A 271,608-nucleotide genomic window follows, 5' to 3' on the forward strand; every position below is an offset into this window, starting at 1 on the left:
GAGATGAAGTGAATGAAGTGTTAGTTTGATAATTGTGTGGTTCATCTGAGTACAAAAACACAATATAAGGCACGTATTGCTCCATAATAGACTACCTCAGGGTTGTTTTGATTCTCACGTATTCAACCACCCAAGCAGCACAATGTGCAGCAAAGTGTGCCCAAAGGACTTTGCTGCAACTGTACTGTAGATTTGTCAGAGCTGTTTTCATTCTGGGATAGTTTTATTTTAACCATGCTTTGAGAATATTTTTGATAGGGACAGATCTTTTTTAATATACCTTTATTTGGGGACATCACAGAGGAGGAAAGTAGAATGCAGAAGTAGAAACTATGTTTACTTCTACTCTTCCCAAAGGTCATGACTTTATTCAGATCAAAAAAAAAAAAAAAAAAAAAAAAAAGGGAAGTGGTTAAGAAATAAGGTATTTATTAACTGAATTATAAATACTAATAAAAAGGTAATGGAATAGAATTATCTGTAGTAACTAAGACAGACGCTTGCAGTTTCTTTACTAAAGGCCCATACTCCTGGAATTTAGTAGAACACTGTAGTTGTACTAGTATAACTTTAGGAGAACGGTATCACAGGTGTTATTTCCACGGTCTTGGTGTATCTTAAATCTTGATTCTTCAGCGTTACTTATGTGAGTAGCACCTGTGAAATGGCTGAGGTTCCACTGATACCTTTGGGACTTGGACTACAGTCCTGGTATGTGATTTTTTAAGACTCATGGAATTGGATATTTCCCAGCTGCAAAACATGGAATCTATGTTCTCAGAATCTTGGTTTGTAAGTAATCTTTTTTGCTTTCCTTGCTCCACCTAGTCTGATTTTAGTATTCTTTGCTCTTTTGAATTTAATGTTCTTATAGTGTTATAAGGGCCTTCACCTGTTCCCTACCACCACATGCATCTACCAGACCAAGTTCTTAGTCTCTGTCTGCAAAGGCAATTTTCCACATTTTGCTTCTGTTCCTATGAATAGGTAAGTTTGTAGCAGTGGCTTGTGAAGACATCCATCTGTTCTCAGCATTTCTGAGGATCAAGTTTTGCTTCATGATGTCATTGAAAAAAAGTGGAAGCTGGGGTCTAGCACTTGGACTCTTACCAGGACTGCAAGATGATCCATTCAGTTGCAACTGATGGATATTAGAGGACTAGTCTTGTCTGACGACTTGTATGTTCTGTGAAGAACTATTTTTTTTTTTCCTTGGGTTTTAGAATTGTAACCTTAGACTTTTTAGGCAACTCCCTCATTGAGACAGGCTTAAATACTTACTTGGAAGCCAGAAGAATTCCAGCTGAAGTTCTGCAGTGAATCAGGGTAAGGCGGATGCTGTTGGAGATGATAGCATTTCCTTCTCTTTATGTCAGTGTCCTCTTTGGGATAGAAGAGACATTCCAAGTGTGATGTTATCACATGACTATTCGTATCAAACAGTATCTGCAACATGAGTGATGTCTAGAAGATAATTCCTTTTGGAATGCAACCATGCACAGCTTTTGCTGTAAACCAGCCAGTCTCACAAAGACTGGAGTCCAAAACAAACTGCAGCATCTCCTGTTTCAAAACCTCTGGTCCTCTTCAGTCTCCCTAGTAGCACTTTTAGGCTGACCAAAGACATTTTAATTTATAGTGCTAAATTGGCAGCTTAGATGATTATGTTCTAACAAAATGACTGTACCACAACTGCACAACTGTTACTTAGTAACTTAGTAGTCTTAGTTACTTAGTAGTCTTAGCTATTGCTCACTATTTGTAATAGTATCTTCTAACTGAATAACAAGGCAAAGTTTGTGCTGGCTAACTGTAGAAGCTATGATCTTGAGTGCTGTGATCCAGGATGAATGTTCTTCTTGAAAGTTGTCTTGATGCTGTTGTTAAAAGACATAGCTGTGAGAAGTTTGGCAAGTGGAATTTACTTTCCACTGAAAGTGGCAGAAAGCTAAACCAGTGTTCTTAAAAATGATTTGCACATTAGAGAAGAGAATCATTGCCTGTTCGCTTGTATGTGATCTGAATGCTAAGTGTGTTATGGTCTGTAGTAACACCTAGATAGCATTCAGTGGGTATTTCCTCTTATATCAGGAGGTGTTCAGACGTTGCAAGGAACTGCAGTAGGCTACAGCATAAAGCAGAATGAACAAGGGTAAGGACAAAAGGAAAAGGGCATACCAGTCACAATTAGTCCAGGGAACAGATACTCACTGCACACTGACTGCCCAGTTCTTGTTGCAAATAGCTTCAAGTGGAAGTAATTTCTTTTCAACATTTAAAACAGTAATAATATTAAAAGAGATTTCTGCTGGTTTGTTTTGTTTTTGTTCTTTTTTTTGCTTTTAGAATTAAGGTGAGTACACAAAGCTGGATATGGAACACCTTGATGTATACAGTTGGCCTCCATGCCCATTATAGTGCTCAGAAGCCAAAGTTAGTGTTTTGAGAGGCAGGTAAATGAATGTCTATTCACACATTACTGATTGTCTTGCCCACAGGATAGACTTTCTCTAACCCACAGGCTGTTAATATTTGCCTTATATCCTCAAGCAGAAGACTTTAGATTCCTTACATATGTTTCATCCTATGTAATAAAACAGCATGTCCTAATTTCTCAACTTCATTCTTTAAGCTGCTATACTAAATATCTTATGCCCATGAATCCACAGGGAAGATCAGAAAAGCCTCTGGTTGCTGGCTAAATAAGCATAACTCCAGGAACTGAGTTGCTGGTTCAAATGCAATATCCTGCATATGTTTAGAGTTTCTTCTTTTAATGGAAGAGCTTGTAATTACAGCATATCAGAAACGCTTTTGCAGTCAGGCTTTTTATCCTTTAGGAAGAATAATTGGAAGGTGTTTAATTCAAAATATTTGTATTTTATTTTCATTCATGTTAGGTTTTATATTATTCCTTAAAACAGCCCCTGTTGGAACATCCATTTAGGAGTCTTAGTCTAAAAAATGTGTAATGGCAGCTTTATGTCCAGTTATCACTAAAAATAAATTGCTGTAGGAATTTTGACTTGGTCGAAAATAGACAGGGAACACTTTAATTATGAAACTACTTTTTAAGTAGAAATCTGACTTGGGAAAGGAAAACTGCAAGCAGCAGTTTTCAAGGTTTAACATATAATATCCTTTTAGTATTCCAGCTTTCTTTCTGAATATTAGGAGATATCTGGAATAGACTATGGCAATAACCATGTATTGCTTCTCTCACATTGCACGTCCTGAAGACTTCCTTTTTCTCTTGTGGTACACTATATCATATTTCACAAAAGGCTATAATAAGTAATATGTATTTAGTGCTTCATGTCTGAGTTATTTCCTTCAAACCTTTTAGATAATTTGGCTAATGTTACCAAAACCTTTCAATGTTTTTTGGTGTGTACCTCATAATTTTAGGTAATGTAAGCAGAATTAGGAAGGTGAAATGGACCAAATGCTGTTAATTAATGATATAATTTGAGTGCTCTTAGGAGTTGTTTCCTGTATAACTATTATTACTGCTTTTCTCATTCTGTGCCATCATTTGAGGAGATAAGTATTTTCTTGGAGATTGGTTAAAGACTAATTGTTCTAAAAAATGTTCTAAAAAATGTTCTAAAACATAAGTCCAAGTGAATCCTGGTGTAGTGGCATTCAGGGGCTGGTGTAGAACTGCTTGTTGCAGGTTTAAGGGAAATGCTGTAAAACACTGATAATGATGATGCATTGGTTACAGTTTGTAGATGACATTGTCTTAGATTAGGTGTTTTGTTGGACCTGGTTATGGGGGGGGGGGGGGGAGAAGTATAGAAAATATACTTGTAGGCAATTTTTGCATTCAGATGGATGACATTTGAACTTTACTTTCAAGCACGGATGACAGAAAAGGCTTACCACCAGGTTATCCACCAGAATTGCTCTCATTGCATCTCAGCCTTTAGTATAACAAAATATCAAGTCTTCTACAGTACAAATGGGTAGCTGAAATATTTTTTACACTCCCTAATACTGTGAAAGGCAAGCATCTATTCTCACAAGAGGAAAACATGGAGGTTTGCAGACTGTTATAGCAGAGAAGGAGATGTTAAAAGGGAAAGTTGAACTGTAGTAAATGTTCCAGAATAAGTCTTTTGTCCATACCGCAATCTCTGGAATGAGTTGCCTTCAAACACAAGGTGAGAAGCAATTCCTTTTAAAAACAATGAATGTAACTAGCTAATTTTTGTGAAATTAAATCTGAGGTGTCAACCATTGCTTTACCAGTTGCATGGGTGAAGATCTGGCCTTTTCCATGTTCTAGCAGGCAGCTATAGAAAATCTACTTGACTGCCCTGAAATGCTCACCAGTGAATTTCCTAAAAGCTCATTGCATCAGCCAGCTACTATAACAAACATGCTTGAACTGTATGCTAGATTCTCTGTTTTCCTCCTTTATGAAAGAAAAAACACCTGGAAAGGTCCACAAAAATAACTGTGGCCATTTTTAAGCAACTGAACTATTTTAATGCATCATTGCTGCTAAGCACGAGGTCTGAAAGGCCAAAAAAACCTAGGTTGAATGGTGCATCTGAACTGGAAAGAATTGTTGTCACATACTCAACAGATTAAGGAAAAGAAGTGATGATACAAATAATGTGTAATTTCCAGAATTTACAGAAAGAGGCTGTGCACCCATAGTGAAAACTTTCCTTGCTGATGAGACCATTGCAAGTCAAATGCAACTTACATACTACTGTATTAAAATCACTGATATAAAACTGTATTTTCAGAGTAATAGTATTAACTTGTCATATATCTAGCTCTTCAACCTGAGATTTATGTTCATGCTGAAATATCTCTAGGGATGTAACTGTCACCACCAGAAGCTCTAACTGCAAGTAATTTTGGTAACAAGTGTTGAAGCATTAAACTCTGTCGTATCGCTGAAATACCAAGAGTATCACCTGTTTTTGCTATGTTTCTAACACGGTATACTGTGGTCAGTAACTAATGCCCCTCAATTTCCCATGCCTCTAATAAAGATTATGTCAAAATCAATCTAACCCAGTCTGACTTACATAAAAAAAAAAAAAAAAAAAAAAAAAAGGGGAAAAGATGCACCAGTTTGTTTTTTAAAAACAAATCATATGGTTCTTTAAAGTTCTGGATGGAGACAAGACCTAGATGAACTGCAAATGATTTCCAGCTTGTGCAAAATGGGCTAAATATTTCTGCTTCTACTGCTCTATCCTTAGTAGTAACCCTGAAGAAATCTTTTTCCAGACAGAAAGTAATAGGACTTTCTGTTATTAGCTTTGGCAGCATGTTAATTTGTCATACCTGTTTGCATCCCCTAGTCTCAGGTACAATTAGGAAATAGATCTGAAGATCTGAGTAGCCTGTTAAAACATACACACAAACATTGACCTAGAGCCTTTCAAAAAGGGGAGGAAGTTGCATTTATATTGTACATCAGACAAAAAATAAAAGGGATTAGTTGGATTTGGGCCAACCAATTTCCTCTTATCGCTGTCCACTTTTCATTCTCCTGCAAGAACCAAGATTAAAGGCACAAAACACTACTGTTTTCCTTCTTTAGAGCAATTCCTCTGTGGTGGTTTTACTCGGGTGGGCAGCCGAGTACCACCAGAGCCACTCTCATTCCCCCTTCTCAAAGGGGAAGGGGCAGAAAATACGACACAAAGAGCTCAAGAGTTGAGATAAGGACAAGGAGATCTCTCCACAATTATCATGACAGGCAAAGCATACTCAGAGTAGGGAGATCAGTAAGATTCATTGCTTATTAGTAGCAAGCTAGAGAAGTGAGAAACAAAGAAAAGAAACCAAAAGCACCTTCCCCCCATATGCCATCTTTTTCCCTCCCCCCCAAAGTGGGGAAGGGGAATGGGGGCTGTGGTCAGTCCACAGCACTTCTTCTCCACTGCTCCTTCTCGGTTACTCTCATCCCCTGTGCTGTGGGGTCCCTCCCACAGCTGCCGTCCTTCCCAAACTGATCCGGCGTGGGCTTCCCACAGGCAGCAGCTCCTCGAGAACTGTTCCAGTATGGGTCCGTCCCACAGGGTCCATCCCTCAGGAGCACACTGCTCCAGCCTGGGTCCCCCCCGGGCAGCAGCTCCCCCTACATCCCCTGCTCTTGCATGGGCTCCTCTCCACGGGCTACAGGTCTGGCCCCGAATCTGCTCCGGCAGGGGTCTTCCACAGGCCACAGCCTCTGTCACTGCAGGGCCACCTGCTCCAGCGTGGGCTCCTCCACGGGCTGCAGCGTGGACCCCTGCTCCACTGTGGTACTCCATGGGCTGCAGGGGGACAGCCTGCTGCACCAGGGGCCTCTCCACAGGCTGCAGGGGACTTGTGCTGCGTGCCTGGAGCACCTCTCCTCCTCCTTCTTCACTGACCTTGGCACCTGCAAGGCTGTTTCTCACTCCTTTCCCTCTCCCAGCTGCTGTGTAGATCTGTTTGTTTTGGTTGGTTTTTGTTTTTTTCCCCTGTCTTTAATACGCTCTCACAGAGTCGTTGCTTGTTGGCTTGGCTCTGGCCAGCAGCGGGGCCCTTATTTAACATGGGGCAGCTTCTGGATTCTTCTCACAGAAGCCACCCCTATGGCCCCCTGCTCCCAAAACCTTGCCACAGAAACCCACTAGAGATGTGAGGCTGGGACATGAACTAGCAACAAGGTCACGTCCAGGCCCAGTCCTGCCCAGCCTCTTCATGAACGATCCGCAGGGCGGAGCAGGGCGTGCCCTCAGCAAGTCTGCTGCTGATCCAAGCTGGGAGGAGATAGGGATGCACCAGAGGGTGGTGCTGCCCTGCAGAGGGCCCTGGGCAGGCCGGAGAAATGGCCTGGCAGGATCCTCGTGGAGTTGACGGCAGGGAAGCTGGAAGCTGAGGCCCTGGGGAGGAAAGCTGGAGCCCCCAAGGCTTGTTGGAGTTGCCCCAGCTGGAGGACTGGGTCCAGTTGTGGGCTCCCCAGGACAGGAGAGCCATGGGCCTACTGGAGGGAGCGCAGTGAACGGCAGCCAAGCTGGTGGAAGGACTGGAGCATGTGTCCTCTGGGGAGAGCTGGAGAGAGCCGTGACTGCTCGTTGTGGGGATCTGGCTGAAGGATATCGATATGCGAAGAGAAGGTGCAAAGGAGATGGAGCCAGGCTCTTCTCAGTGGTGCCCAGTGTCCACATGGCTGCAGGTGGCCCTGCTTGAGCATGGGGGTTGGAGCAGGTGACCTGCAGAGGTGCCTTCCAACCCCGACCCCACTGTGTGTCCGGTGGTTTTGCAGGGACCTGAACCAAAGCGGGGCCATTCAGCCAGGCCCGAGCACCGGGGCAGCTGTGAAGAGGCTGCCAGGAGGCTGCCGTTCTGGATTTGCAAGGTCTTCTTGCATTGAAGCTTTTCCTCCATTTTTCTTGCTTCCTCTTTTGGTTGAGGGAAGGAGGGAGTGACTGGTTCCTGATAGACCTTTTCTGTCCTCTGCAGACATCTCTGGTTTGATGCTTCCTTAATCGCTCCACTGATCTGTCGTGTTCTTCTCCCTTCTTTGTGGGCATCCTCTGCCTCCCTGTAGCATTCTCAAGGGTTAGTAGTGGTGGGAAGAGCAAGACCAGCCTTTTGTGCAAAGAGCTGTGCTTGCGATGGGGCTGGGCCTGGCACTTGTAGTCTTGTGAACCTGGTGTGTCTTCATGGGCACCTGGCCCTTTCCTCTGCAGCTGGGAGTGCTTGGGGGTGGTCCTGAGCAAGGAAGGGGCTGTGGCCTCCCTCCTGTGTAGGGAAAGCTCCAGGCTGGCTGGTGACTGCAAGGGACAGCTGAGGCGAGGCAGGCCTCCAGAGCAAGCCAGGAGGTGTTGATCCGTATGGGAGGTGGGGAGGGTTCTCTTGATGAAGTACCTTCTATCTATCCTTCTATTTGCAGCCAGACCATTGCTGCAACTTGTTTTGCTTGAACTCTCTTTGCTGGAGCCCCTTCACAGGACACCGGATTTCAATCCCTAATGCTGAAACGAGAATCTCGCTGTCTCTGGGTGGTAACTCTGCATAGACCCTTCTTCCAAAGCGGAGGCTGAGCATCAGCTTCTGGTAGGAGAAGGTAGTTCGAGGCCACAACCACTTTTAAGTTATTCTTTAATAAATATATTCACTTAATAATAGTAAAAAAAAAAAAAAAAAAAGTGTGTGTTGGGCTAAATGTTTGTGCTCCGGTCCTGATTTGGTTGGTCTGTCTCTGCCTTGACTCTTCTCAGAGTTGTTCAAGTGCACACGTGCTGAGGCTCTGCTTCTGCTCAGCACAGCACTGGGGGTCCCCTTCGTGCTTGGTGGTCAGGTCTGTTTTGTTAAATAGCAGTGCCTCCTTTCTTCTTTTTTCTTTTTTGAGGGGTGGGTGTTTTGCGTGGATTTAGGTCTTAGTCGGAGTGTTCAAGAAGTGATACTCATATAGACAAAAAAGCAAAACCACTTTATTTGTACAGGAAAATGCACAGGAAAATGCAAGCGAGCTGCAGCACACTGTGCTGAGTGGCTGAGGGAAAGAGCAGGATGGGAAACAACGGAGTTGTTTTCTGCTTTTGGTCAGCTTTGTGCGCTGTTTTTGTTCTTCCTGGTAAGCATTGTTCTCAGGCTCTGGGTTAGGCTAACTACCTGCCTCTGCGCTGTAGGGACAGTTTCCAAAGCTAGGAGAACACTGGTGGGTCCCTTCCAGCTTGAGGGATCGTCTCCTGCCCAAGCTCTCTCCCTAGCAGCATGACTCTGGAGCCATCCCAATTCCATCTCCGTCCTGGCTCCATCAGCCAGGCCCATTTCTGTCCCGGAGACCCAGCTCCATCTCCCCATCCAGTTCCAGGCTTGGTCTCGCCTCCATCTCTTCTCCTGGCTCCGTCGCTCTTCCTCCTCAGCAAGTCCCAGCTCCTTCGCCGTGTCTCAGCTCCATCCCCTCATCTCGGCAGGAGCTGAGTGCCACCCCTCGCCTGCCTTTGGGTGCGAGCGTTCCCCCACTGAGCACCTCCTTGAGGTCCTCTCCGGGAAGGCCGCCCGCAAGTGCACAGCCCGACCCTGTCTGGCGGCGGGACACCAGGATGGAGCATCTGTCCCCAGGCCGGGCTCAGGGCTGTGGCCAGCTGTAGGGGCTGTGGCGCTGGGGCAGCACCCTGCCACGGCCGGCTCTCCTGTGCGGTGGTGAGGGTGAGGAGCTGGGAGCTGCAAGGGGAGGCAGGAAGGTCAGCGGATCTGCCCACCCTGCCTGGCCTGCAGAGGGCACGGAGGGCTCTGCCGCCCCGAGCCTGAGCACGCCGTGCCCCTTACCAGTGGCCGGGCCAGCGCAGCCAGCGCACTCCCACTGCTGCGTGGTGTCCCCAGGGCGGGAGCATCGGCGGTGGGTCCCGCTGGCGGCACAGGAGAAGCAGAGCAAGTGCCCGAAGCGCCTGTCCCTGTGGAAGAGAGACTCCCCGTGTGAGCAGGACGCCGCTCCGGGCGCATGGTGTCCCTGCGGGCTGGCAGAGGGAGGGAAGGGCCTCCTACCTGGATGCAGCCCCGGTGGAACCAGGCGTGCTTGCAGGAGGGGCACACCATGGTGGTGTAGGAGAGGCTGTCCTCCACCACCTCCATGCAGATGATGCACGTGGTGTGCCCCTCCTGCAGCGTCTCCACGGTCTGCTGCGGGCGGTGCTCCCAGCAGAAGGAGCTGGGTGAGGACGGAAGAGTTGAGTGAGGCCAGGGAGCGCCAGAGGCCCTGCACAGCTCTGGCCAGAGCCTGGAGAGGACAGCAGCTCCCCAGGGGCATACGAGCCCCCCCTGTCAGCCCTCTCCTCCACAGACGAGGCCCCCAGCCACCATTTCCCCACATGTCCTGGCTGGGGCTCTGCCCTTCCCTGCTGGGCCCCAGGGCACTCGTGCTACACTGGGGACTCTGCCTGCAGGGCGGAGGCAGAGGGGGCTGCAGCCCAAGCTAGGGCAGCTCGTACCTGTACTCCCCAAAGAACTGTTTCCTGCTGAAGCTCTATCCCTACCAGCGTGACTCTGTCCCTCCGTCCCAATTGCATCTCTTCTCCTGGCTCCGTCGCTCTTCCTCCTCAGCAAGTCCCAGCTCCTTCGCCCTGTCTCAGCTCCATCCCCTCATCTCGGCAGGAGCTGAGTGCCACCCCTCGCCTGCCTTTAGGTGCAAGAGTTCCCCCACTGCTCACCTCTTGGAGGTCCTCTCCATGAAGGCCGCCCGCAAGTGCACAGCCCGACCCTGTCTGGCGGCGGGACACCACGATGGATCTTCTGTCCCCAGGCCGGGCTCAGGGCTGTGGCCGGCTGTAGGGGCTGTGGCGCTGGGGCAGCACCCTGCCACGGCCGGCTCTCCTGTGCGGTGGTGAGGGTGAGGAGCTGGGAGCTGCAAGGGGAGGCAGGAAGGTCAGCGGATCTGCCCACCCTGCCTGGCCTGCAGAGGGCACGGAGGGCTCTGCCGCCCCGAGCCTGAGCACGCCGTGCCCCTTACCAGTGGCCGGGCCAGCGCAGCCAGCGCACTCCCACTGCTGCGTGGTGTCCCCAAGGCCGGAGCATCGGCGGTGGGTCCCGCTGGCGGCACAGGAGGAGCAGAGCAGCAGCTGCCAGGGCCTGGGGAAGAAGTTGTGCTGGTGAGCACGCAGAGCCCAGCAGGCAGTGGCGCCACAAAGGCCCCCAAGGCTCCAGAAGCATTGCTCGTGGCGCCCCAGCAGAGGGGAAGGTGCCTGGGCAGAGCCCCAGCAGCCACTGCACGGCTTGGTGGAGATCTGGCTCACAGCCCCCAGCAGCCGGGGAGCTGCTGCTGTGGATGCTCACCCTTCCTCTTCCCACTGCTCCCGGCCTCCCCTGTACAGGCACTGCCTGGCATCGCAGCGGCCATGCAGCTGTGGCAGTGCCAGCTCCTCCTCCTCGTCCTGCTCGCAAGCCGGCTTTCTTCAAGAGAAAGTAGGAAAGGTCACGAGCTCATGGGGCACTCAGCAAGTGTCAGTGCTGATGCTGGGACAGGGCTCAGGGGCATCCCTGGCAGCAGGCCAGCATCGTCCTGTCCCCCAGGCAGCCCCTTTTGTTGGGGACAGTCTGCCTGGAGGGCTTAGGGCCTGGGGCTGTGCCCTCTCCTGCCTTGAGTGGGTGGGAAGGAAGAAAGGAACGCACATGTGCGGCACGCGGATTCCCATCTGCTCCATCTCAGGGACAAAGCGCTCCTGGTCCCGGCAGTGAGGACACGCAAAGTGCCTGAGGCACGCCCGAAGCGCCTGTCCCTGTGGAAGAGAGACTCCCCGTGTGAGCAGGACGCCGCTCCGGGCGCATGGTGTCCCTGCGGGCTGGCAGAGGGAGGGAAGGGCCTCCTACCTGGATGCAGCCCCGGTGGAACCAGGCGTGCTTGCAGGAGGGGCACACCATGGTGGTGTAGGAGAGGCTGTCCTCCACCACCTCCATGCAGATGATGCACGTGGTGTGCCCCTCCTGCAGCGTCTCCACGGTCTGCTGCGGGCGGTGCTCCCAGCAGAAGGAGCTGGGTGAGGACGGAAGAGTTGAGTGAGGCCAGGGAGCGCCAGAGGCCCTGCACAGCTCTGGCCAGAGCCTGGAGAGGACAGCAGCTCCCCAGGGGCATACGAGCCCCCCCTGTCAGCCCTCTCCTCCCCAAAGGAGCCCCCCAGCCACCATTTCCCTGCTGGGCCCCGGGGCACGCGTGCCACACCGGGGACTCTGCCTGCAGGGCGCAGGCTGAGGGGGCTGCAGCCCAAGCTAGGGCAGCTCGTACCTGTACTCCCCAAAGAACTGCGAGATGCAGCCCCGCTGGGAGCTGCAGGGCAGGTGGAACCGGCGCGAGCACCGCTTCTGCCGGCAGGCGAGGGTGGCCCCCTTCTTGCGGCAGATGCAGCAGCGCTGCAAAGAGCACAGCAGCCCCGTCAGTGACGTGGCCGGGGCCACTGGGACTTGCCCGGAGCTTGTCCAGAGCCTCGAGGATTTCTTTGCCAGGGCTTGGGCTCAGCTGCCACAAGTCTCGTCTGCTCCAAAAAAGCCCTCACCTTGCGAGCTGCCCGAGCCGCTACCCGCCTGATATCCGCGGAGAGGAATCCGAAGATTCCTTCCCCTTCAGCGCCTCGCTGGTACAGGCCCTGGGCTGGATACTGGAAGACAAAAAAGCCCCGCAGCTGCTCAGGGCAAGGAGATAGGGACCGTGGTGGGGAGGCTGTGCTGGGAGCGCAGCAGGAGGAGGTGACAGCCAGCGAGCAGCGCGCTGGGGATGACACAGTCCTGTGGGCTCCAGGTGCCAGTCAAGGGGTTGGGGAAAGGCGCGGGCAGCCGCGGGGAGCTCACCAGGCAGTTCACGTGGGCGCAGACCCCGTCCACCTGCTGCATCGGCCCGCAGCCATCCAAGCTGGTGTCCGAGCGGTGGCACAGCACGCACTCTGGGGGAGGCAGGGCGGCAGCCATGGATGAGAGCATCCCCCCACTGAGCACCTGGCAGGTGTCCCCGAGGGACGCCCGCAAGGGCAAGGGCAAGGGCAAGGGCAAGGGCAAGGGCAAGGGCAAGGGCCTGGTCGGGGGCTCCTGGCAGGGCGTCCCCGGGTGTCCACAGCCCAAGCGGCTCTGCACAGCCCCAGGGGGTGCTCAGGGCCCTCCACCTCCAGGGAGCTGCTGGGGCATCTGCTCTCACCGTCCTCCTGTGCCTCAGGGGCCTTCTCCTCCTCTACGGCAGCCATGCTGCGCAGCAACTCCTCGCCTCGCCTGGCCTCGCCTCGCTGCCAGGAGCTGCTGCCTCCACGCCTGGCGCTCACTAGAGACGCAAAGTCCCTCCCAGACTCGCCTGTGTCACTGGTGTCAATGTTGTCCCTCAGCGTCGCTAGGAGACCATGGAATGGTGGATGATGCGGCAGGGCCCAGGAGCTCCCCCAGCCTCACAGACACCCCCTGGGCTTCCAAGCCCACGGTGCAGCCTCTTCATCCCCGTGAATGGCCGTGGTGGCTTGGCCTAGGCTGGCGGCCAGGCGCCCACCCAGCTGCTGTCTCGTTCCCTCCTCAGCGTGACAGGGAGAGAAAAGACGAGGGAGAAACCCTCGTGGGTTGTGATGAGGGCACAGGGAGATGGCTCGCGGGCTGCTGGAGAAGCAGAGAAGTGAGAAACAAAGAAACAAAATGAAACAACAACCACAACACCACCTTTCCCCCAGCCATCCTCTTCCACCTCTTCCCCCCGAGTGGCGTAGGAGAACGGGGGAATGGTGGCTGCGGTCAGTCTCTAGCACTTCGTCTCTGCCGCTCCTTCTCGCTCACTCTTGTCCCCTGCTCCAACGTGGGGTCCCTCCCACAGCTGCCGTCCTTCCCAAACTGATCCGGCGTGGGCTGCCCACAGGCAGCAGCTCCTCGAGAACTGTTCCAGTATGGGTCCGTCCCACAGGGTCCATCCCTCAGGAGCACACTGCTCCAGCCTGGGTCCCCCCCGGGCAGCAGCTCCCCCTACATCCCCTGCTCTTGCATGGGCTCCTCTCCACGGGCTACAGGTCTGGCCCCGAATCTGCTCCGGCAGGGGTCTTCCACAGGCCACAGCCTCTGTCACTGCAGGGCCACCTGCTCCAGCGTGGGCTCCTCCACGGGCTGCAGCGTGGACCCCTGCTCCACTGTGGTACTCCATGGGCTGCAGGGGGACAGCCTGCTGCACCAGGGGCCTCTCCACAGGCTGCAGGGGACTTGTGCTGCGTGCCTGGAGCACCTCTCCTCCTCCTTCTTCACTGACCTTGGCACCTGCAAGGCTGTTTCTCACTCCTTTCCCTCTCCCAGCTGCTGTGTAGATCTGTTTGTTTTGGTTGGTTTTTGTTTTTTTCCCCTGTCTTTAATACGCTCTCACAGAGTCGTTGCTTGTTGGCTTGGCTCTGGCCAGCAGCGGGGCCCTTATTTAACATGGGGCAGCTTCTGGATTCTTCTCACAGAAGCCACCCCTATGGCCCCCTGCTCCCAAAACCTCGCCACAGAAACCCACTAGAGATGTGAGGCTGGGACATGAACTAGCAACAAGGTCACGTCCAGGCCCAGTCCTGCCCAGCCTCTTCATGAACGATCCGCAGGGCGGAGCAGGGCGTGCCCTCAGCAAGTCTGCTGCTGATCCAAGCTGGGAGGAGATAGGGATGCACCAGAGGGTGGTGCTGCCCTGCAGAGGGCCCTGGGCAGGCCGGAGAAATGGCCTGGCAGGATCCTCGTGGAGTTGACGGCAGGGAAGCTGGAAGCTGAGGCCCTGGGGAGGAAAGCTGGAGCCCCCAAGGCTTGTTGGAGTTGCCCCAGCTGGAGGACTGGGTCCAGTTGTGGGCTCCCCAGGACAGGAGAGCCATGGGCCTACTGGAGGGAGCGCAGTGAACGGCAGCCAAGCTGGTGGAAGGACTGGAGCATGTGTCCTCTGGGGAGAGCTGGAGAGAGCCGTGACTGCTCGTTGTGGGGATCTGGCTGAAGGATATCGATATGCGAAGAGAAGGTGCAAAGGAGATGGAGCCAGGCTCTTCTCAGTGGTGCCCAGTGTCCACATGGCTGCAGGTGGCCCTGCTTGAGCATGGGGGTTGGAGCAGGTGACCTGCAGAGGTGCCTTCCAACCCCGACCCCACTGTGTGTCCGGTGGTTTTGCAGGGACCTGAACCAAAGCGGGGCCATTCAGCCAGGCCCGAGCACCGGGGCAGCTGTGAAGAGGCTGCCAGGAGGCTGCCGTTCTGGATTTGCAAGGTCTTCTTGCATTGAAGCTTTTCCTCCATTTTTCTTGCTTCCTCTTTTGGTTGAGGGAAGGAGGGAGTGACTGGTTCCTGATAGACCTTTTCTGTCCTCTGCAGACATCTCTGGTTTGATGCTTCCTTAATCGCTCCACTGATCTGTCGTGTTCTTCTCCCTTCTTTGTGGGCATCCTCTGCCTCCCTGTAGCATTCTCAAGGGTTAGTAGTGGTGGGAAGAGCAAGACCAGCCTTTTGTGGAAAGAGCTGTGCTTGCGATGGGGCTGGGCCTGGCACTTGTAGTCTTGTGAACCTGGTGTGTCTTCATGGGCACCTGGCCCTTTCCTCTGCAGCTGGGAGTGCTTGGGGGTGGTCCTGAGCAAGGAAGGGGCTGTGGCCTCCCTCCTGTGTAGGGAAAGCTCCAGGCTGGCTGGTGACTGCAAGGGAGAGCTGAGGCGAGGCAGGCCTCCAGAGCAAGCCAGGAGGTGTTGATCCGTATGGGAGGTGGGGAGGGTTCTCTTGATGAAGTACCTTCTATCTATCCTTCTATTTGCAGCCAGACCATTGCTGCAACTTGTTTTGCTTGAACTCTCTTTGCTGGAGCCCCTTCACAGGACACCGGATTTCAATCCCTAATGCTGAAACGAGAATCTCGCTGTCTCTGGGTGGTAACTCTGCATAGACCCTTCTTCCAAAGCGGAGGCTGAGCATCAGCTTCTGGTAGGAGAAGGTAGTTCGAGGCCACAACCACTTTTAAGTTATTCTTTAATAAATATATTCACTTAATAATAGTAAAAAAAAAAAAAAAAAAAGTGTGTGTTGGGCTAAATGTTTGTGCTCCGGTCCTGATTTGGTTGGTCTGTCTCTGCCTTGACTCTTCTCAGAGTTGTTCAAGTGCACACGTGCTGAGGCTCTGCTTCTGCTCAGCACAGCACTGGGGGTCCCCTTCGTGCTTGGTGGTCAGGTCTGTTTTGTTAAATAGCAGTGCCTCCTTTCTTCTTTTTTCTTTTTTGAGGGGTGGGTGTTTTGCGTGGATTTAGGTCTTAGTCGGAGTGTTCAAGAAGTGATACTCATATAGACAAAAAAGCAAAACCACTTTATTTGTACAGGAAAATGCACAGGAAAATGCAAGCGAGCTGCAGCACACTGTGCTGAGTGGCTGAGGGAAAGAGCAGGATGGGAAACAACGGAGTTGTTTTCTGCTTTTGGTCAGCTTTGTGCGCTGTTTTTGTTCTTCCTGGTAAGCATTGTTCTCAGGCTCTGGGTTAGGCTAACTACCTGCCTCTGCGCTGTAGGGACAGTTTCCAAAGCTAGGAGAACACTGGTGGGTCCCTTCCAGCTTGAGGGATCGTCTCCTGCCCAAGCTCTCTCCCTAGCAGCATGACTCTGGAGCCATCCCAATTCCATCTCCGTCCTGGCTCCATCAGCCAGGCCCATTTCTGTCCCGGAGACCCAGCTCCATCTCCCCATCCAGTTCCAGGCTTGGTCTCGCCTCCATCTCTTCTCCTGGCTCCGTCGCTCTTCCTCCTCAGCAAGTCCCAGCTCCTTCGCCGTGTCTCAGCTCCATCCCCTCATCTCGGCAGGAGCTGAGTGCCACCCCTCGCCTGCCTTTGGGTGCGAGCGTTCCCCCACTGAGCACCTCCTTGAGGTCCTCTCCGGGAAGGCCGCCCGCAAGTGCACAGCCCGACCCTGTCTGGCGGCGGGACACCAGGATGGAGCATCTGTCCCCAGGCCGGGCTCAGGGCTGTGGCCAGCTGTAGGGGCTGTGGCGCTGGGGCAGCACCCTGCCACGGCCGGCTCTCCTGTGCGGTGGTGAGGGTGAGGAGCTGGGAGCTGCAAGGGGAGGCAGGAAGGTCAGCGGATCTGCCCACCCTGCCTGGCCTGCAGAGGGCACGGAGGGCTCTGCCGCCCCGAGCCTGAGCACGCCGTGCCCCTTACCAGTGGCCGGGCCAGCGCAGCCAGCGCACTCCCACTGCTGCGTGGTGTCCCCAGGGCGGGAGCATCGGCGGTGGGTCCCGCTGGCGGCACAGGAGAAGCAGAGCAAGTGCCCGAAGCGCCTGTCCCTGTGGAAGAGAGACTCCCCGTGTGAGCAGGACGCCGCTCCGGGCGCATGGTGTCCCTGCGGGCTGGCAGAGGGAGGGAAGGGCCTCCTACCTGGATGCAGCCCCGGTGGAACCAGGCGTGCTTGCAGGAGGGGCACACCATGGTGGTGTAGGAGAGGCTGTCCTCCACCACCTCCATGCAGATGATGCACGTGGTGTGCCCCTCCTGCAGCGTCTCCACGGTCTGCTGCGGGCGGTGCTCCCAGCAGAAGGAGCTGGGTGAGGACGGAAGAGTTGAGTGAGGCCAGGGAGCGCCAGAGGCCCTGCACAGCTCTGGCCAGAGCCTGGAGAGGACAGCAGCTCCCCAGGGGCATACGAGCCCCCCCTGTCAGCCCTCTCCTCCACAGACGAGGCCCCCAGCCACCATTTCCCCACATGTCCTGGCTGGGGCTCTGCCCTTCCCTGCTGGGCCCCAGGGCACTCGTGCTACACTGGGGACTCTGCCTGCAGGGCGGAGGCAGAGGGGGCTGCAGCCCAAGCTAGGGCAGCTCGTACCTGTACTCCCCAAAGAACTGTTTCCTGCTGAAGCTCTATCCCTACCAGCGTGACTCTGTCCCTCCGTCCCAATTGCATCTCTTCTCCTGGCTCCGTCGCTCTTCCTCCTCAGCAAGTCCCAGCTCCTTCGCCCTGTCTCAGCTCCATCCCCTCATCTCGGCAGGAGCTGAGTGCCACCCCTCGCCTGCCTTTAGGTGCAAGAGTTCCCCCACTGCTCACCTCTTGGAGGTCCTCTCCATGAAGGCCGCCCGCAAGTGCACAGCCCGACCCTGTCTGGCGGCGGGACACCACGATGGATCTTCTGTCCCCAGGCCGGGCTCAGGGCTGTGGCCGGCTGTAGGGGCTGTGGCGCTGGGGCAGCACCCTGCCACGGCCGGCTCTCCTCTCCGGTGGTGAGGGTGAGGAGCTGGGAGCTGCAAGGGGAGGCAGGAAGGTCAGCGGATCTGCCCACCCTGCCTGGCCTGCAGAGGGCACGGAGGGCTCTGCCGCCCCGAGCCTGAGCACGCCGTGCCCCTTACCAGTGGCCGGGCCAGCGCAGCCAGCGCACTCCCACTGCTGCGTGGTGTCCCCAAGGCCGGAGCATCGGCGGTGGGTCCCGCTGGCGGCACAGGAGGAGCAGAGCAGCAGCTGCCAGGGCCTGGGGAAGAAGTTGTGCTGGTGAGCACGCAGAGCCCAGCAGGCAGTGGCGCCACAAAGGCCCCCAAGGCTCCAGAAGCATTGCTCGTGGCGCCCCAGCAGAGGGGAAGGTGCCTGGGCAGAGCCCCAGCAGCCACTGCACGGCTTGGTGGAGATCTGGCTCACAGCCCCCAGCAGCCGGGGAGCTGCTGCTGTGGATGCTCACCCTTCCTCTTCCCACTGCTCCCGGCCTCCCCTGTACAGGCACTGCCTGGCATCGCAGCGGCCATGCAGCTGTGGCAGTGCCAGCTCCTCCTCCTCGTCCTGCTCGCAAGCCGGCTTTCTTCAAGAGAAAGTAGGAAAGGTCACGAGCTCATGGGGCACTCAGCAAGTGTCAGTGCTGATGCTGGGACAGGGCTCAGGGGCATCCCTGGCAGCAGGCCAGCATCGTCCTGTCCCCCAGGCAGCCCCTTTTGTTGGGGACAGTCTGCCTGGAGGGCTTAGGGCCTGGGGCTGTGCCCTCTCCTGCCTTGAGTGGGTGGGAAGGAAGAAAGGAACGCACATGTGCGGCACGCGGATTCCCATCTGCTCCATCTCAGGGACAAAGCGCTCCTGGTCCCGGCAGTGAGGACACGCAAAGTGCCTGAGGCACGCCCGAAGCGCCTGTCCCTGTGGAAGAGAGACTCCCCGTGTGAGCAGGACGCCGCTCCGGGCGCATGGTGTCCCTGCGGGCTGGCAGAGGGAGGGAAGGGCCTCCTACCTGGATGCAGCCCCGGTGGAACCAGGCGTGCTTGCAGGAGGGGCACACCATGGTGGTGTAGGAGAGGCTGTCCTCCACCACCTCCATGCAGATGATGCACGTGGTGTGCCCCTCCTGCAGCGTCTCCACGGTCTGCTGCGGGCGGTGCTCCCAGCAGAAGGAGCTGGGTGAGGACGGAAGAGTTGAGTGAGGCCAGGGAGCGCCAGAGGCCCTGCACAGCTCTGGCCAGAGCCTGGAGAGGACAGCAGCTCCCCAGGGGCATACGAGCCCCCCCTGTCAGCCCTCTCCTCCCCAAAGGAGCCCCCCAGCCACCATTTCCCTGCTGGGCCCCGGGGCACGCGTGCCACACCGGGGACTCTGCCTGCAGGGCGCAGGCTGAGGGGGCTGCAGCCCAAGCTAGGGCAGCTCGTACCTGTACTCCCCAAAGAACTGCGAGATGCAGCCCCGCTGGGAGCTGCAGGGCAGGTGGAACCGGCGCGAGCACCGCTTCTGCCGGCAGGCGAGGGTGGCCCCCTTCTTGCGGCAGATGCAGCAGCGCTGCAAAGAGCACAGCAGCCCCGTCAGTGACGTGGCCGGGGCCACTGGGACTTGCCCGGAGCTTGTCCAGAGCCTCGAGGATTTCTTTGCCAGGGCTTGGGCTCAGCTGCCACAAGTCTCGTCTGCTCCAAAAAAGCCCTCACCTTGCGAGCTGCCCGAGCCGCTACCCGCCTGATATCCGCGGAGAGGAATCCGAAGATTCCTTCCCCTTCAGCGCCTCGCTGGTACAGGCCCTGGGCTGGATACTGGAAGACAAAAAAGCCCCGCAGCTGCTCAGGGCAAGGAGATAGGGACCATGGTGGGGAGGCTGTGCTGGGAGCGCAGCAGGAGGAGGTGACAGCCAGCGAGCAGCGCGCTGGGGATGACACAGTCCTGTGGGCTCCAGGTGCCAGTCAAGGGGTTGGGGAAAGGCGCGGGCAGCCGCGGGGAGCTCACCAGGCAGTTCACGTGGGCGCAGACCCCGTCCACCTGCTGCATCGGCCCGCAGCCATCCAAGCTGGTGTCCGAGCGGTGGCACAGCACGCACTCTGGGGGAGGCAGGGCGGCAGCCATGGATGAGAGCATCCCCCCACTGAGCACCTGGCAGGTGTCCCCGAGGGACGCCCGCAAGGGCAAGGGCAAGGGCAAGGGCAAGGGCAAGGGCAAGGGCAAGGGCCTGGTCGGGGGCTCCTGGCAGGGCGTCCCCGGGTGTCCACAGCCCAAGCGGCTCTGCACAGCCCCAGGGGGTGCTCAGGGCCCTCCACCTCCAGGGAGCTGCTGGGGCATCTGCTCTCACCGTCCTCCTGTGCCTCAGGGGCCTTCTCCTCCTCTACGGCAGCCATGCTGCGCAGCAACTCCTCGCCTCGCCTGGCCTCGCCTCGCTGCCAGGAGCTGCTGCCTCCACGCCTGGCGCTCACTAGAGACGCAAAGTCCCTCCCAGACTCGCCTGTGTCACTGGTGTCAATGTTGTCCCTCAGCGTCGCTAGGAGACCATGGAATGGTGGATGATGCGGCAGGGCCCAGGAGCTCCCCCAGCCTCACAGACACCTCCTGGGCTTCCAAGCCCACGGTGCAGCCTCTTCATCCCCGTGAATGGCCGTGGTGGCTTGGCCTAGGCTGGCGGCCAGGCGCCCACCCAGCTGCTGTCTCGTTCCCTCCTCAGCGTGACAGGGAGAGAAAAGACGAGGGAGAAACCCTCGTGGGTTGTGATGAGGGCACAGGGAGATGGCTCGCGGGCTGCTGGAGAAGCAGAGAAGTGAGAAACAAAGAAACAAAATGAAACAACAACCACAACACCACCTTTCCCCCAGCCATCCTCTTCCACCTCTTCCCCCCGAGTGGCGTAGGAGAACGGGGGAATGGTGGCTGCGGTCAGTCTCTAGCACTTCGTCTCTGCCGCTCCTTCTCGCTCACTCTTGTCCCCTGCTCCAACGTGGGGTCCCTCCCACAGCTGCCGTCCTTCCCAAACTGATCCGGCGTGGGCTGCCCACAGGCAGCAGCTCCTCGAGAACTGTTCCAGTATGGGTCCGTCCCACAGGGTCCATCCCTCAGGAGCACACTGCTCCAGCCTGGGTCCCCCCCGGGCAGCAGCTCCCCCTACATCCCCTGCTCTTGCATGGGCTCCTCTCCACGGGCTACAGGTCTGGCCCCGAATCTGCTCCGGCAGGGGTCTTCCACAGGCCACAGCCTCTGTCACTGCAGGGCCACCTGCTCCAGCGTGGGCTCCTCCACGGGCTGCAGCGTGGACCCCTGCTCCACTGTGGTACTCCATGGGCTGCAGGGGGACAGCCTGCTGCACCAGGGGCCTCTCCACAGGCTGCAGGGGACTTGTGCTGCGTGCCTGGAGCACCTCTCCTCCTCCTTCTTCACTGACCTTGGCACCTGCAAGGCTGTTTCTCACTCCTTTCCCTCTCCCAGCTGCTGTGTAGATCTGTTTGTTTTGGTTGGTTTTTGTTTTTTTCCCCTGTCTTTAATACGCTCTCACAGAGTCGTTGCTTGTTGGCTTGGCTCTGGCCAGCAGCGGGGCCCTTATTTAACATGGGGCAGCTTCTGGATTCTTCTCACAGAAGCCACCCCTATGGCCCCCTGCTCCCAAAACCTTGCCACAGAAACCCACTAGAGATGTGAGGCTGGGACATGAACTAGCAACAAGGTCACGTCCAGGCCCAGTCCTGCCCAGCCTCTTCATGAACGATCCGCAGGGCGGAGCAGGGCGTGCCCTCAGCAAGTCTGCTGCTGATCCAAGCTGGGAGGAGATAGGGATGCACCAGAGGGTGGTGCTGCCCTGCAGAGGGCCCTGGGCAGGCCGGAGAAATGGCCTGGCAGGATCCTCGTGGAGTTGACGGCAGGGAAGCTGGAAGCTGAGGCCCTGGGGAGGAAAGCTGGAGCCCCCAAGGCTTGTTGGAGTTGCCCCAGCTGGAGGACTGGGTCCAGTTGTGGGCTCCCCAGGACAGGAGAGCCATGGGCCTACTGGAGGGAGCGCAGTGAACGGCAGCCAAGCTGGTGGAAGGACTGGAGCATGTGTCCTCTGGGGAGAGCTGGAGAGAGCCGTGACTGCTCGTTGTGGGGATCTGGCTGAAGGATATCGATATGCGAAGAGAAGGTGCAAAGGAGATGGAGCCAGGCTCTTCTCAGTGGTGCCCAGTGTCCACATGGCTGCAGGTGGCCCTGCTTGAGCATGGGGGTTGGAGCAGGTGACCTGCAGAGGTGCCTTCCAACCCCGACCCCACTGTGTGTCCGGTGGTTTTGCAGGGACCTGAACCAAAGCGGGGCCATTCAGCCAGGCCCGAGCACCGGGGCAGCTGTGAAGAGGCTGCCAGGAGGCTGCCGTTCTGGATTTGCAAGGTCTTCTTGCATTGAAGCTTTTCCTCCATTTTTCTTGCTTCCTCTTTTGGTTGAGGGAAGGAGGGAGTGACTGGTTCCTGATAGACCTTTTCTGTCCTCTGCAGACATCTCTGGTTTGATGCTTCCTTAATCGCTCCACTGATCTGTCGTGTTCTTCTCCCTTCTTTGTGGGCATCCTCTGCCTCCCTGTAGCATTCTCAAGGGTTAGTAGTGGTGGGAAGAGCAAGACCAGCCTTTTGTGCAAAGAGCTGTGCTTGCGATGGGGCTGGGCCTGGCACTTGTAGTCTTGTGAACCTGGTGTGTCTTCATGGGCACCTGGCCCTTTCCTCTGCAGCTGGGAGTGCTTGGGGGTGGTCCTGAGCAAGGAAGGGGCTGTGGCCTCCCTCCTGTGTAGGGAAAGCTCCAGGCTGGCTGGTGACTGCAAGGGAGAGCTGAGGCGAGGCAGGCCTCCAGAGCAAGCCAGGAGGTGTTGATCCGTATGGGAGGTGGGGAGGGTTCTCTTGATGAAGTACCTTCTATCTATCCTTCTATTTGCAGCCAGACCATTGCTGCAACTTGTTTTGCTTGAACTCTCTTTGCTGGAGCCCCTTCACAGGACACCGGATTTCAATCCCTAATGCTGAAACGAGAATCTCGCTGTCTCTGGGTGGTAACTCTGCATAGACCCTTCTTCCAAAGCGGAGGCTGAGCATCAGCTTCTGGTAGGAGAAGGTAGTTCGAGGCCACAACCACTTTTAAGTTATTCTTTAATAAATATATTCACTTAATAATAGTAAAAAAAAAAAAAAAAAAAGTGTGTGTTGGGCTAAATGTTTGTGCTCCGGTCCTGATTTGGTTGGTCTGTCTCTGCCTTGACTCTTCTCAGAGTTGTTCAAGTGCACACGTGCTGAGGCTCTGCTTCTGCTCAGCACAGCACTGGGGGTCCCCTTCGTGCTTGGTGGTCAGGTCTGTTTTGTTAAATAGCAGTGCCTCCTTTCTTCTTTTTTCTTTTTTGAGGGGTGGGTGTTTTGCGTGGATTTAGGTCTTAGTCGGAGTGTTCAAGAAGTGATACTCATATAGACAAAAAAGCAAAACCACTTTATTTGTACAGGAAAATGCACAGGAAAATGCAAGCGAGCTGCAGCACACTGTGCTGAGTGGCTGAGGGAAAGAGCAGGATGGGAAACAACGGAGTTGTTTTCTGCTTTTGGTCAGCTTTGTGCGCTGTTTTTGTTCTTCCTGGTAAGCATTGTTCTCAGGCTCTGGGTTAGGCTAACTACCTGCCTCTGCGCTGTAGGGACAGTTTCCAAAGCTAGGAGAACACTGGTGGGTCCCTTCCAGCTTGAGGGATCGTCTCCTGCCCAAGCTCTCTCCCTAGCAGCATGACTCTGGAGCCATCCCAATTCCATCTCCGTCCTGGCTCCATCAGCCAGGCCCATTTCTGTCCCGGAGACCCAGCTCCATCTCCCCATCCAGTTCCAGGCTTGGTCTCGCCTCCATCTCTTCTCCTGGCTCCGTCGCTCTTCCTCCTCAGCAAGTCCCAGCTCCTTCGCCGTGTCTCAGCTCCATCCCCTCATCTCGGCAGGAGCTGAGTGCCACCCCTCGCCTGCCTTTGGGTGCGAGCGTTCCCCCACTGAGCACCTCCTTGAGGTCCTCTCCGTGAAGGCCGCCCGCAAGTGCACAGCCCGACCCTGTCTGGCGGCGGGACACCAGGATGGAGCATCTGTCCCCAGGCCGGGCTCAGGGCTGTGGCCAGCTGTAGGGGCTGTGGCGCTGGGGCAGCACCCTGCCACGGCCGGCTCTCCTGTGCGGTGGTGAGGGTGAGGAGCTGGGAGCTGCAAGGGGAGGCAGGAAGGTCAGCGGATCTGCCCACCCTGCCTGGCCTGCAGAGGGCACGGAGGGCTCTGCCGCCCCGAGCCTGAGCACGCCGTGCCCCTTACCAGTGGCCGGGCCAGCGCAGCCAGCGCACTCCCACTGCTGCGTGGTGTCCCCAGGGCGGGAGCATCGGCGGTGGGTCCCGCTGGCGGCACAGGAGAAGCAGAGCAAGTGCCCGAAGCGCCTGTCCCTGTGGAAGAGAGACTCCCCGTGTGAGCAGGACGCCGCTCCGGGCGCATGGTGTCCCTGCGGGCTGGCAGAGGGAGGGAAGGGCCTCCTACCTGGATGCAGCCCCGGTGGAACCAGGCGTGCTTGCAGGAGGGGCACACCATGGTGGTGTAGGAGAGGCTGTCCTCCACCACCTCCATGCAGATGATGCACGTGGTGTGCCCCTCCTGCAGCGTCTCCACGGTCTGCTGCGGGCGGTGCTCCCAGCAGAAGGAGCTGGGTGAGGACGGAAGAGTTGAGTGAGGCCAGGGAGCGCCAGAGGCCCTGCACAGCTCTGGCCAGAGCCTGGAGAGGACAGCAGCTCCCCAGGGGCATACGAGCCCCCCCTGTCAGCCCTCTCCTCCACAGACGAGGCCCCCAGCCACCATTTCCCCACATGTCCTGGCTGGGGCTCTGCCCTTCCCTGCTGGGCCCCAGGGCACTCGTGCTACACTGGGGACTCTGCCTGCAGGGCGGAGGCAGAGGGGGCTGCAGCCCAAGCTAGGGCAGCTCGTACCTGTACTCCCCAAAGAACTGTTTCCTGCTGAAGCTCTATCCCTACCAGCGTGACTCTGTCCCTCCGTCCCAATTGCATCTCTTCTCCTGGCTCCGTCGCTCTTCCTCCTCAGCAAGTCCCAGCTCCTTCGCCCTGTCTCAGCTCCATCCCCTCATCTCGGCAGGAGCTGAGTGCCACCCCTCGCCTGCCTTTAGGTGCAAGAGTTCCCCCACTGCTCACCTCTTGGAGGTCCTCTCCATGAAGGCCGCCCGCAAGTGCACAGCCCGACCCTGTCTGGCGGCGGGACACCACGATGGATCTTCTGTCCCCAGGCCGGGCTCAGGGCTGTGGCCGGCTGTAGGGGCTGTGGCGCTGGGGCAGCACCCTGCCACGGCCGGCTCTCCTCTCCGGTGGTGAGGGTGAGGAGCTGGGAGCTGCAAGGGGAGGCAGGAAGGTCAGCGGATCTGCCCACCCTGCCTGGCCTGCAGAGGGCACGGAGGGCTCTGCCGCCCCGAGCCTGAGCACGCCGTGCCCCTTACCAGTGGCCGGGCCAGCGCAGCCAGCGCACTCCCACTGCTGCGTGGTGTCCCCAAGGCCGGAGCATCGGCGGTGGGTCCCGCTGGCGGCACAGGAGGAGCAGAGCAGCAGCTGCCAGGGCCTGGGGAAGAAGTTGTGCTGGTGAGCACGCAGAGCCCAGCAGGCAGTGGCGCCACAAAGGCCCCCAAGGCTCCAGAAGCATTGCTCGTGGCGCCCCAGCAGAGGGGAAGGTGCCTGGGCAGAGCCCCAGCAGCCACTGCACGGCTTGGTGGAGATCTGGCTCACAGCCCCCAGCAGCCGGGGAGCTGCTGCTGTGGATGCTCACCCTTCCTCTTCCCACTGCTCCCGGCCTCCCCTGTACAGGCACTGCCTGGCATCGCAGCGGCCATGCAGCTGTGGCAGTGCCAGCTCCTCCTCCTCGTCCTGCTCGCAAGCCGGCTTTCTTCAAGAGAAAGTAGGAAAGGTCACGAGCTCATGGGGCACTCAGCAAGTGTCAGTGCTGATGCTGGGACAGGGCTCAGGGGCATCCCTGGCAGCAGGCCAGCATCGTCCTGTCCCCCAGGCAGCCCCTTTTGTTGGGGACAGTCTGCCTGGAGGGCTTAGGGCCTGGGGCTGTGCCCTCTCCTGCCTTGAGTGGGTGGGAAGGAAGAAAGGAACGCACATGTGCGGCACGCGGATTCCCATCTGCTCCATCTCAGGGACAAAGCGCTCCTGGTCCCGGCAGTGAGGACACGCAAAGTGCCTGAGGCACGCCCGAAGCGCCTGTCCCTGTGGAAGAGAGACTCCCCGTGTGAGCAGGACGCCGCTCCGGGCGCATGGTGTCCCTGCGGGCTGGCAGAGGGAGGGAAGGGCCTCCTACCTGGATGCAGCCCCGGTGGAACCAGGCGTGCTTGCAGGAGGGGCACACCATGGTGGTGTAGGAGAGGCTGTCCTCCACCACCTCCATGCAGATGATGCACGTGGTGTGCCCCTCCTGCAGCGTCTCCACGGTCTGCTGCGGGCGGTGCTCCCAGCAGAAGGAGCTGGGTGAGGACGGAAGAGTTGAGTGAGGCCAGGGAGCGCCAGAGGCCCTGCACAGCTCTGGCCAGAGCCTGGAGAGGACAGCAGCTCCCCAGGGGCATACGAGCCCCCCCTGTCAGCCCTCTCCTCCCCAAAGGAGCCCCCCAGCCACCATTTCCCTGCTGGGCCCCGGGGCACGCGTGCCACACCGGGGACTCTGCCTGCAGGGCGCAGGCTGAGGGGGCTGCAGCCCAAGCTAGGGCAGCTCGTACCTGTACTCCCCAAAGAACTGCGAGATGCAGCCCCGCTGGGAGCTGCAGGGCAGGTGGAACCGGCGCGAGCACCGCTTCTGCCGGCAGGCGAGGGTGGCCCCCTTCTTGCGGCAGATGCAGCAGCGCTGCAAAGAGCACAGCAGCCCCGTCAGTGACGTGGCCGGGGCCACTGGGACTTGCCCGGAGCTTGTCCAGAGCCTCGAGGATTTCTTTGCCAGGGCTTGGGCTCAGCTGCCACAAGTCTCGTCTGCTCCAAAAAAGCCCTCACCTTGCGAGCTGCCCGAGCCGCTACCCGCCTGATATCCGCGGAGAGGAATCCGAAGATTCCTTCCCCTTCAGCGCCTCGCTGGTACAGGCCCTGGGCTGGATACTGGAAGACAAAAAAGCCCCGCAGCTGCTCAGGGCAAGGAGATAGGGACCATGGTGGGGAGGCTGTGCTGGGAGCGCAGCAGGAGGAGGTGACAGCCAGCGAGCAGCGCGCTGGGGATGACACAGTCCTGTGGGCTCCAGGTGCCAGTCAAGGGGTTGGGGAAAGGCGCGGGCAGCCGCGGGGAGCTCACCAGGCAGTTCACGTGGGCGCAGACCCCGTCCACCTGCTGCATCGGCCCGCAGCCATCCAAGCTGGTGTCCGAGCGGTGGCACAGCACGCACTCTGGGGGAGGCAGGGCGGCAGCCATGGATGAGAGCATCCCCCCACTGAGCACCTGGCAGGTGTCCCCGAGGGACGCCCGCAAGGGCAAGGGCAAGGGCAAGGGCAAGGGCAAGGGCAAGGGCAAGGGCAAGGGCAAGGGCCTGGTCGGGGGCTCCTGGCAGGGCGTCCCCGGGTGTCCACAGCCCAAGCGGCTCTGCACAGCCCCAGGGGGTGCTCAGGGCCCTCCACCTCCAGGGAGCTGCTGGGGCATCTGCTCTCACCGTCCTCCTGTGCCTCAGGGGCCTTCTCCTCCTCTACGGCAGCCATGCTGCGCAGCAACTCCTCGCCTCGCCTGGCCTCGCCTCGCTGCCAGGAGCTGCTGCCTCCACGCCTGGCGCTCACTAGAGACGCAAAGTCCCTCCCAGACTCGCCTGTGTCACTGGTGTCAATGTTGTCCCTCAGCGTCGCTAGGAGACCATGGAATGGTGGATGATGCGGCAGGGCCCAGGAGCTCCCCCAGCCTCACAGACACCCCCTGGGCTTCCAAGCCCACGGTGCAGCCTCTTCATCCCCGTGAATGGCCGTGGTGGCTTGGCCTAGGCTGGCGGCCAGGCGCCCACCCAGCTGCTGTCTCGTTCCCTCCTCAGCGTGACAGGGAGAGAAAAGACGAGGGAGAAACCCTCGTGGGTTGTGACGAGGGCACAGGGAGATGGCTCGCGGGCTGCTGGAGAAGCAGAGAAGTGAGAAACAAAGAAACAAAATGAAACAACACCACCACCTTTCCCCCAGCCATCCTCTTCCACCTCTTCCCCCCGAGTGGCGTAGGAGAACGGGGGAATGGTGGCTGCGGTCAGTCTCTAGCACTTCGTCTCTGCCGCTCCTTCTCGCTCACTCTTGTCCCCTGCTCCAACGTGGGGTCCCTCCCACAGCTGCCGTCCTTCCCAAACTGATCCGGCGTGGGCTGCCCACAGGCAGCAGCTCCTCGAGAACTGTTCCAGTATGGGTCCGTCCCACAGGGTCCATCCCTCAGGAGCACACTGCTCCAGCCTGGGTCCCCCCCGGGTAGCAGCTCCCCCTACATCCCCTGCTCTTGCATGGGCTCCTCTCCACGGGCTACAGGTCTGGCCCCGAATCTGCTCCGGCAGGGGTCTTCCACAGGCCACAGCCTCTGTCACTGCAGGGCCACCTGCTCCAGCGTGGGCTCCTCCACGGGCTGCAGCGTGGACCCCTGCTCCACTGTGGTACTCCATGGGCTGCAGGGGGACAGCCTGCTGCACCAGGGGCCTCTCCACAGGCTGCAGGGGACTTGTGCTGCGTGCCTGGAGCACCTCTCCTCCTCCTTCTTCACTGACCTTGGTACCTGCAGGGTAGTTTCTCACTCCTCTTTCTCCCAGCTGCTTTGTAGCGCACTGGTTGTTTTTGTTGTTGGTGGTGGTGGTGGTGGTGTTTTTTAACCTGTCTTAAATCTGCTCTCACAGATGCGTAACCAACATCGCTTACTGGCTCGGCTCTGGTCAGAAGCGAGGACCTTACCTAACGTGGGGCACCTTCTGGATTCTTCTCACAGAAGCCACCCCTATGGCCCCCTGCTCCCAAAACCTTGCCGCAGAATCCCACTACATCCTCCCAGGCTTAGCCAATAAACAAGGTCAGTTTTCATAGGCTGCAGCCGCTTTCACACCTGAATTACATCTACAGATAGCCCTTCCCAGAGCCACTTGCAACAGAGTGTCTGTAAACTTTAAGGCCTTTTATCAAAGACTATTAAAGTCAGTGGGAAGTTTTCACTGAAGTCTATGGACTTGGTTTTGGGTTTTCAATGGGAAGTTCTTTAAAAGAGCATGTTTTCATAGATGCTTAAATCAAATGGTATGATACACTTGGCACTGCACCAAAATTTTGACTTTTTAAATCAGCTAAAAATTGACATTTAACTTCTAAAAATCAGGGTAAAATTATCATTTTTTGATTGCTTTGTTAATATTAGATGTTTGATATAAAGGTCATTGACATTAACATGACTTTATGTTAAATAATGAGTTTCTTATTGGAGCTAGAAGTACCTAAGCATAACTAAAATGGAAATAAAACACAAAGGCAGAATAGGCTTAGATATGGTTTACTTGCAACAGTTGGGGAGAATGAGAATAATCAACTTAGCTGGTGGAACTTGTATCAGGAATATAGAATCAGACAAAACAAAATTCTTAAAACCTATTTTTAATACTTCATTTTTGGGGAAAAAAAAAAGTTCTGTAGAATTCAAGTGTAAGGAATAAAAAGGATGCTAGATGAGGTAGGATATTATTGCAAACACTGTATGAATGCAGCAGGTGTTATAAATAACTTGTGAAACCGATTTCTAAATGTATTGTGAATGTGAAGGTGGACAGTGGAGACTGAAGTCTATAGCATGTAATTTGTTAGTCTTGGTCAACAGGAGTTGCAGCAGGGTAAGAACACAATGGTCTAGGAAGTGATTCGTGCCTTCTGATGCTTCTGTTAATATGGCTCCCTCTCCAAAACAGATTGAAGCAGTGCAAGAAGAATTAGTCTCATGCAGCCTTTTAGAATAGTGAATCAAGCATTTCATTATAATTTCATTAGAAATGCCAAGCTCTACTTCCTTGCCATTTCTTTTCTTTTTCAGAAGTCAGCATGAATGTGTCATGGATGTTGTGTGTGAAGTGATACACCTCCTGTTCTAAAACACAGAAAGAACTGATCTAGAAGTAGTTCAATGACCTTGATTTTTGGATAAAATCATGAGGAAAGCTGTTGCATGGAAGTTGCATGGATAGTTGCATATTTGGCTTTACTACAGTCTGTGCTGTAAGAGTACATTAATGGTTACTGCCATTGTATAAAACAATTCAGTTTCTGCTGTAATGTAGCATTATATCATTAAGCTTTTAATATCTCATAAGAAAAACCTTCTAAAGGAGATCAAATTAGGTCTATCATGAATTATTTATCTATTGTTATGAATTTCTGTTGTGAAATCTCATTAGACACTTGGCATGTTACCATCTCTCTTCTGCTTGGCATTGTTTGTGCTGATTCACACATACCATTTGTCTTTCTGTTTCCAGACTGTTTCTGGTAGCTTTCTTGGCCCTTCCTTTGTGCAAGCTGGCTTTTGCAATTGGTCCTGTATTCATTCGTATTCAAAATTAATTTGAGTGTAGTAGTTAGGAGTAGAACACTGGGGTCCAGGAAATGCTACCTTTTTCCCCTAGGAAACAGAAAGGACTGCCTAAGTCCTTATTGTTGTGATCTAGCTTATGGGAATTAGAGTGAGTTTACTGAAGGATCCTCACTGACTGCACTGCACTCTAGATGAAGCCTATGGTACTCTAAGTGAAAGCTTCCTGCAGCTGCACATCTCATTGGCTGCAAAGTCTGCACTTACCTTGCCATAAAATGCCTGTTTGTAGCATTGAACAGCTATGGCAATACCCCCAACAATACTGAATTTTGGTGTGTCACAAAGATAAAAGTATTTTGTTGTGAGCAATGAAACTTTAAGTTCCTTTTGTGAAATCTTTAGAGGGCCTAACTGCATCTATTTTTATGATGTCTTACTCTACTGGCTTAGTACCAGGAAATTCATGGGAGGCCCTGGAGCAGAGGACATCTCTCTCTCCAGAAACAGAGGAAGCACTTCATATGCTGACTGCAGATCTATTAATGACAAAGCCTTAGTGTTTTCCAAAGGCTATCCTTCGCCTAAATTGTTGCATTTCTTGGAAAGCTGTGGGAAAAATCTTGAGATCACTTTAAAAAGCTCAAAACTCCAAACACTGAACTTATTTGCCTGTTCTGCATATGCAAAACATCGGTTTTCTTCAGAACTACAAATGCTGGAAATGCATGCAAAATAAAATGTAATCCAATTATGCCTAAGGTCTTAATATCAAGGAATACCTTCCAAATACTTCAAAACTCATTGTAGGACTGGGAGGTAATAATAGTAAAATAATTTTTTCCTATCTCTATAACCATAAATGCCTACACGCAGTGGAAATACTGGAATAGAGACAGAGGAAGGGCTGTGTAGGGACTCATGCTTTCACTGACTATGCTCCTGATTTGTCAGGCATGGGGTAACCAGGTATGAGCAGCTATAGCTATGATGAGATTCTGAGTAACATGGCCTTTGGCTGCTGTGTAAGACTAAAAGCAATCAAAATAACTTTTAAACCATTTACTGAAATGTGAATAGATCGAGACTGTTTCTTGCAGCATTCAGTATGATCATTGATCCATTATTTCAGGCTACTTTACAGGAAGAGTTAGTAAATGCTGGATCCAGTGCATGTTGAAGCATGAGTGCCAACACAGAATACGTGGAAGGTACTGGTAAGTAATAAGTGTAATTTAAACCACACACGCGAGTTATTGCATTTTCTTAACAGTCATGTTATCCTGCGAGAACAAAAAACTATTTTATCCAGCAAAAAGAATAATATATCTAGGAGGAAGCCTGGAAAGAGCTTGTAGAACCCAAAGCATGGGTATAGATCAAGGTCTTTGCAAAAACACAAAAGGGAAGGTAAAATTTTGTAATGTGTTTAAGAGCACTTGAGCATAATTCAGCTCTTCTATGTAATCCCTTTTAATGTGACTCTGAAATTGCTGAACTAGAATACAGCTGTTTTATGCTGTGTTTTTTAGGCTACTAAATCCCCATTTTCAAGAGGATTAGAACTTGCTGATGTCCTAGGCTGGTGACCACGGTTTTCAGGGAGGTTAGCCTTCAAGCTTTGATTGCATGGCTGCTGGATGTGCTCAATAGTATTCAATAAAAAATACATTCTTGAATTTATTGCTAACAAAGCTGTCCTGCTAATTATCTTGCAGGTAACTTTAGCTTTCTTACCAATGCTTTTTTGAATAAATCAAGAGCAAACTTTCAGAAAAACATGGTGAACGAAGTTCTCTGTGACTGCCCCTTGGACAAAGAAATTCATATAAACTGTGCTAGAAAAATACATTGAACATCTTCAGTTTGTTGAAGTAATTAAGACAAATCACCTTCTCTAAGAAGTAATGAGTTAGATCACATGGACTAAAAGCATATAAAACATGCTGTGGGTAATTGTGAGCTCCTCCTGAAAAATGGTTTGGAGTTCTCCTTGTACCTTTCTCAAAATGCTCTCCAGGGTAGGAAGCATATTATACAAGTGAATGTTTTGCTACAACATAGGGTTTGAGCTTTTCTATAAAGAATAATTTTGTATTTCTGTCCACACTCCTGATATCTCTGATAGGCTTCTAACTTACTCTGTCATGTTTTTTCAGTCTTACTCTGTCCAATTACCAAGAGCTTAGCACTGCCATAATAATCAGTTCTTTTAGTGCTGTGGTGACTGGCCTGGCAGACACGCTTGAGTTATATGAAGAAATAAATCCTTTATTTTTTAAGCAGGGGTAGAAACTGACAGTACACACCTCACCACCTCAGTGTAGTGTTCTTGTTGATAAAATCTCTCTCAAATCGACTGCAATAACTGACAGAAAAAGCTTTATTTTTCATTTCACAAGAGTCTATACACTTTCATTTTTAAATGAAAGCTTATCTGCTAATTGGTTTGACCCCTCATTCACCTGTTCATAAAAGGAGTCCATTGCTTTGCCCAGTCTGAAGGCTAAAAGGCAATGGTAGCTCTCACCTAGGAGTATGACTGAAATTGCTTTTATTCCTTGGCAACATGCCGTTACGTTTATTGTAAAACCCCTACGATACCATAAATAAAGAGATTTTTAATCCTCATAAATCAGAGTGCCTTTATTTGATATTTAAGGGCAAGTCAAGGATATTAAAGTATCACTGAAGATAGCAATAAAAAGAAACGTCTCTTCTTGATAATCCATTTAAAGACTTTCAGAAGGGATTGATAATTATCCTGGCATTATAATAGCTTAATTTCTGCAGGCTTTGCATCTCTTTAGTTTGCATTACTTTTGCATCTATGACTTTTAAGGTATTATTTTTAGGTTAATTCTTTTACAAGATTTCAAATTCTCATACTTGAAGACAAGTCTCTACAAGTCTAAGTGAGGCTGCAGTTCCCAAGGGGAGGCTTCAAAAGAAGAACGTGTGGTGCTAACTTAACCAGAATATTCACTTGATCTGCATCTTGCAGAAACCTCTAGAATCTGTCATTCACAGACTTCACTCTTTCCAGTTCATGACAATGATGCATGACAGAATTAACTCTTCGGTGACAGACGTTCTCGAAAGGGGAAAGGATATATGGTGGCTGTGATGGCAGTACAACAAAGGTAGTAAACCTGCAAGAGTAGACATAGGATGCAATAAAAGTGTCTTGCAACACTGGATTGTGACAGGTTTTATAAAAAGAAGGGTGCAGGTGTGTACGCATGTGGGAGGGTGCATGGGTTCATGAAATGGAATCGATAAAAATTGAGTTAGTTGGCCTGGAAGCAAGGAACCTAAACTTTTTTCATTCTTCATTGTTCTCTAGAAGTCTGACTTTTTCAAGAAAGTATATGCCTATTTCATGCAGGGGTAAATAGTGACATTTGTTTTATCTTATCCAAGTTGGAACTAGAGACTAACACAGCTGGAGATTTGTGTGCAGTCACAGAAAACCATGTACATTATCAATGTTTTTGGAAAGTCTGGGGGAAATCAGTTGAGATGGTGAGCCTGATAGTTTTATATATCTTTTCAGATTAAATGTAACTTAATTTTACTTTTGGTAAAGCTGAAAGTTCTTGAGACCCCAGCTATGTTTCTTCAGAGTGGTTGGAAAGATCCAAGTACTAAAGTATTTTTGTGCTCTTATTTAGAGTGGGTCTGTAGTCTTCATCCTGTATTACATCCACTAGGAATGGTTAATCTAAATAATTGACAAATGAAGCAAGCCTCTCTCTGACACTGCTGCAAATTACTTCTGGAAAATCTTGCCCATTAGAAGTCAGTCCTAGCAGTCAACTGTGTTTGGAACCTGTTGTGCAAAATGATATAAAACAATAAGGCTGGCCCTACAGAGCAGTAATAGGTTTCACAGGCTTAAGATTATCACATCCCTTTCCTTTGAGCGACATACTGTCTGCAGCCATCGTGACTTCTCTCCTCGTGAGTTTTTCAAAAGATAAGTGCAATGTATCATGGACTGCTACTCTAAGGCTCTGAAAATATTTCTCCATTTTCCTTTCAAGACCTTAGGAAAGAATTCTTATATTTCTTGGTGCCTTAGTTTCCCAAGAAGACTATTTTTGAGGCAGGTTCTGATATACCAGAAACTGCTGAAAGCTGGGAGGAAAATACCACAGCAGGGAAACACTGCTTTCTTCCTGTGCTATACCTTAAGTGTCCAGTGTTGGATGGTGCTCATGATAGGAAGTGAAGAGGCATCTGTTTTTGTGTCCAGCTAATGTGCATCGCCTATCAAGTATAATCTTGACTTTTCTGCACTTGTACCATTTAAAAATTTACTCAAATTAGGCAGTTAGATGCTTAAAGAACAGTATAGAAAAGCTTTTCTTCTGTTTTACTGAATAGCAAATATTCTTTGGTGCATGGAATAAACTTACAGTACTGTAAGGAAGTATAATTATTACAAAATAGCAACTTTCCAGATCCTAATGTCACTTATAAGCCTCTTGATATCTCTTTTTAATCAACTTCTGCCAAAGTTGCTGTAAGAAGAGCAAGTTTCCCGTGAACAAATACAATTATTGAGGAATTTGGAACTAATGGGGCATGCAAAGGATGCTTCTGAGTTCTTCCATACTTGTGTCTTATTCTCAGAGGACAAGAATGAACCGAGAGATTAACTCCCGAAGTTGTCCAAGCATGTACTGAACCCCAAAGCAGGTGGAAGGCTGGACAAGTGACCCCTCCAAGCCTTGAAGCTAAGGATGTACAGGCACAAGCAAGTGCAGGTGGCAGTAGGCTTTCAGGGGGAGTTCAGGGTGCTAGCAGAACCCTCAGACTGTGCTGTGGTACATGAAGGAAATCAGGGTGACATCTGCTGCCGGCACGAGGCAGCCCTAGCAGCAGCGCATCTCTGGGGCTGGCCAGGACAGCAGTACAGCACTTCCACTCCAGCCTCCCAGTGAAGCGAGCAGGCTGCACAACGCCCTGCGGAACAGGTAAGGGTGAGGGAGATGCAGGCTGAACGCCCAAAGCACAAGGCCTCACCCCCCAGGGGAGATGCACGTTTAGAGCGCCGGGGGTGAGCGGCACCCGGCGCTCTGCCCCGGGCTGCTGGGGCGAAGGGAGGCCCCGCTGCGGGCGGCCAGAGCGGGGCCGGGGCCCTGCGGCCTCCCCTGGAGCCTGGGGCTCCGGCGGCTCCCAGCGCCCCGGGCCGCACGGAGCGGCAGCCGCGGCGGGGCCGGGCCGGGCTCGCTGCTGCCACCTCTCGGCCTGCCGCGGGCAGCGCTCCCCGCCTCAGGGTCCCCCTGGGAATGGCGAGGGGCTGGAGGGGGGTGCTCAGCGGCTGAACCAAGGGGGATTGAGGCGTGTGCCCACTACGCCTTACCCTGCTCTAACGCTGCTCCAGGCGTGATTCTCACTCATCCTTGTCGTTTTAGCCAAGTGTAACAACAAAGGAGAACGTAGTGAGCAAGAGGGCAGAGGCTGCAGCCTGCGGTCAGACCTGCTGCTTGGTGCTGCAGGCACAGGGATGCTCGGCTTCAGGTTCAGTGTCAGCAGCAGGTCCCAAGGAGAGCCCAGGGCAAAGGGGCACGCTGAACGTTGTGTCACTGCCAGCGTTATTTGCTGGAGCACGGGAGGAAACAAGGGCATTTTCCAAGGATATTGCAAGCATATAAAGGTGCAATACAAACATTTTGTTGTCATATTTACCCGGATTACCCAATTAATATCAAGTGTTTCTTTTTAAACTTGTTTATTTAGACACTCAGGTGCTGAACTGGCAGCAGAGGCATGCAGTGTTACTGTAAGTACCGAAGGAGTGTATTAACTTTCCTATGTTTTGGGGAATGGAGCCCAAACCACTTCCCTTCTTCCTCCCCTCAGTAGTGTTCCAGGAGATTTGAGTCTTCTGTACTGCTAACACTGAAGAAAATGGTTGTATTAGAAAGAGGAGGCTTGTGATTTAACTTCAGGAGAAAAGCTGTTTTTGCAATGAAACAACTTTTCAAAGCAGGGGCAGGTGGGTGAAGATAAATGGAAAACAAAAGCAACAGTGAAGAACCACTGTGAGAAAGAGGGTAAGAGCAAGGAATGACAGGTGTCAAACAGCACGAGAACCGTAAAATAAAATGTGGGGGAGTCTAACAGTAGTGGAACCAGAAACAGATATGGACAGAGATTGTAGGTGGGAGAAAAGATTGGATGAAGTCTACCTGAAAACATAAGCTTGCCTTAGTTGTTCCCTTCTTCATTGAGGGTAGGTAGAAAACTAAGATGATTTTCAGTTGGTTAAAAGTAGTTACACTTCTTGTTTCATAGCAGAGCCTTATCTTTAAAACAGGAATTAGTTGGCTAAAAGAGTGAACAGGTTTAGTGCAAAGGACTCATGATAGAAGTACTTACCCTTAGGTTCGTTGTCTTTGGTCAGGTATTTTTGAACATTATCTTAGCTGTGAGAGAAAGCTCATTGTACCCCTAAAAAGCGTATCTGTGAGTTTTAACATAATGGAATGCACATTTTGCTTCCCATGTGGAATTACTTCAGGCTACTTGTTGCTGAAATGTTTCTGGGCACAAACATGATTTGATAAATGTAACGAAAAGTTCTTTGTAAATTTAATCATGTATTCTGTGACATAATAGTTTTAAATCTCAATTATGCTAGACACTTGCACCAAAGTACTCTTTCCAAAGTCCTTCTGTTATGTTTTTGATGCTCTCAGCACTAAACTGGATGTGGAAATTGTGGGAACTGTAACAACTGTGATGAAATGCAGGAATCTGAAAACGGGGAAGCGGCAATGGACTCTGGGGAATTAAAGCATCTTTCTTGTACGTTCTTCTGCTAAGGGAGGTGAGCAGAGAAGCAGAGAAAACCAGCTGAAATAAATAGAAGTTTTTCCCAGTATATTGGTTCTCATTGTGCTTCTGTGAATTGAAGTCTCTTCAAAGCTATTAGGTTAGTTCAGCAGTGTAGTGCTTGCCTAGTGCCAGAGAGAGCACTGAACTTGTTTTGGCAGATCTGCAGAATGGGAGCTGCTAATGCATGGCATGTATGGACCTTTCTGAGGATACTCACATCCTAAATTCATCAGCAAACAGAACGGTAGTTCAGTCCAAACCTCTAAGTAGAAGTAATGAATGACTGAGACCCTCGGAAAGGTAATATAATCTGGAATGGCTGACGTGTCTGTTCAGTAATGTGGAACTGTCAAACCAAGTGACCTGCATTTCTTGTATAAAGGCCTGAGCTTTTTGGAAGCTCAAGTACCCATGTCCTGACAATGATTTTCTTAAGGTGTAGAATCATTGAGTAGTCTTGATGCTCCTCTGTAACAACTGAACAGTTTTAATTGAGTATGATTGCTCTGAAATTTTCAGAATAAAATAGGGCAGCTGATGTTATCTAGGAATCTCAGGTAGCTGTAATGGTGCAGAGTACAGAGGAAGACCTTGTCCATATTTTGAGAATATAGTTTAAGGTTACCCCAAAACATGTTTTAGCAAGGCTATTCCAAGGCAGAAGAAAGTCAGTAGTGTGAAAAGTGAACTGAGTCAGTATTAACTGTGTTTTCCTTGCTATACTTGGTTGCTGACGGTAGAGCTGAGGTTTTTGATGGCACATGGAGCCTGGCTTTGCATCTGAAATTCATATTTTGCTCAGCTAGTAATTACATTACCAAGCTCTACAGGCATTTTCTTCCTTTCTCTGGAGGAGAAACTGTTGTATCAGAAAATCTTGCAAACATGTTATATTTTCTTACTAGGTAAAGCTTTCATTTCTAACTGGATGATACTCTTATTATAAGTTTAAAAAAAAAAAAAAATCTTCTGGCCATTAGCATTTAGTCCTGAAATTAGACTGAACATTTCAGTTCATTCAGAGACTCACAGATTCAGTACTTGAATAATAATGAATCATCCCTACGTAGAAATATCATCCTTAGGATGTGCCATTAGTGTGCTGCACTGCCACAAAGAACCTTAAGGGTGTGATTAGTACAACTGGGTTTGCTGATAACTGGGCTTGATCAAATCCATTCATTCTCTTCCCACTTTCTTCATTCCTTGAGATACTGACTTCCAATTTCAAGTTTTGATTGTAGCAAAGCGTAGCCTATATATGAAAAATGAAAGATTTTCTCCCCTCCCAGTTATAACTTCCTCTTGTTTTTCTGACTTTCTCTTTCCTTCACATTTCTTTTTGTTGCCTTTCCTTTCTTGTCAGCACATAAAATTCCTCCTTTGACTCAGTGAAGGGATGCTGTCTGGGAACACCCCTGCCAGGAGACCACTATACAACATGCTTCGGGTCAGCCTGCCTTTTAAGCTTCAGGCAGGTGATTTCAAAATCAATTGGAAAATTGTTTCCAAGAAAGAGGCACTGTGCTTGTAGAAATGTAGTGGTAGGTATAATTCAATAGCTCAGACCTTCAGTTCAGCTGAGAGTCAGTGGCTGCAGTAATGGACTTACAAATGGAGATGAGATTTGTGATGATTTATTGGTTGAAGAAGAGGAAGTGAAATAAAGGAAAGGTTGGCGAGAGCCTCAGGAAATACTCTGTGTAGTATAAAATGGGTGCAGTTAGAACTGTATTTTTATCGTCTTGCAGAAAATAAACCTCTTCCAATATGTTCAGCCATTCTTTCTTGGGAGTAAGTTAAAAGTTTTACCAGGAGGCATTGTGCCCCACCTGATTTCAGTACAGCCATACTTTTTGCAATTTTCATCCCTTACTGCATCTGCTCACTCTTAGCATGAGGAATTCAAGTTGGGCACAAGCCTTCTGTCAGCATATTTCCAGTATACCAGAAAGTGTTGCATAAATTAATAAGCTAAATTGCCAACTTGCTTTAAAAAAAAATTATAATATTTTTCTGCCTGATTTGCCATACGCTAGCAAGAAGAGCAGTTGTGCTTGACTCCTGGTCCTACCTGTTAAAGTTGGCATCTGTTTCTTTTATTAATATCCTCAAAGCGCCTCCAGATCAGCATCCTTGTACAGTTTTTTCCCTTTTCCTCATTTTAGCTGCTGTGTAGTTTTACTCTACCCTTGCTCAAATGCCTATTAAATTTGCTACATTTTATACTAGAGCACAGGCATGAACAAGTGTAGCAGCTGAGATTCCTCCAGGGAACAGCACTTGATTGTGTATAGGAAGGGGGAGCTTTCCACAGCCATTCAACTCTGACTGCAAAGGACAGCAAGCTGCCAAGACTTAGGGCCAAGCAATCCTTCTGTCAGATGTAGAGCTGTCAGAAAATGATTGACTGCTTTGACTACCACCAGCTACTTCAGCCTTGCCAGCAATAGGGCTCCATCTTCTTATTTATTTATTTATTTTGACACTTCATAATTCCCACGATGGTCGAAATATCAGCCAAGGACAGAAATCAGAAAGTGCAGAATACGTATGTCTTGGCTTTATTTTGGGCTGTTCTCATCCTTTTAAAATAACGAAGTCTTCTCTGAGGAGTATGTAGTCAACTCAGAAAATGATTTAGAGCCTGAACCAAATGAGGGAAACTGAGGCAGAAGTACTGGCAGGCTGTGCTAGTGCAGAAAAAAACAAGATGCATCTGATCTTCCACAGGCTGCCACTGTTGTCCATGTCTTGAACAAAGAAGAGGTATCAATGAACACTGGTCTTTTTTGGAGGAGCATAGCTTGAAGTCCCTTTCTTTTTCTCCATTCTGTTTAATCAACACTTGAGGAAACGCTGATGGTGACTTGCTTCCCTTTCCTTGTGAATTAGGATCTGAAGAATTTCTCTTCCTTAGTGAGATGGAAGAAAAAACAGAAAATGCCAAATAGGATTATGAACACTAGCTACTTAAAAAAACAGAAAGTAAGACATGAAAGGTACAGGAAAGGTCTGAAGAAAAAGACCCATCTGCTCCACCATGCCAGTTCCACTGTAGGGTTCTCTTCTCTCCCCACGCAGCATTCAACGTCTGTTTTGTGAAGCATATGCAGTGTTCATGTTGCTTTACTCTCAAGCTTCCAGTATCTACTGCTCCATGATAGATACAGTATCTCCATCAGAAGAGCTCTCCAGACTTGCTGTGAAGTCTCATTCTATTCTGGTGAACGGAACAGGACTTCAATGAGTATTTTACAAAGCTCTGTCTTCTCTTGATTCTTAAATACTTGGTTTGTAATGCACTTCCCCACGTTCATATGGAAATTCGGAGTATTCCTGTGATGGCATGAAAGACTTGATTATTTGTCTGCTGAGTAGACTGCTGAAGTGCATAATACCAATAATACATCATACAATACTTATGGCCCTGTTAGAGCTGCCACGATGTTGCTCTCAGTGAACAAGCATAGAGCCTTCACACAGCCTTTGTGTTGTCTATAACTAGTGGCCAGTGGTACATTCTCCTGTTCTTATTTTGAAGGGATTTGGGATTTCCTCAGCTTTGAATAGCTGGTAAGTTTAAACTCAGGTAAATGGTACAGAGCTGTGCAGGTGATAAGGCTTGTTAAGGAGTGTGTACATCATGAATGTAGTGTCACAGGAAAGACACCCTTCTGTCTTCTTGCTTACTTCACCTCATTCTTTTTCTCCTTTATTTTTTTCTTCATCTTGGCTTACTGAAGCAATAAGATGGGTGAGGCCACACCCTAACATCCTTAGAGGACTGATGAAGTAAACATCTTCAAAATGACTAAATGGATGGCTTCTTTGAAATGGTACAGCAATAGCTTCAGCAAAGCTGCATAAACATACACTACAAAATAATTCAACTCAAATTCCCTGGCAGACAAGAAAGAAGGAAATACAAAGTAGTTCAGCTTCCTTTGTCTGCACAGACTTTTTGACCAGGTATGAAGACTAGGTTGGCTCTCACTGTACATACTGTCATATGGATTTACTGCTAATGTGCTTCTTCCTTCCCTCAACAGTGGGATAGAATATTTGCAAGAATTTCATGTTGAGGTAATAGGAATCTTTTCAAATTATTGTAAGGATTAAAAACAAACAAACAAAACAAACTCTTGTAAGCTTATAACTCTACTCTGAGGTCACTTGCATGAGAACTGGTATGACATTGATTCCTAACATATTCAGTTGCTGAGTTAGAGGTGGGTCAAGGCAAAAGTACATGGTGCTCTCCTGTTATTTATACTGTGTATGAGTCTGCCAGTGGCTTCAAATCAGGGCGGTTGCTAAATTTACTGTGAAATGCACTGAGCCATCATATCTAAGAGGTTTTTCATGGCTAATTGCAGCATTCCCCTGTGCAATGTCTACCTTAGCCTCAAAGACCTGGGATTGCAAGCCTGTGTGTAGAGCTGAGCTAGGCACTCCATGGTGTGTGCTGTAAGGATTCTGTGAAGGACGTGGATGCTTTTTAGGTTTTGACTGCTAAAGCCATTAGCCTGGAGGAAGGGTTTGTTTTTGTTGTTTAGCTGCCAAACTGGCAGCCAAGAGAGGTCAAAAGATGCTCAGTTTGGGAATATCTTTAGCCACACATCCATCGTTAGTCTTTTTAATTGAATTACTCTTTTTTTTTTTTAATAGAAAAACCTCTCATAAATCTACCTCTTCCATTCATAAGTTGTTTCACTCTTGCATTGAGGCTGAACAGCTGGCAGAAAAAACTACTATTTGCAGAGAGGGAAAGGATGATTTTGCATAGGAAAAGTGTGTTGGGCATAGTGTGGTCACTTCACTGCTGCTGGATTTGCTGGCTGTAAAGATTCTCTCTGCAGTGGAAGGAGTTTCTGTCAGCAGACCTCTCAAATACCACCATTGCCATCGTAGAGGGACCTGTCCCGTGTTTTCAGTGATTTGAAAATGGAGGGGATATGTTGTAAGTGTATAGGGGTACCTTCCAGCACAGCCTGTTCCAGTTTGATGCTTCCTGGGCAGCATTCAGCTGTTGTAGTATTTTCAGTTCCCTCCTACATCCAGATTTTGCAAACAATGTGTAGTAGGTGAAAGATAAGGCTGACTGGTCATTTTTGATATGCAGTGTTACAAAGTAAGGAAAAAAACTGCCAGGGTGGGCCGCATGTGTATGTGGTGAATGACGGTTGGCAATTTGTGTCCTAGATTTAGTCTATCTTAAGCATCCCTTGTTTGATAGTTCGAGGCTACAGTCAGAACTGGCACGTGAAGGGGCTGCTCTGATGCTTGAGATACTACCAGAAAAGTGTGAGGAGAGTAGATTTGGTTAAGTTCTCCTCAGAGCAAGATGTTAAGTTAAAAGCAAGTTGTGTTGTGCTTTACTTGCTTTTCACCACCGGGAGGAGCTGGTAGAATAGGTTCCCCAAATGCCCCAGGTGACTGCATTCCAGACTTTTTTAAACTTGGTAGAAGCAGAGATGTCTGTGAACTGTGTGGGGGTTGTGTGCGATATCCTGTGGGGTTCAGGATAAAGAGCAGTTCGCTGCCTGTATGTTTGCCACCTGCACTGCTGTCTTGGTGCAGAGGAGGCAGATGTTCCTTTCAGGTCAAGGTCATGCTTTTAAATAGCATATTGCATTGGATTAGGTGCAGTAGAAGAGCCAGAAACCAATCTACACAGGGTGATTTGTAAATATCAGACATGTCAAACCTATCCAAATGCCAAATTCAGCCTTCAGCCAAGAGTATGTATGCACAGGCCTCTAGGTGGTTCAGATTCTTCAGACACTCTTCTTGCTTAAGCTAGCAGGCCCCATCGCTCACGCTACAGCATGAGCAAAGTACTTCTACAAGTGGCCAAGCATGTTGTCGGAGAAAACAGCTGGAATTTTCACACTTTTTCTGAAGTGTTATAGCTCAGTTGTCCTATGTTTCACAGCCAAGATGAGAGTAGTGAAGAATTGCTGACACACGTTAAAGGACAAAGGTAATGTTGGAAGAGTGACGACATGGTGTCCTCTCTCAAGACAGCAGCTAAGAGATAACAATTGGGATGGCTGTGACAGTGTTAAATCAGTCCAGTCATTCTTTCAGAGAATGGGCAAACAGGGTTGGAAGGGACCTCTGAAGTTCATCCATTCCAACCCCCCCCCCAGAGCAGGATCACCTAGAGCACCTTGTGCAGGATGGCACCCAGGCGGGTTTTGAATATCTCCAGAGGGGACTCTACATCCTCTCTGGGCAAGCTGTTGTAGTGCTCTGTCACCTCGCAGAAAAGAAGTGCCCCCTCATATTGAGCATGAACCTCCTGTGCTTCAGTTTGTGCCCACTGCCTCTCGTCCTGTCAGCGGGCACAACTTTCTAACCCAGTATCTAACCAGACTTCATTTTTGTGCAATATGGGTGAAATACATACATGCTATCTTTTATCTTGGTTCAGAACATAGATACAAACAATGTATGGACCTTCACAAGAACTCTTGGGGAAGATACGTTTTTTCAAAAGGTATCTGAGGATGGAGCAGTTGACTGTGCTATAAGGCAGTATATGATGGAGCAGGGCTGTCTTGCACTGCAGGAAGAGAAATGGAAGAGTGTCAAGCACATTTCCCTGAGCTAGAATTTGCTTCTGATACTACAGCATCTTTTGATAACCTTGTATAATTATAACATCCTCTGATTACCTTCAATAACTACAAGCAGCCACGGCGTTTCATAGCATGGAGGCGGCACAGGTCTGTTGCTAAAACAAAAGACAGATCATCATACCAAAATACCAGTACCACTTCCTGTAGGCTGCATCAGGTTCTTGAGCACCTTGCTGTTGCCCGTGGCTGTTCACCCACAAGATTTTGGAACTGCACAGAGTAGCTACTGTCCAAGTATTAGCTATAGTGATCAGATTTATTCAAGTTTTATTAACCACTTCTACAACTTTGAAAGGCTGGGGCAGTTTATGAACCTCCACCTCTACTTAGATACTGACAGAATAGTTGCAGAGATTGATTTCAAGAGACCATATAACCTCACAGGCTAATAAGGGTGCTTCAAAAATATTTTTGCATATGATGAGCACCTATCAGGCTCTACAGCAAATACAAAAACTTATTGAGTGATGGAAGAGCATGTAAGCAGTTTGAATATTTCCCTTTCAGATGCTGGATTTGGGACTTTGAGCTAATAACCTAGAGTGCAGAGCATCCAAAGTCCCTGGAAGTCTTTAAGATGAGGTAGCTATAAAACATTTAGTTTCTTGGCTCCTCAGATGTTGCCTGCTGCCCATTGTCAATGTGCTGCAAGCTCAAAGCTGTTTGTCTCTTAACGTGAAATCCCACACTGGGATTCACAAATGTTTCTTCCACGTCTGTAGGCATCAAGCAGACATACCAGATTGCCATCAAAAACTGCTTTGGAGGGAGAGAGAATGGGCCCAAGTGCTTAACGTTGGTGTTCTGTACCCAAAACAAAGGCATTTTCCTAAGGATAATGTAAGCAAAGTTGCAAACACCATCCAGGAAATCCTGGACAACAGTCCTACAGTTTACTGCCCCTGTAAGGATTTGGGGTAATGACTGTCACATCTGTTTCTATTAGCTGCAATGTCCTCTGTTTGTTCTTTTTGTTGCGAGTTTCTTTTTCCATAAATATTGCATATTTCTGTTACATGTGTGAAACTTGAATGTATCATATATAAACAGGTATCGTATATCGTATACAAACAGGTATCAGTTGAGACTTCAGTGCTCACAAGGACAAGAGCTACAGATAAACCAGAACAAACCTCAACTTTGGATATATTGAGAAGTTGTAAATTGTTCACATCTTAATTCCTCTCTAAGGATTTTGGTAAATACAATCAAAGAAATGAGCTAAATTTAGCAAAATTGTAGGACATATCTTGTACAACCAAATATTTGAAAACATGGAAGTTAGCTATTGGGGGAAAAAACACCTTATTCCTCCCTTTCTGCTCTCAGATACTTATACAGATACTCAGATACAGATACTCAGATACTGAAATGATTCTGTATTCTGCTGATGCTCTTACATCTCCCATAAATATCCAAAGAAGTGATGCTGTTCCTGTTCCCAATTCAAATTCTAACAGCAAATATTTGGTAGAGTTGTGTGTTTATACCAACACATCTGAGCATCACAAGTTGTGTCTTCAATGAGGTCTTTATTGCAGAGATCAATAGTTACTGTTAAGCCTCTCCAGAAGTGGCTGAAGTGGCTGAAGGTAGACAGTAGCAGACTTAACAAGCTAAAAGTTTTGACAGGTCCACTTCAGTTTTCATTACTAAAATCCATCCAGCCAACGCTATTTCTTGCATTCTGGAAACTAGGATCAGAAGAGTGCAGTATGTATCCCAAGTATTTTTCTATCTTAAACACAGGCAAAAAGAAATGTGACACCTTTCTGAAAGGTGAAACAAAAGGGTAAATAGCATTTAACAAGTATTAAAAAATATCCCTAAAACTGTTTTTTTTGTTTCTGTTTTGCCTTTTGCCATCTCAGTGACATTCTTGCATTCTTTACAATCTGAGTAAATCTCAGATAAGCATGAGAACCACACTATAATGTGGCAGGACTTGCAGTACAATTGTTTGAAAAATGGTGTCTGTCTTCTTGAGCACCTCTTACAGAAATAAACAGTTAAAATATTGAAATGTTTTTCACAATGCTTTTATGTTTACATCTTTACAATCACAACCCAAATTGGGTTTTCATAGCAGTTGAGGCACAAATGCCATGAGAGATCTCCACATAGATTTAAAATGATTTGAGCAAACTGTCATTAGTTAAAACAAAGGGATGTGCCATCTGCAGATTTTAAATTCGGACAACCTAAAAGGCCAAGGGAAACATATCATGCCAACTTTTTGTCAGCACATTCTGATTTGTGTTTTGTTGATTAGTGTTTTAGGTTACACATACACTTTAGATCCAGGTCTTTGTTAGAAAAGGGCAAGCCTTTTCTTTTTCTTTGTCTGCTTTATATTCTGTGTTTGGTGGAAGGAAGAATTAAATGTTTTTGTTTAGCTGGAGAAGATTTTATTTACAGAACATATACTGCAGTACTACCAATATCATTAAATAGCAACTAATTATGTGATTGCTTTTTTCAGCAAAATAGCTTCCGTTTTTCTCTGCGATCAGTCAAAAATTTAAATCTTCAAGGTAACTGTCTAATGCACCTAAATGACAAAAATGCCATTACTGTTTCCTGTCTCTCCTTTTTCCCACTGTGTTCTTCTCTCCCTAGTTTTCTGTGAGCTACCGTCCAAAGTTATTTGCAGCAACCAAGAATGTTGTTGGCTTTTTTTTGGTCACATTCTTCATTTTTCGGGGCTGCATGCTCTGCAAGAGTGGAAGAAGTGTTGGCCTAAGGAGTATTTGCTAATGGCTGTTGTCCTCTCTTATCCAAACACACTCATACATCTTGCATTCAACACTGGCTCGCTTCTCTTCCACATTAGAAAAGCAGTGATGAGGAAAATTGGTCGTATTACATGTATGAACTGTTTTCTGAGTTATTCTTGGTAACAGTGACCCAGAATGTGGTTTGGAGAGGTTTGGTTTAGAAAATCAAATTAAAGAGGGGAAAAAAGCAAACAAACAAACAACAACAAAAAAAAACTGTTCTAAATGTAGGGAGATGATATAGGAAGCCTAAACTGGTACCTTTAGGAACAAGTTACATGGAGGCAGTGAGTAAATGCTAATCAGAAGGGTAAGGAAGTAATATCCTTGTCTTAACCATAAGTTAAACCTTAGTCTTAAGAGTGGTTAAAGGTTGCGAAATGGAAGTAAAATGCTTAACTTCATATCTCTCACAAAACCTAGGAACATCGAAGTAAAGAAAGGGTGAAGGACGTAACAAATTAATCCTTTCCATGCAACAAATGTCTCCTTAATCAAGTAGGAAGACAGGTCTTTCGTCACAGCAGAAGCATTAGTGGTACACAGAGCTGTAACCAATAGTAATTTTGAAGTATTTTAAATCTAAAGCTACTTGTGTTGCCAAACATGAAACCTGAGTTGTCTTCCTTCACTGCACAGGAGAACGTATCACATGTGGAGGCCATATCGTGGTTTACTGCAGCTGAGCATGTGGATTCATCTTTTCCATGGAACTGGTTTGAAGTGTTAGCTATGCAAAATCTACTAGCTCTTTGTAACAGCTAAAAGTTCTTATCACCTTATGGAGAAAATACAGGGTAAAAGTTGATTTACAATGTGCAAGAAAACTGATAAAACAAGTATTTAGATTTTAAATCCGTAAGATATAAGGTAATGGGTTTTTTTCCTCCCATAATCCAGTTACAAAGTAATGGGCTCTAGGATATTTAGATTCTTGTCTTCTGAGGAAGAGCCCTGATAGCTTGCCAATTAATTTTCTTTTTTATTGTTCTGTACTGAAGAGGTAGAACTATGGTACAGGCATTACCCATCTTATTGGCCACCTAAATTTATCATTCAGTCCTTGACATCATTAGAACCAGAGCCTTCATTTTGCAAGACACCTCTCATAAAATGTCTGAATACTGACTGACGAAGGGAAAAGATTGAGAGCTAGCTGCAAGTAGTTCTTTCACATTGTAACTGAGGGATTTCAGGTGCCTGTCTTTATCTTGGTTAGCAGCATTAGCTTAGCAGTTCAAATTAAAGGAAATACTGGTAGGAAATGCCTAAAAAATGGCCACATGGTGCTTATGGCCTTGTGAAAAGTGGCAGCTGCAAGATCATTTTGTAACTCTAGTTCGTCTGGTTTTATGTCTGTTTTGAGGTATAATGTCAGAGTAAACAACCTATGCTACCTGTGTATCTATGCCACATTTTTAAATGTCAAGCTGTTTCTTTATGCTATCTTACTGCCTCTGTTCTTGCCTTCCTTGCAATTTCAATTGACTTTTGAACATAAGAAATATCTTTGATGACATGAAGTTCCTACAAGTTTTGTGAAAAGTCTTTAGCTATATATCAGAAAGAGACAAACTTCTCACTCATGGGAAAGCTAGGTAGCTTGAATTCTGCCATGTTGAGATGCACATTCCTAAATTGAATATTAAATATTATGATTTATACCATTATATACTGATATGTACACACATGTTCTTATCTATTCTGATATGCATATAGTAGTTTGATTTGCCCCTGCATAGCTGAGATGTTGTATAGCTGCAGATAGGGGATGTGAAAGAGACAGGCAGAAAGCTTTGGGAGCATGCTAAAAACATGGGAATTATGTGAAGCAGGGGGTGAATTCAGAAACGTAGTGTACAAATCTGTACAAAAACAGGCTTTGTTAGTTTTGCTGTTCACAGAACAACAACAACAAAGTGTTATTGGTCCAGATAAATCGTTCATGTAGCATAGGAGTACATACAAACTCTGAGTGGAATAGCACTAAGCATTAGTTCCTGGTGATAGAATTCAAAAGCAAATCTTTTTTTAGTCTTCGTCATTATTAGACCCTTTTTCAGATCAGGCAGTTATTGAGAGTCCAGGGCAACTTTTCCATTAGACTGTTGCATTAGTATTTAAGCAAGTGATTAAAGGGACAAACAGACTGCGTTAAGCAGTACAGCTTCAGCAAGACTGCACAAAGGTCAGATGTAATAGGGGAGTATTTTCTTCAGAAGTCATACCTAATTTTTTTTGTATTTCTTTGTAGGGCAACTAAAGATGGCAAAGATTTTCATGCTTGGGAAATAGAATGGAAACTCTTATTTTCACAGTTCATAGTTCAGTCAGCAATGGCAACTTATGGTCTTGGTGCCTGCTTTTCCAAGTCAGTGGCAAATTTTCAATCAAATTCATTCACGTCACATCAAGTTAACTGTCTGAGAAACAAAAAGAGAAAAAATAATTCCTTTCATACACATTTACTCTTAATTGTTTTGTAATCAGCTTAGGTTCCATTTGTACTCAGAGAAACCAAATCAATAGTTAGCTAGACAAACGTGCTATGGAGGCAGTCCTTCCTGATGCCAAATATGAAAGTAATGCCAGCTTGCAGTGTTATGACCTTTCCAGTCTCACTGTTAGCAATGCTGAATCTTCAATTTCATGATTGTCAGGTTGTCGGAGCACCCTCCAACGTGAGGATGTTTTACTATGTACTTCTTACCTCAGTAGTTGTCATAAAATCTCTTCTGGATTATCCTTGTAACATGTTTTTGAAGTAAGCTATTCTCTTTTTTAAAAATAGAAAAACTAAGAAGGAAGACAAGCAAAAATGTAACCATGTTGCAGAATTCTAGTGCCTTTTCTGCTGTTTCTATACTCAGAATTACAAGTAGATTCCTTTTTTTTTTTTTTTTTAATGTATTAATTTATTGACTGTTTCTAGGAGAGTGGTAATCTCTTTTAGACATATGCTTTGCTGTAAGTATTCATCTGAAGAAAAGCTCTTAAAAACCTTTGTCAATATAATCTTTTTAATACTATTCCCAAACCAAAATACTAACATTGACAGTACCAATAAATTTGTGTTTCCTTAAGATTCACGATGCATTAAAACATCCAAATTCTCTCAGGTTTTTCTCACTATCTAAGTAGTACTAGAATCTTTCTGGCATCCCAGAATTGATTAGTTCCAGGTGCAAAAATATACTTTCTTCACTTGCCTTTTAATTTAGTACATTTCTCTGATATATTTTTGGGCCAGGCCCAGAATCGGTAGTATTTCAAACATTTGTGACCACTAGTCACATTTTTGACACACTTTGTAATTGGTAAACTCATAAACCTAGACCAAATGGAAGTGATATTATACAGGGATTATTTATAGCTAATACTGTGTATGTGTGTTTCTGGGGTCTTTCCTCTTGCTTCCTTGTACAATGGATGCTAACTCTCTAGTATCAAAAGCTTTCATGAAAAGGAAATTTGCCCCTCTGAATTTGTAGTCTTGGAGGGATTTGGCATATCAGACTCCTCTGGTATTCTCTTACTTTTTAAACCCTATTGGAAATACTTTTCTGCTGAAAAAAGGTTGAGTAAGATCACTGACCTCTTCCTATATGAAAAACAGAGCATTACATATGGGTTGCTGATTTAGGTTATTGACTTGCACACTACTAGACAGCAGATTCATGATCTCTGGTAACAGTAAATAAACAGTAAACAGATATTTTTACCCGGTGGCCCTTGCTTCTAGAAGTCACTTCAGCAGTACCTTGCTAAAGCATATTAGTTTTCACTTGAGGCAGCTGTTGACCTGGAGTGTCATTCAAGAAGAGAGGGCCAGTGAATTTAAGAAGTATTCTTTCAAAATTTTCACAGTAAGAAAGTTCTAAAAGGTTGCACTCTCATATCACAGTTCCTTTAAATGAGCTGGCTCTCATATCAGAGCAGCTGGCTACAGTAGCGTGGCGCTCAGAAGAGCCTGTGAAATCCCCCTGAGAACCATGGAGTGAACAAGGAAGGAAAGGACTGCATAATCTCTTTATCAAGAGGGTATAATGGGACTAAATGGATGCAATTCAATAACGGAATAGTAGGAGAATATTGGGTATTTCAAACACTGTGTTAATACACTGTGTTAAGTCACAGCTAATTGGCATTTTATTGCCAAGTTTGCCAGTATCTCAAACTGCTGCCTGCTAAATTGCATCAAGTGTGAAATGCAAGTCATATTCCATTCATCAGAACACTGCTAAAAGGCCAGCCTCAACCTGATTCTCTTCCGAAAGTGTGCAAGAAATGACTGAGGCTGAAGTAAAGCAGTCAGGTGTCAGAAAGGAAGGAATGCAACCTAAAGTATGGAGTGCAGTAAATCAATACCCAACCAAAGAAGTAAGACTGAAATGTTAACAGGGAATTTAAACTGTAAGAAACTGGAATAGAAAGAATTGTTTACAGATATAGCAAGTCTGCAAATCAAGATGCAAATATATGTTCATGATAAAGTGCTATTTAATTAGAAAGGCTTAAGAAAATTGGTGGCTTAGGGGAAAAAAATAGGTTTCCATTATTGGGAAGAGATGCACTACTCACTTCCAATAGAGCCTTGTCTCTTCAACACCAGGGAATATAGAAGAGCAGGAAAGAAATGAGTGTGAATGAATGTAGGCAACTGGTGACAAATCAGTTATGCAGATTTAAACAAGGGAACGTGGTGGCGATTTGAAACTTTTTCAAATCTTGGGTGCCTGTGCCTTCAACATCTCCTGTTGATCTCTTCGAGGTCAACAGAAAATCCTAAGTGCTCACAGGCTTGGAGTCCTGGGAAATGGAGTTCTTAAGCTACTTGAGAGCAGCAGACTAGGCAGCAGAGCCCTACCTTTATGAAGGTAAGGAAGAGTTTGTGCCTATGGTGCTAGACAGAGAGCACAAGGAAGAGGCTAGTGCTACAACCTACATGAAATGAGGAAAGCCTAAGGACCCAAGAATCCAATATTATGAGACCCTGTCACAACGACTTGTTCAGTGTCTAGCTTTCACAAGAATACACAATATTTAGATACCATTGCATGCATTTACTTATAATATCAGCAGGGCATATTTATTTGAATTCTGTGGCAGGAGAGTTTGTAATTTTAATGAAATATAAAACCCATTAAAAATGAGCAACATCTAAAAGCCTAATCTCAGTGACTTTTAGACACAGTGTCTGGAATAAGATGAGCTGCTAAGAAAATGCTAAAAATATTCAGATAGAGAATCAACTGATTCATGTTCTCAACTTAATATATCAACAGGATGCACCATTAAAAATGAGTAGTGATGCAAAACTCCAGATAGCAAAAGAGAACTCTCTGTTCTTTTAAGAGATAGAATTGAAGAGAGATTAGAACAAGGTCAAAAGATGACAGGACTTTAAATAATGCAGAATGAGTACTTATAAAGGAAAAATAATAAAATATAAACTTAGTAAAACTGTATGATTGCCAGGCTGCTTAACATAAACGTGTTATTATTTGGGGGGGGGGGACTTTGTTCATACAGGTCTATTAATTTGGGATAACTTTGTTTTCTTATTCAGGATAGTATGATAATATTAAAAGCTTAAAGGGGAAACAAGCTTGCTGCATCTCAATTAGACTCATGAAAACTAAATTTGCCTTCGAGAATGCTGAATCAAAGACTGTTTGGGTCCAATAGTGTAGTTCACCATACTGTAAAGGCCAGGGTAGTTCATAGTACTCTGATCTGTCTTGTTATATCCTAAACTTCTTGTGTTCAGTTGGGACAGATACAAATCTATTTTCATTGGAACTAGCTCTTCTCTTGAAGTGACCTCTGAGAATCTTTCATGATGTTTTTCTCAGTGAGTTCCAGTAGTTGCCAACTGAAAAGATTAGATATTCAAGTGTCTTAAGCTAAGTGCACATCTATACATGTCTGCATTTCCTGTGCATGAAGCTGCTATAGGGCAGGAACCATAGGGTTTGTGCTTCCTGTAGGACTATGGCAAAACAGCAAAAAATCGGGGACTTGGGCAGTTGTTCAGGCTAATATTATTGGCACATGTCATGTCCTACAGCCCAAAGTTCATAAAATTTGTCCTGCATTAGTAAACTTAGGCATGACATCCAATGATTATCAAGCATACCACACTGCAGAGAAGGGAGTCATACAGGATATGGCAGTACATTGTGATATGGCTTTAGTTCAAATATTTCTCTTCATACGATACTTTCTGAAAAGTTTCTGGTCTGTTACTGTGATAATCATCCATTAGCCAAGGTCATAAGCTACTGATAATAGATTTCAGTTCTCATGAACAAATGTTTTTCTAAACCCATTTCAAAAAACAGGCTTCTTTATCACTTGCTAGTGGTTGCATGCTTCCATATCAGCCTATTTAAGATGTTCCTATATTCACATTACATTTTTAAAATATATATGTTGAAATTTTCTGCGAAGAATTGTTAGCATGTGGATCTACAGTGAGGTCTTTTTATGGTTTAACATGTATCTATTGAGAGGATGGCAATACATTGCAGGGCATCAGTATCCTTACCTTGGTCCTGGGAGAGTGACACACATCAGCCACAAGATTTTTTTCTCATTTCAGCTGGTGTCCAGAACACTTAACAGTTTATCTAGAGTGGAAGCATGGTGTTCATTTTTGTTATTAACATTACCATCTCATCTCTCCAGCATGTCACAAAAGTTGTCTAAATTGTTTTTCCCTAAGGGTAAATGGCTGTATGTTTTAGACTCATCTTTTGGAGCTATAACTCTTAAGGGGATAGCCTATATAGGATGAGTTATGATAATTTCTTCTCTCAGCTGCCTATATTATGCTTTCCAGAGAGGCTCCTATTCCACCCTGGTGCAGGAAAGCTTTGTTATTTAACGAGCTCCCAAATAATCGCAAATGATTGCTGACATATTAGGGCAGGATAAAATCAATGCCAGCTTACTGTTTTGTGAGTGTCGTGGTTTTACTCAGGTGGACAGCTGAGCTCCACCACAACCAATCTCTCACTCCCCCTCCTCAAAGAAAAAGGGGAAGAAAATATGATGAAAAGGGCTCAGGGGTTGAGATAAGAACAGGGAGATTACTTAACAATTATCGTAACAGGCAGAACAGACTCAGTACAGGGAGATTAGTAAAATTTATTGCTTATTACTAGCAAGCTAGAGAAGTGAGAAACAAAGGAAAGAAACCAAAAACGCTTTCCCCCCCATCCACTCTCTTCCACCTCCTCCCCCTGAGCAGTGCAGGGGAACAGGGCAATGGAGGCTATTGTCAGTCTCTAGCACTTCATCTCCACTGCTCCTTCTCACTCTCTCTCATCCCCTGTGCTGTGGGGTCCCTCCCACAGGTGCCGTCCTTCCCGAGCTGATCCTGTGTGGGCTTTCCACAGGCAGCAGCTCTTCCAGAACTGCTCCAGGTATGGCTCCGTACCACGGGGTCCATCCCCCAGGAGCAAACTGCTCTAACCTGGGTCCCCCACGGGCAGCAGCTCCCCCAGCCTCCTGCTCCTGGGCTCCTCTCCATGGGCTGCAGCTCCAGCCCAGGGCCTGCTCCGGCAGGGGTCCTCCACAGGCTGCAGCCTCCATCGGTGCAGGGCCACCTGCTCCAGCGTGGGCTCCTCCACGGGCTGCAGCATGGACCCCTGCTCCACTGTGGTACTCCATGGGCTGCAGGGGGACAGCCTGCTGCACCAGGGGCCTCTCCACAGGCTGCAGGGGAACTTCTGCTCTGGCACCTGGAGCACCTCTCCCCCTCCTTCTTCACCTTCAGTTTCCTTCTGTTTTTCACTCCTCGTTCTCCCAGCTGCTGTTGTCCAGCAGTTTTTTTTTTTCCTTCCCTAAATCTGTTCTCACAGAGGCACAAACCACATCACTTACTGGCTCAGCTCTGGGCAGAGGCAGGTCCCTTTGGAGTCAGCTGAGACTGGCCCTTATCTAACATGGGCAGGTGATTTTTCTCACAAAAGCCATCCCTGCAGCCCTCTGCTACCAAAACCTTGCCACGTAAACCCACTACAGAGTTGCTACAGTTCAGCTTATACCTCTCAAAAATCTTGGGAAAAAGTGAGAGGGGCAGCTGGGTATGGAAACCATAACAGTTATTCCTATAGTTCCTGTACAGTTAACATCTGTACCTTGCACCAAACCCATTCATAGAATGACAATTATTTGCAGAAAATCATCCTGAGGGACCTTGGAGGAGAGATAATGAAAGAGGATTTTTGCTTTTCCCATTTTGATCTTCCCCTCTGCAATATCTTTCAATTCAGCAGTGTGAGGGTGCCAGAAAAGAGCACATTTTCCTTCTGTGGCTTCTGCCAGAAAAACAGTATTGCTGGGACAATATGTGTGTATGCTGCCCTCCAACTGCTGCTAGGCCAACCTGTGTCTGAGAACTAGCCTTCCACAGCTGTTTTCAGTACAATTGCTATAAAATTTGTGAACATTGCTGTCAAGCCAGAGAGGTTCATCTGCTCAGGCTACCAGTATGCCTACACGAATGCTACTAAAGGTGGGATTTTTACAATCTAACCAATATTGTCATCAAAGAGATGACACTCTCGATGGCTTCGCTTCAATTTGCTGTTGTAATCCTGGTGCTGGAGCATGTGCACTTTGGGCTATTTTGTCCTGGAGCCGAGCTTCCTTGTCAGAGGTTGCACTGGCAGAGGACACCAGGTACTGTCAGTCCAGGGCGTGCAGCTGCTGACACGGCTGTGCTGCTGGAGTGCATCCACTTTGGCAGCGTATTTGTAACCGTGTGTCAACTGCGACCTTACGTGCTTCATGCAGACAATGGAAAGGCAGGATTATACCAAGTTACTTCACATATTTTTTGCAGAGCTGCATAAAAGCTGTGGCAACAAAATACCTCACACTTTTCTTTCCCTGCTTATCAGAATTTGTTGTTTATCAAAATGAAAATGGTCTCCTGCCCGTCTACATACATTTACATTTCTCCTTTGGTTGCTATTTTTTTTTTTTCATGCAGAATTCTTGACTCTCTCAAAATAAATTGCACACAGTTATTTGGAAGAATTCTTGCCAGTTCAGTAGCAACAAAACACTACACAGAGGCTTGACCTTATCAGCAGGCAATTGTTTGCTCCTTCAGGCTAAGAAGAGCAAAGTACTAACCACAACTTATTTGACTTTCTGTAAAACCAGCACAAAACCTTCTCCAAGATTTAAGTTCCTTCTAGGAATGACGTGGAATTTTTCCAAGTATGTTTTTGCCAGATTACCTGAAAAATAGTAATGAGGTACTCACAACCTCTTTTGGTTTCTGCTTCACTGAGAACATTCACATTCTTTTCACAGGTGTCAGCAGTAGTTATCAGAAAGATTCACATATTCCTTGAAGGGATGCCATGGAGAAGTGTACTTGTATTGCCTTAAAGCTTTTGCTTCAATATACAGCATTCTGTTTTTGTATCTTAGACTGTCTAAACACCTTGCTCCCCATACCCTCCTTCCTAAAGAGAAAGTCCACTGGTAACCAAGCCAGCAGCAGGGGCAGAGGAAATTCGGATTTAAAAGTGCATTGTAATTATCCGGCTTGGCTTTTGCTTCTAAACAGCCCTTTTTTTTCCTGTTGTTTTGCATTTCACAGAATCATAGAATCACAGAATGGTTTGGGTTGGAAGGGACCTCAAAGACCCCTGGCTCCAGCCCCTTTCTCTGGGCAGGGCCCCCTCCCACCAGCCCAGGCTGCCCCCAGCCCCATCCAGCCTGGCCTTGGGCACTGCCAGGGATGGGGCAGCCACAGCTGCTCTGGGCAGCCTGGGCCAGGGCCTCACCACCCTCGTAGTAAAGAATTTCAAACTTTAGTAATGCAAATGTCTAGCCAAATATCAGTCTCTCTTCTGAACTGATGCAATAGTTTAACACTGACACAAAGCCCCAATCTCTGGGCTATGCTTCTTAAAACAGAAGATGTGTTATTCATAAAGTGGTTCTCCCTAAAAACGGAGCACTTCTATAATCTCTTTTACTTCTTAAACAAGCTAACAGCATATTTATATATAGGTAGTAAATGAAACAGTAAGAATTTCAACACAGGTCTAGAAAAAAAGAGGGGGAGGGGAGGGGGAAGAGGATGTTATACCAAAGCAAGCTACTCTGCATTTGCATTTGAAGCAAACTCATTATTCCAAAAGAAATCATTTTTATTATAGAAGAATATCCACACTGGAAAGTGTTCTAATAAATTTCACTATACTGCCAAGCACCAACTAGAAAGAATAATACTTTTATTTTGAACAATATCCTGCCTACGAGAACTCATTTTACTTAATGTCATTTCCATTGCAAGAACGGTATTAACAGTACATTTCTGTTCAGAGGTTCTTATCTCAGTGCTCTCAGGAGTTGTCTTCCAGGAGGTTACAAAGTGACAGGTATGTGGAAAGCTTTAATTTTTTGGTTAGAAAGAGAAATCTTTCCGTTCCGTAGCACACCTTTCCCTTAAGTTTAGTCTTGTTCCACAACAATCTCTTACATACTGTTAGGAAGTGCTTAAACGCTGTCTTGTCCAGTTCCTTTGAGAAGCACAACTGTACAAGTATCTGTTTCCATCAGCGTTAGAAATGATTTCTTGTCTCCCATTTCAACAGCCTTTTCATGAAAATTCTCAGCAAATCGAGGAAGCTAAACTTGAAAAAGTAATTTTCCTTGAAAAGCATTCCATATTTTCATAAGTTCAGCTTTTCTGTTTTTAACTAAGGACATTCCTACTTTTATAAACAAGAAGAAAGTGTTCCCTTTTGCTAGGAAGTAATACTCTTTCAGTTAAGGAAGGCAACATTAGTTTTTTATCACAGGGTGAAGTATATGCACATCAGCTCCACCTGTGAAAAGGGCAATGACACACCACGTGTTACAGCAGCGTGCAGAGCACAGCCCCATGTCATCAGCACAGGCCCATTGCACTGTCTCCAACAAAGCCTCGAACAAGGCAGTCTCTGTTACAAGTTTTAATCCTCACTGCAGTACAAGGAAGTAAGGAACTAGATTGACGATAAAAAAAAAATTTACCGACTTGGAAAAAGAAGATACTTAAAACAGCTAATTAAAAGAAAAGGCCCTAGTAACATTAAAACTCTTTTTAACAGTTGTACAATAAAAGTGAGAGGTTAAAACATGGTAAATTAACTAAAAGTTACTATCCATATATTCTGTTTCTTTTCTTTTCTCTGATATATGTTTTACAGCAATATGTTGGTGTACTTTAAAACATGCAGAAATCGGCAGGACTTGCTTTGCTTAGGTTACATTTTACTGTCAGTGACAAAGAAGTCTTGGAATTTCTCCGGTTTCCATCCAGCATCATCCAGTGGTTGAAAAGTGGTACAATAAAAAGAAGGTAGCACTGCATCCTCACAGTGAGCCATGTGGCGTTCTCTCCTGTAATTCTGGTTGTGAACAGCTGTTGATTGTAAGATTTCTTCCTCTTAACAAAGGAGAATGAGGCAGGAAATTTTTTATTACAGCACATTTTAAATAGAAGTACGTAACTGGATTTGCAGTGGCAGAAGAAGGAATCAGATAACTGAAAATGCCAGTGTCTAGGAATCAAATGTGGAACAAATTCCAGCACAAGTTCAGTGTAACTCTGTTAGCTTGTTTGTTTGTTTTGTTTTGTTTTGTTTTTAACCACAGACAACTTTATGCTTACCTGCCTTGTGAGACTCAGTGAAAGAGTAGCTGGGGCTTCTGCATTTCCACTAAAACCAAGTAATACATTTTTATGGTATTTCTGATATGTATACACTAGTAGGCTCAAATTTATATTACTTTTCCTCTTGTTGTTCGTATGAGTCTTTCATCCCAGCCAACTGTAATACCAGTGTACTGCATGTACAGATATTATGCTTATTTCAAGGGCTTTTTATTTAAATAAAAATTGGAGAGGCAGAAAACTCCTTGCCACCAGCTACCACTGATGCTCAGTGTAGAAATCAAAAATAAATGAAATAAAATAAATAAATAAAATGACTGATATACTACAGGTAATTTTTTAAGTAGATCGAGCCTGAAATACATAAGCCCTCACTCCAGAGGCTGTGCTGGTTCTACAGTTATTTCCCCGTTGTGCCTCTATCAGGATGCTGATCTGCTACTGTTGATCCACTCTGGAGTTGCTGCGTTGTCTGATGCAATTAAAGTTCCATTACCAGTACAGTGTGGGCCAGATCACTTGTCTTCTCCTTCTGGTAAGTTACTGGGTGGCAGAGTTCAGAAAGGGGTGATGTACTGCCTCGGAGTGAGCAACCCAGAAAAGTGAGCTTGAAAGGCAGTGCAGGAAAGCAGCCTCACACTACAGCCCTGCAATGTGACATTGGACCCACAGTTTTCATTTTAGCCAAGAACTTGTCTGCCAGTTGGCATTTTAGCCTTTTCTTCCCATTTTCTTGTTGCTGTGGCCTAAAAACACTTAAATCTCCAGGGCTCTTTTTGTGTTAGCTTTTCTCTCTCCTTAATTATAAATTATGAGGACTTAATTTTGATCTTGCAGTCCTCTTGAATTTTCCCCATCATCTCAAGTCTTGACCTGGTATCTGTTATGCAGACTCTCTCAGTAAGATGCCAAAAATCGCAGCCGTGGTGAGAAGCCCAGCTGCAGGAAATCCCCAGGGGTCGCAGTGCCAGCGCTCTGCCAGCACCCGGACCACTGCCGGGGCGTGCTGGCACCCGTGTGCATGGCCGGCAGGGCTGCAGGGAGGCTGCTCCTGCTCATCTCTTGGTTCTCAGCCACACAGCTCCTGCTGCACAGAGGCAGCTGTTGTGCAACTTCTTCCCATTTCTTTCTTTTCCCGCTGAGATAATTTTGTGGTAGTGCTCTGAATATTACAAAAGGAAGATTTTTATTTTTTTATTATTCCTGCACTTTTTTTTTTCCACAATAAGCGATTTTTGAGCCAGCAGCTTTTATTTGTTCAGAAAGTATTCAGACTTTTTTTTTTTTTTTGCCAAGCCTACAGCTCTACAACTCTTTGCCATGTTGTGTGTAGGAGAAGCAAAATTGAAAGAGCTAATTCTGTGGACACAAAGCAGTGGCAGTGATTATCCACAACTTGTCTTTCCCTTCCCTTCCCTTCCCTTCCCTTCCCTTCCCTTCCCTTCCCTTCCCTTCCCTTCCCTTCCCTTCCCTTCCCTTCCCTTCCCTTCCCTTCCCTTCCCTTCCCTTCCCTTCCTTTCCCTTCCCCTCTTTCTCTCTCTCTCTCTTTTTTCTCTTTTTCTCTTTCTCTCTCTCTTTCTTTCTCTCTCTCTTTCTCTCTTAATCCATTAAGCAGTGTACTTCAAATTCCTTACAACCTTCACGTTGTTGACTTCATCTAGAAGCTTTCAAAGCTGAATTGTACACATTTCCAGTTTAACTGCACATATGTAAGCATATGATTGCTACAGAGCCAGCTTATTGTATAGCTTTCAGTTTACTTACTTCAATATATAGCTTCTTTACCTGAGGCTTACAGGGGAAAGTGGTTAGTTACTTTTGTGCATCTCTCTCAGTTCTCATGAACTTTAGCATCCCATCTTTGTGTGTTCACCAATAATGTTACAACATCAGCAGGGAAGAATGAATGCCTGTTCTAATTAGTTATTTCCCTGGAGGATCATACAGAGAGATCAAGTCAAAATCCCATAAGCACGTTTGTTTTAGAATTGCAATTTCCAGACTGAGTTGTCAGTTTTTTGATCAAGATCAAGGAACTGACGGGATAAAACATTAAGAAACAGTGTATGTGTTCACAGGCCATTTATATGTCAGAGACAAGTCTATTCCTAATACATGGCAGCTTTTAATGAAGAGAGGGGAAAAAAGTATTTCCAATAATCTTTAGGTTGTTACGCCACACAGAAAAAAAAAAATAAAAAATAAAAATCTGCATGCCAGTAAGCTTGGCCAAGAGCCGATCTTAAGCTTCGGTTCACTGCAGAAGGCTCTTAAGCCATTCATACAGAACTAACTCCAGCACCATTTTCTGACCGTCTAGACACCTGCTCTGTCTGTAGTTAGTCAACATGCAGAAATTTTGCTGGCTGCACTGACTTCCTTCCACGATGAGGGACCACCTTCTTAGTCTTTCTAGATATGTGAGATTAATACCCGTACCAGAAATCAAAAGTTTGTGTCCCATTCGTGCTTTGAGGGTTTCACAGTGCAAGGCTGAAATGGTTATACTTTCTCTCTGCTAACAGGCATGTCACAGTGGACAGCTGCTGTATTAGAGAGAGTCTGGGGGAAGTAAAATCTTGTAGAAATCAACCTCCCCTTACATTTATTTAATCCCCGTATACAAATGGGTAATAATGCTAATAATATGCCACCAACAAATAAGCTTATCGTTTCCGTCCATCCCAGACCTCATCATCTTGCAGCTGTTGTGATGCAAGTAGGAAAAAAAAGAGTTTGAATAAGGAGCAGCTGACATCTTGTGCCTTCTTTATGAGTCAACAAACTCCTCCCTTCGATGGATTAATACCCTAGAAACTATATACGCTTCAGCTGCAGTCCCAGTTCTAAAATGCAGATTTGATCTCTGTCACTGCTGAAGTTAGACTTCCCTGCATTTAGGTTAGCCACTAGGGGCTTCAGTATTCAAATTTCTGCCGATGTTTCTGAGACTGTCTTTGGTCTCTTGCAAACAGGAAACCTTTCCAGTGGCCCTACAGAAGTAGTGCAAGAGCCTGGAATCAAAACGAGATTTGCCTGGTCTGGTAGAGTTTGGCATCATTCAGTATCTGCTCCCTGACTGAAACAGAACTGTGCTGCACTCCAGGAGCAGTGATCACTGGCTGTAAGAGCTCGGTGGTGCACTGGCTAACCTGTGGTGCTAGCACCCAAGCTATACATCCTTTTCACCAGTGCTTCCAGTATGTTATGGGTTTATGACTAGGAGTGCAAACATCACAGGAAAATGGTGTGTGAGCACTGCCACTGCAAATATGTATGGCTGGGAACGACTTCTGATGCTGCTAACAGCAGTGGATGAGGAAAATAAGTTTATGAACCCCTTTTCTACACTTTATGAAACCCTGTTCTACACTTTGCTATAGGTCTAAGTATTGGTATTACAGGCCAACTGCTAAATCCTGTGACTCCTCACTATTCACTTGGTTTGTGTTACAAGCATATCCCCAAGGCAAATGGTATGCCCACTTTTCCTAATCAGCCAAAGGAGCAGGGGAAAAGTAATCCAGATTGGAATGAACAAGGTAAATGATTTGCTTTAACCTACTTGGGGGAACAGGGAGCTTTTCCTCAGGAAACAAAATTAATATACTCTTTTTTTTTCCATAATATTTAGTAGTAGAACTATTTAGGTGCTTTTACTGAGGTATTTTTTAGGATTTGCAAGTGTTTAAGAGGATTATTTCTGCTTTGGTTAGCTGTGTTATACTAGTTTGCAGTAAACTACAGGAACTTCAGTGTCAAGAAGCCTTTAGACTCGCCCTGCCTAATAAAGCTAGTATTTATTTATTAGGCTCTGAGATAAGTACTTCATTGAGGTTTTGGTGGCAGAAGCGGTATGTGGTTTACACATTTCCTACTCCTGTTTTCTCATGGGTGGTTTTGTGTAATAAGCTGTCCACTCTCACTATATCTAGGTTTGTCTTCACTTCATTATTAATTCAGATGTTGCTCTTCATCTGATTTCTAGCTGCAAACACATAAACCTCAAGCTCAGGTATGCATTAGTAATTTACCCCAGAGCAGACCTGTCCCATCCTACAGGTCTAAGTGCTAAGCACAGATATGGCTTGCTCTCACTGCCAGTAACAGTGTGGATGCAGGCTAAGCTGTCTGAAGGCTCAGTCCCTGCATTCTGCAATTACTTGGAAAGAGCAGGAGGGGACAGGCTGCCGTGCTGGGACCCAGAGCAAGGCCTTCAGGACTCCCAGGTGAATACACGGTACTGCACCTTGCTGTAAGCCTTGCTGTAAGCCTTGCTGTAAGGCTTTGCATTGGCTCTCCTTGCTCCAAGTCAAACCAAAATTACTACTTAACAGCTTCCTTGCAGGGAAAGCATAGCCCCCATGGGATATAAAGCAAAATATTACATTAGATCTGAAGCTAAAGATTCAGGCATCCAGTGGACAGCAGCAAGCAATAAAACACTTTTCAACTGCTATGCAAAACTTGTGTATATTTTGTGTTGTTATCTGTAAGAAGATCTCTAATCTTTGTATCTCACTCCTAGCAGAATCTAACCATGAATAAGTCATGAGTGGCAGCTTGGCTGTCTAGGTTGCTTTTGACTGGGAAAATGGTTGAATATAGACCAACTTTAGGTGACATAACTAGCATAAGCCTGACTTCAGTTTGACTTCTTCTAAAGTGTAAGTTGAAAGTTAATACCTCCACAGATCCGGACTATTGTGAGGAAATGTACAAAAACAATAGACCTTTCCAATGTACCTGAAGGGACTCTGAAATGTGAAAATCACTGAGAATCAGTGGAATTTATAGTCCTGTATCAGTTGGACTCCTCTGAAAAAGCCAGACACAGTCTTTGAATTTGCTTGTATTAGGAGAGATTCTGCTCTTTCTGACAGATTGGGAGTGGAAATTTGCTAGATATCTCAGTTTTACGTTAGTGTAAATGAGTAATTTGAGGCATTGCTAAAACTGGTCTTCTGTCTAGCATTAAGCACAGAATAAAGGAAGCCATGCTGAAAAACAAGGTAAAAAAACATGGAGTCGATGCTGAGGTTTAATCTCCAAGCACTTAAGATGTGATTTACTTTTCCAGCCACTCCAAAATCCAACTTGCATCAGTTCAGATTGAAATGGGACATGACCTTCAGTTGTCGATACCTCAGGCTTTTGCACGATTTTTAAACAGATGGCTTTTGAGTGTTAAATGTGTGTCTAATATAACCTTTGTGCTGGCCATGAAGGTGACATAAAATGTTATGAATTCTGAGATGGAGCATCACTATCTGAGGCTTGCTTGAGGAACAAGGGACGTTTGGCAGGCTGCAGTAAGAGAATTTCCATATGACTTAACAGGGGCTGTACAAACAGGGAAGAGACGCAGTGGATCCCAGCGTACAGTTGAATGACTGAAAGTTAAGCCATTAAACAGATGGGGGCAGGATTTATGACAGGAATGGACTGCAAAACTTATTTGTCCAACCTACAGTGCAAAGGATCAGACAGACAGACACCAAAAGGTCGAAGAACTTTTTCAGTGGGCTAAGGGGGGATTTCTGTTTGCGTTTGCCTAGAAGGATGCAGAGAGGTGAAATCTGAAATGTGTCTCCCCTGCTCACGGTTTAGAGATAACAATACAAACTTTTTTTTTTTTCCCCTCCAAAACACTTTCATTCTACATAAACATTTAGTTTTTAGGTGTCTCAGTGATTGCAGATTGTCACTCTCACTGCCTCACAGGAAACAGAGGTCTGCTCCTGGAGCTAGTCAGACTTACCATGATGAATCCCAGATGAGACACAGGAAAGCCTGGTGAGGTCTGGCCTACGAGAGAAAGATTGATCTTGTGATGAGCAGTAATGGCTAAACGCATGGTCTAGTTAAATTCAGAGAATAAGCAGGCAGAGGTGACAGTAACAACATGACTTTATTATTTTGATTTCCCATCTCTTTCCCCCGTTTGAAGTGGAAGGGCTAGAGGAAGAGTAAATCTTGCTATTTTAACTCTGCTCGGATCTTCCCATTTTTAAGAAAAATTCTGGTCTAAATTAGCATGGATGCAGCACTTGATGTATAATTCCCTGTGTAGCAAAGAACTACTTTGTCACTGTTTTCAGTGGAATTTTACCTTAAGTAAAAATAAGGATTGATTTAAGTATTTGCTTAAGTGATCATCTTAGGCGAGTCATACCAGTAAGCAGCTTTGAAATACCAGCATTTCTGCCACGCAGAATTAGCAAGGGAGGATTCCACAGCATTTTGGTAAAAATGAAAGCGTTGGTCCCAGAGCTTTGGTTTAGCAGCATCTCCTAGGCAGGATGCCTTGTACTTCTTGTGTGTGGGCGCTTATCAGAAAGACGCATGCCTTCCCACCACTTCCACTGTGTTGGCTGTTCCACACTGCTGGGTGGAAGGTGCTGCAGCAAAGAAAACTGTGTCTCTGTATTTTCCATTGTGGTACATTTATCTTTTATAGCCCATATTGGACATTTCTAAGTATTTGTCTGTTTACAACCATAGGCAAATACATTGCAATACTAAAATCTGGACTGCTTTTTTGTACTGCGGTGTATAGCCCAAATGTATACAAATCTCACATATATATATGCCTGTATTTCCCAAATCAAAATATAAATTTCAAGCCTTTAAACTGAGTTCATACTAGGCTGCTGGATGTTGCTGAACTTTGTGTATAAGAATGACATCATTGTTTCTGGAGTTAGTAGCCTACATGAAAAGAAGCGAATCAGAAGCAGACTTTTAAGAGGGAAATATCAAACAAAAAAATGGTATGAGCACAATATATGATGCTTTTGGGTGCTATAAACATTTTATCGTTACTTGTTTGGGAAGAACTGCATAACTCACTGGGGCTCCACAACTCGTGAGTAATGCAGCCATCTCAAAATCTAGCAGATTTATCAGTCACGGTGTTCAAATGAAAATCTGGGATCTCATTTCCTCCTAAGCCCTTAAAATCTGACACAGTGCTTAACAATGGCTCATCTACACACACGCTGTCTTACACTCCTTGCAAAACACAACTTGAATTAAAAAGCGTTATCTGCTGGGATTTTTTTAAGGGTGGGTGCTAAAAATCGAGGCAGAACTTCTATCTTAGAGTACTGGTAACAACTGTCACCTACAGAAGCAGGTAGGGGGGATGCAGCATCTTAGCTGGAGATTTTGCTAGAAGTTAGCACTTGCTCCTGTTATTAACTCTACACGGACTCCTGCCTAGGTGGTGGCTGTCACCTCACTCCCCCCTCACGCAGGGCAATGCCGCAAGCAAGGGCTGCACCTGGCAGCTGCCGGGCAGCGCTTTGCTTAATCGCACTGCGAGCGAGCCCCGTGGCAGCGTCCCCGCGGGGTGCGAGGCCGCCCGGCCGCTCAGCCCGGGGCACCGCGCTGACAAACTTCTCCGCACCGACCCCGTGAGGGGAGCCGTGAGGGGAGCGGGGGCCGGGCGGGCGCGGGCGGAGCCGCGGGCGGCGGCGGGCGCTGTGCATGCCGGGCGCGGGCAGGAAGCGATCGCTGCCGGCCGAGCCGAGCCGGGCCGGGCCGGGCCGGGCCGGGCCCCAGCGCAGCCGGCAGCGGGGGCGGGCTCGGGCTCGGGCTCGGGCGGGCTCTGCCGCGCCGGGGCCGCCGGGGCCGGGGCGCAGCGGCGGGATGGGGCTGGCTTCCTGAGGCGGGGGGCGGGGAGGGGGCTGGTTCTGCGCTCCGGTCCCTCTCCGCCCCCTCCCGCCCCTCCGCCCGAGTTCGCCGCTCTGCCGCGGCCCCTGCGCAGCGGCTGGCTGCGGGCTGCGGGCTGCCCCTGCCCCGCTGCCGGGGCGGGCGGGGACGGTGAGGAGCCGAGCCCAGGAGAGGAGAGGCGGGGAGCGGCCGGCCGCCCCCGGGGAGGCTCCGCTGCGGGGCGCAGGGGGGAGGCGGCTGGCACAGGCGCCCGGCTCCGCCGCCCGCCCCCCCGGCACCGCCGCCGTCTGCTGAGCGCCGGCAGCCCTGGGAGATGGTGACACATGAAGCGTGCGGGGAGGACCATGGTTGAGAGGACCAGCAAGTTCTTGCTGATCGTGGCCGTGTCGGTGTGCTTCATGCTCATCCTGTACCAGTACGTGGGGCCGGGGCTGAGCCTGGGGTCGCCCAGCGGCCGCTCCTACGCGGAGGAGCCGGACCTGTTCCCCACGCCGGACCCGCACTACGTGAAGAAGTACTACTTCCCCGTGCGGGAGCTGGAGCGGGAGCTCGCCTTCGACATGAAGGGCGAGGACGTGATCGTCTTCCTGCACATCCAGAAGACGGGCGGCACCACCTTCGGCCGCCACCTGGTGCAGAACGTGCGCCTGGAGGTGCCCTGCGACTGCCGGCCCGGCCAGAAGAAGTGCACCTGCTACCGCCCCAACCGCAGGGAGACCTGGCTCTTCTCCCGCTTCTCCACGGGCTGGAGCTGCGGGCTGCACGCCGACTGGACCGAGCTCACCAACTGCGTGCCCGGCGTGCTGGACCGCCGCGAGAGCGCCGCTGCCAAGACGCCCAGGTACCGGGCCCCGAGGCCACCTCGCCTCACCTGCCCTGCCCTGCCCTGCCCTGCTCTCCTCTACCTGTGCCCGGCACCTTCCCTCCGCCATCCCGGCTGCTCTGCCCTCAGCCCGTGCCCTGCACCGGGTCCCCGCAGAGCCCTTGGCCAACATACGTCTTGGTGCCGCTTACGCTCGTTTCTCAACACCTGGTTTTCATCGCTCGCCGCCTTTTAGCACCCGCTGCGCCATGTCCTAGCCTTTGTAATCTCCTTTGCCCTGACCTGCGTGCCCCTTTCCTCCACCTGAAGCTGCTGTGGTGCAGCTGAGGTGCACGCCGGTCTCACAGTCCTCACACACACATGCACCTAATCTGCCTGATGGGTTTTTGTGCATCAAAGAAACAAACCCTAAACACCCATTCCTATGTTCCTCCCTGTAAATTTTGGTGAGAGACCTGCTGTAGGGAAAGAAGATACTTGTACCTATTCCCTGTGTCCCCTTATCTGTGCAGCAGGCGAGTGGGAGAGCTGTCCTGAAGCACCCACCAGTGCCTCCCTGTTGGACACGCACTATGTTCCTGCCTTCTTATCCTATTATTTCTCTACCTTGGTCTCCTCATACGTGATGAGCTTCAGAGGAATTTTCTGTTTGAAGTACGCTGATAAAGACAGCGGCTTATATTAAAATTGCCAAAGATTATGTTCTTATAACTCGGGGTACCTTTGTGCCTTTCACTGCAGGAGGTGTTGTTTTGCTTTTTTGTTGCTGTTTTTAAATTGATCACTTTCTTAACACCACACACGCCTTCCTTAACTTGTCTGTGTTTTTATCATGGCACTTTGTATCCTGTTTGCCTTGAGGTTCCATTCTTAAATGTATCTAAAATCTTATCCTAACATTTGCTTATGCCATATGCTGTATTTATATGTGTGTTGTTAGTACCACACATAATCCCTTTACTGAAAAGTGACCTTTAAGAAAGTGTCTTTTAGCATCATAGCTGTGTTTTCTCTGCATTTTTGAAGCTATTTTTAATCATTTTTCTTTCATTGGAGCTGTGGTGCTCAATTGCTGGGGTCTTTATTGTCTCTGTCATGACTGCTGCTGCTTTCAACCCGTTTTGGTGTTAGTCATCCAAGTACTATACTCAGACTGCTGTCATGCTGCCTGACCCAGGAGCAGCAAGCTGAAGCATATATCTAAAGGGTTGAGCCTAATTTAGGCTTTGTTTTGGTCTCTTATTTTATTAACAAAGTGCTTGAAAACACTTCTAAGGAAAGTACCCTGAGCCTGTCTGATTACTGTTGAACTAGTGCTCTGAGGAAAAATGCTCAAAGTTCAAATCTCATGTAAAAAAAGAAACAAAAAAAAAAATACCCATTTTGTGAACCTTGGCACTTAGCTAGCAAACCATTAACCTTTTATAAAGACCTGTATAGTGTTATAGATTGTCTCAAAGCCTTGTGTGCTTCCCTTGGTAACTTTGTACTCAGACCTGCTCTGTGTTCAGTATTTAACTGTGTCATCCTGTTTAGCAGTTGTGGTGTGGTGTTTGTGTTTTTTTTTGTATAGGTACCTGAGAAGAGGGCACTTCAGGTTGTGAAGTAACAATTAAATTCCTTACTGCAACTCTGGGAAATCGAAACCCAGAAGCAAATGCTTGTAAATAAGATTTTCTTTGCCATTTGTTTTTGGAACGTCAGGAGCTGTAGCCTTCATAACTGTCTTATTTCTGGATATGCAGGAAATATAATGATTCCTGTGCTGTTCCCTTATGTCCCTGCATATCCAGAAATAGCTCTGCTTAATGTTGTCTCTTTACTTCCCTTTAATCTATATTAGGACTTCATTTTCAGCAGTATAACAGCTATGATGTGGAAGTTTTAGATAATCTAAGGTTATCACCTTGGTTTGTTAAACAAAAAAGCCACATTTTACTGTTGACTGTCTACTGGGGTTGGTTTTGGTGCAATGAACAGCTGCTAGCTGTTTTAATAATAGTGTTCTTAGGATACTGCAGTCCGGTTCAGTGACCACCTTCTGCAAAAAAAAATTTCATTTCTAAGAAAATTGAGACTATGAGACAGGCAGTGCTTGCGTAAAATAGTCTGATGGATTTTCTTTGTCAGAAAACACTTAGTCTTGTATTATGTCCCCTCAACTAAGAGCAGTGCAACTTTATGCATTGTGAACACTGTGTGTCTTATGGTGAAACAGGACTTCTTACATTTTAAGGCAAATGTTAGAGAGGCTACTGTTGTATAATGGAACTGAGATACGAAAATCTCTCACTCCTTCCCCCTCCCTCCCCCCCCAACCCCCCCAAAAAAAAAAAGCATCAAACAACCGTTCTGTCAGGGTTTACAGAGATGCTAATGTTACTCTGCTTTTTGGAATATGGGCTTCAAATTCACCTTTTAAATCTGATGCACTGGCATCTGCATTTGCTGCTTAATGCTAAGTTTAAACCTTTGTTCTTCCAACTATATGTTTATCCCCAAAAACAAAACAGCTGACTTGTGACTGCAAATAAATCTGCCTTCTTGTGAGTGTTGGAAAGCATGAAGGTCATTCAGTATTGCCCACATGTACAAATCATGAGCTTAAAGCTGTTAACTTTGTAAGGAATGCAGTTTTATCACTGCACAGTGCCCTGTTGCACTACATTCCATAACCTGTGCATGGTACATAAATTTACAATGCAATTGCTCTTTTTATTGTTCTGCTGCTCTGTGTTAGACTTAATGATTAGGAGCCCTAGATTGCCAAAGACTGCATTTTTTTCTTTCTTTCTTTTGGATTAATAGAGTATACAGCCAAGGATGGGTGTTTTAGCTCTAACGGGTCAGCACGCTTTAAAAAAATATATTATTGTGTCATTTCCCTAGCACCACCAGTGCCTTTTCCTGTTTTGTATTCAAAAGACTTCTAGACAAGCTCTTCTTGAAGCAAATGTTATGTTTTATGCACAGCCAGTAAAAGAAAGAGATTGATTTGTTTGGTGGCTGTAAAACTTGGGACTCTGAGGAACTCTGAAGCTGGCTGTGTGCATCAGTGAATTTGGCTGCAGTTCTCTTCATGGTTTTAGTTAAGGGCAAATTCCAGGATTTTGGGAATGGAGTCCTATTCATTCCTTGTACTGCTAGGCCTAAATAACTGCTGGAGAAAAGTTTTTTTTTTTGTTTTTTTTTTTTTTGTTTGTTTTTTTTTTTTTAAAAGCAGATATACTAAGATACGTACTTTGACTCATCACAGTGATATTTAAGAAAGCAGAGGCTAAGCGTTTTCTTTGAACTGCTCCTTTAAATTTGTCTCAACACGGGCACCTTAAAATTGCAAGAGATACAATCTCTTCAGTTGATTCTGAAAAAAAGCCAAACTTTTCTGTCAGCTCAGTTCTTTAATTTGACTTCCAGAGCTAGCGAAATCTGTGAAGTGATCCATTGCTAACTTGTCCATCTCTGCTGTTAAAGGACTGAATGAAAGCCCCCAGAACAGTTGGAAAGGTTCCTTAGCCCCTGGAGGAAATGTGATTCAGCGCCCATTTGGCTGCATCCTTCTTTGTGCTCCCAGCACAGGAGCAGAGCTTGGTGGTCTGAAGTTGTCCTTGTAGGACACTTCATGCGTGAGCTTGACTCTAATGTAGCTGTGCTGTAGGAACAATAAAACGTAAATTATGTTTAAGGAATTCAATGTGCATCTTCTCACACCTCTCCTCAAAGGGGGGGAAAAAAAAGGCTTTGTTGCTTGCTGTCCTACTGCTTTCTTCTGCCTCATGAAAACAAGATCGTCTCAGTTGGCGTCTTTCAGAAGACACGGTATTCTTGTAAGGCATACAGCTCTTTTAAAAATACATGTGATGCAAGCTGCCTGTTGCTGTGGAGAGCCCGTGTACTTGACAGGGTGTTGGAAGGGCATTGCTGGCTCTGCTCGTCCCGCTCACGCGCATGCGCTGCCTTCTGTTAGGCTCTGGTTCAAGCGCCAGGTGGATTTCATAATTTTTTTTTTAAAAAAGAAACTTATTAATATAATAGCTTAGTCTTGGCTGTGTACGTGTTTCTGTGCAAGTCTATCAGAAGTTTGCATGTGGAGTGTAGTCTATGGACAAGAAAATTGACAGAACTATTTCTTTGTGACTTTTTTTAAGAGCATGAGTGTGCTTGTAATTTTAGTATTATCTATCCAGATTTCAGATGCTTTAGAAACAAGAAAATTGTAATCAAAATACTTTTATTTAAAAGATCTATGACAGGTTATAAAACCTGCTTTAAACAGATCAGTCCAATTTTTAGAATCTATTTACAGCTTGTGTTTTGGTTTGTTGGTTGTGGTGTTTTTTTTAAAGAAACAATTAACAGGGCTCAGCAGTTCGTTAGCTTGTATTTTTTTCTGAAGTGTGAACTTTCACAGCTTCCAACCACATATCTGTCCCTTTGCTGGGATCTGTTCTTGATGAGGTTTTTATTATATGTGTGCTTAGGAGCTTCAGAGACACGTTGTCAAGAGACCAACTGTTTGAGAATGAAAGGCTTTACCAAATCACTTTTATAATATTAGCACTTCTTAAAGCTCAGGCTTATCATTCTTTGCGAAGCTATGTGTGCTGGGGGTTGTAAAATACCTGTCTGCAGATTGCAAGGGGTGTCCTTCCCTACACACTAGTTTGTCTCAACCTAATTTTTCTTACACTGATGCTTCCAAGCAATCTGTAAACCTGTCTTCAGTAGCCTGATTTTTCCCTTAAATCCTTAGCATGTGGAATATTTTAAAGTCAGCTGGTCTGATACAAAACACCACATCTCTTGAACCTGGTTATGTTCACCCAGAAAGCTAGCCAAACAATTCTGAAGCAACAGATAATTTTGTGGTAAAAGTCTTTAAATTTGACATCGTAACTAAAAGTAGCTGAAAGTTGAAACTCCACAAATAGCTGCCTAAGCTTCAGGTAAGCGTGAGACTTCTCGCTAATGTATTGTATCAGGTTTAGTTCTTTTTTTTTTTTTTTTTTTTTTTTTCCCATTCTGTTGGCAAAGCAGGAGGATGTGATATTAGGTATGTCCATGCTTGAGTGTATATGTCTATTTTCCTGATTGTGCATACCTATTTGCATTTAGCTATATTTCACTGCTCTTTAAATAAATCCGGTCATGATACAGTAATTTTGTTTTCCTGCTTTAGAAGTTTGCAGATATATTTTGCCTTTTTACTTTTATCCTTTCCCACTTAGAATAGTCTACATTTTTATTTTCTGAGTAAAGAATCTTACTTTTTTTTTTTTTTTCCCAAGTAATAATTCAGAAACAAATACTCTAAAAGAGCTGGCTTGAAATTAATGACTGAATTGGATGGTGTATGTTAGACTAATGTACACTCCCATTGTCTTAAAGGAGTGGTCTATTGTAAATGCACAACTGATGCATTTCATCACACTCATTCACGCGACTTTTTTGAGGCTGGTTACTTAAAAATTACAGTCTGTGACATTGACCACAATGTTTCCCACACAAAGTGATGCGAGAAGTTTTCAAGGCTCTGCTGAACAGTCCTGTTTTGTGAGTTTGAAATGCCAAATAGAGGGCCCGTTCTTTATCACTCTTTGAGCAATTTTAGTGCATGTGTTTCTCTTCCAAACTAACGTGATCTTGAGCAATGGCACCCTAGGATCTCTGTTGCATGTTGGGAAAAAAAAAAAAAAAAAACCTGATTTAAGAAAACTGGAGTTCATTAGTACTGTAGGAGTTTTAGGTGAAAAATAATGTATGATTTGCAAGTATGTGAATTTGATGAGACCTGATAGAACAGCTGCATGCTTGCTAGTGTGGCTTGGAGGGCATGTTTGGATATGTACATTGAGGCCTCTCCCCAGCAGGCAATTGGTGAAAGCCTTAAGTTGGATATTAGGATGTGAACTGGTAGAGGTCATACTATCTCTTAAGAGAACACTGCTAGAGCAGATTATAACTTGGAGATTATTACAATACTGCCTTCCCTCTGGGCCATCTGTTCCTTCTAGGAAGGAGGAAGAGATTAGCTTCCTCTTGTGGCATCTTTCATCGATTTGCGGGGTTAGATTCCTAATGGGTTTGTTCAGCATTCAGCAGAAGCTTTTGGCTGCGTGCTGTAGAAACTGGAGGAGTGTAACTTGGTATCTCTTTTCCAGAAAATATTTCAGGATTTGCAGGCCCAGGATTGTAGGAAAGAACTTTTTTATGAGTTTATTTCAGAGCTGAAATTGGTGTTGTGCCCTGAGTCATGTTTGTAAGCAAGGCCCACACTTCCTGTTCTTGTCAGAGTCCACGCGTTCCTACCCGGAGTGTTAGTCACAACAGTGACGTGCTGAGACAGCTGGAAAATCATGATAAAGATTAGTCAAAGGGTTTGTGGCTAGTTACTTTGACCTGGAAGTTAAAAGGAATGCACCTGAACTGAATTTCATGTAGAAATAGCTGGCTTATGGGATGTACCACAGGCTGTGCCTCCTTACTGTACGTCACCGTGGACAATTGCCTTCAGTCAGTCACAGAACCAGGATCACTGTTTCTGCTTGTTGCACAAGGTCTGATTTTAAACTGCTGGTTATTTGCCACTAACTTTAACCAAGTATGTGATAGTAATGCTCAAAATAATGTTCGGTAGTGAACTCTTGGGCTTCTATTTGCTTTAGAAAAGGAAAGTGGCGTGGTCTAACTCCATAAAGCTTCTCTTAGTTTATGCTTGTATTTCTAGGAAGAAAACAGATACAGTTCTTCTATTACTGACTGAAATTGTATATGTCAAGCAAAAATACAGCATGGTATTTAATTCCTAATAATCACAAATGTGATAGTTGCTGATATTTGTATTTAGACTTGCTTGATGTGATTGGAAGGGAAGGATGCTTAAACATCAGAAGAAGTTATTATCTTCCTCAGCAAAGATGGTGGTAGGCTGTATGGAGCATGGGAGGAACACAGAGCTGAGGGAGCCAATTACAAATTCTCTTGTTTCTGAAACGGTGGGTGAACCTTAAAACAGCAACAACAAAAAATCTCTACTTTTTCTAATGGAATTAATGAGGAAGTCTTAATCACTAGTACAGATTCACAGTGACGCAGTCTCTCTAAGAGCTGTTTGATGAATTCTTGTTCACCCCTCTGCTGTTTACATAACAGAATACTCTGCTGAAAGTCCAGTCTGAGAATCCATCTGAAGAGTCCTTCGCAGCTTATTACCATAAAGATGCCAAGAGTCTTAAATACTTCTGTAGTGTAGCATATCAAGTTTCAGACCTGAAGAGGATGCTTCAGTTAGTCTTGGGTGTTACTGCCAAAGGAGGAGCTATTTACCAGTGCGTGGCTCTTAAGAGTGGGAGATTCTCAACTAGAACAAGTGTTTTCAGGAGAGACCCATGCTGAGAGAGGATGTCAGGCAAAAAGTAGCCTTTTTATGGTTTTGTTGTTTCTACTTGTATGAAATTATGTGCATGTTCTCCTTTCTGTGCTTCACCTCAAATATGTGGTATGTTACACTGAATGCTGCTTGATCCCTACAAACTGCTGAGTAGAGCTAAGGATATGCAATGTTCTGGGGCATCAACATTCCACTGATGCATCCAGACAGGGCTTGAAAAACTTTGGTTTTCCTGAACTTCTTAGCAGTGCTACTTATGTAGTGTGTATTTCAGTGTACTGCTACTGCTGTGAGATGTGTAATAAATAGCACCTGCTACTATGTTCACTTACAACCTAGAACAACTCTTAAGTGGACTGTCTTAAAGCTGATTTTGCCAAGAATCTCAGACTTACATTTTAATATACAGACCTTTCCCATGCAATGGCAGTCTCTTTCAGAACCAACTGGTTTCTTACCACAAACTATCACTACTTCACTCTGTAATTCCTCCCTTCCACCCTGTTAATGATCAGTTCTACATAATAGCTCACCTATGTATTTATAGGGGAAATATATCACAATTTCCTGCCAATTTAAACAAGAAAATGAAGATTTGCCATTAACTTCTCATGGTCTGATTCTGTATTTTGCTGTACAACTAATCTCAACCCTATTAAGCAGAGGTTCTTTGATTGCACCTCACTGCAGGTGGAAACATCATCGTTCCTTTTACAGAGGTCTTCTATACAACATTAAAGCTCTCCGAGTTTACTGAACCACCTTTGCATTTTTAATCAAACAGCAACTTTGGTAAATTTTAAGAATAACGTTAGTATTGAACTGCTAGCAAGAGAACTTAAGATTTTCTGGCCAAACAACATTGCCTAGAGTTTCCCAATGCCTGGTGATGGATTTTTTCATCATCTAATTTCAGTTCTGTTAAAGGGGGCCTGATTTCTGGAGAAATGTTAAAGCAGTGGAAGCACTACCTTCTAAAATCTTCCATATTTTGAAGTTATTCTAAATTTTAGCCTCAGTTCTTATGTTAATTAGATGCACGAATAAGATAGCTGTTTACAGGGAAATAATCAGGGAGTTTGGAAAGAAGATCTTGTGACAAGTGTGCATGATTCCTTCTTTTTTTTACTGTAAGAAGCTTAAAGAAGAAAAATATTTTTTTTTTTCTCTAAGGTCTCTTAGAAAAGTAAAATATCCAAACAAATACTGTAAAAATAGAATTGACTTTTTTTTTTGTTGTTTAAACTAACAGCTCTTGCTGCCTGACCCTGTTGCTCTCGGTAAAGATTTTACTTAGGTTACCCGTGACCCTATATCAAAGCGTTGGGAAAAAATCAATGCCTCATAGCTAAGACAAACAGCAGCAGCATGCTGACTTATCAGTTTCCTGACAGCTTTTGCCTTCCAACTGGAGATGGGGAAAGAACGAGGAGCACAAGAATCTCAGTATAATCATAATCAGTCAACCATCCCTTTTGTTAACATGACGTAAATCAATCAAGACAGGATTACCTTCTGCTGTTCTTTGCCTCCTTCTCTTTTCTGCTACCTGTACCTCTTTTGGGTCTTTTTGAAAGAGGAGAGACGGGTGTGACTTGTGTACTTCTGCAAGGTGGAAGACTGGATGGTTTCTTCCTGTGATGAAGCAAGTACAATAGGGGTCACTTAGATGAAAATCCACCTTAAAGGAAATACCTCATCCTTTGTATTACAGTGCAAGAAAGTCAGTACGTGTGTTTAGGAACCCCTTCAGATAAGGGAATGCCTTAGCATTTTTTCTAGAGGGACAAATCGGGAACTTGAACTTTTTTCTAGTCCCAAGCATCTGAGTGGAGTTCGCATCACTGATTGTAGTGTTGTGGTCAATGTTACTGTTTGCAACACGTACAAAATAAAGTCTCTCCACCTTTTTTCTGCCCTAAGATTTTAATTTTCCTTTATGACTAATCTCCATATAGGTTTAAAAATGATACCATCTTTCTAGTGTGTATATAGCCTGACTCGAATAGAGCTGTAGACCTGGCTAAAGAATTCATTATTAATTTCACCATTCACATAGTGAGGTCCTGTGTTTTTATCAACTGTATTATGTTATGTGTATCGGGATTCCTACTGTTGGAGCCAGTCATATCTAGCAAATATCTGTATTGCAGATGTTTAGAATCAGAAATGTCTGTTTCCAGCAGCTGCTATGTATTAGCCAGGTATCAGTTTTCCACCTGGAATACTCAGAAGTCAGTCAGGCTCCAAGTAGGCAAGTGCGCTAGCAATTTATACAAGTGTTGTTTTCATTTTTAGGAAAACGTACTGAATGCTGAAATGATAAAAATCACAAGATACATGGGTTTTGATTTTAAAAATAACTTTTGCAGTATCTAAACACTTAACAATGGTATAGTGGTTTTGTGAGTCTCAATACATTAAGAAGGGACTGAAAATCAGCAGCCACAACTTCATTAACATGAACTCAGGTTTGGTTCACAAGGATGCATGCGGTGTGACTTGCAGCAAAAAGGGAATATAAGGAAGCTGTTAAATCGCAAGAGAAGTTTTACTTAACTTCTGGTTATGAAAGAAGGATCTGAGGTTGTAGATAGAAGGAGTTGATCAGTCCTTGACTGAGGATGGGGAAGAACAAAAAAGAAGAAAGTCCATATGCCTTGCGTCAACTAGGATTTTCATGTCTCAGATGGTTTGTTAGTTAACAATAAAGCTTTTTGTTAGATAACCATGAAGTCTTTGATCTTAATGAAGATAGTTTGAATTTCTTGTCCATGTTGAAGGGGCATGTGCTCCTCCAGAACTATTTGCCTTGTGAGTTCTGTGGGACTTGACGCTAAAAGCATGCACAACGGTTTAAAGGAATAATATTGAAGAACAGCATGCATGAAAAATACTTGAAGAATCTAGTATGAGTGTTTATAATATATATACCTTAGCGTGTGAGAGAAGTAGTTTCGTAAGCGTTCAAGACATTCATCCCTGGCTGGAACATGCTTAGATCTTTAACTAGCAACTGCTAAGAACATGTTTTTACAATATGTTTTAGGTTACTACTTCTTAGAGGGATTATTTGGCAAGTTCTGCGCTGGCTATTTTTCAACACCTTAGCTGCCTTGAGTCAACTGAAAATGTTCAGGATTTGTCTTCAGGTAGTCTGAATGGCTTATAGCAGCTGCTGTGATGTAGCAGCGCGTTGAAGAAGAGAAGCGTGTTTTCTTGGCAGTCTAGTCAAAGCTCAAGGGAGTTTCAAAAATCAGGAATACTGCTGTGAAATGGATTATCTTGCAATGACCATGACCTAGAAGTCTGACATAATCCTTTCAGTTTTCCCAGTGTGAGAAACAGATTATGGTGTGGTCAAGTAGTGAGGTGGTCAGTAAGTACATCATTGTGGTTAGACATGGTTGTGCGTGAGGAAGAAGAATCAGACCCTTCCTGTCTGAAGGAGGCTGTTTTCGTGTGTCCTGAAGTATCCTAACTGATCAAGAAGGTGCTGAATCTGTATGGCTGTCATGGCCCATTGTTCAGGTACTTGTATCTGTCAGGTCTTCCGAGAGCTTCCTTATCTCAGAACATCACCGAAGTCTTCTCTGGATGAAGCCCGTACCAGCTGTTCTTCTGTAGGTGCTAACCTGCCAGTGACGGTGGTGCCTGTGAAGAAATATTGCTGTAGCTGCCCGGAATGTTTCCTCGGTGCTTAGAACAGTAGCTGTCAGCAGGAGAAACACACTTGCTTGGTCTGAACCTTTGAAACTGGTTGATGAAAACGGTTGTGTTTACTTGCCTAGGATTTCACCAACAGGAAACCAGGAGGAAGCTGTCTGTCCCGTTTCTATCCCTGCAGAAGGCCCAGCCAGGGGCATGTAATTAGCATATTATAAAACTGGATTGTTGCTCATATTATTAGGTACTACAGGGAGCCGAGCAGAAATTGTTCTTAACACAGTTGTCTGTCCCGGCTTGCTCAGACAAGTTTTTGTGTTTGACAGTGCCCAGACTGGCTTGTGCACACTGTTTGCTCAGCTAGCTTACTCAAAAACAGAAGCTGATACATGCATGTCGGGGGGTGCTTCGTGCTGTTGCTGTTCAGCACAGGTTTTATATTCCTGCCAAACAGCTGAGCCCTCCAGTGCAGGGGCTGCTCCTCTTGGGGCACCCGGAGGAACCGTGTGTCGCTCCCTGTCCCGAGCCTTTAAGAGAGCTTCTCCTTTGTGACTGGCCAACAACAGTGCGCAAAGGAAGTAGCAGTGGCAGCAAGCTCCTTTGCTGCATGAAAATGGCAGTTTCTTGCTATGTATGGGTGTCAGTATTGTGTTGTGAATAGCTGAGCCATCATCTCTAATAGGCAGCAGAGCGCTTTGGTTCTTCCTTTCATATCCAGCGAAAGGACTACTTGCCAACTGACCTGAAGTGTTTTAACAGCAGTTGGTTTTTTATTGTATTTTCTATTGGATGTGTCGCCTTGGAGCTCTTTAGGAATAAGTTGCCTGCACAAAAGTGTGGAAATTCTTGTATCCTATTAGTTTCGCAGTCTTGAAACCACAGATGACAAAGCTGTTACCTAGCAAAGGCATGTAAGGACAATTGCTTTTGAAGAATATACAGATGCAATGTGTACATGCACGTGCTCTGTACCTTCTGCAGTACAACCGCTTCTCCCAGAGCCATGCTGGGACACTGTTCTTCATATTGATGCAGAAACAGGCAAAAGTTGAACGCCTTGCCATGATGCTATGACACCAAATCTAGGACGGCAGCACGTGTGTTGAGTGCTCATCCATGTGCTGGCACGAGTAGGTTACGCCTCACCACAGGCAGGGATCTACGGTTCTGCCTTCCGTGTCTTGGGATCTGTCAAAGGAGGGAGCTTGGGTTGGTCTGTGTAAGGAGGTAACTGTGAGAAGACCTCCTGTCCCTCAGGTAAGTAAGGATCTTCTGAAACAGTTTTGTAAATATCCTGAAACAAATGCAGAAGTAAATCTTGCTGCAAATTGTCCACTGCCTGACTACTTCTATTTGGAAATAACTCCCCCCTGAGGCTTTCTCTCAAAAGGCCCTCTTGGTGAGAGCATTTTTTCTTTTTTGTGCTCTAGCTAGTGTCGAAGGGGGAAGAATTGGTATTTGAGGTGCAGTAGGACAAAAATGATAATATAAATCATGACGGAATGGGTGCAGCTGCAATTTATAAAACTTGCCGGCTGATCAATAGTTGCTCCTGTGTACTGCATGGATAGTGGGTGGCTGTGATAAAGCACTGGTTGCCAGCATAAAACTCAGCTGGAAATCTTATAGAAATTGAAGGATGGATTCCTTGAACGTTTGGGAAATGTGGGATGCTTGGCCTGCCAAATACTTCAGGCAGGATGAATCCACCCCTTTCCTAACTGGGATATTTCCTGACTTCTGAAGTTATTTGGGGATTGTCATGAAAACTCATATTTTCTGGATTGAAGCCTGGCCAATCCCAAATCTGGAAATAGCTGCTCGTGAGAACAAAAAGAACAGTTATATATTTCAACTGTACTGTCAAATATGCTGTTTGGCATAAGAGAGATTCTGAAAGTTTTTCCTAGAGCAGAAAGGGTCAGAGAATAGCTTTCTTGCACGTAAGTCTACTGACTTCCATACCCAGGAATGTAAATACCTGTTTACTCCTTTTTGTGGGAATTGTGTTTGTGCTGGGATGTTTGTAGAAGTTTAAAGCAAACCAAGTTGAAATAGATGCATTAAACCCAAACAGGTTGCTGTACCTCTGTGTGAAACATGACATCTTGTATTATTCAGAAAATAATGTAGTGTAACTTGCACCAAAAAAAAAATCTAGTATGGATTGGACCCAAAACTAGCTAATTCCACAAAGGTGCTAGCTATTATGTTACTGTGTATCTCAGGATTTACTGTGTAGTGTGTACTGCTCCAATCCTCTTGTCTCCAAAAGAAGAAAAAAAAACCTCTTTCATGCAAAGTGGTCTCTCTGGGGTCAGTGAGGGGCGAATACAAGGGGGAAATGGCTGGGCGTTAACAACTTCCCACAGGATAAAGGACAAACGGTCCTGCCTTTAAACAAATCCAGTTACTGGGTGTGAGTAGTAACTCTGAACCTTAGTGGATTTTTGCAATTAAGAATACAGGCTTCATGTTCCAGAAGACAATTGAACAAGTGTTTATAGTGGTAAGGGAACTCGGAGAAGGAGCTGGTTACACCAATTCATTCTGGTTATTAGCTTTTCTTTCCCCTTCCTATTTATAACCCATTTAAACGTGACTAATGGCTAAAGCTAGAACTTCACTACATGTCACATAATCTTTTTTATTTTCACCCTGGTGGAGGATGCAAGTTGAAACAAAGACGTTGTTGTTTAAGCTCCCTTTAAACTCTATAAAAGTTCACATGCTTTCAAGCCATGCTTTTAAATCACACCTCTGTGCCTTTATGGGAAAACTACAGGCAAGTTTTGAGCAATTCATTCTTCGTTCTCTTCAGAGCTGAGCTGATGGCCTTGCAGGAAAGGGAGGAGGAGTATAAGCATGACAACATATTTCTAAGTTCTGTACTTAGTAGAGATAGAGATGGGACCAGCGACTTGAGGTCATATAAGGAGATACACAGAGCTTTTTGCCCCCAGATCACTAGATCAATGCAGAACATACTTACAGTGCTAAAAGCTCATACCCATCTGTTTGGTAGTTTCAGTGCAGCTCTTAGGTGACAGATGTCCCCTCTACAAATGCAGCTATCAATATGGCACTAAATAGACCCTCTTTCTTTTGCAGTCTTAATTGAGCACCTAAGATTGAATTAGATGAATTGAGCTATGTGAATGGCTGAGTTGTCCATGAGGTTGTAAGTCTCCCTCTGATGATTTCTGATTTGATTACCAAGCCTCTGCTATCACACCAAAGTGCTTTTCTGCTCTCTGTAAATAAAAGTGATGGTAGAATGGGATGCAGATATTGAGCACGCCACTGTTAGACTGTTGGCACATGTCGAGAGCAGTGTCAAAATGGCAATCCTGACTCCTGTTAACCATGTCACTCCAATTCTGTTCTGTGAGGAGTGTCCGAACTTTTATCACCAATTTGTCCTTGGATACAGGGACCTGAAATGTTTAACTTCAGCTTACCTTAGAGAAGTTGCTTCACAGACAGGCAAAGTGGGAGTAAGAAAAAAAAGTAAAGAAAAAAAAAAAAACAGCCTTTGAAATTAAACTTCTGGATGTAATCACACCTGGAAGTCACTTTAGTAGCTTGGGCAGGTACTGGATGCTCTTATCTTCCATTTCCTTTGGACTGGCAGTATTGCAGAGCAACTTTTACAGCTCTGAAGAAGTTTTTATGACTCTGAACTGTAACCTACCCCAGGAAGCCAGAGTAGCTTTCTGATAGCAGGAAGATGGGAAGAGACACTGTGTTAGCAACAGAAATAAAAATAGATCTGGACTTCAAAAATGGAGTTCAGGTTTCTCAAAATTCATATAATCAGAGTGTGAAGTTTTGGTTCCTGTTTATGTCTAATTAGAGTTCTTGTTTAGAAGAAGGGAGGTGTCTCTGAAGTAGGAGCTGCTAGAGGTATGATGCCATGAACAAGTCGGTGCAAGGTGAGGGTGTGGATTCCTGGCAGGTTACAGCTCTGCTTACCCAGCCTGGTGCCTGTTCTCCCACAGTAAGGGTGCAGTGCTTCACCCTCACTGGAGATGGATAAGTTGACTCACACCTACCGAGGGGCAAAAACATACCCATGTTGGTTTTGTTGTGTTTTTTGACACATGTAGCATGCTATAAATTCAAATGATAGCATACCTCCAAATAATACTATGTAAAACCTCCTGTGTTTGGATTGAGAGGAACTATATTTCTACATCGAGACGTCGGGATTGCAGGGGAAGGTTAGTGAGCATCTCTGCTGTATTCTTGGCTCAGAAGTATTTGCTGTTTCTTTTGATTGCTGCAGTGGTCTTACCAGTGGTAGGAGCTGTGCAGGAGTGACAAATGCAGTCACTTGGCTAACTCTTAACCTGAGATAGATGGGATTGGTTTATTTGGCTTGAAGCCATGGAGATAAGTGAACCTGCATTGGGATTCTTGGTCACTTATGAGAAAAGTTTGGTGTTAGTTTCAATAATTTAGTGATGAAATTCAAGCATGGATACCATATGCAGTTCAGTCTCAGGAGAGGTGGGCTTAGGGACTTCCCAGTGCTCTGCTCAGAACTCGTGTGCTAGTGGGAGAGCTCCTGAGCTGCACTGCAGCTCGTCCAGCTGTTGGGGGATCAGGTGTCAAACTGAAGGGCCCTATTGTTGTATTGATCTGATCTGGACGGGACAGAAAAGCACTGATGTCTCTGACCGAAAAAAGGGGCAGGCTGTTCACACAAACTCTTAGCTCAGAGCAATTGGTTTCGCTGGCTGCTAGACAGGCTCTGGTGTAATTAATCTTTGTCTGGCCTTGCGTGGTAACACTGCTTTGGTTTATGTGCTGCACCAGATCGCATCCTGGTAGAAAATGGAGATGGCAAGAGGACACTGGAAGGTATGTTAGTTTGTTGGCCGGGAATCTCCGTTTGCCTTTAGTCTTTTCCTGGCTTAATTCTGCATGTCTTCAGTGGCATTGCACTCTTATTCAATTACATTTGTATGGTGCAGTCTCAGATGGGTTATTTCCTTGGTTTGACTTGCCAACATCCAACTTTCTGTTTCCATTGACAGAAGGATGTGGGAGGTTTAGGTTGTGGGAAGCTTTGACAGAAATAATGCAAAACGGTAAAGGTTCTGAAAAAGCAAAAGTGGAACAATGACTTTGGAGAGAAACCTCCTTGTCACTGGATGGTCTTTATAAGAATTGCCGTAGATGTGCAGACTGCTGCCCAGCTTCTCTGCTCTTTAGTCATGTCATTTCATGGTATATAGGCATAAAGTTCAGCATGATCTGGTTCAACAGCTCAGATGCATACTTCTCTATGCAATTAGTCCTCAGCAAGAAACAACAAAGATGTTCCTCAAGACTGTAGGAGGCTGGTTTTCTGTGTGTGTTTGGTGTTTTTTGATTCATTTGATCTGTTTTTGCTTTTTTTGTTCTTTTTTTTGCCTTTTTTTTTTTTCTTGAATAAGAGAAGATACAGTGATATTCTCAGTAGCAGGAAACACACAGTTGAGTTAATCAGCCACATTACTGCAAAAGAAAAAAAAGAATGAAAAGTTTTATGCCATGCCACGAAGCATGTTTGAATAACTGCAGAATGTTGACTTGCATTTCTAAATTTTGGCAGGAAGTGAGGCAGGAAATGCATTATTAGAAACCTTGTCCAAAAAAAGTCTGTAATGGCCTGGCTTAATGATGTTGGCAAGGAGCTCTGGAAAGGTGGTCATGCTTCCACCAAACGCTGACCGCATATTTGTGCATTTTGCCAATTGTTGCCTCTTGCCCCTCACACGGACACTTCAAGAGCACAGTGAGTGTGCACTGAATGGGAGCATGGGAGTGGAAGCAAAACAGAGCAGCATTTTTAATTCCAGCACAGTCTGTTTTGGCATGCTGCCTTTTCCGTAGGGATTTGTGCATTCTGTGGGGTGTAACTGGACTGGATTGAAACTAAGTTTTTGCAACTTTATTTGCAGTATCCGCTGTGTGAGTTCATTTGTCTATATGGATATTAATGCAATGACTCAAATTGTTGTGAAACTTTTTTTGGATGGTCCTATCTATGAACAGTTCAGACTATGTACAGAAGGCATCATCAGTATTTGTTACAGCATTCACATTCTCCTGGTGTCAGCCGTCCTTTCAGAACTCAAGGGCACAAACTGCTTCAGAGACACCTCCAATTAAATTGACAGGTACCTCATAAACTTGAGTCTGGTCCTGACTACTCCTCTGTTATAAACATTTATTTCTGTTGCTGTTAGGTTCTTAAAAAGAAAGACAGATGTGGAAATTAGTGTAAGTGCCATCTGAACCTTACATATAAACTGTACAAATAAACCTACCACGCTAAACAGAAATCAGATATGTAATTCCTTGGGAGGTATTCAGATGCTTTTAGTATCTTTCCTGCAGGTGACCTGCCTGTTGAAAATTAACAGATTTTGTTCCCTGTCTTCTCTTGAAGGTTGTTTCTTTCCTTACCTCTGTTCTAAAATATTTTTTTTTTCAGGAGTTACTCTCAGATTATCAAATGGTTCTCTTTGATACTGGTTTTAACTTCACCCTCAAAAAGGGATTGTTCTACAAAACTCCTGCAGGACATCACTGTAAAGCACTGTAAAGTATAACGGTGACTTACAAATTCCCAGATATTTCTTTTTCACTATAGCAAACTGGCATAAAGCAACACAAGTCTGCAATCTAAAACCCTTGCCCTTCCAAACCAAATGGCTGTATGTAAACTGCCTGGTGGCAATGGTCCCAGACCATTGCTAATTCCTGAGCTGTGGCCAAAATTTGTTTGGGAGATCATTGACCAGCCTGGGCCAAAATCACCACAAGGACCAGTGGTGAAAGTAATGCAATAGAGGAATGTTTTCGAGGTGACAAGTATGTTGTGTTTTGTTTTGTTTTGTTTTTTTCTCCCTTCTTCCTCACCCTACTTTATGGTGTCCTTCATCAATGGTACATATTTAAGGGATTTAGAAGGTAAGTGCCTTATTACCTTCTCTCCTATGTATATCCTGGGCTGCTACGTGGCTGTGCCATACCTAACTGGGCCATCTGCAGAGAGATTAGTTAGTAAAGGAACCAGCCGTCTGCTGGAAATTGGTTCAAGTAACTGAAGTGGAAGCTGGGATTAGTATTGCCTCTCTTTCTGGCTCCACCTTTCTGTGAAAGGAAAATTAAAAGATTGTAGAGATTCCAGAAACCTCACGAGAGTGGTGTTTGGGTGAGTGTGACAAAAAAATAAATAATTAAAAAATTTGAAAAATGCTGCACAAAGGGGTTAACTTAGCACAATTTCTGAGTTTTGGGAATTAATTTATTTTCCTTGACAAAAAGCTCTGAATGATTCTTAGCTGTTCTTCCTTATCCAAGTGCAGGAGGGGCAGACCAGGCTTTCTCCGTGTCCAATTTGCAGTGAATAGGGCAGTGTTGATCTTTTTGGGAAACAGTGCGGTGATACAGCCTTCAAGTAAAATAAGAGTAGGCCATGAGAACCCATGATGATGACAAAGCTGCCCAATCACCACGCCTTCCCTCTCAACTCCCAGCAGACATGCCCACTTCTTCCTTTGCTGAAATGTCTCTGATTTTGGAACAAAGATGGAAGAATCGGGAAGTTGTTGGCAACACTAAAGAATAGGAAGCTGACCTGTGGTTTCCTTGTTATTTTCCACTTGTTTGTTTTCACATTTCAAGGAGGAAGAGGACCACTTTATGCTCTGCTTTGGGCAGCATCTGTGTGACGGGTACATAGTGCCGTCAGCGAAGATCAGCCCCCTCAGGCACCCATCTCACCAGCACCGAGAAACCCCATACCACATGCAAGGCTGCAGAATGCCCCTCTCTGCCCCCTCTTCTGCCTCCTAGGAGGCACATCCAAATGTCGCATTATTACTCCAGAAAGGATAAAGTTACCACTGCCTTTTTCTCTGTATTTTAATAAATACATTTTGGGTTTGTTTTGGAAATAACTAGCATTGCCTTTTATTTTAAGCAAGCCTATTCAGCAGCACTGGTATGTTGGTAACTCAAGAGCTGCTTCTCTCAAATGTGTTTTAATGAGATCCAGTGCAGCACATTTGTGTGAATTGCAAGCCATTTCCTTGAGACACCAGTATTTATAGGGTTTAATTCAACTTCACTTAAGTAGCCCAGAAGTGGACATGAATTAGCTGAAGCCAATGGAGTAACCTTGTTATAAATAAGGAAAGAGTAGGAGTTATTGTAAAAGGAGTTTAATGTCACTAAATTATATTTGTCCCAGTGTAGACTTCATGGAATTTCTGGATCCATCTTTTTGTGCCCATCTAGTTCAGAAGGCAATAAGGAGCATGACTGCCTGGCACCATGGGGCTACACAGCTGGTACCTGCCTAGTTGTTGATTTTTCCAAAGCTGTGCCCAACAAAGTATTTTATGACATTCAGCGATCAGCACAAGTACGCAGTAAAAGTCCACTACATTTATTTTTATTTCAAAGTCATAAAACGTAAAGTAGGCACATTATATGCTGTGCATATATATAACATACATAAAGTTGTGTTTAAGTTGAAAATAGGAGCAGCTTCCCTACTCATCGTTAGTATTTTAGCAGTGTTTGCTCTGTGCTTGCAAAAGACTGACAGTCCTGAAACAAGTGAGGAGGGGGCAGGAGGAAAAGATTTCCAAAAAGCAGCAGCATCTTTTGATGCCTGCAGCCATGTCTTGTTTTAATCTAGTCATTTGTTGTCACTGGAACAAAATTATCGTATCACCCTTGGCTAATATTTCAATAACCAAATGAATGTATATATTCAGACTGAAATGAGCTAAAGCATCTACAGCTTCCCTCCTAGAGAGAATAGAAGGAAGGCTCATGAATGAGTCTTTAACAGAGCATACAGGGACTGATCCACACCGTGAGTGCTTTGGAGGGATTCAACTGAGGGTGGTAAGACAGGATGAAATCTGATTCTGTGGATGTTGTCACGTTGCCACCTGTATGGTGTGGTGGGGAAATTTTCCATACTACTTGTAAGCAAAAGCTGCTATCTGTGTCTTTGGGGACAAGTATTTCCAAGGCTAAGTCAGTGGCAACCTGCTGGGCTCCATTTTAAATAGTGCCTTCACATCAGGCAGTTCAGTAAAGTTTATGTGCTTTGTTTCTCCATCTGTCAAAAAAAGGTGATGGTTCGCAAAATGAAAGTAATTCTGTATTTCCTAATTTGCTCTGAAACTGAGTCAAGAATTGTTGCTCTCAAAATGTACTAAGGCTACCTGCTGGGCCTTAGTCTGTAGCTCGCACTGCAGAGCTCTGTTTGTCTGCTCTCAGAAGTGGCAAAACAAGGCACCTGGAGGCTTGGGTATTTGTTTCTGATAGTAAAAGCAGTGACATTTTGTTCTTGAAGATGACAAAAGGCATGCGTCTTGCCAGAAATGGAACAGATACCAGTTTATGACAACTGATAGATTTTTTTAATTTTTTTTTAATGACATCAGAATAATCTTGTTGTGTGATAAATCGAGTATCACAGAATAGTGACAGAGGTTTCAACAGATCTTTTCTATTGAAGAGGTTAAGTTTGGGACTGTTTCACTCTTTTAAGCTTTGTATAGAATATTAAAAATCAATCTGCTTAATCTTAGTTTCTTAAAAAGTAAGCAAATACAGTGTAGCAAATAAATCATTAGAGCTAAGAAGTGTTATTTTATAATGGCAGTAAAGTGATTATTTATTGAAAAAAGCCATAACAAGGACTGTTGCTTATTGTGTTGTTTTTTCAACTTCATATTCAGGAACTATAGATTAAAATTCTCTTAAACCTCTACCATCCTTACTTTTCTGAATGTTTGCAGTTTAGAAACAAATACATTAATAGTGAATTGCAAGAAATATTTTAATTTGTATTTTAACTACATTTACTTGCTATTCCTAGACTGTCATAAAATATGCAGCTTAACTTCATATTATGTTTCTAAGCAAAACTACTACTGGGAATAGTCCTGGGCTTATGCCACCAAAATCCCAGTAAGCTCATGTTTTTTCCTGCCCTGGAAGACTACTGAGTATCTCTCATGGTCAAACCCTTAATCCTGGATACGTCTCCTTTTTTCTTGCTTTAAGGTCATTTTCTTTATTGCTGTCTAAAACTGTTGCTGTTTCTTATTGCCTGGCCTATCTTTTGTCAATTGATTGTTCATGTGAACATGGAAAATACCACTTAGTGGAATAGGTAGAATACTCAGAAGGGAATAGGTACTGGAATAGTAGGATGCTCAGAAGGGAACAGGGCTACCTGGTAAATATCTTCTCAGTTCCAGTAAAGCAATAAGCTTTGAAGCATTTGACAGGTGTGCTGTAAGCAATGAGTAATGCTAATAGGAAAGATTGGGAGTTTTCGTATGAAATTACAGGATTTAAAAAAAAAAAAAAAAAAAGTAATTCTTATTTGCCTGCTACGTCTTCCCTATAGGCCTTTGTTGTTAAGACATTTTTTCTGCTACAGCCAAAAGACTGAGGAGAAAAGTACTTGCAGGCTTTTGCATTTGAGATTCCAGACCACGCCAGGAAAGAGATGAGGGGGGGAAGAGGTAGGTATTATTGTTTCTTCTTTTCAATTAGGTTATTGATTTCACCATCTTAGTTTAGAGAGTGCTTGAGCTGTAGCTGAGTCACACTGGAAAACTTATAAACCCAGGTTGTTACCTTTATTTTGCTGATGTTTGCTGGCTGGACAGGTGCATTAGCTGCTAGTGGAGGAAAAAAAAAAGTTACTTGAAACAAAACTCCACAATTTGGGGATCTTGACCGTTAAATATCCTTGGGAAATCTTTTCACTTGGTACTGTTGAATGGTCCTTTAAAGATCAGTTTTATGGGTTGATACTTAAAATTCAAAAATGGTAAGTGCAAAGGAGTTGAGTGTAAGCTATGAAAGTAGTCCTTTTTGAAGAAGAGTTTTCCAAAGCTCTCATTCCAAAAGGAAATATGAAATGATTTGAGGGATGAAGTAGGAGTCCAGGAGAAACAGGCTGGCAGAGAAAACTGAATAATTAAAACAAATACTTTAACCCAACGTCTGGTTATGAGCTACCTCCATCAGTCATGGCATCTACTTCTGTCCACTTTCCGTTGCGTGCTGTTGGTTACTGGGTGACTCGTTGTGCTGAAGAGAAGTACCCAGTAGCTCTAGAGCAAAGAATTTTGAAGTGGGTGAATGGTATAAATACACAGACCACACTTACCAGTAGTTATTTCTAAGGGGCTTGGGGAGGAACAGTGAAGTGAGAAAGGAAAGCAGAGCATTTAAGGGTGGCATTCTTTATTCCCCGCTGATTCATTACTTAAGACATGCAAAATGTTTGCGAGTATGCCATGCAGCTGCATCGGGAAAGAAGGCCTCAGTGATTCATTTTGTTTGTTTTAAACAGTAATAGGGAAACAACATATTATCTTAATAAGCTAATTCGACATTGTGTGTTAAACCCTTTACAACCATCATTCCATTTCCTCACCTCAGAGTTACAAGACTGATTTTTAAATATGTGAAACATCTTCCGTTGCTGTTTTGGGGATTTTCAGGCTGGTATACGAAAAAACAGAAGCATGTAACAGTTCTTGCAAGTATGCTTTTGTTATGTTGAAAATGTCATGTCTGAGGTCTTAGTTGGCTTGCATTAGCACTTCCATGTCCAAGGGCTGCATTCTCAGACAGGACGGGTGCCACCTCCCAGATGTGCAGGGAGAATGCAGAGATGTGGGACATGATGTGGTCTTCAGAAGTCTGTTTTATTTCATCAGAGCCTGTTTCAAAAGCGGAATGCAGCCAGAGTATTTATTTTGTTGACTCTGTCCCTTTCTGTGACGAAGCCATGTGTCGAGGAAGTGGAAATTTCATGTTTGCTTTCTGTCACTTTTCAGTAGTTGGCTGTTGTGTCAGCTTCCTTTCAAAGCAATTGTTTGCATGGAAAGCTGTGATACAGTTTTAGATGTTTGAGTGATTGTCTAAAATGAATGGTAGCACAGGTTATTGCTTCACTGTTGTGTGCTGTGTAGTGAACTTTTTTATCTTTCTCAAGTGATATTTGAGACGGACTTCTAAATCACTGCATGTGAGCTCAATGAACAGCAGTAAGCCATCAGGTGCTTGGGGAGAACCACCTTGGGAGTAGTGCCTTGTTTTGCTCTGTTTCACGTAGGGATTCTTGAATGAAAAAACAGGTCTAAAATTATGTAACAAAAAATACATGGTTGGAGTAACTTACAGTTGAAAAAAGATATCTTAATCTTTTCTTTCTGGCATAATCTTTCTGAAAATAAAATGTAAAAGAGAGCGTGATTTAGTGGCGGGTGAACACATGAGATAGCTCAATCAGAATACTGTTGCTGCAATTATCAGTACCTTTTGGGGGTGTTGGTGTTTGCTGTCAAAAGTCCTGATGGCAGAGGGTTGCTTTTTGGTTGCAGTATTAGACTACCATGAGGTCTGTTACTACAGCTTTGCAGTTATTTTCAGTTACCTTTGCAATAACAGGTACCCCATGTGAAGATTTCAGATTAGTAGTGTGAGGGGGAAATAGAAATGTACCCACAGACATGCACTCTGTTTCTGTTTCTACTGAAAAAAATAGAGTAGAGTCATAAAACAAAGGGAAAGGAAGCCTATGTTGTGTGTGTGAAGTCAGTTATGTGGCCTGAGCTTGTCAGTTGAACGCAATGAAATTGCAATTTCTGCTGAAATTGTTGTATTTTACTTCAGAAAAGAGCACAGAAGATTTCACAAGTTTATGAAATGCCATGATCTGTAAATACGTGGGAATTCTGTGACCACAAAAAATTACTAGTGTAATACAAGCTGAAGTTCCTGCTATTCCTCTAATGCAAGGGGAATATTGTACTAGAACTTAGGCTCTTACTTTAGATGGCATTTCTCTAACATTTGATGTGTCATCCAGTAATAATCTACTTGTAGGGGAGAAAAACAGTGGTCACAGGAGAAAACATGTCATTGCTTTGGCATATCATGATGATAGCAAAGGATTGTTTTTCAATTTTGAACAAAAAATGTGAAAAGTGGAAATTTTCTTGTAGCGTCTTTGTCATCTTGGGTTAAAAAAATGAAAAAACTGGATGGGTTGCTAGGTTGATGGAGGACAGTAAAAATGACTGGGACTTCTTACAAAGAAGTAAGGTTTTCTTCATGGAATTTCTGCTTCAAAAAGCCCCCCCGACCTTGTTACTGTATTGTGTCTTTGGCTGTCTGGATGTGTCCCTTGATCAGTTCTTCAGTGAAGTGTTGAAAATAGAGTGCCATGTCTCATAAAAGCATCAAGATCATAAATATGCTATTCAGGAAGGGCAGCCAGGCCCTTGCAATAGGTGCTTGTGAGCCAATTTGTGAGTCAAGCAGAAGCATTTTGTGAGACCTGCTCAGAAATTTGCAATCAGTAACACCGCTGATGTAGTGGGACTGACGTTCTTCGCAAGGATGCTAATCCCGATAGCCACCCTAATAAAAAAAAAAAAAAAAAAAAAAAAAGCTTCTATGAGTCCAGATATTATGAAAGAAGAGGTAACTTTGTTGTTTCAGCCAAACGGTAAAAAAATAAAATAAAAAATCAGTGTGTTTTTCTTGTTACCTTTAGCGACTATTAAGCCCTTCTGTAGGCATGAGCTGGTGGACGTGTCTGAACAGGACCGTATGCATTTTTTACTGTGGTGTTCAGCATCATGAAAGTTTTCCAACATTACATCAGATTTATATTAACTGTTTTTTTTTTACCCGTGATAACTTCTTTCTGACTGTCTGAAAATGGGTGCACTTTGTATACAGAAGAGTCTTTATAATAGCCTTGAAAATATTTATATCAAATGTTGGCATTAAAAGTAGCTAACGTACTGTTCTGGACCCACAAGCTACCTGGCGGGACATCGCATTTTGCTTTGGTGAGTTGCGTCAGATCGCTTCCTGCTCGGGAGCACTGGCATTTTCCAGTGGTGCAGTAACAGATGTAAACTCACTGAGATGCAAAGAAGATAAAAACAAAATAGCAGCCAGCCAGTCGCAAGCTTACAGTGTTCTTTCAGCCTTCCAGGAAGCGTGGTTCATCTTTGATAACCACATAGCTACAACAGGTTGTTGGGGGTGGAAAACACAGGAATCTAAGCACTCATTTGGCTTGATGTTTTTTGCCCCTAAAGTGTTTTCCTAAATGTATCAAAAACTTAGAGCAGCTTCTGAAGAAGCTGTAATCTTCACTGTCCAGAGCAAAGTGGAGTCCTGGCTACGTTCTAATTTGCTTTGGAACATTGCAGTGAAACTGAATATGATGTCTGTTTTTATAACATTTCCTAAAAAATCATTAACAAAATCATGTCTTATTTCAGAGACTTTCTTGCAAAATGCTCTGATTATACTGGCAAACCTGACGACCTTTTTTTCAAAAGCTTTCCACTATGGTTATGCATATACAGTTTGTATAAGAAGTGCCTCTTGACTTTAATTCTTCACCTGTTGTAACCCAATATAGATTTTGTGTTCCCATGAGGGTTGTTTTTGTGTATTTATCAGCACTGGAAGTGGGCAGGAGACAACGAGGATCTTGGGGGCACAGATCGCAGCAGGTATTGCAGGCCATTTGCAAAACTGTTGTGAATAGCAGGCTAGAGTACATCGATCTATTCAGAGCTGAAGGCTTTTTTACAGAGAGGTAAAAGCTGGGAGCTCCAGAACTGAAATGTCCTTCAAAAATCTTAACTGCTCTGCTGGACCCAACTAACCCTAGCAGCGAACAGCTGCTGGTTGAGCTGTGGGCTGATTTTTTGCAGAGGAAAAGCCATGCTACTACCTGCACCAGGAGAGAGGGGAGAAATCCATGCAATAGAGAACTGAGGTGCTGACCCTGGTCACGGCATCTTGTTCCCAGTTTTGTGTTTTCACAGCAATAACTTCATTGTGGTGTTTGTTTGCTGGGATGTGAACAAATTTGACAGTTAACAGTCTTTTACATAATGTGGATTTTATTTTTCAGGCTGAACCTACCTATTGTTGCTTGTGGGTATTCTGCTTCACAAAGATGATGGAACCTCATTCCTATTGAAATCCAGTTTCTCCTGTTCTACCCAAGTGGTTTTAAGTAATTGTTTCACAAGAGACAACCAGAGACTTTCCTGCCCCATATTAGTTGCCAGCATGACTGGGAGGCAGCCTTTTCAGAAGTAGCTAGTAGCTTATCAGATAGCCAAAGCCCACAGCTGTTTTCATTTTGGAGGGTTGTAGGGACCAGAATCTAAAGATGTCTTCTCATTTAGATTTTCAAGTCTAAACAGAGAAGAAATTGAGTCCGGCTTACTTATAATCCCAGTCAAATCCCAGTGGTCAGTGCTGAACCCCACAGTCAGCTATGGAGAGCTTGTGCTCTCAGCTCAGTGGTGTGGTGGAAATGGATGGGGTAGGTGAGCTGGAGGGCTCTTCCTATAGGGCAGCTTCCTGTTCGTGGCACATGGGTTTTTAAATGAGTATTGGACCTTTAGGCCTGTCATCTGCAGGGTTTTGTCTGAAGTTGGAGGAAGGGCAAAAAAAATAATCAGCCTAAGTAGAAATGCAAACGAACCGTCATGCTTTTAATCACAGTGGCAGTGTGGGAATCATAAATCAGGGAGACAAGTAACAGAGTGGTTACAGGAAGCACAGATGAGGAAAAAAGGTTACGCTTTTCATTTGAAGATACTTTAACTGCTCACTGACCCTGTGCCTGCAAATTTTTTGCATGGTGACTGACAAAAAGAAACCACAATTATAAAGAAGGAAATCAACATTGTGTAGATTTTCTCATTCACCTTTCTAACTGTATTTTCTTTATTCTGAGAGATGTCTTTTAACCATATGCAGTAATCCTTTACAGTCATGCACGAAGTGCTGCACCCTTCTGCTTGTGGTCAGCGTACATGCATACAGGGTACTCTGATTGATGCTCCTGTTTCTTTCCTTGTGTGTTTCTTTCCCTTGCTGCCTCTCAAGAATGAATAAAGGCTGTAATATGATGGAGTTCTTTTTCCAGAAAAGAAATCAATGAAGTTTCAAGAGACAGAGGAACATAATGTAGCCTTTCTGTTCATGTAGATACAGCTGAGATAACTCTTCATTTCTGCCTGTGACAAGCAAGGGAAAAATTGGAAAGCTCATTGTTGTATTTTTAGATGTATTGCCCTAGACACAGCTTTTGTGCCTGGAACCACAGCCGTGAGAATTTGGTAGTCAAGAAGTGTATCACAAAATGTTTGTTTTAAAGGATTTATGTGCTCACAAGTATATATTTTTCTATGTTTTATCGGTTATTTTAATCATAGTTATTTCATCTCCTTGTCTTCTTTTCCTTTGACTAATTCTGAAGTTTTGTAATGAACTTTCCTTCTTGTAGAGTAATCCAAAATTGACTTACTGATAGAGTAGCATCTGGGGATTAAAGTCTAATAGGACCTATTTTCTGGTCTGTTTTCTTCTGTGAGACCTTGGGCTTCTGACACAATCCCTATGTCTTCAAGAAGTCCTTATTTTTAATATATCTACAATCTAATGCTCAACTTGAGATCCCTTTGCCTGATTTGAAGAAGTACCAAAGCTTCCACTGAATGTATTTTTAGCAGTGCGTGGCCAGAGATTTCAGGCTTTTCATTTTGGTTATATTGAACTTCCTGAATATTTTCATTACTGTTTCTCTTTCACACCTTCTAGGCAGTTGTACCATTGCTGTTCTACATTTCAAGATTATCAATGTGAGCTTTGTGAGCTTTTGTTTGTTTGTTTGTTTGTTTTTAGCTCTGCACAATGATAGCACTTTTATTTTTTGCATACGAAAGGCATATAGTAGCCAACTGTTTGCAGTTACCTGCAGGTTTTTTGCAGGTAACTAGTTGGTGGTGTCAGTGGTAAAAACAGAGCTAGGTGTGGTGTCAGTGCTGGGCTCTGCCTCCAAGTTTACATTTGCCTGTTTAGAAGATCAATCAGTGCCACTGAAATCTTTCACATTAAGAGTCTCCTGATTCCAAAGAGAGGAGCCTTCCTTACCGGTGTCTCTTCATGCAGTTGTTTCCACAAAATCCACTTGTAAATTTCTCCAGATCAGGCAGTCTCATTTGTCTGCTTCTAGTCTTGTAACACCCTGAAGTTCAAGAGGTTTTCCAGAGTTGGAGAGAGAATGCCCTGCAGAGCTCCTTCACATCTGGGTGATGCACCTTGAGCAGCAAAAGGTTCTGGACACCACAAGCTGTGGAGTGAGCCCTGTGCAAAATTTGGGTGACTCCCCTTAGTCAAGCACACCTGAAAAGCTGAGGAAGGGGAGTGTGTGTGCAAGAGAGGTCTGTTTTGTTCATACATGTGGAAATGGTATAGGGGAGGGCTTTGATTTGAATAAGGATTATGGGTTTGAATCAGCCTTATAGGAACAGAAGAGTGAGGAACAGGATCTGCATGAGAACACAGAAAGCTAACGAGTGAATTGCAACAGGTAAAGACAGTACTGGGGGACGAGACTTGAGTCCAGTAAGCCTTGATGCATCTCCTTTGTTTTAACCATCTGACTTAATCTTGGGATACACAGTCATTTGCCTGCAGACTCAGGATTTAGCTTCTGGGAGGTGAACTAATCCCGTAGAAGTTTGATTAGTAGCACAAGGATTACCCTCTGTGAGCAGAGTTGCTCTTGGAAAATTTCTTCAGTCTTTTCTTCTCAGTCCATTTGCTCTGTAAACACACTGTAAGTGATACTTGAAGGTTTTTTAAATTTATTTGGTATTTCTGTGAAGCTCTTAGATTTGCCATCTCTCTAGTTTGAGGGCTCTGTTTTATTGCTGGTAGGTGACCCGTTAATATTCTGGAAACTGGAGGTTTGTTTTTTTTTTTGTTTTTTTTTTTAAAGTATTGATACTTTCAACATGTAAAAAGAAAAAAGGGGAAAAATTCCTTTGCATTAGTCCATTTTAACAGCCAAGGCAATTTTCCACATGGTGGCTTTATGGAAATGGGTTGCAGCTCTTGCCGAGCATGACCAGAACATTACAGGAAATGTATTTTCATGGAAGATTTGCTGCAATTGCCAACTGGAGAAGGGAGGGGGACAGGGGTTTGTTCTGTTAATGGACAACTGCGTGCCGTGATGTGAATCCCTCCTGTTAAATTAAATTGGTTTGCACTTTGCACCACTCTTGTCCCATGCTGAAAGAAATCGTTGCTGATATCCCATTTCCCTCTGTGTGTCTCCAAGTGTGTTGGCTTAGCATCACACGTTATGCTGAAATGGGGTGAACAACAAACACGTTTAGGTATCTGACAGAGGGAATTTATGTGGTACAAACAATTGGAACACTTCCATGGAGTGGCTTGATCAGAACCGGAACTAATAGAAATTGGCTTTGCAGCCTCAGTGCTTATAGGTGGTGGTATTTTACATGATTTATACTAGTATTGAATGAGATTTAAATTCTGCAGGTATTTTTGCACGTGTGACTTTGAATAGTTTCTTAAGTTAAAACTTCAGCATGGAGGTCTGAAGGGTTGAGTATCTTTGGTGCACTGTGAGTGTATTTTTTGATAGTTGTTTCAGCTAAAAGATTGATGCATCCTGTGTAGAAGCAGCAGTGGTATTTGGCCTTGCTCAGAGGTGAAAATGTTATCTATGCTGGGAATATCTGATAATTTGCAGGAGAAAAGCACTGCATTTCTGATTCCCCTGTGGTAAATACTTGAATTCTAGTAGGTCCATTATCAATTCCGGATGAGAGATTTTCCAGCTCTTACTGCATACATAGGAGAGGAAAACAAAAGAGGAACAGAAAAGAATGGACAGCACAGGTACCGTCCTTTAAACTAAACTCCTTTTTCCTCTCAAAGTGGATTGGCACCAAGGAAGCAGGGATGCCTCTTAAATATTCATGTAGGGTCCTGCTGACTTATGTTTTCTTTTCCTTTTTCTGCCACTTGATTCCAGTCTTCTCTTGTAAGGGGTGTGTGTGTGTGTGTGTGTATACATATACATATACATGCATATTTTATATATATATATGTATATGTGTGTGTGTATATATATATATATATGAGCTCTGTAAGTACATACTGACCCTCTAAGTGGCTAGACAACTCCATTTGAATGTAAAGATTTCACTTTAAATTGGAAAATCTCATTCTATAAAAAAAAAAAAAGTACATGAATAGGATTTGCTCACTCAGAGTTGAGTTATGCCTAACTGGGGGGGTAAACTCATCCAGATGGTAAAAATAGTGTTTGTGATAATATTTTTGGAGGAGTTGAGGTTTTTACAGTGATGTGTGGAATTTTCAGTGGTAGGGTTGGTTTTGCTTTGAATTTACTATAGAAGAAAGTTTTAATGTCTACTGTGTGATGTTTGTAATTACATGACTAGGGAAAGAGGAAATGGTGAAGTAAGACTAATTTGATAAAATTACCCTGAACATGCACTAGATGTATTCCCTGACAAGTTGCCAAACTGTGTGTTAGAAAATTCTTTCATTATTAGCACTTTAATTTCCCATTCCCAACAATGGGGAATTGGTTTAGCCATGTTTGCTCGCTGCATAGAAAATCTTGAATGATCAACTGAAATGCAGCTGTTCGAGGAGGTGCTGGTTTGTACTAAAAACATGTCCTGCACAAATAAAGTGATACATTTCATTTGGCATATGATACATTTGAAGTCTGGTTTTAATTTTGCTCATCAGCAGCATTATAACAACATCGCCCACCACAGCTTATCTTCCTGTACTTGTCATGTCTTCATGCCAAATTTTGTTACATTGAGAGAAAAACTGCAGTAAGTCGAAAGAAGTCAGGAAGAGGCAGCATGGTGGAAAGGAAAGAGCCCTAGAGGAGATGAGGCTGCCTTGGTTTTTCTTTGTGACTAAGCTTACAAACTGTGAGGTATAATGTATGTATTTTTGTAAAAGCTGTTGGTGATGCTAGAGTGAGAATAGCAAGTGTCTCTAAATATTTCTGTAGCATCTTGATTGTGGAGCTCTGGAAAAATATTCATAAAACTCTTGACAATGCAGAAGTAATTTAGTTCAGAGCTTAGATTTGGGGGTTGAACCTGAGGCTGGGGAATCAGTTTGCAGTGCCTTATCCTGCAAGGGGACAAGGCGACCGCTCCGTACCCTTATCACTGCTTACCTTCTGGGCAAATGTACGTGCAATGAACAACCTTCACCAAATGTGGTCCTTTGAAACAGTGGATAAAGGGGATGGAGAGGGGGAAGAAAGCAAAAACAAAACCTGGAGTCCCATCTCTACAGTAAATACAAACATGGAATGAAGCCTGCACCTGCGCTGTTTGCTTCCTTCTCATTCTTTACTTTATTTTTATTTGTGGTTAGCTAGTTGTCTCTGTATGGACAACTGCAGCCCAGACTACCTGGTGGAAAACCTGGAGTTTGATAAAGCAGGCAGATGAGGCACAGTGAAGCAGTGCAACCATTCTACAAATGCTCCTGACAATGATTCTTTCCACCTACTGGAGCAGAGTCTGTGGTAGATGGAATATACTGTGCCATCTTCACTGGGCTAATGTACCATGCGTGAGTTCTTAATACAGCATCACCAGAGGATTCTTAAACATCCACTGCAACAGGAGGGAATGCCAGCATCATGAAGAAAATCAAGCTCTCTTGTGCCAACTGGCTATTAAGAACTTGTTGAAAAATTCCAGTTCAGAACAACTGTGCCCTGTTAGAGAGCTGGACAAATCTGGGTTCCTTTCTGGAGGGGGTTGGTCTGCAGGGCAAGGCAGCTTCTGAAAGAGAGGGGCTATTCTCTGTAACTGTAACAAAACTACGGGTTTCTTTGCCTGTTGGTAGATGGATATGATGTTGAGGAAAAAGTGGCTTTAAGTGTGTCGTCACTGCTCAGCCTTGAATAACTTGAAATAAATGAGCAACTTGCACCTGGTGGTTGATGCAGAGAGACAGCAACAATGTGCTACCAGTCAGTCAACAGGTTGTTTGGTTGACACATCGGTATTGGTACATAAGTGTTTGCATAGATGAGTGTAGTAAAGCTTTTTGGGGAAGAAACAATACTTTAATGTCTGCTTGGGGAAAAGGCATTAGATATTGGCCCTGGAATTAACATTAAAAGCTTGATATCAGCTCATAACAGTTGAGAAATGCATGTTTAAAAATAAGAGTCCTTAATTAAGGTCTTTTTTCCCTCGGACATTACAGTGTCTAAAAATACAGTATTTTAACTCTGTGCCTCTTGCGTAAGTATGAATAGACACAACAGAAGCCGTACAGGTACGTGAGTGTCCATCTTTGATTTCTTTATTCAATTCAGGACTTCAGGTAATGGGACAATTTATCATCTCGCTTATGCAGTAAGTTTTCTCCAGCATCTTATTGACCCACTGACCTTTTTGTGTGGAAGATCTTTTTGTTTTTTGTTTTGTTGTGAGAAAGAAAGGTAACTGGCTTTGTCTTGGAATTTTCTGGGTTGTCTTGAATTTTTTGTGTTCCCAGTTTATCTAGCTGTGAGCACTGAATTAACATGTTTTGACAGTTCACTTGCTGCTGCAGCTCTGCAGTGAGTCCTCCTCACTGGACTGGGAAAGACTTGCTCTTGAAAGTGAAAAATAATAGGCTGAAAGCAAAGTTTTAGAAATTGCTTCCTGCTTTTTATCAATGCTTTACAAAGAGAATCTGAGTTTATAAAAGAGATGTGCATTGATTCAGAAAAATCCCAGCTGCCTCCTTGCCACTTAAATTATAAGAAATAATTCAACAAGCTGATTTTTTGGTTATGAAACAGCAGCCCTTATGATCAGTAACTCTCTGTTCTGAAAAGAATCACGACCTCAAACACACTTAAAGGGGCTGCAGAAAGGAGCAGTTGTACTTCAGACTTGAACACAGAGTCTGTGTGGTGTTGCTAGCAGATGTGGCTGCATTCCACTTTGAGCAGATCCTTTTTGTCTTGTTATGCAACTGAATTTATTGACATAAGGTGTCTTGCTAAGCACCCACTGAATAGTCTCTCGAGATAAGTAAATCTGTGGTGGTGATCTTTGAAATAATGATCCAAAAAAGCCTATTGTTTGTATTACTGCTGTTCATTCTTTTTAGAGGTTGCCACATGCACTGGTGAAAAGAAAAGTTGACGTCTTGCAGTCTAAACTACATCCTTCCCCTACCTTGGATATTGAGAACGGTCTTGTGTTGCTGGAGGTTATGATTGGGTGATATCAGGAAAATGCATCATCAGCCTCGTCAGAGACTAAATGGCGTTGAAGATACAAGAGAATTTATACCCTTCATTCATGCCTGATTCATTGCTTGATCACAGATTGTCCTGCCTGTTGCTCACATAAAAAGAAGAGTCTGCTTTTCTGACACAGCTGAGTGTCATTGGGAGCTGGGTTTAAACAGAACTATTTTACAGGTCGAGTTTTCTTCTGCTTTCTTTTAAACACTTTTCTTACTGGGTGTTTGTATTTGCAGCTGAGCAGGTGATGATTCAAAAGAGAAAAACGGCAAGAAAGAAAAGATGAGAACAGCTACTTTCTCATTTGCTTTAAGTTGAAGTAGGTATCCCATCATTAAAGTTACTGTTCCTTACTGCTGAGCAGAGGAATTACAGCAGAAAACTGAGTCAGCAAGTTTTCCTGTAGCAAAGGTCGAGGACTCCTCTGCCACGTGTCTGGTGCCTGCGCAGTGTTATGTTTATTGAGGGCAGATTTGGCATGGTTGGCAGCGGTGTGAGTTTGTCTGGTAGTATTAGTGAGAGGGTGGGCAGCAGGGCTCACTCTGTCTTGTGTCCCGTACATTGATAGGAAGCAGGAACATGATGCGTGGGATCCTTGGCTGTCTAGTGTCTTTTTTAATACATAAATGATGTAACCTTTCTGGTTTTGACTGCTTTATGCTAATAGAATTAAAATAGCAATAGTTCTTCTTGTAGCTTCATTTCTTGTTTGAAGCATGCGAACAGTACAAGTCAGTGAAGCGGTGTTGGTGCTTGGTCATGATCCTGGTGCCAGGGTCTTACCTGAATAAACAAAATGCCCACTTCTATTTCAGTATGTTATTAGTGTGTGTGGCCTCCAGCAAATAGACACAGCAAATGTGAGCTATGGAGGTGCTGATGAAAGGAAAGATGGAATTACTATGTTAGGCTATTTCCTTTGCCCTTAAAATCACCATTAGGTTCCGGATTTCTGATCAAAGATACCTCTTCTACCTAGGGCACTGCTGTGACCACTGAAATCAAAACTTGACAGTGAGATAACACCATTTGGGGATATAATTAAATCTACTGATAAATGCTTTCAGTATTACTGGAACCCAGGCAGTGTGCAGCCTAGAAAGTGTGTGGGGTATTTGCATAACGTGGTTAAAATTTAGGGCAATAGTGTCCACAATATATAGAGGAATTTCATGGATGCTTTACCAGCGTTAGGAACCTCTCCTAAATGGAGTAGGAAGGCACAGATGGATCATTCATCCTTTCAGTAAACAGCAAATAAAATAAAAAGCTTCATTGGGTTTTGTTTTCCTTCCTTCAGGCAGCAGCTGAATTGCAATTATACTCAGATTTTTCCATATTATTAGCAGGAGAAAAAAGTTGTTTCTTCTTATTCCAGTATTAGTGATTCAGACATGAAAATGTTTGTGTTGTTGTTGTTGCGGAGGGTTGTGTGGTTGATCCCACTTGCATTGCTATCCGTGGCAAAGCTCCCATAGATTTCAATGAGAGCCAGGTTGTCCTTTTGCTGGGAACGGGAGATGCTGTGATCTGTGTGGTTTGTGACAGCAAAACTGTTCAGAGCCAAGGGACTGAAAAACAACCCACAAAAATGTGGAAAAACATATTACAAAAACATCCAGCTATCATATCTGTGGGCCTGGTAATAATTTTAGGGGAAGTAAACAATGCCAATGGACTTGGAAAACACACAATGATCAGTTAAAAAAGAAAAAAGGCATAATTATCAGAAAATTCTTCTCTGAGGGAAGAAGTCTCTCTTTTAAAAATAATTATTTCAAAGCATATCCAGCAAATATCCTAACTATTTGTGAAGTGTAAAATGAGAGGTCTGTGGCTTCAGTATGGTATCACTGCGTTTCTCCCCGGATGAGCTCTGTGGGTGTCCCGGTCTGATGCCTGTTGTTACCCGTACAGGTCCCCAGGCCTGCAGGGCGGGCAGGGCAGGAGGGTGTTGCTGCTCTTCTGTCCAGATGCGGAGGAGGCCCCTGTGCTGGACCCCAATCTGACAAACCTATCTATGCTTCCTTGTGCTCAAAGTTTCCTCGTTGTAAATGGGATTAATGATCTGCAGGCTGGCCGGCACAGAGTAGGAAACTGGGAGTAACTAGCACATTTTGAATTTGTGCTCGCTTCTCGTGCTGGCAGGCATGAAGTAGAGCTAATTCTGTTTGAGTTTCAGCGCCTGAGCCAAAGTTTATGTAGTCCATGTCTCTTCTGTTTTGGTGAATAATCATCAAAACAAAAGTAATCAGTCTGTCTTCTTTTGTTAAAAACAAAAACAGCAAGTCATTGTGAGCACCCTTAGAACAGAACACATGAGGATACATGGTTAGAAAGGAACACAAATGATTTTAAAAAATGTTAATGCCTTGCTGCAAGTAGAAAGCTTTGTCACAGAGTTGCAAACAGCAATTCTAAAGAGGTGAAGAATAACTTAAACCTGCCTTTCACTCTAAAGCTTTTAATGCATTTTCTTTCTTTTGAGAATGAACTTGAGGAGAGCAGGGATGATTCTCCAACAAAGCTAACTTTTCTGATGTCTGGCATGTGCGTTTACAAACCCAAACCTCCAGTACTAAGCCAAGCCTGGGCTGGTGCAGCCCTGGTTTTGCATTATCACTGTGTTAGCGTACCCAGGGAGGGAAGGGGTTGTGCCAAGGCTTTGAGCGGCTGTTTTGGGAGCTCACTGGTCCCACCAACTCCTCCTTCAGTTCTCTGAGCCACCCTGGGGCTTGTTCTTGCCTTGCATCTGGAAACTCTCTGCTCTTCGCAGAACAGGCAGAAGGAAACAACTCTGTTAGCCAAGGATACTGGGCTGTGAAGTAGGAATTGCTGGTTTTTGGAGAGCTGGGGGAGAAACTGGGTGATTTAAATCCCTGCACCACACCCATGTTTTACTGCAAGAGCCAGTATCCCCTGGCTTCAGTAGCTGCTCTTTCCTTTTCTTTGGGCACAGCCAGGATTTATGTTACTCGTTACTACAAGCAGCTTGATGCTCAGTACTTCAGTCTGCCCCCTCCTTTCTCACCTCATGCAGGTGGGATACAGTCACTCCCTGCCTGTTGCATGTTTGGAGGTGCTGGAAAAGAGTGTGAAGTAAGCACTGAATGCTTTAGCCAGCGAGTTGGGCTGAGGAGTTGGTTTGGGCTTTCTTTTTAAACACAATGGCAGTCTGTGAGCTGTGTACATACTCTGAAGAAACAGCATTTCCTGAAGGGGAAACGTCACTGGTGCTGATTGCAGATCCTGTAATTTTTTTGATTGAAGGTAGGTCCGTGCTTAAATAATAACAATTAAAAAAAAAAAAAAATTATTCAGATAAGTTAAATACTTGTTAAACAGTGTGAAGTGCTTCTGTCCTGTCTGCAGGTTTTGGTTCTCTCCATGATCATTTACCCCACCGTACTGAGGAAGGAAGCTGTGCCTGCAGGACAGGAATCTGTATCATTCAATGTCACTTCTGTCTCAGCAAAAAAGAGAATGGTGTCAGAAGACAAGACAATGAAAGTCTGCCTGTTGGAAAGACACAGTCTTTCTGTAATGTATCAGGGTCCTCCCTCTGTGTTTGGACAGACTTTGCAGGCCTTTTTCAGAGAAGGGATAATTGAGACTGCATGGGCTGTAGAGTTCTCAGACTGAGGAGTCTTTTAGAATAAAGCCTCCTAGTTACCCTGATAAAGTGTACCAAACCTGGACTGATTTATTATTATTTATTTTAATCATCAGCCTGTAAGTTTGTGGTGTGGTTCTAGAAGTTTGTTCTTCTTTGGACCTGAATGTGATATGCGTTATTTAGAAGCAAAGCATGTTTGGCAAAGAGTTTATTTTGAAAGACTGCTGGTATTTGACATCCCTTTTGGTTCTCTATTGGTTGGAAGTGTTAGGAGAAGAGAAGAAGCTCTGTAATCTTTATCTTTGGCTTGGAAAACAAATACTTACATCATTTTAACTTGCTTTTTACAGGATTTCTCTCTACAAAAAAAAAAAAAAAAAAAAAGCTCTAAAGATCTCTTCTAATTTCTGTGACATCAGAAATAGATCTCCCTGGCCTGACATCCTCAAGTTAGTTTACAGGCCGGGGAGGTTTCAGGCCCCATGCTCCTGTATTTAGTCCTGTTGTCACTTTAAAAATGTGCATTGCTCACTTTATTCCTCTGAGTCTCTGGCAGTACTGTAATCAATATTGGATTCTTTTCCTCATTCGTGTACTTTTTTTGCCTAATTATATGTTTTCACATCGTTTTCAGTTGGGATGAGTTAATACCAGGGTGTGTTAGTCTCTTGCATGCCAATGATAAGCTGTTTTCACTGTGTCAAAGGTGAGACAGTAAAAGCTGGAGAATATGCAAGTTCTGGACTGCTGCTCAGCATTCCTTCTCCTCTTCTGTACCCTTTCTTCCTGCAGTCCTGCAGGTGAAATGCCATGGTCAAAGACCTAGTCTGTGGGTACATCTGCGTTTCAGCCACCATGCTGCTGTGTCCCATGCCGAGGCGCCTTTGTGCAGTGCCTGATTTCTCTGTCGGTAGTACCTCGTGTTGGCGCCTGGCACAAAGCACCTGCGTCTTACTTAGCAGTGAGATCAGGTTGTTCTGTAGCTCACGCTGAGGTTTCTGCAGTCAGTACTACCCTGTTACTGATACCTCTGCTTTTGTTTTCACTACAAGTAAACTTCAAGCTATGCCACAGGGATTCTTCAGTTGGCTTATATAGTTTTTGCAGTGTTTTTTTTTTTTTTTTATCCCGTGCCATATCACCATTATCTTGGTTGTACTTGCCCAAGAGTTTGGGGACCACACTTCAAAACATTGTTGCTGAAAGAAGCTGATATTTAAATAAAAAATAAAGCACACTGATAAATAAATACTTTTTTTTTTTTTCCTCTAAGCTACAGCACCGATTTTTACACAGGGTCCTGTAAATGTCTGCCTCAACACAGTAGAGAGAAAGGCCGAAGTATGGTGCTGAAAGGAAAGACTTTTTTTTTCGAAGGAAAAGTCTTGGTTATCTGCTCTCATCCTACACCAACTGTTTTCAGCTGCTGTGTCCCAAGAGCAGTAACACAACCATTTGTTCAAAAACGCTGTGGTAGGAGTTGGTGCAATGTTGCTGGAACATTTGGTTCTGCAGGAACAAAGAATACTCTGGTGTACACAACCCAAACGTAAGCTGCACACCTCCCTGGATGTGCTCCTTGCTGCTGTTGCTAGTCTTCTCAGAAAATCGGCAGGATATAAAGTCGGCTTTGAATTTTTCCCCTGTGCACAATCACTTACCATAGCAAAACTGAACCTGTGAGCCCAGAGATGTCTGCAGGGCTCTTGGTTTTATCAGTGTGCATTTTTGTTACCTTTCCAGCATCTGTTTAATCTATCTGGGTAATGGCAGGCAACAGTGTGACAGATGGCTGTGGTTCCTGGGTGTGCTGCCCCTCTTTGCACAGGCAAATGAAAAAGGCAATTTAAAATGTCCGCACCCCCTGGCCATTCTCTTGTTCACCTCATCTGCAGCATGTCCAGAGTCTCCCAAGCTGGGCCTGCCCCTGCATGCAGTATTGTCATTAGCACAGCAGGTAAAACTGGAGGTTTTCTTCTAGTAGTATCTGAATGTAAAGGAGCTGATGAAGATCATCCTAAACCTGCATTTGTCTTAAGGAATTCCAGCCTTCAGAAGTGTGCTGAAAGGTGTTTGTTCACAATGGAGGCAGATTTTTATCTACAGCTTGGATTTCTGGTCTAAATCCCTACTTTTTCTAACTGTTTTGTTAGAAAAAATTCTTCTCAGGCAGTTATAGTTGTTGAATTTTTACTTCATTGTGTCTGTTTAGCTTTTATAAATGTTTTTACTTTGTTTACTGCACTGAGATACTGTGTTTCAGAGTTGGTATTCTGTGAATTTAAGATAAATTGTCCAACAAACTTTTTTGAAATAAAGTATTTTTCTACTGATTCTGTAAACTTTTTACTCTTCTGCAGAAATTCTGTAGCATTTGAGAGCCATTTATCTGTAGTTTAGTTTTTATATCATGTGAATTTGGGCATGCTGAATTGTTTTTGGTTTCCTTTTTTTTTCCCTAGATTGCCTTTTTTGGTGATCTGTATATGATTAGTCTACTATAACAAAGGAAAAAGTGGAGTAAGAATACTAAAGGAGATGTAGAAGGATCAATGATGCTGTAAAAGAATAATTAGCCATTATTTTTCCGTTACCCTGAATTGAATTTTCATTCTGTGTTGTATCGACTTTTAACAGTTTACTGAAAATGAGATTTGAGAAAGTCAGACTCTCACCTGACAGGCTAATCAGTCAATTGCTAATAGACCCGTGGTGCTCCACAGCCACCAGCTAATAGACTTTCTATTGTTCTTCTATCCTTCTTGATCAGATGGGTGATCTCTTTTGCTATTTGAGCAAAGGTATGCACAAATGTCACTTTTCAGAGTATGAAGACCCTAAAATTTCCTTCTATGAACTTTCCTTTCCATTCCTTTGTTCCTTGTACTTTACATGCTGTTACCTGCTTATCTCCCCTTCCTCTTCCAACTCTGTTTAAAACTGATGTTTATTGAATGTAGAGTTCCGGAAAGGCAGGGGACTGACAGTTCCGCAAGCTTTATTCTCTTTAGCATCTCTAGCAGCCCATATGTGGAAAGCGTGAGCACACTTCCTTGCCTTGGCTTAACCGTGGTAAGTGTCGGCTTCTCTGCCAGCTGCTAACCTGCCATGGCTGTGGCTGCGTTCACAAGGCTCTGAGGGGCCACGCTCTTCCTTTCTGGTGGGAGGTGCAGAACTGCTTCACGTGCTGCAGCTCTCTTGTTTGAGTGCAAGTGATGCTGATGTATAGGTAGGGCTACTCTCTCTATGGCAGCTGAGTGTAGAGAGTTCCAGGTCTGTAACTGTGATGAGTATCTAGCTCGTTGCTTCCTTCTGCACAGAATTCTTATTGAGAACTGTTTTTAACCAGAATTGGAAATCAGCAGCTCTCTACCTTCTCCTTTATTGTATACAAGTTTAATAGGCCAAGAGATTATTTATCTTCAGGGTAATGGGAAGACTTTTTTCAAAATATTAGGAGTAAGGGGAGGAGGGGGGGGGAATTGTGAGCCCTACATATCCCTCCCACCCCCAGTCCTGACAGTTTTAATTTTCAGAAATTTTATCTTATTGAATGGTAAGCTGCCTCTGGAGGGAACACACCCACCCAGGGAATAAAGTTTTTTTCCATAGCAATTGATTGATGCATTGGCAGATCCCTTAATCCCCAAAATTACAAGATATGTTTTGAAGGATAATTCCCAAGAAATGTATTTAAAACAGGAAATGTGCTATCTTTATGATGCATTTTCACTTCCCTAATAGACCTGTAGAAATCATCTTCAAAAAAAAAAAGTATTCCACACAGTAGATACGGGATTTCTGATTTGGTAATACATGCAGCACAGAACACAGATTATTTATCGAAAGATGGTTTTGCCCAAAACATATGTTTTTGGAACTGTAGAGACTGAATGTAGTCTGTTGTTGCCATGCTAATGTGAATGTTCAAGCCCTGAAAGTCAGGGCCTGTTAAACCTCCTAGGCTCTGGGCTGGTTTTGTGGTGATTTCTGTGCAGCTCCCATTGCAATAACAGTATTTTTTTTTCCCATACGTTTGATTTGAGTGGTGATCCAGAGCTTTTAAAATAAAAGCAACAGGAAAACGGTGCTGATTTGGTTAAAACTCAATGTGTGAAGCATAATGGCTTGTTTCTACGTCTGAGTTCCAGATCCAGGCAGGCCCTGATCTGTTCCCTTTAGTGACCAGGGGTAGGACCCAAGGGGATGGTGTCAAGCTGCCACAGGGGAGGGTCAGGCTGGACATCAGGTAGAGGTTCTTCACTGTGAGGGTGGTTGCACGCTGAAACAGGCTCCCCAGAGACATAGTAAGTGCACCAAGCCTGTCGGAGTTTAAGAAGTGTTTGGACTGTGCACTTAGTCACATGGTCTGAATTTTGGGGTAGACCTGTGTGGAGCCAGGAGTTGGACTCGATGATCCTTGTGGGTCCCTTCCAACTCAGGATATTCCATGATTCGATTATTGTAGTTCAGGAAGGTTATAGCACAGCTTCTCTGAAACAAAGCACTTCAGAGACAGGCAGTCCAAATTCAGAGATCAGTCAGCGCCAGCCACGTGGTGTTGCCAGGTGTGAGATGAGAGCTATCCCCAGCCAGTCTCTTGAATCAAACGGGCAACAAAATAAACTGATCCCGGTAGGTTTGGCTGGAGAAGAATGATTGATAAATGAAAATAAGTAGCAAAAGTTTCTAGGGCTATTGGGGAAAGGAAAAAAGAAAAGCGTTCAGGTTAAGGGATATCTTAAGTAAGCTTACAAATGCTTTTTCTTCCTCGAGCCTCTCTATTTCTGCTGGCTGAGGCTCTAACTGCATAATGAGGCAAAGATCTTTAGCTGATAGTGTTCTTCATCAGTCTGAGTAGCTAGCCAAACATTTACATTGTATTGAAAGATGAAGGACTGGACAACAGAAACCAGAAAGTGCCCAGCAGGAATGGCCCTGATTTTACAGTTCATTTATTTCCTTTTTAAGCTCACAGTTTCCATGATCTGCACTTTAGAAAGACTCTAAGGCCTAATGTTTTGAGTTTTGGTCGTTGTTTTGGCACTTCACTGGGAGATTGAACCCCATACGAGCCTGCCCAGATAGATTCTGTGGGTACAAGATATGGTACTTGATTTCTTTAGGTGACAGTGCCCCCTACATAACGCTTAATGCTCATACAGACCTTTTGTGAAAGTAAGCTTGTTTTATCAATATCCTTCCTGAGAACAGATGGTGTAACACTTTGCATAAAGGGGGAAGTGATCTAATTCCACTCATGCTGGCTGTGATTTTCCAGTTTAAACAACTTCGGGAGTCGTCCCTGTGTTCCCTGCTGTAAGCAGGGGATGTGGTTGCTGCCCATCTAATGCTGACAGTTAACTATTGTCCCAGGTAAAGACTCCAAGGAATGGGCACAATCCCTGATGTTCCAGGTCAGCATGTCTGAGGACCTCAGTGCTAACCTAGGCTGTGGTGCAGTTTTAGGTCCTAGCTGCATAGATCCATTTGCAAGTTTAGAGCTAAAGTGATTCGAAGAGAGGGGCACTAGGAAAGCCTTAAAACCTCTGGTGTATTAACTTGCAATATCTCTATTCCTGCACAAGCTTGCTGTTATATTCCTAAATTTCACATTATTGAACAGATATATATTTACATGTGTGTATGAATAAAATCGGTGTGGAGGGAGAAACTAAAGTAAAGTTCAGTGCAAAAGATTCTAAAAGCTAGAAAACAGTGCAGTTTATTACCTTTTCCTGTTCACAGCTCTTGTGTTTTACATCATCCGAATTAATTTTCTTCAGAATCATCTGCCTGAGAGTTTGTCAGATGTCTGAGGTTTAGATCTAGTCTGTGCCATTTTAGGCTGTAGAGGAGCCCAGACAACAATGAAGGCACCTTCAAAGGACTTGGATAGATAGGAATGAGTTTGGCTCCTTAATACTTGCTCTGGTCTCTGCTGCTAAAGACAGGAGATGCCATCATTCTTAACCTTATTGGGAATTACTTGATTTTCAGATGTCTTTTAAAAATGTCCAAGCTTCAGTTTAAAATGGAAGCAAAGAGAGAACAGCAGCATTGGAACAGGAGCACTGGAGTACCAATTGCTTGTGAATGGCTATAAAAGGTGTTTGTCTTGAGCACCCTCCCACAGCCCTGGGTGTAGGCAAGGAGCGCTCTGATGTTCCACCCTGTTCAGTGATCCTTCTTTGTCTTCCCTTTCAGAGGTAACCACCTGTAAACATATTAAAAAATAAATAAAACTAAACTCCATCTAGGAGCTGGCTGATATATGAGCATGTCATACGGATACTTCCCAAAATGCCAAGTTGCCTCTTGTTCTTTAATTTTTCCTAGCCAACTATTAGCTCCCATCTGATTGTTTCTCTATAAAATACGCTAGATGCTGCAAGGCTGACTGAAATTCCTGGCTCAGTCTTTGGGAGCTTGATGCCTAGGAAACCACAGTGGATTTCTAAGGAACCCTCCTTGACAGGATCTCTCCATGGCAAGCTTCCATGAGAAACGGGTATGATTGAGGTAAATTGCAGAGGGGATCTGGATTTCCTTGGAGATCTCCAAATATCCTTCTAACAACAAAGTGGGAAAGATTTACATTCTCCAGTCCACGTACAAGCAGCTTCTGATGAAACCAGCAGCCTGCGGAAGCGGTGTGTGCATGGGGAGGTCGGCTGTGCTGCCGGGCAGTGCCCCGCAGGCCATGAGCAAGGGCTGGCTCCTGGGAGCCCTGGGTTCAGGTTTCATCTGTCAGGCTGTAAAACCAGGAAGCTCTTATTTCATTAGTCATCTATTCAAATATGCTGGCTTATTATGTGGACTGTAGTGTTTATAGAAGGAAATTATCCATTTAATGAGTAATAGAAGGGGAGAGGGGAGAGAAACTGACTCCTGCATGCATTAAGACAAATTTCCTTGCAAAGAAGAGCCCTCCCTGTCTCAGGAAGAACTCCTTTGCAAATGAAAGCACATACTAAGTACTTCTGCTATGCTAGTGGTGGTAGACACGGCATGTGTGTAACTTTTATTTGTTAAAATAACTGCTGTAGGTGTAGAATGTGATTAGATGCCAGTTAGACATAAATACATAGGCTTTTGTAAAATGGGGCACGATTTTAGCATGGGTTATATTAGGTGGATTATCTTAACCTTTGTTTTGGTGGGAGGCCCACAGGACATTCTTCCTCGTGTTTTGCTACCTTTGTTTTTAATATCATTTATGAAGTCTTTTAATACAAATCGAGTAATGAACATGCTAAACCCTTAATAGTGTAAGGTAGCAGGATGTGAAAAAGCAAATCATTGTGAAGGCTTCTGTGCTACCTTTGGGGAGGCAGAGGGAGAGTCAGGCTGTTTGTACAAGTTGTGTTTGTGACAGGGCACAAAGGGCAGCGGCGCTTAATGGACAGGCAAAAAGAGATTTTAGACCAGAATAAAACACTTTAGCCCTCATAGACAGATTAACTGTAGGAAAGGAAAACCACCATCCTTAGACACGAAGTCACTAATTTGAACAATAGGCTGGAGCCACTGCATTGACTCCTACGTGTGGTTTTCAAATGTTGAGCCTAAGCAACAGATTAACACATCCAGCTGTTGTTCACTGGGGAAATACACAATTTGCTTGCTCTCTGCATCTGCTGCAGTTCCCTTGGAAAGTCATTAACTGCAGAATCCAAAATTCTTCTTGGAGAAAGATAGGATAGAGGGATGAAAGATGTGGGGAATAACAGGAAAGGTAGAGCTGTCATGAACCACAGCTACATTTATATCTGTGCATAATTTCTCATTGTTCTGAAATTAATTGCTTTATTGCATTTGCCTGTTTGTGAGGTACAAACTGTTTTCTTTCCAAGCCTCAGTGTGCAGAAGCAAAGTGTTGGCAGAAAGCTGTACTGAAAATTGGTGCAGCCTATTGAGGCTAGCTTGCATGTGGCTCATACTTCCTGCATGTTTGCCTGAGGGTAAGTAAGATAGCTTTGGGAACAAAGAATGGATTGGCACCTGATGGGGATGGTATTATCTATGTTGTGTCATCTTAGTGTAACATTTGGTGGCCCTGTGAGCTCCACAACTGTATTATTATGAAAATAAGAGACTTTGGCATGGTTGCGTAGTACATTTTCAAGTGGTTTAATCTGATTTCCAACCTTTGCACTTCAGCTCCTCCTATTGTAGGTTACTGTTTCATTGGAGAGACTCTGCAAAATTTCATTTTCAGGAGGAGCTTATCAGAGTTTCTGTTCCAGAATTATTATGGAGGGGTGGGGTAAACTTATTAATTCCAAGTGGTTTATTTGAATTTGTATGGAAGAGCAGAACACTGTATTTTAACATTAATTTTTAAGAGTAGCTTTATAGAAGTGAGAGACACATGCACTTTTGACATATGTATGACAGGTACTTAGTCACTTGTGCTTTTTAGAATTGACAGATAGCCCTGGTCCAGGGAGAGAACAACCTAATGAGCGTCAGTTGAATTGATAATAGCTTGTAGCCGTGTGTTTTGTAGCTCAGCAGTATTGCATACATACTGAGAGAGGAGTGGCTTCTGCTGAAAGCAAGGTGTTTGGTGTTTTCATAGATGTTACATCTTGCTTACATTCATGGCCTATCAAACTTGGGTTAAGATTAAAAATCACATTGTTACTCTTGTACAACTTGAAAGAAAAAAATGAAACAAAAAATATTATAGAAAGGTATAGATTTACTTAAAGGAGGTATCAAAAGATAGTGATAACATTTTCATTAAAATTAAATGTCATACAGCTTTTTTAAACTTAGTATGGTGTAGCAAAAGAGAAAATGAATACAATTATCACAGTGGAAATGCTCTAGCAAGCGTTTTTCTGCTTACTTTTACTTTTTTCTAAGCATCTGCTGCAGTTCCTTTCTTTGTGCTTAGATCTGTGTTTGCTGTCATTACCACACACGTGTTGAAACTTAGCCTTGCACTTCATTACTGACCAAAAGTGATCACTGTAAGTACAACCCAAACATACTAACTTCAGAAAATTCATCATGCTTTTGTTTTCCTTTCAAACCAATAAATACACTTTCTGAGCAGTAGCATAGCATCTGTAAATTGGAATTCTTTCCACTTTAGTGTAGTGAACACTTTTTTTTTAAGAGTTAGAATAGTTCAGTTGGAAGGGACCTGCAGAGATCACAGTCCAACTGCATGACCACTTGAACTAAAAGTTAAAGCAGATATGAAGGGCATTTTAAAAACCTCAGAAGTACCCAAATGGTTAAGTGCAGCAGAAATCTATTATAGTTTAATAAGGCATTAAAGTTTTTTGATTGCATTATAGATTAGCTCAGGGGAACTTTTGTCTGTTGTGGCTTTTGTGTCCCCAAGGCTGACACCAGGACTTCAATGCAGGTTGTTAGAAATTGCGGTGTGTGATTGCAGTGCTTCACATTGCCACTTCTTCCAGCTCTCTTCTGACTTGTCTCATGTCACGGGAAGAGTAACCTCACCCTCTTCCCAGGTTTTCCATTGAGCACACATGTTCTGAATCTCACCATTTTTATTTTTTTAAATTATTTTTTTTTTAAGTATTGTAGGTGCCTTGGGCCAGGAATGGCCTTTCTTCTCTGGGTTCTGCTGTGATAGTAATGATAATTATAAATAGTAAGTAAAAACCCCATACATGCTTTCTAGTTTACCACAAACGCCTTTTGTTCATAACACGTACCTTTCTTTTTTCTTAAATAAATTAAAACATGTGAAGTCAAGATAAAAATCCCTGAGTACTCAGGCACAATTAAAAAATAAATTGGCCCTCAGAAAGAAGCACTGTGCACTTGAGTCACTTTAAAGAAAAAATAAAGTGGGTAGAAATGCTGTATTGCTGTCTAGATGGAAAACATGTCAAATATGCATGAAACTCTCGGCCCAGGGGGTGGGGAGGTTGAGAAATGGAATGCATTTTTTTATCAGCTAAAAGAGACCATTTGCTTTCAGCCTCACCTCTAATCCTGATAAAAGAGTTTATTGAACTCAGATGCTTTTCAAAGAGAATTGAAGGGCATGCTCTAATTTTATTTTTAGAGAAAGTTGAAATGATGATGTTGCCTTCATGTTCTCAGTGCTGCCTCAAAGTTGGGAAAAAAAAAAAAAGGAACAAAGCAGGAAAAAAAAAAACAAAAAAAAAACACCCTGCCTGCTCCCTCTTCCCAGGCCTGGTGACAGGGTGTTTTTATTAACTCTGTTTGTGCTCCCATGCCCTCTCTTAATGTGACGTGGAACTCAGCACAAGCCGTGAGGGAACAGCATATTCTGCTCGCCCTGCAGCTTTCTCAGAAACTAGTGCTGGGAGGCTTCTGAGGGAAGGAATGAAGCACAGCTGAGGACTCTGCAGTTTCCTATTGCATCTGGAACGATAGATCTCTTAAAAGCATCACACGTGCTTTGTCATTCCCGTTGTATACCTTGGCCTACTTTTGGATGGGCTGCGGAAGAGACTGAGGAAAGTGAATCTGAGTAGCCTGGAGAAGTTTACATACGTTTAAAAATGTTAGTCTGTCCTGCTAAAAATTGTTTGAGGTTCCACAAATTGGAAAAATAAATAAATAAATAAATACCATGACAGTTCCTTTACATGTTTTCTATAAACTTCCTTTTAAAATATCCCTGCTGGAAGTCCTTGGGAAGAGATGTGCAGTGGTGCAGCAGCTTCTTTAAAGCAGTACTGAGGGACATCAGATTGTATTCATGCAGTGACAAGTCTTACACACACATTTTGGTCACGTGCAGATTGTTATGGTTGGAAGTCTTTGCTCTCTTCCTTTTGGACCTCCACAGACAGCGTAGTAGGTGAAAGGAGTTGGGGAACTGAGTGACCTCGTCTTTCCTTACAGAGGCAGGAGTAGACTTTCCTTTTTCCATGTTGATCAGCTTGTGACTTCTGCAGAAGAGACATTCATGTCTGTTCTGTTTCTCTAGGCAGGCTTTCCAGTTGGTCTATAATCCACACCTCTACTTCTGTCATCTGAAACGCCCCATTATGTTTGAAATGTATTATATTCTTATTTATTGAGGTTAAAAACCTATATTGCTTATATACTTTTTCATGCTGAGGCTGGAATTATGTGAGAGGCTCTGAATGCCTACATAAAGACGACAGAGTGAGCAAATGGCAACTGAAAGCACAGGAAGATAAAAGGATGGGGTGAAGAAATGTCTTTTGTTCTTGATCCATTCGTGGATCAGGTCCTGTAGCATTCATCACTGAGGTGGTGAACAAGGCTTGTTGGCTGATCTTTTTTACTTTGTGTAAAATGGGAGAGTTGAAGACTTATCCATTGTATAAATTACGTCTGATTATTTGTTATTTTTTCCTAATCTACTTGTAATTAAGAGGATGGAACTTTTGAAGCAACTGCTAGTGGGGAAAGGTTGATTTAATAAGCACGATCATTTATCAGCTAATAAGTTGTAATAGGAAATGTCATCACTCTGGTACAGTGTATGCTAGATACCTATTCTGACATTTTTTCCTTATCTCGTATTGACAATTTGTAAGCCATCTCTTTTGCTTCTAATGGGTTTTCTGCCTCTTTTTTCAGTCTGCCAGTGCAGTATATTCGTCCTTTCATGTGGCAAGTTCTGTCCTTGTATTATGCATGAATCTTCCTTCTTTTCAAGGCCCCCAGGTCTCCAGGTCCATAAATATTCCATGAACAGAAAGCTCCTTATGCTTTCCCTCTGGATTGGAAGTGTTTGGGAAAGAGAAGAGGTTACAGAAGTAAGGGGATGGGGCAAATGATGAGCAATTTTTCATCAAATTAAAAAAAAAAAAAAAAAAAAAGTTGTCTCTTCTCCTTCCTTTGTCCTCTACTTACTGTGTTTAGGCTACTCGAGGTGGGGGCAAGAAACTATTTACTGTTTAGTTGCTGACATTTTAATTTCTTTGGGAGCATTTTAGTGTCAAATTTTGGGGAACTTGGGAGGAGAGAGAAAAATGGTATAAAGTAATCTTGTTGTTAATAGCCAGTAAAGATGCAGTGATATAGCACAGCATCTGACTGTGTCATGGAGCATTAATGACAATAGGGCTGTGCTGTTTTTTTCAGGTAGCAGTTAGAGTTTTAATTGTACATTTTTATGCATCCATATGATGTTTCTTTTGTCTATACCTGGTTCAGTTGTTTTTATGTGGCTTTTATAACTCTTAACTTCCCTCCCTATTGCCAGAGCAGCACCTGCTGGCTAGAATTGATACAATTGCCATCTTTAGCAAATAAATTAATTCCCTAATCGCATATGTGTTCAGGATATTGTTATATCTGTTTCATTCCTTAGGTTCAAACAGTTGTGCCAGCTGCCAATACAGAGAAGTCACCATCAGTACTTGAAAGGAGGGGCTTACTTTTCTGCGGGAAGTATGAAACAGTACACAGATTGGGTTGGAAATACCTTCACAATCCCTTTTATCTCATACATAAGCTTTTGCTCCTAAACTTTCTGCTTCAGGTTCTCATGCCAACAGTAACAGTAACAATTCTCATGCCAAAACAATATCTTTGAGGTTTGTCTTAGTTCCTTAACACATGTGAGACAACTTTCAAAATGACCATATGATCTGATGCAGCGGTTTGGATCAATTCAATAGGTAGCATTAGCTGGAAAAATAGTACTGGAGCTGCTGGACTGAAAAGGAACAGTGAACTTGGCATAGGGAATTCTTTTTATTCTTTTTCCTTGTTGAAACGCACTCGGTGTTAGCTTACCAGAGAAATTCTAATATGAATCCTTTGGTACATGCTAAGGGAGTCAAATGATGGGGAATATTCCTCCCCTAAAAGTCTCCTGCTTGATTTAAATTTAAAAAAATAAAAAATAAATGAGGTACCCTTGCATTTTTTAGTCATATTGCTGATTTCTGCAAATACATGTTACATATCAAAATTATAAAGAAATATACAGAATGCAGTGGTGTAGTGCCAGCCAACATCCAGCTGGGATTTGCCAGAGGCACAATGTGGACATTTTGTGAGAAAGCTGGATTTAGCCTCTCTGTGGATGCTTAAATTTTTGGGGAAAAGATTTTCTTGTGAACTGTTGCAGTGTGGTACGTTGCAAAGAAAAAATGTCAGAGAAGCATTTTTCTGAAGCAAAGTATGTGTCTTTAGCAAGTGGGATTTCACAGTACATATAGGAAGGAGGAGGGGAGAGGAGGGGAGAGTTCTCTGTTAGACTGGGAACCACCTGGGCAGCCTCAGGCCTAAGGAGAGCAGGACTTCAAGGAGAGAAAACCATGAGTTACCTGGAGTTCTCCAGGACTTCCTTTACTTGTGCTCACCATTGCTCACGGAGCTGACTCAAGAACTGCATTATTTTAAGGTCTTTATGGTTAAAACAATGATTTATATGCTGCATTTTAGGAGTTTGTTTATTTGGTTGATGGGGAGTTACATCTGACGGTGGGGTCTTGGTGGGTGCTGTGTAAATACAGAAGAGCTGCATCCCAAGCCCTACAGCCTTGCCAGATTGCATGGAGAAAAGACATAGACAAGTGATGTGGCTGGGAAAGAGCAATGGGAGAAGTTAGTGACAGTCAAAGACAGGTTACAGTTGCCTTTTTCCACTTGCCCGTGTTGTCCTCATGTGATTTAGGCAGACAAGATATGCATTTAAACTGTGACAGCAAGCAAATAATAAAGAGACATCTCAGTTGGAGCTGAATATGAGCAAGTATCAGCTGTGTACACGGTCTTTATTGTGATGGATATTGTACAACTAAAAAAAAAATGTATTTAGTCTGAAGAGAGAATATTTTGCATTTAGAAACTCAACCTTTTCACCCCGCAGTTTGTCACTGTTCTGCCCTGGGTTTCAGCTAGCTGTAGGTAACCACTTCCTGTTTTGTGCTTAGTTTGAAACCTCGGATCTTAAAAGTAAACTTGGCGTATCTCAAAGTATGCATATCTAAACCCAATCATCTACTACTCTGATCTAGAACTGAGTTTGCCATTTCATAACATAGGTGATAAGGGTAAGCTGAGGTATTTAAAAACCTGAAATAAAAGCAAATGAAGTGAGCAGATTATATATATATATATATATATATATATATACACATATATATATATATATATATTTTTTAAACTCAGTATGAAACAGCATAATGAGGTTCACTAGAGAGGTAAAAAATTCCTCTTATGCACACTTAACATATTTTCTGCTGCTTTGCCTGCCTGTGAGATGATTTAACCAGGCGGTGTAGTCTGTGAACTTCAGCTGCATGGTGTTCACCTGTACTGTGTTTTGTCGGCCTGTGTGCCTGTTCCCAGGAGGAAAAGGAAGAGCCAGATCAGATTTTTACAGAGCACAGCATACTGTTCTTGCAACTCGTCACCTAAACTTTTAATTATTTTATTATCTCTGCTCCTGAAATAGAGATTTTTGAGGGTGAGTTCTGTTTGTTGAAAGAAGAAGGGAAGGAGTATCCTTACCTAGGAATGTGGAGTTCAGACCTTTTGTACCCTACTTTGTCTGGTGCTGCCCTGACCTATGATAAACTCCAGGGTAGTTCAGGACTGGTTTGGAATTTGCTCACATTTGAAAGCTTGGTGTTTGGAGTTGAGAATAATTTACTGAGCCACTTTCTCTCTACTGATGAATGACTGAGATGGTGAAATTTAGAGGGGAAAAAGAGCTGTAGAGAGGATTAATGGGGGAGGAGGAGAGAATTTTAAAACCGTTCTGGCAGCACCATTTTTTGGGGGAAATCAGCCATCTATAGTGTCCAGCAGCCATCTATACAGCTCAGGACTAATGTAGTTCTTTTGAAGAGAATCTAACAAACTGGCCTTGGTAGCTAAACCTTTAATTAAGCTGTCAGAGTTGGAATGCGAGTGAAAGCCCTGGCATTACGGGAGCATTTTTAGTATCATCTGTAGCTGTTCTTTGAGTGATTGCCCAAAATAGATTTCAATCTGTGGAAATACTGAAGCCCAGGCAGGTGAGATTTCACCTATTTATTTGTATAAAGACTGGCTTCTACCACCGCAATGCCCGCACCCACACACCATCATACACGGCCAGCTCAGGTGCAGGAGCTGTGGGAAAGCTGGTTGAATATCCTCACGTCTTACAACAGCAAGTACAAAACAAAGATGCTTTTACAGATGCTAATCTCTGGCCATTCCAGGACAGGGAGCAGCTCCTCATACCAGAAGATCATCATGGTCTTTGGAGGCGAGGTGGGCTGCAGCATAGCACACTCCAAAGCAGGGAGGAACTTGGAAATGAGCTCAAACGTTGTATGGCTGGAGCAATCCCTCAGCACTTGTTTCAGGAAGCTTGGCAAAGATCCTTTACTCTGATCCTGGAACCGTGTAGCCCCAACAACAGCATAGCCTATCCTTCTGGCTTTGGGAAGGGAAAGATACAAAGAACCCATAAGGATTTCACAGTGCCTTAAAGTGTCAGGCATGTAGCTCTGTGGCAAGAGAAGACGTCAGAGAAAAAGACAAGTCCCAAGGCAATATACATCATGAGGTGGGCCCAAAGAGGTTACCTTTTTGCTCAAAAAAGAACAGGCTACAGCATAATTGAACTAAAAATGCTTCCAAATAAAAACTGGAGTACCAGAAAACAAGTCCACCACCGTGAGCCTAAAGGCTCTTCATTGACATCTTTGTTTTCAAATACTTTATATTACAATCTACTGTTTTCTTCTCCAGGATTTGTGTTTACTCCAAAGCAAGCACTTGACTTTTGTGCCAAGTTTCAAGTCTTGTGACTTACAGATACAAGTCTTCCTCTACTTTGGATAATGTCAATTGATTTCATAAACTTACACAATTCCACATTTAAGCTGAAACTAAAAGAAATTGTCACCTAGAGAACTTTTCAGACAGATACAGATGAGCAGAAACTGGAATTCGTGGCTTTAACTGTAGTGTTTTACTGGAGTTAAAGATAGTTTTGTTTGCTTCAACACCTGCACTGTCAGCTAGTAGTTACTTTTTAACATGGTTTTACAGGGATCTGATTTGAGCCAGGCTCTTTAAGTGCAAGTTACCGGGCTCCTTCTGTGACCTGCACTGCTCTTCCTGATCAAGCTCTCATCAGAAGCTGCCAGTTGTGCCAAAAGGTGGTGTGATTTTGCAGCAACCAAGGAGCAGGATGAGACTTGCCAAATACTTTTATGCTTGTGACTGACTACAGACTTTTTTTTATTAAAAAAAAAAAAGAAAAAAAAGGAAAAAAAAAAAAAAAAAAAGACAGCTCTGGCTGCCTTATTTGAAAATGTTTCTTTGTATTTTTTCTTCCATTTTGTCTTGCTTTCTAACAACACTGCACAGTTGCAAAGGCAGTCTCTAGCTGTCCAAATATCTGCAGGCTTTTTTTGTTGTGTGGCTTATAGCAGGGGAAAAAAATTGCAGGAATTCAGTGCTTTTCTCCCGCCTCTCTAGGTCCTTCCATTCCTTCTTTCAGGAAGGGAAAACCAGGTAGAAGATTTTGGCAGTTGTAAGATCTTTAATTTTTTAATTAAAGCGAAGGGGGTGGAGGTGGCAGGTACCCGACTAGATTAGCACACTGCTCTCCTCTTCCTTTGTTCTCTCTTTTCTGTTCTTGGTTTTCATATGTCCTTTCCCCTTGGATTCCTGTCAACTAGTTTCTGTACCATTTCATGCATACAGCCAGTGCTGTGGCTCACAACCCCGGGGCTGAGAGCAGCAATAAATCACGCCCACTGCCGTGCACTGGGAAGAAGGATGCTTTCAGTGAGCTTGGGGCTTGTAATGCAGATTAACATTTCAGCATCTCCCGGGAATGCTGGGGAGAGCGGAGGGAGGCAGGGAGGCAGAGCTGTGTCTCCATTCAGGAGCGGTCTAGCTGTTTGTAACTCTCTTTTGTTAGGTCCCAGTCAGGTCTCCCTTAGGTCACACATTTGCACTTGTTTTGAATAATGCAGAAGAACCCTTGAGAGACTGCATTGCCAAAGAGGGACGGGGAGAGGAGGGGATGCATTCTGGGCTTGGGAAAGCAAAGCGGCGGAGAGCTAAAGCTCCTTGAGTGCTGCAAATGAAGGTCAGAGGTCTCCTATGACCTTGTGCTGCCGTCATGACCTTTCGAAGGCAGTTGACTGTGATGATTTCCCTGCCTGAGGGATTGCTGGCATCTGCAGGCGTTCCACAGCAGTTAAACACCTGTGCATTTGCTGCTGATATTTCATTAGGACAAGTAATGAGGCTGGGGATTAAATGTCTACCTTTCTGACTGGCCGGGAGAGAAAACAGGAGGAAAGCTGTAGCATGTCTCAGGGCTTAGAAAATGTTCGTATGCGAACCAAAATGTGCTCCCATTAACTCTGCTGAGAGGGGAGCTTGGAGAAGGGACCTGACATCACTGAGTCCCTGCCCTGCTGTGTGGTGGCCATGGGCTGAAAACTCTTTTCCAGGTTTAGCAGTTTTTACAATCATAGTGTAACTGCCTTGTGTCAGTCTCAGGTTCTTCCTAGAAGGGTAAGGAAAAATAAATAAATAAAGGTTCCCTAAGATAAATGCCCACATCTGGGCAAAAATGTATTCTGTAGTCAGTTACAGATAAATCTCCCTTATGCTGAGATCCAGAACTGTGCTTTGGGATTGTGTCTCATTGCAGCACGTGGAGAGGGTGTGAAGGAATGCTTTCGGCAGTCTGGGATAGGAAAAGCATCGCTGTCATCTGACTGTGGGCCAGGTCCGCTCTCAGCCAGCAAGTTGAAGTGCTGGGAAGCAAGGTCAAAGTAGTAAGGGAGCTTTCTACCTCTAAATTCAGCAAATGAAATCCTCAGGGATAAAATACATCTCACAGCATTTCAGTTGTCAGAGAATTGCTTTTGTTTTCAAGTTTCTTATGCAACAACACTCCTCTGGCTCAAACATACTTTTTTTTTTTTTTTTTTTTTTTTTTTTTTTTTTTTTCAGAAATTTTAGGTTGGATAAAGGTGTCTCTACCTGCAGCCTTATCTTGCAGTGGTCTGCACCTCCAGGTCTAAATCTGCGTGTGCTTGTATAGGAGAGAGTGGGCTTAGCCTAACAGAGTGAAAAGGTGTGGATTGCTGGGGAGGAAGCAGAGGTGTCGGTGTGCACCTGGAAAATGCCTGAAGCCAATGCAAAATCCTTCTCTAGGGGTACTTTTTCACAACAAAGAAGGCAGCTGTCATTTTGCTCTTGCTTTGAGCTTTGCTGATACACGATCTACTGAGTTGTACCAATGTTCAGAAAGATGTCTCTTTGTTTACACAGTAGCATAAAAATGTGCTACCCTTTACAGACAGTTGGCAGGCTCCTGTACTGCAGAGCTAAGCTTAAAATGTTTTAGATGTGCCAGTGGAGGCACCTTCCCAAATTTTAGCAGGTGCTAAAATTATACTCCTCTTGAGCATCTGAAGATAGGCTTCTACAACCACTGTCTACAGATCAAAAGCTTGGGATACTGATACTTTTTGACTTTGGAGATTTAGATCTGGACCTTTTAGTATCCTTTTTGTCACTGTTAGTGAAGGACAAGATCAATCTCCCTAAAGTTTGTTTCTGAGTTTAGTGGAAGGCATGAGGGAGTATTGACCCTGTTTTATGCTTCACTCTGTCAGTGTGTTCAAACTGAGCTTACCATGGCATGGAAAACAGTTGTTTGTTGGTTTGGTGCTGTTTGTGTTTTTTTTACTCCCAAGCCTTAATGAAATGACTGCAAGGTTGTGTTATTCTTCTTGTTGCTGATGCATGGGACAATATTTTTATAAGCAACATTTTCATTTCTGACAGTAGGTGGACAATAAATCACTTTGAAAATCCCTTTGACGTAGAAGTATTTTTAGAAGTCTGCAAATCTCACGTGTTGTATATAAATGTGCACCTAGCATCAGGTGTTGTCACAAAGTCTGGGGACTGCTTAGGCTATTTTGTATATACTTGAAAGAAACTGACTTTTTCTCTTGTTTCTATCTTCCCAGGTGTCCATTGATTTCTTCTGTGTGTGTTTTCTTATGCTGCTGCAGGCATTGGTGCTCTTGCAGGTTATTCATGCAGGGGTGTTTCCATGTTTCCCCTTTCACCGTAGCCATACCTTATCCTAACAGCACCCTTAGGGAGCACTTCTGTCCTTGCTCCCCGTCCTTCTCCCTTGGCAGAGCTGATATGCACACGTAATTGGCTCACAGATACTGGAACAAAAAACTTTTGAGACTGCAGTCACTTTTGCGGCCAGTGTGGGCTATTGGACACTGATTGTGACAGAGCAGGCCTTCCGGCCCCCCTGAGTATGTCATGAACGTCACCGGTCCTCAAAGCTTCCATTTTCCTCTTCTTCCACCATCAGTGGTGTCTCCTGTGCTGCCTGTGAGGCAAGGGGACTCCCAAGAAGATTTTATTTTTAACTTCCGTCCTCTTCTCCTTTCCTGGTGCCTGCAAGGCCATTTCTCACTCCTCTCTCCCAGCTGCTGTTGTCTGGCAGTTTTGTTTTTTTTTTCCCCCTTCCTTAAATCTGCTCTCACGGAGGCACAAACAACATCACTTACTGGCTCAGCTCTGGGCAGCGGTGGGTCCCTTTGGAGGCAGTTGAAAATTTTCTCGAATTCCTAAACAAAAATGAGAGTGAGACCTAGATGTACTTGAGGAAACACACAGTATGGGCAATGCTGAGACTCCTTACTTGCTCTCTATGCAAGTTTTAGAGCTGGATGCAAGTGTTATGACACAGAAGTTCACAGCCTGTTTAGATTTTCATACCTATTGACCTCTAAACCTTTTGTGATACTTTCTGATTCCTAAGTAGATGTTTAGCTAAAGATCATCCGTGTCCGAATGCAGGCTTTATCACTAAAGTGCTTTGTAGAGTGAAGACAGCCAAGGGATGGAAAACTCAGGCAGACCTATAAAAAGAAAGCTTTTTATAACCACAGAATGCACAGAAGAAACACTTTTCAGGAGCTGACATCTCTGTTAATAAAGATTTCTCCTTCGTTTGGACTTGACAAACAGAAGTAGAAAAAAAGCTTACTTTAAATGTAGTTTACAGAGCTGGGAGAGAAACCAGGCTGGTGGGAAGGGGGGGAGAGCAACAGCATTTTGAAACCACAGAAAAAAAAAAATGTAGGACACAGTTTACTTGCCCTTGAAGTAGGAGTGTAATTCCGTGGACAGTGACATTCTCTGAAATAAGGCAAAGCTGGCTGCTGAAGTGCTACTTCGCTCCAGCTGTGCCAGAGTGTGTCTGTTGCTGTAGTCAGACTGGGAGAAGAAATACTGAGTGGAATCTGTAACATCATTGTAAAATGGTGGTACAAAATGCCACAAGTGATGTTGCTTCTTTTTATTTCTGAGCATCACAGAAGCTGTTGATAACAGATGATTCCTGCTTTTAGATGCCTGCAGTTAAAACTGGAGGAAAATAGGCATGGAAAGGTGAAATAATGCTGCTATAGCTGTGCAACAGGACAACGATCTGGGAACCTTTGTGCTTTATGATCTAGTGCTCTAATAGCTAGACATGGCTGTGTTTGCCATGCCGTACCACTTCAAAGCAAACCTTTTAGTCCTCCCATTCTCATTACAAAGCTATTTTCTTAATCCTAATATATACCTGAAGGGAAGAAAAACACTTTAGCACTATTTTTACCAACTTTTCCGGTAAATAATCTTTTTTTTTTTTTTTTTTTCTGAAATAACAGCTCTGTAATGAAGTAATTCTCTGAGATATGCCCTGCCCTCCTCTTGAAGAACAAGCTGCACTTAACCCAGGATGGGATTTTAAAAAGTGGGAGGTTTTCATCTAATTCTACAGCCACTGAAGTCAAAACTACTGATTTCAGTAACAGCAGGTTTATGTCTGTGCTTGTTTTGTTTGAGGAAAGCAAAGAAAATTCCAGTCCTTCAAGACAGCTTGTTGGTTTTGGAGGCCAAATGGAATGGCTGACGTATTGCAGAACCATGCTACATCCATAGATTTTCTCCAGTTCTGCAAATACTTTTTAGTAAAACAAATGTCCCAATATTGCACTTACAAGTGATTCTATTTTAAATAAGTATTTATCACCATTCTTACCTGAATTGCTTTTATTGCCTATTAACAGTTTGACATCTGTGGTTTTTTTTGTTTGTTTGTTTTTGTTTTTGTTTTTTACTAATTATGGTAACTTTCAAAGTGGAATAGTGAATGCTTTTTAAGTGTATATTGGAAGAAAACTAATTCCATCAATATCCGATAAAAATAACTTGGTTCATATGTAACAGAAAATGAAATATCTGTAGTGACAATTAAAAGGAATCAGTGTAGTTTCATCCCACACAAACCTATTTATGAGTAATCTGAAAAAAAATGTAGCATTTACCATATGGTTTTACTTCAATGAAATGTTAGGCTATTTTAAAAGCAGTGAAAGTCATCAAGACTTTTGAAAAATGTTGTTGTTTTGTTTTGTTTTTGTGGAAATGGTTTCTATGCTTTTCAGATTGGACAAGGATTGCTGGGGTAAGGCCCCACCAGGTCCCTCTGCTAGCTGGCCTTGCAATGACTTCTGTTCCTGCATCTGATGCTTTGACCCCACTCAGACCTTTCTGTGTTTTGCTTTATTCATTCCTGACCACAGAAGACAGACAATATAGCGTTAAACGCTTTTAAGATTGAGGGGGCACTCTGCATAAAGCCAAGTGATGATATCATTTGAGTCTGAGCTACGAAATAATTATTTGAGCTGTATTCCTCTGTCACTCCATGCTCAAGGCTTTGAAGTAAAAACCCCTGTAAAAGCCAAAGTGAGGAGCTCTGTTGCTTGCCACACACAACCAAGGTCCAGGTATGGAGAAAAGGTTGCCTCCTCCCTGCCCCCCGCAGGAAAGTCCTTGTACTGGAGAATGCCAACTCGGTTTTGCTCCCTTATAGCATAGCAGCCTGGTTATCAGATCTGGGGGTGAGGGCTTTTCATTCTTCAGGTAATGGGAATTAGGATTTCAGAAATGCAGAAAGAGGGGTTGCAATGGCATGTCAAGCCGTGTTATTTTTCTGTTGTGCTGTAATTATTGAAGTCAGAACCTAAGCTGGGAGAAAGTTCTCAGTGTATACGTTTGTCATCTCCTACAACTACCTTCATGTCCTTTTTGTGTCGTTACTGCTCCTACTGCATCTGTCAGCCCGGGAGAGCTTGCATGATTCCTTGGCAATGCCACATACCTCTAATCTTAATGCCTATTACTGTCTGCCTCTGGGATCTTATATAGGTTTCTCTAATACGTTGCGGAAGGCGGCCAGCAACAATCTCTCTTCTTTATACCTCTGCAGCTCTAATCCTGCAGAAGTGCTCGCTTGTAAAGATAAAGGTACATTTATCCTTCTTAATGAGGCAGCAGGTCTGGAACTGCAAATCAGTACTGAGTTATGTCAGCAGAACCGTACAGTGACTAAAATATTGTTGCTGATAAAGACCGAGTTGTACTGAAGGAGCATCTGCAATTTACCTAGCTCTGCTGTGAGTTGCTCACGTTGTTCATTTGTAAATTATGTTTAGATTAAGAAAGCAAGGCAAATATTTGTTTTGTCAGCAGTTTATAACACCAAGTATTATGTGGGCTAGTGGTGAGGGAAGGAAGCCTTCAGATTGAGGGGAAGAGGGTCATAGTTTGCTTGGCTGGTTTCAAACTCTGACCCTAGAGAACGTAGTCCCAGCTATGCAAAAAGCCATGTGTGTATAGTTGAATTAAATACAACATACCCTTTTCCCAACTGGCATTGGCTGGAATAGAAATGTGGGTTACTGTGAGTTACCACAGCTAATGTAGCTCCGTGCTGACTGTTCCCCTTCAAAATCTTTACGAACTAACATTTTTTCCGTGGAATGGAATGAAAGAATGAGGCTAGATGATGTTAAATAAATATTGTTGACTGCAAAAAGAGCCTCAGTTAAGTAAACTAAAATTGCAAAATAAAGATGTTTTGAAGATTACACATTTTCCTTTCTTTTTTTCTCTTCCTAAAGTGTTTTATTTTTCCCTGCTGATTATCTGCTCTTGAAATTTGCTTCAGGCTTAGCACAGCTAAGAATTGAGGGGCTCAATAGGAATCAAGTTCCTAAAACTGCTTAGCTGAAGTCAAAGAGATCTGAAGCCAGAGTCAGGCCTTTGTGAGCCACCTATGTTGAGTCTGTGCAAAAACACAGGCTTAGGTGGGCTGCTTATACAAGCCCTGCAGGTGCAGTTTTATTCTGTCAATAGCACGCTGTGGTTTTCTTGTTATGTCTCTGATTTTTATATCAACTCACCTGCACTCATCATGCTGCTGCTAATGATGACATCCAATGCATAGCAAAGAGGCAGCACTTGAGCAAAATTAATTTGTTAAGCTCTACTCACTTAAATAAAGTTTGGGGCTTATTTTGTTTGGGGTGATCTTAGCTCCTATTGTTAAGGTAACTAGAGTTGCACATCTGTGAACTAATTTATTCCCTCTTTTCTTTTTCATGTTTCCATGACGTCCCCCAACCTGACCATTTGATGCATTTTAGGTAAGTGTTTGTACTCTAAGTGAATGTTGCTGTGTTGTGTGGTTTTGTGGTTTTTTGGTTTTTCTTTTTGTTCACTTTCTCTCCTCTTTTGTACATCGTGAATCATTTTCTGACTGTTCCTGCTGTGGTTAGAAAACAGTCTTTGCAATCTGTCACGTTATTGTTCCACAGGCTGATCTTTGGTGCAGCACCCTCAGCTCCAGGTTTGGACATGGTGGCCTCCCAGACTCTCTGTGACAATGCCCTCATTAGGCCTCCTGCCTCAGTGAGGGTTGCAGCTCGCTGCTGGAGCGAGGAGAATATTTCTAGATAAAACACTGAGTAATACCAAAGCGATACCACTGGCAAACTTGCAACTGACAAGGAAAATTCTGCAATGTTACTTAAATGATGGCTGTGTAAAGGCCGCCTTGTCTTACCTAAAATTTCAGTTTTGTTGTTTGTTTTTCTCTTTTCTTTTTCGGGATCTATAAATCATAAAGAATATACTAGCATGCATTGAGATTATCAATCTCAATTAGACATGTAATTGAGACAGGCTGGGGAAACTGACTTAGGTACCTATGACCTCAGATGATAACAGCTTGACTTGTAATCAGCATGCAACTTTTTGATGGATTTTTGGTGAAGTTATGCAGCATCTCATAGTACTGACATACCAGGGCAGCACTTTAGTCCTGCGTGAGGTAATACACTAGTTATTGACTTTAATGGAACTGCAGTGGATTTGCACTGATAGAAATTAATTTGAATTGCAGAATACAGTTGCATGATGTCTTTCCTTCATGGGTATCGGTGAAAGAAATATCACGTAACACTTTACAGTTATGGAAAGCCTACATGCATAATGTGGAATCCCATATGCTTTGCAAAAGAATAAGTACAGAGGACACTTGTTAAATTTGTTATGTAGGTAACAGATCCTTGTGGAGTTAACACTGAGATCATCTGCGCGCAGTGAAGCTGGCTAGTTACCCTACTCACTTATGTGTGATTGTGTGGCAAGGAAAATAAAAAGGGAAAAAGAAAATATTCTCAAGGGGGCTCGACTGTAAACATTGCCTTTATGGGCAAATGAGGACAGACCAGTTAAGAAATCTGATCCGAGAAATCCCAGCCCATCAGCAGTGCCTGCTCACAGAAACAGATGGCAAGGCTGCTCCAGAGCGCAGGCAGTGCCTCGCATGCCGGCGGACATCTCCCCACGTGCGGGCATGGGTGCAAGGCTGGGGTGGCTGGCAGGGAGGAGAGGGGAGCTCAGCCCCAGGGGCAGATGTGCGTCTGCCTGGGCCCTCTTGCAAGGGGGAGGTGGGGTGGGCTGCCTCCCTGCACAGGTTACACTGCGAAACCAAACACGAGCTGCCAGCCAGCTGCCTGCAAGGAGACAAATGACTCCTGGAGCAGATCTGTGAGCACTGCTATGGTTCTTTTCCAAGACTGTTGTGCCAAGCAAAAAAAGTTTTGTGAAGAAGGCGTAGCACTAACCACATCTGTGTTGCTGTGCAGAGAGAAACAGCAAGAGCAGAAGGACTTTGTCTTCACCATAGGAAGTTTGCCAGTTGGGACCCCAACACATCACACTTATGCATGGAACATGTACCATTAACCATGCACATTTACACAGTACTTCTGCAGGGGTTGTGCCTCCTTCAACAAAGCTAAATGCAGTGTCACATGCCATCATGGCATTTTCTACTCGAGCAGTAGCAGCAGGTTCATTTGTCCAAATCTCATGGTGCCACATTCCCTTCTACAGCAGAGGTGACATAGCTTTTTGAATTTCTGTCCCCACGTGTTTTTGTAGTGTTAAGCAACCAATATTTCATTACCAGCACTTTCTTGATAGTATCCACTTGTTATCTGTTGTTGTTTGCTCTTCTAGAAACCCCCTTTGAGGCCTGTCTCCCAGAAACTGCCTAGCAGGAAGTATGTTGGGTGACCAAGGGATGACTTGGGAGTGTAGGGAGAGATGGGGAGATTGATCACAGGCTTCTGTCATTTGAAGCACCCTGTTCTGTGGCAGCCAGCCTGAATACCCACGGCATACCAACTGCTCCAGAAACAATTGTTAGAGCCAATGGAAAAAGATCTGTAGCTCCTATTAATGGAGTGGTTAGGAAGAGCAGAAGCTGCTCTACGTTATTAAAGAGAAAATATTTCCTTTGAAAATAACTGGAACATCTTGCCGTTGCCTGTCCCACGCATGGAGCAGTTCTGAGGAGCTGAGTGCTGTACGGCAAGGGACTGGGATGAAGAGGGAATTGTACGTACCGTCTGGTGTCAATAGTGGTGCCCAAGCCCGTGCTAGGATCCTGTTACCATGTGTCGCAGGGACAGCAGGCAGAGCACTTGGGCAGGAGACAGCTCTGAAGGGAGATATGCATCATTTATGCTGTATTGGTGCTGAAAAGACTTGATTATTTTAGCTCCCGTGCTAGGAATGGAACAAACCGTACAATTAATGACTGCCTCTGCTGAAACCTGTCAGCTTATTCAGGGATGAGACAAACAGGCAAGGGCTAGAATGAAGGAGGAGAGGCAACGTGCAGACCATCCACAGGCAACAGCAGTAACAGTCAGTGCAGTTCTGCTGGTGGTGTGAGGGCTGGTGCTGCATGCTCTAGTATTTGGGAAATGTGATCCAAGAATTAATGGGCTTAAATTTCAGCCAGAGAACTTGAGCTGATATCAGAAAAAAGAAGCTTTGTCAAACACTACAATAGATTTCTTGGGGGAAGGGGGGGGGTGGGGTGGGGAGAGAGAGGGAAATTTACTCCAAGTTAAAGAACTGGATGGGCAAACATTTACCAGAAAAATTTTATGTAGTTGAGTCTCCGGGGAGCAGAGACTCTTGAGGGCCTTCAACAACTTTCCAAGCTCTCCTCCTGTCTTCTTTTCTAAGTCTTTTTCCCCTGCCACTTCTGTTTATGCAAAATGACAAAACACAGTCCTGAGAGAGGAAACAGCATCTCTCTAAGTGATACGATCTCTCCAGCTTTGAGGACAAAACAGAGTCCTCTGCTGGCTTGGCCAGTTCTGGTGAGCTTTATCAGTTCTGACTGGAATCCATTTCTCTTCTTTAATTTTGCAGGTCAGTGGGGAATGCCAAACATTTTCTTAGTATAAAACACATTATCACAGGCTCCAAGACTCCAGATTACCTGGCAGAATAGAAGCAGGATTATGTTATCAGTGTGTTACCTCTTCTTTAAAACCCTCTCATTGCATTTCCCCACTGTTGCCTGATTCTTTCTATGGATTGCTGTGATGCTTTGCCAAGTTGATGAGTGGAGGAAAGAAAACTGAGATTCGAGGACATGTACTTCACTTCAAGTACCCCATACTTAGTGTGATACACGTTTTGCTTTGCAATTAGGGAGTGTGCTTATATACTCTAATCTGCAGCAATTTTTGCTCTGTTAATAACCCATTAGTAGCCTGTAGCATACTGTCTATACATCACAAATATATGGTCTTTCCATCACCAGTTCGCATGAACTGAAATAAATTATGGCAGAAAGGGTGGGAAAGAAGGCTTCTTTGGGAAAGGTGAGGTCTGTCCTCGAGACACCAAGCAATGATTCTTGAAAAATGCAGGTGCTGAATGCCACCCCTTTCAGGCTCAGTACCTTCCATCTCCCCATGCAACCATGTAAAGTGTGTACGCCTTGTTTGGTTCACTTGCCTAGCAGCAGCAGCCGTGTGAATAACAGGCTCAGGTATAGCAGTGTTTGTCATTCCAGCTGCACATAGCCTCACTTACTGTAGAGCTCATGGCCCTTTGAGCCCACATGCTATTAAATACCTTGCCTTGGCTTTTATAAATGATGTGCAGAAAAGAGGGAGAGATTATGATACCTCTGCTGCTGATTGCATTGTTATTGTGGGTCATTAATCTCTGCATGGCTTTGAGCCTTCCAAATGAGCACTCTGCACCTGCCACAGCTGTAGCTGCATCGCTGCATCTGCGGGGTCCAGGCCTGGCTTTGTGACCCCCACGAGGAGGAGAAAAGTGGGACTCCTGGCAAGAATAGGGTCCGTTAATGTGCTTGTCCACCTGTGGGCATTTAGCTGCCTGGTAATTGTCCAAGGTAACCAGTTTCCACAGAATGATTTATCAAGATGAGCTGTTGAGTTTTTCAGCTGGGGCAATCACCACTGATTTTCCTACTCTGAGACACACTGTCAGTCTGGGACTTGCATGTTGAGGATAGTGTCTGATCCAGACGTACAGGAAAATCTCCTCTACCTGAGTTGGGTGGCTACATCAGCTGTGCTGTAGCTGCTGGCAGGTGGCAGCTTGGTCCTAGCAGGAGGTACCAGAGGGCCAAGTGGTCCCTGGAGCTCTGTTGCCACTGAACTCCATGGAGTGGGTTACTCAGTAACTTGGGAAGCAGCCAAAGGCATCTTGTAGACTTTACACAGATTGTAGAGAGCTGAAGACGTTGCTGGCTCTTTGGTGCATGAGATTTTTGGTTATGACAACTCACAGGTTTCTGCAGAACATACCTGATCCTTGCTGGCAAGGAACATACCTGATCCTTGCCTTTCTCCACAGTCTCCATTTGGACAAAGCCACAGAGACAAGTTAGTGTGCTTGTCAGTGCACCCCTTTATTTATCCAGGGCATTCTGCCAGGACGTGACAGCCTGGCTGACTTTCCCACAAGGCATGCCTGTGCTGGGAAGGGCAGAGAAATACTCAGAGGATGGTCTTACTGCGGTGTCTGAGCCAGGTATTCAAATGGGAGATGGGCAGGGCAGGGCTGATGGAAATACATCCGCAGCCTAGCCAGATTGACAAGGGAACAAAGAGTTGATCAAAGGAAGGTGGTTTGTTGGAACAAATGCAAATTTGAGCCAATAACCTTTTTCAGTAGCTTCTTCTGTGTTCTAATATTTTTACTGTCCTTTAGTTCACTTGTATGTTTTAATTTTTATATTTTTTTTCATTTTTTTTTAATGGAACAACTCATTAATTTTGAAGAGTTGAAGTAGTACTTATTCAGTTTCTCTGCTACTTTAACACCAGACTTGTTCTTCCTACACTCCCACATAATGTGTTGTGTTTTTTTTTTCTCCTATAGAGAGACTGCCTGAGTGTTTGTGCCAGGTCCAAATGTAAAATCAATAAAAGCTTATTGCTGTACATGTCACTGTATTAGAGCTCAGCAAGCAAGCACCTAGTGGGCAGGAGCTTGCTTCTAGCCTGTTTTCAGACAGCCACCACTCTCCTTGGATTTGGGGCCAGCAATAGCACAAAAGGAAAAATTTATGTTCTGCTGGTGCTGAGCTGCAACAGCATTAACATTGCTTTAAAATTTCAGTGTTTTATTATCCACTCACAATCCTAATTTTTCTTCTTTACTTCTGAAAATCAAACATCAGACTTTGGAAATCTCTTCTGTAGTGATTTGACTCGTTGAGCATAAGGTTGGATATCTAAACAGATCATTTGTTATTATTACAAGTATGTTTGATGCCCCTTAATGGCTCCTTAGTACTGGCTGCTGTTTTGCTTGGTTATTTTTTTCTCTTTTAGCTTTCCAGTTTCTTTTCAGAAAAGTAATGAAAAATAGAGACTTGCCCATGTTTGGATTTATTTCCCTTCCTTAATTCCACATACTTTATTTCTGACTCATGCATTTCTCCTAAGAGATGAATTTTGAAGGTTGTGAACTTTGCAGCTTACTGGGAAATCCTCTTCCCTAGCTGACAGAGCCAGGATTTATTATCTTTCCTGCAGTTCTTTCTGGAAAGAGAAAATAAATATATTTGGTGGAGAAACTGGTTCTGGGCAATGAGAAAAGGAAGCTTAAAAATAAAAACAGACATAGAAGGCACTGTAGCATCAAGGCCGTATTTTATATTAAATAGTCTTCTGTCTTTCTTTTATTTAATTTCTAAATGCCCCGAATGCAAATGGAGTTTTTTGTTCAAGGAGGCTTCTGCATTTGGAGTCTGGGTTTTGACATGTGGGGAATTCTTTCCCAAAAATAGGCCAGAAACACCAGCTTCAGCTTCAAACACATACACTGCCTGAAGCATTCCCCATGACCAGCATTTCAGAATCCTGCTGCCTTAGCTCAAAATCGGTGGGAATAACGTGTTGCCTAGAAAATGGTGCGTAAAGGATGAATGTCAATTACAAGACTGAAGTTGAATAAATAGAGTAGAGGGAGGTGGGTTTTTATGGCACCATCTGCTTCCATGGTCTGGAGTCGCAATGTAAAATCATGGCTCAAGCTCTCTGCTGCAGGTTAACAAAAGCCTTTAAATAGGGTAACTAATGGGTCAAATGTATCTTCGCTTGTAAGGTTAAGACCCACAAGACGTCGTTTGTAAGAAGGTGGGGGGTGGATTGGTCACTGGAGAGGAAAGACATTAAATTAAATGTGGTGAAGCAGCCACATGGGACCCCTTGATAGTTTGAGTATTATTTTTTCTTAATGAAATGCAAGTTAATGCAATCCCACCCTCCTGGCCTGACAAACATCAGCTCTGGCCTTTTGAAGGTTGTCATGTCACTACTGCCTTATAAATGATTCTGTGCACCTTCCACTCTCTGCTGCTTTCTTGTCACTTCCAGCCCCTAGTTTTTGACGTAAACAAGGGAGTATGTCAGTGGGAAGCTGGGACTGTCAGGCCTTTCAGTTTTGCTTTTCACCTCGTTGCTTTCTTACAACAACAACAAAAAACCACCAACAAGATATGTTTAAGGGGGGGTTGTAAAGACACTCGGTGGTGCATTAAAAACAGGCAGCAAAAGTGGGGGGGAGGAGAGGAAACAACTGTGGGATATAAAATATGAATGGGGATCTAAGCCTCTGGAGTTCATGCTCAAATAGTGTTGTACAAGGTGGACCCAAGTGAGCCTAGGCCCCAGGTTCATCTGCTGGTCAGGACTCGGAGCATTGCTTTTTGGGGAGAAGTAAGAGGAACTGGGTCAAATGCAGGGCCAGGTTCATTTCAAGAGCCGTTCTAGGAAGGCCAACAGAACGTGTCTTTTTAGCAAGACCAAAAGCCACAGCCCGTCTTAAAGGTTACAAAAGTGCATTTAAACATAGCCAAAGAAACACTGCTGCCGACCATTGCTCATCACCAGCAGCACCTTGCATATGAAATACTTTGCTCTTTCTCCTGTAACTGCTTGTTGCTGTTTTCCATTAGGACTGGGTTTTAGCAGTGTGTTTTTTCAATCTCCCCTGAAAGATTTTGTCCTTCACCCCTTCTGGCTTTTCCGTGCAAGAGCTGTCATTTTGAAGAGCACCAAAGACAACGCAGGAGAGCCTAGAGATAAATAGGATCAGAGTCCTGGACACAGCTCATCCCAGAACCTGCCAGCCATATGGGGGATACTTACGTGATTATTCTAATGCTTCCAGGTCTCATAGCCATTTAAATGGCTGCAAAATATGTTTCTGCAAGTTAGCTTTTCCTGGAGCTAGCCTTCAGCTCATGTTACTTATGTACTTGGTGATGCTGTTCCTTGTTTTGCCTGAGCCAGTGCCTAAAAGTGCCTAAAAGATCCCAGCACACACATCTTGTCTTGTCTTTCTTCACACGAGCAGAGTGTGCACTTCTGCACTCTCACCGCTATTTCCAGCCTCAGCGGCAGTGTTAGGTGGAGCCATTGCTCAGCTTCAGGAGCCTGCCTATAGCTGGCAGACGAGGCACTGATTCCCTTGGCCAGAAGCAATCTCAATCAAATTTGTGTATAGGATAAAGCAAGGGTCTGGTGTAAGGTCTGACCAGGCAAGGAGTGAGGGGAGAGGGTGATCCACCATGGTTTGCTTGCTGTGACCGAGGCTCACCAGATGTCTGCAGCGTGGAGCTTGTTGGGTTTTTCCTTTCTCTCAGTTAATTTCACTAAACGATTACTGTTTTGAGGTGAAATGTTTTTTGGTTCTCTTTGACATCTTTTTAGGTATGAAAAAACTTGGGCTTCTTTTTAGAAGTATGCTGGGAGAAAACACTATCAGATAGTGCTACTGAGACAGGAGCTGGTCTCAGCAGGACCATGAGGGAAGCTGGGTGGAAGTGAGAAGCGACAGGAGAAGAGTAGTAGGTGACAACATAGTCCAAAAGAGCTTTCATTATCGTGTAAGTATGTGTAGAAGGAAGTCAGAGAAACTGTCATTTCAAACTAAATGTGTATGGAAATGAATGTAATTGAAGTGTCCCACCACATCAGGATCCACTGTGCTCCTTGTGCTATCGTTCTCCTGATTTACTTTGTATTAACCATGCATATGCAAAAATGCATGAATTTACATAGATGAGTCTCTTATTAATTATAAATTAATGGTTATTAACAGAGATAATGATAGCCCAACGAAGTCTGAAAAGATGAGTGCTGTAGCAGTGAAACCAGAGAGCACTTCCAAACCTAAGGAAATGGATTGTGAGATTTGAAATGACTCTCCTGCGTGGTTCAGTTATTGCTCCCTTGTAATTCTTCAGAGAATTGCTCAAAGTTTTCCCTTCCTTAAGGGCTGTGCTAATCAACATAATCTGCTTTATGCAAGAGGACTGGTAGTCTAATTGATGTGTCCATGTAAAAGAGAACTCTGAGAGTGGAACAGAATTTTGTACCCTAGTTGGCATCTCAACAAAGAGGCATGAGAGTGACTGGGCGTGAAATCCGAATTACCTTTATAGCCTGTGATGGTGGTTCTCTCAGGGCAGGGCCGTGCAACAGTGGGGCATGCTCACAGCAGTGAACTTAGTGTTTCTTGAGGCAGAAAAGCTGTCAAATCTGGCACAGTTTCAAAATAAAAATCGTCTGTGGAGGTACAGAGAATGCTGTAGTCCAGCAGAATTCGAATTCATTTGAATGCTCATCAGAAAGTTAAATGTCACTTCTTGAAAGGACTCAGCATCCACTGCCATGAAAAGATGTGTGTCAGTAACCAAACAGTTGTACCGTCCAGTGCAGGTACGTAGCAAACCAGCTGTTCCTGTGCAGCAGTATCTGCGTGTGGAGTTCCTGCTCCTGGGCACCTGTCAGAGGAGCTGTAAAGGTGGATCCCGAGGGGCAGCTCCTTCCCTTGCTGCTTCTAAGAGGGCTTTTGTCTCTTCTCCCACCTGCAAGAGTCCTCAAAGCAGCTGTAAAATGTGCCTTTGCATATCCCACCAGCAGACTCAGCTGTGTCCTGGGAAGATCCATCTCCATATTTCTCCTTAGGGGAAGCTGCTTTGTTGACTGTGTGTCAAGCTACCAAGGGTTGGCTCTTGCTAGGGACAGTTAATAATAAACAGATGTCTCCAGAGAGGCCTTCAAAGCTAGGGACCCTCTGTTTGGTCCTGTTTCAGTGACTTAAAGGTGAAAGGCGAGGGAATTCATCACTTTAAGCGTCCTCCCTTAAGAAGGAGAATCTCATGGAATTATATAACTGTACCCACAAGGTTTTCAGATACTTAAAGCAGAAGTTTCAATGAAAATTACCAGTCTACCTGCTCCCCTCATGCTATAACCTGTTTAAGGCAGGTAAAGGTCTTCCCAGTTCTGGCGAGGGAAGGCTATTGCAGTGCCCTGCTTGCTTTTTTCGTAGCAAAGGTGGAACCCGTAGGCCAAAATGTGCTCAGAACTGGGGTGTGTGTGCAAACCCCATCTTAAATCCATGAGCTTGTTTTAAAGCTAATCCATTTGTGCTTAATTTACAAACAGCTGGTTGATTTAAAGGGATTTTCATACTGGAGTAAACAAGAACATTTACACGACCAATAAAGTACCCTGCAGTAAATTCTCTTTGCAATTGTTGCAGCTATCTGTTTGCAGTAGATCTTAACTTCCGCAGTGCAAAGCTAATCCTTCTTGATCCTATAGTGAAGTCATGATCCCATGTTTGATGTCACCATCTGTTTTCATAAAAGCAACAGTGATGCTGCAAATTACATGTTATAACTTCATGGCAAGAAAAAAAAAATCATATCTGAACTACTTTCACAATCAGCTGAAGAATATTTCCATGAAGTATATGAAAAATATGCTATTTATATATTTTGTCTAAATACAGTTCTTGGAAAGTATGTGAACAGGAAGGGGCTGAATAACACATTGTGTGGAAGGAGAAGAAAGAATCACGAGGCTCAAATGCTTTTGTTATGTTTAAAAAAAAAAAAAACACCTTTACAACTAATTGGTACGTGGCAGGGCATCTGTCTGTTAAAAGGTTAGTATGCCTGTGAAAAAGACCAAAATATAAACAGTTTAAAACTCAGGCCCTGGCTGAGAGTTCCTGTGCTGGTTCGCACAGCTACCTCCTGGCTGTAAGGGGAAAGCTGTCATGATCTCACCTGACAGTATGCAAGAGCTGTCGAGAATGATGATTGATGTCACGTAAATATGCAGTCAAGGATTACAAAAGCCAGAACTAGAATATGATTTTTTTTTCCTGAAACATTTAAATCGCTTAGGAAACTAAGCCTTAATCACAATTTTAGGTGTCTGACCCACTTTAAGAAAAGTCTTCCTTTTCATAAATTAAAAGAATGTTTTCTGCCTCCCAGAGATCAGGATGTGGGGTTTTGTCTAAATGGCAAGGAAGCAAAGGCCTAATTTTGGCATTTTGGCAGTGAAGGTGGAGACTGGTAGTGACACAGATGCATCTGCACACATGCATGTGCAAAAGGCTGTGTGCTCCTGGTACCCCTTGCTCTCCTTCTACCAGCAGGAGGAGGTTTCAGGGAGTATAAGGAAAAATCCAAGAGGAGTTTGTTTTTCTCTTCCTTGTACAGAAATGAAGCAGATAAAATACAACTTCACAAACAGGGAGAAGAGCCTCCTTGAGACCTAAATTAGGAATTGATTTGTAATTTGCTTCATCCTTCCATCAATCACATCTTTAAGATTTCCTACCTGTTCCCCTCTTAAAAATATATACCGAATTTCAGTATCTTATTTCTAACTCTGCAACTTTGAGCGACAGACTAAAACAGTACCACAGCACTCCAGAATAAAAATGCTTGTTAAAAATAACTTGACAGTCGATGGCCCAGTGCAGCCTGATGGGGAAGGGGAAGGGTTCCCAGTGACGACCAAGGAGTATGCAGTGCTGCAGGCACCTGTTGGAGAAGCCCAGGCTTGAATCGTACAACACCGTAACCAGAGGCACTGCACGCTCCAAATGGTCCACATGCTCATCTTCACCTGCTTGCTCTTTGTCTGCATTTGAGGATGGTGGCTCAAAACAGATGCTTCCCAGACACATGCTGCTGAAGTTGAAAAAAAGAGGCAGTTTGTAGTGATCCCACTGAGGACAGAGAATCTAATACGTGGGGTTTGTTTGCCTTTCTGTTGAGGAACTACCAGGCATTTTGGGAAGGAGCTAGGTTGTATTGTCCATCCTGTGCAACTTCTGCAGGGTTGTTCCCTCACAAGCGTTTGTGATTATATTATTTATGTCACTGATTTCACTTCTGTGTGATAAGCATTCAGCTCTGATGAGTTAAAGGCAGCTGAATTTACTTGACTCACTTCTTTAAGGAAAGGCACAAATTCTGGATTCTCATGCCATGTCTCTTCATCTCTGAATATCTCCAAGGGAAACAAAAGTAAAAAATAACATCCAGGGACCCCCAATGGAATTAGGTTCACTTTAAACATGACACATGCTCTATATCCCTGGGGCAGGCACTTAATTTTGTAGTGTTTCAGACTTCTATGACATGATGATTGATTTTGTAGAGGTGATATTGCCTCAGTCATTAGTTAAAAAGCCTGATAAAGCTGTGCAAAGATATTAGGTTGTTATCAATCATCAGTGTCTTTTTGTTCTCCCCCAACCTTTACCCCACACTTCAAAGAAAAGAGAGAGACAGGCAGGAGGCTCAGTCTCCCTTTCAGCCTGTCAGGGTTTTATTAGATCCTGGCTCCCCTGTCAGCCCTGCTGCTGACACCCAGGGCTGCACCAGCTGATTAATGGGAGCAGCATGCCCCACCAGGTTCCTGCTCTCCAGCCAGCAGCCCAAGTCACACAGCCCAGCCTCCTCTTGAGCTTGAGCCTCGGCCTTGTTCTCGCTCCTTTTCCCACTCCTGCCCGCAGTTCCTTTGCTGGAAGATACAGGGGATGGCCTCAGGACATCTTCTCCACGTCACTTGCCATTCACTAGGCCTTTTCCATGTCCCTATTTATGTCATCTCTTTGTCAGGGTGAAACAATTTTCTAGCTCAGTTGATTCCTTTCTCAGATGATAAGAATTGTATTCTGTGCCTAAGTCCATCATGGTTCCTATTCCATTTTTGCTTTTCTATTCTTACTTCTTTTCCTAATATTTCATGTCACTCTTTGCTTTTTTATGACAGCTACTGAGCAATGAGCTATCGTTTTTATTCTGCAGTCTTGTTAACTCCCAAGGTTTGGTTCTGAAGTGACCAATCTGTATTCCACCACTGCCTATGTAAAAAGTTAGGATTACGTTCTCCTATGTGCGTGATTCAATATTTTTCTAAGTTTCTTCTGTCCTTTTATTGCTCACATGCTTAGTGAGGTCTTCCAGAACTCTCTGAAATTCTCTGTCTTTCCCGTCTTGGTATATCATCATCTGCAAACTTTGTGTCATTACTCACCTAGTCTCATATTTCCTGGGACAGTTCCTACATCCTCGTGCTGTTCTCTGTGTGCTCTTGTGTTGTGAAGGGGAATGACCATTCTTATTTTTGTTACATGTGTTTAAGGGAGCTATCCTTCCACCCCTACATCCACCAAATCTTCCTTTTTGAGGCAGATTTTTGTCTGAATCTGCAGTTTCCACTTTGAAAACATTGAGGTGCACCAAAAAGCAGGTGAGAAACAGAATCTGTGTATTAAGTTTCCCAACATGCAGGCATAGCAAGGATCAGCTTCACTGCTCAGATGGTCTCTGTACTAGAGAAGCTTTTCAAATATGGAAGGCTTTACTAAGTGTGAAAACAAGTTTGATGAAGATGGAAAAAATATGTTGCTCCTACTGAAATTTTACATATTGCCTGTACTTTTTCTGCTGTGTTATCTGTCACATAAATCCATTTGCCCTGTAGGTAGATTGGATAATGCTTCTGGTATCAAGATATAATACTAAATTTAATTTACAAAGATTGGATAATGTTGTTCACTAAGGGTGCAGTATCAGAGGAAATAGTTTTATTAGTTAAAATTAGTTAAAATGGTCAATTTTCAAATTTCTGAATCAGTTTAAAATTCTCTTGCTTTCATCACCAATATTTACGTGTGTACTGGTTGGTTTTCTAGCGCTGTTCTGAAGTAGGGCTAATCAGTGGTTCATTGCTAAAAATAAGATTTAAAAAAAGCCAATGTTCACTGGGGACTGAACTAATTTTCAAGCCTGATTCAAGCAAGCATGGCATTATTTCACAGAGTAGCTTGGATAAACAGCTATTTGGAAATAGCTCATTTGAGTTATTTTCACTTTAGAATTGGTAGTGAGTGAGTAAGGAGATATTGTTGCGTTGTTCTAATAGCATAATGTAAATTTCTAGAAGTAGGAAATGAGCAACTGAGAATAATGAACATCCAGGTAATAAGGGGGATTCTTGTTCTTGCAGGAACACCCTTTCAGCTGTGGAGAAAGCAGCTGTGTCCTTAACATTTGGGGGGGTTCACTTGAAAGTTCATGAATAATAAGACATGAATACTATCTGGAACAGCTGTTTGGTAAGAACTAATATGTAAAGCAGTGTTTTGAAGGGTTCATCTCTTTTGTTCAAGGGCATGAAGTTTCTGGAAAAAAAACACAAGCAATTAAAATTATAAAGCCCTGGTATACAACAACAAAGGCAAAAACTTGGAGAATGTTTGAGGGTGTTGATATTCACTTAAATTAAGTACTCTCTACGAAAACCCATGGAGCGTGCATGCCTGCATGCATGCACTGCTGATTTCAATAGCACGTAGACCTCTACACAGACTCCTTTGACATTTTTAAAGCAAGGAGAAAGCTTTGTAAAACATCTGCAGTTTCTAGCTGATGGGATGCTACTCGGAGAACAAGCACCAGCTATATGCACAACAGATCAACAGCTGCATGTGTGTGAGGGAGCAGTAGCTGGCTCACATTGTAGCACTAGTAATGCCTAAGGGTCTAGATACGTTTAGGTAGCCCTACCTGGGATGCAAGGAATGATACAAAGCTAAGTAATCAATGGGATTTAAATTAGTGGCAAGTGAGCAGCAAATGGCAAGTGAGTAGCAAGTGAGCTCCATTTCAGAGGAGTCACAAGCGTAAGAAACAGTGAACAAATGTGACTTAAAAATGCCAGCTCCTTGAATGGTAAAAGGTATGAGCAGGTAGTCAGTTTGATTACACACCCATCTGCTCCCTTTATATAGATTTTCCTGGGTGGCCAAAGTGAGAGCCTGGAGGATGCTGCAGTGAAGCCCCTCAGCAGTGTCCTCTTACCAGAGTAGGTGGCAGAGCATGCCAGCCCCTTGGCACTGCCTTGGATCTGGGATGGAGCAATTCCTGGCATCACACTGCAAACCTGCTTTCTGGTAGCATCGAGTGCATAGATCAGGCTGGTGTTGGAAAGCTGAGAGAAGTTAAGAACTTGCATGTTGCTTATTTTCTGTTTGACTGGGTGAAAATATGTGCTTTTTGCAACTGGCATCTTATTTTCAGCATAAGATTGTACTAATGCATGTAGGGATAACTTTCACAAGTTTGTTCAATAGCAAATAATTTGAGAGTAAGAAGGGCAGCTGATTTCTTCCACCAGCCCCCCATTCATTATATGGTGCAATTCAAGCTTGTTACCTCCCCATGTAATCTGCTCATTCTCCCTTGTCAGGAGGCACTCACAGCGCTGTATTTACAGCAAGGGGATTAGGCTGGCAGCTCTCCAGTGCTGCTGAAAACAGCCTCAGTGAGCCCCGTTTCAGCTGAGGTTGTCAGTGCTGATTGATTTTCATGGTTGACAGCATTTGAAATGCTTTCAGATGGTGATTTCTTGCTGAGCCTGATCTGGGGGAGGTATTTTTATTATCATTATTAATAGTAGAAATAGTATTATCTGGATACTTACACAGATAGAGATTATGGGCACAGACTGGCATGAGCAGTTGAGTCAAGCTCCATGTTGACCAGCAGTAATTCCATCACCACCTGCTTTGCAAAAATGTAGCTGGACTGCAGCCCTGCTAGGGCAAGTGAAGATGCACTGTAAGTTTTCATAAACCTTACTAGTTTTGTTATCATTTCTTACCATTGACGATACTGGAATTTGTTTTTCCCTGTGGGACAATCAACTGTTTTTTGTAACTTCTAAAATACATTTTTTAGTTGTGTGCTCTTAGATGGAACAAAATCCATATCAGTTATCAGTGAGCGTTCTGGCGAGATTTTCACAGTTTTGTGCTACTTCTGCTGAACAAAAGATCTGCAGGCTAACAAGTCAGAAGGTGGCTTTGTTCTTGGAAGGCATAGCATTGTTTTCTGCCCATAAGCATGAATCATTGGGTTTGTCCCTACTTGATTCAGGACTTCATTTGGGAACAACTGTGAATCCAGGTAGTGATGGCCTTTCTGCCATTCTCATCCATGCTTGTGGATGAAATGGCACAAGACTTCTAATACTGCCTTGGCCATCTTTGATACTATCTCTCCTTGACATACTGGTTAATTTCTCCATGGAAAAGGGGTATCCTGGGTTTTGTGTGCTCCCTAGGAATGAGTTTGGGAAGGAATTTCCTTACTCTTTTCATGAGTTTCCAAGCAATGTACCTTGCTGTGCTCACTGCATTACCTGGAGTGGCAGGAGATTGTGCTCCTGCTGCACACCTGTTTGCACAGCTGGATGAAAACCACTGTTCTTTGCCTCATCCTTAGCACCTCAACATCTTTTAAGTGTCTGGCTCACAGCTTCAACAAGGAAGCTGTCAGCTTCCATCTCCTGCAAACTTGCTCCGTAGGCATCAGGCCGTCTCAGTGGAGCAACATGCTGGTTTGTACCCTTGTGGGGTACATATACCGTTCTGGGGAAGTGTTACATAGGGCAGGTGAGCCTGAGCTTCAGAAAGATGTAGAGCTTGTCCTGCATTTCTAACAAATGTGGTGACCCCAATTGTACATAACATCAAAGCTAGAAGTATTTGAATGATGTCTGTAGCTTGTTGCTGTTTGCTCACCCGCAGCCCCTCCAGCTGCCACAAGAGCAAAACACAACCTAGTCTCTTGCCTTGAGTCTAGCTCTTCATCAGTCATCTCTTCAGACACACAGGTGCAGTTTTTTTATTTGCCCATTTTTGCTCAGTCTTTGGAGCAAGTAGGATTTTTTTTTCACTCTCGTATCACTTGGGATGTCATTTCATACAACAGATGTCTGTCTAGCTCCTTTTTGAGTTACTTGCTGTTATACTGCACTCTGAGAAGTTCCAACTTGAGAGCATATCCAGATGAGTATTTTATAGACTGCAAAGAGAAGCAGCAGCTATCTGCTGAATCCCCTAAACCAGCACCACAGTCCAGTTTTTCCTTGTGTCTTGTTAAAAGAACTACTGATTCAAGTTTAATTTCTGTGTAAGTACAGCACAAGAATAGCACCAAGGTTTATTTTTAACATGGAGCATCTGTCAGTTTTGAGCTATAAAGACAACATATCCTAATGCTTAGAAATTAGCTTTGTTACTGTGAAGAATAACAATGGAAAGTACACACAAAAAAGACCCCGAAGGATGTCTGTTAATAACATTGCTCCAACAAACAGTCTGATCTTTGTGGGAAAATACATTACTCATGGAAAGAGGAAATCACAGTGGCTAATGAGAGGAAATTTCTGAGTTGGATCCTTCTGCTCATCTTTGTTCAAAGGGATGCCCTCTTAGCTGGAGAAAAAAGGTCTTTTTAAGTTCAAGGCTAAAGTATGCTACTGTTCATGCAGCCTTTTTTTTTCCTACAGTGCAAACACTAAGGAAAAATTCCTTATGAACATCCTAGATTAGGGCTACGGTCTTATATTGTGTACCCCGTAACACCCCAAGAGGCAAACTGATTGATGATAAATCTCTGACCTTACTTCACTTGAGTAGATGTCTCCCGTAGTGCCTGCAGACCAAGAACCTGTATTGTAAGTCATTGTATAAATACATACTGAAGACCAGCCACCCCCTTCTCCAAGTTTGTATTAGCCTCTAGGTACACAACGCTGCAACAAGATCCTACATATGGCTCTTGGAAGTGGTGGTGCTGGCAGAGAAATCCTTGAGAGGACGAGGCAGGTAGAGGATCCTGGCAGCTACTGAGTCCTTTTAAAATAAGGAGATGAACCTCCTGCAGCCTGGAATTTTGTTTTTTGTTTGTTTTTCATGCTGTCATGAAGCATATTTAGGAATCCTTTGGCTATGTTTATACAGTCAGTGTTGCTATTGGCATTGCAGTGCATTTGCAGGAGACTTCTTAATGGTAGAGAATTGCATTTCTGGCTGCAGGTGGTTTCCTAATTTACAGACCTATAAATCTGAGTCAGATAAGTGTCAACTGAAGTATTCCATTTCCCTGCAACCGATGGTTTTGTCTGGCAATTTAGTGGACAAGCAAGATGCTGCTGTTATCAGTTGCCTGTTAAGTCCCAGTAATAGCCACTATCTCAAAATTGTCTTTGTTTTGTTTTAAAGAATAATTGTTGTTTATCGTGTGACATATGGTTAGGGTCTGGCCAATACCTCCAAATCTGTGGTAACCTTTAGCCAGTTTATACATACAAATTCTCGTCTTCCCCAGACTCGGGCATGTATTTTACTGCTATCAATTTTAGTTGTGTCCTCTGTGTCCATGCAAACTGACCGGAGTGCTGCCCATTGTGATGCCTGGGTCTCTTTTCTGGAAGGCTGATCCATCACAGCATGAGCTGGGTCACACATCCTTGCAGGTATTTTGATACCCGTCTGCTAGTAACATGTGTTCAAGAAGTCAGTTTCTGTCAGAGTTTTGTTTGGTTAGCCATCTGTCTTCCTGAAGCTCCCTGTTTTTTTTGCTTGGGAGACTTCTAAGTTGGTTGGTCATAAGATGTGTTGCTGTATTCCCCTGTACTTCCAGTTCTTGAAATGCCAGCAAGAATGCTATTGAACTTAGTGGAAATTTCATCACGCGTTGAACCTAGTATCCTTTCTGTGCATTGGAAAGCTCATTTGAGAGCTTTTGTCTCCCATTTGTGCCTCCTATTGCTTAGTTTGTGACAGGACATTCTCTTTCTTAGTTTTGTGTTACTGCAATTGCCTCTTTTAGAGGGGATTTCATGAAATTTGCACTGGAAATGTTAGATAAATTGTATCCTCTTGTGCTTATTTATCTGCCATTCAGATAATACACAATATTTTACTCTGAACAGTATTAAACCCAAAGAATATGTATGAATTGCAGCTATAAAATAGAAGAAGATTATGATGTACGCATTTATATTACTATCTAAAGTAATATACTTTACTATCTAAAGGCTGTCACACAGGTTGGTTGTAAGACATAAGTACAGAGATGCTCGGTACTCACCAATTCTGTATATCACAGGAACAAGGAACAGGAGAGCAAAGAGAGAATTTTATCTTCAGACTCTGTTTAAACTCCATCATGAATGTAAAAGCATCAAGGTCAGCAGAACCAATGTAAAGAATACTGCTTAAAATACAGAGCTCAAAACAAACACCAAAGGAAATTCTTTCTACCTTGTCCTTATGAGTAGCTAATAAAGAGCGTACATGCGTTTCTTCTGATAGGGTAGGGTTGGTTTTCTGGTTCCTCCAAAGAATAGGTTTGTCAGCAACTATGTCTATAAAGAACCATTTACTCTGTGCTTGCTCAAGGGGCGTACTTAAATGTAGATGTAGATAAGCATCTGTAGTGATCTCCTGTCAGAACAATTCATTTTACAGTGGCGATGCAAAACCCTATACAGGAGCATTTCTCTTCCAGGTTTTTATCATCTCATCCAGGGCCCACAGAAGTGGGGCTCCAGTGCTCACTGAGTCAGTGTGTTCTTGACTGACCAAAGATTTATTTATTTATTTATTTTTACCAAATTTTGTGTTCTAGTAGCATTTGTTCTAAACCTACCATCTATTTCCCTTCCCTAGGTTTTTATCCTGTAACATCCTGTGTTCTTTTACTTCACTCTACCTTCTGTACAGAGGCCTCTCACAAATTTGTCACACTGTTCTGGTTGTAACAGGGCAAGTTTGATAATAGAGCTCAAGTATTCTGTCGGGTGAGCAGTTTTCACCATATGGTGGACTCCAATTCAACCACTGGTTAGAAGAATATCGTACCGGCATGGTGAGGTATGTTGCAGAAGAATTTCTTTCTACTTGTTACCATATCTCTGCAGGCTTTGGCTTCAGTTAGGCACCTTACATGGAGGATGTATCTTTGTGGTTTGGCTCAGCTTGAGGAATCTGGAAGAAGATTCTGCTCTGTTTTTGAGCAGAAACGTGTAGAGGTGAATGTGGCATGCATACTGCCAGCGCTTTGGTCCTAATCAGCAACAACCACAGTCAACACTCAAGGTTTATATAAAAGTAATTCTTGCCAGAGATATCCTATAGTTTTATTTGCTAATTTACAAAATTAGTGGCTGAGAGGAATGCAGCTTCAAGACAAACATGAGATACGCAAGAGGGAGATTGATTTATAGAGTCAGAACAGGAAGGCAAGGAAGAGGAAATTGGAGAGAATCTTGGGAGGAAGGAAGGGAAACGGCCTGACAATGAAATCAATTAATTTTAGAATAGTTCTCCCGAAAGATGCAAAAAGCTAGACTGATAGTACTTATTATACTGTAGTGATCAGATCTGTAATGGGAGAGACATGAACAGTAGAAACTGATGTAGCCTGTTTTATGAGTAGCTGCTGTTCTGGAGGGTTTTTCTTTTTCAAAAAAAAAAAATAATTGGTGGTTAACTTCTAACTTGTGAATGTCCAACTACTGACATGAAAAATAGGAACATTTTTTGTTGATCAGAATCTATGTTGTGTGTCCTGTGAAAACAAGCACCCACTTAATTTGACGGGATATAAATTTTCACACATTATGTTCTGCACTGCGCTGTTTATCCCCAGTGCAGAGTGAAATGAAAGACTTGGGGTGGTTACACAGAGTGCTAAGAGCATTTTTAACCCAAGATGATGATTCAGTCATGGCCAGAACATATATTGGGCTTGAAGAAATTACTACAAAACCTACACATGGTAGAAAAATCAGCAGCTTCCTGGCCTAGCTTTGAACTTAGCAAGTCCAAACCTTACATTTTTGCAGAACTTCAGCATTGCTAACATGCTTCGGGGTGTTCTCTGTTATGACATGAGAATATGACTGCAAGGGCTACAGTGAAAACTAAGTCTGTATTTCTTTCATCTCATGGCATGCCCTTTGAGGGGTGTGTTTGCATTATTCGTTAGGCAATATGGATTTTTTTCTAATAGACTCTAGTCTTTAACTAGCTGAATACCCGACCCTGAAGATATTGTATTTTTTAAATTTGGAGTGAAAATTGATAATATGACTGACTTCTCTAAAAAACATGGTTCAATTTCTAGTTAGATATGCTAAAACACACAGTTTCACTTCTGTGCTTCCATGTTTGGTTTTGCTGTTTGTTTTCCTTTAGCAATAGAAATTTCAAAAACACGAGCTTTATTATATTAGCTTTTATTACTTATTTTCCTCAGGATTATAGGTTTTATTTAATGTCACCCATAAGAAGCAGTTAGGATTTAAATGCATATTTGTCAAATGCATATTTGAGTTCTATATCTAAACCATGTCTATATCAAACACGAGTTGAATGAGCTTCATATACATTGTCATACTTCTAGGCAAATGTCCGTTATGTTATGGGGAGAAGGGGAAAAAATATCAGAAGCAGAGTAAATCGGCCTTTACATTTAGTTAACAAAACAAGGTCTCATCTTTCTGAAGAGTGCAAGAGCTTTTGGATACTGACTTGTTTTGAAAATCTAATCCAGCGTTTTAAAAAATTAAAAGATAATTACCCATTTCCTGTATCCTGAGAAGTTAAATATTACTTTTTTTTTTTTTTTCTTGGAACTAAATGAACTTGTACTGCATGTTTGTCAGGAGCTCAGCGCATGCCCACAGCCATTTACTGCTGATCAGTGGGTGCACAACAACTTGTCAAGCTGCAGACTCGGTTGTTCAAATTTTAAGTTGAAGTTGCAGTGAGGTTTTCTTACAATTGAGGAGTAGACAGATGACATGTTAGATTAGACTGTATTCGTTCAAATGTTCTTTTTAGGCAACTGGAAGAGGTTTAGAAGTGATTTAAGTCTAAGAGTGTATGAGTTTCAAAGACAGTGATGATATCTTTTGCTGCCCTAACTGATACGCATGGGAAAGCAGGACAAGCTTTCAATGACAGCTATTTAATCGGCTAAAATATCAAAGCACATTCCTTATCTGTATGGCATGGAGATCTTATTTTCTGAGATGTTCGTGATGATTCAGTAATTCTTTAAATACTCCTGTTAAAGCGTGTTTAAATCACACAGCAGGAATGAGGAATTACAGTTTTTGCCACAAGAAGAAGGTGAGTGTGAAGAACAGTCTCATTAAGTGCACTTGGGAGATGTCTGAAAGGTTTCTTCACTTCAGTACGTTTTTTTGGAGTATTATTAGAGAAACTAGTTGAAATTCAGCAGTCTTTCTTATGCCGGGGTACTGCAGAGATGTGCTCATTTCAAGTTGATGAATGGACTCAATGAGAACAATGTAACGATGGTATCGTATACAGGGGAAAGAAATTGCTTGCTCCAGAAAGAGCTCTCCTGCATGCCCTCAGATGTTTGGACTTTCTTTTAATGGCAAGCTGTATGAGTCAGCTGCCAGATGCATTTCCCTGTGTGGCAACAGGATGTATATTGCATTCCCATCTGGGGAATTCATGGCTGTATTTCTCTATTATTATGAGAGCCCCCACCGTTAGATCTATGGCAGAAAAGAGACAGTGTCTCTTGGGCAAGAATGCTTCGCATCTGATAAAATGATGGCGTGATTAGCAGTGATGTATAATGCGAATGCTGTGCTTTTTCTTCCTTTAAATTTAGTTACTGCTAGGAACAACAATGAATGTAATAAAAATATAAGTAAGGGATTTGTGGTGGTTGTGTTGGTTTTTTTTTGTTTGTTTTAAATAATACTTAAGCAGTCCTGTATTTCACTGCATACAATCATTTGGCATTTGTTTTTTGTGTCTGGATGGCATGTAAATACCAGATCCCAGAAGGTCCTGTTTAAGCTGAGAAATGGAGTTGACTTATTATCTTTGAGATGAGCATTATAGTAAGAAAAATTGTATTAGTTGCGACAGTCTAAATTCAGTGAAATCCCTAAGCACCTCATTGTACGCACCAATATTTTAAAACAATACCAACCATTTGGAGTCAGTCAATCTCTAGAAGCTAGGTTTTAAAAAAGTCTCATACAGAGCTTCTCTTTGTTGGCCTTTCTGGTTTTGTATTTGTTTTTCCAACTTAAAACTTTCTTGTAGAAGGTTATTTGAATTCTTGTGTCTGTACTAACAGCAAAACTGGCAGATTATGTAAAATAGAAGCTGTTTTACAAAAAAAAAAATGCAAAAATATTACCAAAAAGTATACAAAATCCAGAATTTAGCAGGTGTTTAATGATTCAATCTCTATGTAAGTTGCTTTTGTGGTTTCTAACTGGTGCTGTAGTGGGATATCACTGTGTTGTTGGTCTTCTGCTGGGTCTATACACTTTTTTTTACTTGGAGCAGAATTCAACTGGGGAAGAGTAGATGGATTTTATCCCTGATATTTCATTTCCAACAATGCAGGAGAGTAATTAAGAATAATTTTTTTTAATAATTTGGATACTGTCATGATAACCTTAATGCATTGTGTTTTATGGTATCCCTTTGTCCTTTCACATCGCTATTGTTTTATATCTACCTATTCCTGCTTGCTTACAGCAGAGGTGTAAAGGAGGGAGAAAGACTGCTGCCAGCTCCAGCATTTATGAAAAGCAGAGGTTGATGAGAAAGAATGGTTGACCTATTGCTGGTCTGTGTTAGCAGTGATGGTAGAAGGTAAAGTCCATCTCACTTCTATCAAACAAAAATGAAAATGCTCTAGTGAACACTTTCCTTTAATCTTGCTTATACAAAAGTCACTTTGGTCTGGTGAAATGGATTTTTGCCAAAGGATCTTTCTCAAGACCTTTCTCTCATGTTTCTGTCAGTTGAGGCATTTTGGGGGATTTTATTTAAAGCTTTTGGCTTTGAGACTGGGCAGTAAGTCACAGGGTCTCTTCTAGCATCCCTGTGCTCATCAGACAGCTCCAAAACAGGGACTCTTAAGGGATCTCAGGCAAAATATCAGTAAACCTAAGCTAGACAAAGTTGCATTTTCTAAACCAAACCAACGTATTTCAAATGGAAAGCATCAAATAAAAGTCCTTGAGTTAGGATGCCTAAGCCAGACAGCATTAAATGATGTAGAGTGACTTCCTGGACAGACTCAGTTTTCACTAACCTGGTGTCACAGCAGTTCCTTCTTGTCTTCCTCAGTTCCCTTATCCTCATTAGAAGAGCATAGTTTGGATGTAAACAGTATTTTTAAATTGCAAAACTGACTTACTATCTTTGCAATTGCTTGGTACTTTCCTTGAATAAGAGTAATAATTCTAACATCAGCAACAATAATGGTACATTTCCCTTTTAAATACTCTACATAACCCTGTCCTTCATGTTCACAGTTTCCATTGAAGAGAATATAGAACTGGAACCAGCTTAGGTTATTGAGCAGAGAGGGAGATTTTCCCTTGGGCAGCTTCTATGCTTTTTCTAAATTAAATTTAATCTTATCGAATTAATTAAGGAGTTTCTCTTAAACCTGATCTGATCCAGCTGCTTAATGGAAAGAGAAGGTAGGTTTTTTCAGATTAAAGGAAACAAACTGTTCCTTTCCTATTTCTTCCTGGCTCTGTGCCATGAAATGAACACAAATATTGACCTGGGTTGAAGAGACAGGAAAAGGGTGACACTGCACCCTTTGTAATGTGTTGCTCAGAAGTGAGAACTGCGATTTCATAGATATTAAGAACTCTAAACAGGGTAGGTGAGCCTGTTGAATATTGCAGTATGTTGCAGTCTATTTCCAGGTATACTTGACTGAGTGGGATACTACCAGAGCTGCTGTCCAAGAGCTATGTGGTAAGCAGTTTAGCAGAAGGAGAGTGTAATCTGTTAGTAAAAGAAGGATCTCGACATCACAAAATCTATTGCTGCACTTGGGACAAATACATGTCCTCAAGCATTAAACGTGGTCAGGTTTCAGGAGTGCTTTGCTGAGCAGTTGTGGCCCACTGTTGTAAAATGGATGCCCTGATTTAGGGCACTGCAATTCAACGAGTAGATTTTGACACTTACGTGCTGCGGTGATATATTCCTCCTTTCTTACTCTAAGGAAGAGGAAAAACGGGAGTAGGCCAGCTGTCAGCTTGTTGGTATTATTAAAACAACCTTTAACCTCATGATGATTATCCCTGGAGATTTAAAAGGTAGTTGTACCCAATAGACCATGGGCAGGGTTTTACATGTGATTCATGCATGGCTCTGAAATACTCTCCTGCCTGGGCCTGGCAGAAAGGCAGTGCTATTATCAGGCATAGCTGAAACCTGCTTGCAACCCCAGTTAACCTGGACAGAGTCCTCATCATCCTGAGTTGTAAGTGATTTCCCCAACACTGTAACTCAATTACCAAGAACCAATTACTCAATTACCCCCCTAACTACATAATTCATTTGTTTGTTTCAAAACCAGGGAAAGAGCATTTATCTGAAAATGGAAGGATCTCACTAGGTTGGCCAGGGCTATCTGTATTATGGAGATGATGTGGTAAATTCAAGCATGATTTGAACTGTTTTAAGATCCTTTATGAAGAGGAGATGCATCCCTTTGGCCTACTCTTGTTTGCTGATAGCTGTCTCCCAGGCTATCAGGAAAGACTGCATCACACTCATTAGCTTAATCCCAGTAATTACTGCCTGAAGATAAGACTATACAAGAAATGAAAGGAGCCAAAGAAGGTGTTTTCTTGTAAGAAATCCTGCCAGAAGTTGAAAATGTCCACAAAAAAAATCCTTACTTTCCTCTTATTTTTCAGCTTTCTACACTCTTGCGTAAACTTAAACCAAATTTAAGTCATCTTTCAAAGCCTATACTTACAGTACTGATGTTTACAACAAACACAGGTTAATGTCCCAACACCAGGGAATGGCTGTAGAAAAGCCTGAAATACACTTGATGTATTTTTGGTTGGAATTTTACTGTTTTTCAGTAAGAGGAGTAACTGATTGTTCTTTGCATCTTGAGAGAAAGAGAGAGAGAGAGAGAGAAAGAAAGGAAGGAAGGAAGAAAGGAAGAAGGAAGGAAGGAAAGAAAGCCCAGATGTGTGAATGCTCTCAATAAGAAAAATTAACTTCCATCTTTTCAGACTTCTCATTCCTGGTCAGCCCCACCATTGGACCTGTTGATAAATCACACAAAATGTTTAGTCCTGGACTGTAGTGGTTGGCACTGTTATTTAACTTGACATTCTCCTTATTTAATGCTCATCAGCGGTTTTATAGTTTGGAGAAGTTGGGAGCTTACTGTTGTCTTTCAGCACTGAAATGGTACATGGGATTGTATTTTTATTTTTTTAAGGATTATTCTCTTTTCAATCGAAGAAGCAGTATCTGAATTAGCAGTCTCTTTAAAATCATTGACAATTATTTTAAAATAGGGATGGGGTGTTGGAGAGGGGGATAAGGGAAGACACTGGCATCTGCTGCCTGTTAAGTCTATTAATTGAAAAGAAAACACTGCTGGTGCCAGAATATACAGCCTAGCTCCTAATTAAGCCTAGGGAAGCAATGGGCTGGTTTTAATTCACAACAGCATCTACTTTAACAGTGCCAGCAGCTAAAAGACGCAAATAAATGCAAAGCGTGAAGCACACGCAAGACAGCAGTGACTGTTTGTTTATAGGGTCAGCTGCTGTGCCACACGTGGAAACCTGCATCCTTACACATCGTCCGGAGGAATAATTGGGTCCCAGTTACAGGCAGAGCTATCTGTCCTTTTCTAGCTTGCAGGGCTGGGTGTTTACAGTACAAATTAGCAGTAGTCATTAGTAGTGTGTCCTTTCAGAAACTGTTAAGGAGAAAAGTATTTCCTGGTGACTTTGGCAGGAGGAAGAGCTGCTGTGCTTGGCTCTGCTCGGCAGTGTGGTTCCAATTAGCGGAGCCTTCATACTTGAAATGCTTTCTGCCCAGGTCACCCCCAAGCTCAGGCTTCTGGTGTGTGCACCACGTTTCAATCCTGGGTACACCAATTATCCTTACTTATCATATTACAAAAAGTAATACTAATGATAATAACTCTGAAATGATCCATAAATAGGAGTTTGGTGATGAAAAACGTCCTAAGCCATTTTTAGCCTGGTTTCTTGAGGGAGTGGGGCTTATGTGATTGTATCATCTGTCTTTATGCTTGTCACTCCTGCTCTAAAAGCTTTTGTATCCACTAGATAATTTCAGCCTAAAATTCAGTGGAAATAGGTGCCTGGGCAAAGCAGAGAGACGTAAATTAATTCCCCCCTCCAGGGGAGCGCTAGGGGTAAGCTCCGCTACATAATTAGACATTAATGAGTCCACACGGGACACACGCCTCTGCCTCAGGAGCAGCTCTGGGTAGAGCTCCCACTTCTCTCGACATGGGATAATCAAACCCCGTGCCAGGGGAAATCTGTCCTTTGCAAGTCCTGCTGCTCCCTTGCTTGCTTTGGTAGATGAAGTTTTCCCTTGTCCAGTCTGGGAAAATCTCATTGCTCCGGAGCTGGAGGCTTGTCCTCTACCCAGCCATCTGTTTCTCCACCCACAGAAAAGCTGCAGCACTGGGGCTTATGCTTCGTTTTGAAGCAGCCTAATCATCCAGATTCACTGCCTCCAGGCTCAGGTGCCAGTGTCCTTTGCTGGGCAGTGAAGATATTTATGTATCCTTCAGCCTTCCTTCTAAGGGAGATTAGTCTTTTTACGCAGCCTGGCTCTTTATCTCCAACAGTAGACAAAAAACAAACAAACAAACAAAGCTCTTAGCTTCAGGAGCAGCTGTGTCAGTCCATTTTATTACCTAAAATACTCACCATCCCACCAAACTGCAGACAATTTTCCAAAGCCAAGGTTTGGGACACCAAAATATCTCAGCTCCATCTGTTGTCTTGCAGTGTCTGAGTTATTTAGCATATTGAGTAACGATTTAATGTCTGCAGTGCTTCTGAAACTACAGATTTGCTGAGAATATATGTACCTTTAGTGACAGGTGGCACTTGCTGTGTGTAAGGGAAAAAGGCTGTGGCCTTCCAGGCCTGCCTGTGGTAAGTGGTGGCTCAGGGTGCTAGCAGCTTACACTGCAATGCCTAAAGCCAGGGTCTGTTCATTAAGCAATTAGCCAACAGCAAAGTAAATTGCAAGAGGATGGTTTTTAAATGGGACTTCACTTACATTGCACTAGTCTCAAAAATGCAGTTTGGAAGGAGACCGAATTGTGTTTACCTCGTCTGGAAGGCAGAAAGATGTCAACAGTGAATTTACTGTCAATTCTGGGATTGTCGTCTGCTATTCCTTCAGTTTAAAGACACGTGATGGTTTTGTCTTGGCTGCAGACCAGATCATTTAGGAGTCTGGCTGTTCTGACTTGGGCTGTAATGACCTGGCCAAGTTTTTAAGCTGCTGCTGTGAGCCTAATGGTAGATTTAGACATGGCTTGTGTTCATGGCAGTGGCCAGTAAGTGCTGTCTGCATATTTTATGCATTTTGTTGCTTTACCTACTGTTTTTTTGGTTGTGCGTTTTGTTTTGTTTTTTTCTTCCCTGTACTGATTGCATTGCTCAAACTACTTTTTTTTTTTTCTTGTAGAGACCAAGCCTGTGATTTATTTTGAGGTGTGTTTTCTCACTTCGACATTCTCAGTATGGCAAACTGCTTCTTTCAAGTTGGTTGTATGCAGATGGCTGCAAAATATTCAGTGAACAATAAATTGGCCAAGTATGATTGGTGGCTGGGGGAATCAATATTATCTACAAAATCCAGCTAAATTTGGCAAACAGTTTAAACCAGGAAATAAGTGTGGTTTATTTATTTATTTATTTTCCATGTATGTGCAGCAAAGGTCTAAGATCTAGAAAATGAAACTGTTATGGTATGAGCAAGAATGAAACCTGTAAATGGATTTGGTCACTGGCTTCCAAAAAAATTCTTTTGTGCAGCTCAGAGTCGTTCCTCTGAGTTCAGCCTAAGCTCTACCAACGAAAGACACTCTCCAGAGCTGAGGCCTATGAGGCTTTGAGGTTTTGCTATTCCTTTGTCAAGGCCCAGGCTGCAATGCTCACTAACCTTTTGACTTTTTCAGATATGTCTCTTTAGATTATGTGGTTTATGTGGCCATGCTGTTGCAATGTGTGCTTGGGCAATGACCTCTAAGCACAGTTCCAGCTCTTGAAGTAACATCTTTAACCTTCCAGGCAAACTGAACTGTATAAATTGACCTGTGTTCATGACTTAATAATTTTTTATTCCTCTGGGTCTGCGTTCTTGGAGGTTGGTCTCTACTGCAGGGACTACTGACCTGTGGCACTCTTTCTAAAGACAATAAGGAGGCAATCTGGCATCAAATAAGCCTTGTTGGCATGTGCTAGAGAATATGGCTCCAAAATCCAAACGCTTGCAGAGCCTCCCAAGATGTGCACCAGCCCTGCTTTGTGCCAGCCAACCTACATGGGAGGCAGGCGCCTGTCCCCTGCTCAGTGGGACCTGAGCAGGCAGGAACGTGGAGCCAGGAGCAGGAGGCTGCTGCTTCCCTTGGAGACAGGCTGCTACCAGCAGTCCTGAATGGATCTCCCCCCAGAAGGAGGAAGCTCCAAACCCCACTGTGCTGGTAGAGGTCAGGGGTGCTGCTGCTCGCAGAAGCAATTTGCCGCTGTGCGAGAAGAGAAACACAAAACAGCATGCTTTGTCTCTTTCTGTTGTGAAACAGAAGCTGTCTGGTGTGGGACTCTGGATGGCTGCTGACCCCTGAGCTAGTGGCTGTTCTCTGAACACGAGGGCAAGAGATGCAGGGGGTTTTGCAAGTTTTGCTCTTGGCCTGCTTTTAAGTCCTTGAGCAGCCTGCTTTACCCTGTGGCTCTGTTCCCTATTCATCTGTTGTCTCTGAGGTTTAGATTAAGAACTCTTAGACTCGGCCTTTCTCACTGTTTAAATATGCGGTACCTGCCTTGTTGCACTCTGGTACTCGCTTCCTGGGCCTCCCAGTGAAAGCGCACGCTGGTGGGTCCGAAGGCTCATTCTTGAGTACAACTACCCAAATCATCTGTCTCACTGGTGTGGACAGCAGGATTATTCTTACCAAACTGACTGGGAGCCGTTTAAGAAAGTGTCATCAAAAACAGAATGAGGAAATCAAACCATGTGTGGAAACTGAAACATTTTGTTGAAATGAACAGCTCTGTTGAGCCTTAACTGGAGGAAAGTCTCAGGATGAAATTTTGCATTAGTGAATGACAAGTTCAGACAGTTTCTCCATGGATATTTGATTGTGGAAGACTGAAGTCCTGGTCTGACCATGGTAAAGGAGGAATGTGGGCTTTGTTACAGGGGCTGCCTGAGGCTCCAAGCTCCTCCTGCTCACTGCTTTTACAGAAGCACATTTAGGAGTGAAAACCTTGAGAAATGTTACCTATGTTTTGAAATCTTGAAGTATTTTAGGTTTTAAATAATTACAGAAAATGGGAAGGAAATGCCCTACCTCACTTGTACAAGCGTTGAATGCTCAGCATTTGCCTGAGAAAGGAGCTTTGTGCCCCAAGGCTGGGCAGGAGCAGGGGAAGGCTTCAGGAGGAGCCTGCCTGGCCTGCTCCTGAGAGGGCTGAAGGGCTGCACTCAGCTGCCCAAGTCACTTCTGTAGGTCCAAAGCCTAGCCTACAAGGGTAAAGATCTTGCTTGGTGAATTGGATTTTATCTTTTGAAGTTTGTTTTTCTTGGATTGAAGCATTTGGGGATGCCCACAGCCAGGCTTGCATAAGAAGTGGGAGTATTGCTTTTAAATAGTTAAGCAAATCAAAATGAAATTCATGCCTCCCCTGTACTGGCTTTTCATTTGCAGTGCAACAAGCGTTTAGTCTTCAAAGCAGGCAAACAAATGTGGTCACCAGTTGGTAGAGAAACATTTCCATAGTGCTGTTTCTGTAAGTGTACAAGACAGGAATTTGAAAGGGGGTGATCTGATGGGCAGCACTGAGGTGTCTCTGGTGGGTGCTTTCAAACCTAACTACTAGAAGGATCTAAGCAGGTTTCTTTCTACTTGATGCTTTCTCCATTCTGTTTCTGTCCTGCCAAGTTTTGTCTTTTGAGGACCTATACCTTTGCTACACAGTGCCCAGGAGTTAGCACAGTAATATGGGGGGCTGTTAGCTGCTGCTCAACACAGTTTCTAAGAAACCATTTAAAAACATGGCCTGCGTTCTTGTGATTGGCAGTCTGGAAAACAAAGGCAAGTAGCATGTCTCCTGTGTTTGGTAAGTTCGATTGGACAGCATCATCCCTTTCAATTGCTTTCTATTTATTTCTAGCTGACCTCAAGCAGTGCTTTCTCAAGACAGGCCATGATGTGGAATTGAAAATCTGCTGCCTTCTAATCTCTTGGTGTATTGCAAGAAGAGCAAAGCAGTACCTTTGTCATTGGTTCTCATTTCTTTTCTCCAGGGCAGAACCACAGCCCTCTCCTCCTCAGCCTCTTCCTCCTCCCTTCCCCAGTGAACACACCTGAGCCTCAGCTCACACTCAGTCTGAAATCGCTGCTAGGCCATTAACACGAATGCCAGCTCTCCCAGCCCTCCAGTGTGTTTTTTAATGGAGCCCTCTGAAAGTGAGTGCTTTATTTTGGGGGCTCCACTAGACAATAGGCTTTCTGGATTCTCCTCCAGGGGACAAGCTTGTCAATCAAACTGTCACAGACAATAATTACCCCCTGCTTTATTCGCTCTGTCTGTCTTCAGAACAGTCAATTAGGGCTATTGATACAGACAAGCTATTCTCACCAAGTTAGTTTTCAGCCTAATTAAAAGGAACCTGTCAGTGCCTTTCCCGTAACCTCGGGCTTCTAATGGCTTCTCTTTGTGTATGGTGCAGGAGCTAAACCTCAGCCTCGGTCCTGGAGACAGAGGGCTTAGTTAAAGCGTATTCTTTCATCTAGGCGTTTTCCTCAGTTATGTTGAGAGGGTGGGATGGAGGGAGGGAGAAGAGGATTTTCTAGAAAACAGGGTTCTGTCTGCTTGGTTTTGTCCAGTGTTGTTAAAATTCATCAAGTGGAAAGGGGAGAAATCCTCTGAACTTTCAGCCTCCTTGAAAGCAGTCTGATGGTAAATAAACGTTAATTCTCTCTGAGCACAGAGCCCTTTAAACAGACAAGTAAGGGCCCTCTTCAGGGATAAAAAACAATGCATTTTCCTGCCAAAGTGTTTTGTTCTGCTTTTTTTCTTTTCCTTAAAATTACTAGAACACAAAAAGATATGCCAAAAGTTTCATCTTCTTGAGGATAGTGCTGATCTAAATTGTATTCAAGAAAGTAAATACTTTGACCAGGCTTTTATTGTGATATAAGAAGGAAACTGCCACGCTCAACAATTTTAGCACATTTGAACAGATTGTGTCCCCAGACATCAAACAGACTCCCTGTCCAGACTCCAGGGGCATGATTCTGCCGCGAGTTTATCCCTTCTGTGGTCCAGTGGATGGGATCTAGTTTCCAAAGAAATGGTGGGTGTGGTGGTCAGACTTCTGCTTGTATAAAACTAAGTTATATGCAGTATATAAATCTGCTGCTATATCTAATTATTCCTCTTTCTGAATTAACAGTAATTCCTTTATTTTCTTTTCTCTTCCATATTTTTGCTGTTATTGGATCTTCCGCTGTCTTCCTCCTTGAACTGAAACACGTAGGTAAGTGTAAAATCTATTTTGCAAATATCCATTATCAATGTTTCTCTTTTTTTTTTTCCACTTTCCCCTGATTGTGCCTGCTATATTGCAAGTAAATTTTCAGGAATGCATTGCATGGAGAAAGAAGTAATAATGAGGAAGATATGATCCTCAATGCTCTATAAATACATGTTCCCAAACGATGAACTGTTACACATACAGTTGTATGTGCTCACAAAGGAAAAAAAAAAAAAAAAAAAAAAGGCAAGTGGCAAGTTTCCCATTTAATCCAGAAACAGAGAAGTGAGGCAACACAATTCTCTTGCCAACAAAATCCCAAACCAACACTTACTGCCAATGTTGTAATTAAAAGCACTGGAAATCAGAACTCTCTGTGAAGAAACTCTAAACTCTGCTTTCCTTCGATGAGGTAGACCTCCATAGGAAGTCACAGAGGTATTTCCAAGTGTAATTCAAAATGTGAGTAGGATTTAAATGTAAAATAAATAATGTTTCATCAGAAGTACACTTCCAGAAAAGGTTTGCTGACAAGTTTGTTGTAAGCCTATTGTAACTCAAAATCTGTCCCAAATTTCTGCCTTCACTAATTACTAAATACACAGAAAGAGGAAAAAGAAATATTTAATTTCTGGAGTCTTGGAAAACTTTCCTCTTCTCCTACCTTTGAAGATGTGTGGAGAGCAGAAGAGGTATGTGAAATCTTAAAACTGGAGCATTCAGAGAGGCATTTGAAGCCTGGGCAATTGCAGCTGTGTTCAGCAGCACAGGATACGTCTCAAGGTTCTCCTGGACTCCTTGTGACCTGAGCTGCGGCACTTTCTCAAAGAGCTTCTTAATTGTTCTGGAGCTCCCTAGTGATCACTGCATCATTTGGAGGGTGTTGCAGCTATCTCCCACACCACTGCTCTTGTCAGTACTGCAAATTATTTTCATGGTGATTTGTTTGCAACTGCTGAAAAATCAGTCTTGTTCTCAACCTTATGTTTTTGTATGTACCTATCCTCTTCTAGGTAACGTGACTGTGCCAACGTTACAAAGATACCATACCTGTCTTTGTGCCACTGCTTATTCACCGGTCGTAATTTTATCTACATTGGTTCTTGTTTAGAAGTGGTTACTTTCAAGCATTTGGCTAATACAGTACTACAAAATGATACAACAGCTCCAAAAAAAATTAGAAAATTCCCTTTATTTTAAAAGTTGTTTGTCCACTTAAGTGAACAACCAAGGAAATTGTAATTGCAAGTTTAAAAGCATTTATGTAAACTGCATGTTTTAAAACCTGTGTGCATGATAAAGTCTTAAAATTTGAAATATGACAATACTATCAATATTATATGTACTACATATGGATCACACAAACGTGAGCTGTAGGTCTGAACTGTGTCTTTAAAAGTATTTGAAGTAATCTAGCTCAGTAAGTTCAAGTGCATATACACACATGTAATCTGAATACACTTGCACAGGAATACGTGGACCTTAAGTTGTGTTAACATGGGATACAATCCTTTCTGAAGGAAAATGAGTATAAACATCTGTGCTGGGGTTGGGGAAAAATCCATCTAGTCTGGTAGCTCAGGGAAGAGTAAAACAGGACAGGTGTTTGTGATACTTCTCTCTAATAGTTCTCCAGCTTTCAATTACATTCAGTTTAGTGACTTCCTGAGCATCACAAAAGTAGAATGTTCAAGGTAAAAATTAAACTTGCCACACGAGTATGGGTCAGAATATGAAGCCTCTGACCTTAATTTTTAAGTGCTGCTTACAGCAACATAATACTTCCTTTCCCAGGTGCTTCATCCCTTAACGGGGCTGTGTGAGAGCTCATTGCTTTCCTTTGCCATGGTTTTCACATGCTGTCTTCCAGTCTTGCCATTAATGAATAATCTTTCTGGTTTTGTTTAGTTATGTGGGACAGGAGGACTCTGCCCATGAGGAGGTCTTGGTAGCTTATGTAGCATTAGCAGTAAATACTCTTAGAAGTATCTATCTGCCTGCTGTTCTCTCCAGTGCACAAGGGATATTGTGAGCCCTAGTTTAATCCCCCATTGTCAGTTGTGCTACCAAGTCCATCGCCAACATGAAGAGGCGTTACATTCTTTACAAAACAGCAATTATAAGTCATCATTGTGAAATAACTGATTTCAGAAATAGCTTGTCATCCTCCATAGGTGATGTTAAATTAGTTTACAAAACATGGTGTTTTGAAATGCAGCTGAAGACAGGTGACATACATGTGTTGGAGGAGAGGAACTGACGTACTTACGGTGTTACAGAAAAACTGTGAAACAAAATCACCAAATTCACATTGTCTTAAGGAAGGCTTCTCTGGCACACAGCTTGCCTGTTGTGTACCAAAAAGTCACAAAGGTAATTCATGGTTTTATACAGTAGATTATTTTGTTTTGTTTTCTTTTGTTTTCAAATTCTTGTTGTAAAGGAAAGACCAGGCTTTCCAACACAGTAGTTGAGCGATGTATTCCTGTTTGGATGATGCTCAGTAAAAGGTTCTTGAAAGAAGCAATAAGGATAAGAGTTATTTAAGTGCAGGAAAGATCAAGTAGCAGTGGCACTAACGGTACCATTATTCTTCTTGAAAAATGTTCATGTATTTATATGCATAGACGTCTGAAAAGGTAACATTTGAAAAGAATAGATGTCTGGTTTACTTTTGCTTGTTGTTGGAATAAGAACTTAGTGCTGGGGCTTGAATGAGATGTGAACTCTCTAAACTAGCTGGCTGTAACACATGGAAGATCTTCAGAATTGTCTGCCATTTTTAGGAAGTCATGCCTGTGAGGTGTTGTCAGCTGTAATTGGGAGGTTTAAAAACATAAAAATCTTGTTTAGAAAGAACAGTCCTTACTTACAACCAACTTTTACATTAAAAATAAATAAAGCAGGTTGTTTTTGCACTAGAAACCCACTGACAATCATATAGTTTAATGACCTTGAAATTTTCCCTGTCCTTCTTTTCTTCAGCTTCTCAACACTCTCCAGTCTCTGGTGTTTTAATGCCCTGTATATGAAAACAAACCAAACTGAAGCAATTTTTTCCTGTCTTAGCAATTAGTAAGGAAATACAGTTCCTGAGAAAAACAGAAATCTCAAGGTGGAAGAAATCAAGTTGCATTATAGCAGGGTGAAGACTGTGTGCATGAATCCTGGAAGACAGGAAGAAAAAAAATCTAGCATAAAAACCAGAAGATATATCAAAGGTGTTTTCTCTCTCTTATATTTATTTAGCTTTTCATTTCTGTTGTTATAAGCAGTTTCTGCTTTCCCAGTCTAGTATCCAACATTGCTGACTTTTAGCCTGCATTAAGTACAGTGACAGAGTAGCACTACGTCATCCGTCTCGGTGTAAAGCCATATCAAAGGTACTGACATCTCTTTGAAGTGAAATATTAAGCTTGCTGGTTTAGACACTAAACTTTGATGTACGTATGTAATTGTGTGTATGAGGGGATCCCATAAATGTTAAATACTGTTACAGATGTACTTCACAGCCTTTAATAGGAAAATTCGGCCAGACTTTACTAACCCTGAATATGACTGACCGTTCCACATCTCACAACTCAAAGCTCAGATGAACATTGCACATACTCTTAAGTGAATTTAGCATTGTTGGCCTAAGTTTCTAGAATTCATACAAGGAGTGAAAAAAAAGCATACATCAATTACAGAAGACACTGCATTTTCTTTGCTTTATTTACTTTAAAGTGACATATGAATTGCTGCCGGCCTTGCAGCTATTATACAGTTGTATCAGTAGCAAGTCCTCATGTTAAAAGTTGCTTAATAGTTCTGATATTTTATTTAAATGGCTTGTAGCATTCTGAAACTAATCTCTTAGGTCAAGGTATTGCCGCTTCAAGGTGCGTTGTGGGGGGGAGGGAGGATGGCTCTGGTTCATCAGATTGGGTGCAAGCCGGTGACAGAAGGGAATTAACATTCTCTTCTGAAAACTGAAAAACAATTCCTGTGGCTTCCTTCAATATATTATGATGCTGTTCAGCCAAATAATACACTTGCATCGTGTCTGACAGAAGATACGTTGTAATAGGTATTTGAGAAATGATAAGCAAGTAATTGTACCATAACACACTCAAGTGGGAATGCAGTTAACGTCATTCCAAGGCATAAATATTTTTCTTCTTTGGTTCATTAGTTATACAACAGTAATACTTTCTTAATGTGTTTTATTTTATAGATATACACTTAGAATACAAACATTACTGAAAAGGATTTGCTTATGTAAATCAAATTGGCTTTTTTTTTTTTACCTGAAATTGTCAGTGCCTTTACTGGCAGAGTTGCTCCCTGTTTTCTTATTTTTTCGTGGCATTCCTTTGAACAGATAGAGAGCTATGTTTATGATCACAGTGAGCTAAGAACAGCTAAACTGGCTGTATCACTTCCATATTTTCTCAATTTTTTGCTTTTATTCTGGCCTTTTTTTTTTTGGATGCAAACTACAGAAATAAAAGAACATCTAGGAGCAAGAAGCATAGGGGTTTACAAAGCTTGAGATGATATAGGGTAGAGGGAAAGAGAAATTTTATCTTGAAAAGATGCCTAAATGACAGAGTAGGTTTGCTCACTAAGCTCATTGCACTGAAGACCCATGTTGGCTCAGTGGAAGTCCAGATATGCTAGTGGGTGGCCTTTCCTGAGCAGTCTGTAGAGCAAAATGTGTCCCTACCGAGCTTTGGTCCTTTCATCCTGTTAGTGGCTGGGAGAGAGAGGGGAGCTTGTGAGTACCCCTTTGGCCTGAATACTTGAACATGTAGCTAAAGGATAACACGTGATGGATAAATGGCCTGCGTTGTGGGATGATTTTGTTTTTTTCCTTTGCAGTTGTATGATGATATAAGTGTTTTATTAGGTTAAAGAAGAAAATCAGGATGCTTGAGTAAAGTGTACTGTCATGGTTTCAGCTGCTGTTGCAGTTTCAGAGCCTGCCCTACTTCAATGACCATGGTCACTGCAAAAAGCAGCACTTTAAACCCCTCTTGCTAGGAGATGGATGGTGTCCAGCTTCTCTTCCAAAGGGGAATGCTTTGTGCCCTTTTAAAGCAAGGCTGCTAGGATTCCGCAAAGCTCACTCTAGAAAGCCTTGAACCTAGAGAAGGTCCAAACAGAGAAACACTGCAACATTTATCTTTCACTGTCCCTCTGTCCTTGCCTGGCTGGCTTCCCCTGCCACCCCCATGAGAAAGGAAAAATGCATAGCTTGGAAGGTTCAACCACAGCATGGTTTTATACTTCAAGGATCCAACTGAAGACAAACGGCTGTCCCATCAAAAAAGATACAGGATGCCCAAATGTCACAGTTGCTTTACTTGTAGGTTCTCATTGAGTTAAACATGCCACCTGAAAGCTAGGCTGAGTTTCAGTGGAGTTGACAGGATGATGGAACAGTCTTGCCGTTATTGTACATTGCTTCTCAGTACTTAAAAATGCTCTGCTAAATTAGAAATCAGTATAGGTGTGCTTTCATCTCTTTCTTTCCTTGTCCTTTCTGCCTAGACTCCAAAATTAATTTTTTTTTTTAATTAATTTATGGAAACACTTAAGCCTGACCTTGGATGTGGTGGTATGGAAGATTTTAAGAGAAAAGAAAATGGCAACTCTTCAGACTTTCCTCAATGAATGGACCACAGACATTGCTTTTCATTTGTCTTTCACAGAAATATGCAATGTGATTTTTTCCTTATCCTGTGGGTTTTGTGGTCCTGAAGACGATTACTGAGATTGGGAAGTGCCTGGCAGTACGCTGGCTAAAACGAGGCATTCACATCTGGCATTGTTTAAACTTCTTTCAGGCCTCTAGAATGCATTTTTGCAAATCGTTGTTTCCCAGGCAAAAGTATGGCATTCGCTCTGATTTCATAAAACAGATTCCGGAAAGTATTCACAGCTAGCCCTTCAGAGTATCAATGGCTGGCAGCATCGTATTGAAAACAGGCTAAATTGATTCAGATAGGCTCCCAAGCAAAATTAATACATGAAGTTGTGCAGTTACATATAATAGCACTACGTTCTCCTGAAATATTAGCAGACGGTCCAGTGAAACAAGCAAAGAAGTGATCCATGTCTTTCCAGCTCACATCACTGCTTCCTGCTCAAAAGAAAGAGAAGGGAAAAGTAAAGCAAAAATGAGAGTTTGTTATTGGATGTGCTGGGAGCTGAACTGCCCAGAGAGCAGATGAACACTGTAAGCCATCAGAACAAAGCCGTGGACTCATCATCGTACCTTTTGCACCACTATAACTACCTTGACATCAGCTGAGATAAACTGTACTAGCTCGTAGAAAATCATGCCCATTACTTATAATTCTCAAAAGTTTTAATTATTCTGATATTGTATCTCTCTCTCGTCCTTGTATTCTTTCTCTGGAGAGAGTGTTTCTGAGAAGATGCCAAACAAGTCAGGAAAAGAAAGGCCATTCTGTCCTTGGTATATTACTAAAAGGATGGAGGGCTATCAGTTTGAGAATTTCCTTGCTAGGCACTGACCCACTCTTCAGTTTGTGCACAGATCTGATTTTACCAACATACACCTTATTAATCATTTTATTTCCCAATTCCCTGTAACAGCTCTTTTTTTCTATTGCTGCCATCAGTATCAGCACAAAAATACAAAGCTGCACTGCTGCAATTTTCCTAGACTCTTACAGCAAGTTGTTGACAGGGATATGACCCGGTTTGTCTTTCTCCAGCCCCAGATATATTTTTCCTCTAATTATCCTGCTCCTACTGTTTAGACTATTAGGAGTTTTCTCCTGCCTTGGGGTATTGTTTAATCTTTCTAACCTAATATAAGTAAGTCATTTTAAAAAAAAGTAAAAGTTTTGTTTTTGTTTTTTATAAAAGGAACTTGATTAGCAAATACAAACTAGCAAACATTTTTAAAGGATGGTGAAACAGATCTCAAGAGGGTTCTTAGACACAAATGTGGCTGATGGTGCAACTGAGGCTTTATTATTCAGTTCAGCTCTATTTCACAATGTTTCCATCTATAGGTTAAAGACAAAAATTTAGAAATTTTTATTTTTTATGAAGAGCAGTTTGAGTATTAAAAAATAGATAGTTATTGGGGGGCATATTGCTGTTTGCTTTGATTGCATTTTTATTATTATTAGGTCTTTGAGAAAGGTGGGATTTGGCAGTACTGCCAGTTGTTTCTGTTTTACAAGGATTTGTTTTGCACAGAAATTTGACTGGTTTGAATGTGAGCACAGAAGCTTGTGCTTGAACCTGTTAGACCTGGAGTTGTCTCATGATTTTTCACCAAGTCTTTGACCTTCCTGTTGAGGTCAGAGAGTTCCTTGTACATGGCCAGCTCTGTTCCCCAGGGGAACTCCTGACTTAAGCCTTTTCCAGAAGTGATCTGACCAAGTGCAAGCCTCCTCTGTTCATCTCAGCTGCTACCTAATGGTGGGGAATAACAAAGGCAGTTTACAGAATATTTAGTTGGGATTTTGTTGCAGATGTTACATAAAATTACATCCGTGAAGTATCTGCAAAGAAATTGTATTTAATTCAAGTTACTTTTAGGAAGGTTGTGACATGCCTACTCACAGCTGAAGGAAATCCCCTCTGAAGCTAGAAATTGGGGATGTCCAAAAATGTCTCCAAAAATACAAAGGAAGAAGTGTGCGTTACAACAGAACGAAATTCTGATTGTAAATGGCATGAAGCATCCTCCATTGTTTGTAGCATCAGGTTGCTGCAGAGCTCTAGCTGTAGTTTGTAAGCCAAGAGTCAAGCCAGTTTAATTTCATGTTACGTTATGTGCTTTGGAATGTGAAGTATTAGTCATGAGGCATCAGTACTTGAGAGTCTTTACTGCTGTTAGTAGAAGACAGAAACTGATCATCAGTCCTAGGAATAGTCAGGGAATTCAAGTTTCTAGTCACAATTTCAGCCAATGAGTACGAAAGCCTGGGCAGGAGCACAGTGCTCTAGAGAGCAAATGTTTCACTGGGGGTTTCAGCCACGCTGTGGTGCTCACCTGGAGCTGGCTGGGGCCATAACTGCCCTGAACCTCACAGAGATGCTAAGCGAGTATCAGCCCAGGCAACCAGCTCTGCAGTTATCACGGACACCCTGGTGCAGCTGTGGGCCCTTAGGAGCACCTCTCAGCAGCACCTGAGCAGTCACAATCTCTGGTGATTGCAGTAAGGGTTGGTGGGGCTTTTTTCACTGGCTTCCATTTTTCTGCTGGGGCCACAAAGGTTATGAACTGGGGTTTGAAAGTACAGCAGCGCTTCTGTTGTGCCCCGCTGTGAGTGAACCAGCAACTCTGTTTTCAAGAATGTGTGCCTGGACAGAGAGAAGTGTACAAAATTGCTTCTCCTTCCTTGATTTTTTTTTTCCCTTTAATCAGGTTGGCCTTATAGTCTTATCTCAGCAACTGTTTCTGAGATGGGCTTTTTGCCAGTTTTACAGCCTTGTCAGCTGCATCAATCACATAGCTCATCTCAGGTCACAGCAGTCAGCAACTCAGACAGCGTTAAAATCAAGAACTTTCCTCAGTAAGCACATTCACCTTTCCCAAGGACCAGATGGCAGGACTAATCCAGCATTTGCTCGTAGCCGTGAATGTGCTGCATTGTTTTAGCTGATTTGGGGTGGCTTTGGTGTCTACCTCAGTGGAGTGTCCCCTGCCCCTGCCACAGCATGATTGCAGCAACCTGGTCCCTGGTGAGCCTACAAAGTCCTGTGTCTGGTTGCTTTGAGATTTATTTTATTTTTTTGTATTGACTTTCCATGTGTCATGTGGTACTTATATTACTACATAAGAAAGATGATTGCATTTGCTCCAGACATCCCGTTCTCAATAATCCTAAACTTTCTGTGTGGTTTTCCCCCGTGTTATGCTTATGCTAATGGTTGCAGTAGGCAACCACAGACTAGGCAAGAAGTGATCCCGATGGATGGGTGCACTGGGAGAGTCTTTGCACAGCTAACCTTTGGTGTGAAACAGTGAGGAAATATACCAGAGGCAGGAGGAGAAATGAAGAACTGGAGGGTCTGAGGGACTGTTGTCACCCAGCAGGTCAGTAAAGGCTTTGGGAATATCAGCTCTTCTGATTCCAGCCTCCTGAGAGGTAATAAACCATTACAGCCTGCTGTTACTGCTCCTGACTGGCTGGTAGGACGTTAATCGTACATCTTCATTTCGAGTTCAGCAGGCAGATAGCTGGCTTTCTTACAGCATTTGAAGCAGAGGAGGCTGCTGGAACATGCATTAATTTGCTTAAGGTGACAGACATGCCTTGGTCCTGGAGGACAGTAGTATTTGAAAACTGGCAACACGGACCTGCTCCTGTTAACCAGTGGCATCTGCTTAGGGTGACATACCAGGAAAAAGTGTGAGAGTTTGGAACAATGCCTGTCCCCTCTGCCAACCCATCTCCATGATGTCGTGGATGTGGCATCCTGTGGCTGTTCCAAATGGGAATGCTTACTGGTTGTCTTGAAGCTTGTCTATGTGCATTAGTGGAGGCAGGTATGTCATTTGGTCTTCTTTCTGTGTAAAGGAGAGAGGGGAAGAAAGGACAGGATTGACAATTTTTTACCCATATCCACTGAGGCCAAAGTGCAGTGTGTTCTCTAGTTCTCTTTGTCTGGTGGCATGTTTTCTCTCCAGTTTCCAAGTGATATGAAATATAGAATATGCTGCAGGAGCACAGGATACTGTATGTCAGGGGAACTACTGAATTTATGGCAGCTTTGCAGTCTGGTTTCAGACCTCTGTTGGCCTTTAGACAAGGTCTGATCCAGGTACAGGAAATAGTCTAATTTTTTCCCAGAATTTTCATGTATCTCTACTAGCTAAACCATCGGACTGTTTTCTGAGCTTTAAGTTATCAGCAAGTACTGCCACTGCCATTTTGCTTTTCCATTTCTACATCCCAAAGGTTGTTTTTTTTGTCATTCAGTGAAACCATCTATGAATGGTTCAAAATCTAAAATCCAATACAAGTAATTTTTTTTTTTTTTTTTTAAATAGCAGAAGCCCAAGCATGTTTCCCCTCCTCCCTCTTTTACTATGCTTCCCCCATTGTTTAGTCCTTCCTTTTTGATTGTCAGGTAGTAAATTCACCATGAAGAGTGACTGGGAAGTACAGAATATGTCCCTCTTCACACAGTAGTGAGCTCCCCTAGGGAAGGAGAAGTGAGAAATCCTCCCCTTCACCCTCTTCCCAGCTGACACCAGACATCTGTCAGTTGTGGCAAGCACCAGGGTAATCATGCATGCTAGAACTACGGCACCTCCCTCTTGTAGAAGTTGGACTCCTTGATGGATTTAGGGAAACTGCATGTTCGGCCAGCACCCCAAGCAAAACACTTACCTTTCTTGTAGCTGTTACAGAGATGCATAGGGTGGTCTGCTTTCTGTGCATCATGCTCCTGCCCTGGTGCTGGATCAGAAATTAAATGGAGGTGGGGGAAGTGATCACAGAATTAAAGAACAGTGATACGTGGCAGGTGCTATATGGTCTCTTCAGGCCTGTGCTGGTTAGTTCTAAATAAATGCCTGTTACTAACTACTTTTACAAAATGCAAAGAAAAGAGACCAAAATGGGCATGTGGTTTGGATTGTAAATGATTTGTCTGTAACTCTCAAGTCCTTGAAACGTTCTGTAGAGCAAGATTAAGGAGCTGCAAGATGTCTATATAGTCTTGCTTGATGCATTGTCACTTTCAAGTGTTGCATGCCATCTCAGAAGGCACTTTCTTGGTGGTTATAGCCATGAAATGGGTCCATGCAAAAACTCTGAGATCATACAATTTTAAGATAGTTTTAAGTGTTTTCCCAATTGCCATTTACTTGGAGTACTGTGTAAAACATTTCAATATGTCTTAATGTCACCTGAGTTTATTGGATTGTGAGGAGCTGTTAGTTCCTCATTTAGACTGTCACAAAGCATTTAAATTCATTAATTGACAATTATCTAACAAGCAACAGGAATAGATCTCTTGCTGGACTGAAGCCTGAGAATCCCATTTGAACCTTTCCAAACATTAGCACATTTAATGAGCTAACAATGAATCTGAGTTTCTGCATGTTCAGTGGGAATGCTTCGTAGTTGATGGCTGATGGCATTTTTCCCCTTAATCCAGGAGAGATAATGAGACCTGGAACAATATTTGGAGTAGTCCATAGATACCCTCGCATTAATTGTTCCTTCGTTCTCCATTGCAAGGCTAGATGGAGGAGTGCCTCCCATTTCAAAGGGTTATCATGTGATAAACATTACTTAGAGTTTCTGTAATTTTATTTGCAAGGAAATTGGGGGTTCAGACAGCAATATACCACACTTTGGTGTCAAGTTTAATCCATTCTGACTAAAAATCAAAAAACAAAAGTGCTTGCATTGGACAAGGCACTACAGCAGTCTGATTCAATGCTTACCTGGACATTTTCATAAGGAAATAGGCTTGACATCCTGACAGCAGTCCTTCCTTTGCCCCAACTAAGTCCCATGCCTCATAATTTGCCTTTGGTACTTCCATGATACAAGTACTTGTGTTTATGCATTTTAAGTTTGTCGCTATGTGTTCCTGAATATTTAGCACTAATTAATCACACAGCTGCTAAAGATAGCCAGCAATTCATAAGGTCAGAGATGCAGAGCTCTACCTGCAAATTTAGGGCAAAATTGTTTGAGGTCCTTTATTTCAAAGGAGCTTTTTCTAACTTTCCAAATTCAAGTCGTGTCCGAGTTCTGGGTGAAAGCTGGAGTCAATACTTAGTTAACCTGAGAACTGCTAAGAAAGCTACGCTGGAAGTGCTTTTTCTGGGGAAAAAGCACCATACTGACAACGTGCTCTTGCAGTGGAATCAGCTGTACTGGCAAAGCTGTTCTTTGTGCTGTTTTAGTAACACTTCTCCCTGGAGTGCGCACACATGAAATGAGCTTTCCAACCAGAAGCAGGTTCTGCCAGTATAAACACGTCTGCACAGAGGGGCTTCTGCTGGCACGGCTGTGTCCCTCCCAGGCCCACATCTTCTCACCCTTCCAGAAGGCTGTGCCAGCTGCAGCCCGTGGTTTATGTACGGCCTCATTTTAGTGTGTTTATTCATCTGCTTTTGTAAAAGTCCTTGTGATGTCGTGCGGTGTGGCACTGTCGTTCATGAACCTCAGCCTCTCAGTGTCAGTCTGTCTATTAATCCTTTTTAAACCTGTTAAACCCTGCCTCTTAATACACTTCCCTCCTGCTTCGCTCCGCAATCCATGTTGTTAGGGATGATGCAGTAGTATACAGCTCGGTAAATGAAATTTCCAGAAGTGCCTGAGTGACTTAGGCCCTTGATAGTCGTACTCTGCATAGCTCATAGCCCCGTTTGAGAAGTTCTGTGGCCTTGTGTTTATATTGACTGCTTACTTACAGGGGTAGGTAATCCTCCTTGCATTGTTTGCAGGCAGAGTAAGCCAAATCCCCCACTGATACAAGCCTACATCACCCCATAAATTTCAGTGAGACAAGCTAATTTACAGCTCTCTGAGGATTTTGTGCTTTACAACTGGGCTCATCAGGGAAAACATCTGTATGGAGCTTGGGAGCCCCCACGCTCTGTTGCAAGGGTTTGTCACAGGGCCACAGCTCAAAAACAGCAGCCTCAGGTGCCTTCCTCTCCTATCGCATGTGTATATGGCACACGGTATGTACAATATAAAGAGTACGTGAATTACAAGCAGCAGCCTGACCTCATGTGTGTTTGAGGCAGCCGTAGTGCTGCTTGTAATTGAATATTGGGAGTTGCCTGCTTTTCAATCAGCCCCAAAATTGGGACAGAAAACAGATCACTGTTATTGCGTTCCTGCCAGTGGAAGTACAGGCTATCGTACGGATTCCCTCTTCCACCTCGATAACAGCACAAAATAAATTTTCTCAATTCTTTCAAACCAGTTATAGATCTTTCCTCTTTTTGTCAGTCTTGTTCTGTGTGCAAGAAATGTTAGAATAGACTTCATTTTCAGAATAATACCCTTTTGCTCATATGTGTCCTGAATACAATGAGGTCTTAAGACTTAAGCATCAGGTGTATGGACAAATCCTGTGCGTTTTCAGCAGGATTTCTTCTGCACATTGAATGGCACTGTCAGCCCATGGGAGGAAGCTGTACTACTCTATTCCAATACTGAGCAGTTCTCTCTAATCTGAGAGTTGCATTTTTCATGTGTGGAGAGCAATGCGCTGTGCTGGTGTTCAGTGAATGCCATGTTTTGCCAGTGTCATGGGAAGTTTGTCAGAACCTTAGCGCTGAGGAAGTAGAGAAATCCAATCTGGGATTTACCTGGGACCTGTCCTTGAGTGGTGCTTTATATCGGTGTCAGGCAGCAGGAGGGAGGGAGACGAGCAGCTCTGTTTCTCCTACTTGGAGTGACTTGTTAACTAAGTGAATCCTAGGAGGAGGTTTTGAGCACTGTTTCTGCTCCAACTTCAGAATGGGATTTGCGGTGCTTAATAAGAAGAACTCTTATTGTCTTGACCTGCAGACCCAGTTCTGCTCAGCTCAAGGCCACTCTCACCGTGCAGGAGATGGGGGGATCTGTCAGGGAGTGAGGGGTGAGGTCAGGCACTGGCTCAGGTTGGCTCTGGCTGTTGGAATTAAGGGGATCTGCCATCTGTGGATCAACTCAAAGGACTTTCATGCCTCAGAGAAAACCCTTTTCCTTCACAGCTTTGTAATGCTTCAAGAAATAAGGCATTTCCACATTTAGTGGAGTTTTTGCCCTTGAAGGATCTGATGCCTTTGTGCTCAAGCCCCCCCAGCCTCCCTCCCAAAACTGCAGCAAGCCTCCTTGGAGGGGAAATTTTCAAAACCAGGGCTGGGACTTGAGTTCCCTGCTCTGACACTGATCTGCCAGGTCTTTCAGCAAGTCACTTCACATCACTAAGTTGCTGTTTTCTTTCCCATCCTTTTCCTTCTTTATCTGTTTGGGAATTTAAGACTGAAAATGATCCGTTCAGCTGTGGGGTCCAGTCCCCTGTTGTGCAGGCAGTCACATGCTAAATATTTAGCACAGAAGTCTGTGAAACATCTCCTTCAGGCGTACTCATCCCTGCGGGCTGCCAAATGCTTTCTGGTTCCCCGAGGAACAAAAACTGAAACCATAAAGTGAAGCGGAGGTGAGACCCAGCGTGCAGCAGGGTTTCAGGCCCTTGGACAAGCTGGCTTTGTCCAGCCCAGCTCCACGTCCTGCAGAAGAGGCTGCAGCCCGTGCCCGAGAAGGGAGGAACAAAGGGGGAAGCCAGGTCTGACTGTGGGAGAGCTTTGTCCTGAGCCCCCTCAGGGGCTGCTGCCATGAGCGTTGTATATTCTGTCTGAGGCAGGGTTTGTGCCTTTCTCGGCACTGTCGTGCCACAAATATATGTTAATAGGTGTAAGTAAAGGTAGCTCAGGGGGGTCCTGCTGAACTGGTGGCTTCCTTTCAGAGGTGCTGAGCACAAACCAGCAGCTCTCGGTAATTTCATGGGTTCTGTGCTTTAAAAATACAGGCCTTCAGTATTCTCCAACTAGCACTGAAAAAAAAATAGAATAGGTGAATAATCCTCAAGAAAATGTTTTCTTCATCTTTCTTACTTGTCCCTCTTCTTTCTGTATGGCATACGGTGAGGGAATAAAGGCAGATGAGTTGCATTTTGAAGATGATCAAATGCACTGCAAATGTTGACGTGACAGTTTGGTACGTGTCATGTGCTGCTGTCCCAAGGCAGCCTGGTGCGCTGATGGCTCGGTATGAAATGCAATGGAGAGCTTTTAAATAAATAATAGGCGAAAAGAGCTGCTCCAGCCCGGTTTTTATTCAGCAGGAGGATGGATGTGAAGCAGAGGGGGGAGGGCCCGTTTCCGAGCTAAGCGGTTGTGAAAATATGCTCATTGAGATGTGAAGAATTTGTAATCAGGGGAGAGGCACCAGGCCTGAGCCAGGGGAGGGAGCAAGGAGGGGTGGGAGAGGAGGCAGTGATGGAGTGGCAATTCTTCAGGATGCATTAAACTGCGGGGAGCCTAAAGCAGGCTTAGGGATGAGCCCAAGGAACTGGGACAAAGTCTGCTCGGAAGCCACAGATGGGCCTTGGCTTTCACTGTTATCTGCCTGAGATCCAGCGGGGGCGGAGAGGGAGGGAAGGGGGAGGACATAAGGTGCTTCCTCACCTCTCTCTGCCTCCCATTTGTGTCAAGAAGTGTGGCTCATTTCCCCCGCGCCCAGCCAGACAGGGGGATCGAGGGTAGGAGCAGGCGGCAGCTCCCGTTAGGGCTGGGGAGCGGGGCCGGGAGCACAGGATTCCTCCCGCTCTGCCAGGCAGGCCGCTAATGCGGCGTGAAAGCAGTTTAAAGCCTGGGGCCCCGCTCTCGGTCAGCAGGGTGTCCGTGCAGGCCAAAGTCCCCAGTGGGTGGCTGTCAGTGGCACTTTGGTCGGTTAGGCAAAAATTTATTAGTATTATATTTTGCCTTATTTTTTGCCTGAGCAGCGGGGGGAAAGTGACAGCTGTATTAGGGCTGAAATGCTTCCAAAGGGGATCAGAAGACATCTGCCAAGAGGGCTGCTGACAAAACCCCCTTTCAGTGTGCCTTAGCAGCAGCTTCCAAAGATACCGTGGAAAAGAAAAGGAGGGAAGGTTCGCTGCTTGAGGAGGGCTGGGGCTCCTGCCTTTTTATTTCTCTGTTTGCATATAGAACCTTTATTCTTCCCAGCCTTTCACAACACAGGCATCCTTCCCGTTAGCGCCCGAGCGGAGAAAACCCACGCTGCTCCCTTCACTGGCGTGCTCCCCTCTTGCTCTTTGTATGATTTCCAAATAACTGAAGTGGACATTTTGAGGGAAAAGGCGCTCTCCATCAGAGTCACGTCTGAAGTCAAGTCCTCCCTCATGGCAGTGCTGAGCTCCTCTGCCACCAGTGCTATCAGGCTTGCCAGAAATATTTTAAGCAGATGAAATGGCTTTGTACTTCTTAATCTCTGTCCCCAACCATCCTTCCCTCACTCATATCCCATCGCATTCAGCTGTGGAGCTTGGGAGGAGAAGAGAAAAAAAAAAAGAAAACAAGCAATCACTTTTATCATTAACCCATTCAGCTGCACATCCCCCTCCCAACAGAAAATTCACACACACATTTGCATATGCAATCAACTGTATTCTTTATTTCTATAGCATCTTTCCTATTAACCACCTCTCTCAAAGGAACTCTTCAGGAAATTGAATTGGTTAGAGATTAAATGCAAGAAGTCAACCTTCCATTTTAAATTCCTGCATTTTGTATGGGGGGGAGGCAGCTTTAGCTGGCCTTACCCTTAGTGCTGCTCATTTTCACATCTGCTGCCCCATTGAGAAGCGGCATTTAACACAGCCCTCAGGTTCTGTGCCAAGTAGCTGTGGGCAGCCTCCATCTATTGCTGATCTTCATCTTTCATTTTCTTAACAGATTTTACTGTCTAGGATGCTGATTTATTTTTCCTGAGGTTTTGAAGCACGATAGAAACTAAAATGCGATCCCATTTTTTATCAACATTTCAGAAGGTTTCATTGACACCTGCCCAAACTCTGTTTATTCCATGTGAGCAGGCCCAGAGCTGCATCCAGAGGAGTGGTACCTGCTGGGGTTAGGGAGCGGAAAAAAAGAAACATTTAGAGAGTTAAGATGCTGAATAGAAGGAATAGTATTTGAAATAAAAGGAGGAAGATTAATGTAGCATGTTCGTACATCAATAGGAAATAGAGATACAATACCTAAAGGTGTAACATTACATACAGCACCTTTCTTTATGGTTGCAAATTCACAACTGTGGAGTGTCAAAAGAAATTGAGCAAAGGAGCTTTTTCACGTTGATTAATCCTGTATGTGTTATTCTGGGTGTGTTTTTCCATTTTCTGAGATGCTGTTTTAAATCCATGATTGTTAAACTCAGCACTTGAAGTGAAAATCTGTAATGAAAATCCCATTCACAGCTGGAGGCTCATGTGTCACTTACTGTTGGACTGACACTGCAGGTTTTAGTTAGGACAGCCACGAAAGACCACTTTTCCCGTACAGCTGGGGAAGTGGAAGAAATTACTTTTCAGATCCTATCATATGTAAACAGTAGTACTAAATGCTGTCACTTGGTAAAAAATAATAATTTTTAAAAGCTGTAATTTTGAGGAGTCTTCTTTACTATGAGAGTGATAAGAAATTCCAAAGTGTTTTAGTGAAAAACGTTGGTATTGTTTATTAATTTCTCATTAAACTCCAAAACAAAATTCAAATGGACCTGATTTTGTGCTTGGTCAGTATCTAGATACATCTCATTCTTTCATGATATTTTCTTTTCCATTAACTGAAAGAAAAAAATTGTGCACTAGCATGCCTTCTCTCCTGCTTATAAGTGGAAAATAAATCCATATAATAGTAACAACAGTGCTCTCCAGGGCAAATTGTTCACACGCCAGAAGGTTCTGGGTTTTTGTTTTGAATATCACATGCCTGTTTCTGTGGACTTTAGTATGGCTTAAAAAATGAAGTCTTATAAGACCACAGAAGTTCTTGGAAAATTTACAAATCCACTGGATGGAAAAAGGACATTGAAAACTGTTCTACCTGGCATTTGGCCAGTTTCCTTTTAATGACACGTACACTCACCTGCTTAGGTCTTTGTAACCGGTATCTAAGAATAAACTAATGCTGCAGCTGGAGTCAGGGAGGGTGGTGTCACCAGGCTATTTCTGCTGCTTGAAGTGAAGCTTAAATCATTCACAGTTTCAAATTGTGTAATGAAAGTATCAGCCTGGAAACAGGAGCTTTCAGGTAAAAGCAATCACCTGCCTTTACCAGACTGTGAAGTGAAAACTTTGCTTGGTTTACATATTGTTAGGGCATATTGGTTGCATTTGAATTTAATGGGATAAATTATGAAAATCCTAATTGAATTGAATTACCGCAGTGAAAACTGAGTCAGGAGAAACATATATGAAATGTAACTATTCGCTGGCTTGTCTCAATGTATTAACACTTAAGATACCTTTAAAATCGCTCACTTTCAGCTTTTGGTTTTTGCATTGCCCTTTGGCTAATGAGACTTCTGCTCCTATGCAGCCTGGGTTGGTCTTGTACAGCTGAGCTCCTCCTGCGGTTTGGGATGGTTTGTGAGGTCCATGAGCATGTTTGGAAGCAGGGGCAAAGGGAGCAGCACTTGACCAGGGTAAAGTGCTTAGGGGAAATGGCTAATGGCTGAAAGATATTTAGACACAGCTGCTTTCATTGGAGTACTAAAAATGGAGCTGCATCCAGCGAACTGAAAGCATAGCAACCTCTGTGTATCAGCAGAATCATTGTTCAGAAGTGTAAATTCTGGGGCACAAAAATAATGAGAATTCTGTTTCCACTGCTTTTTCCTGCAGCAATTGAAAAACCCACGCCTAAAGGTCAGAACTACAGGAATGGTGTCTCTACCCTGTTTTTCTCTTCACAGTCATCAAATGCAGGCAGCCCTGGCCCAGAAATTGAAACCCCATACAAAAAGCATGACTGTAAGGAGGAATCTGATTTTGAAAATGAGAGAATAAAGAGCAGAAATCCTGAGAGTCCTGCTGCATGCATGCATCTTCACTCCTGGATGGGATGATTCACTGCTCATTAAAAAGACAGTGATCAAGAAGTGCTCCATTTTGTAGCAAATGTGGGAATTGCAGACAAGTCCCTTGCCACCTGCCACCTTCACAACTGCCATGCTCTTGCAGAGATCAAGGGCTGAGCAACTGCAGAACACAAACCACCTTCCCTTGGCTAGGCACGGCCTCTCATGTTGCAACATCAGTTGCAGCAGTGGTAATGTTATGGCCATAATGATAAAAACATTTAAGAAAAAAGGGGCTGTATGGGTAGTTAGTTTGTTTTCTTGGACTAACCAGTATACCCTGAAAAATGGCCAGGCTTTCAGATAGACAAGCCTTTCAGCAGCTCAGGTGAAGCTGAAACAATGTTGTGCTGCTGTTGTCTTTGCTGCACCTGTTCCTGCATGAAGAGAGAAGCATGGACTTTGTATCTGTCAGTCAGGGACTGACAAATCCCTCAAAACTCTGTCTTAAAACTTACTTTAAAGTACATGCAAAAGATGACGCATACTTGCACATATTCTCCCTGGAGTGCAATAAGCAGCCTTGTGGCTTGTTCTGCTCCAGAAAAGGGATATAATAATAAAAGGAGGGGGGGAAATCATGAAAAATTATATGTATATGAGCTAACTTCACAGTCACCAAACCTGAACGTCACTATTTCTAACACCTTTTGTTTGGTCCTTCAGTATAATACATACCTTTTCTTATAATTAGCAGACAGTACCTTCACCCTTGTTTTAGTACCATCCAAGAGGGAGACTCATTACTATTGTTGAAAAGGGGTAGGAACGGGGAGAAGTAGGGAATTGCCATGAGGATTGCTATAAATAGAACTTTGCTATAGCAATGCTTTTAGTGGAGAGAGTTCTCACAGACAGGCTTGTAATGAAGAGGGAGCATATTTATTGTGCAGGACTGTCAGCCTTTCTCTGAAAGATTTGTTGATGCTGTGCCAGTATGTTCAGTTTAATTCTCTTGTGCTTCTGCCTAAGAATCCCCTTCTATGCTTTTTGCCAAAGATTTGCTATATTTGTAAATCATTCTTTCCATTGCAGTATAAGCAACTGTGCTGTTTATTTGAAGGGGATTCTGCAGTTTAATTTAGGAGAAAGGTTTATCTACCTTACAGCGATGCTTTCTTGCTTTAAATTGCAGAAGCTGATTTCAGCCGGTCTTGGCATGCTCTGTGCCACCATGTGCTTTTGTGGAGGTGGAGGACCCTTTTCCTCAGTGGTACAGTCTGAATAGGAATAAAGAAACACAGAAAATGTTCCGTTTCCTTATTAGAAAGAAAAATGAGTGTTGATCTAGTTGTTTAGTGTAATTAAGGTTGAAACAATAAAAAATCCTGCATTACAGTCTGTAATTTCAGACTGTTACAAGAGCTTTCTTTTCCTCCTCCTTCCTCCACGTACAATCATTTTTCTTTTCTGTGGACACCTTCCACCAAGAGGCAGGTGTGCCCTGCTCCTTGCTGTCAGCAGAAAGGTTCAACCAAGTCAGCCTTGGCTGGTTTGGGGCACCCATTCAAAAGTCAGTATCAAACATAAGCAGAAATTTTGACTTTATTTATTTGCTTTTGTTCTTTCCTAAAGTGGATCAACATCAGCCCCGAATCTTTCTGAATTTAACGAGCAGATTTTAATGTTCTTTTGTCAGAAATAATTGAAGACAAGATAGATGAGTGCTGCTGATTCTTTTCTCCTACTGAAAGAAGAGGTTGAAAGCACTAGAAATTACTGACATGAGCCGGATCCACACTGTAACCTCCCTGAGCTGTCCCTGAGGTCAGAGCTGAAGAGAAGTGCGAGGGCAGTGTCTTATCCCTCTCTCCTTTAGCATCTCATGCACCTGGCAGGTCACTCCAGGTCATCCCCAAGGAGCAGCCCTCTTCCCCATTTTAACCATAAAATTACTAATTACTCCATCCAGTATGTTAGTGGCAATTGGTAGGACCATTTGCATTTGAAACAGTTTCTTGTCACAGGCTGTCTTTAGTCATGAGGCATAGATGATTGCATTTAGAAGTTGGGATGGATGACAGCTATTCAAATATTCCTTGAAAAAAAAAAATGCTGTTGTACAGCTCAACTATAAATCTCACAGACATCCTAGACCCCTGCTACAGAGACAGAAATACCATGCGCTTGTTGGCTAGAACTTAACAGTTCACCGCTGTTGACATTCCTCCTCTGCACAAAATACCTGATGTAATGGGGCTGTTTACTGGAGGAGGTGATTATTTTATGGACAGGCTCTTCTGGGCTGCCAGGAACCACAGCAGGGTGCCCTCCAGGGCCTGTGTGAAACGTCATGCATGAGAGTGTCAAATCCAGAGATGTCACTTAAGTAGGGAAAGGGATGCTCCGGGCACCGCCGTTTTTAGGGAAGTATTTTTATAGGTTCAGGAATAGCAAGTTTCATTTTCTTATTTTATTTTTTTTTTTTAATTTATTTTTTTTTCCTCTAGCCTGTTTCTAAATGACAACCATCTGAAAAGATGTGACTGCCTCTAATGCTTGCTGCATTAGACTGATGCTAGCGAGGGGAGACAGCTGTGTGCTATCTCAGCGTATAGGGGAGGAAATCAAAAGTTCATCCCAGAGCAGACACTCCTGTCAGTCATAACGCATCGCTGAGCAGGATGAACCTTCCCTCCTCCCTCCTGCTGGCACCCACCGTGGAGGGGCCCATTGTTGCAAAACCTCTTATCAGAACAGACATGCTACAGTGGCATATTTAATCCGCAGGAAGCTTTAACGACACTGGATGTATTGATCAGAGCAGCTTAATCGAAGAATAGCTGACGAATGAACATATGGGTAGTGCTTAAAAGGGGGCTTCTAGTTAGAGCCAGAAGCATTGTATCTTGATCAGATTTGTAGGTTTGTGCTCGTTACATTTTCTCAGGCCCATGATAAAATGTCACAAATATAATTGAACCTGACATATCATGAGAAAGGAGAGGCCGCTCTTTACCCCTAATGTTGACTCGCCTTGACAATCCAGTGGCCCATAACATTAGACCTGTAATATCAACCGAGTTATGATAGTAAGTGGGATCAAGTCCAGCCAGACCTTCACAGGGCTGCTCCAAGGATTTATGACTGCCTCACGAGGGTACAGTCTGTCTGTCCCCAAGCTGCCATTATGCAGAGATGCTAACACCACCACTCTACATCTGCAATTAGAAGCTCCTTAATTCAAGCCATCTCATTTCTTAGCATTTTTGTGTTTGAACGGCTTTATCAAGGTGTTTTTGCTGTGGTCCACCACAGAAAGAAGAACCGAGCGTATGGAGAGATAGAAATCAAGGTTGTCACAAAATTTCTGCCAGCATATCGGTGACTATAACTGGGGCCTTTTATGGTAAAATCATCTTCTGTGTACAGGAGGGAGGAATGTGATGCCTTAGTCCGGGTATGCAGGGTAGTTCCCTCTTCTATTTTGCTCCACGTTGCATTTGGGGCAAGCAGCTCTCTTTTTTCTCAGTGGTTTCGGTGCTCTGCAAGAGGCAGCATTAGAGTTGCCATGTAAGCTGCAGCAGGTCGATTACCACAGCTATATTCCCCCTCCCTCATCTTTTTTTAGGAATACCATCTGTTTAGTCATTAGCCCCATCAGCTCTCATTAATTGAGTCATGTCTCATTTAGGCTGCTGTATTAGCTTCTCATTGTTCCCTGGATAAGGAATCGCAGGCTTTTTTCCAGATGCCTTGCTTCCTGTTGAGCGCTGTCCAAAGTCAGGTGTCAGCTGGAGAGCAAGGATGGGATCCAAACCCAGGCTGTCTCTCAAGGACTCGTGCCAAAATGCCAGCCTGTTCCTTCAGGGCACCAAGTGCCAACTTGTTTGCGCTGGCCCAGCCTCAGTGAGTCATGTGGAATATGGAATGGCCTTGACTAAAGAGAGGAAGCTTTCTGTCTCCTTTCCCCTTTAATTTCTCTGCTTTTCATCATCTCTGCTACAGCTAATAGGGTGTTTTTTCTCCTTCCTCCCAATGGCACAGTGGGTGCATCTAAGTATCAAAACCCTGATGCAGAACAGATATTAAGAACAAATCACCTAGAAGGAAATGATGGGTTGCATTTCAATTAGCGCACTTTAGTTATACAGAATTAGCCCTGTCACAGAACTTTATCAAGAAAGCCTTCAGAAAAGTGAGGAGAAAAAAGGAGCCCTCCTGTGTAGTTGAATTTCAACATTGGAGGGCTGAGGGTTTGTTATAAAATCTTCTGTTTAACTCGGTTGTTCCAGGCTTATGTTTTTTTACCATTAGTTTTATTGAGCTTGCTGAGTTGATTTTTATTTTTGAAGGGTGGAAGGATTAGTTACAGCACAGACCTTTTATTTTATTTCTTATCCTTAAAAGAGCCCAATTTGAGTAGGAGAATATGTTAGAAATTAACCACATCTCTGTAAAATGGATCATTGTTAAGACTACAAAATGTAGGTGTGAGTTTGTGAAAGCTGCCGGAGAGCAGGATTAGGAAGGTGTTGAAGTAATTGAGGCTCTACAGAGTGATTTACAAAGAAATGAATTAATTAGAGCAAATTGCAAGCTCACAGTTTTCCTGAATGACCTGCCTGGCTTGTATGCTCTGAGGCCTTCACACAATATATGATCCCTAAACATTTTAAGCACTTGGCCAAATGAGAGAGAACAAAATGGAGCTGCCGAAAGAAAAGAGTTTATTTCCACAGATATTTAGGTGAAAATCTGTGATGTCTGTGCCATTTTCCCAGCTTCCTTAGTTATGAAATGCTTAGCTTAACATGAACAGTAAATTCTTACATTCCCATCATTGCCATGTACATCTGCTTTGGTTTCCATTTTTGCAGCAGTGAGGTTCCTAAAGTTTCTTCCCAGGGCTTCCCTTAACACATGTCAAACAGAGGGCATCTCTTCCTCCTTAGTTTTGGTTCCATGCAGATGTTTGCTGAATCTCTGGGAAACAGCAGCAGGTGCAGGATGACGTTCATTGGCAGACAAAAATGCGTAAAACACCTAAATCTGTAACGAAACAACACACAGCTCCAAGAATACAGCGTTAGGTGTAGGTGAGGCTGAACAACCACGTGCCTTTCAATGGAAAACCCGAGCTACCTGTGCGTTTCTATTTCACCTTCCCTCCCAGAAAGTCAGGGCTTATTTTGGCCCGCTGTACTGTGCGTTTGAGACCAAACCTAGAGGAAGATTTAAGAAGACTTAAGAGGAAATAACTCCTTGGCATTCTGTGCTGTGCAGCCTCTCTGCTTAAGGTCTGGTGAGTGCTTAGCAGGGCTGGGCAAGTTATTTCTTCTCCCTGCAGGCCTACTTCTCGTTTCCACTGCTGCCTGCTTTATATCACTGCTCTAATTAACCTCTTCTTAATGTGAAGCAGCCATAGCCTATCACAAACTGTTTGTGTTGCGTGTATTTTATTGCCTGTCCTTTCTTCTTCTAGCCCCTTTTGATTCCAGGAGAGAATAAAGTACAAAAAGGCAATTTTCTTCAGCCAGAAATCATGTATATTACCTACATATGGGGGAGAAAAAAAAAAAAAAGAAAAAAAAAAAAAGATAATTTACTACCTTCAGTTCCTGGTATATCTTTGTGGCTTGGATTATATAAGCATAAAAAATATGTAGTTCATCATTCAAATGGTTTACAGTTTAAGTAAGAAAAAGAAGCATAAAGTCTGTAGGATAAAGCATAATTTCTAGAGAATTGCTCAAAATGAAAATCTTAAAAAATAAAGAGGAAAAAAATGTACCAAATTCTTTCTTAAATGCTGTGACTGTGACGTTTCATGTCTTTATTCACTGCTTCTCTCATCCCCTGCAAAGCCTCTACAAAATACTTATTCTAAACTGAGGTGTGGTGGTTTGAAGCTTCAAAGGTATTGATTTCTTTATAGGGAAAGCTTTAGCTGGCTTCCTAACAAGTGATCCAGCTTCCAGCTTAATTGTAAATGGATTCTAGTTCATAGAGATGCCAAGATGTCCATGATGTCTACACATCTATGTGTCGTTTTGCAAATCAAAAGAATGCATTAATAGTGATGAAGTGAGTGTAACAGCACCTGTGATTGTACTGTCTGGGAGAAGAAAAGAGCTGAAGGATTACCCTACCCAACCCTACAGGTGCCTGTGGAGGCTGGATTGGCTGCGGATGAGCACTGAGCTCCGGGTTTGCCTATATAGTCCCTGCATTAACCCTTCCCTGCATGGCCTGCCTGGTTCTTGCTCGGCTGCTGGGCTACAGCAGAGTGGCCAGCAGGGTTATCCCTAGAGCCAACAAGCTTGTGCTCCTTAGGAGGTTTGAGATCAGCTTGTCATAGTGAGCCAAATACAGACATTTTTCTGATTATCATCTGAGGAGGAGAATGACTGGGGATAGCTGTTTGCCTGTAAGTATCGTTTCTAGGAGCTGAGAGGCTTAGCGGATTAATCTTCCTTCTGGGATGTGGATCAGGCTGAAGTGCAGGGCAGGATGATTATTAAGACTGAAATTCTCTGACAATTTGTTGGCAGAGATGGTTTCTCTGCATCAAGACGGTGGTGGCAGAAGCATCTCGTCTCGGAGGCAGCACAGGGAAAGGGCGTATCTGAGACGAGACTGGGAAGAACAGGCTTCTCTCTGGAGGGAAGGAGGGAGAAGGGAGGGAGGGAGGGAGGGAGGGAGGGAGGGAGGGAGGGAGGGAAGCTGGTTTTGCAACACAGCATTTCTTTAAGTCTTCCTGCTATAAGAATCACTTTTTTGTTTTTTTTTCAATGGAGATTTTTCATAAGGACTACAGGCACTGCAGAGAGCAGCACAGATTGATGGCCCATTTCTGATGTTCTTTTGAGGGCCACAACAGCCCTCTCTGTCCCCTCAAGGCTGGAGGTGTTTCTGTTTTCCCTGTGGAGACCAGAAGGTCTCTCTGTCACATTCAGTGGCTGAGCAGTAGGTGCACTGCAGCTGTGCTGAAGGCCTTGCTGCCAAGCAGTAACCCAGAAAGGCTTTTGTTTGTCAGCCTTTGCTAGTCCTTTCCCCCAGCTCTCTCCCCTTGAGGTCCAGTCCGGAGTGTTCACTGTAGGCTCCTAGAGCTACAAGTAAAGAGACCTCGTTACTCAATGCTGAATTTTGCTATATTCATTGTATACCATGAGGGGCTCTGGGTCAGGAGGGCATTGCAATGCATGCAATAAGCTGCTTTGCATGGGCGTTGTCTTCGTGTTCACGGGAGCTGGGGTAACCAAAGCAGACTAAATGAATTGTAAGGTCTGCAGGTACAGGCGGAGGCTGACATGCAAGGACGCAAGGGGACAGGCATGGTCATTATGATATCCATGTAGGTTTTTTTTGAATTTCAGGGATGTTAAAAACAGGAGAAAGGTAAAACTCCTTTGTTCTGTACTGTTTTAACAGTGTCCTTTTGATTCTGTTTATTTTGTATTGAAGAGTATATTACTTTAATATTGAAATACGTGATGTGTTAGGTTCTCACTTAGGAGCTTGTCTCTTAAATACTCTTTAAGAAACATGAATCTGCACTGGGCTCTTCAGCAGAAAGAGTGGCAGGGTTGAGCTTTGATGCTCAGGGGTCTTGCAGATTGGTGTGCTTGCATCCCAAGGCAGACAATATCTTGTGAGTGCAATTTTTTATCAGCATATTTGGGATAAATGCAGCCCCAGGAACTAGTTTCTGGAAAGGTCTTCACTAAACAGGGCCTGTCTTAGCATGCTTGTCTTCCCTCTGAGGGGTACGGTTTGTACTCAGGCTTCTCCTTGGGGCTAGGCTTTGATTAGATTCTGAAGCATGTGCTCAAATGATTCCCAATGCTCCAGAGGCATTTTTGCCCTGCCTGCATATTTTATTTTAATTTTGGTGCAGGTTTTATTTTTATAAGGTTAAAAAAAGATAACAGTTCTCTGGGCCAGTTCTCTTCATCTGCAGTTCCCTTTTTTCCATTGGGCATTGTTGGAAAGAGATGTGCGTGCCTGACCTTGGATCAGTCCTTCCTACAAAGCGTTTGAGTCAGGAGACTTAATCCTCCTTTTCATGCCTCACCTCTGCACAATCAAGGCCAACCTTTCAGAAGAGAGCAGAATTATTCAGTGTGGCAGGCTGGGCAGATGGCAGGGAATAATGCATGTGAAGCATTTTGGTTACTTCTGAGGAGCAACCCCCATCACCTAAAAGACGGCTGGTATAATTTGAGCTGAGCCTGCCTTCAGTTCTTTGAAGGGGCAGTGGTTGGGCTATGTATCTGTGCCCCAAGGCTTTCCACGGTTTCAGTTGCCTTTTAAAAGGCACTTTTTGAGAGAACTGTGGTGCCATTGTAGAGGAATAGCCAGATAGCACGGAAAGGGTCAAATCGGGCCTGGCCTGCAGCTCCAGGGCATCTCACTCAGGCTGTGCTTTGTATTTCTATTTGAACTGACAGGTTTTTAATCCTAGTCTTCTTGTATTTTAATGTCTTCATAAGTAATGGAGACACGTGCAGCATCACCTAGACAAGAAGTCCTTGAACCCCCTTCCTTTGGCCCCGGCTTTCAGTGCTTCTTTCTCCAGAGCCCCCTTCAGCCGCCTCTTCCCTGCCAGCAGTTCACAAAGGGACCCAGGAGAGCCACCCAACACCACGCAGGGACCCACTCATCCCAGTCGTCTCGGGAACACCGGCTGCAAGCAGATTAGTAAATTCATGTTAATAGGCAGTGCTGGGAATGGGAACAAGTTTGCAAACAACTGCTCAGTCCGGTCTATTAACCGTTTCTGTGCAAAAAGACCTGACTGCAAGGCAGGGAGGATGATGCAGATCGAGGTGCTGCAAGATTCATGTCTGCTCGTGCCCCTGTCCGGAGTGCACTGGGCCTTTGGATATCGCATTGCCCTGCTATAAATTTTGATGAAGCCTTCCTGAGGCAAAGAGTTGTTGAAACATGTATCAGTGTGCTGTAACCCAGCAAACCCTAGCGGGCAAAGTGTTGTACCTAAAGCAAGGAATGATTAAAATATTAGACTGACACACATGTGATATCTAAAAAGTTTTCTGCCACAGCCATTAAGCCCCTTCACGTTGTGCTTTGGAATGTGGCCATGAGTCATAAAAATGTCTGCACTGCTGAGGGGATAAGGAGTGCCATAAATAATAACAGCACTGCTCTCCGAACATGCACAAGCACAGAGAGAAAAAATAGAAATAAGGAGCAGAAGAGGATGACATGAGGAGATTTATAAACCTTAGCAGATGTAAGGTTTAAGATTGGAAATTTCCTGACAAATACAGACAAAATTCTATACGGTTTCCTAAAATAAAAAAAGGGAAGGCTCTGATTAGTGCTTGATATGATGCTGACCGGTGTTTAATTTTAGTTGCAGCTATAGGAATAGATCCAAAAAGATCTGAGCTGTATTAGTTTAGTTTGACACAGCCTACTGTGGAACAGCTTAATCTGCAGGGTATGCTAGGCAGAGGAAGTTCAGATTCCAGGAACGGAGAGTTCAGTGGAAGTTAGTATTTTTTCCTGTGTGGTGAAGAAGATGCAATGAAGCACTGTGATTTACAGCAGACAACAGTGACAGAATTAGAGTATGTTACTTGGGTGAAAGGCTTTGTCCTTTTGCACAGGTGCTTTTGCACAGGATTAACTCTGTGAGCAGCAGGGGTAACGAACCCTGGTTTCTTAAAGAGTTGTGTCCCAGAGATTGATCTGCTGCTGTAGCAAGATTTGGAAAGCTGTACCTGAAACTGGCATTCATGATGTATGAATTAGTTCATAGTCTATTGCTATAGACTTCTTTTTTACTGCTGCTCTCAGGGGCTGACAACAGCTCTAGGCTGCATCTCTGCTCTCCAACAAATGGTAAATACCTTGAGAAGCTGGCAGCTGTTCTTTCTAATTCTTTTGTTGCTACCATGTTGCTGCCCATGCTTCTGTTTTTACCTGAGCAGTTCTCATCTGTGCCCCATTTTCTTTCTAATGCTGAGCAAGGTGCTTCAAAACCCTCTCTGGATTTGATGCTGTAAGGGAGAGCCAGCAATATCAGCACCAATCAATGCAAGGTTTGGGGAATGTCCTGAAATACAAACAAATTATCCAGCTCTGGACATTAAGAGAAATTGTGAGGATGTGGTTAGCAGCCTCGAAGCAGCACTAGAACTAGTCATACACACGGGGACACCTGGTTTTCACTAACAGCCAAAACAAAATCATCACCTCGTGTCCTTTGGGTACTGTCACTGTTGCACTTGGGGCTATGCCCGACTTTCCAAATATAAGGTGGTTCTCGCACAGCTGCTTCAATTTGCAGTGTCATAAATAGCTGATTGTAGACAAAGAGAGGTTTATGGACTTTCCACTTATCCTTGTTTATTCAATGTGGCCTTAATCTCTCTGTATCTTACAGGACTCTTTGCACGTGTGGATGCATCTTGCAGACTAACATGTTACTGACAAAGTCAGCTTGCACTAGTTTAATACATGTATATTAAACAATGTGACAGGACATGAAATCCCTTGCCCCATTAGTGCTGTTCTACATACTTGAAGGTATTTGACAGCCCTGAACAATATGAAAAATAGCAGACCTTTAGTAATGCCTAACATTTTCATCTAGAGGCCAAGCCTTCTGCACACAGGGATGAACAAACCCAGACCAGCAAGGAAGCTGTCATCCTGCAGAGTGAGGAAGACTGGTTCAAAGGCCTGGGGTGTACAGTAATGCTAACAGGCCCTATTAGTAGGGTTCAGGGTGTTTTATATGGTTGTAAGGGTTTTGTTTTGTAAGTTGAGGCTTTTAGGAAAAGTAGGCCAGAGAGAGTTGGAAATGGTTGTAGGTGAGAAACTTCAGAAATGGTGAACTCTTCACCTCTAATGAAACTAGTTTAACCACAGGATACACGGTAAGGCAGATTAAGATACCCACAGAATCACAAGATCAGGCTGAGGATAGGTGTAACCCATCTGCAGATAGTGTGAGAAAGTTTGGAATATCCACTTGCTGCACTTAGTGCAGATGTATCTTAATGTTTAGGTAGTAAGAGAGGATGCTTCTCTGACACAGAAATCTTTTTGCAGGAGTCAGTTCTTGGCTCCACCTGTAAGACTGTTTCTTCTGAGTCCCCTTCTTCTTGGACAACTTATTTTCATAGTCTTAGGTTACAGTTATTTGTAGCAGGTAAGCCAATCTGTTCACATTCCTTAAAGTTTGAGAACTTCAACATTTTCAGTGTTAAGATTCCTTCCGTTCTGCAAAATTATGAGCAGGGCCGCATACATAATTTGGTGCAAAATTAGTTTTGCATCATTCTTGATTCATTTACTGTATTTGCTGCCACATTATCTGCAAGGATCTTTTTGTCTTTCTTTGAAGTATTTGTTTTCACTGTGGCTGGATCCTCAAACTCTCCTACCCCCTGGCCCGGGTCAAGGTGCAGCTAGAGAGGTTAAATAATGAGACATTAAGGTGTACAGTGAAAAATATTTTGAAATTTGTAGATTTGATATACCAGCAGAGGTAGGCCAAGTTACAAATAAAGGCAACACTGGACTTTGGAGAGAATGTGGACTTCTTTGTATTGCGGTATTGATAAAGCTGCCTCCCCACATCCCCTTTTCTGAGCTGCAGCAAACAAAGCTGAGCTTTTTAGCTCCGTCTCTGGAATAGAAATGGACATCAGAAGCCGCATGTAAAATAACCAAACCGATATACAATTGCAAACTCAGATAATCTCTTTAGCCTGGTTTCCTCCAATAAGCGCCGGCTCTCTGAATCACTATTGAGAGACTTAGAAAGCACCCCTGGAGCTGTGCTGCGGGAAACTCGCTTTTCCTGACTTCCAGGCTGCATTTCTTTTTTTGTTTTTATTCTTTTCTCCCCACGCCTCCCGTCTTTGCCTCTTTCTCTATTTTTGTCCATGCAAACATTATAAAAGGCCTAAAAGTGGATAAGTGTCTGCTTCTAGTGTATTTAAGAGGGAGTACCATGCAGAGAATCCCCCAAGACAGCTGCTTTGGTTCCAGGCCAAGCCAGCATTAGTGCTAGAGGGAATTAATTATAATATATTAATATATAAACTTACAATATATGATGCATTTATCTCTTGAAAGGGACTTGTTTATAATTATTATTCTTTGCATTTGAATGCTGTCACCTGAGGATCTCAGTATGCTTTGTCTGCCTTTAGGTACGTGCAAAAACCACTGTGTGAGGATGGGGACCCATATAAAGACTCTGCTATACTTTAATACATGGGAACATGCTGCATAGCATATGCACACAGCGTACAGCTGTGAGCATGGGACACAGTTCCAGGGTATTGAATTACACTGCTGTGTGAGAACAGCATTGAAAGCATTGGTGGGATATAAGAGCAGCATCTTTTAATTTCAGAACACAAGACAGAAGAGATACTAAGCTGTCGAATTAGAGAAATGGTTTAGTTCTTAATTGCATATTTCCTTTCATTTTTATTACATTATCTGGATATTTCTCTAGCATGCACTGAGACAGTTCCTGTCTCTCTCATTTTTGGGGGAATTTTTTTATCTAATTATGGAAATTTATTTTAATACAACAAATAGACACTAAATATATTCGGTAAGTGCAAGTCATGGGACAGTTTCTTACTCTCCAGTATAAACTGCTGCTTACTGGCCAGTTCTCTGAACTGCAAGCAGCTGTGAGGATCCCAGTTTTCCTGGCTTTCTCTGGAGGATTTCCTGCATTTTATTCCATACAGTTGGCAGTATGCACAGCTCTCACCCAGCCCAAGGGTGTATTAAGGGCCCATGATGCTCACAGATGTGCACAGATGGCAAGTGCTCTGCGTCACCTTCCCTGCGGCAACACATGGCTCCCTCCCTGTGCTGTCAACAGCCTCTCCAAAATGCTGCCCTAAAGCTCTGAGGGGTAAGAAAGGGAAGGCACCCTCAGCACTCCCCCCTTGATCATTTACTCTTCCTCTGCTGCATCATTTCAGCATTCACTTGTGGATCCAGTAAGGATGTTTTGGCAAAACTGAACCTCACTACCACAGGCTGAGAGGCAAAATGCTTTCTTGAGGCAACATGGCAATCAGATGGGCTGCTGCCCATCCCCAGACCCAGCCAGCATGGCTAGAAACCTCCCTCTTCTTCTAGGAGGCAGATTTCCAGCAACCAGATTTCACCAAGTTTTGCTTGAAGCCAGCCTTGGTTGGTTTATAGACATGCGTTCCCACATGCAGCCACCAAGGCTGGATTTAGGGCAAAGTTTTGCAAGTGGCTGTTGCAGAGGGGAGCCTGGTGGGGGATGCTTACTGATACATGTAATCACTACGGAAGATGATCCTGTGATTGTGATATATTGCAGTGCTCCTTCGTGTGAAGGAAGTATCTTGCAGTCCTGACCCTGGCCCCTGCCCACCGCCCCTCATGGCTCAGGACGTGTTTGTAGGCCTTGTGAGCTGAAATGGCAGCTCAGCTGCCGCAGAGGCATTGCTCTTCGCTGCTCCTTGCCATCGCACTGGCTTTGGGGTGTGACTGGCACCTTAGCGAGTGGAGTTGCCTCCCTAAACGTGCCAAAAAAAAAAGCTGGGATTGCAACTTGTGTGCTGACTCGATGTGCTTTTAAGGATAAAGGCTCGACATGCCGTCCTCACTTGGTGCGACATTAGATGAGGCCTGGCGTGGGCCTGCAGCAGGGTGAGGCCAAGTGTCCCCAGATGTGAGGGAAGAGCCTTGCAGCAGCTCTGCGCCTCTCATCGGCCACCGTTCACAGGGTCCATGCTGCCATCCAGTGCTGCTGGGGAAAAATGTCATCAGTCCCAGGCTCCTCGGAAGGAACAGAAGGTATCTCCTCGGCAGCACAACAGCGGTGGCACAGCCACTCAGGGCTGAAGTGCTGTCGTGTTCATGCCGGCAGCTCCATGAGCTGCTTACCCATGGCCACACCACTGCTTGTGCCGTGGGTTTCTGCTGCTTACCCATGGCCACACCACTGCTCGTGCTGTGGGTTTCTGGGCATCTCGGTGATTCTTGTTACTTGTCCAAAGTGTGTTTGCAGTCAGCCATGCTTCTAGCTGAGCAGGACCGACTTCTCTGAAGTTTTTGGTGTTTGTGAAATCCAGCATCAGTGTTTGGGGAGTTCAAACTGCTGAACGCTAGACTTTTAATAGCATTAGGAAAACAAAAGCCAAAGTAGTTGAGAATTCAGTACTATGTTTTTCCCAGCTCTCGCTAACCTTGTGAGGAAAACCGTTGTCTGCACAGTATCTTCTAGGGGGTCATGGTTGCAAATGGATGGCATTATTATGGGAGTCCTTTCATTCTGAGCAAAAAGGACAGGATCTCTCTCCATCACCACCCCCAGGCCCTGCTTCCCCCAAAGAAATAAAAACCAAGACCCCAGGCAAGTCAATTAAGTATTGTATGGACCTGTCAGACAGATAAGAAAGGGACTCTTTGGCCATAGAGAGGCCAAAGGAGGGGAAGGAATCCCAGAGAGTCTCTTGAGTAGATAATAAATAGCCTTTATCTGGGAGGTGTGTCTGTGTGTGTTTTTTAAGGAGGTGTGATGTCAACCTCCCAGACTTGCCTTCTTTGTTGGGCGGACATTCAGTTTAATTAAAAACCTCCAAGGGAATGTTAATTGGCCTGGGGAGGCAGGGGGAATCATTACTTCATCTTCTCTCTCCATCCAAGCACATGTGGACACACATGCACAAATACACATGCTTTCTTTTACAGAACAGAAAAGCCGTGACAGCAAGGTTTCTGGCAAGGCCTTGCATCCCCCAGCACGTCTGTTTGCACATCACAGTTTGGCAGAGGAACAACAAATAAATGCAGTGCTTTGTTTTCTTGCTCCCGAGGAGCAGCAAGGGGAAGATCTGCCGGCTCCTCCCAAGGCTTTCTCTCCCCGTGAGCGCTGCAGGCCCGCGCCAGAACCCTGAGCAGCCACAGCTCTGCAGGTCAGGGGAACAGCAGCAGCTCCAGAAGCAGGGTCCCCAAATGGCATATGGAGCAGAGGGGGACCTGCTCAGCTAACAACAATCCTTTGGCATTGTCTGAACGTTTTTTTTTCCATTTGTTTGTTTGTTTGTTTTAATAATTTTTGCCCATACTTCATAGTGGAGAGCAGACACATGAGCTTGTAGAGAGCAGTGAGAGGGTTCTCAAATCTAGAAAACCTTTGCTTATTTTTCATTCTTCCTTTCAGCTGTTCCAAGATGAATGAATGCAGCCCTTCCCAGCTTCTGTTCTGAATCCGTACATTATCACAGTGTAAACTAACATCCCCCACCACCTGTTGTTTTTTTTTTAAGTTTATTTTTTGTTGTCACTCAGAGAGGTTAAGGCAGTTACTCAAGAGTACCCTGTTGCTGGTGTTTGACTGTGGTCTCATTGTCCTGCTGTGGGAAGTCTGTTTCCTGTGTTTGAAATGTGGTTTCAAGCATCCTATGCTCTTTTCCTCTTGAGTTGTGATCTGGTTATGTACCAGTCATTCTCGTGCCTACAGTTTTTCCAAAAGCTGTAGAGTTTCAAAATACTGTGATTATTTGAAAATACTTGCTGTCATCTCCCTCCAACAAAGGGTGGATTTCTTTTCTAGAGCAGAGAAGTTGAAATGTGCAGCAAACTTCTACCTTGGAATAATGCTGTTAATAGATTTTAGTGTTGTTAACATGGTGAGTTAAGTGGACTTTGGGGAAGGAGATTTAAGCACTAAAGAAAACAGAGTTTCTGCCTGGGCTGGGATATTGAAGGGAGGGAGACAGGGAAACCTGCAAGCCATCCCTGCTGGCTGTGTAGTGTTAGTAGCAACACTGACATTTTGTCAGGGAGAAACCAAAAAGGTGAGGACAAACGCAAAGCCCAGTGCAAAAAGAGACGCGTGGCAGGCAGCTCAGCAATCAGGGAGCAGGCGGAGGTGTCGGCAGGCTCCCCGCCAGCAGCACAGGGTCTGGGCAGCGAGCTGGTTCCTCAGCTGCCAGCTCTGCGCCCACAGGGCCTTGGTGGGCCCCAGCCAGCACCTGCAGTTACACGGGGCAGCAAGCAGAGGGGAAATTTGCAAACACACTGTGCGTGTGTAAGTCATAACTGAATTCTGTCTAGCGTTCCCCAAAATGTCCCTGTTTCTGAAGGTGCTTAAACACAGTAATGTGTATTCATACTAACTTATTTTTAATCGGGGCTGATGTGTATCTTTGGACCATCACAGCTAGAGTAACAGCACAGCATCCATCTTCGAGCTTTTTATATTGTTAACAGAGAAGGTAGGCCTCTCTTTCACGTGGCTAGGAAGTTTGCTATCCCCTCATAGGCAATTAGAATATATGTCCAAATGTGGATGCTGTTCATGCCCTAAAACTGGAGTACCTGTATACCGACAGCGAAGTACAACATGTAGGTCTCTGCAAAGCTGAGGAGAAAAATAAGGCCTGTTCGTTCCCCAGAATTATATTTAAAAGGAACGAAAGCATTCTAGACTCTTGGGAGAGGTAGCACAGCTGCACTACATTGAGTTCTGGAATGTCTGTTAAAAGTGACCTTTTCAAAGAACGTTCTTATGCTCTAGGCTTGTACCCATTTTTGCTCCTAGGTATTCAAGCATGAGTGTGATCCTGCCTGATAACTGAAAAAGTAGTGTTATTGAATTGCTAACGAGGACATCCCTTTTGAATAATGCTCATTAACTACTGGAGTTTTAAACAAAATATTAGAACGTTTAAAGAGCCTAAACTGAGTCTTAGTCGCTCTGCTTTCATTCTTTTGATTCTTGTGCTGTCACAATTTCTGGCATTGGCATGATGTTTGAAAGTAGGGAAGATGTAAATCTGTATTATAAGTATCTGGGAAGGAAAGCTTAGGAAAAAAATAAAAATAAAAGGGAAAACTCAGAAAACCTTATCATTTAAACTTCATTTGTTCATCCTAGAAAGTACAAGCCACATGTTGTATCTTTGCAACTTCTCAAGGTAAGGAAGAGAACCTTTTTTACTTCATGCAAGATTCCTTCTATGTTATTGCCTGATTTTATAAAATCTATGTGGATGCTTTAGTCATGTCAATCTCTAGAATAGATCTGAGCCTCCAGCAGTGCAAGAAACTGCTCAGAACTGGTCCTTATCTGATCAATGCCAAGTGCACTGTGCGTTGGTTTCAAATACTGTCCTCCTGTGCACCTTTCATTCCAACCCTTAAAGACCCAAACAAATTTTAGTTACATTTTAGTCACTGTTAGCACCTGATATAAATTATAAAACAAGGAGAAAAGGTTAACGTGTTTGTTTTGCAAAATAGTGGAATTATTCAGCCATTTGTCTATGGCTAATACTGCTCTTGACAAACATGTTTCGTCTCACCCACGTTTTTAGCCATTTCTCTTTTAGTGCCTGTGTAGACTATGATAAACAGTGCTGCACTTCTAATGCCTCATAGATAGATGAGGAAACTGTAGAGGAGTTAACATCTTATAATCATGTGTAGCCTGTTTGCAATAGGATTTTTAAGTTTGTTACATTGGAATTTGGTGGTCTAATCTGGACATACCAAACATTCAGAGTCTTTTACAAAATTCTGGCAACATAAAGAAATCCTGTATTTGGACATAATAAGCAACCATTTAAACCATTTTTCAGGTTCATGGGTTAATGGAGAGGAAAAATAATGCAATAAATTAGACTTGGGCCAACTTTTCTGGAATAAGCAGTAACCCTACTCTCACACACAATCCCGTGTGTGATGACTCCTGGAAGACATCTCACCTACCAAGATCAGTTTTTGCAGGATCAGGCCCTTAGTTCTGGCTATTTCTCAAGTTCCATTAGTCATGGTTTTAGAGAAGAAGCAGTACTGAAGGCAAAGTAAAGGGTTTATTAAAATATAAAATTAGGCAGGTCTTTGCAAGTGTAATTTAAAAAACTAACTACCTTTAAGAGCATGAATTACTGCTTTGGCTACTCTGGGCATTTTTCTGTGTAGTAGAACTGTCTCAGAGGTCGCTCTTTTTCTTCTCTATTGGACTACAAGGTCAACAGAAGCATTTCTTTCCTCAACACTTGCAAATCAAATAACTTCAGTCAATCAGCAAATTGGGTCTGCTGATACAGAGTTAATGAAATGTGTTAGGGTGCTAATCTCTTGCCCAATAAAAACAGAGATTAGGTAAATCAAATCAGCTAGAAAGATTTTAGCTCTTTTCCAAGAAGCATCCTGCAGAAACCACACTGGTTTTGGTAAAAGCAGCATCATCGAAACATGGGATGTTTAGGGGGAGAATAGCAGTGGTGTGGGATAAGAAGAGCAGGGAAGATTTGATGCTTGCTTTGTAGGAATATTGACAGGTGTTGCCTGAGGAAGATTTGCACACAGCCTAATGAACGGTGGCTCGCTGTCAGTGTGGCTCATCCTTCATATGGAATCAAGCCTGCCTGCTTACGTTATGTTAAAAGGAAGGGGAGCTAGCTTAGTGGTGTGTAATAGCTGTTTTGCTATTATGGAAGAGTTGTTGAGTGTTCACATGACAGGACAAAACAAAAGGGTCTGTAAAATGGATCTTTAAGCCTATGGTATGTGTCAGTGTGAATAAAGAGGAACACTTGCAAAGTGCAGGCGGTTTGCCTGGAAGCATGCTTGCTGAGAATGAAAATGGCCAGGAATCATGCTAGGTGATGGTTAGGCAATTTGTCATCTATTTATGCTTTTAAAAGTATATTTTTGTAAAATACAGAAGTTAAAAGAAGATGATCCTAATGACTCAAATCTGACGTTTTCTCCCTTCCGATCCTTTCAGGAGAACCCATCAAACACCAATAATTCTAATCTTTTACAAGTACCTAATGGCTCCTGGCCAAGAAAGGTTTTAAGAAATAAATAGGAGCTCTTAATGCAGTGAATTTCAGTTTTGCCTAATCTGTGCAAATTGATGAATTAAATCCCTTTGCATCTCAAACCCACTTTGGTGATTTGCATGGTGATTATTTCAGTTTTCATAAATTTTCCCCAATCATTTTCTGTCATTTCTTGAGAGCAGACGTCTAATCTCCCCAGAAATGTGTGTGTGTAGTAGTTATATGGTGTTTAAAACTTGTCTATACATATTCAGATATTGCACAGTCACAGATAATGTATGTAGATGCACGCAGGACAGCAGATTTCTCAGCTGGCCCCAATGAATGTGCCTGTGATACCTCTTTATGCATCCTCTTCAATGAGCAGCAGCATATTTCAAGATATAATGAACGCAATTCAGCAAGCAGCTATTAGGTTTGGCTACCCTGCATTTTGTGAGAATGGAGGCTGGTTGCTATGTATGAATCCTACACAGTGTACTTGTACATGTAAAAAATATTTTTGCAAACTACATTTTATATGTAATACGTAAGACCATCTATTACCACTCGGTTGCTGGCATGGGGCACACTGAAGGGAGAGCTGAACAGTCAAGCCAAGAAACATCCTTCTGGTTTCTGTTTCTGCTGCATGCTGTTGGTTTAGTTCAGTTCAAGCCAGCACTCTGCTCAGGAATTAACTGAAAAGCAGCTGCTAAACTGCAGCTAGCTTTTTTTTTCCTTCTGTGGCCTTTACACAGAAGTTTTGATGTGAATGTCTGCCCTTTCCTGTGGTTTCTCTCAGTACAACACACGCTATAGTGTATTTCCTTTATTTTAGAGCTTATGTTTTACTCAGTTTGGCACACGTTGGCACAGAAGAAGCGTACCAGTGATACACGTGATGTGTTGGAACGTGATGCTTACAACACACCATGGCAGTCAGTTATTTGTTCTGGCTTCGGGAGTCGTAACCGCTCATTTGTGTAGTAAGAAAAATGTGACTAGTCTGACATGTAGACCATCCCTGCTGTAAAAATAGCAGTCATGACTAGCAGCTCTGGAATTACTGTTATGGTATCTCTACCCTTAATGCTTTTCTTTTCCATTTTCATTCTCATCTGCTGTTTTCATGATTGTCTGCAATGACTCTTGTTTACGGAAATGATACATGTATGTTTTTCAGATAAGTGGTTATAGATATAAATAAATACAGCCAGCAATACACATCATGTATGTATTTCTGTCTGTGTATGTACTTTATATGTTCATGTGAATGAGGAAGTGCTTTAATCCCTGCTTTCTAGCAAGTAGAGCAGTCTGAGAAGCCAATGATAATTGCAAAGACAAATAGAAAGTCATCACCAGGGTTGGGATTAGAATCAGGCTTCTCTCTTTGTGCTTTTACTAGAATTGCATAAGATCGACCTGGAAAGGACACGAGGTCATCCAGGCCATCCTGCTTCCCCAGACAGGATCAATTCATATTAAACTGCTCCTGACAGATATTTATCAAACAACTTCTTAAAACCTCTGATGATGGAGATGTTCAAGGTCCCATGGGTGGTCAGTTTGGCTGCTGTGTATTTACTCACAGCAGATCATCGGGTGTCGCATTGCCCTGCACAGGATTTCATAGCAAACCTCTGAAACAGGGAGCAAAGTGGGAGTGGGAGTTGTGTGGGTGTCTGTGCTTCGATATGGAGCCCTGGAGGTTTAATAAACTCTTCCTGTGCTGAGATGGGCTGTGATACTCCGTAGTGTGGTATTTCTGTGTCTTCTCTTAGAAGAGTCTCTTGGGTATCAGTTTTAACTATCCTGAGCCTGTTTTTTAATCTACAAAAGGGATGCAATACTATAGCTAGTGGAGTTTGACCAGAAGAAGGGAGCGCATGCACCAGCATTTTTGAGGCAGCACTTCTTTGCTGGGTTATTTTTAACTGGGCTCAGTTGCCTGATCAAGCCCAGCATTCAGCCCCACAAAACAGCTGTTATGGCACCGCTGAAAGGAGTGTTTTGGGGGTGGAAATAAGCATCACAGGGTAGGAGGGGTGGTGGGAGCTACTTCAGCTGACCTTGGGGCCAAAAGGAGTGTAAGTCATTCCTCTGTCTAAATGCAGGACAGCTGAGAAGCATTGCCTTGAAAATGCTGGTGCATGGGCTCCCTTCTTCTCCATGTAAACTCATTATGGGAAGAAGAAAAATTGTTTTCCCTGCAGTCCCTAAGCAGAGCATTTCTTCTTTGGCACGAAGAAGCCCTTTTAAGAACATTAGCTGAGCTATTACGATGATGAGGATGCATGTAGGTCAAAGTGGTCATTAATTTGCATGTCCTCATTCCTTTGCATCTCTCCTGGCCTTGCCGGTTACTGTCCACCACGTTGTGTAAGGGTTTGTTTTTTAATATGGATATCTGTTGCCTAGGGACTGGATTAGAGTGCCCCAGTTTACACCGAGCTCTGATCAGTCTCTAGGTAGAAGCATCCATCAAGGCTGGACACGAGCCTGTGACCTTGGAAGGAGAGCCTGGCACTTCATGAGCTTTCCCCCAAGCTGGGTCGCGCTCCCTCTGTGTAATCCTAGAGTTTGCCTATTTTCCATAGAAGAAATACCAATTGGCCTTTGAAGTTACCTCCGAAATATTTGTAGAGGACAAGTCAACTCTGTTATACAGAAAGCATTACGTGTACTCGGAATCAAAGTGTAAATTATATCTTTAAAAATGTGCGTGCCTGCTCTCGAGTGTCAGAGCTGGTCTTAAAATACATACCGTTCGTGAGGCATTTTATTAACCTTATAGAGTAGTTAAATGTCAATTTAGTGTTAAGATCTTTTTAAGCCTTATATATGAGGAGTCTCTTTCCACCTGTGATGTCCTTGCCAATGTTTATAATACCACAATATCCAGCAATTACACTGCGAGATGGGAGCCTACATTTGCAGTGCTGAGTACTGTTACAGCAGTTGGTACAGATATCCTGAGTATTACAGAGGAGAATATTATGTACAGAGGCATTTTTAGCTGCATTTCTCAATTTGCAAGAATGCAATGCAAGTTAACGAGACCTTTCCATTGCAAATCTTTGCAATATTTTGAAGTCCACAGTTGCCCTCTAGCACTCCAAGTTAAAAACGTGGCTTTTGCAAACTAGGAAAAGGATGGTACATCCCCAGATATGAGATCGATCGTGGTGGTATGCAGCATGAGCTCAACACAGCACAAACCCTGTAGTCTGAATATGAGAAGTGTTACTCTTCCAAAGGCAGCTGTGTAAAGCTGGCTCTTAATCTCGGCCTTATTTTTTGATAGCCTGTATTTCCACTCACATCTTGGTTTTGGTGATGAAAGCTGTACTTCTAACAGACAGGGTACAAGTTAGGGTTGAGCGAGCCAGCAAAGCCCTCGCCACAGAGCCTGAGTTGGAAATCAGGCCATTTGAATGCAAAGCCATGAATCCATAGAGCTGCAAGAGGAGTTTCTTGTGGGATAAAGGCATTTTACAACTTGCAAGGAACAGTCTCTCCGTCTTCCTCTCACAATTATTATCTGGATTCATAATTAGCCTAGTGCAGCTTTTAACCAGATAGCAGGGTGGATTTTCTTGTGGCTGAAGCACTGCTCTGTCCTGTCAGCGCATCTGACAGTGAGCTATCGCTTAGTTTCATTTGAGACATTTCCCATGCTTAGCTGCTTAAAAGCATTACTTTACGAGGCTGCAAGATTTCACGAAGCCATTTTTCTGGCATTTCTCAAACATTTTGCTTCCTGTTGATAGTAAACTGATGTAAAAATGCTTCTTGTGTACAGCAGATCTGTGCAAGAGTGGATTTGCCTAAAAGTCACTGGGACTGTGCACCAAGTACATATTCTTTTTTATTATTATTGTTGTTGTTGTTACTATTGTTATTGTTATTATTATTATTATTACTATTATTATTTTAAATAGCAAAGGGCAAAGCCAGACTGAAGTTCAGTTTATTTCTTCCTGCAAAAAGGTGGCGTGTCATTTTTGTATTCACCAGTGTTTCGTTGTGAGATAAACATACCAGACAAGCAGCTTGCCATAGAGAGCACTCAGATCCTGCAGAACTATTTTGGAGAGAAATAGGCAAGCAGGGATTGAAGCAGACAGCACATTTATCCTGTTAGCATTTGCTTAGGATATAAACATATGAAGGAATAAACTTGTCACAAAGGTCTGTCTGCAAATGCCTAGCACTGGAAAATACAAAAGCAATACATATGAGCATAGATTAGTTCTGTTCCTGGCTTCTTTGGCAAAATGGCTCTGTAGGGGTGTAAGGCTGGCAAGACGGCTCCGTGAAAAGTTGGTCTGAGAGAACAGCGCAGCTGTTCCTGCTGCTGTGCCAGGAGAAGGTCCCAGAGGTGAGCAAGGGAGGGCTGCTGCTTGTACAGAAGCTCGTCTCCACCCGTAAGGGCTCATTTTGAACTTTACAGGTAGTGCTGCAATGGAGAAGGAGAGCAGAGAATTAAAACAGAGTTGAGTCAAGAGTGTCTGATAGGCTGCTCAACCATTCTTTCATTCGAGGAGATGAGTAGGATGAAATATTAACAATATACTTACAGGTGAATAACTAGACCCCACTGGTAAACCTGTGGGTACCAGAATTATGTGGCACAAGTCCACGCTGGAGATGTGACACAGAAGTCACCCATGAAGTGAGAAAGAAACCCAAACTAGTCAGGGTCTCTTAAAGATAAAGTCTATATCGTATGGCCTGGGGACTCACAGGTTTCTGTCTGACATCTTCACAAGAGATCTTGTGCTGCATGGCACGCGCACGTGAGCAGTTCCTGGGCTGGGAGGAGCACAGTGCTCAGTCAGGGCCTTCCTATTCCTGGGGAATATGAAGTGTGGTGGTGCAAGATAACAGTAGCTGTTGATCACAGACCTGGCAAGCATCGGTGTAAGTGGTGAGCATTCTACATTAAGGCTAAATAATGAAGCCAATTAATGCTCTTTTCTTGGTAGCAGTTCAGGAAGAGAGGGCCCTGCCGGAGATGCAGTCCAGGAAGGGAGGCCAGAGCCAAAGCAAAGTCCCAAATGTTTTCTGTGGATGTTGCTTAGCGGGGCAGGGCCACTGAACCAACACGTTCTCAGTGTCTCTAGCTCCTTCTGTGAAAACAGCAGCAGGGAAAAGGAAAAAAGCAGGAGGAGTTTGTTTGTGAAGGATGCTGAGGCAAGGCTTCCTGAGACTGCACACTAGTGAAGGGGCAAGTGTGGGAGAAGGCTGAGGAGAGCCATGGTGCATCCAACCAAAGCCACCTCTTCCTAGCAGCAGTCAGAAGTGGTGCTGAGGGAATACATCACCCATGTATGATCCCTGCCCCTTACTCCTCCAAGAGTCTTTTTTATTATTATTATTTTTCCTTTTTTCCCCCTTGTGAACTCAGAAGAAAATAGGACTTCTTGTAGATTCTTCACAGTATTACTTATTCGCAAAGAAATATTGGAGCCGTATCAATTTTTCATGGAAATGAGATAAGGAAGGCTTTGAATTTCGCATACAGTGTGGGCTAAAAGGGCAGCAGTATGATGCATTTTAATACATGTGTTTTGAGTTTCTTCTTACAAAAAATATCAAGTAAGCAACTTAAAAGAGTGTCAGGGCTATTTCTGAAGCTTGCAAAATAGATAAAAGCCAAGAATTTAAAACATTTCATTAAAAATGAACCCAGAAGTTTTTTGAAGCTCAACATTATGTTCTGCAAGCTCAGCAATATTCATTAACCTCCCACTGAAGACTGCTGAACAGCTGGATCCAATTTCTGAAAAGATAATCATGAAGAAATTAGATTAATAGTCTTCAAGTGGAGCGGTTGAGGATCAGTTGTGGCAAGCTCTTTTATATGTAGCATGTTGTTCTCTATTTTCCATGTGAAGATAGTTACTGCAGTCCCGAGAGGAATGAGGCTGTATCTCAGCGATACAGATATCAGTTCTCCTGGACTGTGAGCACAGCACAGCACAGCACAGATAAGCAAGATTGCTGCTGGCTCCCTTTTCTCCTTCTTTACTGTCTCCCTATTCTGAACACATCGCTTCCATGACATATATGCATATTTGCTGCAAGGAAATCACTGCCTTTCAGTATCAGAGACAGCACGTCGCTGACATACCAATCAGTGCAAAAAGCTCCTGCTGGCCCAAGTGAAGATTAAGTGCCTTTGTACAGTGCTTTATTGTAATACAGAGAGGTAAATGTAAAGAATGACCTGTCCCTCCTAAGGCATAGCCAGAAATAAAGTAACATTCAGTGCTGGCATCGCTCTCCTCTCATTGAAATAACTGATAAAACTCCATCGAGTGCCACAGTAGCTGACTTGGGCCAGGGCAGAGCAACTGGGAATGCTGTGTCAGGCTGCCTTACCCCCGCTCACAGTTCTCGCTGGCTTCAAGCAAGTCTCACAGAAAGAGCTGTGGGTTTTCACATGTTCTCAGGTCAGTTCCATCCACCTCTGTGGAAACCCCAAAGACTCTCTTAGCCTGACTCCCCACAGCAGGTCTTTCCGACCAAGCAGCTCCTGCAGCAATCCGTGTGCTCCTCCACAGCCCCGTGACATCCCTGCTCTCCCCATCCCTCCACCAAGCACAAGAGAGTGGAAGACAGGTCTGCCCCATGCCCCACATCGCTCCCTGGCAGCCTCTGAATATTGCACGCCCACTGAGAAGTGTCATATTTTAACTCGTACACTGTGACTGTGTTCACATAAAACAAATACCATACTGAAAGCAGATGCAGGACCCATATCGGTGATTTCCCAACTGTGTTCATGTTCTAGTAGCTTTCTCCCAGATACAGGAAAAGCCAACAGGGTTGTAAATGCAAGACAGGAATTACAGCTTATCCACTTGTGCACAGGGGAGCATTTTCATGGAGTGTGGATTGGCATGTCCGTCAGCAGCCTGATTGCTCCCTGCTTTCCTTCTTACCTCTCATCCTCGACCTGTAAATTACTTCCCATTCACGCAAATAGGTGTAGAACAACCTGGAAAACCTTTGGGCTTTGATTTTTCTGAATAGGTGACCAGAAATAGCATACTGTTGTTTGCAGTGTGCTTCACAGGCAGTTTACCAGCAATCTGTGAAAAAATAGATCCAGAATCACCAGCTTTCTCTGAGTATTCTTTGTTCTACAATTAGCGAAATGATTATTACTTTTTTCACCTTCCCTGTGCAATATCCTTATTTAACTGCTTAAAGGCTCTCTACTCCAAGTGGGGATGGGATTGTGATAAGCTCTGATGTTTCTCTGAGTCAAGATCAAGAGAAATTCACTCTTCATGTGTTCCCCACTGGTGCCATGCTGGAAGACCCCTCAGGTTGAAGAAAGCATGGCAGCAGAGCAGAATAAGCCAGGCATGACTTCTGTCCATGCTGGAAGTCAGCCAGGTCTTTAAAGGTGTTAGCCTTTTATTTTGCCACCCTGAAAGGAGTATTTGGATAAATTGACAGAGCTAGGTAAAGAGGCATAAGGGTTGTTTGTTTTCCTTTTTACTTAAACTTCCAGTACATGCTTAAAACGTGACACTCTTGTCTGGTATTTACAATTTAGACAGTATGTGGTTGTTTCTTGGGTTGAAAATTTGAATTCCAGAAAGAAATAATGTTTCTGGCATAGCAGACTGCATTCCAGGGCATGATTTCATCTGGTAACTAGTCCAAGAGAGTCAGTATTGGCTAATCTGACCATGACTGCATGTATTTCTCATTAACTTTCATCAAAACTTTCCAGAAAATTTATGATTCGGTGCCAGCAGATCACTCTTCCTTTCACGTGTGTCATAGTGTCCTCGTTCACCAACCCAGAAGCCTTTATAAGGAAAAGTAGTAACGCAGCACACTCAACTCCTCGCATTGTCCACTGCGCAGATACAGGGAGAGGCAGTTGGAAATCCTGTAGCAAACAAACGGAAGGTTCTTTGTTTCTGCAAACATCTTTTGAGAATCCTCAGGACATTCTCACTCTCCTGGCCACTTAGCAGGTCAGATCTGATGTTTGGCATTCCCTAGCAGGAGAGTCTAATTGTGCAGAGCTGGCTTGCTTCCTGTCTGACAATACGTGGAAGAATGGGAATCCTCATTCCCTTTTCTGCCTGCAAGCATTCAGTATGTGAAACAAGATGCATGATATGCCTGTAATTTGTCAGAGATGGTAGGACGAGAGTGCATATCCTGGAAAAATCTATGAAAACAGATCCCAATTCCTGAATTCTCCTGGTGGTAAAGTGCATTTCGGAGTGTCCCATCAAACAGCTAAACAATTTCTGTGCTCTCCATCCCTAAAAATGATTCAATGATCTCTTTCTGCAGGGACCAGTTGGCGATGAAACTGCCTAAAAAATGGTCCACAAGGGGGAATTCCACCTGAGCAGTCTGTCACTTCATCAGTTAGCATTTCTAAGTGTGTTGTCAGGACATATCCCAAACTTTGCTTCCTCAACAGGCCAGTCTTTTCCTTGTCTTGTTATATCTGGAAACTGGAGAGTCAAACTGCCCTATTCCAGACAACCTCGAGGTAGATCACAAGTTTTGTTGTACAGTGCTGTCAGCTGGCTGGCAAGCCTATTAATTTTTCCAGTGTGTGGCCAGGCACAGTTGTACACGTGTGTGAAAAGAGAAGACGGGGTGGGGGATGATCTAATCTGCCTAAATTCTCCCTGAAATCTGGAGGAAAAATGCAGCCTCTGCTTGTGCACCACTCTCCCTGTGGTGACAGTAGGCCAGCTGATCAGATTTTAACTTTTCCCTTGCTTTACAAAATCAAGAGGTTTGGAGAGCTGTGCGACAGAGCTCCTTCAGCCTAGGCCCGGTATGGGAAGCATCACTGCTCCGCCCTGGGGTGCAGGCAGCCCACCTGCAGGGGCCGGGCAGCCAGGAGCACAGGGCAGGCAGCTCGGGGGCTGCTGTCCCACCCCGAGCCCTCATCTGCACGCCTTGACTCTCTGAGGAGGATTGGCTCCTCTGAGGGGTACTTCAGAGGCAGGGACATTGAGGAAGGCTTGAAGCACGGAGCTGCAAGTGATGAGGAAAAAGACTCGCTAGAGGGATAGGAGGAAAGAAAAGAGTTTTAGCAACCCGTAGGAGTAAGCTACGTGCCATCCTGCAGGCCCAGGCAATTTCAGTGGTGTGGAAAAAAAAACAAAACCTCTCTCCCCACAGTTTTCTCCCTGACATTTCCATTTAGCGACAGAAGACAAAGTTCCATCGGATGAAGTGATTGTTTTGATTTATATGGCACCCTGGATGGGCTAGGTACTTCACAAGACGTGTGGCACAGTTACTGCTTCCAAGTGCTTCCAGCCTAACGAGATGCATGGGATGTGACAAGCGCTGCTAGCCCAGAGACCGGGCTGGGGGGAGGACGGGGGAAGGCATGGCTGGAAACAAGCTCAGTGGTATCAAGGATTGCTGTCTGCCAGAAGTGAATCCCTCAAGTGCTGGCTCATTGCAGCTGCCTGCAGCAACCCCTGCCTCCAGGTGGGAAAAATAAAAGTAGGGGGAAGCCAACTTCATCTTCTCTCACTTGGAGGTGACGCAGAATACAGTCTGGTAAGGTGCTGAACCCAGAATGGAGCACTACATGGTTCTTTATCTTCTGTTAATTTATTTCAAAACAGAGTTTCTTATTCCACTTCATGTGATCAAAGCACATCAATCACACAGTGCTGACACTAGCTACGAATTCCTGCTAGTGCTTTCATTTTAGTTTTTCTGGAAGCTACATTGTGTGGCAGCTCTTCCTATGAGGGTAGCTCTTTGTTAGAGTCCTTGCAGTCAAAGATCAGACACTGATAGGTTTGGGTTTGGGTTTTGATCTTTTCATTAGTGCTGCCTTCAGGCTGTAACCTGCTGTTTCCTTAAAGACAATGTCCTTCGTCCCATTTTTATGTCTCAACATTTAAGGCATGTGTGGAGTCTGTTTTGCTGTTGGTACATTGGACCAGTGACCATTTAGCTTGTGTAATGATGGGCTCTACTGAAATACCAAAATTGGGTGAGACCTCACCTGAGCCATCCGTCGCCTCTCAGGAGGGTGCCAAAACGTGTGAAAGACCCACTGAAACCGGAGAGCCTGGGCACGGCTCAGGCTTCAGCATTATCCCCAGCAGCTGCATAGCCCTGGGTGCACTTCTTTCCCCAATTTATTTGCCATCATTCTGAAAGTAATTTGGGAGGTAATGATTAAATACTGTCAGAAAGCATACAGAAGAAGAGGAAAGACCTCTCTAATTATGTTTTGACATTTTTTGACATCAGCAATTCTTTTGAACGAAAGAGAAAAAAGAAACAAAGTCTGTTCAGTCAAGATTTTCTGCTTTTTGTTCCCTTTGGATAGGAAAAATCAGGTTGCAGTGAAACTAAATGGTGCATGCAGCACCAAAGCTTGCCTCCCAAGGAAGTTTTCATGTACTCAACTTGCAGCCAAAGGCAGTTTTCCAGAAGTTTGCCCTCCTGGAAAGCAAGTGTTGTCTCTGTAAGTGAAATGGCACTTAAACTGTCACAGGACTGCAGTACGTTGTGCTGTCTCATTGACTTCAGAGATGTGGTGCTGGGATTTGCTTAATACTTAGGTCTGCACAAGCCTAGCAAGATGTCAACGCTAGCACCAGGTGAATAACTGTTAGCAAACAGAACAGCACCTCTGGTTTTGTAAGATTAAAGCCCTGTCTGAAAGAGATTCGTGACATTGGCTCTGGAGGGGGCCTGTGTACCCGATACAGTATTTCAGTATGGAGGACATTCCAAAAAGTTATTTCTGCTATTAGCATTTAAGACTGGTTTCAAAGATATAAATAACAAACTCAAGCCGTAACAATGTAAGAACCCTAATTAATGATAGAATCATCAGTTAGCATGCAGTTTACATGCATTCAAAGCATTCCACCAGATTTTAACAATGACTTCACACAGAAGACAAATAAGGCCAATTGCAGATGTAACACCAATTTCTATAGAAGCAGATTTTTTTTTTTTAATCCTGCTTTTTATTGCTTTTTTTGAAAGAAGACATTTCCAACCTTTGCAAAGAGCACCTGAGGCTGGAAAGGACCTCTAGAGGTCATCTGGTCTTTTCTTGCATTCACCTGCCAAACCTTGGGAGCAAGATTGTTTTCCTGCCCTGCAACTGGTGAAATTCTGTTTTGATAGCATGTCATTCTGCAAAAAGTAGTGCAAACAGTTAAATCCAAAATGTTGTGGGCAGTGTGCTTTGTTCTCCCTCCTGGTGCCCTGCTGGAGTTGGTGGTCCAGTGCTGGGGGTTTTTAAGGAAGGATCCAAAGCCACAATCTCTCCTCCATGTCAGGGCATAGCTCTGAGCTGGGTACAGGGAAACATTACAAAGCCTCCGAGCCAGCCACAGGGACTTCTTGAGAGATTGCACCACAAAGCAGATTCTTCTCCCCTCCAGCATGCCTAAGGGCTCTCAGCACAGATTTCTTTCCTGTAGTCCTTTAGGAGATTTTATTGTTACCTGGTAAGCATTAATACTACTTCTTTCTTGGGTTTGGCAGGTAAATGAGAGCACAAGCTTCCAATATATTTTTTTTTTCCAAATTACATTAACATGTCTAAATTTCCAAATGATTAATAAAAACTGAAGTCTCCTGAGAGACCCGTGGCTTTTCCCTAGCATTAGGCCCAAATGAAAAAGCCATTACTGATTGAATACCTTTTAAAATTGTGACTGACAGTTAAGTGTACAAGTTATTGTAAAGGGCCTTTCTGTTTAGTTGTCAAGAGAGTGAATTGAAGGGGATGAGTGACCGAGTTTGAGCAGAACTGAAGACTTGTGGGATTTCCCACAAGCGGGATCTGAAAGAAAGCTGAACTCCTCCTCACCTGGTAGTTGTGGAATGTGGTTTTGGAAGGGACCCACAAAATGATGTATGTACATACAGCACTGCTTCTGGCACTTCTGCGTGGCAAACAACATTTCAGAGTCAAGCATCATGTCAAAGCAGAGAAGAAAAAACAGATTTTGCTGATAAGCTGTGAGTAGTTTCTGAACCCCAGGAAATGCAATCCCACCCCACTTCCCTCTGTGGCTACATCAGGGCACCCCAATTATGTCAGTCTTAATGAATGAGAACATCTTGCATGTTAACTTGCTAGTGAAACGAATCATGCAAATGAAGTTAGGCAGCTGCATAGCAGTTTACAGACCACTGTCTACAGCACATGTATGGTTTCTAAATGTCTGTAATGTCTGTAAATTCAATTGTCCTCGAAATGATGTACATAAATGATATGTCTTGAGTTTGTCCCCAGAATGTAATCCCATGGAAATAAGAGTACGCTATCTAAAAAAAAATGGGTTAGTATGTAACATAACACAATTTTGCAGTAATTTTAGAGTTCCTTAAAAACAGTAGCAAGAAGTGCAGGTGTTACTCCCTCAAGTCCCTGCTTCACTCTGATTAAGGCAGAACTTTAAAGCCATATCCTCTCTCACTGTCATGAAACTCAGTACAGTTCTGTCACTCACTGCAAAAGTTTCTTCTGAAGTTTGAATGTCTTTGTTGTTTGTTTTTTGGAGGTTGCTATGTTGTTGCTGCTTTTTAATGGGAGCCTCTTCATTTCTTTTATGTGTATGGATCTGTACATCCCTGGCGCTTTGCTGACATCCCGCCAGCCTGTGAGGAGCCCTCTTCAGCAAAGTGCAGCTTTGTCCCTGTTGAATGCAAACAACCAGTTCTTAGTGCATTGATGGTGATGGGATATTCTAAGAAAAGGGTCTGGGGCAGACTTCTTTTGTGGTAGATGAGCAGGCAGTTCCTCTTGCTTTTCATCCCTTGTTCAGATCTTAAGAACAATTTGTCATTTGTAAGATTCCAGAAATTATTGTCCTAAGAGAGACAAAACTCTCACTTGTTCAGCTGGCATGTCAGGGCACATCTAAGCACTTGTCTCCTACGGGCACATTCCTGAGTGTTCTCTCCCTGCCCAAAGCTAACAGCCAGTATATTACCATCCCCTTGTTATCTCCAAGACCACTCTCATGCTTCCATCCCCAGCCCCAAATGATGCATGGTGCAAACCAGTGCGGGTAAGTCAGCACGCAGAAGCTGAGGAGGTAGTTCAGTTCTGCTTCCATGCATCTCTAAACAAACTTAAGAGACTGCAAAAGGCATCGTGATTCACAACTGTGTTAACAGCCAGATGTAGGAACTTTAAAGAAAGACATTCTGCAGATTGATCACACCAATGCTATTAGCATCAGTGGTGTGTAAAGTGTCAAGTGCAGCTGTGTTGAATTATTCATTATTTCATAAATATAGTGAGGTTTCAGAGGGCAAGATCCATTTGAAAAGTGAAATGAAAGCCCCTGTAATTAAAAATCATTATTAAACTTCATTTATTTAACTTCATTTCAACTTTTCCCTGTGACTATTATTAAATTTATTATATTTATTTATTTTTCTACTCCCTTCCCATTCTCTGCCAGCTAATGAGAAAAGAAGTGGTTTTGAATTAAGCAAATAATCTTGTTCTCCCTGGACAATAGTTCTGTGCTCTCACGTTGACCCCTGGAAGGAGATTTACCGGGCAATGCTGTTTTGTTTTGTTTTTTCTCATAGGAGGAACTGTGCACGTTAGTACAGGCTAAAAGGAAATAAATTAAAAGGAAACCTGAGTTTTGATGTGCTTGCATCTTGGACCCTTAAAACTGTTTTTGGTTTTGGAATGACTGGAATCTGCCCCAGGCTCAGCAGGAAAGAAGTGCAGCAGACAGAGAGCAGCTCTTTAGTGTTTAAGAGCAAGCACAAGACAGAGTGCATGTCCAATTCCATACAAACAGCGTTATCTTTAGTTCATCTCTAGCAATAGAACATATTTCCATCAGTACTGTGCCATTCAAGATAAAAAAGGGCAAAAGTCCCTTTGATGTTTCAACCGTCTTCATGGTCACGCTCTTGAGATCAAGGCTGTTGTATAAATACCTGCTCTGGCCTGTGTGTCAGGACCAAGCTAACGCAGGGATGGTGCTGAAAATAGCCTGAACTGCACTGGTGGTACAGCTGCCCGTTTCTTGTCTGCCAGCTACTTCATTTGCACCTCATGCAGTGCCTCACAGAGTCGCAGAACAGCTCGGGTCAGAAGGGACCTTGAAGACTACCTAGTTCCAACCCCCTGCCATGGGCAGGGATGCCACCCAGCAGATCAGGCTGCCTGTCCCCAGGGCTCCTGCTCCCCTCTTCCCCTGGCCCTTTCCACACATCATCACCAAGGCAGCAGCCGGAGGAAGCCGTGCGTAGTGGGCATGCAGGCAGCAGGACTTGCATCCCTCCCTCCTTCCTGAGCTCCCCACCACAGCCCCGCTGCCCCTTCCCCGTCAGCACACGGCATCGGCACCAGCCAGCACCTGCTCCAGGAGCCTGCCGAGGCCAGGTCTGGGGCGTGGGGCTTTCCTGCCACAGCCCAGCTGCACTGCCTGCCTCCTGTGTCACAGGAATTACGGCTCTCGTTTTACTCAGTTTTCATACCTACTGAAACTGTTAGTCTTTGCCTGTTTCTCAGGGGTGCTGGAGGACTACATTCACTGCTGTTTGTGAGGTTAGCTGTGACCCTGCAGCAGGAGACGCTCTTAAGTGTCAAGAAGTTGTCACTGACATTATTACCTGTATAAATAAATAAACGCTGATCTAGCATTTGAAACAGGAGTAAAGACTAGTAATTATGATTTGTCGTTACATTTAAGCTTCCAGTAGTACTGCCCACAATTACAATCCAGCATGGTAAGATGCAAAGCACTATGTCTTCACCTAAAAAGAAGTGTGTTTTTCTAGAGTTATTTTGCAGGGCTCCTTTCTTCTGCTCTTTCTATAGAGCAGCCTTAATAGTGCACTTTAGGGCACTATTTAGGGGATCGAGAAATACAGGGAGTAAGTGGCCTTGACCTCTGTGCAGCATGCCACCCCCAACAGCAGCAGGACATGTGCGTAATGGTTCATTCCAGCACTCGGTTGGGAAATGGAGCCTCACAGTCCTTACAAGACAGCAGAAAAGATAAGTAATCTTGGAGTTCTTGCAAAAGTCTCTGTGGGTGTCAGAGGACTAGCTGAAGCAGCAGTTCTTCTCTAAGCCAGATACAAGAAATCTGGGTGTAGATCTCAGAGGGAGGAAGGAGGCCTCAGAGCAGCTCTGCCCAAACTCTGGATCCCATGGGTTCTGCTTTTCAGACCTTGCTCTTCCACTTATGATGTTTTGGGAGTTTTTTGCATCACTTTCCTCTATTCTTTCTGCTTTCCCTCCCAAAAAGGGAGTTCACTTAGTGAATTCAATATATTGATGACTAACAAGACAGTAACAGGCATCCTGTAAAGTCTAGAAGGTGAAAGTTCATGTTCCTTATTTCTGTGACTGTATGAACCCAGTGAAAAACATGTCTCGTGACATGTGTGCTCACTCCTTTCTCATTCGTCTTTGTTCAGTAGATGTTCAGGAATGAGATCATAGCTGGCATTTATTTAGAGCCATGCTCTCTCCACCCTTTTGGGTCCTTCAGCAGAGTGACTTTATCCAAGATTTCATTTCCTCTCTATCTTTTAGCATGAGCAGAAAGAAAGGTGGATGGAAGAACTTGCTTGCAGAAATGCATTGGCAGAAGGCCCTGATTTTCATCATAACCTCATGATGAGTGAGAGACAATGTCATAGCTGAGACTTGTCTGGCCGCCCATCCCCACACGTGTTTTGGGACTTGAGGGCAGGCTTCTCAGCACCAAGGGCTGGCCTGGGGGAGGAGGTGAGTTTCACAGCACATTGTTACTGAACTGGAGCCAGTGCAGAGATGCCAAGATGCCAAAATCACAGACAACCGGTGCCACCCAGTGCTGGGTGGTTTTGCCCCCCTGCAGTCAGCGTGGCTGCTTGGCTGTGGCCATAAGTGGGCCTTCTGAGCTTGCAGGGAGCTCTGAGCAGCCAGAGCCCAGACCAAGCGGGACCATGTGTGTGGTTAACATATTTGTGCAGTGCTGGCACGGACAGAGTGAGCGCAGGGCTTCCTCCATCCACCATGGTAGACACACGTTTGGTGAACTCCTCCAGCACATTATAGTTGCTTTCTGTTTCTCTCTGTGGTGTTTTTCCTCATATTACAACCGTAAGTTCTCTGCAAGAACATTTCTTTGTGTATGTTCCATTAAGGCTCAAGCAACGGAACTCAACTGGAAAAAAAATTAATTTTATGACACCATTTTATGAAAGTTTTTTGTATACATACAAATATGATTTTTGAAGAGAAAAAATTTCTCTTAACATTTAAAAACTTATATTCTAGTTGTAATTATCAGTAAAAATGGAAAGCAGTATAAGCATGCCTGTAAAATGAATGGGTTAAATCAAACACAACACATTAAATTCATGAAACTTGTATGCAGCAGGCATGAGATTGGGGGGACACATCTTGCTTGGGTCTTTTCCTTTATTCACAGATAGTTAAGGCAAAACCTTTACCATGTGTTGGAGCGGTAATGACACAGACAATTAAATGACTTGAGCCTCCTGCTTGCTTCCTTGAGCAGCACTAGCAATCTTTCAGTATCCCTTATAAATTCCTCAGGAAACTCCCAGAATTTCTGACCTTAAAACAGTCTTTGTTTCTTTTTTTATACAAGTAATTATTCCCCTCCTCTTTTTATCCCTTCATTGCACTGAACTTTTGTTGTTTTACGGATTTTGTTTTAGTTTTAACAGGTCTCCAAAGCATTTTCCTTGGTTGAGTGCTGGAAGTATAGTGCTAATACAGAGAAAAGTGACTGGCTATTAAAACTGCGCACAGGGCTTTGAGATAACGTGCCAAGTACAATAGGCTGGTCTTGTACCACTGGGAACTGGAGCTTTGCCAAGGGGGTAATGTTGTTAAGTGTGTGCAGACAGATATATTGATACATACCATACCTTTCCTCTATATCTGCATCCATTACTTATACTTACTGTTTGAAAGTAGAATGGTATGTGTCTGTGTTAAATTTCATAGTACATAAAAGATCTTCCTGTTACTCCTTTGATGACAGCAAATCAGTGTCATGAAGGAATGCTGATGAAAAATTATTTGCATCCATCTTTGAAACCTTTATCCACTGGCAGAAGCACTTTGTGTAACTCTATTTCATTTACTCCGTTGTTCTAACTTAATCATTTGCTTTCAGAAAGAAAAGTAAATTGAATTAAAATGTCTTTTCCTGTTTAGCTGGCATGCTCATAGTGAAATATAACTCTAACTTTTTTTTTTTCCCTCTGTCTTTCTTCCTTTTCTCATTTGACCTGGATTTGTCTTCTGATGGCTTTGATATTGCTGTGTGATCCTTTCTTCTTCATTACTTTAAAGGTAAGATCATTATTTCCTAAGTCAGTATTGTACATGTATCTGAGGTCCAGAAATACAGCTTGAAAGCCATCTGGGGAAGAGGTTAGTAAGGAGGCAAAATAATTAGTGGCCATTTGGAGTGCAAGAAGTCCAATTAAGAAGTACATTTTATATCGTGTCTTCACTAACCATTGGCTGCAAGTAGGGATGCTCTCAATAGCAGAGGCTCGTGTTTTCTTCAGCAGCCCCCTTGCAGTGTCTTGCAGGCAGTGCCACCGTGCCGTGCTGTGCTTTGTCTCCCTCCTCCTGCTTCCCAGCACTGCCAGGGCTTTGCTGAGTGCCACCGAGTGGCAAGTGAAAGGTTAAAGGGGTCCTTGGAGCAGCCTGGGAGCGGCAAATCCACCCAGGACTGCAAGGAGCCAGACAAGGTCACTTGATGCTTCCCTTCACACAGGATTTCCAGAGAATTGTTCTGCCAAGATGGGGCTCAGTGAATTTAAAGATACATATAGATCTGCTTGTTTAAATTACAATAGAGAGACAGGATGCCAATCAAGATCAGAGTATGTAGTGATAGGTGTACAAAGAGAGGCAGAGACTTTGTCTCTTCCCTGAGAGCTTGCAGTGTTTTCTTTCTATAGCTGTGTTACATGTCTGTGGTTTAGACTGTGTTTTTTGCTGCTTTCGGAAGTCTGCCAAGCCTGAGGTGAAATATCTCCAAACCGCTCCTTCCCAGAGCTTGCTGCCTTTTAATGCCTTTTCAGTGCCTTCTGTTCCTCGGGAACCAGGACACTTAGGGAGGAGAAATTCTTGCAGTAGGACTTTAGAAATGTGCAGGTGTGGGCAGGCAGGGCTGCACATTTTCTGACAACTTCAGAGCACAGAATTTTGCTGAAGACAAGGAGCAGAAGCTAAGGTAGGGAATATTATTTTAGTAAGCCCTGTTATATGTAATTGGCACATGGCAAATAGTCAATTCCTGACGCTTCCCGGCTTGCACAGAGACGGTCCTGGTCTCCGACAGATCCTAAAGACACTATTATTTTTCCAGACTTTATACTTTTGCCCCCTCTCAGAGGTCCAGAAATGCATGCTGTAGTGTCTGGGTCATCTCCGCAGCCCTGCAAAGGCCTGGCTGTGTTCCAAAGAGTGACTGACAGAGAGGGTTGGACCCGGTAGCCCTGTGCCTTGCTCAACAATGGTAGGTTGCCTCCATTTACATAGTGACAGTGGAGTCATGGAAGACTCAATGCATTTAATTAGTGGGAATGGAAAAAAAAAGTGTGTACTCATTATGTAAAACATGTAAATTTAACCCTTGAAATGGAATTGTCAATGACTCACCATTGTGTCTGGATGCCAGTGCCAGAGGCAAAATTACAGCAACTGCAAGTGTGTCACAAGAAATTAAATCAACAACATTAAGATTCGTGGGTTTTGTTGAGGAGGTGGTTGTTCATGCCCATTATAGACTAAAGACTTGTTAAAAATATTGTGGTTTTTTTTTTCCATTAAAAATGTGCTTTGAAGTGGGATGCATATCTATAAGAAAGTTAATTGACAGAAGACCTGAAAAACATGGAAGAAGTGGGAGGAAGAATACTGGATCTCTACCAATGTATGTGTGCTTGGCAAAAGGCTGTAAAAAACATTGCACAATGTATGGCCACCCTAGGAATACTGAAGGCTCTGACGGGTGTTGCGGTGCCATAATGGCTGTGAGGAAAGTTCTTACCTACCCAGTCACTGCAAATGTTAATTCACAGACCCTCAGGCAAGTTACATGAGGGTGGATTATCGCTGTGGGATGCCCTGGGGTCTCATTTGGCCTCATTGTAGAGGATGTGGAACAAAGAGCTTCATGGTGAGCTTTAGACTATTGTTTTCAATAAGAAGGGAAGGGACTTAACCCTCAGGCTGTTGCTGACACTTCTGGATCCTGTCCAGGAGCGGGTGTCTATAGTTGCAGCTCTTAGGACGGTGCGCAAAAAGAATTTTTAAGGGTCTTTTTGAACTGCTGCCACTGTTGAAAAGCAAAACAAAGGTCTCTTAACAACGCTGAATATTATACCTTTCATGCAGTAAATGAACCTCAAAGGCTCTAATTTTTCTGTCCTATCCCCATGGTTGACATGGCACTTGACTGAAGTCCGAAGTCCGCATAAGACCAAAGCAGGGCTGGAAGCCGAAAGTGCTGTCCTGGAGACCCCCACTCTGCAGGGCCCTGGAGGTCAGTGGAGTGGCATGTGTCCATGCCACTTTGCTTTCCAGTTCTGCAAATCTGGCTCTGACAGCAGGGCAGACACTAAGTCAGGGCTGGGAGCAGCTGTCAGAGGGCTCACCAGCCGAAGTGGGATTTTACAGAGGAAGGAGCACCCCGGCCTGGAAAGGCAGAGTCTGGGGGAGGCAGCCTGCGCCTCAGTTTCTTTACTGATTTACTCCAGATTGCTTATTTTTAAATATTTATTTAAGAGTTGCTGCTCTTAAGCTTTCTCCTACTCTAGTGATCATTTCATGTGTAACACAGCTCTGCTTGGAGCCTCTTACTTATCCTGCAATTCTCTTCACAACTGTGCTGGCAGCGTGCTGCTTCCAGGCAGGGTTGTGTGCTCCCAGCCCTGCAGATAACAGACTTTCCTGACCCCATTTCCAAATGTCACCGTCCAGGGATTTCCTGTGCATACTCCAGAAAATTGATCCAAATTCTCCTCAAACCAGGCAGTAAGCGTAGACATGAGGCCCAGCAAGCCTGATACAACATGCCCAACTCCCATCAGCAGTACGGCATGCTGTACAGAGCAGATATAACAGGCTAAACAAAAGTACAGAGAGCATTGGAAGGGCAATTGGCATCATTCTGAGCTGACCTGCAGCCTGAGCTGTCCATTCCTGCCTGGCCATTGCTGCCTTGGTTCTTCCTGCCTGCCTGCTTGACCTGGCAGCTCCAGGTGAGCAGGTTCTTAGCCAGGAATGTCACAAGTAAGCGTTTTTCCTACTGTAACACTGCTTTATTTTCCCAGGTTTGTAGTCTGAAAGCCTGAGGCAGTTATTAGACAAGGATGTTTAACTAGATCAGAGTCCAAGATTATTCCAGTCTCAGGTCACCATGTCAAGTGCTGCTGTTTGCAACAGTAGTTTGAAGGATTTAACTTCCTAATATCTCCTGTTACCTAGAATGAGCCTGACTTGCTGTGGAGAAATGCTTGCTCACTCAGAACTGCATGTAATTGTATGTCTGTGATTTACACCACGGCTCAGAAGGTGTGGAGAAGGTCACCGAGGGAAGTTAAACTCATCCTCCATTCGTCCTAGTGCAAAGTGCCTTTGTGGGAGAAGAGGGGGAGTAGGGCAGCCAGCCCTTCTGTCTGCACTCCAAGCAAGGCATTTCCACAGCAGCAGTGCTCTGGGGCCTGAGACTTTTAGGAGGCTGGGTGCTACGAAGGAGCCTGCCCCAGCCAAGGTGACACATCTGAAAGTGAATCTCAAACCGTGTGAGAAGTGCCAGAACTGACAGCAGTGGTGATCAGGGGGCAAACAAAATCACTGCATCAACATTGTAGATGACTTGCACACCTTGAGTCTGACAGCTTTCTTCTTGAGTTACTGGGTTTCTGCTCTACTTATGAAAGCAGAAACGGACAAAGAGAAAAACGTGTTTGGAAAAAGAAGGTGAAAACCTCTCAGGGAGTCAAACTGTGAGGGCAGAGCATGCAGAGGGAGAAGGAAGAGGACTCTTGCATTGTGTCATTGTGCTGTCAAAGCAGGATGAGCTGTTCAAGACAGAACATGCACCCTCCTTTGTACCACACATTACTTCCTGCTTGAAAAAGACATTTGCTTAGGGAATGAAAGACCTCTTTAAAATCAAGAATAAAGTTATCTTTATGGGAGTTGCTTGGGGCACAGCTACACCCTGACCTCCCCTCCACCCTATCAGGCAAATTAAAATCACCAAAGCAGATATTTGCAAAACCCAGAAACTGGGTGTTCACCAAGGCCTGTGGGCTTCTGGCCTCCCAGGCTTGGAGCAGCACCAGTAGCCGTGCCCCAGGTTTCCTCAGCAGGTACCACTGTCATGCCTCTCACTGACAACCATGTGCAGAGGTGTCATGATTTTTGCTGAAACTGCCATTGGTAGCAGTTATTGTGGGTATCTGCCCTCTGGGATGAACTTACACCCAGGCTTCTAAGCATTAACTGCTTCCCATCACCATTTTCCCAGTGCATTTATACAGTCTGATCTAGAAGTAGAGTCATTGCCCTTCTCTTGCCATCCTGTAAGTTATCTTGTACCCCAGGATTGTTTGGTTTCAGAGTTCTGATTCACTTATCCAGACCTTCTTAAAAAGGTGGCTGTCACTAAAATGGGAGCTGCCATTGCCTGTCAGCAAAGTCCTGTGTTCATCTAATGACTGATGCTCATTAGTGGCTGCTGGATGATAATGACATTTTGTCCTTTTCCCGCATCCGATTTGAACTCCTGATCCAGAAACCAATTGCTGTAGCATCTCATTTTCAGTTGTGAGCAATTTGGGGTTCTTGTTACTCGGTCTGACAGAACAGGATGCTGTGTCAGTGTTCTCATCTGTGTGGTTTCTTCACTTACACTCTTTTTGAGAGGGTAAATGCTTGCTGAAATGGGATCAGTTTATGAACACTTTTATATCCTAAGCACAGGAACCTGAGGCTCATCAGAACAACATTTGACACGGCCCAGGGGATGCTGGTGGGTTCTGCTGCCAGGATCCTTCTGTGTGCGCTGTAGCATGGGTACTCAAGACTTGTCCCTGTAGCTCTTACATCTCTGAGTGTAGCATTCACCCTCCTCAGTTCTGGTGCCCACAGCTGGAGAAGGCAGCAGATAAACAGGGAAGGATTCATTTAAAAACAAACAAACAAACAAACAAACAAACAAAGAACCACATGAAAGATAAAAGACTAGGAAACAGGCCTCAAGATGAAAACTGCAGAGTGCTGTCTGTTGAGTTCAAGCTTAAACTTAGAGGGTCATTGATTTGCAGTCTCTGAGGGGAATGGCGAGGTAGCAGTAGACTAGGAGACAGAAGTCTAACTGAAAGTTGAAGGTAGACAGACTCAACTGGGGTTAAGCATTGCTGACAATTGTTAAATTGAAACAAGACTCTTTCAAGAATATATACTGAATTCAAATAAAAATTAAGTCATAGAAGCTCAACAGCCCATGTAATTCAGAAGTCAAAACTAAGATTTGCAATGGTCTATTATGGCTTTACTTTCTATGAATGACAGTGAGATGAAGAAGTTCCTGGTTTTGCTGGATTTGGTCAGGAAATGAAAGTTGGTGTGCTTCTTGTCACTCAGTACCGTGGCGCTGACTTTGAGTGATAATCGTTCCTTGTTCTCAGTGGCAAAAGGAACTTCTGCTTTGATTTGGGAAGCTTCTTTACTGCTACACACAGAGCATGAAAATATAAAAACAGAGCTTTTCATTACAGCTTTGTCCAAGCTGATGGTATTTGCCAGTATTAGCAGTCACAAGGAATGAGAGTTTGGAGGTACATTATCTAATTTAATGTCAATATGTTCTCAAAAGAGAAAACGAATGTTTCATGATTGAAACATGAGTAAACTAGCTAACAGTAAATATTAGTATTGAAGCATAGGTAGACTAGTCAACGTAGGAAAATGGTCTAAATCTTGATAGCTCTTCATCCACATGACAAAAATGTGATATTGCAGCTGATAACCTCGACAAGGCTGATCTCAGCAGAAAAAGCAAGAAGATGAAAGAGCAGGACTGAAGCAGGCTGCCTTGCTGCAGGGCCGGGCCAGTTGGGCTGCTCTGGAACCCCAGCGGTGCATAAACTTTCACAAAGATTTGAGTCGTGCTGATTCATCGCTGGCTGCTGGTGTTCGCTGATGCACGAAGAGGCTGGAGTGTGAGGGTGGACCAGGGCACAGTTAGGAAAGGGAACAAGTAAGAACTAGGGATTGCTCAGCACGAGTGTTTTGCGTTTTCAAAAGCAGCCGTATGATCTTGAAGCTTAAGCAACCATGAATAGTTTTTAGGATCATCATTGTTGTGCATTTAAAGTGGTACCATCCTTCTGTTCAAAATAATGGATTTTGTTCGATATGGGTGCTCTCAGGGAGCCCACTGTAACATCCACCTCCTACAGCTGAAAAATCTGACATAAAGAAGAGGGTCTGTAGAGTTCAAAATGCAAGTATTCTTCCAGTTCTGCAATATAAAAGCTGGGAGTTACTGCTGCATTATCTCAGCCAAAAAATACTCAGTGGAGTGTTACACCAGTAATCTCAGGCTGTACTTAATGCGCACCATAGCAAGGGTTAAATGAACTGGAAAGCTCATAGAAAAAAAACTCATACAGTGCAGTTTTTGTTTATACTGAAATGTTCCCATATGTTTCAGTTAATGCAGAACATAATTGGGTCTGCCTTGGGACGGAGTCATTTTTCTTACAGGATTTATCCATTAATCGGGTGTGGGAGAGAGTCCGTTTCACCAGAAATAGCTTCCTTTCCATTTTAGCTGAAAACCCGCAGTTCAAAATCTCCTCCTTTCTCTCTTTCCCTTAGTACACTCATTCTCATCTCCAAAATGTTTGGCCTTTCTGCAGTGAAATAACCTGGTGGAACTGTTTCAAATATGAGGTAAAATAGTTCTGCCCTAAATTAGCTTCCAGTTAATGTATTTCCTGGCTCAATTTGCTGAGCAGCTCACATTGCACATGGATGTTGCTAAATTAGAAAATCTTACATATAAAAGTTTTTTGTGTGTTTTTGTGTGTATGTCGCTTCAAAGTCAGGATTTCTGGTTTTGATTTTAGTACCTCAGAGTAACAGGAATGAATTGTGCTTGACATTAATTACATCCTTCTGCCTGCTTTATTATTATTAGAATAAACAAGCTACTGATTTGAGGGAGAGAAAAGTCCACAAGGTGTTTGAGGTCTTTATTTCCTTTTCCTTTGGTAAACTTCCAGTAATTTAGCTAGCCTAATTTGCTTCTGGAAGCCTGCTGTTGGGAGTGCTCATACCTGAGAGAGAGGAAAATTAGTGAACTGCAAGGAAGATTTCAGTAATCGGATGAGAAGCAGGGAAAATTTGCCTTTGTTTGTTTGCTTTTGCGTGTGTGCATGTGCTCACAAAGCAGAAGGAATATTGATTGTTTGCAAGCAAGACGGTGAACTGTACATGAAATGGGAAGCTCAGTGGTGTTTGGTCATATAATCAGTCTGTTAGGCACTATGTGGGGTCTCTGGACCAGGTGGGCTATGCAGTGTGTGCCTTCCGTTGCTTTTCCATACAGAGCCAGAGGTCTTCTGGTAATACCTTTGGTCTGCCTTAATACCAGGTTAGGGACTCACAGCAGTATAACTGATCATTGAATTATTATCTGAGCAGAGGGGAGCCCTGTCACACCCTGGAGCCTTTACTGTGGCTCCCCAGTGTTAATTTAAGAGAATCAGAGTGGATTTCTCTACATGCTACCACTGATTTCCTGCTGGGTTATTGGTCCACAGGAGCCACTGACAGCCTGTAAACTTAAAACAACTTTTGTACCTCTGCCACTTACTAGACATAAGGCAGATTCAGAATCAGTGGCATTCAGCAGCTACCTCCGGCCCTTGCCTGACCCATGCTATACACTTTTAGATTGTAGCAGTGGATGTGCTACAGTGCGTGGAGAAAAAGCAGGCTGGTGTTTGATTCTGTTTCCCAGTGTACAAATGCTTTATACCAAATGACAATCTCATGAGCATTGTGTTACTGACTTTGTGAACCACTGGGTTGTCAGCGTATCAGGAGTGGTGCCACTTGTGAGAAAGAGCCCCTGTTAGATTTGGAAAGAGTTGCAATCAGCCTGAGAAACAGCAGCTCTGGGAGAGGCTAAATTCCTCCTTGTGCGTGCATACTTCTATCTTCCAGGTATCTTTGTGCAAATTTGAGCTGTCAATGTGGAAAGAGTTCAGTAACTGACATCAGCTGACGTTTAGAAACAATGTAGTCTAATTAGTACAGAGATTTTGGAAAGCTGGCTTTGCTCCCGAGCTGTCTCCCTTTCCAGACACCTATTCTCACTTTCAAATCTTACTTGCAGTTTGCATTTGTTTTCATGTAAAAATATCTATAAATTAGATTAGCAATCATTTGTGAGTCAAATAAGATTGCAGGTAGAACTTCTTACGTTGGCCCAACAAACACAGCCTGGTATTTGATCATCAAGCCACACTGTCTTAAGTATCATTGTTTATTGTGCAGATACTGTAAGCCAAAATTCTTATTTTCTTATTCTTATTTCACCTGTGCAAACTAAATGCACTGTTTTCATCTTTGCACCACCATGTGGCTAAAGAAGTGGGGACAGGACTTGGTTATCAGGCTTACTTAACAGTAGTTCTATTTGAGACACAAAACAAAGCTGAGTTCAACTGATATTCGTGTAATTATGGTGACCGTAGTGCCAACAGCTGCAAAAATATACTAAAAATACCCCGAGTCAGCAGACGTGACACTGAATGCACTTGGAGAGCGAATCTGTCTGTTAATAAGCTAAGGTATTTCATAGCCCTCTTTCAGAGAACTGCTCTGCAGGCAGGACAGATCACAAAGTTGCTCCTGTACTGTTGGGGTGCTGCTGCATGAGTATCTTCACATTTTGTCTCTGCCTATTTACGGTTCTTTTTCCTTTTGATTAGCACAATTCCCTGTTATCTAGCAGTCCCAATTGCTTACATCTTCCCCTGTCACTTTGTAGCTTGGTCCATTGCACCCATGTGCTTACAAACCCATAGGGTCATCCAAAATTTATATCATAGGAAAGAAATTGCCAGCTAAGAGATAGATAATTGTAACTGTGCAGGAGGCAGAGTGATAAATGAGATTCTAGGAGGAGGGAGTGAGAGGATATTAGTTTTTAACAGCTTCTGGAAATCCTAAAATAGACCAGAACTGGGCCACAACTAACAGAAATCATGACTGCTTGCTGATGAACAGAGCCGCAGCATCGCTGCTGTGAGAGAAGGAGGTTTGGCAGAGGACATCTCCTGCAGCTTTTGTGTAGTTACTAAGAGCGAATGACATGGAGCTAGAAGGATCCTGGGCTCCAGTGCCAGAGTGCTTGGAGCTGAACAGAATGAGGTCAGCTTATTGTGGTGGAATTTTTCAGCTGGTCCAGTGGTTTTCCAGGGGCCTGATTCAAATTTTCTGAAAGCATGAATCTGGCAATTCATAAATCTTTTGGCTTTTATAACCACCAGCCACAACAGTATAAAAAACACTTTGCCTGTATATGTGGATGGGAGGGAATTTGGGGTGGGTAAATGCCACGTGAATGGACTGAGAGACTGATATTGTCGTGGCAGAGCAGTGATTCAAATAAGAGGCATCGATTTTCTACTAGGGCTTTTAGCTGCCTTATAGCTTCATAGTGAAGTAGTAAGTGAGAAGCGTTTAGTTGTCTTGGCCGCTGTTGAACAGTTGGGAGTCCCCGGTGCTTCTGCTGAAGGCCATGAGACCATCAGAGTCCCAGGCAACAAACTGGGCACAGAAGGTTGATGTTGGAATAACAGCAAATAAGACATAATTCTGTGGAGAAAACAGTATTTGCCTCCCTATCCAAGTCTTGACAATAATTTTATTTTTTTTTTTCCCCCAACAAATTGTCCTTCCAAAGGATATGAGCCACTCAGCCTTTGTCTAAGCCCTGGGATATGTGTGTTCCACGGCAATCCTTTATAGCCTCATCCCTCTGTCAAGCTAACAAGGGACCTGCCTGGAGCAGCCCCCAGCTCTATCCCCAACCCACTGAAAGCACAGCACGGGGTGGCTGGGGCATCCCTGGAAGTCAGGACAAATGTGTCAGTGCCACCTAGATAAGAGTTCTTGGTTCTAACAGCATACACGTGGCCTGAGAGAACTGGTAGGGGTGCAGAAAGCAAAGCAGCTCCAGCTGATAGTTTCCAAAAGCTCTGCCTTTGAACATGAATTGGGAAGGGTCCACACATTCTCAGTAGATCATATCTGCCCTTCTGCTGGAAGGTGATATCACCACTGGAGTCCTAGTTGCCACTGTCGGAGAAAGGCCCAGCATTGAGACAACATGGAGATAAAAGATCCTGGCATTCCTAAAGAATATTCTTCTAAATAAGGGTCTGGGCACAACGGCAAAATCATGTGTGATTGCTGGGTAATGTACATTTCTGTGTAGATCTTTGTGGTGCCGGGAGTTGGACTGGATGATCCTTATGGGTCTTTTCCAACTTGGGATTTTCCATGATTCGATGATTCTATGAAAATTTTGCAGTAGGGTGCATGCAGTAGTTCTGATTTAAGAGTCAGTCAGGCAAAATGATTTCAGGAAACCAACAGTGGCTAGAACAGTTTGAGGTGAGCACAACAGGCCAGGCAGACAGAACAGCGAGAGGTCAGCACCGTTTCCCAGAAAAACATGTGTAACAGCAGCGGTTCTCCATCAGAGCAGAGGCATGTTCAGTGTATTAGAAGTGACAATTGACTCTGAGGTGTACAGCGTTCAGCCTGCAGCTAGGCCAGATTTGTTTGTAATTCATCCATATTAACGGTTATCATCTGAGAAGTTCTGGTTTCTCCTTTTTGGAGTAGAATGCTTTTTTTTTTTAATAAGATCTGTGAAACTCTTATCCACATAAAGAAAAAGATTATCATAGATATGCATGTGAAAACAAACCTTTTGGGTGATGACAAATGCAGCTAACCTCAACCAGATATTGAACAAAAAGCAAATTAATTGTGTCATTTGCAACTAGAACATCCCTTCCTGCATGAACTGTTTTTAAAAGAGAAGATCTCTAATTTTTTTTTTTATTTTAACTCTTTAAAAGGGAAGCCTTTTTTTTTTTACAACCCTACTGACCCAACAGTGAACCCAAGGCTATTATGTTCAATACTCTTAAGTAATTTTGAAATGTAATTATCAAATTTAATCAAGTTTAAATATAACAAATTTAATCACAACTCATATCAAGCTCTTCTTTTCTTCTCTTCCTTCCTCGTCCTCCTCACCCTGTCATCTGGATCATTCTGAGTTTTTCTCTGAGAATGTTTGATACTTCTTAAGGATTAGACAGATGAGAATCTTTGTTTAAAGACAAGCCATTTATTCATTGGGGATAAATAAAAGTGCAGACAAAGCTATCTGCTGTCAAGGATAACCACTAACTTTTAGATGAAAGGAATGGGTGGTAAAAGCTTTTTAAGGTTCTTTGGGTTAAAAAATTGGACTGTGACTCTAAATCTGCCATCTACCATCTTCAGCACCCAATTTCAAGACTCATAGTGGCCTTACAGACTCTTAGATGGTGAGAACGATATAAGGCACATCTATCTGTGCAAGGGGCTATTGGTACCCAATTTCTGTAACTGCCACTGGAAACTTCATCCATAGAATTCTGTGTGTCCATGGTATTTATAGGCATTGTACTCTCAGATGCAAATATTTCCCTTTTCTTTGAGAGCAAGAACTCTAAAAAGAGAAAAACTAACTCACAGTTTCATGTAAATTCCTCAATAAAACGTAATCCTACTATTTTCCAAGTCACATGCACGGAACATGTATTATATGACATATGCTTGGGTTTTGCTATAAGTAATTTCAGCTTGGACTGAATTCCAGGTCCCAATCAGGAAAGCTATTTTGTAGTGGGATGCACTTGAGCATGGACTCTTTTGACTTTTGGAGCAGTATTAAGGATTGTCCCAGAAATGTGGCAATGAGGGGAATCTTCAAATGTATTTAAGACATGATATAATACATATGATGTTTCCATATTTAACAAAAAAAAATGTTGTTATTATTCATAAGGGTGTGGAACTGAGAATGCCTTTAATTCTAAGATGGAAACATGTCCAGAGCCACATGTCTAGAGCTGAGTTACTTGAAAAGAGTTTCAGAGTTGAAAGTTGTTGCCAAGTGTTTTTTAACCAGTAAATTTTTCCATATTCTTCCCTATTTTTTCTACTATTTTCCTCTTGCATTTGGTCACAGTACAATTTCTCCAACTAATCTTGTCACTGTGTCCTCGTTTGCTGGAGGGAAGGCTGATGAATCACGGAAGAGCATCTTTCTCCAATCCCTGCAGAAGCTTCACCTTCATACCCTCAGCTGTGAGCTGTTGACAGACTAGCACTCAAATAGGGAACATTTTGAAGCTGTGGTTGTGATACCTGAATTATTCTTGGCTTTTGAGTTTTTGTCAATGGAAGTCAGCTGCCTTATGTGAATTCTAAAGCAAAATAAAATAGCTCTCTGCAGTCTTTCAGCAGCAAAGGAGAAATGAAGTGTAGCTTCAGCTCAGTGCCAGTGTAGCCTGTGCATATCCAAGGGCTTCCTTGGCAGTGTGGAAAGAAGCCCAGCGCTTCAGTTACATTTGCAGACAGGGAGGAAATGCTGTTTGTGGAGTACTAATAGCTGAAATATGAATCTGCTGCTCTTTGCTGTTTTCAAGCTGAACTGCAGCTTTCCAGGAATGGTGTGACTTCCCAGAGGCTCGGGAGGAGAGCAAGCAGTTCCATAATGCAGAGCTTGCTGCAGTGGCTCATGACCAACATGCAAGAGTAAAACATCTGCTTGACAGTTCGGGCACACTTGCAGCTGTGTGCCTTAAAGGCCAACTGTGTACTTTGGTGTTTCTTGCACTTCAATATGGGGTCTGTGCAAGAAGGACGGGAAAGACTCTAGCTCTCTGTCTCAAACTGTCAACTTTATTTCAAGGACCATTGAGAAGGAAGGTGTCTATATAGAAGAGGTGAGCTTTGCATCTTGCAGGATGGAGGAGACCAAAAACAGATATAGCATACGGAGAGAGAGAAAGACATCTCTCAGATATGTCAGACCCAACCATAAATAGAAAATCCCAGTTATCTTTAATTAAGTCTCTTCCTGTCGGGTCACAAGGAAATAGGTCCCATGGCAACAATAGAAAGGAAGTAAATCAGTGCCTCTGCTGTTAATTTAGTGAGCTCTTGGGACAAACGGAGAATATCCTCCTGCATCCGCCCCGCTAACAGGCTTCAGGGCCACGGACAGGTTCTGGCTCTTCACGGCACCTCCAAAACTGCCCCGCATCCGCTGCCTCATCCTGCAGTGAGAGGCCCTGCGGCATCCCTGGGGGGAAGCGGGGCTCTGCTTGGGAGGACAGGAACTGGGGAAAGCGTCTGCTGAGCCCCAGCTGGTACCTGCTAGCAAGCAGCTGTCAAACAGTGATGGAAAAAATGCGAGGCGTCTGTTTTCCGGAGGAGCCATGCTAGTGAGTGCGCAAGGGCTAAAATCTCTTGGTTAAAACATGTGTTGCAAGAAATGAACAAAACCTAAAGTAAACTGTTTACACAGAGGTGAGCATCTGCTGATTGCTGATAAACACAGGCAAAATGAGTCCCTGTTTGAAAATGGCCTCATTTTGCCCTTGCCTGCCTTTTTTGTATATAGTAGAATAACTGGCTCTTTAGCAAAGCAGAAGGCTCCACTACTTATGTTTCCACAGTGCATTTTCTCTCCCAAACAATGTTTGCTGCCCCTAGAGCCTAATTATCACCTAAGAGATGTTAACAGCCAGATCATTGAAACTTCCAAAAGGTTTTGATCAAATACGAGCAAGATGTAGTTTGTATTTTGCTGCCCTGTATTCCAGGAGCAGCTGGTCTCCTGAGTAGTAAAGTGTGGACTAAGTTAATGAATTTAAATATGCTTCTGTTAGATCTTTTAATCATAAATGTAATTGCAGCTGGTAGTCTTTTTAATTTTTAAATATAGAGTATGTGATTGGATTTTTTTTTTTCAAATTTACTGCTGCTGTTCCTCCCTTCAGGGGATTCTCCAGTAGGAAGACCTTGTCTTCCCAGAGTGAACATTTCAAATCTTTGCTGTACTGATTCTTTCAATATTAATTTTCTGTGTTAGCAATCCCTTTTCTGTCCCTCTGAACTGCTGCTGCTACTTCGGCTTTGTTATGTCTGGCATGAGGAGGATATGCATGTAGTAACAGGTACACCAAGCCCAAGTGCGGAGTGGGAGGAATTTACCTTTGGCTTTCTCTGTGTCTCCAATACATGCCTTTCATGCCAGCTCTGGCACCTGTCTCCAGGCTGACTGGAATAACAGGATGCACAACAAGCATCATCCCAGTTTCTCAGAAAGACTAACAGGAGGAACTTGAACCCCAGCACCTGAGAGATATAATTTTTCTCTTTTTGAGCTAGCTGATGATAAAAAAAAAAAAAAAAAAAAAAAAAAAAGTCATCAGCCTAAATGGAGCAAACAAAGGAAGCATTGCTGGCAGTTCCTGTGATGCTAAACATTTTCCAGATCTCTTTCTTTTGTACACACCCTCTCTTTGGGATGAGAAAATGAAATACGCCAGGCTGAGATCCCACAGGGTATTCAAAGAAATGGATTGCAATGACCCCCCGGCTCCTATTGGCAAAACACTCAGAAGAAAAATAAATTCTTATGCAAGGAGACAGTCAGGGGATTGAATGGCTCAGGGCTGCGGGATATGGAGCCTCTTAAAACAAGATCACCAGCTCTCATCTGTCCCAGGTTGATGGTGACTGAAAGCCTCTCCAAGCTCAGCAGTTTGCTGGTTTATCTGAAAGAAGGCATGGCCACAGCCCAGCAGATCCCAGTGGGCAGAGACTTATCCCAGCATGGTTTAGGGATGTAGGTTGCCACATTTGTATTTCAAAATCTACCAAACACAAGAAACTTATTCTCTGTGATAATTATTTTGACAGAGAGACTAAGGACATGCCTGCATTCACAATGTGATTATTTCAGTAGAACCGTGCTGATAAACCCCTTCTGGAAGAGAACTCACACTGGCAAGCATTCCTCTGCCTCTATAACTTAACCCATTTCTCTGGACAGAATAAACCATGCCCACAATTGTATATATAGCTACCCACAACTTTTTTGCTGACATTGCTATTTGGCTGACAGTGTTCTTTTATTATTTACTTCTTACAGCTACAGCTATGCCAGAAAAACTTTTCCATGTAACCGAAGCCTATGAGGGCAAAAAATCCTCTGCAGGTTCTTTGGAGGTGAAGTTTCTTAGTCAAGCCTGGGGGAGAGACTTGAGCAAGAGGCTGAATAGGTACAAAATTGTGATGTCTCCGCACAACACCAAGTGCCCCGTGGTTATGTACACAGTGTGACCGGCGGGCCGGGGGCACTTTGTGTGCAGCGTTTCAGAAAGCAGTGAATATATGCGATTAAATTGGAAATGCAGCACCCACCAGTGGAGAGTGCTGCAAGTGTGTGTGGAAGGCAAGCTGGGTGTGCAGGGGCTGGCCTTGGGACGAGGCTCTGGTGCTGAGCTCCTGCCTGAGCCACAACCAGGCCCCGGCTGCTGCCAGCGGGCATGGCGCTGCTGCTCCGAGCCCCAGCGAGGAGCCGAGGGCACTCACAGCTTCCTGTCCCATCTTCCACCAGCGCAATTAAATCAAATGAGAAGGAAAGGGAAGGATTGCCCCAGGGAGAGCTCCTCACCCGGGGACTGCTGGCAGGCAGCAGCCACCTAGCGGGGGCCGGGCTGCAGCCAGCCCCGCTGCCTCCCTCAGGCTCTCGCCTCCTTACCCCGCTCTGCTGGGGTGTGGGGGTGCAGGAGAAGCAGACCCACTGTGCATTTTCTTTGGAGAGACGCAGAGGGTTTTTCTCAGCTGAAGGCGATGCTTCAGGGGGCTGCAGCACACGCTGGTTTTAATGTGGTGCCTGTACAGCGGAGCCGCGGGGGAGCTGGTAGCCTTTCGGCTAGCTAGGACACAGGAACTTGGGGTGCAAGGGTAAGCAATAATCTTGGCCTTTGTTTAAATAAAAAATCATTTTGCAAGGATTTATTAATCAAAAGCTGTTTTTCAAAGTCATGTTCAGCACATTGCTGCTTTTCTGCTAGTCCTAAGTGCTCCTGCCAGCCACAGGCCAAGCGGTCTCACATATCACCCTTAGGGGCAGAAGGAGCTGTGTTTTGCTAGGGTCTGATAACCCTTTTTCACAGGCCAGGGGTATAGTCCCTGCAAAATACCCACAGTAGCTTTGGACCTTAAATTATCTCAGCCTTGCCAACCCTTAAGCCTGTATTGATCTGAGGGATCACCCACTAGATAAAGCCTGTGGTTGCTGAAGTTTTGAAGGCTCAAATGTCCAACCGAAGAGCTAAAGCACGAGTCTGCCTGTGAGATTCCAGCTCAGAGGAAACAAGAGGGCTCCTGTCACCCCATATTTCTTGCGCCTCTCCCTGAAGTGCCTGGGACAGGTCACTGTCAGACACAGGATGCTGGCTGATCTGGTCTGTTTGGTGGATTTGGGGCAGTCCTTTCCAAAGCTGCTCAGCTAATGAATTCTGCAGTCTTTGTTAGCTTCCTCAGTATGGTGATTCGCTTAGGAGAGAAATTGTTTCTGTGACCTAGACCATCACTTTGACAGTTCCTATTGGATTTTTTTCTGTGTGCTTTCTTTAAATGAACTCTGGCTGCTGGGGTTAGTGGAAACTGCTGGTGCTGTGTGGTATAAAATATCTTCACCTAGTGCTGTGCATGTTAGAGATTCTCCTATTCTTTAAGAAGCAATATTAACAAAAGTGTTAATTGCAGGCCAGCTCATGCTGTGCTGTTTGCAGGCTCAAGCAAAAGAAGCTGAAAGCAAGAATTAACCTACTGTTTTCAGATCAGTAATGTGTGAAAAAAAATGAGTAATGATGCCCATGAAATCTCCAGTTGTGCTTTCAGGAAGTGCTGGTATCAGTTACGGTACAAGTATAACAAACTGCGCCAACTTTGTCCAGCTGCAGCCCTTCCTGCCTGCCTCAGCCCGGCTTCTGCACTGCTGCTACGAGCAAATTGTGAGCCCTTCCCTAGCTCTGACTCTGGATGCTGTGTCCCAAGCAGAACACAGTGCATTGTAGGTTTCTGGGTCCTGCCATGGTCCGTGTGAGATCAGCTGCTTTTCACCGCATAGCCATTCATGGATTCTTTGCATCTGGCTTCTGGTAGTGTCTTGATTTCCCAGGAAATCACGTATTTTAGAAAGAAGCTAGGCATCTTGTTACTCCTGCCACAGCAAGGGGTATGCATGTATGCATACAGATATTTAATAACTGAACCTGGATATATCAAGGTTGGCAGCATGTCTTTCAGCTTTAAAGACAAGGCATTGTTACAGGAAAATGGGATGTTTTACTGTGCTGAAGACAAATTTTTTTTTTCCCCCAGCTAATCCTGGTGTCTGCAGCTGCTGTCTAGATATCACCTCTTAAAAGGCAGGGAATGAACTTCTGAACATCTGTAACAGCTACATTAAGTGGCATGGTTTATTGTAGAATTATGGATGATGATGGCTGGATTACTAAATTGTAAATCAATCAAAGGCATTCTGATGATATTCTAAACCATGGGAGAGACTCATGCAGAAGGAGACAGTGATTTATTGCACCAACTGGTAACACATCCATCCCCAGTCATTTTTATTTATCATTATTTTGAAAAGATTTCAACCCTTCATAAAAGTGAATAAAAAAAATAAATCTATAACTATGATAGAGTTTTCTGCAATTGAAATTGACACTTCTGCATTGTGATTTCTGGTGCAAGGAAAGCAGAGAATAAGGAACTTAAGATATACAAACTTCACAATAAAGTAGTTGAACAATTCCCTTTGTTTAATTTTCTTTTACAGGCAAAAGAAGGAAGCTTTTTCCTCTTTATTCTTAACTCTGTTCTTTTGAAAGAATCTCACACTATCTGTAGTTTTAAACCATTGGTATCCCAGATTTTGAATGCTTAGCAAGTCATCCATTTCCAAGGCATTAGCAACAGACAGGATTTATTTCAATCTGTGCAGTTGATTCTTTGATCCAGGGCTTGCTTAAGTGCATTCCAGTGCAATTAATTAGAAAAACAGCATTAGGCAGTGGCAACTCCAAATGATCTTAAATGTAAAAGCGACTGATTAGTAGCTCTGCTTTCTTGAGGATTATCTATTTGTTGCTTGACAGCATCTGCTATTCCTGTGCAAGGGAGAGCCAGTTAATTGAGATGAGGGAGCTTTGGTGCTGCTTGTAAGCCACTAACGTGACTATTCACAGGAAAAGCAGCAGTGTGGGAACCTCTCCCTCACTGATTTTAAGAAGGAGCTGCGTAAATGGAATTAGGACCAGTCATCTCTCTCATGCCATTAAGTGCCCTGCCGTGTTTAGTTGACATCGATCTGCTTGGCTGGGCAGTAGCTGTTCCCTTTTGCTAGAAGCCCTTCGTGGCTTACAGAGATGTTCAGAAACAAGTTCTTGCAGCAGCTTGCAGGAGTGCTTGTGCTGCTCTTTGCGCCTTTCTTCTCTGGGATGTGTTGCTTGTTGAGGTCCCCCGGCCGGCTGAAAGCTATAATGTTTACTTCTATGTCTGGGGCATGCCATTCTACTTTCAATAGTCTTTGTGTACTGATTCTGTTTCTCAGGCCTTCCCACTCCAACTGATGGAAGTAGTCATCCATCAAGTTTTGATTGGAACAAGATGCATCTGTGAGCACCTCACGGGTGCCTGTGTTGCAGTTGGAGCTGCCTGACACAAATGCTGCATCCCTTTTGGCTGAAGCAGACAATTGCCAAGGAATTCAGTTATCCTGCATAAGCAATCAATATCTGCTCTTCTGACTACTATTGCTCCCTTAATCTTCCTATATGGCTTCTTTATAATTCAGTCCTCTTTGAGGAGAAGTACCTCTTGTCTGTCATGCTGTTGCCCTTTTCACGAACCTTTCTTGAACCTCGCTGCTGGTGGAGCTCATGTGATTCATGGAAGAAGCTGACTTACAGTTCAAAAGAAAATGCAAATTCCAACCCATCTGCATTGTTTGCAACTAACTCAGATAAAATATCTTCCCATTTTGCATAGGTACTTCTGCTTTGTCCTTGCACTATTTCAGCTTGCTTCTGGTTTTCTTTTTCCCTGTGGAGAATTCTGATCTTCTGCATTGTGAAGTGTGTGGGAATCAAAGGCAGAAATCCTACTTCATTAGTTAAAATATGCCCTTGTTTGTGTCTGTGTTGACATTTGGGAAGGCTGAATCCCTGGCATTCTCATTTCTCAGTGCAAAGGCAGTAGTAAGTAACTGCAGATTTCCTTGCAGTACTAGTGCACCTCTGTCCTGAGGAAGAAGAGACTGAAGTTGAGCCTTCCTGGTAGTACGGCAGCCTGTACTGGCAGTTCGTAAGGGGACAGCATTTGCCCTGATAGACAATCTACTGATAAGGAGAGAACTGCTATCTTATGCTCCCTATCTGGTGCAAATTGATCTCTGACACGGAGATGAAAAGTTCAGTGTCTCATTATGAATTTCTCATTTCTCCTCTCCAGCAGTTGATTTGTTTCTTACTTGATTTCAGTGTGTCTAACAGGAAGAAAGTGAAAGAATGAATGGGTAAAGTATCCTTCCAACACATTATTTTATAGTAAATATGGCTGTAATCTGTTACTAGAATCTGTATTTTGTGTAATGTTAAAACCAGTAAAAATGAAAGTCTCTGTGATAGACTCAGTAAATGAAGGGAGTAAAAATTTTCCTTATGGAGAACAGCAATGGTTTTTCATCCCAAAATTTCCTACCTAAATGACAGCAGGGGTAATAATAAAAGGAAAAGAATGCAAAAAATAGTCATGGGCTTGCAGTCCACATTTCTGCTGTCTGTCCTCTGCCAGTATTGATGTAATTTTTCTGGCAGTGAAACTTACCAGCACAGTCAGTCACCATTCAGATGTGCTATTGATTAGTTGGTTTGCAAAGGTCACTTAAGAATCACAACAAACCTCCTGAAATTTGGGAAAATTAATTTGGGAAAAATAATAAAAATATATAAGAGGTGTTTGATTTGTAACTTGCCACAATTTTTTGGTGCTTTGCTTCCCTAGAAGACAGCAGTCAACACTTCCTAAACACTTGATATGAGAAAGGCTATGATGGCAGAAGAAAGCGCTTGTTTATAAGCGGTGCAAGTAACATAAGCTTTTAATGGGTCCTAGAGGAGCCGAAGGCTCCAGAGGGCTCAGGAATGCCTTCCTCTCCGCCCCCAGCTGCTCCCCTCACCGTGACCCCCATATTTTTTTTTTCAAGCCTTTGGCCAATTTTCATCACATCTGTCATTTTGAAAAATGAACTGGCAGTTCATTCCAAAGGCTCGTAACAAGTCGTGTATCTTTTTTTAGATTAACTTATTTGCAAGAGACAGTGCAACAGGGATGTCATGTGCTTACAGACCAGCTCAATTTCACTGAAAAGCAGAGACATTGTTAAAACTCATAGTCTGTGTCTGTTCTGCTAATTGGATATAAAATAGTCATGAGACACCAGGGTGATAGGGCCATATTTGTTTTCTCAGTAAAAGCCTATTAGTGATAGGTATATGGCTAACAAATCCGAGCTAGGGCTGTGTGTGGAGCAGTATATTATGAATACAGTGAGTACCAAAACTGTGCAATGCTGAGATCTAAGGTAGAAGTGCATCTTCACTACATCTGTGGAGACAGTGACCCTTAAAGTGTCTGCTTCTGATGGCTTAAAAGGAATTAATATCCAACCATGCTTATCCTGATGCTGCATGTGATTCCAGACATAAAATATTCCCTTTTATTATCATGTATCTCATCAATCTGGAATAGTCTATGCCATGCCGCCACTCCCAAGGTGGGTATCAAGGCTACACGTCTCCTTCCAGCTTTCAAACAAACTGCAGTTCCACCTGTCTGCCCTTGGGGCTGACCTACAGCCTTCGTTCCTTCACTCCAGCCCTGCAGCTTTTGCCACTGTAATTCAGAAGAATATATATGTAAAAGGAATATGTACCTATTCCAACTATTTTCTTTGCACTTTTAACCTTTCTTTGGAGGTCAGCTTTGCACAGAGATGTTTCATATGAAGCAGTTACTATGCTGCAGCTACTGCATGCTCAGAGGCACGTGCAGACACCCAACGTTTTTATTCCTATCAGATTCCAAAATAAAGGCTGGATCACTGCAGGGTGTCCAGGTCCAGCACACGGCTCCTGCATACTTGGCAGTCTCTGGAGCTGGAGGAGGTAGCCCAGCTTTCCTTGGTATTGTTTCTGCCAGTTTCTCCCCATCACCATGCTGAGGAAGGCCCTGGTGATCTTGTTGGGATCGATCTGGCGGTTTTGAAGCTGTGACTCAGCCTGTGCCTGTCTTTCAAAGACCAAAAGGAGAGCGTGTTTCAAGTTGTTCTGATTGAGGGATGGTTATTCTTCTGTAAAATACTTGAGCCGCTGCTTGTTCTTTTGTCTCCTTCACTGTCAGCTTCTGTTATCTTTTCTACCGTGTTTGCGAGAAAGATGTGTTGTGTCCTATACACAGAGGTACACACACACACGAGCTTCACACTCCCTGGCTGGCACTGCAGCGTGACCTTTCACTGCATGATGAAAGGCTGTGTCAGCTAGGATTGTAAAGCATTCAAAGTCCTCCACATTTTATGAAGAAAACAGGAAAAAAAAAAGGTGGGGCTTTTCATGTGTGCCTACTCACAGTTAAATTATCTTTTTAACCCAGTGTTAAATACTACTGGTATTTTAAGTGTGCATATAATGGGTATAATGTGTTTTAATTCCTGCTAAATGGTAGAAGTGTGTAATAGATTCTGTCTCTACAGCCATTTAAATCAGAAAGACCAGTCCTGAGTAATATCAGGTTCATTTGCATTCTATAATGTGGTAGAGATCTACTTGAAATCTCAGCCAGTCTTGTAGCCGCTGGAGTTAGAGCTGACCACGTATTTCCATTTTTCCCCCGTTTTTCCCCTGGAGGTGTCAGCATGCTGTGGCCTGTGGCTGTGAACAGGACCGGCAGCAGGCGAGGCTGCCCTGCCCACGGCGCGTGAAGGCCGCCAGCAGCAGAGGGGCGCTTTGTGCAGGCTGCTGGTGGTCCAGCCAGGCCTCGGCTACACGGGCCCAAAGCTCCCAGCAGGCGCTGTGAAGCCAGGCGGCTCTGCCGGGGCTGCCTCAGGCTCCAGAATCTGCCTCAAAACACCTGTACTGGGGACGGAGGAGTAGATGTTCTCATTAAGTTACATTTAAACCAGCCTGGGAGAAAGGCCCTTCTTACTCCCCTGTGTCCTTAACAGGGCTGGGGGTGCAGCTCAGTTACTATCAGCTTCTCAGAGCTGGTGTGACCTGTTAGATGCAGCTCAGCATATACCTAAGGCTAGGAGAAGCACTCGAGTAGTTTCTGGAGCATCCTCACGCAGAATGGCACTCATATAACTCTGAAGAGGTGTAGCCTTCCCACAGCTCTGCTTCCTTCACAAGAAGAGGTAGCCGGGTTGAAACAGACCCCATTTTACCTGCTGAAACTCACTCCTTTGCGTATAGAAACCCTTGTGCTGGATTGCATCCAGCTGAGGGAGTCTGTGAGAGTTCATTTTTCAGGCTGGAAGAAAAGCACGCAGGTTCATCTGGAGCATGAGGGTATTCTCCTCTCCTCTGGCTCCTGAAGCAGTCTCAGGGTTGCTGCTGGCCACCAGGTCGCAGTGAGCCGGCAGCAGCATGGCCTGGGCATTGCTGGGCCTGGAGCTGGCCCACGGTGAAATCAGACCCTCGAGGAGTCCCTGGGTGCAGGGCTTGGTTGTTGTCTTTCAAAACATGTTAGCTTTTAGTACAGCTGCGTCCCAAGAGCGGAGACCATCAGGCAAAACAAACACAACCAGGCAAAACAAACCCAGTTACCAAAGCAAGCGTTGACTTGCTGTATAGACATTCCCCTCATTTACTGGAAAAGAGAAACGTTTAAGTATGTGTTTACATAGTCTGTGTGCTGGAGGATTGGCTTTGCTATTAAGTTTCTTGGCTTTTGCTGTTTTGTGTGGCAACCTTTAGTTAAACATGGGGAACAGAAGAGACTTGTTTATTTGTTTCTTCATTTGTTTTAGGTAGTCCTTCGTTTTCTATGACTTTAAAGGGCTGAAGAGTTTATTGTATATGAAACGCAGGAAGAGTCTTAAATGAACACCAGATGAGAGGAAATAGACTGAGGAAAATGAGGGCTATTTGCTACCAAAGGAAGTAATCATTGTACATATATTAAATTCCTATCTCGAACTGAGAGTGTGTTTTGTTATGCCAGAAATTTGACTGTAGAATAAAAATGGAAGTATGTGGAGCCTTTCCAAGTTGGGCTTTAACAGCGGTAAGTGGAGACCTGGGGCGCTGGTAGGAAGCAGGCACTGGGCAGCTTTTGCTGAGTGGGGTGCTTCAGCGCTCCTCAGCGCCGCGGTCCCACACCACAGGAAGGCCACCTTGCGGCTCCGTTCAAAAGGGTAAGGCAGATTTCCGTGCATCTGTTACCTTTAGGAAGCATTTAGCATGACTTTATAATTCAAATTTAAATTTCTTGTATTCCATCTGCCACACTCTCCGCTCACCCATTGGTTGAGGTGCCTGAATCACCGTAACTCACTACTTACCTGTAAGTTCTGGTTGAAACTGCTTCTTTAGGAGGCAATGTCCATTTTCAGGGATATAGCAGTTAACTAATAACCCCCTTAAGGTAAGAGTTTAAGTGATCTCAGGATCGGAGCTGACTGCCCTGCTCCTTCCCTCACATGTCGCTGCAGAGGCAGGTAGGCGCACCTCCTCGTGTTTTTGGAGGGAGGGAGGCAGACGTTGTTCTGGTGATTGTGCACAGAGAGAGCTGAGATGGGCTGGAGAAGGACCCACACAAATGATTTGAGAAGTGCATAATACATGGGCTTGGCTTACAAAGATGCCTTAAATCAGCCACAAATTTGACATTACTACTTTTTCTAAATAAAACGGAATGTTCTTCAGTCCTGCGAGCTGGCAGGCACCCTGTTCAGTTCACTTAATTCAGCAAGGACAGAGAAAGATATTTTTTTCCTGTATTTTTTTTTTAGCAGTGGAAAAATTGTAGCCTGAGGGCATGGTGCTTTGACAGATTGGGGTTGTATGGTTGAAGCTGACCTATGCAGCTCCTTTCCACTTCCCCCCGCCAACAGGGAGGATGAAGCATGGATGATTGGAAGTGGCTATCATTATTTTGCTCTTTATCTGATGGAAGACTACCACAGTACTCAGGAAGGCCTTGTTATTGATTTTGTTTTTCCTTTGAGGGACACTTGAAAGCTCAGTGAAGAACCTTTAGAAATAAAAAATAAGATTTTTTGGCTGTGTGGGAGGGAAGCATTTAATCACAGCAAAGAACAGGGGATTGCACAGTCAAATAAGCGATTCTTGGCAGATCTCAGAGCCCAGTACTGGGAAGGAAGAAGGGTGTATTACAAAGTATAAGAAAAAGTAGATGAGCTGAAGAAAGACAGTAGTATCTACTGAGAATCTATTGCTTTATCAGAATTGTGTTGACTGGTTATTAGCAAAAGAGGAGTGTTGGTTTTGGTTGGTTTTGTTTTGTTTTTACAGGAAGGAGGGCTTCATTTCCCCCTCATTAGCTGAGGAAGCTGCTGACAGGAATTAGGGCAGAATATAGGGGCTTCAGCCACTCCCTCATCTCTGCATGGTATTTTTAACACAGGTGTGCTCAGTGACTGCATTTGCAACATGGCCCTGCAAAACACTGTGCTGGCAAACTGAGGCTGCTTTGTGCTGCGATGTGAGAAGGGAATGAGAGGTCCAGGGTGGGAAATCTGTAGGACAGCATTGCCCTGATGCCTGTGTCATGAAAATAGCCTTCAGTTAACTATTGTCATCTGACCTCAATCCGTGCTGGAGCAGGGGGCTTTGCATAATCATTGAAGGCGATCGTTCCTGCTCCAAAAGATGCTATGTTTCAAATTGGCAAAATAGACAAAGAAAACATTATCAGCCCCTGACACATGGGAAATGGAGGCACAGTGAAAGAGATTTGTCAGGGGCATACAGAGTAACTTTGACAGAAGGGATCCTTAAACTCAAGTTCACTGAATTCGTTTGTGTACTACAACTGCAAGGTTGCTTGTCCTCTGCAATACTGCATTGTTTTCTCCCTGAAACTTCAGTTCTAAGACAGGCTTGCTTACCAAAAACATGATTACATTTTGCTCTGTTTAATAAATATTTTAGTGATTCTTTCTTCAGACAAAGCTGTGCAGCTTGCATACACATCAGAGTTGCAATTCTGAAGTTGCAAATGGCCTCAAGAAGCTTCAGGTGGATTTTCTCAGTGGGACCCCTAGGAAGGATAATGCAAGGAAAAGCAGAGATGTGACTTTAGCTTCTGCTTTTCCTTGTTCTTCTGGGGTTCACAACCCCATGGATGTGTAGAAGAGGAGCCCACAAGAGTAGTGATGCTGTTCTGTCCAGCTTCTCACAGGGAGAAAAAGAAAGAAAATATCTTACTCACTAGAATGTCCATTTTCCTTCTCAAACTTGTTAACTCCAGGAAGGCCCGTGAGAGTTGGCATTGCATGACCAAACTGGGGTTGATTTTTTTTTTTTATGAGGCAGTATTGAGTGGAACCATCTGGACTAGGAGAAGACCATGCTTCTGAAATAAGTCTTCAGGAATACTCAAGTTAAGTAGCTGTCTGGGGCACCATGCTGAAAGGAGGGGCATTCACAGCTCCATGTAGTTTATGGGTTTATTTTATCTCTGATGACAAAAGAGAACTTACTAGTCATGTGGTTCCTCATAAATATCAAACCACTGCTGACAAGCGGCACTGCCTGTGTTCTCAACCATGCTGGCGCTAAGTTCTCCTGACTTTCTGGCTCACAATGTTAATAATGATGCTGCTAATGGATGCACTCTAGAGAGATATATAACTTTTCTCTTGCATTTCCCAAGTTACAGTTCGAGAATGGAAACCTAAGTATCTTAAGGATTTTCTTGGATGAATATTGCCGTGGTCATTCACCTAATATTCTAGTGGCTTATCTCTCTGGTTCCTGAGGCTCCAGTCTTCCTTAAAGATGTGCTGTTGCTTCCCGGAGAGCTGAGTGAACCTTTGCCTCCGAAACCAATGCCCTTCTAGAAAGCTGAATGCAGCTGTAGGAGCACAACTTTCTGTATGTCAGTGGTGCAGCTCAACTTAGGCAGTTTAAACTATTATTTTGCACTGTGGTCTCTGTTTTGTTATTTTTTTCTAAATACTTTTATTTTATACCCTTTTGGGATGACTTCCCAAAGTACCTCAATATGCCCGGTTGTGCTGCATATATTCCAGATACATCTTCTTTCTGTATTAGAAGGCCAGCTTCCATCTTCAAGCACTTTTCTATGTGACAGGTCTGGGAAAGAGCTGTGTTTTCTGTGTTTTCTGTTCACTAAATTGAATATTGGAGAGTGTTCACTCATGGGAAAATATTTACCAGTGCATCACCTCAACCGTAGCTTTTATAGTGTAGGTTTGAAGAGAGAAATACTGGCTTCTTCACCTTTTTACAGTTCATGTTGAAGTTGTCCCTCTTTCAATGGATCCTAAAAGTTCTGTATGATGTTTGTTAATCTGATTTACTAACAGACTCTTAAAGGGGGTCAACAAAATGCAGAAACTAAAACTTTTTTTCCTCTATCCATACCTCTATAGACGGCACGCTTGAACAGGAATCAGTTCCTCCTGTGCCTTTGGATGTGTCACAAATGAGTTCCTGATCTTAGGTGAAACTTGTAGTTGCTTGTGTAAGCAGCATAATAAAAATTGGCTTAGACCTGCTTCAGGAAAAAATGCAACCTTTGGATTACATTGGTGTAAATAAAAAGTCCAGTGCAGTTCACAAGTCAAAAAAATGCTGGTAGTGTTTAGCATCAATGTCTGTCACTCGAACATCTGGCATTCATCATTGCTTCCCTTTTCCTTCCACTGTCATATTTTATTCCCATCTGTTAGAGGTTTCTTAGCACTCTCTATATAATTCATAGCTGCATCTCAGTCTGGGTAGTTGAACCCTTACAGGCTGCAGTGTAAATGCAGGAAAACGAGATAAATTTAAGGGAAGTGTTTCTGTTATGCACTCTGCTCCCCTTCTTTCTCCCCTCTCCCTGTAGCCAGACAGTGTACTAGACAGTATTACTAGACAGTGTGATACCCCTGCTATGAAGAGAGACGGAAAACTTTCCAAAAATAGCAAATGTTTTTAGCAGTCCTAGTTATGAAGGCAGAAAAGAGGAGAGAAGCTGGAGCCTGTGTTGACACCCATCACCATTGTTGAAAAGACCAAAACATCCTGCTTTGGAACAAACCTTCAGTAAATCAATAATAACTTGGGAAAGCAAGCATTCCTTAAAATCAGACTTCCCGGGCAATGTCATTGATGTATTTTCTTTAAATCAAATTATTCTTTTTGCAGTAATTTAGGTTACTTCTGGGAAGAAAAATATTGAAGGTGTTAGGAAAACGTGGGTGCATTAATATTAGCCAGAGCAGCCATTTGTTAATTTTTAAAATTAAATAAAAAAAATAGTTAAAAATTAAATAAATTTCCTAACTGCACAGTTAGAAAACTGTGCAGTATTCTCATAATAGCCATCACACTCAGTTCTCTCAAGCATTTCTGGCAGGGCAGAGAGCCATATCAGCATTCCAAAGATGCATTTCTGATGGGGAAATAATTCTGCTGCTACCCCCTATATAAAGTATTTCCAGTAGCCTATAGATGCGTGTGTTACCCTGCCAAAGCGTGATGCTCTTGTCTGTGCAGTGTCACACAGCCCCATGCACTGGGAGCACATGTGGATTTAATTCCTTGCCAACTTCAGCAACTAGAGAAGGTATTTCCTTGTTCTAGAAACACTTGGAGACATGATGGTCCCAAGACATTTAAGGAAAAAAATATATATCCCATTTCCCTCTGTCTGGAGAGGGCCGTTGCAAACTGCCATCATTATCAATCCCATAACTTTATCCAGGCTCAATGTGAGCCAAAGCTAGGTGGTCTCCTTGTAGGCAGCAGCTGTCATGTTTTCAGTTCAAGGGACTGCTCGGATCATTGTGGGTTTCATTACCAGTTTTCCTCTTGACTGTCTTGTATTAAAAGTCACATGTATCAAAAGCTTCTCTTAAATTTGAATGGATAACACCATATCTGAAACAATAAACTGTTTCTACTGTTTCTGTTTCTGGGTGTCATCTCACACCTTCTATTTCTACAAAGCATATTGCATTCCTGATTTATCTTTATTTTTCACTTATGTTCCTGTGGTGTTGTCCTGCTACTAAGTGCAGACTCCCAGATTTCAGCCTGGCAGCCAGATCAGTCAAGCAGTAGGTGTCCTGGTCAGCAGCTACATGAAGCGAAAATGATAGCCCAGCTCATAAACAGAGCAGTTATGGGCATGTCCTGCAGAGCAGGTCTTGGTTCAGTCAGAGAGTATGTGCTAGTGTGAAAGGCCAGGAAGTTTCTAAAGTTGCAGCTGCTCTCTGAAGTTGGTATATGAGTTGAATCCTGCTGATTTGTTCTGACTTTGCAATCCGTTGCTAGAAAGGAATGCACTGGAGAAAGAGATACTGATTGGCAAGACTAAACGGTGGGCAATGAAGATGAGAAACATCGATCTAATGTTGCACACAGTACTTAGTAAGAGATTGCAAGAAGAAAATAGTCCAGGAGCACAGTGGAATGGGTGCTCTGATGTTGATTTACTCTTCTTTTTTATGTTTACTCTGGATCTCATTTTTTCAAGCGTCTTTCTAGTTGCTAGCAGAGCATTAATTTTATTTTCTCTTCTTCTTGTAGAAAATTTTACTACATCACACTGCTGAGAGACCCTGTATCTCGTTACCTCAGCGAATGGCGTCATGTCCAACGAGGAGCTACTTGGAAGACCTCCTTGCACATGTGTGATGGCAGGACGCCAACTCCTGAAGAGCTGCCGTCATGCTATGAAGGCACAGACTGGTCAGGCTGCACACTGCAGGAGTTCATGGATTGCCCGTATAATTTGGCCAACAACCGCCAGGTGAGGATGTTGGCTGACTTGAGCTTAGTGGGCTGCTACAACATGTCTTTCATCCCAGAGAACAAGCGAGCACAGATCCTGCTGGACAGCGCAAAAAAGAACCTCAAAGACATGGCCTTCTTTGGCCTGACAGAGTTCCAGAGAAAGACTCAGTACCTGTTTGAGAGAACTTTTAATCTGAAATTCATCCGGCCCTTTATGCAGTACAACAGCACCAGGGCAGGAGGGGTGGAGGTGGATAATGACACCATCCGGAGGATTGAGGAGCTCAATGACCTGGACATGCAGCTCTATGACTATGCAAAGGACCTCTTCCAGCAGCGCTACCAGTACAAACGGCAGCTAGAGAGGATGGAGCAGAGGATAAAGAATCGGGAAGAGAGGCTTCTTCACCGGTCCAATGAAGCACTTCCCAAGGAAGAGACCGAGGAGCAAGGACGCTTGCCCACTGAGGACTACATGAGCCATATTATAGAAAAGTGGTAGCCTAGGCAGACTTTTATATTAATGATACTCTAGGGTTTCCATATAAAAGATCATGGAAGTAAAATTTCAAAACAACAGAAAAATATTTTATTTAAAAGCAAGTCTGTAAAACAGAAGATAGATTGCTTCCTTAAACATAGGGTCTTTTTACTGTTTCTTACAAGACCAGTGAGATTCTTAAAAAAATAAATAAATACATAAAAATAAAAAAACAGTCAACATTATAATACAGAGGTGAAAAATGCACAAATGCGGTTACCCACTCTTAAGGCCAAATACAAAAGAATGTTTCTTATCCTCACAATTCAAACACAAATGTCAGATGTAGGATTTTTTAAATCTGTTTGTCTCCTGAGCCGTAATGATATAAAGATACATCATTAAAAAACGAGGAAATTGCGGTGTTATTTTGTGGATGTTTTTGGAGGTGGGATGGAATTGCATTATTTGTAAGTAAATGATAACAGTGACTAAATTGAGGATGTGTCAGGCTATGATCTAAGCACAAGGGCAGTCGCTAATTTTCATCTGGCAGCCACTGCCGGAAAGTAGAGCACCATAAGAATAAAAGAAGAAAAATATCAGAGGATAAGAAACATTAAATCAAATTGACTGTGGCCTAGGATACGGACTTAGCACAGTGGTTTTGATACATTGCACTGGTATCACATATTCATACGCAACTTCATAAAAATAATAGGGAGTTCTTGCACAGAGCTCCCAGATTTGTTTCACAGACAGGTCCCAAAACAATTTCAAAGCCAACCAAATTCCACATAGGCTCCAACATGCAGCCCCATGCCATCATGTCACCCTACACAACTGCCACTCATGCCTTCATCAGTATAATGTGCTAACAACAAATGAAAACCTTATCCTGCATACTGAGAAAGGGAGAACAAGTGAAATAGCAATACTGCCTCGTAAGTCTGCAGGACAAGTCTCCAGGACGGTCTTCAGGAAGACCCTGCAAATAATCAGTCATTAATGGCAACATGATGAGGGGGTGATTTTGTTTTGTTCATTGCTATGTGAAATGCTGAACTGCAACAAGCATGCAGACGTACCCATACCTGTACTATTAAGTTATTTTTTACTTGGTTGTGTCAAGAGATAATGGCCATAAGCCTGCTTTCAGTGAAGTCACTAGAACTGATTTAAGTGGGAATAGGATGGGGCTCTCTTCCAGAGCTGTAAAAATTTCTGACTATGGGTCTGAATTAATTATGAGACAGTGCACATTGTCTTTTGGCAGAGTGCCTGCTCTGCAGCTCTTGCTTTAAACGAACAAGCTGTGTTCAAAAAACTGGAAACAGGAATCATGGATAATGTTTTTTTAGTCTCAGACCACTTTCAAAGCAGAGCTCTTTCTCTTTTAATGCTGTTTTTTAGGGACCCATGTAAGTTTAATCCTCCAGTATGGTGACAGTCTAACCAAGTTCTGCTTACTGACTTTTGAGTCAAAGAGCAACAATGACTTCTCTAATTCCTCTTCCCACTCACCAAATTAAAGTATGGCTTATTTTCTTGCTGTTGCAAGCATTTCTTTGTTTGGCTGGAAGCATGGAAATGAAGCAGTTTTTGCCTGCTTCATGTCTCACCCCGTTATTACTCAGCCTGTTAGTCCTGAACCAGCTATTGTCTAGGGTAAAATATGAATCAAATGGAATATGATTTGATTTTCAAAGGCCATGGTAACTGCGGGTCAATTATGGCACTGAAATCACAGAAGGAGAGGCAGAGAGATGATACATTCGGCTTTAGTGTGTCATTTTTTGGCATCTCTCTAAAAATCACGCAATCACACAAATCCACTGCAGTGCTGCTTGTTCTGTATTTTAATTCTTCTGCCTCTGTACCCTGCTTCCAACAGTTTCAAATTCACACTGAGGTTTGCAAAGGAGGTAGCCACCTTAAGCATAGGAGCTGCCTTGTTTCTTCTGTGTACACCCCGAGGTATACACCTTCCTTCTGGAGATGTTCTTCTCCAGAAGAGTGAAGCTGACTAAAAACTTAAGAACAGAAGTTGCAAACAGCACATTGGGTTCAAATAATCCTGTTACATACTTGATCCACAGTCCAATGAAGTTGAAGAATCCTGCTGATTTCAGATGAATGTTGGTCAGGTCTGCATCCTGGTGCTGCAAAGTGCTCAAGCACACGGTCATCTGTAAGCACAGTGAGATGTTGTTACTCGTGCATTCGCCTGTTACCAATGTTTGCTGGTGGTTATCACTGTCTTTAAGGTTTTATTACAAAATGGCCCCTGCTTCCAGAGATGCATATGCTTGGCCATAAGCATTTGTTCCTAGCTGAGTTGTGGGAAGCAATATGAAGCAATTTTCAGTTGTTGGCTTGGGGGCAGAAGGTATTACAAATCCATTTGCTCATCTCTGACTTCCAAGACTGGGAGGAGCTATGTTTGGTAGTTCCCAGCACTTTTATGTATTGCTGTAACTAAAGAAAACGTTTATATTTTAAAAATGCAATTTTACAGGCTGTTTACCCACAAAACCAATACGCTAGATATAAAAAGCAACTGTTTCATATGCACAGTTTCCAGCTTTACCCGAAGGCTTTTCACTGTGCTCTCTGTGTCACAGCTCCATCGTGCACAAATAGTTACTGCAGCTAAGCCATGCTCACAGTGCCCGTCGGTGCGGCTCCAGAAGAGGGCACGCTGTGGACACTCGGGCAGTACAGCACATGCCAGTACTGACTTTGAGAACCATTCTGTATTGAAGGCCAAATTCTGCTCTCATCTACCAAAGGGTGCTAGTAAATGGGACTGTGTATGATCAGGACCAGTATCATAATTGGGCCCATTTTACCTGAGTTGTTTCTGTGTTATGGGCTCTGAGCAACCAGCTGGATTTTAATGGATCTGTCTGCAGGGTTCTCTAAATCAGAGGCAGCCTCTGACCCTAGAAGTGTGTCAGTCGAAGACCTTGTTCTGTTTTCTTTGTAATATATTACAGTAACAAGCAAAAGAAATGAAACTGCAAAGTCTTGTTAACAGTTTCACTTCAACCCACAAAAGGAGGTCTGACCTCAGCTTAGCACTGAGGCAGGAATTTGTAAATTCAAATCCTGTTCCTGGCCAATACCTCAGTTTCTCCATCTGTACATTGGGAAAGCAAATGGCCTCTCTGTAAAGAGGTACTCCAAAGTATGAGAAGTATAGGACACTTTGAAACAAATTTTAACTATGAATATCAGAAATGAAGACAATGACCCAAAAGCCATCCCACACCCTTACTGCTGTACTGGTCTGTTTAAGGCTGTATGCCACACTTTGATTTATTTTCAGTTCTGTCTGCAAGAGCATAGGTTGCAGGGCATACCTGGCATGATTTTCTTCCTCTAGTGGGTTTAAGGGAACTTTTTTAACATAATGTGAATGTAGTTCTTTTGTTTTTTTTTGTTTGTCTGTTTGTTTTTGTGATTTTTATGTACTACAGTTTAAAGTGGTACAATTTATTTTTTGTTTAGGACAGATTATTTGATGCTACAACAACATGCAAATTGTATGTGTAGTTTTAAAATGAACAGAGAACAATGGCTTTAAGGCACTCTGGCAGAAGTAGTGGCCAGACAGTACATCCTTGTTCAATATGTGCCCCTTTTTCCCAAAATGTTTTTTCCTGTGACTTCCAGAAACACCAACACCTTCTTCCCTACATAAGGTGTTTCTCCATGGGGCCAGTCAATGCATCATGATCCAGGTCAGGAGAGGCAATTGATGGGTATAGTGAAGGCAGGTGCAAGGTTGTGACCGGTCTCTCACTGGAGCTTGAATCATAAAATCATTAAGGTTGGAAAAGACCTCCAAGATCATCTCCTCCAACCACAAATGGTTCCTCCTGAATTCAGATTTTACACGGTCCTGGGACACTCGGATGCATGTCTATCCCCACAGTGTTTCTGTTGTGTTCCAGGGACACCCCATGAAGAACCTTTAGAAGAGCTGGGACTGTGTGAGGGATTTCTAAGGGGTTACAGAACCAGCAGTACTAGTGTGAGTGAGCATTTTGGATAAGCAGTTACCTGGTACCAGGCCAAAGATGATAGCTCTTAGCCTCTGCTGCCTTCTGCTGTGCAGAGCCATGCACATCTGCAACAGAGGGTGATGCCATGAGTGGGGATTTGCCAGCAGACCCCCTTCCTGCTTCAGGAAGGTGGAAAGGACAACATATGCTGCAGTGCTAAGAAGGAAGAGGTCTTTTTTGCTTTTAGACACCTAAACAATGAACTTGACTGCTTGGTAAGGTGTTGTTGCAGAAGAAAGCATTTTATTGCTCGTTTGTCTCATTCCAGCTAGTTGTGCTGAAGGAGTTTTCCTCCTACTCAAAAGTTTCCCAGTCAGATGTCACCTTGTACCCTTCCCAGGTCACAAATACAGGACAGACTGTAAGGCTGTAGACCCAGGCTGTCACTGGGTTCAAAGTCATTGGGGAAAAAAAAAAAATTCTCAGCAAAGGATCTGTGTGAATTTCTGGCTTGTTTGAGTTTCACCCTTTGTGCCCAGCATTTTGGAGTAAATGGAGAGCATTTGAAGTTGATGTTTTTGCACCCAATAGTCCTGTACTTGCCTACAAAACGGGTGGAAATGGAAGCAGCAGAAGGAAGATCCCAGCAAGCTTTTTCTTCCATTGTTGTCCAGTAGGAGCAGAAAGAGCAGTGAGCGTATGAGCGAGGCAGAAGGACCACCTCGGTGGCAGTGTGAACGCACATCAGTTAGGAAGTGGATGTGTCACTGAGCTCATCAAACCACTTCACAGAGACCACTGAACAACTACAGGAAGTAATGACAGACTGTAAAAGAACAGGGCCTGACGTAGATATGTATCCTGGGGCTGGAAGCTTCTCTAGCTTCTCATTCATGTTTTGAGGTACTCAGACCCCTCCTATCCCACAAAATTTTCTGAATTATTACAAAACTGGGTAGCGCTACAGCAATTGGCAACATAGAGTATACTAAATGTTGTATTTCCAAGGCTATAGCTTGGAATGCAACTCAATGTATTTGCTGGATTCGAATCACAGGGCTGATGTGTCACCTTTTTGTTCTTGTTTTTGCTTTTATATCAGCTCATATTTCAGTGGCAGAAGTGACTGTAGGATTCAGTGCCTGATCAGCAATAGAGCCAGGCTGTTAAAGCACAGGTCATTTAGCAGCAGTCCCAGGTAAACCAGCAGGCAGGCAGTGGAGCTTGTGTCTGCGCACACAGTCTGAGCTATCTGTGGCTGTTTGTTTTGTCCCATCTACAGTTCTTGCCAAGATTAATGCAGTCCTGATAAGCACGTGGATATTAAAGCCTGTATTGTCCCAGCTGCAGGTGATGGTATTCTTTGTAATTTTTCATGCAAGCTGAAAAAAGCCACATGATTTGCAAATTAGTCTGTTTCATCCCTCAAAGCCCCACAGTTCCCCCTCCCTGTTTTTCCCCAGTTGTCTATTCTGCAGACTGTATTGAGAGAGTTGTACAATAATGAATAATTTTATATTCAAATGATTTACTGAGCATGATTTGTTTTGTACATATTGGAATATGATGTAACTTATTTTTATTGCCCCTTTCCATCTTTTTTTTTTTTTTTTCCATAAGGAAAAGACAAAAATCCCCACTGTCTCTCAACGTGAAGTTTCTCTGTGTTTGTTTGTAGTCTGCCAGGCAAACATGCAACAGCCGTAGGATTTTTCACCAGTCCCTCCTGCTGATTTTATTTTTCATTCTCATGTTTTTGTCTAAAGCTTTTATATTGTCTCTTCTTTCCTCTGTGCTGTACAATCTGCACAAGAAAGGGAAAGGGCAATGTAGGCAGAACTTTCTTTTCTTCCTTCCCCCCTTTCTTGTATGCTTTACCTACCAGGGAACTCCATTTTTATCTGCTAGGAGTTATGTGGCTGAGGGTAAAAATATAGTAAGTTGTTTCCCCCACCCACGTTCCATCCTCCATATTGTAGATCAGACAGATTCAGCTTCTCCAGAAGTGATTGTGGCTGGAGTCATTCCGTTCGGCTGAATGTGTATGGTTTGCACTTTTTTTTTTTTCCACATCAGGAACTTAACAAAAAATAAACGACAACTGTTCAATTTGAACCAAGTAACACTTAAAGCTTTATATATTTATTTATAACATCTTACAAAAAAAAAGTGTTAAAAGATTTTTTTTTTCTTTTCCTCCACAAGAAAAAAAAATAGATTAAGAAAATAATCATCTAATTGCTTTTGTCTAGATCAAGAATGAATGTTAGCAGATGAAATAAACCCTAAAACTGAGCATCTGTTGTGTGTGTCGTCATTGCATTGGCCTTTGGATGCTGTTTCAGTGCAGTATGTCATGCCTTCCTGTATTACAGAGATGCAGCTGCCAGTGGAGTTTATGGAGAATATCTGCTGTCTACTAAAACAATAGAGTCTTAACAAAAATATTCTAGAAGGAATTGCAGAGCATGTTTATTGCTATTGTTACACGTGAGCCAATGTTACAAAAATACCTGAAAACTCCTAAAATCTATATATATTTTTTTATTATTTAATTATTTTTAGATTAATTACCTTTAATACTGTCCAGTCCTCTTAGTTTTCTTTTTCACAGTTATGCCAGTTTACAGATTTGCAGGCAGCGAGTGGTGGTTGTTACAGCAACTATGACAGAGTAATTAACAGAAGTGTTTTTTGTTTCACGTTTAGAAGTACTTTCACCAAATGCAATTTATAAACATTCTCTGAATGTTTCAGTTACAGAACTGAAATAAATCATGGTAGGGAGACCTGCACCTATTTTAGGTACAGTGAAAGTAGTATAATAAGTTAGGGGATAGGAAAGTGGAGAATTACAAATGCTTTACTGCTTCCTAAATGAGACTACCTAAACTTTATTTATGCAAAAGTAGCAAATTATATGATTTTACCTGAGCATCATTACACTCTACAGCTTCTACCATATACATTGGAGGAACTAGAGGCATTATATATATACCTTCCAAGCTGTGCTGCTTGGGTTTTCTTTTTTACACCTGTGAAAATCAGCAGTAATCCCTTTCAAGCCAGTGGAGGCCCAACCATGTGAAACTTATAAATACTGCTATCAGGCACAAAGCACTGCCTCAGTTCCTACTGCTGCAGACTCGACTCCCAAGTTGCCAATTTTGCATGCTGCAGCACTGCCAGCCTCCCCTTGGCGTGCTGATACTGTTGCCCTGATTTAGAGGGGAGCGAAAGCCCAGAAACTTTGCAGTAATTTACTTAAGGTCATGCTGCAAGGCTGTTGCAGCCTTCTGATGCAGCCTGTTGCCTTTTGCTGTAACCATGTGAGGGCTCCTCAGCTGAACTGTTAGATTGAACCACTCAGCTGTTTCTTTTCCTCACAGCTGGCTGCTGAAGGAGTCCTCCCTCCCCCTGATCATGCAGCTCAAACACAGGTGGGGGCCGCATGACGGAGGCTGACAAATTCCAAAGGGACTGGGCTTGCAACTCCAAATTTTATTTATCTTGGACAAGCAAGAGCAGCTCTTCAGGTATGTTTTAAGTGACAGAGTGCCTCATGAGTGTTCTGAAAAGGCTGCTCTGGGCTCATGGCAGCTGCAGGGTACCGGCAGCTCGGTCCCCATGCACAAGGAAATGGCTGCCGCACACCCTGGGGCACGTGGCAGGGCAAGGAGCTGATGCCTCACCACTAGGCCTCCATTGGCACAGCCCGTTTGGGAGCTGTGGGCTGCCTGTCCCTGGGGCCAAAGTGCAAAGCCCCAAGCAGAGGGGGTGCCACACGGAAACTTCCAGAAGCAGCCAGAACCCCAGCGCCTGCTGCCTGCTTTCCTCTCAGCCCTAAAATGGCGGTGGCCTCAGTGTGCTGGTAAGCGCGGCCCTGTCCCGTCCCTGTGGCACAGCCACACAGTGGGGCTGCAGGAAGGCGCCGTGGTGTGGGCTCTGTGTGTTTGCCACTGGGCTGGGCACTTCTTTACCCGAGCCAGCCCTGCTGGGAGCAGGCCCAGGGCCACAGCTCATGCTGGTGGACAGAGGGAGCGCTGTGCTGTGTCACGGCCCCCGTGTGAGCGTGGTGCTCCTCGCCGCCGATGCCTTCCTCTCCCTGAAGCCTGGAGGGTGCTGGTAGTCACGCAAAGTCTGCAGGTGAAATGCTCTCATTCGCAGGTGGTCTTCCTGCACTTTCTGCACCACCTTTCAAATGTTTTTCCCCTCGATCAGTGCTCGAACACCAAAAAAGAGGTAGGATAGCTGATGGAAGGGGCAGGACTTTGGATTCTTGCAAGGAAGAACTGGTGTGGGATGGAGAAAGCAGCAAAAACACCATTGTAGGAGGATTAAAAGAAGCAGGGATGTTACTTGCTGAGGGGAGAGCTCCCTAGAGTGCTTTTTGCTTGTTTTTGTTTGCCTTTTTTTTTTTTCCTCCTGTTGCTGGAACCTTGGTTGCACTGATGATTATTCAGTTTCCTTATGCTCAAGTCCAGAATATTCCTGTTCTGTCTGGTCATTGTACATTATCCAGCACCTGTCTCTGGGGGATGTGCTGCCTCAGGTTAATTGGAGAGTGCCCTCCCTTACATCCTGCTGCTAGTCTAACAATATGCAGCCCCGAGCTGCTCTGCTGCCCCAGGTGACAGCCTGCTCTTCCTGAATGGAAAAGCCGATCCTGACAGCACCCTCTTGGAGGAGGTGGTGCTGAGCTCCTGTCAGAGGGTTGTGGTTTGTTTCTCTGGCTCATGGACTCACACGGAGTTACTTTAACTCTTTAATAGCATCTTTCTTGTCTTAGTCTCCAGGAGGAGGAAAAGCAGAGCAAGTCTGCTTAAAAACACTGTAATGCTAAAGTTTTTCTGCATTAATTGCTCTTTGGGTAGTACAGCTTCCTTTTTCCTCATTAAGCATTTTTGGTTGGATCCACGTGATGCTAAACAAACTCTTTGTCAAAGAGTAGAAAGAGGGGCGGAGATGATTTTAAAATTAAATGTATATCAAACAATTACTATGTTTTTATGGACTTTGTAAAAGTGGGCAATTCAGGAGAGCACTGTGCATGATAGTTCACAACACTTTATGATGTGTAAGTGGTACAGCAGGGATTTAAAAAAAATTACATATAGTAGGTCCATTAAAATTCTGGAGCTTATACCTCCAGAAATGTTCACAGCTAACCTGGGCACATCAGTTCAGACCCTCTCTGCTGCAGAGCGAAACCAAGACGTGTTCATATGCATAAAAGTGTGGGTATATATATCTATATCTATCTAGATATAGATATATAAAATAGCCATAATAATAAAGCAGTTTGAGTTTTACTGTAAATATTATTTCATAGACTTCAAATTAAAAGGAGTGGTCAATGAAATAGTCACGATTAGAGCAGTATTTAATAGACCATTGCCATCTGTTAAAACTGTCAGAGGTTGCAAATGATGAAGGCTTCACTAAAAAAACCCTGCATCCTTCAATTGATCTGAGAAGTAAGTGGCTTGGAAAATAAACTAAACGTATTCATATTTTGCAAGCATAATCTACAATCCTAATATGAATAAAATTGCCATTTAAAATTAATATTAAGCAGACCATACTCTGTAGCATATTTGGGTGCTTTGATGTGTGCTGTTGTTTCTTAGGCATTAGAAATTCTTTCCCCTACACGATTTTACTCATTTCTTTTTGGTTATGCTGTTCTCAAAAGCTTTTTTTTTTTTTTTTTTTTTTTTTTTTTTTTTTTTTTTTTTTCCTCCCAATTTGCTAAGACTGCTTCCATGTCTCTGCCTGCTCCCTGGCACTGCTACCCCAAAGGTCTGGCGGAATATCTCAATAGGGGATCCTGTGCCTGTACAGAGGGAGCTGCAGAACTGGACTACCAACACTTAGGATTCAATGCCCAGCCAACAATACAAAAGCCAAATAATGTGCTGCAGGAGCTGGGAATGGATGAATGATTGCAGTGCTTTGCAAATGTTTAACAAGCTAGATGGTATTTATATAATTATTTTGCTCTCCCCACTAATATCATTTTATTGGGCTATGGTTATGGAATCCAGATGTTTGTGTTATAAATGAGTAGTAATGACAAATAATAAGCATTTAATTCATGCTGCTTTAATATATTCTAGTTCTTACTGGATTCGGACTAAAAGCTCCTTCCTTGTATTGACTTAAACCAAATGTTATACCCAGTTTCTCTGTAAATAGTAAAGAAATTCCATGTGGCCTAATCTGGTTAATTCAGGCTGGATACCAGGTACTGAAATGAATAGGTGGTAATCAGTCATCAATTTTCTGGCATAGGCAGTGACAACATGTATAAATCATATGGCCTTTGTGAGAGAGTAAATAACTTCCCTGTAGAATCCTTTCTTTGGGATCATGTTATTATTACCAGACATTGTTTTCAGAACAAGAGCTTGCAGCCAAATTAGTCAGTGCTCAGATGTTTTGCATACTGTAACAGCCCCCATCAGTACATGTTACTGCTGATCGTGTGTTCTTTTGTTTCCTTAATCTCAAATATTTTGATGCTAAATATGAATTTATAAACTCATGCCAATTAGCCATATCTACTTGTAGGCTATTAAATTTCACTGGGCTAATGCACAGGCAAATGTTTCGCATTCCTGGAAACACTAAGACCAGCTGTGCTGCTTAGCACCCAATTCCAGAGTAGTAATGGAGGATTTGCTCCAAGAATGGAGAATTTGGATCTTGGCAGGTGAGGTACGGTGCCACTGGGAGAGACAGACAGCTGTCTGGACTGGAAGACCTGTTGTGAGTCTGGTGAAGTGTCCTGGATTCTTCAAATGTGGAATAATTGCAAGAGTATTGCACGCTCCGTGGTGTGTGGTCACCTGCTTTGAGGGCAAGTCTAGTCCCCTTCTGAAGTAGCTAAAACTACTGACATTCAGTTATTTTGGGAGTGGAGGCGATGGTTCTGTTTGAGGAGCAATCTCTTGATAGGAACCTAGCTAATTAGAAGGATCTTCTATCACAACTCTTGCATAGTTTTTCCTGCATTGTTTTTGAGCCCTGTTGTGAAGCACGTTAATTTCCTCCTTGCTTGGAAGGCTTGTCGAAAGACAGTGTGGAAAATTAGGAGCCAGAGTGCTGACTGAAGACCTGGCCCTGATGGACTGGGACTGGTGTGTAGTTCTTGGTGGTCAGCCGTCAAAAGAGAAGTCTGTGACCTTCGGGAAGCAGCATTCAATCTGAGCAAGTAGTCAGGCTTCTTCTTTTGTCTTTGTGATACTCGAATAGTGTTTGGGCTGTTTTGACTCTGTCTGCCAGGAGTCAGCCTGTTCCGGTGGGTGCAGGTGCCCTGGCATGGCAAGGCGAGCCATAGCAAGCAAGGCAGGGGAAGTAGCACAGCTGCCTTCTCCAGCACAGGGACAAAGCTGAATTAGCTCTGCCAAGGCAGCACATGAAGACGGGGCAAACCTCTGCTGGCAAAACTGTAGGAGAGTCCTAAACGCTGGCCCAAACTGAGGAATTGTGGCATGGATTGCTTGTGGTACAAGCATGCCTGCGGTGGAGATGTCTGTTAGCCTGACAGCTATGTTCTGCAGATGTTTGTGTGACTCCCTAATAAGCCTTCAGAGGATTCTTTGTTCCTATCTATATAAGCATATGGAAGTTATCATTACATACAGTTCTTCTGGAATGTTGGTCCTTCTTTATTCTGTGCTTCATCAGCTCTCCATTGCTTTAAGAGTAAGTAATGCGTTTAAGTTCATCATTCATTCTAGGAACATACAAGACCTATGCATGGAGTTTTATTTGGATGTTTTAGTTTCTCTTTTGTTTTTAAGCAATGCTTATAGTTCTTCTAGACCATAGGCTTCGACTTTTTATATGTACATTTAAGCACTTGCACAAGAAAAACAAACCACATGTTTGCTGGGAGAGTGTACTGGGAGGAACAACTATAGCAGTAAGTGAAGCTTTCTGCTTGCGTGCGAGCTAGCAGACTTCAGCGACATCAAATGGGCTGTTGTTTCTGAACAGTTACTTGTTAGGGTCTTTCTCCTCTAGGTTCATTTTTAGTTTTGTGTATGTATATCTTTTGGTCATCTTAACAAGAGAAAGGAGCTTTATTTAAAAAAAAAAAAAAGCACATAAAATTCACAGTGTCAGTGAAATCTGTTGCAGGATTAGGATTAGAAACAAATCAGCATATTTACTTTTTTAATTTTTTCCTCACTTTGGGAATCTCAAGAGCTATTTTACATTTTTGCTTGTGGGTTAGGTAGGAAGAACTAGTAGTTTTGCCTGTAATGTGTCTGATGCTTTCTGCATTTCCATATATTCACTCATATAGTGGTTTCTTTAATTGAAGTAGAAATTTCTGTGACTGAAATGATGCTGAAATGTTTCAAAAGCTGGAGGATGAAGATGAGAGAGGATGAACAGAAGGGGATAAAGACAGACAAGCTGATATTCAGCAGACCATGTCTTCCTTCTTAAGTTCAGGAGGGAACCCAAACATCTCCCACGGTTTTGTGTTGACAGCGAAGGGAATGTCACTGAAACCCAGTGCAACGTGCTGCTGTTTCCTGACCCTGGTGTCAGTAAACATGTGGGAAGTTCACTGCCTGAGATCCAGTGCAAAAGGCTCTGTGGGAGAACACAACTTAAGCAACTTCTTGCCAATGGTACTGATACCCAGTAGCTTAAATAACTGTAGCGAGTTCATTAACCTTTTGTTCCTTCTTGCCCTCATAGAGAAGCACACAGATTCATACATGCTCTGAACTATACCCAAAAAGCGTCTTACCACCTTCTGGAAAGCAAGGCTGGGATAACCAAGAATTCTTCCTTGCTTCTGCCAACAAAGCTTAATTTTTCCTTATGTTTTCCTTGCTCTGTGTAAGGAGGAGGGTGACGGAAAGGCAGCACACTATCCAATCATTGTTAGAGGACACTTTCTCATCCATTAATCCTTCATTTTCTTTTCTTCTGTGTATTACCTGAAGGTAACAGAGGAGGGTTTTGGTTGGACTGTGGGGTAATGGAGAAGATCAGGAACAGAAGTGTCCGCAGCTACTGTGCTCTGGGCACTCTGCCATGCCATACATAAAGCAGGTAATACAGAGAAGTTTGGATCTACAGTTAATTGGAAATATGCCAAAGCAGGCCGATACACAGACTGCTGGCAGAGATCGTGCACTGTGATAAAATGAATTGGAAGGTTGTCTTGATTAATTGCCTACTTCTTCTCACCCTCCCTCTATCTTGATCTTCCTGCCACCCTGATTACTGCAGGCACGTCTAACTTGTCAGCCATGTCAGCTAGCTCCCGTTTAAATGTGAGTAGTGGTTATAAGCCAAATTAGTCTTCCTCTTCTGTTTCGCAAGGTGCTTCATGCTGTGAGATTTTGGTGTGCGATAATAAAGACTTGCAGGGCAACCTTCTTAAAACACTGAAGTAGGAGGGGTGTTTTTCTCCTCTAAGAACTCAGTTGTCTCCCTTCTCTGTGGAGCTTCTGGCTTAAAAAGGAAGAAAAAAAAGGCATCCCTCGTTTTTTGGGTGTTCTTTTTTGTTGGTGATGGTGTGTGGTTTTTTTGTTTGTTTGTTTAATATATACTTAGTTAATGCTGTAGGATTTCACATATCTTATTTCAAAATCCTGCAACAGTTGTATAGTAGTTCCTAATACATGCCTGCATTGTGCCATGAAAACTCCGAGCAAGATGAGACCCTGCCTCAGGAAGCTGTCACTTAAATCAGCACAAAGGAGAATTAGTTTTACCACACCCATGGGCTATGGCAGCATCAGTTATCTTTGCATTAACAGTAAGGTAAGATTAGGAGTTTCTCACTGTTAACAGTGTGAGGACCTGCAAACTTGTCTAATTAAGAATAAAGAAAAGCTGGCTCTAGTCCGACATATGTTTAGACCTCAAAAATGTTTCTAACATCAAAAAATTTTCCTTAAGTATTTTTAAAGTTGGCTTATTGGGGTATGTAAAAACACAAAATTTCTCACTACAGTTATTGTCACCCTGTTTAAATTAATCTATCATGCTTTCCTGATCTACAGAGCAGGGAATGAGTTATAATTTCTGAGAGGACAATGATGCGATGACACTGATGAGGGAGACTGAAGTCTCAAACCCCATCAGGGTGTATGAATCACAAGTTTTTTTCCTCTCCAGTTAATTAGTCATTTCTCCTAGAATAATGAAGTCCTGTCTTTGATTTTGGAATTTCTGCCTCTTTTCAGATTTATTATTATCTCCAGATGGTCTGTTCTTTCTCTCCCCAAATTCTTCTCGTGTTATGAGGTGGGCTTTTTATAACCATGTAATACACTAGCTTCTTTTCATTGATTAAAACTTCCCAAGGTTCTGTTTCGTGCAGCTAAAGAGCTGAAACTACAGCTTGGCATTTTATAGGCAATTATCCACAGAGAAGGATGCATTCGGATTTGCGCTCTACCTTGGGGCTATTAGAACACGACAAAATACCAGTTTCTGACCTAAAAGCAGATCTTTCTGGGTGCCACCAATGGCTGCTCCCCACGCAGCACTCCCTGGAGGTGGTGTTGGTCTCTTCTGCCCAGGAGCTGCCTCACTGAGGCATGCGGGGCGTGCGCTTGGCAAGGCTGCTGCGGGCAGTGAGATGATGCACAGCGCCTCAGGCTGCTAGAGCACAGGGAGATCTGTGGGGGAATGGCCAAGATTTTCCTTGGAAATCTGTGGGAGAGCTTAGCTAAGTATCAGCGGCCACCTCCATCTCTATAGCAGATGCCCTGGCTCCAAGCCTTCTGTCTGTGTGGATATCCTCTGTTTGTTAGGATAGTATTGCTGGGGGATTTTCATTATTTTGGAGTATTTTTAAAACTGGCCCATCTCGGGGAGCTGGAAATGAACATCTTGTAGCAGCTGCTCTCTACCATGTAACCTTCCTTCAAAGTGCAAGGTCTCACCCCATCTCCCTGTCCTGCGTCCTGAGCGATGCTGATGCCCTCAGCAGCTGTCAGAACTTCGTGGTCGGCATCTCTGCATCGCTCATGTGCTGGAGCAGGCCAGGTCTGGGCACGTGCATGAGCAGCATGAATCCTTAAATCCTAGGGATTCAGAGCTTGCAAGGGCGAAGAATGTTGTTTTGAAGTCAGGGCTGAAAACAGCGGAGATAGCACAGTTAAACAATAACCCAACACCCAGGGCCATACTGCTAGCTGGGCAGGAGAGAGGTGATGGGGTGGTTTGGGAAGTGAAACTGTGCTTGGCCCTGAGATTCAGAGCAAGAAGTGTGAAGGTGGTGCAGTGGAGGAGGAAAAGACAGCTGAGGGAAAGGAAAGGAAGGGAAGGGTTAGAAAGCCTGAAGGGTTAGCTGCAGCCATCAGACCCTGAGCAGCAAGTTTTCATTACAAAGATGCAGAAAATAGATGGCTTCAACATTTTTTTCAGTAAAGTCCATGTTCAGACATGGTCTGTTTTCAGTTATGTTCATATGTGGCTACTAATAAAAAGTGTGCAGAGCTAGACTTGTGTAGGTATTGAGTTGCAAATGAACAAATGACAGAGAGGATCTGAATCTGTTCTGATGTCTGCACCTGCCCTGTGAGGAGTGTGAAGCTTTCACAGGTATCAGCACACCCAGCACTGCAAGTGGTGTGTTCAGCAGCACATCATCATTCCCATTGCAAGCTGCCTGCTTGCTCTGAGTTTCTTATCCATGGGCTGCTTCTTACAAATCAATCATTTCTTGCTCCATTTCAGAGTTTAGTTTTGTCACTGTTCAGCCCCAGTTCAGCTCCTTTAATCACCCCATGCTTTCCTGTTGCTATTAGGTCTGGTACAGCAGTGCAGTATTGAAGGAATTACCAGTCCAGAGCCAGTAGAGAAGTCAGGGGAATAAGTAAGTTTTCTGAGAGGTAAACTGTGCCTGCGTCCTGTGGGAGTGGAAGAGAGCCAGGGTTTATTTAAGCAAGGATTAGCCGTACCTGCTGTCAAAGGCAACAGCTTGGTTCGGGCCACTCCTGCCATCCCTTGCTGGAGCCAACACTGTCTCTTCCCATCGCCTCTCCCTTTGGCACTGCCCCAGCAATACCTGCTGTGTTTATGCCTTACCAGTCCTGCGGCGACAAGAGCAAGTGCTCCCGTGCTTAGGAGTGTTTTGGGACTCAGGAATATATTCTGGGCCCATTCCACTAGCTTCATACAAACCTGTTTCTGCTGAAGACTTAAAAAGGAAGTGAGGACTTCTCCCCCAGAGCTGAGAGGAAGTATCGGTACCTGCTGGCTGCTGCCAGACTTGAAAACACAGAGGCTTGTGTTCGGTCCTCACAGTGTTCTGTCCAACTGGGACATCAGTAAGTATGTGCAGAAACACAAAGAGAGCTGGGAAATTACTCATGCTTCCCTGTTCAGAAGTGTGCTGCTGAGAAGGAAAGTGACCTGCTCCATTTGGAGCTCCGAAGAGGGATCTTTCCAGATCTAGCATTTCCCACAATAATGCTAGGAGGGAGTTTGTTGCAGGTGGAGAGAGCTTGGTGTTCAGCTGCGTGTTTGAGAGGCCAGCAAGAGGTGCTGCGCTCTGAAGCAGGACTCGAAATCTTCAGGAACTCTGCGTGAGCTTGTGGAAGGCCATGTCCAACTTTTATCTCGATCCCCTACCATAGAAAGGACGGGAACAAGGATTTAAAAGAATATAAAATACTTTTGACTTGCAATGAGTATTTCTTGGTTCTGTACGTTGAAGGGACTCGGTACAGTGTAAGAGCCTTTTCCAGGGCGATATCTCACACATAACAGTGCTGAGGTCCTGACAGGGCTGCCCCCGTCGCACAGTTAAGGGAGGCACGCACACTCAGCTGCTGAATGTTTGCATGCATGACCGCCTCTCTGCTCCCCTCTCTCAGAGGGAGAAAAACAGCTCTGCTCCAGGGAAGGAGGGAGGGGAGAAAAGGAAATGAAAATTTAGAAAGTAGATTGAGTGAGTAACATGTCTGGAGGCCTGCCTGCCCGTCCTTAAGCTGCTGAGCAACTGCGGTGCTGTTCCTCAAGTACTTGGGTGTGTGGAGCCACGTGGTAGAGGAAAAAAGTGCAAGTCTAGTCCTGAAAATGAGATCCTAAATCCATGTGTCTACTTAGGGTGTCTGAAAACCTTCGTCAGTGTAGTCTGAAGCTTACGTATAGAGAAAAGTACCTGGCACGCAGCCTGGGTAAACCTTTTCAATGTCATGCCTTGCACAGTTCATCTTCAGCCAGTGATAGAAAGAGGCCTTAGATAGCAGAAGTGGTCTCACTCTATTTTCTGTGCAGCTCAGCTGGAAAAGTTACTGTTTCTATGCATCACATGGATGTTATTTCAAGTGTTTTGGACTAGGTTTAAGAAGCCCCAAGTGGCTCTTCTCTCTCATTCACTTGGTTTTGGGATCTGCTTTCCTAAACAGTCTGAGACAAGTGTTTGCGTTTCTTAGAAACTAAGGTCCTGATCCAAAAAGCATTTAAATTTTCAGGAATGATTTCACTCCGTGGAAAACTGCCTCTCCCTGCCTCTAGGATGGAACAAAACAGCTCACAAGCTTTGACTTCCAGGACCCACAGCAGCAGCTGTCATTATCAGCCTAGGAGCGGGTGTGGATCTCCTGGCCTTTTCAGACTTCACGATGTGCCTGAAACCTCAGCTTGTGTGTTCACCCTTCCTGCCCCTGCAGCCAATTCCCATGCCATGCTGTTGAAATTGCAGCATGTGCAGGAAAGTTGGTGTGAGTAAGGAGGTGGGTGAGGGACCTGAAGTGCCTGTCTTGGGCTGATGGGCAGAGACTGGTGTTAGCAAAGCCCCTCTCTTAGCTTCAGTGCCCGGTGTTTACTCTGATGCCTGCAGTGTCCTGACCTCCCTCCCTGGAGTCTGGCCAAACATGTGGCTTTTGGCCGTGCCCTGGATTTCAAGAGGGAATACAGTGTCAGTGTTACAGAGACAAGCTAGCACCGTGCCCATGGTTTTCAGGGAATTCATTATGCACTTTCTATTTTTCTCCAAATACTCCCTACTGTTTTCAGATATTAATGGGAGCAAGGCTACAGCTTGGCTGCTACCTTTGGTACAGAAAAGGTGTAGAGCAGTAGTACGCAACTTCATTTTTCACAGGCTAACAATTGGTATTTTCCAAAATGGTTGTGTATTAGCTGCTTAACTGCAAGCAACAGACTTGTGCATTGCGGGTGCACTTCGTGAACCTCAGAACCTGCAGATTCTGCTTATGCCACAGTCTGTCAGATGAGAACAGCCAGAGAGGGGTATTTCACTTCCAGTACCGCTGTCCATGTGGCACTGCATGCTGAATGACTGAGCTACAGCATGCAGGGCTTTGCAGGGCTGTGCTTTTTGTCATCTGCAGCTTTTCGTTTCAGAAGCATATTACACATTAGCGCGCCAGCCCCAGCCATGGTCAGTTTAAATGTTACGGGTTTAGTTTAAACAACAGCAACAACAAGCTGTCTGCTGAGAACTGTTGGGACCGTGGAGGTGTCAGGATCCTAGTGAAGGCCGTGGCTGACCGCTCTCAGAGCTGGCTGTACCTCCCAGTGCTGTTTGCCGAGGGAGTGGTTGCACGAGTGAGTGCCTAGGGGTTGGAGTGCTTTGCATGGAGCTCCCTAATCTGCCTCTGCCTTAACAGAGTGATTGAAACCTCATAACCAGGCAAGCTTTGCCTGAAGTGTTCTCCGTGAGCATCTTGATGCTGTTTGAACTGCAGAAAAAATAAACACAGGCTGGGGATGTTTTCAGGTAGCACAGCTGTTGGTGAGCTGTGTCCCTGTGCCTGCAGCACGAGGTACAGACAGCAGACATAGCTCAGGCTCGTATGTGCTGTGTTACAGGTGAGCGTGTGCTCTGTTTGTTGCAGACAGACCGCGTGGATGTCCTGTACTAATAGCATATGTACACAGGCTGTTACCACAGAATGATGTACTTTAGTATCTGACGGGGTGCTGATAAGTGAAAATGAAAATTCGTAGTTTCTGATCAGTGTGAGTATTTAGTTTGGTGATGAAATCCTTTCCTGTGCATGGCCTCTGCACTAGCCAGGCCTCAGATAAGACTCGATGACATGTTTTTTGCTGGTATCTTCACTGGGGGGCAGAAACTCATTTAGGACAAAAATCATTTTTCCCCTTGCTACTTGATGAGCTGTGAAGTTCTGCTTCAGCTGAGTGGTGTGAAATTATTGCCTTGAAACCACTGATTAGACTGAGCTCTGTTTTTCATTACAGGTTCTTTGATAACAGAGAAAATGGACACCTCTTCTGGAGTTGGTCTCAGAAAATGCCTGGAGGCTTATGCCTGTTGATGCAGCACTCCTCTCCTAGTGGGTAAGTGGCATTTATCTCTGTCACAAATTGTCTTTCTGTTGACCTTAAATCAACAGCAGGACCCTGGTTCTCTGTTAAGTTACTTTACTTTGCTTTTAATGGTCCAAATAAATACTGGTTCGGCAGGCTCATGCAGCTGTGTCATAGTTGTTAAGTTTGAAATTTGTTGGCAGTCTTTTGCTTGATCTTATCATTTGCTGCTCTCATTAATTAACTCACAGTTCAATGGCAATTAGCTTAGGATTCTTTCTCTCTGCATTTCATTGCAGGGACTTGATGCAGTTCTGGAATGTGATTATACTTTGCTGTAGTATATTCAAGCATGTTTAAATAATAAGTGGGGATTGCTCAGTAAATACCAGTAACGTGAATGTGTCACACAGCACCAGGGTAGTCTGTAGGAAATTTTTTGTAGACTATTTATTTACAGCTCTAATGGAACTAACAGTTGTTAATGCAGTAACTTGGCTCAGGCATCAACAAGTTCATTTGTATTCTCAATAACAACCACAGGCTGGCTTCATTTAAATGCTTACTTTTACTTTAAATGTTTGCTTCTATATTGCATATAATTTCATGGTAACTTTCAGCAGCTGAAAAAAATAACAATTTAGTCCCAGCTCACCACCTTCCATTATATAGAATGTCCTTCCATTATATACACATTTTTAATTCATTTGCTCCTACCACTTTTATTTGTATTGTATTTGGTGATGTGTTCTTAGAATCAGCCTGCTTGGTAAGCTGGCCTGTCAGAAAACAAACCCACCGCCCAAAAAAGCATTTATTCTCATCAGATCAGCTGGATCAACCTCTTTGCTTTCAACATGTGCAGTTAATTCTGTGGCTGAAAGGAAGGGGGCTGAAGCCAGCCATTTCTGGGACCATACTTGAACTAGATCAGGTCAGACTGTACCTACATTACTCCCTCCTGCAGTCTACACACTAGGAGATGCTCAGATGGGATTGATTTACAACTTTGGTAATACTAGCAAAAGAGATTGGTATAATCCTAGGTTGGTGGGGTTTTTTAGTCCAAGTTTCACCTTCTAAAGCTAGGATGTGCCTCTGTTTTATGTTCTAATTGTGTAATTGGCTAATTGGCTTCTTTTTTTTTTTTTTTTTTTTTGGCTCTGGACATGCCAGGTATGGTTACACGATGTTGCTTTTATGTGAACGAATATGGTATTTTGCACAATGGATGAGGTTGGATGGTATTGAGAGGGACAAGCCTTTAAATGAATGGCACTTGCTCTTTCACTGTCAAGAAATGCCATTTCAAGCAAAGAAAAAGAATGGAAGTCAGTGGATTGTGTAATTTGTGTGGGTAATACATTCAATTTGTTTGTAACAAATTCACGTAGTTGGTAAAGTTTTGCAAGTTGTGGCTCCGAAAGACTGTTTGCGTGACAGAGGTGGTATTCTGCATGGAACTCTCTCCAAAATTCTGGTGCCTTGATCTGTACTCACAGCAGCTGAATTGAAATTTGCAATTGACTGCTTTCATGTTTGCTTTTTCTCCAGAAATTACTTTAAGACTTTTTTTTTTTATTGTTTTATAGGTTTGAACTAGTCTGTGTATGCAGGTCTTAGCTACCATTCAGAAAAAGTCTCAAGTGTAATAAATTTTTAAATGCTCACTGGGCCATACAAACAGACAAAATTCAGTTGGTGTGACTGAATACATTATTCATTGTTATGTGTTATTAATAACCTTGTAACTCACCAGTGACAGCAAATCAGAGCCAAAAGTGAATCAAAAAGGGCATAAATTATTGAAATAAATAATGTATCTGCTTTCAGGTCATGAGTTCATCATTTAAACCACAGTGTTTTTCTTTGCATCCTTTTTATTTCTGTGCTATTTAGTACTTTGCCTCCTGCCACTAGGTTAGTTAGAGAAGGTTGTTTATTGTTTTCTAATCAGATGATAAATTCTTTCCTGTCCCTCTCGTTCTGCTTTGTATTTCTATCATCAGAGTGGCCTAGCTCCTGATTTCAGTAAAACTCTAATTATTTACTTGTTCTCCTGTGACAAACAGACTGAGACCATGCAGAGCACTTGTTTTGGAGCAAGTCTTATGTCTCTGAACTCTTGCTGCAGGAAGCATGGGAAAACTAGTTTGTGAAACCTCCGTCCTCTTCTCCATGGGCATGCTGGGGTATTTCTAGCCAGGTTCAGCAAACGATGTTTTGGAAAGAGGCTTTGAATTGTGGGTTCCTGTTGTGTGTGGTACAGGCATATACCTCCTTCCCCATACCCCTAATCCCAGGAAGCTAAAGATCCGAACAGAAGGGAGTTTGGGGCTGAGTTTGAATGTGATGCTCATGCTGGGGTTACATAAAAGCTAGGATATCAAACTTGTGGGCTGAGATAAAGGCAGGGTAATAAGGAAGAGGTGGGTAGTGGGGTGTAGGAAAAAATAAAAGTGGAAAAACAAATGATGCAAAATTCCAGTGCAGCGTTCTGGCTGAGCACAAGGTTCTGTGCTACGGGACACCCGTGGGCCAGCCTGGGCCCACTGTCCTGGCCGTGTCCTCTCCCTGCTCCTGGGGCACCCCCAGGCACCTCACTGGCAGGGCGGCACTGGCAGCTGGCAGGCTTCTGGCCCCAGGTGAGCACTGCTCAGAAGCTGATGAGTCTCCCTGATGGTAGGGCTGGTGTGAGAAGAGAAGGCCGTCACTGTGCTTCCCCAGTATAACTTGGCATAAAGTGGTAATAAGGCAAAAAATATGCCTAATTCAAGGGCTTTAAAACCAGTTAGTGTAAGTTTAGGATACTGAGAAGTAGCCAAAGCAGTGGCTTACTTTCTCGAATTCTGGGCTGTTTACTAGCAGCAAATGCATTTCTGGGAGCATCTCTGCATGGCGTGTGCCCTGGCCAGTGTTGTGGTTAATGTGCCAAGCAGCTACTGACCTGTAAGTGCAGCTTTTCTCCTGTTTTCTGCTACATGGGCATTAAGCTTTACAGCTTAAATCACAGTACGTGAATGAATATATGAAGCTCATAGGTGGTTGCAAGGTGAGGTCCTTACAAACAGGAACTTTCTAAGATTTCATTCTTTTTCACCTTCATCACTGAAACATCTGGGCTCTGCTGAAACCAAGTTCCAGAGGTTAAAATATTCCACTTGTGTTTGGGGCTGAAGCTGTCTTCAGATCACTCTCCTGCTTTTAGAATGCAGTTCTTGCTTTGATCAGCAGTGCTAAGCAATCAGGAGCAATGCCAATGCTCCACAGGTCCAAGATGGCCATAGGTTCCCCATGTACTAGCTGTCTGGCAGAGGGAAAGCAGGGGAGGCAAGAACTTCAAAGATAAGGAAGAGAAAGATCATATTTTGCTTTCCAGTGGGTTTGTCCAGAAAAATAAACAGCCAGGTACTTGGGAAAGCAGACAAAAAATGTACTTCAAAGTGTGGAAAGAGCATACCTTTAGCTCTCATGTACGACTCAGATGGCATGTACTTTTGTGACAGGACTCAGTCACAGCATGCTTTTGTGTGCTTTAACACTGTATTTCTGGTGTTCACAAAGCCTTTCAAAAAGAAAGCAAATAAGTATCAGTGGACAGAATAAAAGCCTTGAAAATGTATGCTTGATTTATAGAGCCTTATGTGAGTCTCACATGAGTTACCCAGGCAAAAGTGTTTCTCCAAGTGGAATGTGAGAAAGCAGCATCTCTTGGAAGTGTGATCTTCCTGTAAGAAGTACTAACTTCTGCCTTTATGTCCAAGTTCATTCTGATGCAGTGGGAGGTAGGAAGATGGTTTTAAAACTATGCTGGGGGTTTCTAAGCTACTTTCTACATAATTTTTTGCCCACTTTATCAAAAAGCTTGTGACGGTCATAATCAGACACAGGACAGTGGCCCAAATAAACCTGGCTCAACCTAGTGTGAAGATTTCTGTGTTTCCAGCCCATTTCTCCTAGAATCAACCATTTTTTTGTAAAAGAGGTGTCCTAATTCTAGTGTAGTACTAAAAAGGCAGGGTGATCTTCATTTGAATGAATAGATTGGCTCTTGAGTTGCACTAGGAAGTGGATGGTAAGTGAAATGGAAGTGGCTCCATGGGATTTTGTTATTAATAAATGCTGTGTGCATGTATGTGGTCTGTTTTATGTTAAACCCAACAACAACAGATCCAGAAGTGGATCTATTGGCGGCTCCTTTTCCTGGAAGCAGTTAGACTTTTCAAGGTAACTGTTTTTGAACTTCACCAAAAGCCTTTATAATTTAATGGCAGAAAGTCTAGCAAATGTAGCAGTATTTCCCGTAGATGGTATTCATTGCGTGTCTTAACATGCACGCAGTGCAGCTGCAGGGCATGACAGTGTGTTCTTCCTATTTGTGGCTGTTTTGGGTAGAGCTTGCCAAGCTCCAATTTTCTGTCTTTGTACTTTTTTTTTTGTTTTTAGCTGAATGTCACACTAGGCCACATGGGACAAATATTTCCCGATTTATAAAAATTGCTGGGAATTGCTAGCAAGGGGTCAGTAGGCTCTTGTGGTTCTTTTCAGCAGTGCACGTGCTCCATCTACAGGTCAAAGAATCTGCTAATAAGGTCATTCATTATTCAGCCTGTTGAGATTGCTTTCCTTCAGTGTATCGATAAAGGGACAACGCAGATAAAGAGCTACCGCTGAGCCCACCAGTGTCAGTGTGAGTAGCCAACGTCCAGCTGAAAGTTGGGTCACCTACCAAAAGGTAGCTTTTGGGGAGAAAGAATTTGGCTTGTTTCTTCAATGAGAAAAGGTAAAATTGCTGCATGGAAAGGAGGAGTGGGGTGGCTGCAGGGATTTAAAAAAAAAAAAAAAAAGCTGTAGAAGTTAACAACAAATGTTCTCGTGAGGGGAAGGATGAGTGTGCTGTTACCATGTGTGAGGTTAGGTTGGCAACTGGAAGATGATTTCCATTACTGTCAGTGTGGTGAGGTTTGAACAGCTTCCCAGTAGTGGGATGGAGGAGTAAGAAATCAAAACCTCAATTTAAAGTGATCTGGGTAAATCTGGGAATGGGGATTTTGCAATAACCGTTGTGGCATTCAGGCACCGGGTTTGGTGACTCGGGTGGCACCTTTCAAGCCAGCAGTCCACCATGCTGAGGCACAAAATTAAAATGCAGACATACAGCCTCTTACGTTTTTCTTTTTTTAAAAAGACGCAAGTCAAATGGCCTGTGAAAACAAAACAGCGTGTTCTTACACGGGCCTGGACAGATCAACAGCAGTGAAGAGTTTTCTCCAACAACCTTGCCAGCGTGCCTCCATTCTCAGCTAGAGACACATTGCTGGGGTAAGAGCATAATTCGGTCAGCATGTCTGTTAATTGGCCTTCGTGGCTGCCAGTATAGCAGCTGATAAGGCCTTATTTACCGAGAGAGAGGCAGAGTCTTGAACAGATCTTAAATGCAGTTCAATTTAGGGACAAGAAGTAGTATGTTGAGAGAAAAGTTCTTAACCCATCTACATTTGTTACTAGGTGAGGGTGGCAATTTTAAAAATAAAACCAGGGTACTCCCTGTGTGTGTGCTGTATGTAGAAAGAGTCCTAGTGGTGTGCTGTAGTTCCTCTGCTGGTAGCACTCCTAGCTTCATTGGTCTGATGCAATACATGGAAAGCAGCTGACAGTTTTAAGCTTTTTTTTTTTTCCTCCTGAAGGGAAAACTCAGTAACTGGTATTTAAGAAGAGTCTGAGGAGGTGGATGGGAAAATCACCAACCCAGTCATGTTAGGTTTTGGTAACTGATAAGGCTGGTGCTCCACAAGAGGTGAAGCAAAGGGCTACTGGTCCAGACGTCTGACACAGCACAGGGGAAGCTCTTGGGACATCAGTGATGTCCTGAGAGCAGAAATGACTCTTGAGAGGGTTTTACAGAATATAATTCTCATCCGACAAGTGCGACTTTGAGGAATGATAGGTTTGGGCTCTAATAACAGCATCAAATGCATATATAAATCCTTCACAAGAGCCTACCTCGTTGCTCCAAAATAATGTTACTATATAGCCGATGTCTAGAGCATGCATTAAAAGGATTAAGAACCTGCTAACAAAGTAGCAATAATTAGTGGGAATTCCTATCAAGTAGGTGTTTCAGAATCTTTTTTTTTTTTTTTTTCCTGTAAAGGTTCTGCAGTGATCAGTACTATTCAGTGCTTTCATAAAGGTCTGGAAGTAATTGTGGTGACAGCTGTTTAGCGGCAGTGAATCATACACAGCAATGCAGATTTCTTGGGGCCTCTTTCTGGAAGGGAACAAAAATATATATAAAAAAAAAAGCATTTCAGTAAGGCAAATTAGTGATTACACATCTAGGAATAAGACACACAAGGACTTCCTAGAAATAGGAAACTACATTCCTGAGTCAAAAAAAAAAAAAAAAAAAGGATTTAGTGACTGTAGCAGACGAGCAATTCAAAAGAAATTCTCAGTAGGACAGGCAGAAAGCCTCCTGTTGCGCTGGAAGATACAAAAGGCAAATGAGCGTGGATACACATGCTAACGTTTTTCTTTGTGCAGTGTTGATGAAATTGATCCTGGAATATTTGGAATAATATATTCAGTTTTGGTGCCAAAAGTTCCTTTTCTTTATTTAAGAAATCAAAAATCAACCAAGCAAACCAGAAAATATCAAGAAAACAGTTTAAAGGATGAAGGTACTGCATTGAACTCTGAAGTCCTTACTTTCTTTGTTGTAAGTAACACAGGTGGAGAAAATGTTGGATCTAACAGAGTAAGATCTTAGAGATGCTCTTTTCAGCAGAGAAAGGAGATGTAGCAAATTTGAATGGCAGAAGCTTTCCCCAGAAAAGGGAAAGGGGGGGGAAAAAAAAAAGACAAAGAGAGATGCATGGCTTTGCTGTTGGGAACCGATTTAAGCAAACAAAGCAGTTGTTTCTCCATTTTGTGGTATGCTGCAGCAGGGAGCTGTGAGTGTGTGCTGTACCAAGGGTGGCTGTGGTTAGTAGAGGGGCAGTAGTGAAAAATACAACAGCATCCAACAGAGATGGGACTAGTGAGCTCTGAAGCTGGTGACACAGTGCATGACATTCAGCTAGGTAACTGGCTGCCCTCTCCTAAAGATGGGTGTGTGTCTTAGCCAGTCCCCTCCCATCCCTGGAAGCTGGGAGAGCTCAGTAATGAGCTAAGTGCTTGCCAGCGGGTGCCAGGGTGCTTCCCCCCTGCTTGCAGGCTCAGCAGTGTGCTCGGGAGTGTCCTCCACCTCCAGCGCATTTGTGCTGAGGTGCAGTAACAGCAGCAGTTACAGAGGCAGAGCACTTCCTGATCACAGCCTCTTCCCTGAGCTGCCCAGACACACAAGAGGACCCTGCTATGCCATTACCAACCGTATTTCAGAATTCTTTATTCCAGATCTTCACACAGAAGAAACATGGCTTTCATTCCTCATCAAACCGCAATTTGACCAATGAGGAACAAATTCAATGTATTCCAAGCACAAGGTAATATGTCTTAGCAACAATCCTAATAAAGTCCAGTCAGCAATAAACCCTAGCAGTCAGAAATGATTCTCCTTGAGTTTCCTGATTAGGGAATGCTCATCAATTATCTGGATTCCAACAAGCAGCTGGCATATGCGCTGCAGACAGAAAGGGAGAGTAGGGGGAGAAGTCTTTTAATTATCTTCAAGTCAGCAGATCCATATGTTGAATCAAAACAGATGGAGTGTAGAATCCACCAACAACGCTTGTGACTGGGTAAGTACAGGTATATGGCTAAGAGGAAAGCAAAGCAGATGCAGAGAGCATTTCTTTGAATTCTTTTGGCTTGAATGTTAGTATATTTACACCGTCAACGCTAGCCAAGGTTGAAGTGGTATATGTAAATACAGCATCAGGATGAACCTTTCTGTGGTGACTCAAGGCAGCTGTGTGGAAGCTGCAGGGTGTGGGAAGGTCAGCTGCCTTTGAGGGACCTGTGCTTTGCATTGCTCCTGTAGTGGCTGTGGTAAGGAGTTGGCATGTTTCTGAGTGTCTTCATTCCAGAGGGCACAGGTTTAATTCCTTTCCTGGGGTGCACTTCAGGCACTTCTGCAGTGACTGCAAGTCAGGCTGGACTTGTCAAACACAGAAAACATTTTATGGTTATGAGTTGGTGAGATGTGTGAGTGAGGAACTGTGCAGCAGCTGGGTGGATCTGTAATGGTGGTGGGAGCTCAGTTCTTTCCAAGTCCCAGCCCTGAGGCTTGCACCTCCACTCACTGCCACGTGGTACTGGAGTGACCAGACAAGCTTGTCAGTGTCCAGCAGGAACTTCTAAGAGAGATGTTCCCGTAACTACTCTTACTGATTCGTGGGGTTTCCTCATGTGATGCAGCTGGCAGGTGTCTGCTACAACAGGATTAAAGCCAGCAGCCCTTCCTCCAGGGCTTGTTATGAGCCATTTATCTAGCTGGGTATTAGGACATCAAGCTGAGTACAGGCGAGAAGTTTTGGTGATGGGGCAGGGAGGCTTGTGGCACCCAGAGCCCAGCTGAACAAACCTGTGTGCACACAGCATGGACAGGGATGTCTGCGTGTGCACTGGCACTGCTGCCTGTGGGCAGGCCAAACCCATGAGCGAGAGGATTCTTGGCTTGGGGAGGTGAGGGGGAGACATGCACCGGAGCATCCCTGCCACTGCTTTTATGTCCTGATGATAAGGGCATCCTAGCTCCTGTATCTTGTATCTGAGCGCTGTGGCCTCACACGGGGTGGGCTGGATCCCCACACAGTGCTGTTACAAAGCACATGGGATGACTGAGTCTCTCCAGGCTATTAATTCAGAGCAGGTCAGTAAGTCTTTCAGTGGCAAAGCTTGCTCTGCTTATGGATGAGAGTGACCTAGAGTAGCTGGAAATTACTTTTAAGCTCACTGTTGAGGAAGTGAACTGCCAGGTTGGACACACAGGTAATGCCTTGCGCATGTGGCAAGAGGTCCAGAGGCAGGCAGGACATGGTGGACAGCTACAGCAACTCACTGCTGCATAAATATTTTTAACATTAAAAGGGAGGGGCTTACATGTGGCATATTTTTTTCTTGCTGCTTCCTTTTCTGCTTTGTCTCCTAGGATTTGTTCTTGCTTTCCAAACCTGTGCAAGTTCAGACAACCTACTGTACAAGACCAAATACACATTTCTGACATTCAACT

General features: G+C 43.8%; 1 protein-coding gene across 1 annotated transcript; it reads left to right on the plus strand.

Moving 5' to 3' along the window:
* The first annotated feature begins 65,753 nt into the window (after positions 1 to 65,753).
* On the plus strand, positions 65,754 to 243,549 carry HS6ST1 (heparan sulfate 6-O-sulfotransferase 1). The gene is made up of 2 exons (XM_082766990.1): positions 65,754 to 66,607; positions 242,445 to 243,549. The coding sequence occupies exons 1-2, from the start codon at positions 66,090 to 66,092 to the stop codon at positions 243,151 to 243,153; spliced, it is 1,227 nt and encodes a 408-aa protein (XP_082623116.1). The 5' UTR covers positions 65,754 to 66,089; the 3' UTR covers positions 243,154 to 243,549.
* Positions 243,550 to 271,608: the final 28,059 nt, after the last annotated feature.

Source organism: Aythya marila (assembly GCF_965140915.1).
Source record: "Aythya marila genome assembly, chromosome: 9".
Classification (NCBI taxonomy): Eukaryota; Metazoa; Chordata; class Aves; order Anseriformes; family Anatidae; genus Aythya; species Aythya marila.

Coding starts and splice junctions, on each gene's coding strand:
- HS6ST1 (XM_082766990.1), top strand. CDS start 66,090: ATGAAGCGTGCGGGGAGGACCATGGTTGAGAGGACCAGCAAGTTCTTG. Junction 66,608..242,444: donor GCCGCTGCCAAGACGCCCAG/GTACCGGGCCCC, acceptor TTCTTCTTGTAG/AAAATTTTACTACATCACAC.